Below are 288,358 nucleotides of genomic sequence, written 5' to 3' on the forward strand. Positions count from 1 at the left end.
TTGACATACAATAAAGTAGAATTTATGCTATTGCCCTGCTTCTGCCATAAACATGACAAAACATGACAATGGGAAGTCACCTGAGTTCTCTGGATCTCAGTGAATAAATTTATGACATTAAGGGATTTAACAAAAATGAAACCCAGTGGGAAAATTGTACAAGTCACTCAAGTTCTAAATTGCTTCCCAATGCTGAAATCACTTAGTGAGATACATCAAAGACCACAGAACTTTCGGTTTACAAGTAACAGACAAAGAATACTAGAAAATTTAAAATTTTTAATAAATGTGCTTTGTTCACAAAATGTGAAAAAATACAACAAACACACACGTACATTTTCAGGTATGCTACCTCCCACCACTTGGCAACTACGGTAAAACCACATGATCTAGTCATGATACTGAAGAATCCAACCAAATGATTACCATTTGTTTTTGAAACAACCAAATTATTTTGGAGAACCAGCTGTGAATGTGACAGGAGGCCTCATAACTTCTTTATATCCAAAATGAAATAATTCTTAGGAGTACCCATACAGTATTAGAAGGTCCTATTAACTTCCACTTGTTATTACATACATGATCTGGCATCAAGCTGCAATGACTGCTTATACTTCAATACTTATACACTGAATTGGCTTTGGTGGAATGTGTATCAGTTTAAATCTGTGCCAACCTAATTTGAATAAGCTGAATTTACAGTAACAAATGATATAAATTCAAACAAATTTATACTAAGTGGTAGTAGGTTTTATAAAGAGACTTCCTCAGAGTACTACGTAAAATACATCATGCACACTTTGGAGCATAAGCAGAATCAACATCTGTAAACAATCAGAATTTATAGCACCAACATTTTCGCTGTAACACAAAGGCTGACTCCAGGGTCATACTACACCAGCCTTTCAAAAGCGCTGTTTTCATTTACTTTCAAAGCATTTTCATTTGGTGTATTGTTTTCTTCGCTCTTAAGATATTTACCCAAATCAAAAAGCAAACAGTATGGTAAAAGGTACTACAAAATAGTTCAAAATAGTTCTGTATTATCCTTAACACAGTGCTTTTTTTTTCTTCCCCTTCTCTTGGGGAAGCTACAAGACATAATCCTTTAGTGCTTCACTGGAAAGAACAGTCAATCCTAAATATTAAAGAATCTTATGCTGTTGAAAGTAAATGAAAAATTTCGAGTTACTTGTGGCATATTTGAGCAACCAATATTTATTGCATTTAATCAACTGACTTTAAAAAATTACAATCTTGTTACTTTCATTAATTTAGCATGTGAAATTTAATTAGAAATACTGGGTACATACACTCAACCATTTATATCATAAAGGATAAGTTTTATATTTCTAAATAAAGTTTGACATTCAAAGGTACTACGGCAATTCACAATAAGCACAAAAACATCAGCTTTACCAGAGTAAAGAAGTGCAGTTTATGAAATTTAGGATCAACTATTGAAAATGCAAGTTTCCTTTAAAAACATACAAACATACGCACAACATTAACCATGAAATCTGAAACTGTGATATTTCAGTGCAAAAACCTCAGTATGAGGTAATTTTAATGTAATAACCACTTGAAAAAAAAAATCCACACAGTGGCACTCTTAAAAATGATAGCTTCCATGACAATTGCTGGCTGACAAGACAATGTGGACTAAATGTTCTTAACTGTTTAAACTAATCTTGTCTTGTTTGGACATATATTTTTCCCTAATCATTTGCTTCTGATTCAGAAACACAGAAAGGCATTTATTAATGTGGAAAGGGAAAATTCCCACAGCCAACTAATTGATATATTCAAAGAAAATTTTCTGATAAAGTTTAGATAGAAATTAAGATACCAAAAGGTCAAAACCATTTTATGAGATCACCAACAGAGGGTTAATTTTAGGTTTTTCCATATAATTTGAAACTTGTAGTGCGGCACCTCCTTAACGGAAAGGTGAGGACCCTATCAAAGTTGGTTTCAACAGAACATAAACTCTCTTCCAAGTGCAAACCCTTTCAAAAAGGTGTTTTAGGTCATTATTGAGTATTACATTGTTCCTTGCTTAAATAAAACATTTTGTAAATGAAGCCTAAGTTTAAGAAAAGTAAAAGTGAACTCTCAGGTAAATATACTTCACACCAAGGCCCAAATCAACAAGAAAGTTATGAAAATACTACTTTGGCAATGGTGTTTATTGGATAGGGCTAATAAAATTAGAATACACACTTTGGGGGACATCTCTCCCCCAATGTCTGATGCTGTCAAATGAGCTTTTAATATAAGGAAGAAAGAAAAAGAATTATCACCAATTACAAAAAGTTCAGTAAATATTGGATCATCAGACAAAAAAGGAACATAATATGACTTTCTGTAACATCACAATTTTAGTTAGAAAAAAGAAAAAGATAAGTGCATCACAAAACAACTAACCGATCTATTTTTCTGTATCACATTTAACTTGTGAGTCATCAAAGTGCAATCTACAGCTTTCTACATCTTAAAGTTTTCCATTCAATGGTTTATAGTCAACATTGAAAAGTTGAAAAGGAAAACATATAGCAAATTATGCTTGTTTTCACAATAGCACTAAAGAGAAAAAGGTACCTTTCTATGATAGTGCTAAATGCTAAAGTAACAGTAGTTTCTGCTATGACATGAGTCACTCTGCATGAAACTTTAAGCTTTCTATATAAGAATAAATTTTAACATTGAGAAGTAGAAAAAAATAGCAAACTCTGTAAACCTCTGCATTTCTTTTATGCAAACCAGGTTTTCAGTACTGAGTTCATGTTAGTATTTCCAATTGGTGTAAGCAATTAGTTTAGGAGCCTGGACTGAAAGGGCCTTTTTGCTTCTATATTAACTTAAAAGTAATATAGGGTCTTCTAGCTCATAGAAAGGAATAGAGCTGGCTTGACTTTCTCCAGAATCTGAGTCATATGGCGCATCAGGGAGTTCTGTGAAACCATATGCTAGTTGTTCATCTTCTATATCTGATCGAACATAGCAGGAAGGGTTAGAATATTCCTCATCTTCTATACTGTTGAAATCTTGAGGAATATATAACATTCCTGGGTAGTTCCTACTAACCAAGTCACTTGTGGTTTTTAGAGAGATTTTCCTAAATGCCATCAGATGCATATGTGAAAATTTTGAGTACTTGAAGCGTTTAAAGCCCAGGGACTCTATAGCAATCTTCCAGCTTTTCATCATCATAGCATGACGGTTCTGATGGGAGGAATCAGGTGTGATGATTAGTAATAAACCATTTAACACTAACAGTTCATGGGCTTTCTTGCAGCAAATCCATCGCTGGTAAGGAGATGGAAAATAAGAAAGAAGGAGAGAGAAAACAACCACATGGAAAAGCTCTCCAGGAAGAGAATCAATAGGGTTTTTCAGCTGCTTCAAAAAAGCATCTATAGCATCCTGTGCAAGCTGGAGTGGTTGCTGAAGCTGTAAGTTCAGGAAATCACATTTATAGACACTCTGCAGAAACAGAAAACAAGGCATATTAAGAACTTCAAGATTATTTCCACTTTAACACATAGACTTTTCAGCAAACCATTTCACATATCATAGTAATTCCAGCATTGATTATACATTTTTCCTTTTAAATTATTAAACTTGAACAGATGTATTCAACCACAACTTTTACAAAAATCTCAAAGTAATTAAGTCCAAAGACCTGCTAATCATCATTTAAATATATATTTTTTTGCCTAACAATTTAAAATGGGAAATAATTTAAGTGTGTATTTTGGGTTGGGACTTACATGAATTTTAATTTGGGTAGGAGTTTACAGGAATGACATTTCTATTTACATTCACTTTAACATTTACAGTTACCAAAAACAAACTAACATAAAAACGCTAAACAAGAAATACCATGAAATAAAGATGAATCAAATAAAGAGGATAATGAAAGAGGCATTATAAAATTTGTACAAGCAGAATGATTCCAAAACTTTAGTTCTTTGAAACTGTTAACTTTAACCATTTAAAAAGTAACCTCAACATCACTTTTATTCTATTAAAAAGTTAATCCCTAGTTTGGAACAAACTAGATTTAGTTAGACAAATGACCATGGGAAACAATACAACAAAGGAATAAACAACATTATATAATTTGCTAAATCTTAAAACTATGGAAATGAATCAGAATAAGAAAGCAATTTTAAAATTAGAAAAAAATTACTCTATCATATACCAATAGTTATTAACAAAGATATGACCTAATACCTTAATCCCTCACTCATGTTAGTGTATATACAAGCTGGCCACATAGTCATCTGGACTGTTTATTAGGAAAAGTGATATGCAATGTTCTAGTACCTGAAAAAAAGATGCTTTTCTTCTTCCCTTTTTCTTAAAGGCAGCTTTATTGATGTGTAAGTGACACAAAAGCATAAGTCTGATAAGTTGTGATGTATTTTTACACTCATGAAACCACTGGCATGGTCGAATTAATGAACAGATCCAACACCCCATAATTTTCCTTATTCCCCTTTATAGTCCCTTCCTTCTCTTCCCCTGCCAGCAGGCAACCATTGAAGTTTGTATTTCCTAGAATGTTATATAAATAATCATTTTGAGATTTTTCTTGCAGGTATTAATAGTTTATTCCTTTTTAAATTGCAGAATGGTATCCCATTGTATCAACGATGTACCACAGTTGGTTTATCCATATACACCTGTTTATGGATATCTGGGTTGTTTCTAGTTTTTGGTTATTACATTTCAAGCTGCTGTGAGTATTCCCATACATGTGTTTGAATCAACATTCTTTAATTTGTCTTGGGGAAATATCTTGGGTGGCTAGATCATACAGTAGGTGGTGTAGTAGGTTTAATTTTTAAATAACTCCCAACTGATTTCAAAAGTGGTTATGTAGTTTCATGTTCCCACCAGGAGTATGTGAGAGTTCCAGTTCCTCCAAATCCTTATCAACTCTTGGTATAGCTAGTCTATTTCATTTTAGTAATTGTAATAAATGTGTAGTGGTATTTCAGTTTTAATCTGCATTTTCCTAATGAGTTAGTGTCGTTTATCATCTTTTCCCGGACTTATTTGCCATCCAGATATCTTCTATGTTAAAGTGTCTGTTCAAATATTTTGCCCATTTAAAAATAATCGGGTTGCTTTAAAAGTTTTAAGTATTTTCTTACTGGGTTTTGAGAGTTCTTTATTTATTCTCGATGCAAGTCCTTTATGATATATGACTTGAAAATATTTTCTCAGTATCATGTGCCTTATCTTTTCATTATTTTAACAGTGTCCTTTGAAGAGCTGAAGTTTTTAATTTTGATGAAGACTAATTTATCAATTTGTTCTTTCTTAGATGTTGCTTTCAAAGTCAGGTCTAAAAAGTCTTTTCCTATCCCAAGGTCATAAAGACTTTTTTTCAAAATGTTTTCCTTTAGTAGTTTTATAGTTTATGGCTTTTTCATTTAGGTCTATGATACATTTTGAGTTTTTGTTTTTTTTTTTTTTTTTTTGAGATGGAGTCTCACTCTGTTGCCCAGACTGGAGTGCAGTAGCGTGATCTTGGCTCACTGCAACCTCCGCCTCCTGGGTTCAAGTGATTCTCCTGCCTCAGACTCCTGAGTAGCTGGGACTACAGGCACGCACCACCATGCCTGGCTAATTTTTGTATTTTTTGTAGAGACAGGGTTTCACCATATTGGCCAGGCTGGTCTCGAACTCCTGATCTTGTGATCCGCCCACCCTGGCCTCCCAAAGTGATGGGATTACAGGCATGATCCACCACACCCGGCCAAGGTCATTTTTTTTATATGGAGTGTGGTATGGTCTGAAGTTTCTTCTTTTGTATATGGATACCCCTTTGTTTCAACACCATTGTGGAAAAGACTATGCTTTCCATCTTGGGCAAAAATCACGTATGTAAGTTTGGGCCTATTTGTGAACCATCTATTATATTTCACTGATATTCTTGAACATCAATACCATGCTGTCTTGAATACTGTAGCTTTATAATTTTGAAATCAGGTAGTGTTACTCTCCAACACTGTTTTTCTTCAAAGTTGTTTTGAGCTATTATTCTAGGTCCTTTGAATTTCCACACAGATTTTAGAGTAAGTTTTTCAATTTCTACAAAAAAGCCCACAAGAATTTTGATGAGGACTGCACTGACTCTATACAGACAGGGTCTCACTCTGTCACCTAGGCTGGAGTACAGTGGTGTGATCTTAGCTCACTGCAACCTCCACCCTCTGGGCTCAAGCAATCTTCCCACCTCAGGCTCCTGAGTAGCTGGGACCACAGGCGAGTGGCCACCATATCTGGCTAATTTTTCTATTTTTTTTTTTGTAGAGACAGGTTTTTGCCACATTGCCCAGGATGGTCTCGAACTTTTGGACTCCAACAATCCACTTGCCTAGGCCTCCCAAAATGCTGCGGTTACAGGTGTGAGCCACTGCACCCAGCTTAGGTCATCTTTACTTTCTCCTAATTTGTGGTTTGCAGCATGTGGATTTTTCTACTTTTGTCAGATTTATGAGCTACATATTTCATATATGCTCACATATAAAATAAACATTTCATATTTTTGATGCCAGAGTATGGTACTGTTTTTAATTAAAATTTCTGATTGGTTGCTGCTAGTATACACACACAAATTTCTGTATATTGATCTTGTCTCTTGCAACCTTGCTAAACTCATTTGTTAGTTTTAGGAGCTTCTTTGAAGATTACACAGAACAATCAAATAGATGATCGATGACACCTGTGAATACAGTTTTACTTCTTTCCAATGTGCATGCTGTTTATTGCTTTTTCTTGCTTTACTGAATTGTTAGAACCTCTAGTACAAATGCTAAATAGAAGCTGTAAGAGTAAACATCCTTATCTTGTTCTTGTGAGAAAAGCATTTTTCTTTCACCATTAAGGATGATGTTAGCTGGAGATTTTTCAGATACCCTTTATCAGGTTCAAGAAATTCCCTTAAATTCTGAGTTTTTTTTTTTTTTTAAATCAGGAAAGTCCAGATGTTGAATTTTGTCAAAGCTTTGTCAAATGCCTTTTCTGTGCCTACTGAAATGATCAAATGACTTTTTCTTTTTGAGTTGATACGATAGATTGTTTTTGAATTTTAAACCAATCTTGCATTCCTGAGATAAACCAAACTTGGCCATTATATATTATCCTTTTAAAATACCTTGTTGGATTCAATTTGCTAAAATTTTGTATAGAACATCTGTATCTACATTCATAAGGGATATGGATCTGTAGTTTTGTAACATTTGTCTGATTTTGATACCAGAGTAACAGCCTCATAGAATGAGTTGGGAAGTATTCCATCCATTTCAATTTTATGAAAGAGAATATATATAATTGGTATTATTTCTTCTGTAAATATTTGGTAAATTTTAACATGCAGGCATTAGTGCCTGGAATTTTCTTTGTGGGAAGGTTTTAAACTGCCAATTCATAATTTCTTCAATAGATTTAGGACCATTCATCTTATCTGTTTCTTCATGAATAAGCTTTGGTGGTTATGTCTTTCAAGGAACTGGTCCATTTGAATTGTCGAATTTATTGGCATAAAGTTGTTCAAAATATTTTCTTATCCTTCTAATGTTGGTAAAATCTGTCATGATGTTACCTTTTTCTCTTTACTTCTGATCAGTAGGCTAGAGTTTATAAATTTTATTCATCTACTCAAAGAACTAGCTTTTGCTTTCATTAATTTTCCCTATTTTTCTGAAAGTTTTCTATTTCATTTGATTTCTGCTCTGATCATTATTTCCTTTCTTGTACTTTGGATTTAATGCTCTTCTTTTTTCTTCTAGTTGAAAAGTTGATGTCATTGCTTTGAGACTGTTATCTAATAAAGGTGTTTAGTGCTATAATTTTCCCCTAAGTACTGCTTTTGTGACTTTAGTGACATCTATGCATTTTGATATCTTGTATTTTTATTTCAAAAAAGTTCCAATTTCCATTGTGAATTCTTCGCCAAGTGTTCAGTATACCCATTCTAGGAATTATTTAGAGGGGTGCTGAAATCTCTATAATTTTATCAATGTTTATGTTTCCTTGACAGTTTATCAGTTTTTGGTTTACATATTTGGAAGCTTTGTTATTAGGTGCATAGACCAAGTTTGGTTTAGGATTGTTATGTACTCTTGATTAACTGATCCTTTAATCATTATGGAATGGTCATTTTTATCCCTGATCATATTCTTTGCTCTGAAATATACTTTGTCTAATTTTAATGTAGCCATGCCAGCTTTCTTTTCTCCATCTTATTGCTTTCACTCTATTTGTGTCTTAATAATTGAAGTACATTTCTTATGGGCAACATATATTTGGGTCTTGGCTTTTTTCCCCCAATCTGCCAGTCTCTGCCTTTCAATTGGGGCATTTAGGCCATTTCTATTTAATGTGTTGATTGATGTGATTAGGTTTTAAATCTATAATCTTGCTACTTATTTTCTACTTGTCTCACTTGATTGTTGTTTCCCTTCCCCTCTTCCTTCATCTTTTGAATTAACTAAATTTTTTATGATTTTATTAGCCTTGTTGGCTGATTAGGTATAACTTTTATTTCAGCAGTTGCTTTAACTTATCAGTCTACTTTCAAGTGATATTACACCACTTAATGTAGAAGAACCTCAAAGTACTAATATTATCACAGTGGACTGGTTCCAGGAACCACTGTACATACCAAAATCCACGTTCAAGTCCTTTATATAAAATGGTATATTTGCATACACCCTATGCATATCCTCCCATATATTTTAAGTCATCTCTAGATTACTTATAATACTTAATGCAATGTAATGTTATGTAAATAGTTGTTATGCTATAGATTATTTTTATTGTTGTACTGTTAATTTTATTTATTGAGACAGGGTCTCCCTCTGTTGCCCAGGCTGGAGTGCAGTGGCACAATCTTGGATCACTGCAGCCTCAACCTCCAGGGCTCAAGCGATCCTCCCATCTGTCTCCTGAGCAGCTGGGACTACAAGTGCACCATGCGTGGCTAACTTTTTTATTTTTTGTAGAGATGGGGTCTTGCTGTGTTGCATAGGCTGGTCTCAAGCTCCTGGGCTCAAGCAGTCCTTCTGCGTTGGCCTCCCAAAGTGCTGGGATATTACAGGTGTAAGCCACCATGCCCTGCCGCAAATATTTTTGATCTGTGGTTGACTGCATCCACAGATGTGGAATCCAAGTATATGGAGGGCCAAGTATATTTCTGATTCTCTCATGTCACCCTTTATGCTGCTGTCATAAATTTTCATTTTATCTATATTAAAAACCCCACTCTATATCATTATTTTTGCTTAAGTTGTTGTATTAGTTTGCTAGTGCTGTTGTAACAAAGTACCATGAACTGGGTGGCTTAAACAATATAAATTTTCTCATAGTTCGGAGGCTTAGAAGTCTGAGGTCAAGATTGTGGGAAGATTTCTTCCTTTTGAGGGCTGTGAGGGAGAATCTAATCAATGCCTCTTGCCTTGCCTCTAGTGGTTTGCTGGCAATCTTTGGTGGTCTTTGGTTTATAGACGCATCTCTCCAATCTCTGTGTTCATCTTCATGTGACGTTCTCCCTGTGTGCTTGTTTCTGAGTTAAAATTTCTCCTTTTTATAAGGATACCAGAGTCTTATTGGACTAGGGGCCACTGTAATCACCCGTTTAATTTGATTACCTCTGTAAAGCTCCTATCTTCAAATAAAGTCACATCTTTAGAGTTAGAACTCCAACATATCTGTTTTAGGTTGACACAATTCAACCCGAAACAATGGTAAATTATCTTTAAAGAGGTTAAACAACAAGAGAAAATCTTTTCAGCTGTATAGTTATCACTTCTAGTATTCTTCATTCCTTTGTGTAGAGCCATATTTCTAACTGGCTAAAGCACTTCCACCTTAACATTTCTTATAATACAAGCTTGCTAATATTGAATTATTTCAGCTTTTACACATCTGAAGAAAATCGATTTCATCTTCATTTTTGAAAGACATTTTGGCTGGGTATAAAATTCTAGGTGACTTTTTCCTTCAGTACTTTAAGGTGTCTTTACAATTTCTGGAAGCTTTTAAGATTTTATCACTAGTTTTAGAAGTTTGATTTGATGTTCCTTGGTGTAATTTTCTTGATGTTTCTTTTGTTTGGGGTTTGTTGGGCTTCTTTGAATTTATGAGTTTAAAGCTTTAATTAAATTGGAAAGTTTTTGGCCATTTTTCAAATCCCCCACCTTTTGGGGGATTCCAATTACGCTTATATTTAGTTGCTTAGATTAGTATCACTGATGCTCTTCTATTTTAAAAATTTTCTGTTTCATTTTGGATAGCTGCTATTGTAGTATCTTCAATTTCCCTTTCCTTCTGCAACATCTAATATGCATTAATCCTATCCAGTATGCATCTTCACATCACACATTATAGTATCTGTCTTTAGAAGATAGATTTGGGTATTTTAAAATATCTTCCTATTTCTACTTAGCTTTTTATACAGTTTTGATTTTTTTAAATAATAAAACTGTATTGAAGCATAACACATATAACGAAAGAATATAAACTGTGTAAAAGTTTAGCTTAAGTAATTTTCCCAAACTGGTATTACCTCTATGTTAATGTCCCTGTTTCTGTGTCAGTTCAGGGTTGGTCATTGTTGGCTGATTTATCTCCTCACTGTGCGTCCTATTTTCTTGCTGCTTTGCATGGCTGTAATTTTTTTTGGATGCTAGACATGGTGAATTTTACCTTGGTGGGTTCTACATAACTATGGATTGTTATAAATATTCCTGAACTGTGTTCTGGGATGTAGTTAAGAAACCTGGAGACAATCTGAAGTTTTTGGGTCTTACTTTTAAGATTTGTTACATGGGACTAGAGCACTAGTGTTTAGTCTAAGGCAAATTATTCTCCATTATTGAGGTAAGACCCTTCTCTGTGTACTCTATTAAATGTCTGTGAATCTTGAATGCTCCAGTATGGCTGATGGGAACAGGTACAATATTAATACTTCTCTGTGTGAGTGCTGGCCACTGTAATCTCTAAGCCTTTTGGACAGTACCTTATCCAGCCTCATGTAGTTTTCTCATATACATGTGTCCTGATTTGTACTCAGCTGAGTATTCAAAGGGGACCTTTTGCAGGCCTCTGGAGTTTTCCCTCTATGGCTTTCTTATTTTCAGTAGATCATTCTAGAAACTCTAGCTGCCTCGGTCTCCTAGGACTCTCAACTCCCTAGGACTCTTCACAACTCACAGAATCACCTGAACTCTTGTTGGGTTTCTCCCTGTGCTATATCCTGGAAACTCTCTCAAGGCAATATCCTAGAGTAATTGTAGGGCTTGTCTCATTTGTTTTCCATCTCTCAGAGATCACTGTCCTTCATTACCTGATGTGCAGTGTCAAAATTATTTCAAATATTTTGTTGGTTTAAGTGGAAGAGGATAAAGCTGGTCTATCTTATCCCATCTTGGCTGGAAGAGTAAGTCCCTTTACTCTGTTTTAAAATCAGTTATAGGATTCTGAACTGTGAAACTCTGATTCTACTACTTAAGTTATGTATAGCTGTCTTTTGTCTTCCCTGGTGACTATACAATTCAGTGTTTATAACCCTATCCATAAATAGATTTAATATTAAGCTTAAGGATCAGATCAAATGGTCATGGTGTCTCAGCAGTCCCTGAAGAACATCTCTCATGTATATCTTGAGGAAGGAAGGGAAGATAATCCATGCATGAAGCCACTTGGGCTTTAAAACTAGTTCCTGATGGCACAGAACTTCTCTGCAGTGGTAAGCTAAGAACAGTGATTTTATAATAGAGAAAACGAAAGTAGAAATAACAGTAACGGTTTTAGGACTTGCTTGTTCCTTGATGTTATACAGATTTAATCATGCTCATCAAAATGACTCATAATCAAAGGTTCATATGAAAGTTAAATCTTCATGCAGGAACTTACCAGTAGTAACAACAAACATTTATTTAGCAGGCACTGTATAAGAGCTACTATGCTTGGTGCTTTACATACTTTTTTTTTTTTCAAGAAAACATTACAACAACCTATGAAATGTGGTCTACTACTAACCCCATTATACAGATGAGAAAACTGAGGATCAGAGACTAGAAAATGGTGATGGAGAGGTTCAAACCTAGGCTGGAAACATGATTCTATTCTTTTATTTAAAAAAGTATTAAATATACTAGGCACTCTTCTAGGTACTGGGAATACAGCAATAGAGGGAAAAAATCCCTAATAACTAATATATTAATACTCTAATCCATACTTTAAAAATAACATTAAAATGCATTTTGTAAATATTTAAATGCATTTTGTAAAAATTTTTGTGTCTAGAGTTCTATCAAGAGTAAAATGGTAAACATAATGAATTAATGTTATTCTGGAAAAAAAGTCTTTTTCTGATATAAATAATGTGCCTACTTTAGAGTTATCTATCTTTAAAAAATGCCTTTAACACAAACTCTTGGCATCACATGATTAAGGTAAAAGAAAGTTCAAGCTGGCTGGGTGCAGTAGCTCATGCCTGCAATCCCAGCACTTTGGGAGGTTGAGGCAGGTGGATCACCTGAGGTCAGGAGTTCGAGACCAGCCTGACCAACATGGTGAAACCCTGTCTCTACCAAAAATACAAAGTTAGCTGGGCGTGGTGGTGCATGCCTGTAATCCAGCTATTTAGGAGGCTGAGGCAGGAGAATCACTGGAACCCGGGAGGCATAAGTTGCAGTGAGTGATCATGCCACTGCACTCAAGCCTGGGCAACAAGAGCAAAACTCCATCTTAAAAAGTTCAAGCTGATAAGGTGATCCTGCTTCACTGAATTGAAATGATAGTGTCATAATAACTGACCCACAGGAAATGTTCTCAAAAGAAAGGATAGTGTCTATCATTTATTGAGTTCTTATAATGTACCAGGCCAAGTGTTAAGTAGTTTCATCGACTCAAGTACAAACAAGCTGGATTTAATAAAGTTCTGGCTGATGCCAAAGCCCTTGCCTCTTTCTACTATTCCATAATGGCTCTACAACACTGTATATTTCAGAAAGAGATGCATTAAAAGAAAATAATAAACCAAATATAACAAAATGCAAAACCCAAACACTACAGCTATGTGGAATTCTGTAATCTACTGAAGTTTCTTTTTTTTTTTTTTAGATGGAGTCTCACTGTGTCACCCAGGCTGGAGTGCAGTGGCGCGATCTCGACTCACTGCCACCTCAGCCTCCTGGGTTCAAGCGATTCTCCTGCCTCAGCCTCCTGAGTAGCTGGGATTACAGGTGCCCGCCACTACGCCCAGCTACATTTTTTTTTATTTTTTAGTAGAGACGGGGTTTCACCATGTTGGCCAGGCTGGTCTCAAACTCCTGACCTCAGGTGATCCACCCATCTTGGCCTCCTAAAGTGTTGGGATTACAGGAGTGATCCACCATGCCCAGTTGAAGTTTCTTAATTGCAATGATTTTGCTCTAACATAGTTTTAGATTATGGCTATTTAGATGATAAAGAAAATAAAGACAATATTTGGTTAAATGCTCAATTTTTCACAAAATGTATTTAGTTTTGAAATCTCTCCTCAATGGGTACACAGGAAATACATTTGCTATTTTAGGGATGCAAAAGCAGTGCTTTTCTTTTGTAAATATACATGTAAAATATTAAAGTCCAAAAACAAAACTATGCATACCTCTACAGCAGGTACAATATCTATGCCAACAGTTAGAAATTCTTCAAACTTCAGAAATGGGTTAAAGCAGCTGCCAACATCAAGTAATCTGATTTTTCCTGAGGCTTGTAGCAACCTAAAGACAGATATTTTATAAGAACAAAATCAAATATGAGAATATAAGAAATCACATAGATTATCGGTTCTTTAACTTTTTGGTCTCAGGACCCTCTTACACATTTAAAAATTACTGACGGCCCCAATGAGCTTTCATTTCTGTGAGTTATATCTATTAATAATGATCATATTTGAAGTTAAGATGAACAAGTCTTAAAAATATTCATTTATTAGACTTAAAAAGGATAGTAAAAAAGTACAGCCTTGTTTTATATATATTTACTTATTTAATTTTTTAAAAATTGAGACAAGGTCTTGCTGTATTGCCCAGGCTGGTCTTGAACTCCTGAGCTCAAGTGATCCTCCAGCCTCAGCTCCCAAAGTACTGGGATTAGAGGCGTGAGCCACTGAGCCTGGCTCCCCCACCCCCAACCCCCATTTTTTAAAAATATATTTTTTCAAGTCTCTAATGTCTGGCTTAATTGAAGATGAATGAATTCTAATATCTGCTTTTGCATTCAGGCTGTTGCAACATCACATGCTATGTAGTCTCTGGAAAACTCCACTCTACACTGAGAGTGAGAGCAAAAAACAAATGAGAATCTGTAACAATATGTAATACTATACACACTACTAGTCATTCTTACCCTTATTGGGCTATGGTTAAGGAGTTCTCGAATCAGAAAGGCTAAGACCATAACCTGACTCTGACCCTTAAAATGTAATACGGGGATAATAGTGCTATTTACCCTTAGACTTTTTCCCGGAATTAATAAGATAATACATTTAATACTTGACCCTATGCCTAGTACATGGTAAGTGCTCAAAAAGTGGTAGATATCATTGCTCACTATTACCATGTTATATAAAAAATTTGTATTTCTTCCACTAATGATCTTCCCTAGTAAAAGCAGAATTTGCTATATGCTAAATTCTGTAGTATAGATTCTAGTAAACTGAGTAGCAAAACATTTCTGAGAGTCTTAAAAAAATATACTTCTTATAAATTGAATTTTCTTTCTCAATGAAGTATCCTAAACCATTCAAGTTACTTCAACATTATGGAACAATCACCAATAACTTAATCATATCATGGATTAGATTAATAACTGATCAATTCTCAGTAATATACTAAGCCTATTTCAAATTATTTGGCTTCGCTCCTTAATTTTTTATTTGCATAAAATATACACAGTTTAAAGAACAGTCACTCAGTGAGTGACCATGTAATTACCACTCAGGTCAAGACATAATGACTGCATCCTGGAAACATGACCCTCCCTGATGACATCCCCCACACCTTTATTTTAGGTAGTCACTATCCCTATTTTAGTCACTTATCCTTAAGTACCTACGAATGAATGTCTACAGTTTAGTTTTACACTACATTTTGTAACTTGCTGCTTTCATTTGCTGTTGTTTTTGAGTTGTTTGTGCTTCTATAATTCACTTTTACTGCTGTACAGTAGTACACTTAAGACTTTTATTAGCATGGCATTAAGTCTAAAGATGACTTAAGGAGAATTAACATCTTTACAATATTCAATCTTCAAACTCATGAACATGAATAGTTATCCATTTACTTAAAAAACTGTCAATAGTTTTGACCATTTTCTCTAAAAAGTTCCCTCACATCTTTTGTTGGAGTTATATTCCTTGGTATTTCCTAGTTTTTGATGCTTTTATTATCTTTTTTCCCATGGATACACTTTACTGTGTTTTTTTTTTTTCAATTTCATTTTTTATTGTTGGTTACAGATGCAATTGACTTGGATACAATAATCCCCCCTTATCTGGTGTTTCACCTTTTGTGGTTTCAGTTACCCGCAGTTAACCATGGTCTGAAAATGCTCAACAGAAAATTCCAGAAATAAACCAATTCATGAGATTTAAATTGCGTGACATTCTGAGTAGCATGGTAAATTCTCACACCGTCAGACCCAGGACACAAATCACATCTATTTGTCCAAAGTATCCACGCTTTTTGCATTAGTCATTAACAGGATATCTTATGATCCTGATATCTAACAATTGACACAGGCATGGCTTCATGATCTAGGATTACTGAAAGCAGGTGATCCTCCTCCTCCTGATGTATGGTCAGAAGGTCAACAGTAGCCTAATGCTAAGTCACAATACCTATGTCATTCACCTCACTCCATCCCACTGTATGGGCATTTTATCATCTCACATCATAAGGGTAAGTGAAGTACCATAAGACACTTTGAGATACCATACCCAAATACTTTAAAAATTATGTGAGTAAGTGAAGTACAATAAGATACTTTGAGATACCATACTCATGTAATTTTTATAGCATTTTGTTATAATTGTTCTATTTTATTGTTATTCTTATTGTGCCTAACTTACAAATTAAACTTTATCATGGGTATGTATATATAAAAACATAGTATGTATAGGATTCAGTAATGTCTGTGGTTTTAGGCCTCCATGGGGGGTGTCAGCATGTACTCTCTGTGAAGAAGGGGTGGCTACTATGCATTATTTTTTTTAGATCCAGCAGCTTTACTAAATTTATCTCGATTGTTTATCTGTATATTATTTTGTGTACTCTAGGTACATAAGTTCCTAATCTGTGAAAAATGACATTTGTGTTTCATCCTCTCCTATCACCCACCTACCCATCCATTTTTTACCCCCTTACCACTCTGCTGAGGACTTCCAATATGTTGGTAGATAGAAGTGGGCAAGTGGATGGACATTATTAATCTTACATCAGAAGGAACATTCCAGTGTTTCACCATTAAATGTAATAACTGGTATAGGTTTTAGATACTACCCTTGATAAAGTTGAAGTTCCTTTTTTATAAACTTTTATTTTAGGTCCAGGGGTACATGTACAGGTTACACAGGTAAACTACGTGTCTCAGGAGTTTGGTGTTTAGGGAGTTTGGTGTACTGATTATTTTGTCACCCAGGTAATAAAGATAGTTCCCAATAGGTAGTTTTTTTTATTCTCTCCCTTCTCTGTCTCCACCCTTAAGTAACTGCCAGTGTATGTTGTTTCCCTCTTTGGGTCCATGTGTTCTCATCACTTAGCTCCCACTAACAAGTGAGAACATGAGGTATGTAGTTTTCTGTTCCTGAATTAGTTTGCTGAGGATAATGACCTCCAGCTCCATCCATGTTGCTAAAAACGACATGATTTCATTCTTTTTTATGGCTGCATAGTATTCTATGGTGTATATGTACCATGTTTTCTTTATCCAGTCTACTGCTGTTGGGCATTTAGGTTGATTCCATGTCTTTGCTATTGTGAATTGTGCTGTGATGAACACATGTGTGCATGTGTCTTTATTGTAGAATGATTTATAGTCCCTTGGGTGTATACCCAATAATGGGGGATTGCTGAGTCTAGTGGTAATTTTGTTTTAAGTTCTTTGAGGAATTGCTACACTGCTTTCCACAATGGCTGAACTCATTTACATTCCCACCAGCAGTGTATTAGCATTCCCCTTTCTCCACAACCTTGCCAGCAGCTGTTATTTTTTGACTTTTTAATAATAGCCATTCTGATGCCTGTGAGATGGTATCTCACTGTGGTTTTGATTTGCATTTCTCTAACGTTTAGTGATGTTGAGCATTTTTTCATATGCTTGTTGGACACGTTTGTCTTCTTTTGAGAAGTGTCTGTTCATGTCCTTTGCCTACTTTTTAATGGGGTTGTTTTCTGCCTGCAAATTTGTTTAAGTTCCTTATAGATGCTGGATATTGGACCTTTGTCACATGCATGGTTATATTTTCTCCCATTCTGTAGGTTGTCTGTTTATTCTGTTGACAGTTTCTGTTGCTGTGCAGAAGCTCTTTAGTTTAAGTAGGTCCCACTTGTCAATGTTTTTGTTAAAATTACTTTTGGCATCTTTGTCATAATCTTTTCCAGGTTTTATGTCCAGAATGGTATTTCCTAGGTTATCTTCCAAGGTTTTTCTAGTTTAACATTTAAGTCTTTTTAACTGATCTTGAGTTTATTTTTGTGTATGGTGTAAGAAAGAGGTCCAGTTTCAATCTTCTGCATATGGCTAGTTATCCCAGCACCATTTATTGAATAGCGAGTCCTGTCCCCATTGCTTTGGTCAACTTTATCGAAGATCAGATGGTTGTAGGTTTTATTTCTGGGTTCTCTATTCTGTCCATTGGTCTGTGTGTCTGTTTTGGTACCAGTACCATGCTGTTTTGTTTACTGTAGCCTTGTAGTATTATTTGAAGTTGGGTAACGTGTGATGCCTCCAGCTTTGTTATTTTTGCTTAGAATTGCCTTGGTGATTTGGGCTCTTTTCTGGTTCCATATGAATTTTAAACTAGTTTTTCTTAATTCTGTGAAGAATGTCATTGGTAGTTTGATGAAAATAGCACTGGATCTGTAAATTGCTTTGACAGTATGGCCATTTCAACAATAATGATTCTTCCTATCCATGAGCATGAAATGTTTTCTATTTGTTTGTGTCATCTCTGATTTGAGCATTGTTTTGCAATTCTTGTTGCAGAGATTTTTCACCTCCCTGATTAGCTGTATTCTAGGTATTTTATTCTTTTTGTGGCAATTGTGGACGGGGTTGTGTTCTTGATTTGGCTCTCAGCATGAATGTTGTTGATGTATAGGAATGCTGCTGATTTTTGTACATTTATTTTGTATCCTGAAACTTTGCTGAAGTTGATCATCAGATCTGGGAGCTTTTAGCAGAGACTATGGGGTTTTCTAGATATAGAATCATGTCATCTGCAAACAGGGATAGTTGGACTTCTCCGCTTCTATTTGTTCTTTTATTTCTCTTGCCTGGTTGCTCTGGCCAGGACTTCAGGAAATCATTTTTATGCTTAGCTAGGGTGGTTTTTCCTTTTTTGACACAAATCCACGTGGAATTTTATCAAATGCATTCTATATATTTGTGCAGATATGACTAATCTATGTGGTAGAAAAAAATTCATTAATTGTATAGTGTCAAATCAATCTTGCATTCTTTGGAAGGTCCTAATTTGGTTTCTATATATTATTCTTTTCATAATCTGAGGATTTGTTTTATATGTCTGTGTTATATATACAGTAAATTCTGGCTACTTGTGGTCATTTGGTTCTATAAAGTGGCCATGAATGTTGAATTAGTGAATGCTAAACAATGGCTCTTATGGAAACTACAGGATTAGGTCTCTGGTCACAACATTTTCATCAATACATACCTTGAATTTATATGTTTCTGTTTAAAAGCACTGCATTTAATACATATTGTTGATGCATTAACATTGAAGTCGTGGCCAACAGCACTATAACTCATGCCTGAAGGAAGCTTACATAACACATGTATTTTCTTTGTTAAGGCACAATACAGCATTCTTGTGCTCAGGAACACTAGACTTCAACACCATATGTGGGGGTTGTTTTAAAAGCAAAGACATCAACAAAAAGCACAAACAAAAAAGGTAACACCAAATAGGCTGTGAAAAGGGTGTTTGTGTGAGAGAGCGGAAACAAGGCATAGCTCACCTTGTTGGACCTCAGTTGGGAGGTTTATGTGTAGAATGAGTCAAATTTTTTGCCACAAGTATTGATTGTAGGGTTACAAGTAAGTAAGTTTTAGTAAGTTAGGTAATTCACAGACAGGGAATTTACAAATGAGAATTGACTGTGTGTAGGTATTTTCAGGATTTTACATCTATGTTTATAAGTGGGCAAGTTTGTTAATCATGTTGTTCAAATATTTGATAGTCTTACTTTTTGAATGTTTCCTCAATCTTCCACCATTAAGAAAAAAAAACAGAATAATCTCTGCAAATTGATTTAAAGCTATTTTGTTATTTTCATATATGTTTATTTTTGCAAAAAAGAAACCTAGAAAGGATAAACCAGAAACTAATAAAACCTCAGAAGATTTGGAACAAGGTGGATGCTTTAAGTATGAGATGGGATGTCTGAGTATACCGTTCATTGTAGTTTTGACTTTTGAAAGTTGTTAATGTTTTACACATTCAAAAAACAAAACCACTATAAACTAATGAATCTAGTTAAATGTCAAATAACACAGAAGGAAAACCAATAATTCAATACCATTTGAGCATACTATTCTGAAGACAATAATCTTGATGGGTAATATTCTAAGGACAAAAAAAAAGAACTGCAAAAATATCCTGAATTTTAATGTTTGTTGTTGTGGTAGTGCTGATATAGTCATCTTGAAATTATTTTGTGTGTCTTGAAGAGCTGAGCAAATAGCAAATAAACTAAAGTTGCTGAGAGATACAAACTCAGAATGAGGGAATGGAGGGAAAAAAACCCTGCAGTGATGGATTAGAATTAGAGGTTTCATAAGAAAGGATGTCAAAGCAGTGACACCACAGTAACAAAAAGCATATCTAATACTCAGAATTTGGCTTCTAAATACCGTTCTCTCACTAAAAGGAACCTGTACTACTTAGAGGAACAGCTTATGCCAGGGTTGAAGCAGAGAAAGTATATGGTAAGCCTCGATGATCTTATTGTACAAGAAAGTAAAGCACTGCTCAAACACTATGAAAAGGTAAAAGAAACTACTTTAAAGGCATTTCCACTGGCCTAATTTGGGATGATTTCACCATCATAAGAATGAACTTTAACACAATGATTTAAAATCTGAGTCTACAGGTACTTAAATAAGAAAGGGGGAGAAAGGGAAAGATGTTTTTACAAAAGAATGCCAACCAATATATTTGAGCAAGATAGAAATTAATCACCATTTTGCAACCACTGTAATAAAAACAACTTGATTTAGGCAAGACCACTAATGGATGCTAAAGCCACTGGTGAAAACAGAAACTTCACTTGGTGTTTATGTATATAATTCACTCCACAAATTACAGACTAAAGGTACTTGGGAGGAATCTGGTAGACATCACCTTAGTCAAAAGATCAAACATCACTGAAAACGGGACAAATTGACATTTGTCCCTGAGTGATGCCCTGAGAACCCAATATCACCTATGTAGCATGCTTACCAGAAACATTAATGTAATCACAGGGAGTTTTCTGTATTAATGCAGTCCAAGAGATATTTAACTAGATACTATATGTAATCTTTGATGAATCCTGAATCAAACAACCATCAAAAATAAATCTCCCCAAAACAACTATAGATTTGTCTGTCATTTTTCATTATATATATGAAGTGTTAATAAATTTCATTATTTATTCAATATTTGTTTCATATATGCATGCGATACTATTAGGCACAAATTAAAAATTGTTATATTTTCCTACTAAATCACACCTTTTATCACAAAAAATGTCTCCTTTATCTCTAGCAATGATACTTACTCTAAAGCCTCATGTTTTGGATATCTCTCATAAGAGCATAAATTGGATTTTTATATTCAGAGTCTGACAATCTATGTTTTAATTGGAATATTTTGATCTGTTATATTACTTTTGCACTTTCTATCTGCTCTACCTATTCTATGTTTCTTTTCTCACACTCTGTACTTTCTTTGGAATCACACTGGAAGTTTTAACAACACCCAGAGATTCTGATTTAATTGAGGGGTACGATGGAGTCTGGGCATTATGATTTTCAAAAGCTCCCTAGGTGAATGTATTGTATAGCTAAAGTTGAGAACTGGTTTTAGATTTTTCCTTTTTAAATCTTAATAATTCCATGTTTTTGATTTTGCTAATTTGAAAATTTTACATTGCCTTTGTCTTCACCCAGACCATACAAAACCTTGAGAACACTTAAAATTCTGTTAACCACATAAATTAGTCATTTTGTGTATTTCAATTTTATTATTATTACTGGTGTATATCTGTTTAGACTTTCCATTTGGGATCACTTTTTTTCTGCCTGAAAGATAGCTTTAGAATTTCTTTTAAGTGAGGTTTGGCTTTCCCATTCTCGCCTCTCCTTCTGCAACTCCAATAAAGATGTAAGTTATACTTCATTTTTATCTTCTGTCTTTAACCATTTTATTTTTTTTATTTTACATTTTCTTGTCTGTGTGAGGCAAGACAAGATAATAATGTTATCTGGATGATAATGTTTCCTAGTTTGATAATTCCTCTTCAATTCATTCCATATACTGAGTTTATTTTAAATAATTTTGGCTTTCCAAATGGCTAGTCTTTAAAGTTTCTATTTCCCGTAGAAATTTTCAAGCAACTCTTTTCTCTAAAATAGCATCATCCCTGGGATGCAAGGCTGGCTCAACATACGCAAATCAATAAATGTAATCCATCACATTAACAGAACCACATGATTATTTCAATAGATGCAGAAAAGGCCTTTGATAAAATTCAACACCCCTTCATGCTAAAAACTCTCAATAAACTAGGTATTGGTGGAACATATCTCAAAATCATAAGAGCTATTTATGACAAACCCACAGCCAATATCATACTGAATGGGCAAAAACTGGAAGCATTCCCTCTGAAAACCGGCACATGACAAGGATGCCCCCTCTCACGACTCCTATTCAACAAAGTATTGGAAGTTCTGGCCAAGGCAATCAGGCAAGAGAAAGAAATAAAGGGTATTCAAATAGGAAAAGAGGAAGCTAAATTGTCTCTTTGCAGATAACATGATTGTATATTTAGAAAACCCCATCGTGTCAGCCCAAAATCTCCTTAAGCTGATAAGCAACTTCAGCAAAGTCTCAGGATACAAAATCAGTGGGCAAAAATCACAAGCATTCGTATACACCAATAATAGACAAACAGAAAGCCAAATCATGAGTGAACTCCCATTCACAATTGCTACAAAGAAAATAAAATACCTAGCAATACAACTTACAAGGGATGTGAAGGACCTCTTCAAGGAGAACTACAAACCACTGCTCAAGGAAATAAGAGGACACAAACAAACGGAAAAACATTCTATCCTAATGGATAGGAAGAATCAATATTATGAAAATGGCCATACTGCCCAAATTTACAGATTTAATGCTATCCCCATCAAGCTACTACTGACTTTCTTCACAGAATTAGAAAAAACCACTTTAAATTTCATATGGAACCAAAAAAGAGCCCATATAGCCAAGACAATCCTAAACAAAAAGAACAAAGCTGGAGACATCACACTACCTGACTTCCAACTATACTAGAAGGCTACAGTAACCAGAACAGCATGGTAGTGGTACCAAAACAGAGATACAGACCAATGGAAAAGAACAGAGGCCTCAGAAATACCACCACACATCTACAACCATCTGATCTTTGACAAACCTGACAAAAACAAGCAATGTGGAAAGGATTTCCTACTTAATAAATGGTGTTGGGAAAACTGGCTAGCCATATGCGAAAAACTGAAACTGGACACCTTCCTTACACCTTATACAAAAATTAACTCAAGATGGATTAAAGACTTAAACTTAAGACCTAAAATGATAAAATAGCTTGTTTTATAAATTGTGATTCATAATTCTAATATACAAAGCCTTTATAGGTCTGTTCTTGCTGCCTCTGCTGACTTTAGGTCATACCTTGTTTTCATACATGCTTAGTAATGATTTTTACTATAAGCAATTTACATTTCCTGAAAAATTATTTATGAAAATTCTTTGAGTAGAAGTCTCTTTGCTGTGTCAGGCTACCTGGAGTACCACCAGTTTAGGGCCACTTTCAACTAAATAAATACAAGGTTTAAAATTTTGTGGACCCACTTTGCAGATATGAATTTGTGCTTGGGATATACTATGGTTTCAACCTGTTCAGGGTCTGTCTGCTTTGGATGAAGGAATAGATTTACTTCTGGTTCACCAAATTGAGAAAGCAGCTGTTTGGAGATTCAATTCTATAAGAGGAGTGTAAAAGCCAACGCTCAAGTTTGCCAGTTTGGACCAATGCTCTCAGCTCAACAGAAGCTTTGTGCTTTGCTTACTTTTCTGGCTTCCTGCCATCATTTGGATTTTGGCCTTATCAGTTCTTACCTAAGAAGATTTATCCATCATTTTAAAAAAGTTTTCAGTTTGGGAGATTGGTTAGAATATCTAGATAATCATATTCCAGTTTAACTTTTAAAGTAAAATAAGTAAACAGATAAAATTATCTTAGTCTAAGTAGTCAGCATAAAATCAGTTTGTGACAACAGTCAATAGTTATGAAAGTGTATGTAAATAAACAGTAGTAGTGTTTTGTTACTGTTCATTGATGTGAAAGTACTGTATTACATGAACATTAAGTATGCTAAAGATAATAGACTTTGAATATCTATTAAAAGACTGTACTTTCTTCATCAAAAAAGGCTAGAGGGCCAATCTTAAGTGATCTTAACTGATACACTTTACTTCCACATTAATATATGCAATGCACATAGCAGGAGAACCTAACTTGAGAATCAATCCCTCATTAAATTATTAAAAAACGAAAACTATAGAGAAGTGCTTGTTATAACACAAGAGGAACTACCTGAAAATGCATGTTCAGTTGCTTAAATGTTTTCAAACAAATAAAACTTCTTTGCCAATTATAACTTAAATTCAGCAAATATTTAAATCATCTAATGAATAAATTTGAGTCTTGAAAGATTGTATCATACAACCATGTGTACCTTCTTCCTCTAAGTCAAAGGTTTTAAAATAATTTTTGGACCCTCAAACCCCTTTAAGCAGTCTGAAGACAGATCCCTTTTCAAAATGCTTTCAGAAATGCATGAATAAATCAAATCACAAAATTAGTTATCCTGAAATAGTTATCATACTATTACAAGAAAAACAAAGCTATGATATAGTAACAAGTGTTTCTTTAGTAACACATTAAATAATGAGGATTCAGCAATGTAATGACTACCACAATTTCTAAGTAGTGATGAGAATAAGTATTCTGATATATATAACTACAATATGATACAAATATCTGTAATTTCTCTAAGTAATAAAGTCATAGATACTAGTTTTGCTGCCTACATTCATAAAAGAAAGAATTGCTAAATTTTAATTGGAGTGAAACTAGAAAACTAGAAGAGACCGATAAATTCCTGAACACATATCCCCTTCCAAGACTGAACCAGGAAGAAATTCATTCCCTGAACAGACCAATAATGAGCTCTACAGTTGAATCAGTAATAAGTAGCCTACCAAACAAAAAATGCCCAGGACCAGATGGATTCACAGAATTCTACAGCTGTAGAATTCTACAAAGAGCTGGTACCACTCCTACTGAAACTATTCCCAAAGACTGAGGAGGAGGGACTCCTCCCCAACTCATTCTATGAAGCCAGCATCATTCTGATACCAAACCTGGCAAAGAAAACAAAAAAAGAAATATCCTTGATGAACACTCATGCAAAAATCCTCAACAAAATACTTGCAAACCAAATCCAGCAGCACACTGAAAAGCCAATCCACCACCGTCAAGTAGGCTTTATCCCTGGGAAGCCAGGTTGGTTCAACATATGCAAATCAATAAATGTGACTCATCACATAAACAGAACTAAAGACAAAAACCACATGATCATCTCAATAGATGCAGAAAAGGCTTCTGATAAAGTCCAACATCCCTTCATGTTAAAAACTCTCAAACTAGGCACTGAAGGAATATACCTCAAAATAATGAGTCATCTATGAGATACTCACAGCCAACATTATACTGAATAGGCAAAAGCTGGAAGCACTCCCCTTGAAAACCAGCACATGACAAGGATGCCCTCTCACCACTCCTATTCAACATAGTACTGGGAGTCCTGTCCAGAGCAATCGGATAAGAGAAAGAAATAAAGGGCATCCAAATATAATAGAGAGGAAGTCAAACCATCCCTATTTGCTGATGACATGATGATCCTGTATTTAGAAAACATCATGGTCTTGGCCCAAAAGCACCTTCTGCTGATAAACAACTCAAGCAAAGTTTCAGGACACAAAAATCAATGTACAGGAATCACTAGCATTTCTATACACCAGGAAGGCAATCCCATTCACAATTGGCATAAAAAGAATGAAATACCTAGGAATATGGCTAACCCGGAAGGTGGATGATCTCTAGAATGAGAATTACTGCTCAAAGAAATCAGAGACAACACAAACAAATGGAAAAACATTCCATGCTCATGGATAGGAAGAATCAATATTGTTAAAATGGCCATATTGCCCAAAGCAATTTACAGAGTCAATGCTATTCCCATCAAACTACCAATGACATTCTTCACAGAACTAGAAAAACTATTTTAAAATTCATATGAAACCCTAGAAAAGTACCCAAATTGCCAAGGCAATCCTAAGCAAAATGAACAAAGCTGGAGTCATCACATTATCCAACTTCAAATGATACTACAAAGCTGCCACAGTAAACAAAACAGCATGGTACTGGTAGACAGACGCATAGACCAATGGGACAGAATAGAGAGCCCAGAATAAAGCTGCACACCTATGACCATCTGATTTTTGACAAAGCTGACAAAAACAAGCAATGGGGAAAGGACACTGAATAAATGGTGCTGGGATCAGTGGCTGGCCCTATGCAGAAGATTGAAACTAGACCCCTTCTTGACACCATATACAAAAATCAACTCAAGATGGACTGAAGACTTAAATGTAAAACTTAAAACGATAAAAACTTTGGAAGACAACCTGGGCAACACCATTCTGGACATAGGAATATGCAAAGGTTTCATGACTAAGATGTGAAAAGCAATCGCAACAAAAGCAAAATTTGACAAAGGGGATCTAATTAAACTTAAAAGCTTCTGCACAGCAAAAGAAACTACCAACAGAGTAAACAGACTAGCTATAGAATGGGAGAAAATATTTACAAACTATGCATTGACAAAGGTCCAATATCCAGCATCTATAAGGAACCTAAACAAATTTACAAGAAAAACAACCCCATTATAAAAAGTGGGCAAAGGACATAAACAGACACTTCTCAACAGAATACATACATGTGGCCAACAAGTATATTTAAAAAAGCTCAATATCACTGATCATTAGAGAAATGCAAATAAAAACCACAATGAGATACCATCTCACACAAGTCATAATGGTTATTATTAAAAAGTCAATAACAGATGCTGGTGAGTTTGTGTAGAAAAGAAAATGCTTATACACTGCCAGTGGGAGTGTAAATTAGTTCAACCGTTGTGGAAAGCAGTGTGGCGATTCCTCAAATAGCTAAAGCAGAAATACCATTTTACCTAGCAATCCTATCACTGGCTGTATACCCAAAGGAATACAAATCATTTTACCATAAAGACACATGCACATGTATGTTCACTGCAGCACTACTGACAGTAGCAAAGACATGGAATCAACCTAAATGCCCATCAATGGTAGACTGGATAAAGAAAATGGAATAGTATTGCAGTCATAAAAAAAGAACAATATAATGTCCATTGCAGGAACATGGATGGAGCTGGAGGCCATCATACTTAGCAAACTACTGCAGGAACAGAAAACCAAATAGTGCATGTTCTCACTTATAAGTGATGAGAACGTACGGATATAAAGAGGGAAACAACAGACACTGGGGCCTATTGAGGGTAGAGGTTGGGAGGAGGAAGAAGATCAGAAAAAATAACTATTGGATATTAGGCTTAGTACCCGGGTGGCAAAGTCATCTGTGACATGAGTTTATCTATATAACAAACCTGCACATGTTCTCCTCAGCCTAAAATATAAGTTAAAAAGAGGTGAATGAAAAAGATTTTTCTCTTGCTGTTCATGGACCCCCATAAAGGGTTAAGTGTCAAATGAAGTAAACCTGGACAGGTTCATTTCACACAGAAAAGGCTGTCAAATAAAAATTATTTTAAAGGAATGGAGCAACTTTCTAGGGAACCTACGGTGATGATGAGCTAAATATGTGGCCAGCTTCTAACGAGTACACCAGCATTTTCACTGGTTTATATTAATCTCACTTCTGGTTCCATATTCATACATTTTATTTTCCTCATTTAAAAAATTGTATCTGTTTTTATAAGCCACTGTATCCTTTTTGGAATATGAGCATTCTAGAAATTTTCTGCAAATTAAATAGTTAATACCTAATATAAATATGAATAAAATTAAACTGAATTACTCATTTTTCCCATTGTAATTACTGCTTATAATTGTTTCTCCAGACACAATTCTTTTACATTAATGCTATGTATAGCTACCCTGGTTTCTCTTAGATTTACTCTTGGTAAGTTCTTACAGGATTTGTAATCATGTAGTCCAAAATAAATCATTCCATAAGAACTACTTTCAAATCAAGATAACTTTTATGTATGGAATCAACAACATTGATAAAGACTAAATTCCAGCACTAATCCTTATGCAAATTCTCACAGCATAATTTTACTTAGGGGAAAAATCTTATTTGCAAGTTAAATGGCAAAGTTTGTGGTTAGATATCTGGATTTCAAAAAAATTGCCTTAGCAAATTAAGAATAAATGATTTAACAGCAGAAATACTCAAATAGTACAACGGGATCTTTATTTTTCTTGATAATCCTAATTGAACTATTCTTTCTTACTACAATTAAAGGACCTGGAAATTCCAGTATTTTGTTATCCAAACTCTATTTCAGATTACCTTTTATTCACAGAGTACTACCCACCAAACATACATAAGATAAACCTGTGTCAGATCATAATTTGTAATTTTTGATATGGAAAATATTACAACTATAGGCCAGGCATGGTGGCTCATGCCTGTAATCCCAGCACTTTGAGAAGCCAAGGCGGGCGGATCACCTGAGGTTGGAAGTTTGAGACCAGCCTGACCAATGTGGAGAAACCCTGTCTGTACTAAAAATACAAAATTAGCTGGGCATGGTGGCACATGCCTGTAATCCTAGCTACTCAGGAGGCTGAGGCGGGAGAATTGCTTGAACGCGGGAGGCGGAGGTTGCGGTGAGCCAAGATTGCGCCACTGCACTCCAGCCTGGGGAACAAGAGCGAAACTCTGTCTCAAAAAAAAAAAAAAAAAAAGAAAAGAAAATATTACAACTACAAGACTGTCAACCTAGAAGCCCAAGTTCTAAAAACAGAAATATGAGTATAGGCCAGGTCCTGTGGCTCATGCCTGTAATCCTAGTGCTTTTGGGAGGCTAGGGCAGGAGGACTGCTTGAGACCAGAAGTTCAAGACCAGCCCAGACCACATAGCTAGTCACTGTCTGTTCAAAAAAATTAAAAAATTAAAAAATTAGCATTACAGGTCATGGTAGTGCATGCCTGTAGCCCTAGCTACTCCAGAGGCTGAGGTGGGAGGATCGCTTGAGCTCAGAAATTAGAGGCTATACTGAGCTATGATCATGTTACTGAGCTCCAGCCTGGGCAACAGAGTGAGACTCTGTATCTTAAAAAAATTTTCTTCTGAAAGACAATAAATAATAGAGGCTTATATTAAGTAACTATAATTATAAATATATAGCTATTAAAACTTTCTCAGTTTAGAAATCATTTTCATTTGAAGTTTAGTGAAAAAGTATTTCAAATCTATAAAAATTCAAGTACCTTTAGCATCATTAAAAATACTTTACATGTATACATACCTATAATTTGACAAACATTATTGAATACCTATTCTATCTGTTAGCCTGTTTCAGAGCTTGAGATATAAAGTTGAGTAAGAGAGTCCAGATACTCAAGAAGTTAGTCCAGTGAAGAAGACACACGTGTAAACAGTGCAATGTTTGCATTAGGTAGACGAGTATACAGAATCTTATGGGAGTAGAACACTCACAGAAGGGAAGGGAAACTCAGAGCGCTGGAGCCTGCAGAATAAGCAAGGTTTTCCCAGGATCAAATGGAGGGGGATGGTGGAGAGTAAAGGAGAAGACTATTGAGGTGGGTGACTATCATTCTAGTCAGAAAGCATAGTTAACTGAAAAGGTGTATGTTTCTAAGTAGGTATGGACTTTCCACAGACTCTCTGAATCTCATTATAAAAGTGCCTTTTGAAATGTTGTGCAGTCACTTATTTCACTATATTATATTCCTTTAAAAATTCTCCAATGCGGGAGGCCGAGGTGGGCGATCACGAGGTCAGGAGTTCGAGACCAGCCTGATCAACGTGGTGAAACCCTGTCTCTACTAAAAATACCAAAATTAGCTGGGCGTGGTGGTACATGCCTGTAATCCCCGCTACTCGGGATGCTGAGGCAAGAGAATTGCTTTAACCCGGGAGGCAGAGGTTGCAGTGATCCAAGATTGTGCCACTGCACTCCAGCCTGGGTGACAGAGCAAGACTCCATCTAAAAAAAAAAACAAACAAACAAAAAATTATCCAGTACTACCTTTTTCCCCCTACCCTTAACATTGCTTTAAAACTCACTTTGATTTTAAAAATATTTTAAAAAAAGAAAATATCTTGGCCGGGCGCGGTGGCTCACGCCTGTAATCCCAGCACTTTGGGAGGCTGAGGCGGGTGGATCATGAGGTCAGGAGATCGAGACCATCCTGGCTAACAAGGTGAAACCCCGTGTCTACTAAAAATACAAAAAATTAGCCGGGCGCGGTGGCGGGCGCCTGTAGTCCCAGCTACTCAGGAGGCTGAGGCAGGAGAATGGCGTGAACCCGGGAAGCGGAGCTTGCAGTGAGCCGAGATTGCGCCACTGCAGTCCGCAGTCCGGCCTGGGCGACAGAGCGAGACTCTGTCTCAAAAAAAAAAAAAAAAAAAGAAAATATCTTAAATGGTTCTTTCATTGGTTTCTGCAAGATTACTAAATCCAATTATGCTACCACAAATAAACACACATATGTATATGGCAGTAGTTTTCAAACCAACTTATGCTTTAATATAAAAAAATCACAATGTAATTTCCCTTCACAGAAATAGAAAATAGTTTGGTACAGTAAAAAAAAAGACTCTGGAGACAGATAATCAACAGAGCTCTCTCTATCTTTACCTACACTTTACTAGTACGTGACCTTAGAAATTTTGCTTACCTTCTTTAGGTCTCAGTTTCTTCATCCATGAAATGAGGGGGTAGAAGTAGATGACCTCCAAAGACCATTCTAACTATACAATTTTAGAGGACTCTTTAGGGTTTTCTAGGTATAATTTCATCAGCGAACAGAGAAAATTTGACTTCTTTTCCAATTTGGATGCCCTTTATTTCTTTCTGTTGCTCGATTACTCTGGCTAGGACTTCCCGTACTATGTTGAATAGTAGTGGTGAAAGTGGGCATCTTTGTCTTGTTCCAGTTCTTAGGGGGAGTGTTTTCAACTTTTCCCCATTTAGCATGATACTGATGGTGGGTTTGTTATAGATGGCTTTTATTATTCTGAGGTATGCTCCTGCAATGCCTAGTTTGTTGAGGGGTTTTATGAAAGAATGCTGGATTTTATAAAATACTTTTTCTGTGTCTATTGAAGTGATCATATGGTTTTTGTTTTTAATTCTTTTTATATGAATGACATTTATTGATTGCATATGTTAAACCATCTTTGCGGTTGGGCATGGTGGCTCATGCCTGTAATCCCAGCACTTTGGGAGGCCAAGATGGGTGGATCACCTGAGGTCAGGAGTTCAAGACCAGCCTGACCAATGTGGAGAAACTCCGTTTCTACTAAAAATACAAAATTAGCCGGGTGTGGTGGTGCATGCCTGTAATCCCAGCTACTTGGGAGGCTGAGGGAATTGCTTGGACTCGGGAGGCGGAGGTTGCGGTGAGCTAAGATTGCGCCATTGCACTCCAGCCTGGGTAACAAGAGTGAAACTCTGTCTCAAAACAACAACAACAAAAAACCATCTTTGCATCCCTGGAATAAAACTCAATTATTCATGGTATATTATATTTTTGACATGTGTTGGATTTGGTGTGCTAGTATTTTGTTAAGGATTTCTGTGTCTATGTTCACCATGGATACTGGCCTGCAGTCTTTTTTTGTGTGTGTTCTTGCCTGGCTTTGGAATTCGGGTGATATTGGCTTCACAGAAATTAGAAAGAATTCACTACACCTCAATTTTTGGGAACAGTTTCAGTAAGATTGGTACCAGTTCTTCTTTGTGCATCTGGTAGAGCTGGCTGTGAACTTGGTCCTTGGCTTTTTGTTATTTTGTTGGGAGAGTTTTTATTACTGATTCAATTTCACTATTAGTTATTGTTCTGTTGAGGATTTCTGATTCTTCCTGGTTCAATGTTGCAGGGCGCTGGATGTTTCCAAGAATTTACCCATTTCCTCTAGGGTTTCTAGTTTGTGCATGTAGTTTGTGCAAGACTCAAGGCGTCTCTGATGATTTTTTGTATTTCTGCAGTATCAGTTGTAATGTCACCTTTGTCATTTCTAACTGTTGCTTATGTGAATCACCTCTTTTCCCTCAGTTAATCCAGCTAGCAGTCTATCAATTTTGTTTATCTTTTCAAAGAAACTTTTGTTTAATAAGTGACTTCAGTAAAGTCAAAATCAACATACAAAAGTCAATAGCAATTCTATCCACCAATAATGATCTGACGGAGAACCAAATCAAGAACTCAATCACATTTCCAATAGTTACAAAATATAAAATATCTGGGAGTACATTTAACCAAGGAGGTGAAAGGTCTCTACAAGGAGAACTACAAAACACTGATGAAATAAAATGTAGATGATGACACAAACAAATGGAAAAACATCCCATGCTTATGGATTGGAAGAATCAATATTGTTAAAATGACTATACAGCCCAAAGCAATCTCAATCACTATTAAATTATCAACAACATTTTTCACCAAGTCTAAAATTCATATGGAACCCAAAAGGAGCTCAACTAGCCAAAGCAATCCTAAGCAAAAAGAACAAAGCTGGAATCATCATATTATTCGACTTCAAATTACACCACAAGGCTATAATAACAAAAACAGTGTGGTATTAGTATGAAATAGATATATAGATCAGTGGAACAAAGCAGAACCCAGAAATAAAGCTACATACCTACAACCAACTGATGTTTGACAAAGTCAACAAAAATATACAATGGGGAAAAAAGCCTACTCAGTCAATAATGCTGGGAAAATTGGATAGCCATATACAAAAGAATGACACTGAACTCATATCTCTTGCCATATACAAAAATTAACTAAAGATTGATTAAAGATTTAAACATAAGACCTGAAACTATAAAAATCCAGGGAAAACTCTTCTGGACATTGGTCTAGGCATGAATTCAAAAGCACGAGAACAAAAACAAACAGACAAATGGGACTTAAAAGCTTCTGCACGGCAAAAGAAGTAATCAACAGAGTAAACACACAACCTACAGAATGGGAGAAAATATTTGCAAACTGTGCATCCTACAAAGGGCTAATATGCAGAATTTAAAGGGAATTCAAACAACCTAACAAGAAAAATAACAATCCCATTTAAAAAGTGGGCAAAGCACATGAACAGACATTCTTCCAAAGAAGACATACAAGTTTCCAACAAATATATGAAAAAATGTTCAACAACTCTAATCATGTGAAATCACAATGAGATATCATCTAACACCAGTTAGAAAGGCCATTATTAAAAAGTCAAATAACAACAGATGTTGGCAAGGATTCCCACCACACAATTGGTAGGAATGTAAATTAGTGCCACCTCTATGGAAAATGGTGAACTAAAAATGTAACTACCATTCAATCTAGCAATCCCACTACTAGGTATCTACCCAAAGGAAAAGAAATTATATATAAAGACACCTGACCTTGTATGTTGATCACAGCACTATCTACAATAGCAAAGTCATGGAATCAACTTGTATCCATCAATAAATGGCTAAATACAGAAAATGTGGTGTATATATATACATACACATCATGGAATTCTACTCAGCCATAAAAAATGAAATGTCTTTTGCAGCAGTATGAATGGAACTGGAGGCCATGACCTTAAGTATAATGACTCAGAAAGCCAAATACATGTTCTAACCTGTAAGTGGGAGCTAAGCAATGTGACAAACACATTGACACTGTTTGTCAATGTGGCAAACAGAGTGAAATAATAGACATTGGAGACTCCAAAAGGTGGGAGGGGAGTGGGGGATGGGAAACTACTTACTGGGTACCATTTACACTACAAGCCCAGACATCACTACGCAATGTATCCATGTAACAAAAATGCATTTGTACTCCCCAAATCTATTCAAATAATAAGAAAAAAGTAAAAAACAATTATAAAATTTTTGGTCAGTCCTTGACAGAATAAAATATCACTCTCTTGCCCAATTCTAGTTTTTCTATATCAACTTGCAGCGGTAAATTATTTAAAAAATCACTCTCTAGTAAATTAGAAACCACATTTCATGAAAATCTAATTTGTCATGTTAATATACATCTAACAGCAGCAAAGCTCTAACAAGAACCTTTCTTAGTGTGTCATATATTGAATAAAAACTGGTGTAATCCTGGCACTGTCAGATCCAATGATAATGAACCAGAGTTTCTTTCACTGCCTCAACATGGAATCAAGAGTGTAAAGAGACTCTGTCACAGAGAAGCAAAAGACTCTCTAAAGGACAACGAACTAAAATGCTGTTAGGCTGGTTTCTCTTTTCAGCATATCTGCCCTACATTTCATTTGCATTTTGTAAAGTGATAAAACACACTAATTGGAAAACAAAGCTTGGCTAAAAAGTTTATTTCTGTTATGCTGCCTCTACATTTTAATGCTACTTTGAAATGTTCATTTATATTCCTTAAATTTTCACTTCTGATTCTTTAGACAAATTTATGCAGATAATCTTAAAACTGCATTATTTAAAAATATTTTTATAACAAGAATTTACAGCCCTTATAACTTCATTTGACATTTTTTCCTTTATTCAGCAGAAAAGAATTGAGGAAATACCCTTGGTATATATAATGATGTATATAAGCTATTCAAATTATAATTTTCTACTTAAATTTAAATTTCATATACAGTTTTTAACTCAATATTGTCTTTTCTTTTCCAAAACAGAGTTCAAGATCGTATTTCTTTACTCTCGCCCCCTTGATTCCCACCCTGCTGGTTATGTATTTTAATAAGGAAATATAGGATTTTTATTTCCTACATAATTTTGTTTGGTGTGTGGCCAGTGCTGACAACAGCATTTTGAACTACTCAAGACATGTTAAGAAAGAGCTGTAATTCTAAGTAAGCTTTTTTTGCTTATTGAGTAAGAAAACCTGGCAATATTTACCCAAGTATGTAGTTTACAGTAGCTTTTTTGTTGTTTTTTCAAAGTGCTCTCTACAGAGCCGGAGGCATTCTCTAGAGTCAGTGAAGGGCCAGCAAAGGCAGATATGGGAGATAACAGTAGGCTATAACTTTTATAACCTTCAACCAGAACAGCAATTTTGATTCATATGGTGGGCTTCCATAAAAGGTTTCTTCTGAATAAAGATTCTATGGTTAAAATACTTTGAAATCAATGATCTAGGCCTTATTTATCATCTCTGCTGCTTTGAAGTAGGGGAATGAGAAAAACAGGTTTCTATCTCATATCTTTTACAGCAGGGAAAATTCAAAAAGCAAATGCGTTGAGAGTCAGTTTGTACACAGCATTGTCACTTCTTGAATTGATGACAGTCATACACATGAGAAATTTTTCTAATGTCCACTTCTGGGGCTGTTAGATGAGAAGTGGGTAAAATTTATTACTAGATACCTGAGATGACATAGAATCATTAGTTCCTCTTGTCTCAGTCATTTAAGGAACAGCAGAAAAAAATAGTTAGAAAATATCTGACTCTGCATGAGACTAGGCTTATTCTCATTTATTTGGCAACTTACCCGTAGCATTTTTCATATAATCCATTTCATTTCTGTATGCATAAAAAAATCCCTGAAATACTGACTGGTTAAAGATTATTGGTTTTGATTGCAATGTGTAAGCCAGAAAACAGCTTCTCCTCTGTATTTTGGTGATTAGGAAATAAAAAATTCATTGCAAGAGGTAAGTGTGGTGATCAAAGGTTACTTATGGGCTAAACAACCTGCACAAAGTAGATGAAAAAAATTCTGCCTATCGTACCATACTTAAGCTTTAACAAGAAAAGAAAGGAACCAGGTATTGGCTCATAGAATTAATGATTTATATCTGAAAAAAGTTTTTCTCAAAGAGCATTTCATGAAATAGTCTTGCAAGAAGCTCTTTAGTCAATAGGTCAATAGGTCAATGAATGTAGGAAATGTATTCTCTTTTTGAAAAGCTACACAAAGAATGTAACCGTCTAATAGCTGTATGGTTAAAGAACTTAATTTCTTTAGTCCAATGTTTCCCCAAGAATATATTACTATCTTACAGACCTTTTCTGGAAAATTGAGACCACAGATCTGAGAATAGAGGCTTCTTAACAAAGGCAAGTATATCTGGTTTCTAAGTAAAATATCTGGAAAAAAACAAAAGGATAACCCAGAAATTCCATATACAGAGCTCAGAGAAAGGTATAAAGAATTAAGTAAAAAGATCTTAGCTATGGCTTTTTTTCCTGTAGATGTCCAGATTCCTGCTCTTATTGACAATATTCTTTGTGTTGCTATCATCATGAATATCATTACCATATAACAATGACAGCGGCCACTGCAGCAGCAATGCAAAGTTCTTATCAGTAGGTACTACTACTCTCATTTTATAGATGAGGAGACTAAGTCTTAATACACCAAAGGTCATATAGCTAATAAGTGATTTCAGATGGGATTAAAATATTTAGCAGCCTGAGCTTTTAATACTTATGCTTTCTATATCTAATATAGAAGGAAATGGCAGTTTGGATACATCTTAACCGTTTTCCATGCATAAGATTAATATGCAATGTAAATATATACTATGAATGTTATACTTCACTTTGAAAACAACCCTAGGTATTAGGTTTTTATTGCTGGGTAACAAACTACCACAAACTTAACTTTAAAACGACACCCAATTCCATAGGTCAAAAGTGCAGGCAGGCATGGCTGGTACTCTTTTTAGACTCTAATAAAGCTGAAACCAAGGTGTCAGCTGGTCTGGGCTCTTATCTAGGGACTATGTGGGATAGAATCTACTTCAAGCCTCATTCAGGTTTTTGGCAGAATCTAGTTTTGCGTGGATGTAGGACTGAGGTCCCTGTTTCCTTATTGGCTGGCTGCTGGGAGTCATTCTCAGCTTCTGGAGGCCACCCATATTTCTTAGATCACTGCCCCCTCCATTTTCAAAGCCAATAGCATATTAAATCCTTCTTATGTTTCAAATCTCCCTGACACCCTCTTTTCCCCTCCTCTTCTGCTCAATCTGAAGAAAGTTCTTGGTTTTTAAGGACTTGGGTGATTAGGTTAAGTTTACCCAGATAATCTATTTTAAGTAAATTGATTCTGTAAAATCATTTCGGCAGTACCTAGATTAGCATTTGACTGAATTAACAAGGAATAACAATTTTGGAAGCGGGGGCATCTTCAGAATCCTGCCTACCTCACCATGCTTGGGGGAGATTAAAAAAAAAAAAACTTTTACTTTCTATTAGCCACTAATAGTTTTAGAAGTTTATTCAGAATTTTTACTTTTGTGGTTAGAGAGTGACATGGAAACACTGAGACTTAAGTGTTTCGTGTGTGTATATGTGCGCACATTTGCTAATAAAAGCCCGGAACTTTATGTTGTTTCTTTGAAGCCATGAATATAAACGAGTATACAACTAACTTGGAAATTCAGTTAAATGAATGTCATTTTGATTGGACTGTTACAAAATGAAGAAAAATCACAATGGCAGTAGAAATTAATACCTGAATTATAGACTTTTTAAAAAAGAAAAGTGTATTATTTTTATTTACTCTTTTTTTGAGACCAAGTGTCACTCTGTTGCCCAGGCTGGGGTGCAGTGGCGTGATTTTGGCTCATTGCAACCTCTGCCTCCCAGGTTCAAGCAGTTGTCATGCCTCAGCCACCTGAATAGCCGGGACTACTGGCGTGAGCCACCACGCCCAGCTAATTTTTGTATTTTTAGTAGAGATGGGGTTTCACCTTATTGGCCAGGCTGGTCTCGAACTCCTGAGCTCAGATGATCTACCTGCCTCGGCCTCCCAAAGTGCTGGGATTACTTATTTACTTCTTTGAGGATGTAAAGAAGCAAATACCAGCTTAGCAGCACTGACCTCTGCATATCTTTTTTGCTATAGTTTTGAAGTATTTGAAAAAGTTGCATTCAAAATTAACAACTTTTGCAAATAACAGAAAACATAAGGGAATATTATTTTGATTATCTCAAATAATGTTCCTGTACAAGAAAACTAAGTGATGTAAAAATATTTATTGTCCAAATGTATTTACATATTTAATTCAATTTAAATGAGTATCTCCTAAAACAATTCTTTTTGAACTAAAAGAAATGAGGAAAAATCAGAAATTAAACAATATTCAAAACTATATAGTAAGTAAAACTGAACAAAGGAACAGAATACAGATAGCTTCAGCTCCATCTATAAACTTATCTGATAAGTTAGGTTCATTCATTCCCTAAATCACATATACACATAAACCTGAGGTAAATTGGTATTGAGTTACATATAATCTGAACACAAAGTATTTAATATACAGAGTTCATGCTAAAGAAAAAAATAATGAAGTCAGCAGTAAAATGTTCTTTTAATCTTTACAGCACTAAAATAAAACCACAAAACAATGGTTTGAATAAAAATATAAACAAACACAATAAGACAGTAAAAAACAAACTGAAAGCCATTAATACTAATCTATATGAGAAATCACAAAACAAATACAAACATGTATCTAAAGTCATAAATTGCAAAAACTATAAAATTTACATATACACAATCATCACACACTAGTGACAAAATGAAAAAGTTTCAGAGCTGTGCCGATCTATATTGTGTCTTTGCATCACAGAAGAAGAATTTAGAAGAAAAGGTACCCCCAGCTTCTTCAAATAAAAATGTTAAGTTAGTCTATTCTGTATAAACTAAAGAACTGTATGCAATGGCCCAAGTTGCCTGCCCAGAGAGGCTTTCCAGAGCCCATGAAGAAGCAACCTGGCTGTGCAAATGTGTGTCACACATACCCTGAACCTGTAAGTGCACACATTGCCAGCAACCTATGACATCCCAGTGAGATGAGCTTGTCAGGGTCAGAGTAGGAGGTGAGCAAACACTGGGCATCCTAGAGCAGCAAGTAGGTCAGGGAGGTGTCCCCTGGGATGCACAATATGGCTGGGAAAGAGGAAGCAATGCTATGAGTATTTGGGTAATAAATGATGATGGTCTTTTTTGTTGCTCCAGGGCTGGGTTAGGAGGCAGGACCACCATTTGTTCTTATTTAAGTCAGTATAAACATCTACCCATGTGAATGGCTTACTCCTTGGATGTGGCTAACTTGTGTGGTGTGGAGTCTGAATACTATTAGTGGCAACCTTTTAAATTACTTTTAAATCAAAATGAAAATATTTAGTAAGAACTATGAAACATTCATAGTCTTTGAACTGCAATGTCACTATAAATTTTCTCTTAAGGATAACATGATAGAAACAAAGACATGAAGCATGAACTTGATTATACAGCCATTAAAAATAAACATGAAGACCACACTAGATACAGAATGTTTACCCTGACAGTAAAAACAGAATATAAATATACAGATTTTGAAAGCAGCAATGTAAAAACATATAAGAAAATGGAAGATAATAGCAATTCTGGGATAGTAAAATCATTACAGAATATTTTTTAAATGTCTATAATTTTTAAAATAAAAATCAAGTTGTTATTCTTAAATGCTTAAATACTTCTTATTTATTTGTTAAAAATCCTTTTTCCAGTTAGCGAAGATAAATTTTTGATTAGATGTTAATCATAAATTCAAACTAATGTGATTTTAATATATGTCAGTGATTTACTTGTGAAAGTGTATATACTTAATGAAACATTTGGCTTTCAAGTTTTAACAAGGCTATTTGTACAGGGTGTCCACTACTATGTTCCTGAAAGTAGAGAATATATAATATTACTTACAAGTGTGGGAAGCCAGTATCAGAACTTCTATTTATCTGTGATTTTAATTTCTGAAAGAAATGAAGCTGTACTGATATTTAATACATGAAATGACACTTCAGACCCTGTGATGATTAATATTATGCATCAACCTGACTAGGCCATAGTACCCAGATATTTGATCAAATACCTGTTTAGATGTCGTTGTGAAGGCACTTAGATGAAATTAACTTTAAATTAGCAGACTTTGAGTAAAGCAGACTACTCTCTACAATGTGGGTGGGCCTCATCCAATCAGTTGAAGGCCTTAATAGAAAAAGACTGAGATTGCTCCCAGAAAGGAAATTCAGCCTCCAGATTCAAGCTGCAATATCAACTTTTCCATGGGTGTCCAGCCTACTAGCCTGCCCTGCAGATTTTGGACCTGCCATCCCCCACGATTCATGTGCATCAGTTCCTTAAAATAAGTTTCTATCTCTATATATACAGTTATGGGCCACATAACAACATTTTCAGTCAATAATGGATGGCATATATGATGGTGGTCTCATAAACATAATGGAGTTGAAAACTTCCTATTGCCTAGTGATGATGTAGTGCAATGCATTAGTAACATCTGCGGAGTTGCTGGTATAAACAATTCTGCATTGCCAGTCTTGGAAAAGTAAAGCACACAGAATTATGTACAGTATATAATACCTGATACTGATAATAACTATTGGTTATGTATTTACTACACTTTTGTTATATTAGTGTATTCCTTCAGGCAGGTCCCTCAGGAGGTATTCCATAAGTATTGTTGCCATGGGAGATGAGAGCTCCTTTGCCAGTAATGACCTGCCAGTGGGACAAAATTTGGAAGTGGAAGACAGTGATATTAATGGTCCCGACCCTGTGTAGGTCTAGACTAACAAATGTGTTTGTGTCTTAGCTTTTACCAAAAAAGTTTAAAAAGTAAAAAAAAAAAATTTAAAAGCTTATAGAATAAGAATATAAAGGAAGAAATTATTTTTTACAATGTGTGTTTTCAGCTAAGTGTTACTGCAAAGGAGTCAAAAAGTTAAAAATATTAAAAAATTTATAAAGCAAAACAGAGTAAGCTACGACTGATTTTATTGAAAACAAAACTTAAAAAGTAAATATAGTATAGCTTAAGTGCACAGTGTTTATAAAGTCTATAGTAGTATACAGTAATGTTATAGGCCTTCACATTCACTCACCACTCATTCACTCTCACCCAGAGCAACTTCTAGTCCCGTAAGTTCCATTCGTGGTAAGTGCACTATACAGGTATACCATTTTTAATCTTTTATAATCATATTTCTATGGTGCCTTTTCTATGTTTAGATACACAAATACCATTGTTACAACTGCCTTCAGTATTCAGTACAAAACATGCTTTGCAGGTTCGTAGCCTAGGAGCAAATGACTATACCATATAGCCTACAGGTATGTATAGGCTATACCATCTAGGTTTGTGAAAGTACACTCTATGTTCACACAACGATTGACTAATGATATATTTCTCAGAATGCATCCCTGTGGTTAAGTGACACATGACTATATATATATACCCATTCTATTCTGTTCTGTTCCTCTGGAGAACCCTAATACACAACCCTACACAGACAACCCTGTTATCTGATGGTTGAGCTTTCTGTTTGTTAAGGAGGAATAACAATGGCATCCCTGCTATTCGTTCCCTTATTGCATCCTGCGACTGTATTGAGTTTCCTTGCTCTTAGTTAAGTGCATACAGTGAATTATTGACTTAATTAAACTAAGTCTCACAAAGGAGTAGCTCATCAAGATTCTTTGCAAAAAAAACTAAAACTAATACAAATGCAAGGAAAAAAGTCAACAGATTTGCCAGGCGCCGTAGCTCACGCCTGTAATCCCAGCACTTTGGGAGGCCGAGGCGGGTGGATCATGAGGTCAGGGGTCAGGAGATCGAGACCATCCAGGCTAACACGGTGAAACCCCGTCTCTACTAAAAAAATACAAAAAAATTAGCTGGGCACGGTGGCGGGCGCTTGTAGTCCCAGCTACTCGGGAGGCTGAGACAGGAGAATGGCGTGAACCAGGAAGGCGGAGCTTGCAGTGAGCCGAGATTATGCCACTGCACTCCAGCCTGGGGTGACAGAGCGAGACTCTGTCTCAAAAAAAAAAAAAAAAAAAAAAGTCAACAGATTTGATACTTCTCTTCCTAGTAAAAACACTTTGCAATAGTGAGGCAAAAAATGACTAAATCAGATCCTGACAAAAGCTGGAAAAAATTATAAAAAAGGCTAACGTAAATACAGATTTACACTTGCTCATAACATTGCCCTAAGTGATTATGTCTTGAGATATGGGTGTACAACACAGGTGAGTTATAATAATATTTTAAAATATTATTTCCTTCAAATATTTCATCTTTTATAGCACAAATAACTTGTTGGCAACCTATACTGCAGTAGTATTTGACAACTAAATTTTGTCGTAGGACATGTTTCTTTAACAAAGGGGAAGTATCTAGTGCTTAAGAATACATTTTATATTTCATAGAAATTTCTTATGATTTAATACAGACTTATCAGTCTTCTTAAAAATGACTTAGTGAGCTGAGTGTGGTGGCATGCACCTGTAGTCCCAGTTACTTGAGAGGCTGAGGTGGGAAGATTGCTTGAGCCCAGTCTGGTCAATACTGTCAGACCCCATCTCAAGACAACAGAATTTCTGGATAATAGGAGTATACATCATGACCATTAGTGATTTTTATAGACATATAGGAGTTGGCTTCTACAATAAATATGGCTGTTTTTGGAATTATTTATTGCTTTTCTCTAAAACAGCTGGTCCCTTGACTCACTGTCACATTTTGTTATTAATAAATCTGATCCTTCTTCTGTCTTCTTGAGGTTTCTAATCTGCTATGCTTGAAAAATTCTCTCCTCTTCATTAAATATAAGTCAGCTGAAAGTGGACCTACTGTCTGATGCAAACTAGGGTAAGGAACTAAATAGTACAGCCATTAGATTACGAACATCTTCTGAAGATATAAAGTCCCCTTTTAAAAAAAACCTTTTCCTAAATAGTCTACTCCCTAACATTTTAATCCTTTGTTTTTCTCCTTGGGATCATCCATAATGTTTTCATCTGTTGTATTTATGATTCCATCCTATTCTAAATACTTTGGGTCACATCGTTGTACTAAATGGTACACAATTGAAAAGAGGCCAGGTACAGCGGCTCAGGCCTTTAATCCAAGAACTTTGGGAGGCTGAGGCAGGGTGGATCATTTGAGCTCAGGAGTTCCAGACCAGGCTGGGCAACATTGGTGAATCCCTGTCTCTACAAAAAATAAAAAATTAGGTGGGCATGGTGCCACATGCCTGTAGTTCAAGATACTTGGGAGGCTGAGGCAGGAGAATTGTTTGAGCCCAGCAGGTGGAGGTTGTGGTAAGCTAGGATCACGCCACTGCACTCCAGCCTGGACGACAGGAATGAGACTGTTTTTTGTTTTGAGACAAACAAAACATGGAAAACATGGAAGAGATCTTCTAGGGGTAAAAAGAAAACAGAGGATTATTAATTTTCCCTGTTTCTAACCTCAATGTTGTCATCTCCGTATTATAACGTTAGAGTTAACTTAATCATGAGATTGGCACTATTGGACATTTGGAAATTAACTCTATGGTCCCTTCTCACAGAGAATTTATTCATTCACTCAATTATTGGATTGCATTATATGCAAGGCTACTGGTGCCAGGCCTTGAGGCGTAGAAAATAATATAGTTCTAACATGTTTTCATGGAGCTTTACAATCTAATACAATGGTATGGAAAATTAAAATGCTCCTTGGGCCAGTTATTAAGTGAAGAATTAATGGTTTTAGAATTTTCTAACCCGGGCTGTATATGGTGGCTCATGCCTGTAATCTCAGCACCTTGGGAGGCCGAGGTGGGTGGATCACCTGAGGTCAGGAGTTTGAGACCAGCCTGGCCAACATGGGGAAACCCTGTCTCTACTAAAGATACAAAAATTAGCAGGCTGTGGTGGCAGACACCTGTAATCCCAGCTACTCTGGAGGCTGAGGCAGGAGAATCGCTTGAACCCAGGACATGGAGGTTGTAGTGAGCTGAGATCATGCCACTGTACTCCAGCCTGGGCGACAGCGTGAGACTCCAAAAAAAACAAAAAGGGGGGGGCTAGAATTCTCTAACCCTTTCTTAAGTTCTCAGCCACTATGACAGCTGATGAAACTCTGGCATCACACTACTTGACTTCAAACTATACTACAGGGCTACAGTATCCAAAACAGCATGGCACTGGTTTAAAAAAATACATATATATAGGCCAATGGAACAGAATAGAGAATCCCGAAATAAGATCACACACCTACAAGCATCTGATCTTCGACAAAACTCAAAGAAACAAGCAATGGAGAAAGGATTCTCTATTCAATAAATGGTGCCAGGATAACTGGTTAGTTATATTTAGAAGTTTGAAACTGGATCCCTTCCTTAAGCCATATACAAAAATAAACTCAAGATGGATTAAAGACTTACAGATAAAACTCAAAAGTATAAATCCCTGAAAGACAACCTCGGCAATACCATTCAGGACATAAGCAAAGGCAAAGACTTCATGATGAAGATGCTAAAAGCAGTTGCACAAAAGCAAAAATTGACAAATGAAATCTAATTAAAATAAAGAGCGTCTGCATAGCAAAAGAAACTGTCAACAGAGTGAACAGACAACCTACAGAATGGGAGAAAATTTTTGTAAGTTATGTATCTGACAAAGGTCTAGTATCCAGCATCTACAAGGAACTTAAACAAATTTACAAGAGAAAAACAACTCCATTAAAAAGTGGGCAAAGGACATGAACACTTTTCTAAAGATGACATACACACAGCCAAGAATCATATGAAGAAAAGCTTGATATCACTTATCATTAGAGAAATGCAAATGAAAACTGCAATGAGATACCATCTCACGTCGGTCAGATGTCAAAAAATAACAGGTGCTAGCAAGGTTGTGGAGAAAAAGGAATGCTTACACACTCCTGGTGGGAGTGTAAACTAGTTCAACCATTGTGGAAGATAGTGTGGTGATTCCTCAATGAACGAAAGAAATAACTTTCCATCCCATTACTGGGCATATACCCAAAGAAATAGAAATCATTCTATTATAAAGACACATGCACATGTATGTTCACTGCAGCACTATTCACAATAGCAAAGACATGGAATCAACTTAAATGCCCGTCAACAGTAGACTGGATAAAGAAAATGTGGTACATATACACCATGGAATACTATGCAGCTATAAAAAAATGAGATCATATCCTTTGCAGGGACAATGGCCATGGTGGCCATTATCCTCAGCAAACTAACGCAGGAACAGAAAACCAGATACCACATGTTCTCACTTATAGGTGGGGGCTAAATGAGAAAACATGGACACAGAGGGGGACAATCCACACTGAAACCTATTGGAGGGTGGGAAAAGGGAGAGGATCAAGAAAAATAACTAATCGGTACTAGGCTTAATACCTGGGTGACGAAATAATCTGTACAACAAACCCCCATGACACAAGTTTACCTATGTAACAAACCTGCACTTGTAGCCCTGAATTTAAAAGTTAAAAAAAAAAATCTGGCATTTGGACATGGGTTCTCCTGCATTCTTATGATAAAGTTTAAAGATAGGATACTGTGAATTCTATTTGTATTCAACCTGGAGTTAATCCATAACAGTACAAAGATCTTTGGGGGGTAGGCTTTTCCTCAAGAATGATTCTTAAACAAACACTGCTTAAAGGCTTAGAGAGTGAGTGAGTACTTCACTCTGAAGTACTTGACCACTCTACACTCATATTTACAGCTGAAAGTTCTGTGTTTTAACCACTATCAAATTAACAGAGGTAACAATATTTCTTTGGAGTCCAAAACCACTGCTTTGGAGAACTGAGATGGGAAAATAATCCAGATGGCTAAAGTTCTTCAAAAATTTATATATTTCTTTTTCTTTTTTGAGACAGGGTCTCTCTCTGTCACCTAGGCTCGAGTGCAGTGGCACAATCACAGCTGACTGCAACCTTGACCTCTCAGGCTTAAGTGATCCTCCCGCCTCAGTCTCCCAAGTAGCTAGGACAGAGGTGCGTAGCACCGTGCCCCACTAATTTTTATATTTATTGTAGAGATGGGGTTTTGCCATGTTGTCCAGGCTGGTCTCAAACTCCTGGACTCAAGTGATCTGCTTGCCTTGACCTCTAAAACTGCTGGGATTACAGGTGTGAGCCACCAGCCCTGGCCTAAAAATTTCTGTATTTCAAAGATGGCTTCCACCTGTAGTTTACATTTCATTTTTGATTAGATTTAAAATTAACGCTATACTCTTAATTTTAAAATTTTAAAATTGGCACTCTCAGTCGGGCACAGTGGCTCATGCCTGTAATCCCAGCACTTTGGGTGGCTAATATGGGAGGATCACTTGAAGCCAGGAGTTCGAGACCAACCTAGGCAACACAGCGAGACACGCCCCCCCATCTCTCTCTCTTTTTGAGACAGAGTCTCTCTCTGTCACCAGGCTGGAGTGCAGTGGTGCAATCTCAGCTCACTGCAACCTCTGCCTCCTGGGTTCAAGGGATTCTCGTGCCTCAGCCTACCAAGTAGCTGGGATTACAGGCACATGCCACCACACCCAGCTAATTTTTGTATTTTTAGTGAAGACAGGGTTTCGCCATGTTGGCCAGGATGGTCTCAATCTCCTGAACTTGTGATCCGCCCGCCTAGGCCTCCCAAAGTGCTGGGATTGCAGGCGTGAGCCTCCATGCCTGGTGTCCCGTCTCATTCATATATATATATATTTCATATATATACACATATTCATATATATTTCATATATATACACATATTCATATATATTTCATATATATACACATATTCATATATATTTCATATATATACATATATTCATATATATTTCATATATATACATATATTCATATATATTCGTATATTTTCATATATATACATATATTCATATATATTTTCATATACATATATACATACATGAAACGTTTCATATATACACATATATGAAATTTTTCATATATACATATACATACATATACACGTGTATATGTATGTACATACATATACACGTGTATATGTATGTACATACATATACACGTGTATATGTATGTACATACATATACACGTATATATGTATATTTTCGTATATTTTCATATATATACATATATTCATATATATTTTCATATACATATATTCATATATATTTTCATATACATATATACATACATGAAACGTTTCATATATATACACATATATGAAATTTTTCATATATACATATACATACATATACACGTGTATATGTATGTATATACATATACACGTATATATGTATATACATACATATACACGTATATATGTATATACATACATATACACGTGTATATGTATATACATACATATACATCTATACATATATTCATATATATTTCATATATACATATATTCATATATATTTTTCATATCTATACATATATTCATATATATTTTCATATATACATATATTCATATATATTTTCATAGATATTCATTCATATATATTTATTTATATATTCATTCATATATATATATATTTATCTATATACATATATTTGCTACTTGGGAGGTTGAGGGGAAGGACTGCATGAGCCCAGGAGTCCACTATGATGAGCTATGATTGCACCACTTCACTCCAGCCTGGGTAACACAGCGAGACCCTGTCTCTTAAAACAAAATACCTAAAAAACTCATGATATTCTCCAGAAATAAAGCAATTACCCTCTAACGTTCTATATTAGATTATTCAACTATATACTATTTACATGCCAGGCATTCCACAGGTTTCAATAATACAGTGATAAAGAAGACAAAGCTATTATCCTTAAATACACACAGCTAAAATATAATTTAGGTAATTGCTATATAAATAAAATGCTTTATGAATTATTTTTACATGCTTTTCTATACAGAGAGCTGAACTGAGGAAGAATGTGAACCATACACAATATAATAAATGTATAATACTACTGAGGACTGTAATTTAAAAAACAAAGAATAAGATTTGAGATTAAATGTCTATATATTTTTCCATATACAGTTGCTCAATACCAGGAATTTGGCTATTATCCACATAGTAAGAATAAGCTTACAATGGAATATATTATAAAACTTGGAATAGGGAAACATTTCAGAATTCTGTGCAACATTACAACTAAAGAAGCCACCTCTGCCTTTGGCCGACCCACAGCTAGGTAATCTCCCCAGGCCAAGTGAAACAGGGAGAGTGAAAAAGAGCCAGGGAAGGAAGGGCGTGAGTTCTAGTGGCCACCTGCCTGCGGCTACACAGCTGTTGCCTGGTAAAATGAAAGAAGTCAGGAAGGGAGTTGGGTACAACCCAAGAAGAGGGCTCTTTTATAGAGTTTCAGTTTCTGTTGTACCTCTTTAAATAGAAGCTGCCCCATAAACTTCATGGTAGAAGGTTTAGAAAGCCAAAGACTCAACCTCCATTCTCCACTATAGGTCCCAAACATAGACTCTGCCCACGCCTGAATACTACATCTCGAAAGTGTTTAAAAATTTCCTTTGTTTTCCAATTAGCAGCAGACTTCATACTAATCCCTGCTTTTCTTACCTGTTTTTTTCCCTCCTCTCAAGATGCTTTCAAACAATGTTACTGCTATACTTTCTCAAAAGAATGCGACTGTAAACAAAGTGGGGAAGACATTAAATACCAGATGAAGGAATTTAAAACTTGGGCTCTGTTTTCCCCTGCATATGCCATTGTCAATTATACGTTTTTGTAATGTCCATCATTTGATACAAATTACTGGAAAACTGAAACACAATACAGCCAAAATGTTTCAACATCTCCAAAGGACTGCACTAGCTCCCTAGCAATGGATCCTAACCTGAATGAAATGAAAATTAAAATAGTGTCAGGGATAAGAAGCTTAGTTGTCAATCTTAATACAATTGAGACAAAGATAAAATTCATTCAGCTTGCTTAAAACAGTGAATTTTCAACCTCTCAATTTTGTAATCACTGGACACGTAATTGAAAAGCTAAAAATTCAATCGTGTACTCAATTTTATGAATATTAAAGAACATGTATAACTACTGAAAATATATTGTTACTAATTCTGTTCAAAGCATGAGGCATAATTAAGAATTTTCTATTTCTCAAGGAAATGGAATTAAAAGGCTTCTTATAACTGTCCAACTTCTGAATTTCATATTACTCTTATAAAAATTTTCAGGGATTCTTTATGATACAAAACTACCCATACGTGAAGAAGTTATGGTGTCTATAGGTACAATGCCACTTAGTATGCTGACAGTCTAAGTAAAATTATTTTCTTACTATAGTAATAGGATTTTGCATGTGTCAAAACTTTTGGATAATGTTCCTGAATGGATAAATCATAAAACATGGAATAATATTCTAAAAAGCACAAGACCTTTTCTAAACTCTGCAGAAAAGAACTATATTTAAATAAAATGCCTATCAGCTTGTTTACCAAATACAGTTAATATTTAAAAGCAAAACATGAAAAATTATGGCTTTGCTTTAGAACAGGGGTCCCCAACCTCTGGGCTGCAAACTGGTATTGGTCCGTGGCCTGTTGGGAACCGGGCTGCATAGCAGGAGGTGAGCGGCCAGTAAGCATTACCACCTGAGCTCTGCCTTCTGTTAGATCATCAGCAGCATTAGATTCTCATAGGAGCATGAACCCTACTGTGAAATGCACATGCAAAGGATCTAGGTGGTGTGCTCCTTATGAGAATCTAATGCCTGATGATCTGAGGTGGAACAGTTTCATTCCGAAACCATCCTTCACCCCTGTCCATGGAAAAATTGTCTTCCACGAAACTGGTCTCTGGTGCCAAAAGGGTTGGGGACTGCTGCTCGAGAACACCTTACACTTGCAAACTACTATGTCTACTATTAAGCAACCAAGAGTTTTGTCTTTTTTCCCCGAAAATGGTGGATTAGAGGCTTTCAGCATTCCCCATCCACTTGGAAATAGCAAAAATAGTGCCTAAAGATCAATATGTAACTTTAATTCAAGAAGGAAAATGGGAATTCACCAGACTAGTAAAGGATACCCTAGACCCTGGGGAGGAGAAGGCAAGCCAGCAATCCTCGTGAAGGTGTTTGGCTGGTTACATGAATGAAAGCCCCAGTATGTGAAAGTGGCAGTCTGTCTTCCTGTGTGTCTCACCTTTCTGCTAGTTATCTGTATAACCCAGGCAAAGGGAGAGCGCCCTGTTTCTCCCAAAACTGGGAGCTAGTGTGGGGAAAGGCTAAGAGATAGAGAGGGAAAGACACCAGGAAGCTGCAGGCATTTTCCCAGACCTAGGACTGAGAGGAGGACACCATTTCAAATTCAGGCTCACACAAAGTCAGTCACGGTTTGGCCACCTGGCAACAGCAGCTACTGCATACATTTTAGTATCAGCCAGAGACTGGAGTGCTTGCTCTGGAGCAGGGAAAAGGCCCCCACAGCCAGAATCAAGCAGTGAGTGTGGAGAGTGCCCCAGCAGTAGTTGCTGGAATTAGGTTGTCTCCTGTTGCAAGACCGGAGTGGAAGGAGAGTTGCTGAAGCTGGTATTTCTCCCACGTGGTTTGACTTGCAGCCAGGGACAGCTTTGTGACCTGGAACAAGTCTGCATGGGTCACTGCTGGGTGTCCTGGGCTGCTTCCTTGGTTGGTTGTGGGAGAGTAGCCCACCAGTCCAAAGACAGGGAGGGAAGCAGTCTCCAGTCCCCTGGAGATTTAACCTTCAGTGTGGACTGCCCCAACAGAAGGAGGAACGTGGCCTGCCAAAGCCTTCCTTGGGTCAAAGGAAACAAAAGTGAAGCACAAGCCACTGAAGGGGGCAACAGCAAAGCCAAGGAATGAACTCGGAGAGGAGGGGTAATCTCTCGCCCCCAGCCCTGCTCATTAGTGCACTGGGACGAATGCGGCAGCAGCTCTACATGCTGGGGACCAGAGCGTGTGGGCTGAGAGAGGTGCTGTGCAGGCCTCTCCAACAGCTCCACTCCCGCTGAAGACCAGTGGCACTGGCGGGGTAAGGATGCTTCTTTTGCCTCTGTCGCCTCCTGCTGGCTCTTACTCATAAGCGCCATCTACTGGACTGCAGCCTGAATTACACCACCAAACAAGAATACATCTCTACACCAAGCAACATCCGAGAAAGCCACTGTAGAAACTATCTGCAACCAAGGAACCCATAACACATGAATACACCCAGAAATGAAATCAAATGATCATATTCAACATACACCAGTCATATCCTCAAAGAAATAAAGCACGAAAATTAAAAAAAAAACCATCCCAATGATAGCAAATTCAAAAAAAGCAGCACCAGTTTCCTCGGATGAGAAGGAACAAGCACAAGAACTTCAGCAATTATAGAAATCCAGTGTTCCATCACCTCCAAAGGATCACATGAGCTCCCTAGCAATGGATCCTAATCAGAATAAAATGACTGAAATGATACAGAATTCAGAATATGGATGGCAAGAAAACTCAACAAGATTCAAGAGAAAGTTGAAATTCAACAGAAAACAGAAAAATGATCCAGGAGTTGAAAGATAATATAACCATATTAAGAAAGAACCAACCAGAACATCTGGAATTTAAAAATTCACTAGAGGAATTTCAAAATACAGTTGGAAGCCTTAACAGACTAGACAAAGCAGAAGAAAGAATTTCAGAGCTCAAAGACTGGTTCTTCAAATCAACCCTGTCAAATAAAAATAATAAGAAGAAAAGAACACAAACAAAGCCTTGGGGAAATAAGGGATTATGTAAAGCGATCAAATCTACAACTTACTGGCATTCCTGAGAGAGAAGAAAAGAAAACAAGCCACTTGGAAAACACACATGAGGACATAATTCATGAAAATTTCCCCCATCCTGGTAGAGAGGTTGACATACAGATGCAGAAATCCAGAGAAGTCCTGTGAGATACTAGACAAAATGACCATCCCCAAGGCACATAGTCACTAGACTATCCAAGGTCAAAGCAAAAGAAAAAATCTCAAAGATTACCTATAAAGGGAAACCCATCTGGCTAACAATAGATTTCTGAGGAGAAATCTTACAAGCCATAAGAGATTGGGCTCCCGCTCCCTGCCTTTTTAAAACAACATTCTTAAAAGAAAAGAAATGCCAGCGAAGAATTTCATATCCCACCAAACTAAGCTTCATATATGAAGGAGAAATAAAACTATTTTTCAGACAAGCAGTCGCTAAGAGAATTCACTGCCATCACAGGCCCTACAAGAGATACTTAAGGGAGTTCTAAACAAGGAAAAAGAACAATATTCACTACTACAAAAGCATACATAAACACACAGCTCACAGATCGTATAAAGCAACTATGTAATAGAGACTACAAAGCAACTAATAACACTATGAAAGAAACACAACCTCTCATATCAATATTAACCTTGAATGTAACTGACCTAAATGCTCCATTAGAAAGACATAAGTTGGAAATTGGATTAAAAAAAAAAACCCACCCATCTTCTGTCTTTGAGAGACCCATCTCACATGTAATACACAGTCTCAAAGTAAAGGGATAGAGAAAGATCTATTCCATAAATGGAATATAAAAAAAAACAGGGGTCACTATTCTTTTATCAGATAAAACACAATTTAAACCAATAGTAACAAAGCACAGAGAAGGGCACTACATAATGATAAAGAGCTCAATTCCATGAGAAGACTGAACTACCCTAAATAATATAGCACCCAATGTTGGAGCATGCAGATTCATAAAATAATTACTTCTATAGTCAGGAAAAGACTCAGAAAGCCATAGGGTAATAGTGGGGGACTTCACCTCATTCACAGCTTAGATCATTGAGGCAAAAAACTAAAATTCTGGACTTAAATTTGACACTTGACCAACTGGACCTAACAGACATCTACGGACAACTTCACCAAACAACCACATAAAACACATTCTTCTGTCATCTATACACAGAACGTAGTCTAAGATGGACCACATACTCAGTTATAAAGCAAGTCTCAATAAATTTTAAAAAGGTCAAAGTCATATCAAGCATATTCTCATATCACAGAGGAATAAAAATAGAAATCAATATCAAGAGGAACTCTCAATACCACACAATTACATGGAAACTAAATTAACTTGCTCTTGAATGACTTTTGGGTAAACAATGAAATTAAGGCATAAATCAAAAAACTATTTGAAACAAATGAAAATATAAACACAACATACCAAAATCTCTACAATGCAGCAAAAGCAGCAGTAAGAGAAAAGTTTGTAGTGCTAAATGCCACACCAAGAAGATAGGAAGGTCTCAAATTAACAATCTACTATTGTACCTAAAGAAACTGGAAAAACACAAACTGATTCCAATGCTAGCAGAAGAAAAAAGTAACTAAAATTAGAGCAGAAGTAAATGAAATCAAGAACAAAAAACCATACAAATGATCGATGTTAATAGCATAAACAAGATTGACAGACCACTAGTTAAACAAAGATAGATCACTAGTTAAACAAACAACCAGAATATTCAAATAAGCAAAATCAGAAATGACAAGGTGACATGATACCAATCCCAAAGAAATACAAGAGATCCCTAGAGACTACTAAGAACACCTCTATGCTCACAAAATAGAAATTCTAGAGGAAATTCCTAAAAACACACAATGTCCAAAGATTAAATTGGGAAGAAATTGAAACCCCGAAGAGACCAATGTGTTCCGAAATTGAATCAGTAATTAATAAAATCCAGACCAGAGGAATTCATAGCTGAATTCTACCAGAAGCACAAAAAATAACTGGTATCAATCCTACTGGAACTATCCCCCCAAAAAAATCAAGGAGGAGGAATTCATTCCTAACTCATTCTATGAAACCAGTATCACCCTGATGCCAAATCTAGCAAAGACATAATGAAAAAACAACAACAATAAACTACAGCCAATATCCTTGATGAACATGGATGAAAAAATCCACAGTAAAATACTAGCAAACCAAATCCAGCAGCACATCAAAAAGTTAATTCATGATTAAGTAGGCCTTATTCCTAGGTTGCAAGATTGATTCAACACATACAAATCAATAAAGTCATTCACCACATAAACAGAATTAAAAACTATATGATCATCTCACTAGATACAGAAAAAGCAATAGAAAAATCCAGCATTCCTTCATGATAAAAATCCTCAACAAACTAGGCATCTAAAGAATACACCTCAAAATAATAAGAGCCACCGATGACAAACCCACATCCGACATCATGCTGAACTGGCAAAAGCTGGTAGTATTCTACCTAAGAATTGCAACAAGACAAGAATGTCCACTCTCATCACTCCTATTCAACATAGTTGAACATAAAATGATAATGAAGTCCTAGCCAGAGCAATCAAGAAAGAGAAATAAAAGGCATCCAAATAGGTAGAGAGGAAGTCAATTATCTCTCTTCACTGATGGTATGATTCTATTCTTCAGAAAATTCTAGAAGACTCCACCAAAAGTCTCCTAAACAGTCAGTGAAGTTTCAGGATACAAAATCAATGTATAAAAATCAGTAGTAAAAAAATAAAAAGAAATTTAAAAAATCAGTAGCATTTCTGTACTATTTATAATGGCCATTCTACACCAGTAACACTCAAGCTAAGAACCAAATCAAGAATGCAGTCCTATTTACAGTAGCTGTGTGCGTGTGCGCACGCACACCCACACCCCCCCCGCCCCCACAAATACCTAGGAATATATCCAACCAAGGAGGTGAAAGATCTCTGACAAAGGTAACTATAAAACTCTGCTAAAAAAAAAATTATAGGTGACAAACAAATGGAAAAACATCCCATGCTCATGAACTGGATGAATCAGTATTGTTAAAATGTCCATACTGCCCAAGGCAATGTACAGATTCAATGCTCTTCCTATCAAATCACCAATGTTATTTTTCACAGAATTAAAAAAAAAACTATTCTAAAATTCACATGGAACCAAAAAAGAGCCCAAATAGCCAAAGCAATCCTAAGCCAAAGTTAAAAAGCTGGAGACATCACATTACCCAATTGCAAACTACAATACAAGGCTACAGTATGCAAAATAGCATGGCACTGGTACAAACACAGATACATAGACTTATGGAACAGAATAAAGAACCCAGAAATAAAGCCACACACAAGGAGCTGATTTTCAAAAAAGTCAACAAAAATAAGCAATGGGGAAAGAAGTCCCTATTTAATAAATGGTGCTGGGGAATCTGGCTACCCCCATGCAGAAGAATGAAACTGGACCCTTACCTCTCAGCATATAGAAAAATTAATGCAAGATGGGTTAAAGGCTTACGTGAAGACCACAAACTATAAAAATGCTAGAATAAAATCTAGGAAATACTGTAGTGGACATTGGCCTAGGCAAAGAATATATGACTAAATCCTACAAAGCAATTGCTACAAAAACAAAAACTGACAAGTGGAACCTAATTAAACTAAAAAGCTTCTGCACAGCAAAAGAAACTATCAATAAACAGACAACCTAGAGAATGGGAGAAAATATTTGCAAACTATGGATCTGACAAAGCTGTAGTATCTAGAATCTATAATAAACTTATATCAACAAGCAAAAAACAAATTACCCCATTAAAAAGTGGGCTAAGGACATGAACAGATATTTAATAGAAGACATACCTGTGGCTAACAAACGTTGAAAAAAATGTTCCACGTCACTAATCATCAGAAATGCAAATCAAAACCACAATGAGACACCGTCTCATATCAGTCAGAATGGCTATTATCAAAAAGCCAAAAAACAGATGTTGGCAGGGATACAGAGAAAAGGGAACACATACATTGTTGGTGGGAATGTAAATTAGTTTAGCCCACATGAAAAGTGGTTTGGAGTCTCTCAGAAAACTAAAACTAGAACTACCATTGACCCAGCAATCCCATTACTGAGTATATACCCAAAGGAAAATAAAAAATACCAAAAAGACAGCTGTACCCTTATGTTTATCACAGCACTATCTACAATAGCAAAGACACAAAATCAACCTAGGTGTCCATCAACAGTGGACTAAAGAAAATGTGATACATGTGTACCACAGAATACTATGCAGCCATAAAAAAGAACAAAATCATGTCCTCTGCAGCAACATGATGCAGCTGGAGGCATGTTCTCACTTCCAAGTGGGAGCTAAACACTGGGTACATAGGGACATAAAGATGAGAACAAGGCACTTGGGGACTCCAAACGTAGAGGAGGGAGGTAGGAGGGTAAGGGATAAAAAACTTCCCATTAGGTACTCTATTCACTATCTGAGTGATGGTATCAAGAGAAGCCCAAACCTCAATATCATGCAACATATCCTTGTAACAAGTACCCCTTGAATCTAAAAATAAAGCAACCAAGAGTAATAATACAGAAATATGTTGAATTAAATATAAACTTAGCCATCTGTAACTTTACATATATTTATCTGTCTTAATCTTGATGTTTAAAAAAACCTTACCCTTCGTTTATTACTTTCCATGTTACCTAGCTAGAAATACAGTAACACTCAGCAAATATTTTTTTGAATGACTGAAAATGTATCATTCTATGTGCTGTCATAACCACATAAAACCAATCTGGTTCAACTTTTATGTAAAAAAGCTGTGAGCTATTTTTCAGTTCCCATGGACCCTTAGGTCACATAACCTGATAAGCCCAGATCAACCAAGCATGCAATCACAGGGAGACTAAGGAAAGAAGTGGATGCTGCATGGCAGTATCCGTGATCCAATCCGATTGAGCTCTGGTATCACCCATCGCAGGATTCAATCAGATGATGCCTCTGGCGTCACCTGACTGCAAGATCCAATCACATCTCACCTCATTACCCTGTGCTTATAAAACCTGACCCAGCCCCCAGCTCAGAGGGGCACTGCTTTGGGAACTCTTCCTGGTGTTCTCCTTACTTGTAATAAGTAACAAAATTCCCTTGATCTTTAGTTGTGGTCACTGGGTTGATAACCAGCAAGTGATCAAACCCACGGGTTGTGTGAGTAACATTCTGGTTGCTTGAGGCTACTTGGTGCTGTCATGGATAAAGCAGAAAATTTTTCTGCTTTTCAATTATAGCTTTTCAGACTGAATAACTTTTCAATTCCAATAGTCTCTACCTTTTCTCTTCTTCTAAGCTCTCTCCATCCCCTAATTTTGTTAATACTGTGTATTAGCATTAAAAATGAATTTACCTTAGATATTCAAAAGGTTAATATTTTTCACTATAGATTTACAGGTACAAAATAATATGTGCTATAGTCAAGTTAGGTAGAACTGATCTGAATTTCCCTCAAGGCATTACCCCTTAACCTTTCCCTATCACACTTCTCTTAAGAGTATCATTACTCTATAAACATCCCACTTGAACTTCAAATCACTGAAATTTAGATGTCATCCTTAACATTGCACACATCCCTCTCAAGGTCAACGATGACTTAATCATTAAATCCAAGAACATCCTCTTAATCTGTATCCCACTGATGACTGACTTTCTGAACTGTTACGTTCACTGTGGCTTCATCACTGTTATATGTAAGCCTTCTCTAAAGTTCCACAATTGAAGTTTCTCTCTTTCTATTCTATCATCTTTCTCCAGACTGATTCAGGTTATGTTCCAGATGACATGTGGTTCCACCAATCAAAATAATACCAAATGTAGCAGAGACTTTTTTTTTTGAAACAGGGTCTCGCTCTGTCACTCAGGCTGGAGTGCAGTGGTGCAATCTTAGCTCACCACAGCCTCCGCCTCCTGAGCTCAAGTGATCCTCCCACCTCAGCGTCCCAAGTAACTGGGACTATAGGCACATGCCACCATGCTTGGCTATTTTTTGTATCTTTTTTAAAGGTGAGGTTTTGCATGCTGTCCTGGCTGGTCTCAAACTCCCGGCCTCAAGTGATCTGCCTGTCTCAACCTTCCAAAGTGCTAGAATTACAGGCATGCACCACTGCACCTGGACTGCAGTTGAGACTTCTGTATCTATTTTCTGATTTTTGAACGTGTTTCTTAGGTCCAGGCTCATATTTTCAACAACATGCAAGATAAATATTTTGGCAAAGGAGTCCTGGAAATACGTACAAATTCAATTTATCCCAAACCATACTAAACTTCCCATTCCTGAACTCATTTTCTCATTTTTTACCCCATAATATACTCTCTACCCCATAATATATCTTCTACTCTGTGAAATAACGCTAAGTTCAGCACAACCTTTGTATTTCCCTACCTTAACCAGGTATTACAACTCCGTAAAATCTCTTGTACTTATCTTCTCTCTGGCTCTACCCAGAGTTCACAGTCTCATCTATTATTACTGTAATTGGTTTCTCCATTAAAGAGTATCTTTCAACCCATGTAACAGCGTATGGATGCAGAGACCTCCTCTTAAAAATATATTGTTTCTTAAGATGTTAAGATGGCTTCACCTGTACTGCAGAAACACAGGATGAATTGCTTGGCATAATATTCAAAGCTCTTTATTATCTAAAACTCAGTCAGCTGTACTAGTCACTGTTTTCTGAAAATACAATGTACTTATGTACTTATACGTCTTTGTTAATCTTTTCCTTCTCACTGTTAAGCCCTCATTCCTTTGCGAGTCATCCTTCAAGGTTCACACCAAATATTAGCTCTGAGATAAATTCATCAAATCTTCCCATAAAAATTATCATTAATTCCTCTGCCTTCACAGCACATTCCCTTTTACTCCATTTATAACACTCTCTTGCTGGTTGCATTCATGGTCCACTGGACTATGAGATCACTGTAAATGTAAGAAGGTGCAAAAGAGGAAGAAACATGCTCTATTTATCTTTGTAACCCTTTATGACTAACCTATGTTAACAGCACATGCTTGCTGAACTTAACAAGTATTTACTGAGGGCCTAGTATGTGCTGCCAGTTTTCTAGGAGCTAAGTTATCCACAAGGCAGATGTGGACTTTACCTCCAGAGTTTACAATGTGTTCTAACAGGAAAGACAGACCATAAATAATTATAGTAAAATCTAAGAAAAGTTAGAATAAAAATAAAATGTGTTACAGCAGGGGTTTTCAAACGTTTTGGTCTCAGAACTCTTTTGTACTCTTAAAAATTACCAAATACCCAAAAAGAGCATTTGTTTATGTGGGCTAAATGTATTGCTATTTACCATATTAGAACGTATAGGTGAAATACTTTTAAAAAATGTATTAACTCATTGAAAATAGCAATGATAAAACCATCATATACGAACATAAATAATTTCTGTAAAAGAACCATGGTTTTCAAAACAAAAAATTTATCAATAAGAATGGCATTCATATTTTTGTAAATTTCTAGTGTATGGCTGGTATAGTTTGGATATCTGTCCCCATTCAAATCTCACGTTGAATTGTAATCCCCAATGCTGGAGGTGGGGCCTGGTAGGAGGTGTCTAGATCATGGGGGCAGACCCCTCATGGATTAATGCTATCACTGCAACAGTGAGTTCTTGTGAGACCTGGTTGTTTAAGTGTGTGGCAACTCCCCGAAGTCCCCCAAACTTGCTCCTGCTTTTACCATGTGACATGCAAGTTCCTGCTTTGCCTTCCGCTGTGAATAATAGCTTCCTGAGGCCTTCCCAGAAGCTGAGCAATGTTGATGTTATGCTTCTTATATAGCCTGCAGAACCATAAGCCAATTAAACCTCTTTTCTTGTAAATTACCCGGTCTCAGGTTATAGATAGCAATGTGAGAACAGCTTAACACAATGGCTAAACAGAAAATGGCTGGATAACTGTCATACCATCATGTTTTAGCATGTAGCAGAAGTACTTTTTCTGCGCTTCCCATTTCATCATGTAACACAAACACAATTACTCAAGAGTTTAGTTTAATAAAATTAATTTTTACTGCTTCATCCATGACATTTTTAAGTAAAACTAGCTTTAAAAGAAATTGCTAATGTATGAAGAATGCAATGACTATTACTATAGTTTGGTGCAACTGCCTTGATTTGTGCCAAGGTGCCAGCAGTTTTATCCACTGTTGCTTTTGAACTATCAGTACAAATTGCAACACAATAAAAAAGGCAAATAATGTTTTAGTATGAATATAAAAATTCTTTGAATTCACAGACCATTCTCTTCCTCCCCCCACTCTATGAAAGGGCTTCTGAGACTCCTAGGGATCCACAGAGCACACTGAGATTTGCTGTGCTAGAGAAGTATGCACCCTGTTGATAACAACTCTAGGAGTAAAGGAAGTTATCTATCAGAAAGTTTAATATTTAACACTATATCTAAGGACAAACAGGAAATTATCCTGGTGAAGGGAATAAGTAATGGGTTGTAAAAGGATGTTCTAGGCAGAAGGGAAACACTAGGCATGAGCTGGAATTTTGCAGGAGCAAAATGAAGTTCAATATTAGAGTTATACAGTTAAAAATGTACTGAGAAATGAGGGAGGCATATTTATGTTATATTAAGGAACCTGAATTTTATCTCAAAGGCAAAGTAACATCACTAAAAAGTTTTAGTAAAAGAGCTGGCATTATTGGGTTTGTATTTCAAAGAAACACTCAAGTTGAATTGTGAAAAACAGATTGGAGTAAAACTGCAAAAAGAGACTACTTAGTAAGAGATGAGATAGAGGTAGACAGAATAACACAAAATTGAGAATTTAGAATTGAGAGTAGGACTTGGTGATTAACCAGATGTGCGAAGTAAAACAGCGGAAGGGGTCAAAAATAAATCTTAGAAGTTTCTGGCTTGGATATGTGTATGGATTTAATTAGAAATAGGGAACTCTGGAAGAGGAATCAATTTGAGTGGTTCAGGAGGTAGGAAAGGAGAGAAAATTAGCTCGCTTATGACACAAGGATATTTCACTGGCACAAAAACAAACAGAGAGGTCTAGTGGGCAACTAGATATATGGAGGTCAAGTCAGAGGTCTGAACTGAAGACAGAGATTTGGAATAATCAGCATATATGTGGAAACAAAGCTGTAAGAGTTAATCAAGCCGCCATGTGCAGCTGCCATATGCTGAGTGTGAAGAGTAGAGAATCCAGGACCAACAATTAAGAGAGACACAGAGAAAGGGAAAATATTGTTATTACGAAACAAGTAGATGGACTTATTTTTAAAAAACAGGTTTTTATAGCACAAGAATTAAGATGAGGATTTTTAAAAGAAGATAACCTCGCAGTGACAGAAGAAAGATAGGAAGGAGAATACAGAAGTTGATTGTCATTAACTACTAAATTGCCATTATTGCCACAAAATAAGCTAATACAGGCTCAGTACTAATCTGAAATGCTTAGGACCAGAAGTGTTTTGGGTTTTGGAATACTTGCATTATATTTATCTGAAATGCTCCAATGAACACTTCCTTCAAGTAACATATTGGAGCTTCAACAGTTTGAGATTTTGGGGCAATTTTGATTCTGAATTTTCAGATTTGGAATGCTCAACCCATAGAACATGCATCTGCCATGCCCATAAAATGAGTAATATTCACAGATATTTGCTCTGGTAAGGGTTTTAGCTTAAAATTCATTTGAAAATAGTCATTTGTTAGTTAAAACTAAACAGTGAAGACTCAATTCTCTAAATTATCTTTCTATAATTTTACATATAAGTGTAGTTAACCTTTTTAATTAAATTAGATTCAATTCTAGTTACTAAAATAATAAACAATTTGTTTTAGATAGTAAATCTTTACTAGTTAGGGACATAATATACAGAACTACATTAAGAATCTTATAAACAGGTTAACAGAATAAATTTTTTGAATGCTGTACCTCTGACTAAGGAAACACATTCACTTTATGAATTCCTCCAGACAATTTCTTTCAGTAGAAAATATTCCGCAATCATCATTTTCATTTATACAGTCACATTATAGAAACCTGGATCATGACATTCTTCTAAAAAGAATTTGCCAATTGAGCTGTTACTCAAATGATTTGAACCTTATAATCATCACTATTTTCATTCTCAATGCCTAGAGCTTTGGGTCATGATCAGAAAATGTAGAGCTTTAGGGTTTTTAAACATAGTAATTCCCCCCAAAAAACCAGCTAGACGATCATACAGTATTTTTTTTATAGAAGAAAAAGAGACTCAGAATGTTAGATATTTCCCCAAAGTTATTCCCTGAGCCAGTGCTAAAAATTAGGTAAGAAACTGTAAAGAAGCAACTGATAAGCACAGATCATTTGCACTCCATTTATTAATAACCTTCAATATAATTTTTTAAGTCTAGAAAATCTAAGGAGGGAAACTTAATTTTGAAATTGATAATAAGCATTCTTTCTGCATAAACAGCTTTAAAAACTAGATTATGCATTTTTTACACAGGACTTAATATCTTAATATTAAATACTAAGCCTCCAGAGACATCTGGTATTTGTAATTATAAACTTATCCAATTAAGATTTCAGCAAAATACATGTAGGATTTAACTTTCAGGTTTCAATATATTTGTATATATATTTGATTAATATACAATGGATTTCAAACTAGAAGCAAAACTATTAAAAACCATCACTGAAATACTTACAATTTTGTATGTGTATATTATTGATGGCAGCAGTAGCCTGTCTGGAGTGGCTGCTGCAAAGACACTGGCTGCAGCAGGGGAGGTGTGGCCAGAGCTACATGCTCCATGAAGCTAGCAGGATCTGGGAACAGGTGGAAGACCCTTCCCCTCCCAAGTTGGAAGGGAAAGAGCCCCACCCTCCTGGGCACAGCTGCTCAGCTGCGGCTGCAGACCCGGGCATCCCTGCGCTCTTGGGGGCCTGGGAAGCTCCACTGCCTCGCAGGCTCAGAAGTACCTGCTCCTGCCACCCACTCCAATTTCAGAGCAAAGTTGTGGGCCAAGTCCAGGCATTGTAACCTGGCTGGGTGTGCATGTATAGTGCTGACACTCCAGCCCCCTGCCACCTTGGCCCCCTCCAGACTTTGGGCACTGACGAGCATAGGAGGGAGGCCAAGGGCAGCGTAAGGGTAGCCTGGTGCAGGCACCCCTTGGCATGAATAGCCTGGGTGCCATAGATGACATGAAGCCCCACCTTCAAGCCAGGGACAGCTTGAAGACTCAACTCAGCCAGGGGGCTGAGTTGTCAGTTCCAGATGGAGTCTACCACCCAGAATGAGAGGTTATGGTGCTTTTTCTGGGCCTGCCAATGGCCCAGTCAGCACACACTTCCTCCCTTCTGAGTCCATAAAAACCCTTGACTCAGCCAGACTCAGACATTGGGACTACCAGCTGCGGTAAGGAGCTACCCAATTCAGGTCTCCTCGACTCATTGGGATGACATGCCTGCAAATAAGAGCTACTCACTCCGGGTCTCCCCTCCATGGAGGGTTACACTCAGGACTGCCTGCCTACAGAAACAAGTTACCAACTCGGTCTCCTCTCCGCTGAGAGCTGGACACTTGTCAGGACAACCTGCCTGCAGAGAAGCTACCACTTGGGTCTCCTGAGAGCTGTTCTGTCACTCAATAAAGCTCCTCTCTACCTTGCCCACCCTCCAGCTGTCTGTGTACCTCATTTTTCCTGGATACGGGAAAAGAACTAGGGACCCAACCAATGACAGGACTGGAAGAGCTGAACAAAACAGGAGGCTGAAATGGCCCCCTACCCCGCTTGACACATTGCGGGCAACAAGGAGGAGAGAAGAGCTGCGGCCCTTTGGGGAGCCCAGACCAATTGGCTCCCTGAGCCAAGGCTGTGAAACCCTCTCTGGGGCTCTGTGGTTTCTGGTGTCTCCATGCTTCCAGGCACCACTGCATTCCCCTTGTTCAGACATGGATGCCCACAGCGGAAGCTGCTTGTGGTACACTGGATCCAGCAGCAGGCATGTTTGGAGCTGCATGCCCCGCCACAGCAGCTGGCACGCCTGGCTGCATGCAGTGGCCGGACCCCATGTTCACTCACGCACCCCTTGCCACTCTGCACCTGGCTTGCCCTTGGCAGGCATGGGATCTGGGCTGGTAGCACAAGCTGATAACAACCTGCCAGGCTGAGTCAGCAGAATGAGCCCAGTGGGCTCAAGCAAAACTTGGACAAAGGCACCACCAGCCATAGGAATTTCTGGCTGGAAAAGTGACACCCTAAGGATCCAAAGACATTATGTTAAAAAGACATTTAACTGCCAGGTGCGGTAGCTCACATCTGTAATCCCAGCACTTTGGGAGGCCGAGGCAGGAGGATCATGAGGTCAGGAGATCGAGATCATCCTGGCCAACATGGTGAAACCCCATCTCTACTAAATATAAAAAAATTAGCTGGGCGTGGTGGCACGTGCCTGTAATCCCAGCTACTCAGGAGGCTGAGGCAGGAGAATAGCCTGAATCAGGGAGTCGGAGGTTGCAGTGAGCCGAGATCACGCCACTGCACTCCAGCCTGCCAACAGAGCAAGACTCTGTCTTGAAAAACAACCAACCAACCAACCAACAACAACAAAAAATTTAACTTCCTCCTTTACTACTGTAACATCTTTTTTTTTTTTTTTTTTTAAAAAGCAAAGGACATTTAACTTCCTCCTTTACTACTGTAACATCTTTTGCTCACTAGGATCACCTCCAATATTAAAAAGTCCAAGAAAATAAAAAGAATGTGAAAACTGAACAGAAATGAACTGCTAACTTAAAACAAAAACTCCTAAACCAGAGAGCATTATAGAGGATATTAAAAAATCACGTTTAAACTGTTATAAACTGAACTAGCAAAAAAAGCATTAATATCTAATTCAGTCCTTTTTATTAGATAATTTCCTATTGTCATGCATTATATTACTCTTTGTCACAAATCTTTTAAGAATATGTCCAATATTTTATATCTTAAGGCAGAATGGAGATAAGGCCTATAGTAAGACTCTTGGATTGGCAGTGACCATCTAATATGTTTTGTACTCTTTCCTTTGGCTGACTGCCACTACTCCTTCCCCTCTTCCTTTTTTCCAGTTAACAATCTCAAGTAGATTGTTATAAAAACATGACCCTGCTATTCTAAATATGTCCTTCCATCATTTCCATCCTTCTTTCCTTTTGTCTGCCTCTTCCATTCTTTCACCTGAGAAGCATGTGTTAAAGCCCCTCCTTCAATAACTACATATATCAAGTATATCTTGAGTACTAAAGAACTCAAATTGGTAAATACTTAATATCCCAAAACAGATAATTCTAAAAAACAGTAGCAAAAAAGGAAATAAAGAAATGATTCTATTCACAGCTATGTCTTAGTTGCCAAGAAGCTTAAAGTCAAAACTGTATTCCTATTTATAGCAAGGGTAATGGACATAAATGGCAGATGAGGATGAGTTTCTTTTCTCAAACTGACTACTGGTAATGCTTCTTGGAGCACTGTGCGTAAAGCATTCTTAGGCCAAGCCCAGGCTCTGTAGGAATGATCCTATGATAAATTACCTATATTTATCATAGGTTTTGGAAAGTATGATGATGACATGCATGCCATACTCCTGTCATGGCAAGTACTAGAATTTCGCAGAATGCATTTTACTTTTCCGACTTCCCACTATTTTCCTTCTATTTTACAAATTAGCTTTTCCTTGTTGTATTTTATGTATCCATTAGAAATGCACACTAATACAATGGTGTATTAGTCTGTTCTCATGCTGCTGATAAAGACATACCCCAGATGGGTCAATTTATAAAGGAAATAGGTTTAACTGACTCACAATTCAGCACGACTGGGGAGGCCTCAGGAAACACAATCATAGCAGAAGGAGAAGCAAACACGTCCTTCTTCACACGGCGGCAGCAAGGAGAAGTGCAGAGCAAGGAGTTTTATAAGCCCATTAATAAAACCATCAGATCTTGTGAGAACTCACTCACTATCCTGAGAACAGCAGCATGGGGGTAATTGCCCCATTATTCAATTACCTTCCACCTGGTCCTTTCCACAACATGTGGGGATTATGGGAACTAGAATTCAAGATGAGATTTGGGTGGGGACAATGCCAGATCACATCATTTTACCCCAAGCCCCTCCCAAATGTCATGTCCTCACATTTCAAGCCACCATCATGCCTTCCCTACAGTTCCTCGAAGTCTTAACTCATTCTGTTATTAACCCAAAAGTCCAAGTCCAAGGTCTCATCTGAGACAAGGCAAGTCCCTTCTGCCTACGAGCTTGTAAAATAAATGCAAGTTAGTTACTTCCTAGATACAATGGGGGTACAGGCACTGGGTAAATACACCCATTCCAAATGGGAGAAATTGGCCAAAACAAAGGGGCTACAGGTTCCATATAAGTCCGAAATCCAATAGGGCAGTCATTAAACCTCCAAGTTCCAAAATGATCTCCTTGGACTCCATGTCTCACATCCAGGTCATGCTGATGCAAGAGGTGGCCTCCCACAGCCTTGGGCAGCTCCACCCCTGTGGCTTTGCAGGGTACAGCCCCTCTCCTGGCTGCTTTCACAGGCTGGTGTTGAGTGTCTGTGGCTTTTCCAGGTGCACAATGCAAGCTGCTGGTGGATCTAACCATTCTAGGATCTGGAGGATGGTGGCTCTCTTCCTACAACTCTGCTAGGTAGTGCCCCAGTAGGGACTCTGTGTGGAGGTTCCAAGACCACATTTCCCTTCCACACTGCCCTAGCAGAGGTTCTCCATGAGGGTTCCACCCCTGCAGAAAACTTCTGCCTAGACATTCGGATGTTTCATACATCCTCTGAAATCTAGGCAGAGGTTCCCAAACCTCAATTCTTCTATTCACACACTTAGTATGCACCCACAGGCTCAACACCATGTGGAAGCCTTCAAGTCTTGGGACTTGCACCCTCTGAAGCAATGGCCTGAGCTGTACCTTGGCCCCTTTTAGCCACAGCTGGAGCTGAAGCAGCTGGGATGCAGGGCACCATGTCTCAAGGTTGCACAGGGCAGGGGGGCCCTGGGATCAGCCCATGAAACCATTTTTCCTTCCTAGGCTTCTAGGCCTGTGATGAGAGGGGCTGCTGTGAAGATCTCTGATGTGCCCTGGAGGCATTTTCCCCACTGTCTTGGTGATTCACATTTGGCTCCTCGTTACCTATGCAAATTTCTGTAGCCAGCTTGAATTTCTCCCCAGAAAACGGGCTTTTCTTTTCTATCGCATCATCAGGCTGCAAATTTTCCAAACTTTTATGCTCTGCTTCCTCTTGAGCACTTTGCCGCTTAGAAATTTCTTCCACCAGATACCTTAAATCATCTCTCTCAAGTTCAAAGTTCCACAGATCTCTGGGGCAGGAGCAAAATGCTGCCAGTCTCTTTGCATAGGATGAGTGACGCTTACTCCAGTTCCCAACAAGTTCCCCATCTCCATCTGAGACCACCTCAGCCTCAGCCTGGACTTCATTGTCCATATCACCACCAGCATTTTGGTCAAAACCATTTGACAAGTCTTTAGGAAGTTCCAAACTTTCCCACATCTTCCTATCTTCTGAGCCCTTCAAGTCTCTTGGAAGTTCCAAGCATTCCCACATTTTACTGTCTTCTCCTGAGCCCTCGAAACTGTTCCGATGTCTGCCTGTTACCCAGTTCCAAAGCTGCTCCCACATTTTTGGGTATCTTTATAGCAACACCCCACTTTCTGTGGTACCAATTTACTGTATTAGTCCATTATCATACTACTAATAAAGACATACCCGAGACTGGTAACTTATAAAGGAAAGAGGTTTAATTGACTCACAGTTCAGCATGGCTGGGAAAGACTCAGGAAACTCACAATCATGGTGGAAGGGAAAGCAAACATGTCCTTCCTCACCTGGTGGCAGCAAGGAGAAGTGCTGAGCAAAAGGGGGAAAAGCCCCTTATAAAACTATGAGATCTTGTGAAAACTCACTTGGTATCATGAGAACAACGGCATGGGGGTAACCACCCCCATGATTTAATTACCTCCCACCAGGTCCCTCCTACGACATGTGGTGATTATGGGAACTACAATTCAAGATGACATTTGGGTGAGGACACGGCCAAACCATATCAGATGGGATGCCATTTTATTCCATCATGTTTATAAAGAGTGAAAAAATGAAAATACTTAATGCTAGTGAGTTTTGGCAAAATGGGCATTTATATTGCTAGAGATAATGGAATTAGTATTATCTTTCTGGAAAGGAATTCAGTAATATGTACAAGAGCCTATTTATACTCTTCAACCTAAAAGTCCACTTCTGGGAATCCATCCCAAAGACATGAAAACTCAAGCACAAAGATTTATTGCTGAAATAAAACAGCTGTGAGAAAGGAAACAACCTAAATGTCCAATGAAAGAACAATTCATATAAAGCAAGATTCTTTCTACCATACTGTCCTTCAAAAAAGAGAGCATCAGCTTATGTTTGAGCCGTACAAAGTCTCTATGCTATTCAGCCCTCTCAATTTTTTTACTTTGAACAATAAAGACTATTTTGGGGAAAACTAACACTGGCCTGAAAGGACTTCATACAGTGTAGCTTGGTTACTTACCTGGTAAGAAATCACTTGATAAACTTGGTTCCACCATATCTCCCTGCCCCCGCACAGAGGCAAAGAAATTTAGTACCAATTTGGTAATTATACATTGAAGTACAGCTTTCCAATGGCAATTATTGGATGTTTTCTTTAAAAGATCATACTGGGCCAGGCACAGAGGCTCACTCCTGTAATCCCAGCACTTTGGAGGCCGAGGAAGGCAGATCACGAGGTCAGGAGTTCAAGACCAGCCTGGGCCAACATGGTGAAACCCCATCTCTACTAAAAATACAAAAAATTAGCTGGGCATGGTGGCATGCACCTGTAATCCCAGCTACTTGGGAGGCTGAGGCAGAAGAATTGCTTGAACCAGGACCTGGGAGGCAGAGGTTGCAGTAAGCCTAGAATGTGCCACTCTACTCCAGCCTGGGCTACAGAGCGAGACTCCATCTCAAAATAAATAAATAAATAAAAAATATAAGATCATATTATTCGTTTTTAAAAAGATCGTATTAAACAGCTGTATCATCAGGCAACTAGATAAATTCTCCAATGTCCTACTGGCCTTAGGTTTGTTTCCATCACCAGCAACCAAAGTGTAACTTAACCCCCAAATACAGATTCAGTCATTATCTAATAATCATGTTTATACAATCAGTCAGGAACAAGAAAATGTTAATTCACATTTGGAAATGGGAAAACTGGTTCAGTGTGTTAAACTTCATTCTCCTGGCCTCACAGAATGAGTTAGAAAGTGTTCCCTCTGATTCTGTTTTCAGGAACAGATTGTAGAGAACTGGTATTCTTCCTTCCTTAAATGTCTGGTATATTTCACCAGTGAAACCATCTGAGCCTGGTGCTTCCTGTTTTAAAAGGCAGTTAATTATTTCTTCAATTTCTGTAATAGATATAGGCTTTCCATATTATCTATATCTCCTTGTCTGAGTTTTAGTAGATTGTATCTTTCAAGGAACCAGTCTATTTCATCCAAGTTATCAAATATGTAGTCGCAGAATTGTTCATAATATTCCTTTTTATTCTTTTACTATTGATGGAATCAGTAATGATGGGCTCTCCTTCATTTTTGGTATTAGTAATTTGTATCCTATCTCTTTTTTTTTTTTTGTTGGTTAGCTTGGCTACAGGTCTATTAATTTTGTTGATCTTTTCAAATGAAACCTTTTGGTTTCACTGATTTTCTCTATTGTTTTTCTGTTTTCAATTTCATTAATTTCTGTTCTAATTTTTCTTTTCTTCTGCTTAGATTTAATTTGCTCTTACTTTTCTAGTTTCCAAAGATAGATGCTTATATTATTGATTTTGCACCTTCTTTTCTAACATGTGCATTCAATGCTACATATTTCCCTCTAAGTACTGCTGTCAGAACATACTACAAATTTGATGAGGTATATTTTCATTTTCAGTTAGTTCAAAAACATTTTCTAATTCTTTTGAGACTTACTTATCTGACCCTTGTGCTATTTAGAGGTGTGATGTTAGATCTACAAATATTTTGGGACTCTTCAGTTCTCTGTTACTGATCTCTAGTTTAATTCTGTAGTAGTGTGAGAGAAGGCATACTCTGTATAATGATCTATCTTTTTAAATTGGTTAAGATGTGTTTTATGGCCAAATATGGTAGCATACTTGGTGAATATTTTGAAAAAGTATAAATGTTTTAAAAAAGTCAGCAAAGTAAGTATTTTGTGATAATTACAAATATATGTGTACACAATGAAGGAGAGGTAGACACACAGCTTTCCTAGTGTTAGGGGAATGGGTAATTGGGATTTGGGATAAAATTTCCAGTAATCATGTTATACACATATTCAAAAAGTGCCATATCTAAATTCTGAGATATAGATGACTTAAAGGTGACTCCAGTAGTAACAAAAATTGGGTATGCATGAAATCTAAGTACAAAAAAGTATATCTTTACTATGTGAACCCTTGCTATCTGAACCCAGATATCAAAGGACTTGAAAGATATTTGGAGATAAGCCTGAGAAAAAGATAACTCTTGATATCCAAACTTGCTATCTAAACTAAAAAGTTGAATAGTTTTTGATAGTAAAGGATACATATCTTCCTATATAATATCTGTGACTAAACCAGTAAATATCTGACTTTTATTTCATCTACATATTTAAAAGTGGTATGTGAGGTATGTATGTTTGAGAGAGAGAAAGATTTCTCTTTGGGAAATTGGAGTATTATTTGGTATTTTGGATCATTTTATATTTAGACACAAACAGTGGTAGATTTTCATGATGAAATATTATACAAAACAGCATTCTAGTGGCATGGGAAGAGAAGTTTACAAAATACTTTATGCAACATAGCCTCTTTTGTTTAAATAACAATGCCTAGTAAAAAGACTAGAAAGAAATGTACCTAAATATAACCAGGATTGAGTGATCTTTTTTCTATGTCTATAATATCTGTTCTATGGTAAATTTTTCATACCTCAATTTCATTTGTAGTTAGAAAAATGTTCAACAGTGAATTTTAACACAATATAAATACCACAACAGAGTTATAAAGAAAGTTCAATACTGGTATCAAAGAGTATCAATTCTTTTGGGAAGTTCTGAGAAAGTTCTGGAAGAGAACATGCTTCAAATATAGTCTAATATAAAATAAACCAATAGTTTATCAGAATTAGAACATATCTCATTTGCAATTGCCAGAAAGTGAGAACAAGCATGTACCACACTAGAGGAATTTAAAATAGGTCCATGTGACCAGAATACAGGCTGCAAGAATAGTGGGAGGAGAAGGAAGAACGAGAATACACACACACACAATGGGGACTGATGCTATATTAAGGAGTTCAGAGTTTTTAGAATGAACAAAATCTAAACCAAGCCATCCAGGGCTAAATCATTTTAATGCTAAATTTCAATACTAAGTTAATCCCTTCCACGATTCAAGAAACAACTATAAAACTATCCTGGATAAGATCATCAAAAACAACTATTTTAGGGCTCAAACAAAGGCAAATAAGATGAAAAGTGTTTATTCATAAAAACCAGGTGAACCTAGTTTAGGAACAGTGAGGATCTGTCCTATCTTTGCCTGGAGCTGCTCTCACCACCCCCAACCCCTGCTTAGCTGGTATGAAACTTCCTCCAGGACAGGACTTGTTAAAAAATAGCAGCTTCACTGCTAGAGGCGGCTAACTTGATTTGGAGCAAAGGGTAAACAACCTACACAGAGCAGTGTCAGTAAAAGCAGCAAACTTGGAAGAAACAAGCATGGAAAGTCAGCAGCTACGCTAGTCTCAGGCTGTAGTTGTGGTTAGGTTGAGCTGCAGAATGGAGGACTAGTCAGAAATTTAACAAAGATCCTGGAAATGAGATAGATATAGAGGAGTTAGATAAGCTCCCCACAAAGCCACGGCTGATGGGGAGCCTATGTGAATATGCAGAGAAAACCCAAGAGGGCCTAGAAGAAAGTAAAAGGTGAGGCAGATTTGAAAAGCGCCTAAATGTTTAATGCACTCCCCAATCAAGACGCACTCTACTGGAAGAGGGTAGAAGCCTTACTGACTGAGGTGTTTGAGCGCAACCTCTGACCTATCATTGTTTGGCTACTAAATTACGAAGATACTGGTGCAACCCCTAGGAAATCAGCCTAAAAAATAACAACCCCCTCCACCTCTGAAAAAAACACTAAACATAATAAGGGAGACAGATTCCACAGATTAAGTCTAAGCAAATTACTGAGAAACAACCACTACTACTAACGCTTGTAGGGGAAAAAAATCCATGACAGTTTCTATACTTTTTAACCAAAAATTATGAGACATGCAAAAAAACCCGAAAAAGCATAGTCCATACTCAGGGGGAAAAAAAGTAGTAAATGGACTCTTGAGTGAGCCCAAATGTTGGATTAAACAGACAAAAACTTTAAGGCAGTGATTACAAAATATATATATATTATAAAAATAAAAAAGTATACATATATACATATATATAAATACTTTTTTTTTTTAAGACAGGGTATCACTCTGTCACTCAGGCTGGAGTACAGTGAGAGGTGTGATCTCTACTCACTGCAACCTCCACCTTCCAGGCTCAAGTGATCCTTTCGCTTTAGCCTCCCGAGTAGCTAGGAGCACAGGCACATGCCACTACACCTGGCTTTTCTGTTATTTTTTTGTAGAGACAGGTTTCGTCATGTTGTCCAGGCTGGTCCTGAACTCCTGGACTCAAGCAATCCACCTGTCTTGGCCTCCCAAAGTGCTGGGATTACAGGCATGAACCAATGTGCCCAGCCATAAAAATATTCAACAAATTTAAGGAAATCATGCTTAGAGAATCAAAGGCAAATGCATTAACAATGACTCAATAAATAAGGGAATCTCAACAATATAACAGAGCTATAAAAAATATATAGAAATCTAAAGTTGATATTTTCCATACATATCTGTGTTTGATAGAAGTATAACTATATAATTTCTTTAACTGGCCAACACTTAAAATATTAATATTTAAGAATGTCCATAACACATGAGTTAAAGGATGTTTAGTAAGTCGTTATGCATTATAAGCTTTGTAGTAACCTTTGAATAAAGGTAAAGATGGCTTATGGTTCCCTACTGAAGTAATCAAAGATATTTTGATTTTTAAACGTAATTGCTTAAAACTAGGTAATATTTTCAACATGATTTAAAACCAAAGTAACCAAAAGTAATGCTTGTTATTATCTATAGTTTTGGAACTGCTTAAGAGTATCTTACTTTCATAATTATTTTCTGTGTCTATCAAGAATATTTCTATAACTATTGAAGTTTAGCATTTTCAAGTAATTAACAAAATACACTTGATACCACAAACCAACAGGGTAAAAGGGTAAAGGAACAATTTTAATATTACAGCGAAATACCTCAGAGATACTACAGCTTTGGTTCCAGACTACTGCAATAAAGCAAGTTACAAAATTTTTTTGGTTTTCCAGTGCATATAAGTTATGTTCCACTACACCATAGTCTATGAAGTGTGCAATAGCATTGTCTAAAAAACAATGTACAGATCTTAATTTTAAAATACTTTATGGCTAAAAAATGCTAGTGATCATTTGAGCCTCCAGCAAGTTGTAATCTTTTTACTGGTGGAAGCTTTGCCTTGATACTCATGGCTGCTGACTGATCAGCATGATGGTTGCTGAAAGCTGGGGTGCTATCAGAATTTCTAAAAACAAGACAACACTAAAGTTTGCCACATACATTGACTGTACCTATCATGAATGATTTCTCTGCAGCATCAGCATGCGATGCTGTTTGACAGCATTTTACTCACAGAATTTCTTTTAAAATTGGTCAGTCCTCTCAAACCCAACCACTGCTTTATCAATTAAATTTTATATAACATTCTAAATCCTTTGTCATTCTAACAATGTTCACAGCATCTTCACCAGTAGATGCCTCTCAAAAAGACACTTCCTTTGCTCATTCATAAGAAACAACTCCTCATCCATTCAAGTTTTATCATGAAATTGCAGCAATTCAGTTCCATCTTCAGGCTCCACTTCTAATTCTAGTTCCATTACTTTTTTTTCCCACCACATCTGCAGTTATTTCATCCATGAGGCTTGGAATAAACTCCTTCCAACCTCATATTCATGTTAATATTCTGATCTGCTCCCATGAATCACAAATGTTCTTAATGGCATCTAGAACGGTGAGTCCTTTCCAGAAGGTTTTAATGGACTTTGCCCAGATCCATCAGAGAAACCGCCATGACAACTACAGCCTTACAAAATGTATTTCTTAAATAACATGACTTGAGCCAGGCTCAGTGACTCATGCCTGTAATCCTAGCACTTCCAGAGGCTGAGACAGGAGGATTGCTTGAGTCCAGAAATTTGAGACCTGCCTGGGCAATATAGGGAGATTCTCTCTCTACAAAAAATTTTAAAAAAGTTAGCTGGGCATGGTGGTGCATGCTTGTGGTGTCAGCTACTGGGGAGGCTGAGGTGGGAGGGTCACTTGAGCCCAGGAGGTCAAGGCTCCTGTGAGCTGTCATCATGCCACTCCACTCCAGCCTGGGCAACAGAGTGAGACCCGTCTCCAAAAAAAAAAAAATAATAATAATATGACCTGAAAGTCTAAATTACTCCTTGATCCATGGGCTGCAGAATGGACGTTGTATTAGCAGGCACGAAAACAACATTCATCTCCTCGTACGTATATATCAGAGCTCTTGGGTGACCTGGTACATTATCAACGGGTGGTAATATTTTGAAAGGAATATTTTTTTCTGAACAGCAGGTCTCAACAGTAGGCTTTAAATATTCCATAAACTATTCTTTAAACAGATGTGCTGTCATCTAGGCTTTGTTCAATTTACAGAGCACAGGCAGAGTAGATTCAGCATAATTCTTAAGGGTCCTAGGATTTTCAAATGGTAAATGAACACTGGCTTCAACGTAAAGTCACCAGCTGCATTAGCCCCTAACAAGAGAGGCTGCCTGTCCTCTGAAGCTCTGAAGCCAGGTATTGACTTCTGATCTCTAGCCAAGAAACTCCTAAAAGGCACCTTCTTCTTCCAATAGAAGGCTTTTAAATCTACATTAAAAATCAGTTGTTTACTGTAGCCACCTTCATGAATGGTCTTTGGTAGATCTTCTGGATAACTTGCTGCAGCTTCTAAATCATCACTTGCTGCTTCACCTTGCACTTTATGTCATGGAGATGATTTCTTAGACCTCATGAACCAACCTCTGTTAAGCTTCAAACTTTCTTCTGAAGCTTCCTCACCTCTCTTAGCCTTCAATTGAAGAGAGTTAGACCCTTGCTCTGGATTAGGTATTGGCTTGAGGGAATGCTGTGGTTGGTTTCATCTTGTATCCAGACCACTCAAACTTTCTCCACATCCACAATCAAGTTGTTTTACTTTCTTCTCATTCCCGTGTTCACTGAATAGCACTTTCAATTTTAAAAATAACTTTTCCTTCACTTTGGGAGGCCGAGGTAGGTGGATCACGAGGTCAAGAGATCCAGACCATCCTGGCCAACATGGTGAAACCCCGTCTCTACTAAAAACACAAAAATTGGCTTGGCACAGTGGCACACACCTGTAGTCCCAGCTACTCAGGAGGCTGAGGCAGGAGAATGGCGTGAACCTGGGAAGCGGAGCTTGCAGTGAGCCGAGATCGTGCCACTGCACTCCAGCCTGGGCAACAGAGCGAGACTCCGTCTCAAAAATAAAATAAAATAAAATAAATGACTTTTCCTTTTAATTCACAACTCAGTTAACTCTTTGGTAGAAAAGGCCTAGCTTTCAGCCTATATCAGCTTTCGACATGCCTACCTCACTAAGTTTAATCACTTCTAGCTTTTGATTTAGTCAGAGGAGTGCCTCTTTTTACTTGTATACTTAAAGGCCATTGTAGGTTTATTAACTGGCCAAATTTCCCTAGTGTCTTATGGAATAGAGAGGCCTGGGGGTGAAGGGAAAGAGACAGAGAAGAGGGGGAGGGGGAGAGTGAAGAGCGGGGAGAGAGGAGAGGGGAGAGAGACTGGGGAACAGTGGATCCGTGGAGCAGTTAGAACATACATGACATTTATTGAATAAGTTCACTGTCTATGGTTGATAATAAGTTCACTGTCTTATATGGTGCCCCTAAACAATCTTAATAGTAACATCAAAGATCACTGATCACAGATCACCAAAACAGACATCATAATAATGAAAAAGTTTGAAATATTGTGAGAATTACTAAAATGTGACAGTGTATTAGTGCGTTTTCATGCTGCTGATAAAGACACCTCTGAGCCTGGGTAATTTATAAAGAAAAAGAGGTTTAATGGACTCACAGCTCCATGTTGCTGGGGAGGCCTCACAATCATGATGGAAGGCAAAAGGCATATCTTACTTACATGGTGGCAGGCAAGAGAGAATGAGAGCCAAGCTAAAGGGGAAACTCCTTATAAAACCATCAGATCTCGTGAGACTTACTCACTACCATGAGAACAGTATGGGGGAAACCGCCCCCCATGATTCAATGATTTCCCACAGGGTCCTTCCCACAACACATGAGAATTATTGGAGCTACAACTCAAGATGAGATTTGGGTGGGGACACAATTAAATCATATCACAGAGCCACAGTGAGTACATGCTATTGGGAAAATGGTGCCAATCGACTTGCTTGACTCAGGGTTGCCACAAACCTTCAATTTGTAAAAAATGTAGTATCTGTGAAGTACAATAAAGCAAGCGCAATAAATGAGTTATGCCTGTACTAATAATTAATTGGATTATAATAGTCATGTACTTATAAAATTTATGCCTATATGCATATAATCTTACTAGCAGGCAGATTTTCTTACCAACAATAAAACAATGGTAATTGGTTCTATTAATAACCTTTCATTATTTTTCCTTATTTGTAAATTCTTAGTGGATAGCCACTTTAATTGTATTTTGCTGTTTTGATTCTTTGTTTTGATAATTACATAAGAATTACATATTGTTATATAATTATATATTACATTGTACATTTTAACTATATAATACTATTATATAACAATTATATGTTATATACACACATATAGCCATAACATGTATGTAATATATATAATTATGTAACATAATGTATAATTATATAATCGTATTTAATGAACTATTCTTTCTCATTTTCAGTTAGAACACATGCTACAGAACCACTAGTTTTCCAGATAGCTCTTACAATTTTCTGCTAGTTTTTAATCTAATAATATTACCTATCTGCATTTCTCAGTCTATCATGTAACTACTGGAGGAGCAAGTAAACTGCTCACTGTTTAGTATGAACCACTGCATTATTTCACATTAATACAGTTATCCAGGATAATCAAAGTAGAAAAAGTATACTTACTCAGTTATAAATTCAGGGTTTGTAAAGCTGAGGTTGGTTAAATGACCTTCAAGTTGAGAAGACTCATGCATATTTAAGGCTGGAGTGGTCTTAGTGGCAAGTACAGCTCTTTTTTCATCTTTCTCAAGTGCTTTTCTCTTCCCACCATTTTGGAAATATTCTCTGCATACACTACAAGTAAAAATAAAGTTGTATTTTAACATACTGTGTACGACTATAAAATAAGATGGAAAAAATTGGCTTTTATTAATCAAGATGGGAAACTTTCAAATTTAAGATTTCTGCTTTGAAAATGTCAAACTGAGATAAATTTGAGCACCTTGTAGCACTTTCAAATTTTTTAAAATTACTATACAATAAAGAATGATCACAAATTATGTTTAGTAAATAAAAAATATGTTTTTTCAGGATTACAGATGTGTCTGTATATACTTTACTGAACTTCTCTCGACTAAAACTTCCTCCAGCAAAGCTTACATAACTCTACTATGCAGTAACAACGTCCAGAAGGAATAGTAGTCGCAGTTAATTTTGAGCTGGCTTTATTAGTAGTAGACAGATAACCCAACAGCTGTTCTTGAGGTCCCTCTTGGTTTATAACAAAGTCAGGGTGAGTGTGTGCGCGCACGCGCGCACGTGTGTTTGTATGTATGTGTATATATATGTGTATATATGTATATATATAGAGAGAGCGAGCGAGCTCATTTTTCTTCTTATTTGCACTTAATTTACTACATATAGCTCATACTTTACACAAAGCTACTTTATCATTCTCCACAGACATTGCTTGGTGAAGTTCCAAAAATATAGGGCAAGAGAAGAATTGAAGAGCAAAGAATTCATGCAAAACTGGTTTCAGCAAGTACAACTATGGTCCAAGGGAACTATGCCCATTTCTCCTTCATGCTTACAGGATCCCATTAGTTCAACTTCACTTTTTCTTAGTTCATATTATGTAAGACTTCTTTAACTTATACTATGTAGATTTAGTTTTAACTCTATACGCAGAAGTTGAAACTTATTCAGCATGAATTAAACATTTATTAAGTACGCATCATGTGTAGAGGTGCATAATGATGGCCAAATTGCAGAAGGCATAGTTGTTACCCTCAAGAAGCTACTGTTACCTCAGTAAAGGACACAAATAATTACTATATATAACAATAAAAAACATGATTGATAAACAGATAAACAAAGATAGTTATTTCTATAAATAAAGTACCTAACCCAATCTAAAATCAGCAATATAAATGGATTTTAGAAAGATAAGTAGGAATAAACCAGGAAAGTAAAGTAGAGTGGAAACTTTCTAGGCAGAAAGGACAGCATAAGCAAAGACATGAAAGAGAAAAGCAGAATGAGTCTTCAGAGATGTACCTCAGTTCAAGATACATGAAGTTTAAAGTACTGGGCAGAAGATGAGTGGACCTATTCTCAAATGAAAAAACCCTGAGCCTAGTGCACACATAAAGAGGAAGGAGAGCCAAGGTATGCAAGCTTCAAATCACGCAAGATCCACAGGCCAATTTTAAAATGCAGTCTTTACAAATCTAATCTAATGACAGAGAGCAGTTTAGAGGTTGCCTGGGGTAGGGTGTGGGGACGAGTGCAAAGGGGTACAAGGGAGCTTTCTGGAGAAAAATGTTCTATATCTTGACAGTGGTGGTGGTTACATAAGTGTAAACAACTGTAAATACCCACTAACTGTACACTAGATGGGTGCATTTTATTGTATATAAATTATACCTCAGTAAAGCTGATAAAAATGTAGACTTTATCAACTTGAAATTAATACTAAAAAGCTTGCTTATGTTTCTATCAGGTAGAACCATATAAAACTGGTGATATTCAAAAGTTCTTGAGCTACAAAAATTGCAATTTTATGTGGTCTAACCTAACAGCTACTAAGGCAGTAAAATACTTAAAGGGCTAAAATTCTAGGTTCTCATAGAATAATGACAACCATCTAAATTCCAATATCCCCATATACCCTCAAAAAAACATACAGATCAATAAAGAGAGCAAATAAAAGCACCTACCATTTATACCTATGGCATAACAAGGAAATAAAAAATAACACTTCATTTTACTTGTTATTGAAAAAATAAAAATCTGAAACCGAGTTGGCTTTGGAGGCCACTCAAAGTACAGAGTCAGATGACGACTGCATAAGAGAGAGAAATGTATGAAAAGGTGGCCAAACAGAATCTTCCAGCAATCACCCCCTAGACCTGCAAGAATATCAAATTGAGTAACTATCCACGCAAAAAAGCACCTTCATAAGAACTAAGTCAGTTAAGAGATCACAGTTCCTGGTTTTAGCCTAACAAGAAAAGATGCATTGAAGATGATAGGAACTCCATAGACAGTCTTGAACTGTCTATACCATCCTCTCCCAAGCCCCGGCAGTACACCCCAGAGAGATAATCTTTGTGCTTTGTGGAGGGAGTGTGAAATAACTATGGGACTTTGCACTGGAACTCCATGTTGCCCTGTCACAGTGGAACACAGCACTGGGCAGAAATCTACTGGTGCCCACAGGGGGCATTTAGACCATCCTTGAACAGACAGAAAGAAGTCTGCTGCCCTAGTGGGAGGAATCTTAGTCCTAGTCTGCTTCGCTACCGGCTGAATAAAGTGGCCTTGGGCTCCCAATAAATGTCAGTGGCAGCCAGACTATGGCAACTGTAGTCTTTGGGTGAGCCCCAGTGCTGTGCTGGTCTCAGCAGAGGCTGTGAGCCCAGGGTACTACAACCAAGTGTGACACCAGCTGTGGTGGCCATGGTAATGCCTCCATCACCCCTCCCCTCATTCTAGGCAGTGCTGTGTAGAGACTTCTTCCACTTGGGTGAAGGACAGGAAGAGTATAGGAGACTTTGCCTTGCAACCCAGGTACCAGCCCAGCCACAGTAAAACAAAGCACCAGGCAGAATCCTAAAGCCCCTGATTCCAGGCTGTTGTGCCCACATGGCACTTCTAGACCCACCCTGGGACAGAATGGAATCCTCTGCCCTGGGGGGATGGACCCCAAGTCCCTGCAGGATTCATTACCTGCTGACTAAAGTGGCCTTGGACCTTCAGTAAACATCAATGACAGTTCAAATATGACCCAGCATGAGGCCAGCTGTGGTGGCCACAAGAGTGTCTGTGTCACCTCTTCCCCAACTCTGGTCAGACCAGCATAAAGAGACACTCATTCCACTTGGGGGAAGAAGAGGGATTTTGCCTGGGAACCCAGCAACTTCTCCCTTATCTTCAAGTCCATTAGGGCTGGGAATTCAGCAATCTGCAGAAGTTGCAGTGTACCTGGGCTTAGAGTGCCCTCTAGTGCTGAAATGGTTACAGTGACCACAGGCTTAGATAATACTTTAGATAAACTCTGAATGCTTAGAAGGCCCTCTGAAAAAGGATGGATACTAACAAGTCCAGATTACAAAGACTGGAATAAATATCTAACTCTTCTATGCCCAGACACTGAAAAACATCCACAAGCATCAAGAACAGTCAGGAAAATATGACCTCACCAAACAAACTAAATGAGGCATCAGTGACCAATCCTGGAGTAGTACAGATATATGACTTCTCAGGGAATTCCAAATAGCTTTTTGAGGAATCTCAATGAACTTCAAAAAAACAGAGAAGGAATTCATAAATCTTTCAGGGAAATTTAACAAAGAGATTAAAATAATTTAAAGAATCCAACAAAAATCCTGGAGCTGAAATATTCAATTAATGAACAAAAATATGTATTACTATCTAAATAGAATTGATCAAGCAGAAGAAAGAATTAGCTTAAAGACAGGCTATTTCAAAATATAGAATCAGGGGAGAAAAAGAAAAAAGGAGTGAAAAAGAAAGAAGAATGCTTACAAGTCTGGAAAATAGCCTCAAAAGGGCAAATCTAAGAGTTATTGGCCTTAAAGAGGAAGTACAGAGACTGGGGTAGAAAGTTTATTCAAAGGAATAATAACAGTTTTCCAAACCTAGAGAAAGATACAAATATGCAGTTATAAGATCAAAGAACACCAAGCAGCTTCACCCCAAATAAGACTACCTTCAAGGCATAAAATCAAACTCTTATAGGTTAAGGACAAAGAAAGGATCCTAAAAGCAGTAAGAGAAAAGAAACAGGTAACAAATGAAGGACTCCAATACATCTGGCAGCACATTTCTCAGTGGAAACCTTACAGGCCAAGAGGGAATGAGATGACATATTCAATGTGCTGAAGGAAAAAAAAAAAAAAAAAAAAAAAAAAAGGAAACAACTTTCAACTGAGAATACTGTACCCAGCAAAGCTATTCTTCAAACACAAAGGAGAAATATGTAGATAAACAAAGATGAAGGACTTCATACCAGACCTACCTTACCAGAAATGCTAAGGAGAATTTTTCAACTTGAAAGAAAAGGATGCTAACACACAATAAGAAATCATCTGAAAGTATAATATAAAACTCACTGGTAAAGGTACATACATAGTTAAATTCAGAATACTCTAATACTGTAATTGTAGTGCATAAACTATTCATATATTCAGAGGAAAAAACCCAATAGGATAAATTTATTATATCTGTACATATATATATATAGATAAATAGATATCTAAAAAGAGATTTGTAATAAGGAATTGGCTCATGTGATTATGCAGACTGAAATGTCCCACAATCTGCTATGCCTAAGCTGTAAAACCAGGACAGCTCCAATCCAAGTCCAAAGGCTTGAGAACTATTTTATAAGTTCTGGTCCAAGTCCAAAAAGGCTTGAGAACCATTTTATAAGTTGTAGTCTAAGTTCAAAGGCCTAAGAACCAGAAGTGTCAATGGTGTAGGTTCCAGCTAGAGGGAAGGCCTCAAAAGAGGCCTACTCACCCACAATAGAGAGGGAAATCTGCTTTACTCAGTCTACAGATTCAAATGTCAATCTCATTTGGAAACACCCTCGCAGACACACCCAGAAATAATGTTCGGCCAAATATCTGCGTACCTTTTGAATAAGTAAAGTTGTGAATAATATTCCATAATACCTAAAATTAACATAGGCAACACAATATTGACAGAGAAAAACAAACTGAAGGACTAACACTACCAACTTCAAGACTTACTATAAAGCTATAGTAATCAAGACGGTGTGGTAATGGTGAAAGAAAAGACAAATACATCAATGGAACACAATAGAGAGTGCAAAAATATACCTACAAAAATATGGTCAACAGATCTTTGAAAAAGGAGCAAAGGCAATACAATAGAGAAAAAAGATAATTTTTTCAACAAGTCATGCTAGAACTAGACATCCACATGCAAAAAAAGAAAAAAAGTAAATCTAGACATAGACCTTACACCTTTGACAAAAATTATCTTGAAATGCATCATAAATGCAAAATGCAAAACTATAAACTGTCTAAAAGGTAACATAGGAGAAAACCTAGATGGCATTGGGTATGGTGATGACTTTTTAGACATGACACCAAAGGCATGATCTGTAAAAGAAACCATTGATAAGCTGAATGTCACTAAATTAAAATTTTTTGCTTTGTGAAAGACATTGTCAAGAGAATGAAAAGAAAAGCCACAGACACTGAGAAAATATTTGCAAATCATACATATCAGGGGCCACCAACCCCCAGTACTGGTCCGTGACCTGTTAGGAACTGGGCTGCACAGCAGGAAGTAAGTGGCAGGTGAGTGAGTGAAGCTTCGTCTGTATTTACAGCTGCTCCCCATCGCTCACATTACTGCCTAAGCTTTGCACCCTGTCAGATCAGTGACAGCACTGGATTCTCATAGAAGCACGAACCCTTATTGTGAAATGTGCATGTGAGGGATCTAGGCTGCATGCTATGAGCATGCTATGAGATTCCTTATGAGAATCTAAAGCCTGATGATCTGTCACTGTATCCCATATAACCCCCAGATGGGACGGGCTAATTGCAGGAAAACAAGCTCAAGGCTCTCACTGATTCTACATTATGATGAGTTGTACAATTATTTCAGTATATATTACAATGTAATAATAATAGAAATAAAGTGCACAATAAATGTAATGCACTTGAATCACCCCGAAACCACCTGCTTCCACTCCAGTCAATGGAAAAATTGTCTTCCACAAAACCAGTCCCTAGTGCCAGAAAAGTTGAGGACTGCTGACATATACGATAAAGAACTGTTATCTAAAATATAGAAAGAACTCTTAAAACTCTGTAAGAAAGCAAATAAATTTAAAAACCAGGTAAAAGACCTGAACAGACATCTCATCAAAGAAGATACACAGAGTGGAAGCAACAAGAATGCTTATCAAGTGCTGATGAGAATGCAAAATGTTACACTTTTTACAGCAGCTTTATTCATAATTATCAAAACTTGGAAGCAACCAAGATATCCTTTCATAGGTGGATGGATAAACTGTGATACATCTAGACAACAGAGTATTATTCAGCACTATAAAGAAATGAGATATCAAGCCATAAAAAGACACAGAAGAACCTTAAATGCTAATTACTAAGTAAAAGAAGCCAATCAGAAAAAGCTACAAACTTTATAATTCCAACTATATGACATTCTGGAAAAGGCAATCTATGAAGTCAGTAAAAAAGTTGGTGGTTGCAGGCTGGGCGTCGTGGCTCACGCCTGTAATCCCAGCACTTTGGGAGGCCGAGGTGGGTGGATCACCTGAGGTCAGGAGTTTGAGAGCAGCCTGACCTACATGGAGAAACCCGTGTCTACTAAAAATACAAAATTAGCCAGGCATGGTGGCGCATGCCTGTAATCCCAGCTACTTGGGAGGCTGAGGCAGGAAAATTGCTTGAACTGGGAGGCGGAGGCTGCAGTGGACGGAGGTTGCGGTGAGCTGAGATCGCGGCATTGCACTCCAGCCTGGGCAACAAGAGCAAAACTCTGTCTCAAAAAAAAAAAAACCCAAAAAAGTTGGTGGTTGCAAATGGGTGAAAAGGCCGGCACAAAGGATTTTTAGGGCAGTTAAACTATTCTGTATAATACTATAATGGAGGATACATGTCATTACACATTTTTTAAAAACCATAGAATGTACAACATCAAGAATGAACCCTATGGTAAACTATGGACTTTGGGTGATAATGATCTATCAGTGTAAGTTTAACAACTCTAACAAATGTACCACTCTAGTGCTGGATGTTGACAGTGGGGGAGGCTATGCATGTTTGGGATGGAGTGGTTGTATATGGGAACTTTCTGTACTTTCTGGTCAATTTTATTGTGGGTTTCTGGTCAATTCTGTTGCAAAACCACTGCTCTAAAAAATAAAGTCTACTTAAAAGAGAAAACAAACCAACCTTGGGATAAATATATCATGTATCGCCTGGTATTAAACTGAGAGGGACACAACATCACCTATGCAAAACTCTTGCTAACGATACACTTAACTTATATCTAATCACAAATAAACTACACATATCCAAATTGAGAGGCAATCTATAAAATGTTGACTTTTAAAAAATGGCCACATAGGCCAGGCACGGTGGCTCATGCCTGTAATCCCAGCACTTTGGGAGGCCGAGGCAGGCAGATCACCTGAGGTCAGGAGTTCAAGACCCGCCTGACCAACACAGTAAAACCCCGCCTCTTCTAAAATATAAAAATTAGCTGGGTGTGGTGGCAGGTGCCTGTAATCCCAGCTACTCAGGAGGCTGAGGCAGGAGAATTGCTTAACCCAGGAAGTGGAGGCTGCAGTGAGCCAAGATTGTATCACTGCACTCCAGCCTGGGTAACAACAGCGAAACTGTCTCAAAAAAAAAAAAAAATTCGTATCATAAAAAGACAAAAAAGAAAAGAAAAAAATGATGAATTTTTCTAGATTAAAGACCAAAAAGGCTTCACAACTAAGTGCAATGAGTTATCCCTGATGGGATCCTGGATTGAAAAAAAAAAAAATACAGGTATAAAGGACACTATTGTGAAAACTGGGGAAATTTGATTACGGATTACATTATTAGTTAGCATCACATTAATGCTAAATTTCTGGAGTGTGATAGTTGTATTATGATTATGTAGAAGAATGTTCTTACATGATACACACTGAAGTATTCAGGAATAAAAGTCTGGTAATTTCTGTAACTGACTCTCAAAAGGTTCAGCAGAGAGCAAGAGAGAAAAAGGACCCAGAGAAGAAAGAGGAACAAGATACAAAAGTAAGACTAAGTAGAGTAACATTTTTTCAGAAGCTGAAGGAAAGAAAGTGTGAGTCAAGGATTTTATATCCATCCAAACTACGTATCTTGTAACAAAATTATACAAAACCAGTTTGTAAGATGGGTGAACTCAGAGAACATCATAATTCCAAGTTGTTTTTAAAAAATCTACTGGAAGATAAACTTCATCTATGAGATGATTAAGAAATGTTGGTGAAGAAGTAGAGAATAAAAAGCATTAAATCACTTAAAAAAAAAAGCGGGTACTTTAAAATGCTAAAGGCATTCAATTCACTTGAATTCCCAGTGAAGATGTAACTATTATAAATAGTTATGTATCACTTATCATAGCAGCCATCTTTACAAAGAAGAAACTCCATGAGATGTATGGAGAAACAGACAAACACCAACAACAGGGAACATTCCATTTTCAATCAAGAGAATGAAAAGGTTACAGAAGCCCTAAAAAACATAAAGTTTACCTTATTGCTAGAAGATGAACTCTGCATTCAGAGAGAATAGCTTCTTTTTAATTATACATGGAATAGTCACAAAAATTACCATATATGTGTATTAAGTCATGAAGAAAACCACAGTAAAAACCATAATGAAAAAATACAGACAAAATTATACAATTGCAATGCAATAAAATGAGAATTAACCAAAAACAAGAAATCCATTCTATCTGCTATTTTTTTAAAAAGTAAATAACTTGGGTCAGAGGACAAATACTAATAAAATCACAGAATATCTAAAAAAAATTAATGAAAGCATTACAAGTCAGAAGCTAAGGAATGCAACTAAAATAGCAATCTGATGAAAATTGAGATGCTTTAATGCTTATATCAATACAAACAAAAGAAGAAAATCAAATGAAATAAACATGGAACTCAAAGGATTAGAAAATAAAGCAAAAGAAAGGAAGAGTGCCAACAAATACACAAAAACTTGCGCAAGTTTTTTCTAGAAAAATACACCAAATATATAGAATACAAAAATTTCTTAAACTTGACTCAGTAGAAATAAAAAGTTTAAACAAAACAAAAATCCAAAGATGAAATAGTTATCAGAGTTAATCTTACCAAAAAGCACCAGTACAAGCCTTCAAAAACCAGATAACCCCTGTATTAATCATGTTTTTTACTTTATCTTTCATATTTTGATATTTTGGGAGGGGTGTTGGAGGGTGTGCTTATACGTCCAGAGAGAGACTGCCCCTCTCAGGACCAGCTAATTCCTTAAGGCGGTAAACTTACTTGGGAAAACATTTCTCATATGCAAGCCAACTTTTACACATAGACCATTAATTCCCCACTACTAAATCAACTCAAGACCATATACCAGACAACAACGGACAGCCTCTAGTCCCCAAAGCCTACTGAAATTATTCAACCTAGCCAATCCTAAACCGTTTACTCTGCCCTGCCTTGGCTTTTCCATAAAAAGGTCAATAACAGCTCTGGTCTAGGCTTTCCTTTAGCTCCTGCTTCTGACTCCTGACAAAATCTGGTGCTTCCTTTGTAGCCCTGCATGGTGCAGTATGTCCCCTTCTCTCAGGAAATATAAGTAATAAATAATTATTTCAATGGCATTGATCACTCCATGTTTTCCATCAGTCACCTCTATAAATTAAAATTCCACTGACACATGTGAGACAACTCCAAAAGTACTTAAACAGTTCCAAACCTTAGAAACAGAAACATTTTTCCAAATTCATTTTCAGGGAGCAAAATTACAATAATACTTATCTGATCTCATAAAGACTACAAAAATAAAGGCCAATATCACTTATAAATATGAATAAAAATATGAAATTAAATTTTAACAAACAGAATTAAATATGACCAAGTGATATGTATTTCAGGAATGCAAGGATGGTTCAGCATAAGAAAATCCACGAATATAATTCACTATATTCATAAATCTAAGAAGAAAACACTTATTCTTCTCCATAGATGTTGAAAGGTCATTCAACAAAATTCAAACCCATTCCTAATATAAACACTCAATAAAATACAAGTTGGCAAACACTTCCTTAATATTAGAAATATATATATATATGCACATCAGCCAAAAAGCCAGCAACTTAATGAAGATACACCACATACATTACTGCAAAATGAATAAAGCACAGCTATGTAATAGACAAGAGAAAAAGATTTAGTCAAACGAATGAGAGGAAGAAATAAAACTTTGTGTATTTATAGATGACATAACAGATATACCTTGACAACCCAAGAGAATCAATCATAAACTCATATAAACAGAAAGAAAATTCATTAAAATGGTAGGATGTAAAACACTAAAAAATGAAAATCATCCACATATATATGTACACACACAACAATATCCTGTTAGAATATAGTCATGTGTTGCTTAACAATGGGGATATGTCCCAAGAAATGCATCATTAAGGTGACTTCATTATTGTGAAATCACCCAAGTATACTTAAATCTAGATGGTATAGCCTAGTACACATCTACAGCATGTTACCATACTGAATACTGTAGGCCACTGTAACACAATGGTTAAGTATTTGTGTATCTAAACATAGAAAAGGTATAGTAAAAGTACAACATTATAATCTTATGGGACTACCATTGTATATAGTCCATATATTTCCACTGTTGATGGAGATGTCATTATGCAGTGCATAGCTGTACAACAGAAGGGAAGGGGACATTTACAACAGCAATAAAAATGACAAAATACCTAGGAGTAAGCACAACAAGAAATGTGCGTAACCACTATACAGAAAACCTTAAAACACTACTTTGCAAAGTAGTCTGCTACTTTTGACTAAAGTAGATGAGAACAAATGGAAAGACATATCTTTTTTTTTTTTTTTTGAGACGGAGTCCTGCTCTGTCACCAGGCTGGAGTGCAGCGGTGCGATCTTGGCTCACTGCAACCTCCTCCGCCTCCTGGGTTCAAGTGATTCTCCTGCCTCAGCCTCCCAAGTAGCTGGGACTACAGGCGCACACCACCATGTCCAGCTAATTTTTGTATTTTTAGTAGGGACAGGGATTCACCATGTTGGCCAGGATGGTCTCAATCCCTTGACCTTGTGATCTGCCCACCTCGGCCTCCCAAAGTGCTGGGATTATAGGCATGAGCCACCATGCCTGGCTGACATATCTTTTTAATGGATAGGATGATTCAACATTATTGAGATATCTGTTGTTCCCAATTTATGAAAAATTAATGTAATCTCAATAAAAGTAATTTTTAAAATGTAGTTGGACCAGTTGATCCTAAAGTACATGTGAAAAAAAGCAAAAGCAAGAAAAACCAAGAAAACCCTGAAAAAGAATAGTGTGAGATGGGGGTATGGAGAGAAGACGCTACAGAACAGCATTGTAAGTGTTTATGATTAAAATAGTGATAGTAGGCACGGATCAATGATATACACAATGGAATATGACAGAAAAGCTAAAACAAAACCAACTATGTGGGAAAACTTAGTACATCATGTAAGTGTCATATCAAATTACTGAAGAAAAGGTAAAGTTTTTAATAAATGTTGGGGAAATGGATAACTTTGGTAGAAAAAAAATTAGATCAATACTTCACAAGAAATACCAATTTTGACTTTTAAACAGGTCAGAGATTTAATGTAATAAATGAGAAATCCCCTAAGTACTAGAAGAAAACATGAGTGAATAACTAATTGTTATTTGAATTCCTACAGTCTGGTAATTAGGAAAGCTTTTCTAAGACAATAAAAATCTGGAAGCAATAAAACAAAAGACTGATACATCTAACTACACAAAAGCAAAAACTTTCTGTATGGCAAAAGATATAGTCAAAGACAAAGGGCACAAATATTTATAAATGATATAAAGAGCTCTAAAAAAATCAAGAAAAATTAGAGACCAAAAGTCAACAGAAAAAAAAAAACTATCAAAAACATGATCACATAATTCACAGGAAAAAAAGGCAAATGACTCCTAAATATATAAAAAGGTACTTTACCTCATTCATAAGAGAAATGTAAAATAAACTCAAGCTAGAGATACCAATTCCAATCTATCAGAGAAAAATTCAATAGCTGAGCCACATACTATGTTGGTGAAGTTACAGAGAAATGGGTATTCTTATTTATTTATTTATTTATTTATTTATTTATTTATTTATTTATTTATTTGCTGGTGAAACTGCAAAATGATATAACCTCTACACAGGGCAATTTGGCAGCACATCTAATAAAATCACATATGCATTTAGTCTCCATTCCTGCAATTCCACACCTAGGAATCTACAAATATACAATGACAAAAATACAAAACGCACATACACAAGGTTATTCATTACAGCACTATTTGTAATAGCAAAAGCTTGTAAACAAGTCATGAAAATGAGGAATATATCTGTATACCTGCGATGGTTAATTTTAGGTATCAATTGTCAAACACTATCTTAGGTGTTTCTTTGAGGGTGTTTTTGGATGATATTAACATTTACATTGGTAGACTAAATAAAGCAGACTGCCTTTCCTTAATGTGAGTGGGCCTCATTCAGTCAGTTGATGCCTGAATAGAACAAAAAAGCTGACTCTCTCATGAATAATTAAAGAGAATTCCTCCTGCCTGACTGCCTTTGAACTGGGACACCAGCTTTTTCCTGCCTTCAGACTCGAAGTGGGTCTAGAGGCTGCTGGCCTTTAGACTGGATCTATACCTTCAGCTCTCATGGATTGCCACCTTGCCCACTCACCTTGCAGATCTTAGGAGTTGTCAAACTCGATAATCATATGCATTAATTCTTTATAATAAATCTTACTATACACACAAACAGACACATCCTATTGCTTCTGTTTCTCTGAAGACTCCTGACCAATACCAAATACAGTAATTCTCATATTAAGTAAAAAAGAAAGGTACAGAGTATATAACAGTATACAACACACTACCACCTACAGGGATAAGAAAGGGTGGATATATGTACATATGCATATGTACATGGATATGAATTTGTTTATTTTTGCAAAAACAAACACTGGTAGGATAAAAACGAAACAAATGAAAATGGTTACCCATAGGAGGTGTTACCCGGTGTAATGCCTATATGACAGTTGAATTCTGATCCGGCCCCAACTCTGCTTACCTTTAAGAAACAGGATACCTGTAATTAAAAGTTCCCTTTGAAATAACGAGACCAGCTGAGACTGGTTAGAACCAAGATAGCTGACCTAATGAAAAGACCTCACGTTTCATTATAATCTCATTTCCATGCTAAATGAAATGGTACTCCCACCAGTTCCATGACAGTTGGCAAATGACCGTTAACAACTGGAAGAAGCCATAAAAGGACAAAAAGGATGGTGGCACTCCAGTTCTAGAAAGTTCACTGCCCATTTCTAGAAAAGACATGAATATTAATCCTCTTGCTTTTAATGTCCAATGCCTTCATTAGAAAACCCTATATTTTAACCCCCCAGCCTCTCACTAGTGGAGAAGTTGAATTGTGAGCCATGCTCCTGCTTCTCATTTCCATGGACATCAAATAAAGCCTGCACTGCTTGATACTCACTTCTGGTTTTGTGTACTGGTTTTGTGACAATGAACAGGGAAAGACCCCATCTTTTGGGGAACCAGCTTTGTTGATAACAGAGGCAGGTGTAAATGAAGAAAATAAAAGGGAGCCTTTGAGTATATCTTTTTATAAGGTTTGACTTTTGAACCATGTAAATGTTTTATATTCTCCAAAATTAAAATAACAATAAAAAACGCCCCAAACTGAAAATCAAGTGAAATCAACTGTATAGCAAATTGGTATTACAACCATACAGAAAATAACTGTTTCAAGCAACTTTTAAGCATATATTATGATCCTTGGTGGGATATGTTCTAAAGACAAAAGAACTGCAAAGAAATCTTACATTTCAGTTATTTTATTTTCAGAAAATCAGTATTGCAATTTTTAAATCATTTTATGTAAACTGTAGGAAAAGGCTAATGTATTAATGTAATTCAGAACCAAGTCCTTCGGTGTAACAGAAGAGAAATAAAAAACAGGTAAGTTAAGCAAAAATAAATATAAATATAAAACAAAGTTGTTAAGCAAAAATCTTATAATATTAAACTGGAGTGGAAAATATCAATTAGGAATTTGATTGAATATTTATATATAACACTATATAATATTATATATTTTTCTAATTCTCTTTACCAAAAAGATGCAGAATAAAGCACACCCTGTGCACATCTAGTACCCACATGTTACTTTTCAAATGCCATTTCCCACTAAATGAAACTAGGACTCCCTGAAGAAACAGTCTGATGCCAGGTCTCGACAAGGGGAAGCAAAGACTCATCTTTGTACTACAGAGCAAGAAAGTGCTCACAGGTGATGTAAAACACAGAAGTAAACTTTGACTGGGCTCCTGCTGCCTAATATGAAATTATTTGAACACCCCACCCCCCCCCAAAAAAAAGACTAATAATGAAAAATGGAATAAATAAAAATCCAAGATGTTACTGTGACATTCCAAAAAAATAAACCCCACAACCCCGTTGTCCTAACTGTAACTGACAATTATACCAATTGCTTTCGTGAAAATTGGTAATTAAACAGAATTACATATTTTTTTAATCTGATTTTCTGGATAACATGTAATCATCATTCACCATTTATAAAGGAAAATTCTTTTATTTACAAAAGAATGCCAGCTAATAAATGTCAAGAAATAATACAATTTTTAAAATAATTGTTTTGTAACCCCAAATATTATTTAATAAATGGAAGTAAAACTGTTTGTTGAAAGACTGTTAGGAAAGAGGATTGATCCACAAGCCAAAATATCACTCTACATATTACTTAATTATAAAGGGATAACATAAGTTTACAATGGAAAGATTGAGTAGATACCACCTTAACCAAATGACAACATTTAGTATCTCTAATGGCGGTACACCTCACAACAAAAACCTACTAATATGACACAAAATGATGTATGAAGCTTCATCTAATAGATATTTTTGCAAAAATATCTGACCTGAATCAATCCTTTAGACCCAACTTTCAGTTTACAGGAAATAAATGAGATTGAGGAAATAAATAATTGGTACCATGAGAAAACAATCAGATAATCCTGCATGTAGAACACAAAACTAGTTTGGAATTAGGATACAGATTATCAGAACAGCTCATATGATACAATTTAAAAAACAACATATTAAAAAGAAATCATGAGAGATGAGAATGCAAAGGGGTCTAAAGGAAATAAATTACAGACAAGCACAAGTCCTTCCAAAATGAGAAGGGATCACAGGCACTGGGGAATTTGCTGAAATGGTACCCGGGCTGCAGAGAATCAAGCCTTCCAGGGTAGAAATACTCTGCTGGATTAAAGGGAAATGGCAGAGCTTTTAACAACTGCTTGGCTGTGTGACAGATTGATATCTTTAAGAAACTCAAATGTAGAGATAATTCTCCCCATTCTCCTCCTGATTCCCTCCACAGGTCTATTTATGAGTATGTGAAGGCAGCAACAGCACTGGTGGCTGCAAGTGGAACTAAAAAGCAGAAAAACATTAGGCTTATGTCCTGCAAGAGAGTTGCACCTGTAATACACACAGAACAGGATTCATTCACTATCAAAGCACTTGAGACCAGAAGTGAATTGAAACCACCTAAAGAGGTCATCCAGCTCCAATACAGCTCAACTCCCGATGGTATCAAAGTGTTCAGTCTTTCATTCTAGCTGCCTTTCAGAGCAAAAAAAGCATGTCTCTCTGGAGAAAAAGGGTATTTATGCCAATCTCTTCTAAACACAATGCCAGTATAAAAACAGAATTACCACACATAAAGCAGGAAAAAATGACCCATAACCAAAAGAAAAAAATAGCCAAAAGAAACAGACCCACAGATAAGACGTTAGAATAAGCAGACAAAAACTTTAAAAGTAACTATTTTAAATTTATTTTTTTAAATAGAGAAAAAGACAACCCAAATGGACAAAAAACAGAGAACTTCAACAGAAAAATCTCTAAAAAGCCAAGTAACTATTATAGAAAAACTGGGAAAAATGGTATCTTAAAAACATCTTTATTGGTTAATGATAGATAAAAAAGCCAAGAAAGAAAAATCAGTAAAGATATATAGAATACTTGAACAACACTATTAACCAGCTTGAACCAACAATTGCAAAATGCAGAATGTGGGATATTCTACAAATTAACTGACATTTGTCTAAAAACTCAATGTTATGAAACAAACAAACAAAAAAACCAAGAACCTAAAGAATTGTAACCACCAAATGCAATGTATGAGACTTGATTGGATTCAGAAAAAAATATATATATAAATTTTAAAATATATTTTGAAGACAGAAAAATCTGAACTTATGAACTAAGTATTTTAGAAAATTAGATTACTGTTAACTGTCTTAATATGATGACGGTGTTGTGGTTATGTAGAAAAATTTCCTAATTCTTAGGAGATGTGTGCTAATAGATTTAGGGATAAAATGTAATGTTATCTGTAATTCACTTTCAAATAGTTCAGGAAATAGTGTGTTTATAGTATATGTTTCTCTGTATTTAAAGAGCTAAAAAAGGCAAATTCGTTTATTGAAGGTATAGCTGTACCTGTATGTTGCATTTTTTCCCCTGGCTTTTAATGATTCATATTACATATAAAATTTTATTATTCTGTCCTTGGCAGGATAATGTCAGTAAGGCTTACCTCATATAACATATTCCCATAAGTTTTAAGTATAACAAGAAGCAAACTTTTGTCCAACCCTTTTTAAAGCCCACTTTAGCTTTCAAACTGACATGCTTTTAGAATTATCAAAAAGAGAAAAAAACTGCATATAGCTCATAATTATATATAACTCAAGTTTCAAAACATAATATTGTTTCAAAGTCTTTTCCCCAAACCTAGTTTTATGTTTAAAGATGTTACATAACTTCTCTTAGTATTACTTCTGATAGTAAAAAAAAAAATAAAGAAATTTAACCATATCTTGCCACTGTTCTTTTTTTAACAGTATGACCTAAATTCCTAATGACTTTTTCAGCAGTTTACATAAAAAATGACCTCATGTGATAACGATTGATAAAACAAAAATATAAGGAAAAAGGAAGAAGACTGAAGTTTGAGGCAGATTCATTGTTCAAGTAGAAGGTGAAAGCAATTGCTCCAATAAGAATACTACCTATCAAAGTTCATTTAAGAGATATAGTTTGAGGGCCTGCCTGCTGTACTGTAATAGTAATTTAAAAGCACTACGCTAAAATCCAACAATGATGGTCTTAAACAGCAATAGTACTGATTTCCTGACTTTCTGTTACAGGGGAACTATTTGGTTCAGTAGTATGCCTCATTTTGTGTTTCTTAACTTGAGGGAGAAAATGTATATTCTGTAAAACAGTCAGATTTATAACCATCTTCTATCTAGAAATGCAAATAAAAACATTTAACCCCAACCATCCCATATCCTATTATTTTGGCACCTTTCTTTAGTTCCTTAACTCCATTATTCTTTGACTCCACAATCCACTGATGGTACCACTTTCTCACTATACCTTATATTTTCAATTCCCTTACATAGCATAATCACTAAAATGTGTGCCCCATCACCTCCCTGGCTCCTCTGAGTCATTATACTTATTTGAGCATTAATCCTAGTACACTGTCCTGTCTACTCACTATCTCATTCACCAACTGTTTAACTATAATTTCGTGCCATGATTATTGAAGTAGTTTTCTAACTGGGTTCCCTTACTGACACCCTTGCCCTTCCTATAGTCTATTCTTAACACAGAAATTAATTCTTAAGAATTCTTGACATCTTGCAAAAGGTTAATAAAATCCTGTCACTTCTTTTGTCAAAACAGCCATATGACTTCCCATGTCAGAGTAAAAATCAATGTCTTAAAATGGCCCACAAGACCCTACAAAATCTAGCTGTTCATTACCTTATTTTCTACCTCTCTCCCTCTGTCATTTTGCTCTGGCCACACTGGTCTCCTGGCTGTTTCTGAAACATGCCAGCATGCCTCTTCTTCAAGGTCTTTAGACTTGGTAGGGCTGGCTTACTCTCTCATTTCCTTTATATCATTGGCACACATCACAACAGTGAAACCCTCTTCCCCTACCTTACTTAAAATTGTTTTAGTTTTCCATGCTTTATTTTTCTCATGGCGCTCACCACTGTCTGAACTAGTATAAATTTAACCAACATATTGTTTCTGGCCACTCACCCCAACTAGCACGTAAGCTCTATGAGAGCAAGGATTTTGTGAGTTTTATTGTACTCCTAGTGCCTGTAATATGACTGGTACAAAGTAGACAATCACTAAATATTATTTATTAAATAAAAGAACTAAGTTAAATACATATTTTTCTCTGATTTGTTGAATGAATGAAATATGCATTATTACAGTTTTAAAATGAGATGTAAAAATTTTTGAATACAAATGGAAAGAAAATGTAAACCAGAAGTTATCATAAACTTACTGTCCATGAGAAAGACAATGCTTTATTTTTGCGAATTCGTGTTTATTTATTTAGCCTCTAGGTTTTTTTTTTTTTTTTTTTGGTCCAGGGTTACTTTTGCAGGTTTGTTATACAGGTAAATTGCACGTCACAGGGGTTTTGTATATAGATTATTTCACCACCCGGGCAATAAGCATAGTACCCAATCGGGAGTTTTTCAGGGAATTCATGTTTAAGTTTAGTCAATATACTTATCCTTTCTTATAATTTTACCACATTAAGAGAACTAGTATCAGCATTATTTCATTTTCTGATATTTTTAGCATTAGAATCTATATCATGAGAAAATAAACATTATCCAAAGTCAATATAAATGCTGGAATACCCTGAACCGTACATCAAAAATTCAAGATTTAAAAAATTTTAAGATGTTTTAAGACTTCATAGAACTCACTTTTACTTGAACCTAAATAATTATCTAAAGAAATTTTTATACCATAACTTATTAATGAGTCAAGTATTAAATCATTATATTTAAATGTATTGTATGTATTAAGTGCATTTAAAGCCATATTTTTTAAAAGTTAAAACAAAACAAGTGTGTCAAAAGCATTTTTATTTAAAAAGGTGAATGAAACAGACCTAGGGAAAGTGAAGCAAAAGGGAGAAAAGTTGTTTTAAAAGACATGATCTCTTTCACAGTATTTCTGGTATTCTATTTCGGCACTATGAATTATACACAGCATCACTTAGATTTAAGAGTTTTGGCCAGGTGCGGTGGCTCACGTCTGTAATCCCAGCACTTTGGGAGGCTGAGGTGGGCAGGTCACGAGGTCAGGAGTTTGAGACCAGCCTGGCCAAGATGGTGAAACCCCATCTCTACTAAAAATACAAAAATAGCTGGGTGCGGTGGTGGGTGCCTATAATCCCAGCTACTTGGGAGGCTGAGGCAGAAGAACTGATTGAACCCGGGAGGTGGAGGTTGCAGTGAGCCGAGATCACGCCACGCACTCCAGCCTGGGTGACAGAGCAAGACTCCGTCTCCGGAAAAAAAAAAAAAAAGAAGTTACAACAATACATTTGAAACCAAAAACGTTAATTCATAAAAGTACTTACCTACAACACCATTCAATACGACCTTCGCCCTCACAAGTTTTTGCCCAATGATTATCTGCCAAATTTTTCATTGCAACGGCATATTCACAAAGAGTTTCTTCATCCTCACAGTGTTCTCGCCAGATCTTATCAAAATCTCCCACTAAAAACAAAGAGATAAATGAATTAAGTTTACACTGAAACATGTCAGACTCTTGAAATAAGTTTTAGCACAACCTAAAATTATTTAAAGATAAATACAAGCAAAATTATGAAGTAAAACCATAAAATTTTAAACATTTAAAATGTTTAAATGTTTACACATTTAAATAAATACATTAAAATAAAAATAAAAATGTTTAAATAAAAGTTCCTTTATGTAAAGGGATGCATCATTTTAATTATTTTTAATAAATAAATGAATGATAACAGATTGGTGAAGCTGGAAAAATTGACAACATATAAGCAGATACTGTATATATGAGTTATCAGTTAATAATTCAAAGACATGCTGGTAAGAAACAATTACAGCTGAGTACTCAAGAACAAATTTTCCTGTTACTGTTGGGCAATATGACTTTGCAGGAGCTGAGTACAAACACATAAACCTGCTTCTTGACTGTTATTTTCTTGTGTTTCTATTGACTGTTATCTTCTTGTATTTCTACATTTATTAAAAAGGGGTTGGTAGGTAAGATGACAATGTAAATTAAGCAATGAAGTAAATATTTCTATTTACACACTTGGACTTGCTCTAGGCATAATGTAGTTTAAAAATTTATAATTCTAGGTCAAAAAAGTCAAAAATTGCTTTGAAGGAAATTATTTTGGAAGCCTCTCCAAAGTTTGTAAGCCTTAAAAAATGTCCTGTATAAAAACTATAAGCTGACTACATTATCCATTCAGCTACTACCTTTTATTTAAATAAAATTAAATCAGTCATCACAATATGAAACTGAAAACATCACTGTGATGACTAATAAAGGTAGGAAAATGCTATTGCTAAATAAAGGACATTAACGCAACTGTAATGGTAATAGAGTAAACAAAATTTACAGGGTAGTTTCATTCACTGTCCTTGGACATAGGAGTTAGGTTCTCACACCCCATAATGAAATGTAGGCCATTAATTGGGGACAGAATAAACTTAAAACTATAAATAGAGGGGGTCAGAGCCAAGATGGCCGAATAGGAACAGCTCCGGTCTACAGCTCCCAGCATGACTGAAGCAGAAGACAAGCGATTTCTGCATTTCCATCTGAGGTACCGGGTTCATCTCACTGGGGAGTGCCAGACAGTGGGCGCACGACGGTGGGTGCAGTGCACCGTGCGCGAGCCGAGGTGCGGCGAGGCACTGCCTCACTCGGGAAGCGCAAGGGGTCAGGGAGTTCCCTTTCTGAGTCAAAGAAAGGGGTGATGGACGGCACCCGGAAAATCGGGTCACTCCCACCCTAATACTGCGCTTTTCCGACGGGCTTGGGAAACGGCGCAACAGGAGATTATATCCCACACCTGGCTCAGAGGGGCCTACACCCACGGAGTCTCCCTGATTGCTAGCACAGCAGCCTGAGACCAAACTGCAAGGCGGCAGCGAGGCTGGGTGAGGGGCGCCCGCCATTGCCCAGGCTTGCTTAGGTAAACAAAGCAGCGGGGAAGCTCCAACTGGGTGGAGCCCACCACAGCTCAAGGAGGCCTGCCTGCCTCTGTAGGCTCCACCTCTGGGGGCAGGGCACAGACAGACAAAAAGACAGCAGTGACCTCTGCAGACTTAAATATCCCTGTCTGACGGCTTTGAAGAGAGGAGTGGTTCTCCCAGCACGCAGCTGGAGATCTGAGAACAGGCAGACTGCCTCCTCAGGTGGGACCCTGACCCCTGACCCCCGAGCAGCCTAACTGGGAGGCACCCCCCAGTAGGGGCAGACTGACACCTCACCCGGCAGAAAAAATGTTACAGGCAGCCAGAGAGAAAGGTCAGGTTACCCTCAAAGGGAAGCCCATCAGACTAACAGCGGATCTCTCGGCAGAAACTGTACAAGCCAGAAGAGAGTGGGGGCCAATATTCAACATTCTTAAAGAAAAGAATTTTCAACCCAGAATTTCATATCCAGCCAAACTAAGCTTCATAAGTGAAGGAGAAATAAAATACAGACAAGCAAATGCTGAGAGATTTTGTCACCACCAGGCCTGCCCTAAAAGAGCTCCTGAAGGAAGCACTAAACACGAAAAGGAACAACCAGTACCAGCCACTGCAAAATCATGCCAAATTGTAAAGACCATCAAGGCTAGGAAGAAACTGCATCAACTAACGAGCAAAATAACCAGCTAATATCATAATGACAGGATCAAATTCACACATAACAATATTAACTTTAAATGTAAATGGACTAAATGCTCCAATTAAAAGACACAGACTGGCAAATTGGATAAAGACTCAAGACCCATCAGTGTGCTGTATTCAGGAAACCCATCTCACGTGCAGAGACACACATAGGCTCAAAATAAAGGGATGGAGGAAGATCTACAAAGCAAATGGAAAACTAAAAAAGGTAGCGGTTGCAATCCTAGTCTCTGATAAAACAGACTTTAAACCAACAAAGATCAAAAGAGACAAAGAAGGCCATTACATAATGGTAAAGGGATCAATTCAACAAGAAGAGCTAACTGTCCTAAATGTATATGCACCCAATACAGGAGCACCCAGATTCATAAAGCAAGTCCTGAGTGACCTACAAAGAGACTTAAACTCCCACACAATAATAATGGGAGACTTTAACACCCCACTGTCAACATTAGACAGATCAACGAGACAGAAAGTTAACAAAGATACCCAGGAACTGAACTCAGCTCTGCACCAAGCGGACCTAATAGACATCTACAGAACTCTCCACCCCAAATCAACAGAATATACATTTTTTTCAGCACCACACCACACCTATTCCAAAATTGACCACATACTTGGAAGTAAAGCTCTCCTCAGCAAATGTAAAAGAACAGAAATTATAACAAACTGTCTCTCAGACCACAGTGCAATCAAACTAGAACTCAGGATTAAGAAACTCACTCAAAACCACTCAACTACATGGAAACTGAACAACCTGCTCCTGAATGACTACTGGGTACGTAACGAAATGAAGGCAGAAATAAAGATGTTCTTTGAAACCAACAAGAACAAAGACACAACATACCAGAATCTCTGGGACACATTCAAAGCAGTGTGTAGAGGGAAATTTATAGCACTAAATGCCCACAAGAGAAAGCAGGAAAGATCCAAAATTTGACACCCTAACATCACAATTAAAAGAACTAGAAAAGCAAGAGCAAACACATTCAAAAGCTAGCAGAAGGCAAGAAATAACTAAAATCAGAGCAGAACTGAAGGAAATAGAGACACAAAAAACCCTTCAAAAAATTAATGAATCCAGGAGCTGGTTTTTTGAAAGGATCAACAAAACTGATAGACCACTAGCAAGACTAATAAAGAAGAAAAGAGAGAAGAATCAAATAGACACAATAAAAAATGATAAAGGGGATATCACCACCAATCCCACAGAAATACAAACTACCATCAGAGAATACTATAAACACCTCTACACAAATAAACTAGAAAATCTAGAAGAAATGGATAAATTCCTCGACACATACACCCTCCCAAGACTAAACCAGGAAGAAGTGGAATCTCTGAATAGACTAATAACAGGCTCTGAAATTGTGGCAATAATCAATAGCTTACCAACCAAAAAGAGTCCAGGACCAGATGGATTCACAGCCGAATTCTACCAGAGCTACAAGGAGGAACTGGTACCATTCCTCCTGAAACTATTCCAATCAATAGAAAAAGAGGGAATCCTCCCTAACTCATTTTATGAGGCCAGCATCATCCTGATACCAAAGACTGGCAGAGACACAACCAAAAAAGAGACTTTTAGACCAATAACCTTGATGAACATTGATGCAAAAATCCTCAATAAAATACTGGCAAACCGAATCCAGCAGCACATCAAAAAGCTTATCCACCATGATCAAGTGGGCTTCATCCCTGGGATGCAAGGCTGGTTCAATATACACAAATCAATAAATCTAATCCAGCATATAAACAGAATCAAAGACAAAAACCACATGATTACCTCAATAGATGCAGAAAAGGCCTTTGACAAAATTCAACAACGCTTCATGCTAAAAACTCTCAATAAATTAGGTATTGATGGGACATACCTCAAAATAATAAGAGCTATCTATGACAAACCCACAGCCAATATCATACTGAATGGGCAAAAACTGGAAGCATTCCCTTTGAAAACTGGCACAAGACAGGGATGCCCTCTCTCCCCACTCCTATTCAACATAGTGTTGGAAGTTCTGGCCAGGGCAATGAGGCAGGAGAAGGAAATAAAGAGTATTCAATTAGGAAAAGAGGAAGTCAAATTGTCCCTGTTTGCAGATGACATGATTGTATATCTAGAAAACCCCACTGTCACAGCCCAAAATCTCCTTAAGCTGATAAGCAACTTCCTCAAAGTCTCAGGATATAAAATCAATGTACAAAAATCACAAGCATTCTTATACACCAATAACAGATAAACAGCCAAATCATGAGTGAACTCCCATTCACAACTGCTTCAAAGAGAATAAAATACCTAGGAATCCAACTTACAAGGGATGTGAAGGACCTCTTCAAGGAGAACTACAAACCACTGCTCAAGGAAATAAAAGAGGATACAAACAAATGGAAGAACATTCCATGCTCATGGGTAGGAAGAATCAATATCATGAAAATGGCCACATCGCCCAAGGTAATTTATAGATTCAATGCCATCCCCATCAAGCTACCAATGACTTTCTTCACAGAATTGGAAAAAACTACTTTAAAGTTCATATGGAACCAAAAAAGAGCCCGCATCGCCAAGTCAATCCTAAGCCAAAAGAACAAAGCTGGAGGCATCACACTACCTGACTTCAAACTATACTACAAGGCTACAGTAACCAAAACAGCATGGTAATGGTACCAAAACAGAGATATAGATCAATGGAACAGAACAGAGCTCTCAGAAATAACGCCGCATATCTACAACTATCTGATCTTTGACAAAGCTGACAAAAACAAGCAATGGGGAAAGGATTCCCTATTTAATAAATGGTGCTGGGAAAACTGGCTAGCCATATATAGAAAGCTGAAACTGGATCCCTTCCTTACACCTTATACAAAAATTAATTCAAGATGGATTAAAGACTTAAACGTTAGATCTAAAACCATAAAAACCCTAAAAGAAAACCTAGGCATTACCATTCAGGACATAGGCATCGGCAAGGACTTCATGTCTAAAACACCAAAACCAATGGCAACAAAAGCCAAAATTGACAAATGGGATCTAATTAAACTAAAGAGCTTCTGCACAGCAAAAGAAACTACTGTCAGAGTGAACAGGCAACCTACAAAATGGGAGAAAATTTTTGCAACCTACTCATCTGACAAAGGGCTAATATCCAGAATCTACAATGAACTCAAACAAATTTACAAGAAAAAAACAAACAACCCCATCAAAAAGTGGGCGAAGGACATGAACAGACACTTCTCAAAAGAAGACATTTATGCAGCCAAAAGACACATGAAAAAATGCTCACCATCACTGGCCATCAGAGAAATGCAAATCAAAACCACAATGAGATACCATCTCACACCAGTTAGAATGGCAATCATTAAAAAGTCAGGAAACAACAGGTGCTGGAGAGGATGTGGAGAAATAGGAACACTTTTACACTGTTGGTGGGACTGTAAACTAGTTCAACCATTGTGGAAGTCAGTGTGGTGATTCCTCAGGGATCTAGAACTAGAAATACCATTTGACCCAGCCATCCCATTACTGGGTATATACCCAAAGGAATATAAATCATGCTTTATAAAGACACATGCACATGTATGTTTATTGCGGCATTATTCACAATAGCAAAGACTTGGAACCAACCCAAATGTCCAACAATGATAGACTGGATTAAGAAAATGTGGCACATATACACCATGGAATACTATGCAGCCATAAAAAATGATGAGTTCATGTCCTTTGTAGGGATATGGATGAAACTGGAAATCATCATTCTCAGTAAACTATCGCAAGAACAAAAAACCAAACACCGCATATTCTCACTCATAGGTGGGAATTGAACAATGAGAACACTTGGACACAGGAAGGGGAAGATCACACTCTGGGGACTGTTGTGTGGTGGGAGGAGGGGGGAAGGATAGCATTAGGAGATATACCTAATGCTAAATGATGAGTTAATGGGTGCAGCACACCAGCATGGCACATGTATACATATGTAACTAACCTGCACATTGTGCACATGTACCCTAAAACTTAAAGTATAATAATAATAAAAAAAAGAAAAAAACTATAAATAGAACAGCCAAATGTGGGAGATAATTATACTAAAATTCTTCATCCACTTAAGATTATTGAATTCTTACATCTAAGAGGTTTTTTTTTAAACAGAAAAGGAATTATAATTGTCCAAATGTAACAATCAATACTTAACTATTCAAATTTGAAAATCTTTCTGTTAATCCCAGTTACTGGGTATTTTAGGGTCTACAGTCTAATAAGTACTGAGTTGAAAACCAAACTATTAGCCCTCTAATTTGATCAAGAAAGAAGAGTAAGGATACAAACAAACCCTCTCACACATTGTTAAGATGACTATATATCAGTCTGAGTCTTGGCCTGAATACTGATTTTAAACCTGAGAGAATTATTTTTGAGGGGGCTATGTACTCATATACAAATATTTCCATTAATCACTGACATTTGGGCAGTGACTGGCCTCTCAATTTGTTACATATCAGACTGGCAATAAGTATTAACTTAAAAAAAGCAGGGAAAAGTTTTCTAGATTCTCAAATAAAAATTCCTCAGTTTTAGAAATGTTAAGGTATTCAAGTTCAATCATGTTAAATCATAATAAATTATGATTTATTTTAATATAATGGCCAATGTTCTTTTTTTTTTAGCAGTTTGACTTGAATTCCTATTAATGTTTTTTTCCAGCAGTTTCATTTGAAAATGACCTTCTGTGATAAAATAACTATTGATAAAACACAAGTCCAAGGAAAAAGAAAAAAGGGTGAAGTTTGAGGCAGATTCAATGTTCAAGTAGAAGGTATACACAAATGCTCCTGTGAGAATACCACATACCGAAGTTCATTTAAGACATACAGTTTGAGGGCCTGCCTGCTGTATTGGAATATTAATTTAAACACACTACTGCTTTCCTCGGTTTTAGCAACATCTTTCAGATGTAGTTATTTATCAAGTCTCTAAATAGAACTTCAGAAAGTGAGGCGTTTGAAACAATATTTTAATTAATGACACTTTCATAAACCCATGATGGTACATAACACTATTTCTGACTCTATCCATCAAATTTGAAACTAAATCATTCATTAAGGTATTGTATAATTTTAAAGGTGAATCATCAAGTCTAGAAGGCCTTTTTTTGAACTTTTAAGTTTCACTGCCCTATAGAATCTACACATTATAAATAAATACATAAATGTATTATATGTGCTGTTAATAGGAGTCAAACAAAAGTTCTATGATAACATATACCTGGGAAAAGCTATGCTTAAAACAAACATATTTTCTTTTCCTTTCTGCAAGACTTAGCGTCTATAGAATGTACAACTTGGTTGGGTGTGGTGGCTTCTTGCCTGTAATCCCAGCACTTTGGGAGGCCAAGGCCGGCAGATTACCTGAGGTCAGGAGTTTGAGACCATCTTGACAAACATGGTAAAACCCTGCGTCTACTACAAAATACAAAATTAGCCAGGTGTGGTGGCGCGTGCCTGTAATCCCAGCTATTTGGGAGGCTGAGGCAGGAGAATCACTTGAACCTGGGAGGTGGAGGTTGCAGTGAGCTGAGATCATGCCATTGCACTCCAACCTGGGTGACAAGAGCCAAGCTCTGTCTCAAAAAAAAAAAAAAAAAAAAAAAAAAAGTACAACTTAAGACAAAGACCTGGGTCCATGTAGTTTAACTGGGTGAGAATCCTAGGAAACAGGAGTAAGGAAGTAGAGAGAAAGATGGGAAGGAGAAAAAACTAATACAAGGATGCTTTACTGAGGTTGCTGCTGTTGGCAAACTGAAAAGCATACCGAATGTGTCCAGAATTGTGCACCTAAAGAATGGGAGGCCACGGCATTTATCTCTAAGTTCTTATCCCCTTTAACTGAGAATTATTAACAATCTGCACTGCTAGTCTGCGCTTAGCCACCGAATAAGGGGACAATCTCAGTGGCCTCCAGCAGTGTGGGAGAAAGGCAGAACACAAAAAAGCAGCACTCATTTAAAGTGGGTCTATGTAAGGGCTAGTGAATCTGAGCTCAAAGTGTCTATCTACCATGGGTGAGGACAAAGGGTGTGCTACGTGAGGCAACAAAGGCATCTGTTAGAAATTCTTAGAGTCCTTGCCATGTCACTATATACTTTGAAACTCAATTTACTCTATAATTATTCTACTAGCTATAAGATGCAAAGAACTGAAAATATACAGAAACCTACTAACCTACAACTTTTTAGAAGACCTCTAGTTTTTCATACTCAACAAAATTCTCTGAAATACCACCTAATGAAATTTTATGGCTATCTACCTCACTGAAGTCCTAAGGAAGAATTCAAACTTTGTAGGCAAATGCAACTCAGATTAACCAAACAACTTCGATTTAACGATCTCATTAACATTGAGGAGTCTGCAGACTCTCACAAAGTGTGCTGACACTGAAAATTGATGTGATTCCTAAAGTGAAGTATACTTAAATATATAACTGACAGTAGATGATGCAACTGTATATATTTTTCCTTCTTTCAACAGATTTTCTTTTAAAAATACTCCATATTAAATGCTACAGAAAATAAAGTTAATGAGCAGGCATTGGTATCAAAAAAAGGGGAGAAGACATGTAAAATGTGGAAATGCTATAAAAGAGATATGAACCTGACGGGTTCCCTATATCCTATGCAAGGCATCCTGGACCCAAAACTTTTATTTCATATATTTATAAAACAAAAATGTTTCAAACTCTGACTACTGTGTATACATTTTGTTAAAAGTCTGGTGGTTATAAAATTGAACAAAAAACATAGCTGGCCTTTAGTTATGAGAAAATTCCACTTCCCAAAATACCTCTGAAAGCTTAAGGTAATTTTAAAAATAAATGAAATTATTAAAACGGAATGAGAAAAAGTAAGTATTTTCATAATAGCCCATTTTTTGTTTTTATAGTATTTAAAATAATGGTATTTAAATTTTGAGCAAAGTTTTTCAAAGTAATCTATGATTCAGGTTCTAAAATCCAAAAAAAGATAGGGTTCACCAGTGCCCAGTATAATATTTAAAACTCCTCTACCAACTTAAACTGCATATACAAATAATATATTAAAACTCAATTTTAAGGATTTTTTTTTTATCACTTAGTTATTAGGTCAACTAATAATTAAAAGATATACTATTTAAAAGGACAACATTTTTTCATTATTAAAACGTAAATCAGGAGCTAGAACTTCTTGAAGTTTGCATGAAAGGTCTAGTCAACACAGTATAAGAAACATTTAGGTCTTCAAGTTCTATCAGAACTCTCAATGAATTAATAATTAGCCTTATGATTTAATATAATGGCATCTGTGAATGACTCAAAAGTGTTGTAATTAATAACCCATTTTCTTACCAATTTCTTATAGGCATTCTAGAAAAAATACATGTGTCTTAAAGTAAAAGTGAGACAGAGAGAAAGAGAGAGAGAAAGAGACAGGTACAAGGGGAAAGGGAGGCATGGAGAACAAAATCTGCAATGGGTACAAACATTTTACTTTGACCAACTACAGAGAATTCACAAATTATTTTTAGAAAGCACAATTTAAAAATATATGCTCTACAGCTTAAATTGTCTTACAAAATTCTAGAACAAAGTTCACATTAACATGACTTCTATTTAGTTATCCCACAACATTTAAATTTTTTAAACACCCATTTTAAAAAACAAATTCATAATTTTAAACATGAGTGATGCCAACTTAAAGCTGCCAAACCAAGTTCAATATGATAATCAATGAACCAAATTATTTTGAATCTTATATCAAGATAATACCATAACTATTTCATTGACTAAACTCACCTTCAAAAACACTATATGTCATAACTAAAAAATAAATTAGGAGCTACTAATAAAAGGACAATGACAACTAGGAAAGAATAGCACATTCATTAATTTAAAAAGAGTTCCATTTTTAATAACTTTGTGATTAAGACATTATTACAATGCAACTGCCTTTGTAAAAAAACAAGTACAAGGAAATGGGTTTAAAGGTATTTTTGCTCTACGTAACATCCAGAAGCGCAGCTCTAAAACAGTTCCAAATTAAAGTGAACCAATGGAATCCCTAAATTATTTATTTAGAGTTGATATTATTCTTTCTTTATGAATTAACCTCTCTCCTGCCATCTGGTACAGCATTTTTTTTCCTTCAAAATGTAACTGAATTCATATTTTCTTCAAGAGGGTTTATCTGCCTCCCACTTTATTATCTTACACCTCTCTCATCTGCCATCCTTAGGGTACTTTGTCACTCATTTATACATATTGTCTATTAAAACCAGGTGTGATTTTCCCAATAGAAAGTATAAATGGAAAAGCAAAGACTACTTTTGATTTATAATTTGTATAAATTAGAGAAGTTAATTAGGGTGCTCAGTCAGTGGAGGACAAAATATTTAAATTTTCATCATGCTCAAAAAATAAACATGAAAAGTAAAAACAAATTAAATTAGTTGCTAAGATAAAATTCAAACTACAGATGATGGCTGTCAATAAATAGCAGTGACTCAAAAGCAGAATTTAAATTTTTCACAATAGTTACTGTTTTCAAAGTAAGAGTTCCACGGTCAGAAAAGCAATAATTTCAATGTCATTTTTCTAGAGACCATTGTTTTAAGCTTATTAAAAAGGCTTTTTCATTTTGTGTTATTGTCAAAAGACAAACTTGCAGCTGACAGTCCACTCATATCCATTAAGTTCTTTAATAGCAGTACACACATCTCTTCGAAAAATTTATTAGCTCAAGGAGAAATGAACAGTAACACCACCAAATAGATAAAGAATTACTTATATGTGAAAAAAATGAATAGGTGGTGCTAAGGTTCATGCATTTTTACATGCCAGGACCACTTGATTTTTATATACTTGATGTATATAAAAATAATATTTTTTCTCAATAACTCTATCCTAATTCTCCTTTTTAAAACATACAAAGCACAGAAAATAAGTTAGCAAGTATACATGTGATGCCATTTTAAGATAAAAATATATTTACAAACCATATACCTGATAAGGGGTTAATATCCAAAAGATATATAAAAAAAACTCATACAAACTGAATAGCAAAAAAACAAATAATCTGACTAAAAAATGGGCAATGACCTGAATAGACATTTTTCCAAAGACAACACAAAAAATGGCCAATGGGTATATAAAAGGGTGCTCAACAAAACTAATCATCAAGAAAATGCAAATTAAAACCACAATAAGACACTACCTCCCATCTGTTAGGATGGCTATTATCAAAAAGACCAGAGATAACAAGCATTGGTGAGGATGTGAAGAAAAGTGAATCCTGTATACTTATGTGGGGTATGTAAATTAGTACAGCCAAAACAGTATGGAGGTTCCTAAAAAAATTAAAAATAAAACTACTATATGATTCAGCAATCCCACTATGGGTATTTATCCAGAGGAAACGAAATCAGTATGTCAAAGAGATATCTGCAATCCTATAATCATTGCAGCATTACTCACAATAGCTAAGAAACGAAAATAAATGGAGGTGAATCTATAGTGAAAAGACATGTGAGACTGAGAGTATAGAGAGAGACTGACTGCAAAGAAGTATGAGAAAATTTTGGCAGTGATGAAAATGTTCTATGCCTTATTGTGGTAATGGTTTTACAGAGATGCATGCATTGTCAAAACTTACGGAATTATATACTTTAAAAAGACACAATTTACTGTACATGAATCATACCTCAATAAATTTAATTTTTAAAAATGATGTGCCACAAGCATGGTATATGTTACAAAATTAAGATTATATATCATTAAATTTGAGGGCCATCAAATTCTCTAAAAAAGCAAAAATATGAGTATCAAAAGTCTTAAACTTTTAGAAATTCGGAACAATTTATTTGATTCTGACTTAGGCATACTGCCAAATATGGGCCCTAAGACGCCTTATCTGTAGATGACAAGACTACCAAATCCAAATTCAAGTTCAAAGTACCTTTAACGGTCATTTTCTCTAACACAAGGTAAGTAAAGAAACTCATGACTAAGTGCAAACAAGTTCAGCTACCATTTCAAGGCATTAAAACAAAATGTTCAGAATTCAGATTGTCTCACATAGTTAAGCCATACACAGACCAGCCTTCTCAGCTCTTGAGCACCTGATACAGTGACACATCTAAAAGTGGGATAAAAAACATCCAAGGTGTTTGGTAATTAAGAGCCAAAAAGTAACCAGAAAACAAAAAGTTTGAAAACCTGCATCTTATAGCCAACATGTTATGAATAGTCATTTCTCTAATGTGGGAAGAAAACACCACCAATATTCTGACATGCTAAAAAGGTTGGACTTTTCATATAAAAACTTAGAAACACAAACAGCAAAAGGGGCAAAAAAAAAAAAAAAAAAAGAAGAAGAAAAAGAAAAAGTCATTTTAATACTGAGAAGACTACAGAACAGTCTAGGTAAAAATTCCAGGAGCCATCCAGTCTTTAATGTCATAGTCCTTAAATGCATTGAAGCAGTATAGCTACAGATAAAAGAGCTGTTATTTTTAAATTTCTGTATTTTACAAGCTTAGTTTGTTTCCTATATGCCAAATGTTGTTTTAAGTGCTTTTCAAATATTAACTCATTTAATTATAATACCAATCCATTGAGGCAGATATTTTACTTTATAGATGAAGAAACTGAAGTAGAGCGATTAAGTAAACTTTTCCAAGGTTACACAACAAACCTGGTAGTCAAAAGCTAAAGTCATGCTCCTAACCACAAACTTTGCCTCTCTTCATAAGTTTTAAATTCATGAACTTTCATGGATATGAGCAAAGCTTTGCAACAGAGGAAAGTACACAGACTCTACTAACCACAAACAAATGGTCTTTTGTCAGGCAAATGCAGTTATTTAGTCTCTGCAACTGCATTATTTGTTAGATTTCTGGCAGTGGTTCTCAACTCTGGCTGCCAATTCTGGCTGCACATTGGAATGACCCAGAAGTTTCATTTAACTGGTCTGGAGTGGCAACTGGTCATTTATTTTAACACTCCCCAGATGAATCCAACGTGTAGCTATGGCTTAAAACCAATGGTGTATAGCAAGGTTGTGAGCTTAAAAGCCTGGCAGAATAATATAGAGAGCAGGGGGGTTGGGACAACCTTAAGAGTCCAATTTAATTAACACAAAAAACACAACAAAACAAATCAATGCATGGATTAAACTTAATATCTACAAACATTGGCTCACGGTGTATCTTCTGTTCTTGGAACAGCCTTTTATTATAAACATATCAACAATAAAAATACTTACTCCAAAATGCAAGTCTCTGAACACATCCTATAAGGGAGATGGAAAGAAATCAAGAAAAATCATAACCAATGTCACCAACATGTTATTCCCTTGTGAAAGTGAACTTCACAGATGGGTCTATGACCACACAGAGCACTTGCTTAGTTTAATTTTCAACTTTCAAACAAAAGGATTTATGAACAGCCTTTTGGAACTTAATTTTCGTATGTTCAATTAAAAAGTCTTATCCTAATTTCTATATAAATGGAAATGGATACTCACATGCTGCTCTAAATGCATGAAGATTAACCACCTATTCTAAAATAAACACAGCAATGGGTATTAGTGTATCTACACTTAAAGCACAATAAGTCAGTATAGTTTAGTGGTCGTCAGATGTTAGATTTTGTAACTAGTATAATTTTCTCTTCAAATTTAAGAGACTGATATATTGGGGTTGAAAAATTTTTATCTGTAAATATAAACAAATACACAAAACTATTATTTTTTTTTTTTTTCTTTTTTCGGGATGGAGTCTCGTTCTGTCACCCAGGCTGGAGTGCAGTGGTGCAATCTCGGCTCACTGCAACCTCCGCCATCCAGGTTCAAGTGATTCTCCTACCTCAGCCTCACAAGTAGCTGGGACTACAGGCACATGCCACCACACCCAGCTAATTTTTTGTATTTTCAGTAGAGACAGGGTTTCACCGAGTTAACCAGGATGGTCTCTATCTCTTGACCTCGTGATCCACCTGCCTCGGCCTCCCACAGTGCTGGGATTACAGGCATGAGCCACCGTACCCGGCTCACTATTACCATTTTTATTACCAATATACAGAGAGACATACATTATACCCACTACAACATCCTTATGAGAACAAATAAAGATACCATAATGAGTGTAAGGATATATTTACCATTATATTTATAGAAAAATAGAATGCTATTCAGAATAACTTGGACCACTTAAAAATGGGTAAAATTAATCTAATATACTCAATTTAAGAAGACATGAGCATAAATTAGAAAAGATGGGTATCCACAAGTTAAACTTTTAAAGTTATGAATATAAAAAGATAAAACTCAACTATCTGGAAATATTTACATTAGCTTCTTTTGTGTGTGTGCCTTAAATCTACAAGGCCTGGTGCTACGTACTAAGGCTACAGAGATAAAAGGCAGAGTTTTACTCAAGAAACTAAGTTTAGTAGATAAAACAGACAAATGAACTGGTAAGTTATAAATACCATAAAGGTAGGCACAATCATGCTATGGAAGCACAAGGTAAGAGGGGCACTTAGGTAGGGGCACTTACTTATGTAGGATTCTGTGCTAGGTGCTGTACACAACTGTGTTTGTGGGGATGAGGTTGTGATGATTAATAAAAACCCAGATCTTTGTTTCAAGAGTTTACATTACAATAAACTGGCCTAAAAGACCAACCACGAAGAGGTCATTTCAAAAGAGGCCTGAAGATCGGACTCTAAGCCATAATCCTTAATAATCTAGATTTAAAGTTGTTAAAAACAGTATGCTGCTAAACTTCCAGTACATCAGTACTTCTGATTTAAACAGGAACATTTTAGAAAATTTTACTTGAATTGGTGGGGGAAGGAAGAGGGGCAGGGGTAATGCCCAGGAGCCATCCAATCCTTAATGCTACCCTGAAGACATAAAGACAGAATAGCTACAGTTAACATCTCTATTATTTTTGTTACTTGAAGAGGGTAGGGATCCTGCTGCTTTTGCTAATTAGCAAGGACTAGTAAAAACAGGAGCTCCAAAAGTACTGTATGATAAAACAGGAAAGTCTCAACTTAATCGTCAAATGTGAACAATGCATGAGATTGCCCTAGGAAATTAACAAAAATACTGAAGAAGAGATGATTATAACAGGAACTATGTGACAAATGTGCCTGACTTATTTAGACACTACAGAAATGGCTACCAAAAGACAGAAAACTAATATAAAAATGTGTCAAAACTATCAATGAAGAAATTTAAAGACAACTTCTTAAAGTGTGCCTTAAAAACAAGTAGCTCCTTACACAGTGGTGTAGCGAGACTACCTATTATCGAAAAATCATTAACTCATTCAGTTATCTCAACTGATGTTTCACTCTGTATACTGTATTTTTAGGACAGAAATAAATATTTCATAGGCACGTATTAGGAAGGAATGAATGTGAAAAACAATTTGAACTCCCAGGACGAGCACATCCTTTAGTAAAGTACCCTGCTTTTCTTTGCAACAGAAAAATCTTAGTTCAATGTTTTCTCAAAAAGTGTTCCAATGATCACCTGAATTAGAATCACATGAGGGACATTAAATATGCAGATTCCTGGGCCCCAAATCTCAGATCCACCAAATTGCTTTCTGGTTACCTAAGAATCAGCATTTTAAAAGTTCACCGGAAGATTCTGGAGCCAACTAATGTTTTAAGAACCATTGCCTTAGACGCTTTAAAGCTGCAAACATGATATATACTTATTAAAGAAAACAAATGCACCAAAACCAACTGAAAATACTGATTTGTTTGATTTTGAAAGACTGGGACTCTTTGAAAATCAAAGCAAATCAATATTTTCTTAAGAAATATTATAGTAAACATAATTTTACGTTTTCTTGAGGACTTTAGGCTGTCACTATGAACACCTTCACTCTACTGTAAATGAAGCATAAATGGCGGCAGATACAGTTCTACTACTGTGTTGGTACCCAGCACAGCAGACACCTGATCCCTGTACTCCCTGTGTTCTGTGATGGTTCCACTTTCCTCTTCCAAACTCTAACTACTGGTGTCTTCCAAGGATCTGTCCTCAGTTCTATATTACAACCCCACTGTGCAGTTTACTTGCCTCAAAGCTTCAGCCTCCACAGAGGGCTTCCAAATCCTAAACTTCCAAAGGATAGACTGCAAACTAAATCATTACCATTATCCCTATAACAAGCCAATCTGCCTGACTACCCTGTTCCTCTTGCCTCCAACTCCTACCATGTCCAAAGTGTATGCTAACAGCTATCTACATTTTCCCAGGAAAGAAATATTGGCATCATCTTTGACCCTTCTTTATTTTCACTGAAACCGCCTATTCTGATCTTCAAAGTCTGTCTTCTTCTATTTTCATCATCACTACTGTTATTTAAGCTATTATTAACTTTAGATCAGGTTAGTATAAAAGCCTCCTTTCTCCTAGATTCCTCCTACTACAATAGCCATGTTTCTGAACCTCTTTGTCCACTGTGTACTCTGGGAGCTTTTATATATACAGATGTCTGTGCTCCACAAAGTTCCAAAGATTATACTGATGTGGAACCAAGGCTAAGAACCGCTATGTTAGTGGGTTTATTTTCCATTAAACAATCAAGGAATCTGCAACAATGCTTTTGGTTTCTAGTGTATCTTTTCAACTGCAAAAAGCCCCTAAAACGATACCTTGTCACAAAGAACACTAATAATAACAAAATCAAATAGCTAAACACTAATGTACATTGTATACCTACATGCCCTTCATTGAACTGACTATATAAATGGTCCCTTTATCTTTTAGTATTACTGATTACTGAACTCTTTTCATTATTTTTCTTCTGTTGGGAATGGCAGTTCAAACTCTCCTAGTGCAAACTTAACAGGACCTTCTGTGACAACCTTCACCTTATTTATTTCACTGATCAGGCAAATATTCTACCACAAAAAGCTTTCTGATTCTATATCAGAATAAGTATAAGAAGAACACAAAAAGAAAACAGCAAAACCTCACTTGAGAAAAGAATCTGTTCAAAGTTTCTTAAGGTCTTGGACTTGGTCAAAATTTTAAAGCAGCTGTGTTTAAAGTCCACTGAGGAAAAAAAATTAGAAAAGTTCAATTAAAAGGAGTCTCATTCTAATTTTTAAAACAACTTCAAAACTTTGTTTCTGGAAAAACACCAACATTACATTCATTCTCTTATTTTTAGACTTTTTGGTTTAAAATTATTTTAATACAAAAGCTTTTCCCCTTCTCCCACAATTCTCATTTTAAGTGTTTGCTGAAGAATAGTCAATCACAAATATATTTTTCAGCTTATCCTACACTGCCATGCTAATTCACCTGTTAAGATCACCCCCTAATTCCATGACCTTAAGAATACCTCTTTTAACAGTTTAGTACATACTTTTACTTTTTTGTGATTGATTTATAAGCTGCAGGTGTTTATGTGATAAACTGTTTTAAATCTGTTTGGTATGCAGAACAAGTAAATTCAGGGATTGAATAATTTGATAAAATGTCCTAAAGATATTCATAAGATAGGTTAAAAAAATTAAAACGAAATGGAATGAAAAGTGTACTTTTACTCCTGACAACTGCAGCCTTTTACATTTTCTTGGAATTTTTATATAAACGCTTTAAGTTTAGAAAGAGAAATGCCAGGCATAAAAGCAATCATTATAGGAATGGGTTCATGTGAATACGATTATGGAAAAAAAAAATCATACAAAGACAACCAAAAACACACATGGCTCTACTTCAGTTCTTGATTTGATACATATTTGTCAGGCTCATCTAATTAAATAATGAAGTCCCTGTTTGAAAAGCAAAACTAGTTTTTTTTATTAAAAAGCTGTCTATAACTCGTATACATTTAAAATATTTTTGGTTTACATGGAGGTCAAATTTTAAAAATTATGTATGCAAAGACAGAAAACACCTATATGTGCAAGCATATTTCCATTTATATAACCTCACTTTAAAAGACTATCTCTTAACTATCAATGGCAGACACCAGAAATACCCCTTTGCATCACCACTGCTAGGCATCTCCCTACCATTTCTTTTTAGTAACTGCTTCAGATACGAGTGCTGCCTGGAACACACCTTTATCTCTAGTTCTCACTTTACCTTTAGACAAATTGGCACAGCATCTCTTAAGTGGTGACACAGGGCAGGCCGTAAACTGGGGAAGGAAAAAGTGGTAAACGAAAAGAGTGCATTAAGCCTACCTGCTACTCTTTACAACCCTGTTCACCCTTCCCCACCCCAAGCCTGTTCATCACCATCAACTAGCATCAGTTGGGCAAATGGTTGGAGAAGAGTGGAAAAAAATCTTTTCTTATCACAGCAAAAAAGAACAACGCAACTTATTTTCATTGTTTTTCCTGTTTTATTTTCAATTCCACTAATAGAGATAAGGGAAAAGAAGGCTCTGTTCTCCAACCTCCCAGTCACTATCTAGTCCTCACTCCTGTCCTTAATATTCAGTGGCTGTTTTGCCTCCTTATTCTACCCTAACTTATTTCCTTCCCTGCCATCTCTCCCCAAAAAACCCTCACCTTGTATAGCCCCAACTCAGCTAATCATACCTATCCTATGGATCATCCATTCCCATCAATTTATATCTTTTCACCTAATGCAAATTCTAGGGCCACTTCCTGCTTCTCATTTTCCCTCCTATTCTAACATTTGGAGTCACTAATATTAGGTTTGGAGCTGGGGGTGGGGAACCTATATTATTCCCATAAAATATGTATAGTATTAATAATGAACTACCAAAGCGTCAAGAAAGTTATTTTAATCTTTTTAGGACTCCGCTCACTTATCTGTAAAATGAAGAAGCTATTAGATCACCACTCTAATATCTGGCTGACAATTTCCAGTTCCTAATAATAGGGATCTTAAACTATAGATCTGAGGTAGAATACAGGAATCGTCTAAGAGGCACCCAGTTGAATCTGCTGATCAGCCATGTTTGGGAATCACTGCTAAATGCTAAGAGGTTCCTTCTAGCCTAAAACTCCAAGATCCTAAGCTGGAATTTTCACTGCATTTGCTGGTAGAAGAATTGTGATAAAAGGGGTACAGTTTCCATAGTTATTGGTGCTATATAGTTCAGGTATGTTACTGATTCAATGGGCCTTTGCAGACTGATCTAGCACTTAAGCAAACTTCAGATTACGATAACAGCTGACTTGCAAATGAACTTGTAAAATATGTTTACAGACTGGGGACCATCAGCACAATACTAAGTCCTCAAAGTAAAACACTAAAAATTATTTCCTTAGTATTATTATGTGCACAGAGTTTTTCACAGATGACTTTTTTACTACTAATATTTAGCCTATATGTCAGAAATAAAGGTAGAAGAAGCATGCTCATTAGGATCACTTATTCTGCTAATTCACTGATGGGGCTTTGTATATCATTCAAGCAAAGCCTAGAGAAGTCTAGATCACCGGTGAAATTCAGGGTATTAAAACGCCTAAAGAATAGTCTCATTCAAATGTTTAAACTGCCAGGACTTTAACTCCCCAGAAGCACACTAGATCATTCACTTATGAACTCCATGCATCTATTCTAGATCTGGTAACTTCCAATTCTCATAAACAAGAGTTCCTGTGGTTAATACTCAGGCTTAAAACATGGTTAAACATGTGGGAACTAAGCACATATAAACAGCACTTGAAGAGATGCCACATTAGTGTGTTAATTTGAGTGGAACCTATTCACTTATGAATAAATGAATAATGAAATCATTAAAAGGTAAAAATAGAAATGGAATTCTATGCTAGTCATTTTTCTCTTTAAAAAGATGCACTTAAATTTGTACAAAATAGCAGGATAAATTGCAGGAAAATGTGTCCATTTATTTCCTAATTTCTCCACATAACATAAAATCTACAGTGAATGCCATTATGTAAGAGCATTCTTTGAACATCAAGAATGATGCAGTTGTTGCTATGGTAACTACTCATTTTATTGACTAAATTGTGGGTCTGGGTAGCATTCTTTCAAAAAACATATTTCACCATCCTAAGTAGGTCTGATAAGACTCTTTCTATTGCTACCTGTTAAACAATAACTACAAGCCCCATTTGGGGATGATTAAACAGCCTCTATTAAAAGCTAAGCTTGATTTGCTAAGGAAAGAAACCTTTAAAGTTTGAAAAATGAAACATATCAACTACATTCAAAAGAACAAAGGATACTTAGTTTTAACTTTCTAGAGTAGTTGAAACGTGTGTATAAATCAACAGTAACATGATCTTACCTGTCTGTATTCCTTCACTGCCATAATTTTCCTTCTAATCCTAAATTATTAACTAAGTATAGGACTAACACCAGAAGCCTGCTGACTTTTCAGTTTGCAATTAAGCTAAAATGAGAACCAGTGGAAAGCTTTCCTCATTTCGATACTCAGGAGAAGTCTCTTTCCCAAGCCTATGAAAACAGAATTTTCACTGTCAAAATCTTATAAAACAGCTGTGTACAAAAGCCTATATTTAAAGATATCAAGGATAACTGTAGACTCCAACTATAAACACTCTTCAGGCACAGGCAAAAGCCACTAAGGCTTCTTCCCCTATGAGCTTCCACAGAGGGGGTTCTCACCAGAACCCCATCCATGGAAGCCGAGGGTGGGCTTTATCGGCATGTGTCTTTAGGAAGCTTCCAATACAAACGGTATTTTCAGAACCTGCCCAGATCTCTTCCTCACCGCCTAAATAAACAGTAAGAGCAAGTACTTAAGAAACAGGAGTGGGGGCCACGAGTGTAGCCCGCCCCCTTTTAACAATGTGAAGTCCAGTCAGCTAAAAGGCCTGCTGGCTTCCCAGCCCTGGAAGCCAACGCGAGGAAAGCTCGGCATGGTTGTAGGAATGAAGTACTAGGAAGGGGGTCTGATAAGGAAGCAAATGGTACAGCCGGTAGGTCAAGCGTAAAGGAGGGACAACTCAGGTTTCTTTCCGTCTTTTACAAATGGATTTTACCTGTCTTGTTTTACCTCGGCGTCTCTTGCAAAAAGCGACCCCCACCTCCTCTGTGAGCGTGTATGTGTTTGTGTGTGCCGTGACAACAACCTCAGCACCCCGGCTGGGGACAGGGGCTTGGAGGGGGTGGGGACTCAATTCCTTTACAGGCCTAGAACTCTCCCGAAGGGCCCTCAAAGAAAAGGGGGCGGAGAGGAGAGCGTCTGATGCCGACTGGGGGCTCAGACCAGGCCCGGGAGAGCAGCAGCGGCTGCGGGGACGTGCAGATCCTTTACGTTTTAATGGTGGCCTCTTTGGAGGACGGAAGAGGTGACAAGCGGTTGGGGGTGATGAGGCCTCCCCTTCCTCCCTCACTCAGCGCGCTGTTTACCTTCTCGGTACTTCTTGCGGAGCCGCCGGTGGACGCTCTTCACCACACCGGAGAGCTTCTCCTGCTCCAGTTTCCGCTCCTGCTCCCGGGGCGGCGGAGTGTTCGGGGACCCGGCCCTCTGCCCACGAGCAGTATTTCGGCCGCCGGCCCCTGGCTCCATATCGCAGCCGCCGCCGCCGCCGCCGCCGCCGCCCCTCAGGCCCCCGCAGACGCTCCCCAGATGGAGGAGGTGGGGGAGGAGGAGGGAGCTGCGGAGGCAGCAGCCAGAGGAGGAGGCAGAGGAGCCGGAGCGACAGCCTTGGAGGTGGACCCTCACCCAAAAGTGCAAGCTGATTGGTGAATTTTGAGGGCTGGGCGGAAACGGAAAAGGCTAAGGGCCAATGGGCAGAAAGCGCCGGCGGCGAACCCGGTTGTTTGGGAAGGCGAGCAGCTGGAGGAGGCGGAGCTTGCGGGGATAGGGAGGCTGAGGCAGTGGGAGCTCTAGGCCTGGGTGCTCATCTCTTCCCCACCCTCCTCGGATTCTGTGCGCAGGCGCTGTGGCCCGGCCTCGGGAGACGAGCTGTGAGCAACGCGCGTGCGCGTCTCAGTTTGCTTAGTTTGGGCTTTTTTACAGCTTGGCTTTCTGATGTCTTCCATCATTTTCATCCCCTACACTTTATAATCTGTTGCGATGCGGCCAGGGTGCTCTGCTTGAACCTCCGCTGCACCTTGTCACATGTAGGTTCCCTTTAGTTACTTGCGCTTTGAGATGACGTTACACTTCAGGGACCTCGAGCACACAAGCTTTCTAAGGTTCAAGGAGAGGTCTGGCTACCAAATGCTGATTTAATTCTCAGGTCGACAGTGGTTAATGCCTGCAGTACTACTGCTGGGCAAAGGACATAGAAAATGCGAAAAGGAGAGGGCCAAGAAAAGCAACAGGAGATGCAGGAGGACAATAAGGAACGATGGAAAACTCACAGCAGATGCCCTCAAGAACTTTTGTAGTGACCACGGTGTTAATAAGCAGCCTTCCCTGATCTTATTCGCATCAGCACTCTGAGCTTTTATGGTCAGCTCAGGTGACCTCCTGTCCTTTAATTTGGAGAGTTAGTCTATGCGGAGTGTATCTAAGTGGGTTTGGTAACCTATTCACCCTCCTCCACTTCTTTTCCATCTCTTGGGGAACGCGATTGTTGACTTCTGTCCCAGAAAGGTGGAACACTGCTCTCTGGAGAGAGGTAGACTGCATTGGCTCCTGAAGTGGTACTGAGGCTGCTGGAGTGTCAGAGATTGAATAGACCGAGAGCCCCTAATGAGTTGTGTTGGATTGTGTACCACTTCCCCATTGCAGGTGTTGGTTACGTGACAGTCTATGGAAATGATTGCAATGGTAACATTTTGATAATGATTTTCTAACTACGAATAAAGCTTGCATTATGTAACTGTTTTATATGCTACCTTCTTTATATTGAATACGCTGAAGAGCAAAGAATTATACACACTGTCTAGGACACAAGAGAAGCGGGAGGTGAAGGGAGATTGATGGAATTTAAAGGCGGAAGATGTGTCCCTACAGCACAGTGAAGAGACAGATCAAACACAAAGACAAGGACATATAAACTTCAAAAGAACTCCTTATAATTATGGAGAGAAGTTAAGCGGAAGTGCCTAATAAATTGAAAATATGGTGGTCTTATTTGGGGGAATTTCATTTGGGAAGAAAGGGGAGCTTGAATTACATGTCTCTTTTGGCTCTTTCCATATTTTAATACATATGGAAGGCAAATAATGGTGCAGATATTCGAAAGATACAATGATAGTAAAAAGAGCATTAAATTTCACTTGTGCTGAACTGTAGTTTTATTTTTTAAAAAAGAACTTTTCAGCATAATACTAGCAAATGAACTTTTAAGGCCTCTTAACTGAAGATGTTCACTGAAGGAAATTTGGAAAATACAGAAAAGAGTAAAGAAAATAAGTCATCTGGACTGAGAGATAACAACTGTTAACATTTTTTCTTTGTTTGTATATACTAATTTCAAATAGGATATTTCTTGATGCCTATGTGGCAATCTATTGTATGAATAGCCTACTATTTCATTAACCAATTCCCAGTTATTGTAGATTTATGTTTTTTCCAGCTTTTTTGTATTACAGATAATGTCATGACAAACACATTTGCACACAAGTATTTGTCCATTTCTTTAATTATACATTCCATCAGGCTAAACTCCTAAAAGTTCAATTTCTGAAGCAAAGGGTCAAACATGTTAGGGTTTTGATGTATATTATGAAATTGCCTTTTCTGAAAGATAGTAGCAGTTTATGCCATGTCCAGTAGTACCTATGGGTGTTTATTTCATTGCACCCTTACCAAAGGTAGGTATTACAATTTACAAAGTCATTAATGAGATTTTAAAAACATGTCTATTTTTTAATAAATATGTGGAATTTCCTGCTGTTTCATAACTAGCTATTCTTATTGGTATAATATTTAACTTAAAATACCAACGTAAGAATAAATAAAAGGAACTTATTTAAGACTATCTAGTTGTCGTTGTTCAAGCAGATTGAAGAGTCCTACCTTTTAAAATTACTTTTTGACTTCACACTTTCTTGAAAAGCAACCGAAGAAATAACAATTGGACAGCCAGATTTTATTTAAAGAAAATGAAATCTTTTTATTTTCTTTAATTTTATTTAAAAAATGTTTTATTTAAAATTTTCATTTAAAAAATTTAAAATTTTTTATTATAAAATAAAGATTTTATTTTAAAAATAAAAATAAGATTTATTTTATTTTATTTTATTTTGAGATGGAGTTTCACTCTTGTTGCCCAGGCTGGAGTGCAGTGGCGCATTCTCGGCTCACTGCAACCTCCGCTTCCTAGGTTCAAACGATTCTCCTGCCTCAGCCTCCCGAGTAGGTGGGATTACAGGCATGCGCCACCATGCCCGGCTAATTCTGTATTTATAGTAGAGACGGGGTTTCTCCATATTGGTCAGGCCGGTCTCAAACTCCCGACCTCAGGTGATCCACCCACCTTGGCCTCCCAAAGTGCTGGGATTACAGGTGTGAGCCACGGCGCCAGGCACAGATTTTATTTTAAAGATGCATGAGTTCAAATGAGGTATAGGCCAACGTGTCCTGAGAAATATTTTAAGGTGATTTTTTTCCACTGACTATCCACCACAGCACAAAAGGGAGTTTATAACTACTTTCCTCCTGTGTAGTTAGTAATATTACAAAAAGCTTTCTATCTGTTAAGGTTGCTGAGGAATCATAATGGAATTCTCCATTTAAGTGAAACAACTGTCCTAATTGCTGATAAAATGGATTCACTGAAGGAAGCAGGCTTGGTGCCATATTCAATGAGCATATCCTATGCCCAGGAAAATGTCAGCAACTTTCCCCCCTTTGTGGTGACAGGTTTTTATTTACTGTAAATATCTTGTTTTAAAAAATTCTCTCATTATTTTAAATGCCTGTTTGGGAAAGAGGATGTTGGAATAAAACACTCTTCACTGAGCAGGACAAACCAGTCTGGGAAGCAGAGGCTTTTCTAATGACTGCTCTAAACCCCTGATAAGTAAATTTCTCATCCTCATTCTTTGCCTTACCTAACCAGCTTCTGTACCTAATTCCTTACACATTAGGTAGGTCAAGTAAGCTTCCTTTGTTCAAGAACCACTCAGTACAGAAAAAATGTTTTTGGTGAGAAAAATACCTTGTCATCTTTGTTTACAGTTATATTCTTTATAAGTAACACAAATTCCTACAAAGGGTGTAAAGAGTCAACATATTGCAGTAATAAAATATGTTCTATTCCCAGTGTGAGTTTGAAAAAATTAATGGGTGATGAAAAGTCAACTTAAAAATCCATATCAAAATCTGGGATGAGGCACTGAGGTAACCAGTAGATTCTGGGTGTGCTTTGTAAAAGTGTTGTACATTTCATTCTGACCCTCTTGAGTATTGCTGTAGAAGAGAGAAGACTACATAATAGAAATTGGGGTTCTTGGCCAAATTTGGTGGCTCACACCTGTAATCCAGGCACTTTGGGAGGCTGAGGTGGGAGGATCACTTGAGACCAGAAGGTCGAGGCTGCAGTGAGCCATGATTGTGCCGCTGTACTCCAGCCTGGGTGACAGAGTGGGACCCTGTCTCAAACAAAAAAAAGAAAGAAAGAAAAAAAAGAAATTGGGCTTCTTTGAATGATCTAAGGCATTATTTATTTTTATTCTTCAGTGACTTGGTATTATCTGCTTTGGCCCTCTTTATTATAAAAATCATAAAAGCAATTAGACTTTAATGTTGCATAATAAAAGTATTAATATTAAACTTCTGTTTCTAAAACATAAAAATGTTAAAACAACAGTGTATGTCAATTGTGCAAAAAGACTTGATCAGCTTTATTATTGAAGATACAGCTGTATTCCAAGCTGGACAAATCTTTGGTTCATGACTATTTAGAAATAGAATCTTTAGGAATTCAATTAAAATGAGGACTGGAAAAGTAAAATCTATAGTATTTTGAAAATATTTACCACTCTTTCCAAAATTCTTACCCATGAATATAAAAAATCCATGAAGTTTAAATGATTTTTTGTATTCAGAATTTTAAAAAGTAGATGTATCTTTAGTTGAGCACATTATAGAGAAATTGTTAAGCCTTTTGTTTTTCATATTTTATTTCAAATCATAGAAACTTTCTTTGGAAAATTCTGTAATGTTTTGATAGAGACAAACAGAGAACTAACAAGAAAAATATTTTTAGTGATATATTTCTATTCAATATGGCAGATTACAACTTAAAAATCCTTCTATTTACTAAAAATTAAAAGGGTTATTTTCTTTAAAAATTTATGTCTTTAACTACTATTTTAATGACTTCCCTGCAATTCATAATTTAACTGCGAACATTAAAAGTATTCAAAATAACACATAGATTTGTTATCTTTCAAAAGTTAATAGACTGGTGTTAACCAAGTGACAATCATTAATTAATGCTTACCTCAAAATACAATTATAAAACTATTTTGTGATATACTAATTTGTGAAATATATCTGATAATCATAACAGGGCTAATGTAGGAATAGATCTACATAAAAAAGAAGTATACTTCTTCTAAGTGATAATGTCCTTACAATGAAATGTAGGACTAAAATTTTCTGTGTCCTAATTCCAGCCTTGCATTAACCAACAGAGCAAGGTTCTCTGAGCCTTATTTATCCTCTGTCAAATGTAAAATGAAGAGGTTGGATTTGACTAGTGTTTTTCAATTTTTTTTTTACTGTGACTCTAGTAAGAAATACATACTACCTGATGGCACAGGACACTTAGACATATACTCTACATATATATATATGTACTCTACATATATATGTACATATATGTACTCTACATATATATGTACACATATGTACTCTACATATATATGTACATGTATGTACTCTACATACATGTACATATATGTACTCTACATATATATGCGTATCTATGTACTCTACATATATATGCGTATCTATGTACTCTACATATATATGCGTATCTATGTACTCTACATATATATGCGTATCTATGTACTCTACATATATATGCGTATCTATGTACTCTACATATATATGCGTATCTATGTACTCTACATATATATGCGTATCTATGTACTCTACATATATATGCGTATCTATGTACTCTACATATATATGCATCTATGTACTCTACATATATATGCATCTATGTACTCTACATATATATGCGTATCTATGTACTCTACATATATATGCGTATCTATGTACTCTACATATATATGCGTATCTATGTACTCTACATATATATGCGTATCTATGTACTCTACATATATATGTATCTATGTACTCTACATATATATGTGTATCTATGTACTCTACATATATATGTGTATCTATGTACTCTACATATATATGTATATATGTACTCTACATATATATGTATATATATGTACTCTACATATATATATAATAAATATATATATATAAATTTATACCCACATATATAATGAGGACAAAAGTTTCACCAAGCAATACTTATCTTCACTAATGCAGTGCATGGTGGTATTTTCCATTCTATTTTTAGTTTTTTAAAACTATAGGGTGCACTACGTTGATTTTATGGCCCTCTAATGAATCACGGCCTAAAATTTATAAAATACTGGCAATTGGAAAGATCCCTTTCAGTCCCCAAACCACAGTAATTCTATGACTCACACTGATTTTGAGAAAGCTTTATGAGATGTACCTTACCATGTTGAGTCTACTCAGTCCTTTCAAACATCATTTTTACCTTGGGAGATTTCTTACATTCTGAATGCGGGCTCAGAGAAGTGACCTAGACTCTGCTAACCATAGTCTCTGAATGAAGTGTGTATTTGGAAGAGAGCAAAATGACGAAATAGAAGCTATAGGGAATCTTTTGGCCTGTTGAGGGAGAGTGGAGGTGTAGTTCTTCTGGGATCACCAAGCCCAAGGGTCTACCTTCCAGTGTCTAACATTTGCTTTATAAGCCAAATAATAGGGGCAATGGGTCTTTCCCAGAGTCGTTGCTGAGTCGACTTATGTGGGGATCTGGGCTGCGTAGTCTCCAAGTCTGCCTCTCTCATCCTTCTGGAGATCTGGGATGCCTTTTCTATTTGAACTCGCTGAAGTGAGTTGTATTTTTTTATTGCACAGAGGTGGCTAGTGCTGAGACATTCTGGAAGAGAATTAGGTGATCGAGAAGCAGTGTTTGCTAGCTTTCTCTGTGACTTGAAGTGATCTGCTATCTGCTAGGTTACTTGGTTTCCTAGCTGTCAGATAATGACGACTTACCATTCCTACCTCAGAAAGTTGTGTGAATAAAAAGAAATTACGGACTGAAAGTGTTTCAAAAAGTTAAGAAAGTACAAATGTGAATAAATGGTATAGATGTAAATTGTTTCTAAGGGGCCAGAAAAAGTGAAATTTTTCTAAATGCAGGAAGCTAAATTTACACTTCTTTTATTAAATGTACATCAGTCTCTTTTTATATTTTAATAGTTTATCACTGACTTCCCATTTTTTTCTTTTCCTGAAGGTAGAACATATTCCCATATTAGCTCTGAAATTACAAGGTTTTATATGTCCAAGTATGAAGTAATCACCATATAATTCCATATAATTCCTAAAGTTGACTGTTATCTCTCCCCCAAAGTTTTTGTAAGATAATTAGAATAAATGTTTTATGAAAAGCCAGATCAGAATTTGCTACCATATTTTAATAAACATATTTCTTTTTTAAAAATTATATATATTTAATTATTTTAAAAAAATTTTTCTTTTTAGAGATAGGGCCTTGCTGTGTTGACCAGGCTGGAGTGTAGCAGCGCAATCATAGTTCACTGTAACCTCAAACTCCTGGGCTCAAGTGATCATCCCCCCTCAGCCTCCTGAGTAGCTAGGACCACAGGTGCATGTCACCATGCCTGGCTAATTAAGTTTTTTTTTTCTTTTTTAGAGATGGGGGTCTTGCTGTGTTGCCCAGGCTGGTCTTGAACTTCTGGTCTCAAGGGATCCTCCCTGCCTTGCCTTTCCTAAAGCAATGGGATTACAGGCATGAGTCATTGTTCCTGACCACATGATGTTTTGATATACACAGTGGAATGGTTACTGCAGTCAAGCAAGTTAATATACACATCTTCTCATATAGTTACCTTTCCCTCCTTGTGTGTTAAAAGCACCTGAGGTCTATTCTCTCAGCAAATTTCCAGCATGCAGTGCAATACTATTAAGTATAGTCCTCATGCTATACATTGGATCTTTAGTCTTACTCTCTAGACTTATTCATCCTACATACAACTACAGCTTTGCACCCTTTTACCTCCATCTCCCCATCCCCTTTGTGTGTTCCCAATCCCCACCTCTAGTAACCACCATTCTACTCTCTGTTTCTATGTATTTGTCTTTTTTTTTTGAGATTCCAGATGCAGTTTTAATTTACTTCACCATGTAATTCAAATCACTACCATTTGAAAGTGACCATATCATTCAAATCACTACCATTTGAAAGTGTACAAGGGCCTTATTAATTATTATGCTAAGACAATAGGCATACATTGGGACTTTCTCAGACAAACTGAGATGTGTGATATGTGGCCACCCTTCTTACACTTCAGTAATTTCTACAAAAACAGGAGGACAGATCAACAACCCAGTAGAAAAATGGATAAAGGATATGAACAAATGATGATGATGGCAATAAGAGTAACCACTTACATGGTGCTTATTATGTTCTAGGCACTGTTCTTGATATTTCTGCATACGAATTATTTTATCTTTACAACAACCCTATGAGGAAACTGAGGTACAAATGAAGAAACTAAAGTAAGAACATTTAAATAGTTCATACAAAGAAATATAAATTGTTCTTAAATATATCAAAATATACTCACCTTATTCATAGTAAAAGAAATAAAAAACTGTGCTCTGATGACATTTTTCATCTATGAGATTTACAAAGATCTAAAAATTGAGAATATACATTTTCTATTGCCTTTGGATGGCAATTTGGCAGTAACTATCAAAAGTATAAATATCTATACCCTTTGAGGTGTCAATCCCATTTTAAAGAATTTATTCTTCAGCTATGTACATACATGTAGGAAATTATGATTGTACAAGGTTATTTATTGTGGAATTTTTGTAGTGGCAAAGAATTGGAAATAATCTCAATGTCCCTCACTAAGACACTGATTAAATAAATTATGGAACATCCTTACAGGCCATTTTATGGCCCTACATCCAGGGCCATAAAAATGAATGAGGAAACTTTTAATGTGCAGATCATGGAGGGTGAGAATTGGGTTCCTGGGAGGCAAGAGTGGGAGGGATGCTCTGTATTCTTCTATAATTTTGGAGTTTTGAACCATATGAATACTATCTACATTTTTAAACTATGCATTTTTATTTTATCTCTTTTTAAAATTTCAATAGCTTTTGGTGAACAGGTGGTTTTTGGTTACAGTGATAAGCTCTTTAGTGGTGATTTCTGAGATTTTGGTGCACCTGTCACCTGAGCAGTGTACACTGTACCCAATGTGTAGTCTTTTATCTCTCACCCCCCTCCCATCCTTCCCCACAAGTCTCCAAAGCCCATGATATCATTCTTAAGCCTTTGCATTCTCACAGCTTAGCTCCTACTTATAAGTGAGAACATACATTATTTGGTTTTTCATTCCTGAGGGTTACTTCACGTAGAATAATGGCCTCCAGCTCCATCCAAGTTGGTGCAACATACATTATCTCATTTCTTTTTATGACTGAGTGCATATATACCACACTCGATGGTGTATATATACCACATTTTCTTTATCCACTCATTGATTGATGGGCAGGTATGTTGGTTCCATATTTTTGCAATTATGAGTTTTGCTGCTATAAACATGCATGTGCAAGTGTCTTTTTCATATTATGGCCATTCTTGCAGAAGTAAGGGGGTATCTCATTGCAATTTTAATTTGCATTTCCCTGATAATTAGTGATGTTGAGCATGTTTTCATATATTTGTTGACTGTTTATATATCTTTTTTGAGAATTATTTATTCATGTTCTTTGCCCACGTTTTGATGGGATTATTTCTTTCTTTTCTTGCTGATTTGTTTGAGTTCCTTATAGATTCTGGATATTAGTCCTCTCTCAGATTCATGCTTTGTGAATATTTTCTCCTACTCTGTGGGTTATGTGTTTACTCTGCTGATTCTTTCTTTTGCTGTACAGAAGCTTTTTGGTTTAATTATGTCCCATTTATTTATTTTTGTTTTTGTTGCATTTGCTTTGGGTTCCTGGTCATGAATTCTTTGCTTAAGCCAATGTCTAGAAGGGCTTTTCTGATGTTGTCTTCTAGAATTTTTATGGTTTCAGCCCTTAGATTTAAGTCGTTGATTCATCTTGAGTTGGCTTTTGTATAAGGTAAGAGATGAGGATCCAGTTTCATTATCCTACATGTGGCTTGCCAATTATCCCAGCACCATTTGTTGAATAGGGTGTCCTTTCTCCATTTTATGTTTTTGTTTGCTTTGTCAAAGATCAGTTGGCTATAAGTATTTGGCTTTATTTCTGAGTTCTCTATTCTGTTCCATTGGTCTATCTGCCTATTTTTATACAAGTACCATGCTGTTTTGGTAATGATAACCTTGTAGTATAGTTCAAAGTTGGGTGATGTGATGCCTCCAGATTTGTTCTTTTTGCTTTGTATTGCTTTGGCTATGCAGGTTCCATATGAATTTTAGGATTTTTTTTCTAGTTCTGTGAAGAATGATGATGGTATTTTCATAGGAATTGCATTGAATCTGTAGATTGCTTTGGGCAGTATGGTAATTTTCACAATATTGATTTCCTCCCCCCACCCCGAGCATGAGATGTGTTTCCATTTGTTTGTGTCATCTATGATTTCTTTCAGCAGTTAAACATGATATTTCTAATTTTCCTAGAGCTTCTGAAAATTATTCCAAAACCCATTTCAAAAATTCTTCTTTTATTTAATAAAAATATATTGAGCCATGAGTCAGAAGTCTCAATATGGTTATAATAAGTCAATTTTCCTTGGATTGACCTAAAGAATAAAAAAAGTCTCAAGCAAAATTCTGGCAATTTTTTTTTTTTTGGTAGAAATTGATAAGCTGGGACAGGCATGGTGGCTTATGCCTGTAATCCTGGCACTTTGCGAGGTGGACATGGGAGGATTGCTTGAGCCCAGGAGTTTGAGACCAGCCTGGGCAACATGGCAAAGCCCTGTCTCTACAAAAACTACAAAAATTAGTTGGGCATGGTGGTGTGTGCCTATAGTCCCAGCTATTCGGGAGGCTGAGGTGGGAGGATCACCTGAGCCCAGGAGGTTGAGGCTGTGGTGAGCCGTGATCATTGGCACTGCATTCCAGCCTGGGTGACAGAGTGAGGCTCTCTCTCAAAAAACAAACAAACAAAAAGAGATAACCTGATTCTAAAGTTCATATGGAAAAACAAAGAAACTAGAAGATCTGAAACAATTTTGAAAACACAGAAGAAAGTTGAATATTTTAAGAGTAGTATATAACCACAGTAATCAAGACAGTGTGGTATTGGCATAAATAACAGATAGATCAATGGAACAGGAGACAGAGTTCAGAAACAGACCCACATGTGTATAAATAACTGAATTTTCCACAAAGACGCAAAAGCAGTTCAGTAGAGAGTCATATTTTCAACAAATAATGCTGAAACAATCGGACATCCATATGCAAAAAAACCCTTCAAATTAACTCAAAATGGAACACAGACCTAAATATAAAACCTAAAACTATAAAACTTCTAGAAGAAAATATAGTAGAAAATCTTTATGACCTTCAGTCAGGCAATTTTTTTTTTAGGGTTGATTCAAAATACAATCCAGATAAAATTGATGACTTGGACTTCAGCAAAATCATAAACTTCTGCTCTTTGAAAGACACTGTTAAAGGACTGAAAAGATAAGCCACTGAATGGGAGAAAATATTTGAAATCGTATGTCTCATAAAGGACTAATATCCAGAATATACAAAGAGCTCTTAAAGCTAAGTAATAAGAAAACAACCAACTCCCTTCCTATACCAAATGGGAAAAAGACATGAAGACACTTCACTAAAAATGATGAACAGATGGCAAAAAAAAAAAATGTATGAGTGCTAAACATCATTAAACATTAGGGAAAAGCAAAACCACAATGAGATACCACTGTATACCTATGAGACTGGCTAAAATTCCAAAGACCGACCATACCAACAGTGAGAGGAAGGGAGAATGCTATACAATGCAGATGAAAATGTTAAATAGTAGAATCACTTTGGAGAACAGTTTGGCAGTCTGTTAAAAAGTCAAACATACACCTACTGTATGATCCAGCCATCCTACTCTGAAGTGTCACCCAAGAAAAATGAAAGTGTCTATATAAAGACTTATGTACCCATCATCACAGTAGCTTAATCTGTAAAAGCCGAAAACTGGGAACGACTCAAATGTTCATCAACAGATGAGTGGATAAACAAACTGTAGTACAGCCATACAATAGAATACTAGTCAACAAAAGGAATAAAAATAAATAAGCTATGGTTTCGCACATGACAAATGAATCTCAAAATAATTAAGCTGAGTGAAAGAAGCCAGGCAGAAAACAATATATACTGTTCGATTTCACGTATATCAAATTCTAGAAAATGCAAACTAATCTATAGTGACAGAAAACAGATCACTGGTTGCATGGGGATGGGGTGTGGGGTGATTGTTGGGTGAGATTACAAAGAAAGCATGAGGAAACTTTTGGGAGTAATGAATATGTTGATTACCTTGATTTTGGTGAGGGCTTTATGAGTCTGTACATGTGTCAAAACTTATTTTGTGTGTCAAAACAATTGTCAAAATGTCAAAAACAATTTAAATGTGGGCATTTTATTGTATATTAATATACCTCAATAAATCTATTAAAAATAATTCTGCCAGACATTCTGCTAGTCATTGCAGCTTCAGTGGCAAAATAATTTAAAAAATGTATTTTTATAAAATTTGTAGTTACTAGTAAGAGGATGCACAGCAATGAAATTTTTATTTACTATGCATAAAATAATGTAAGTAGAAATTTGATACAGGTTCATTATCTTTTTTGCTACCTAAATCAACCAAGTAATCAGTTTATTGTGAAAATAGCAAAGGCTCAGCATACCTGTTAACTGAGAAGTGGAAATGAAAGACATAAAATAATTCCTAAATATTAGTCGCTTATCAATACCCGTGACTTTAAAATACAAAATGATAGGCAAAGTTTTAAATTCTTAAACTGGTCTAATTCCAAATAATTGATAGTGGTAGGAACTGAAAATATTAATGAGTTTTGTTTTAAATTAGTTTTAGAAGAATATGTCTTTTAAAGGAAATTTTTCATGAATGTATCAAACCAGTTAAACAGAAGTGATGGTAGACTAGTTGAAGAGAAGTGTAACACATTATTTTGTTTTACTCTTTGGTTTATATTGCATGTTTTGGGAAAAGCATCAGAAAGGAAAAGTCTTTTGTTTGTTATGTAAAAATAATTATCTGCCAAGTTGGTTTTAGCCTAGAATAAATTGGCATATGAGTTTTACAAAACAATAGTTAGTAATTAACTTTTCTCAATTAAAAACACACCATAAGTGACATGGTATTTCTAAGTTGAGAAATTAGGCAAAGAAAAATTATGAGCTAGATAACCCAAAGCAGTATAGCTTATATTGGATATGTTGGGCTCCTACATGGTGATTTTACATTTTTACATGTTTCCTTTTCTTTCTACTTCATTCCATACCCCGATCCTACCTCACTTCCACCTTTTTAAATACTTGGATCTTGAAAATATTCCTGTCTTCCCTTGTTAAAAGATAAATAACATTAGAAGGGACCCTTTGAACTAAAAAATAATAATAATTAATTAACCAGTCATCATTTGACATGGAATTTAAGGATAAATACTTATGATAAATAGAAGAGAAAACTTAAAGCTAGGAAAGTGAACAATAGTGAAGCAAGAGGCCCTCTTGATTCCTTATCTCACAATTTAAACACACTTTTTTAATGTTCAGGGGTACATGTGCAGGACATACAGGTTTGTTACATAGTTAAACATGTACTTTGGTAGTTTGCTGCACAGATCATCTCATCACTTAGGTATTAAGCCCAGAATCCATTAGCTATTCTTCTTGATGCTCTGCCTCCTCCCCCCACACCCTCCAACAGGCCCCAGTGTGTGTTGTGCCCATATATGTGTCCATATGTTCTCATCATTCAGCTCCCAGTTGTAAGTGAGAATATGTGGTATTTTATTTTCTGTTCCTGTGTTAGTTTGCTGAAGATAATGGCCTTCAGCTTCATCCATGTTCCTGCAAAGGACTTGATCTCATTCCTTTTTATGGCTGAATAGTATTCCATGGTATATATGTACCACATTTTCTTTATCTAGCGTATTACTGATGGACATTTGGGTTGATTCCATGTCTTTGCTATTGTGAATAATGCTGCAGTGAACATGCGCATGCATGTATCTTTTTAATAGAATGATTTATATTCCTTTGGGTATATACCCAGTAACGTGATTGCTGAGTCAAATGGTATTTCTGCTTCTAGGTCTTTGAGGAAATGCCACACTGTCTCCCACAATGGTTGAACTAATTTACATTCCCACCAACAGTATAACAGCATTCCTTTTTCTCCACAACCTCACCAGCATCTGTTGTTTTTTAACTTTTTATTAATAGCCATTCTGACAGGTATGAGATGGTATCTCGTTGTGGTTTTGATTAGCATTTTTCTAATCATCAGTGATGCTGAGGTTTTTTTTGTTTGATTGTTGGCCACATGTATGTCTTTTGAGAATTATGTTTTCATGTCCTTTGCCCATTTTCTAATGGGTTTGTTTTTTTCTTGTAAATTTATTTAAGTTCCTTGTAGATGCTGGATATTAGACCTTTGTCAGATGAACAGATTGCAAAATTTTTCTCCCATTCTGTAGGTTGTCTGTTCACTCTCATGGTAGCTTCTTTTGCTGTATGGAAGCTCTTTAGTTTAATGAGATCCCATCTGTCAATTTTTGCTTTTGTTGCAGTTGTTTTTGGCGTCTTCGTCATGAAATATTTGTCCGTGCCTGTGTCCTGAATGGCATTGCCTAGGTTTTCTTCTAGGGTTTTCATAGTTTTTAAACCCATGCTTAATTAAGAAAAAAGTCAGTGATTCACTCAAAAATATAGTGATTTAAAATGGTATAAATCATTTATTTGCTCAAAATGCTGAAATTCAGGCAGGATGGCTCAACTATTCTTGGAGGACCCACTTCCAAGATGGTCTCATTCACCCTGCTGACATGTTGATATTGTCTATTTCAACTGGGAGCTCAGGGCCAGTGGCCTCAATTCTCTACAGGACCTCTCCACCTGGATAGGTTGGGCTTCTCAGAGCATGGTAGCCTTAGGGTAGTTAGACTTTTTACATGGTGGCAAACTTCTCACAGAGCACAAAAGAGGATACTTCCAGGCCTTTTTCAGGCCAAGTTGGTCTATTATATCTTGAGCAATTCTAATGGACCTTTGCCTAACTTGTCTCTCCTACCTATCATGCCTTTTCCATGCCTTTTTGCTAATGTACATTCTACACTTTCTCCAAGGTCCAGCACAAAGAACACTTCCTTCATGAAAAATTTCTAATTGTTCCGCCTCTGTGTGATAGCTCTTTCCTTTTGAAATCTGGCAGCTCTTATTCTTTGTACTATTCACTTCTCATTGAAAATAAGCTGTCATATTATTATTTACTTTCCTATGGATAGCATATCCTATTTCCTCAACCCACTGTATGATCCTTGAGGACACAACCCAAGGTCCGTATCTACATCAAAGTGTCCATCATGTAATATGTGCTAAATAAGTGTTTGATAGCCAGGTCAGCTGGTTGTATACTGAGGCATTTCAGTTCTTTTTAGGAGATTTTATTCTACATGAAGTGATGTACATCTTGAACTTATACAGATGCTTAAAAAAATCTATTTGAGAAGATATTTACCTGGACTACCAAAGAAGAATTTAAATTATTCATTGTAGGTATAATGAGTTCATATTATTTATTTTATAACATTTGAAATTTTTTTTTAAATTCATGTTTCTTGGTCTTTTTCAGTGACTCAAAGCAGCAGAAGCTTTTTAGGATGTTCAGCATCAATGAGGTAAGCCTAAAAAATGCAAAGATAAAACTAGTTAGCATGGAAATAATGAGTAGAAATGTTTATTAAGCTAATTGTCTTCAGCTGGAGAGAGAACTAGAGGAACTTTAATAGTATTTCTTTTCTGAACCACATTAGCTCTATCAACATAGAGCTGTGATCAACACATTAACTGATTTTGTCTTCTTCTACTCTATATGTCTGCTATTATGACTTGGAGAGTAATAAATGTACCATTATAGTGAAGGAGGAAAATTAATGCTGATAGAAACTTAACAAGGAATGGGTTGGGTCTGTAAATCATTGAATACAACCCAAGAATTGTCTTGGCATACACATGTGTCAGTATCTTCAAAAGTAGTTTCTTTTCAGGACTCTACAGTGATTTCACTTTGAAGAAGTTTCTGAACTTTTAACTCAAGGTAATGAGCCAGTTAATAGGAGAGTGGGTTTTGTAGGAAGCAATTACTACAGTTGATAGGAAATTTGAGAAAATGAGCACAAGTTGTAATGAGATTGGCAAAAAGGTCATGTGTCTGAGAGCTGAGATGGAGTAAAAGGGAAAGATGGTGGGAGACAATACCATGAATACCACTGAAAATAAATACCATGAATACCACTGAAAATAAATACCATGAATACCACTGAAAATAAGGATGAGATATATTATTGGAGCTATGTCTACAGAAGGCTATAGAATTAATTTGCCTGCAGGTAAGATGACTTCTAGAAATGTGGAAGTCAGGAGTCCATGGTTCAATTCGAGCTTTTTAATGATCTAGTTTTAGTCCAAACAATATAGTGATAAAATAAATTTTAACAGAATAAACCATTATCTAGCAGTATATACTTCAGTTGACACCATTTTGGAAAGAGTAGGTCATAGGCATTGCTTCCACTTCCTTGTCTCTCGGTCTAATTTCAGCCCACTGCAACCTGGTTTTCACCCCCCGCAACTCTGCGGAAATTGCTTCGAGAAAGGTCAGCAATGATGTGATTGTCAAATATGTTAGCCTCTTTCAGCTCTCATCCTACTTTTCTTTTCTGCAGAATTTGATTGTTTATCATTTCCTTCTTCTTAAAACTCCTTCTTGGCTTCTAAGATGCAGCTCTTATTCTTCCCATGTGTCTCTGTTTGCTCTTTATCTTTCTTTTAGTACCATCTCTTCTGCTGGAATTTTCTGAGCAAACTACTCTCTTTTCTCACTCTACATGAATTTTCTGAATGATCTTATGTGATCCTGAAGCACCAACTATTACCTATGTATCTCTCAAATACTGATTACTCAACATTCTGAAGCTTTGGATCTGACATTGAATGTACTGTAACTTTTCAGGCTCAAGATTGCCCTCTCCAATCTTGTATTTTCTTTTCTTGTTTTCCTTGTCTCAATTCTCAGCAATCCTATCTATCCTATTGCCCAAGCTAGGAATCTTGAAGTATTCATTTCCTTTACACCTTTCCTCACTACTTATATTCAAATATGGTCCATTCAACCTCTGAAATGTGTTCAGTATCTGCCCATGCCTTTCCATTGCTACTATTACTCTCCCAATACAAAAAATAGTCTCTTATTTTTTGCTTGTAACTTTTCTTAATGGTTTTCTCATTGGGCTTACCTCTTTGAATCTGGTTAATCTCCCTTCCAATCTATTATTCATATTGCTGCTGGAGTTCTCTTTTTTAAATGATGGATTTGAGCATGTTCCTTCCATGCCATGCTTAAAACAAAAACAAAAACAAAAACAAAAACACCTTCCAATAGCTTCACAGTTTGAGAACTGCCTACCTACCTTCTAACAATATTATCTTCTATGAGATCGACGATTCACAGGAATGGGCCTCCAGAAGCCAGCTGCTGATCCATAGGAATGGGCCCCCAGAAGCCATATTTATTCCAAATGTCTCCTCACTCTTCAGCCATAGTTGATTGAAACAGGAGCGAACACTTGAATGGAGTCAATTATTCTCCCCCTATAAAGACTATAATTATGAGTTATGTAGTTGCCACATTATAATATGTGGAATGGAGAAGAAGGAAACAGACTGGGAAAGAAAAGGATAAATTATTGACAAAGGACTGGCAATATTCTAGCCTCTTCTCAGGTTGTCATTGTATTCCCACTCTTGGATTCTATAGTATACCTGTACCCTTTTATTGAACAGCCCTCTTAAGTTTATTATTTATTTATTTTTTATTGTTAAGTTCACCTATGTAGACCTCTGTTATTTGCAGCTCTACTAAAAATACAAAAATTAGCAAGGCGTGGTGGCGGGCATCTATAATCCCGGCTACTCTGGAGGCTGAGGCAAGAGAATCGCTTGAACCCAGGAGGCGGAGGTTGCCGTGAGCCGAGATCATGCCACTGCACTCCAGCCTGGGGGACAGAGCAAGACTCCGTCTCAGGGTGGGGTGGGGTGGGGGGAATAGTAGCCATTCTGACTGGTGTGAGTTGGTGTCACAGTCTTTTGAGAACATCCTAATATACTATGCTCCTCTCTTTGACTTCTTAATTGACAGTCCCTCTTTCCTGGAATCATCGATCTTTTTGTCTATACTAGAGCATTCCCATCAATGCACAAATATTCTCTGGTATCTCCTCTTCAGTAATAGTTTCCTCCAGCTCTCATTTCACTTTTCTGCTTCCCTTCAAAACTAAACTTGAAAGAGTTGTCTACTTCAGCTTCTTCAACTGCCTTGCTTCCCATTCACTTTTCAGCCTACTCCTATCTGAATTTTATTTCACTCACTCTACTGAAATTGCTTCAGTTAGGATTACCAATAATCTTCATTTTGCCATATTCAGGGGATTCTTTTCTGCCCTTATCTTAGCTGCTTAGCACCACTGAGCGTATTTGATCACTTCTTCCTTCTTGAAATACTCTAGTTTTTAAGGGAGATTTTTAGATTCTGAGATTCCTCATGCTCTAGGGTTTTTTTTCCTCCCTCTCTGGTTACTCCTAGTTGGTTCCTTTTCTATCCAAATTTTAAATGGTGGAGTTGACCTATTTTTTCTCATCTATGCAGATATTTCCTCAATCCTTCCATTTGTATAAGCCAGAACTCTGGGGTTCATGTTGATTCTTCATTCTCTTTCATCCACTCAATCCCTCACCAAGTCCTAACAATTCCTTCCAAATATATTCCGAGCTGCTCACTTTTCCCCTTTGCCACAGTGATTGCAGCAATGTATTGCCTCTATCATCTCTCACCTGGACTTCTGCAAAGGCTTCCTAACTAGTCTACAAGCCTCCACTTTTGTCCACACTTGAGTCTATTCTACATATGGAAAAAGAAATAATCTTTTAAGTACACAAATTGCAACATGTCATTTCTTTGCCTAAAACTATTTAATAGATTCATGTTGTACTTAATAAAATTCAAACTGTCTACCATGGCCTACCAGGCTGTGTATTTTATAACCCCACCTTTTATTCCACTTTCAACTTGTTCTACTTTCTATTTATGTTGCAGCAATTGGATTCTCTCAGGTCCTTGAACATGCCAAGTTCTTTTCTACTTCAACTATTTTGAACATATTTTTTCTTCTGCTAGAAACTCTCTCCCCTTAGCACTTTGCTTTGTTGGCTTCTTTTCATCGTGAATGTCTCCACACAAATGTTTCCTCCCTAGAGAGGTATTTTCTGACCATCCAATATAAAATAGTGCTCTCCACCTGACCAAAATTCTGTTAATACATAACACCATTATACTCATTTAGGTCATCAAATTCATCACAAATTTTATTATTTGTTTCCTTATTTATTATCTTTCTCCTTTACTAAACAGTAAGCTCCTTGAGGACAGGTATTATATTTGTCTTGTTTGCCACAGTGTATCCTAGCACATATGTGTATGGCACATAATAAGCACTTAATAAATAAGTGCTAATCAATGGATTAATGGGTGAATGCTTATATGCTAGACTTTCTCTTTGCCACTAATCCATAATAGACTGGGAATTTCCCAAATGCACGTTCACGTCTTTTCACATTTATAAACCTTACTCTAGCACGAAACCTGATCCATAGGAAATTTCAATAAAAACTTAATTTTCAGCTAAAGTTAACACAAATTATCAAACATTTTAATAAAATAACAGCTTGGCATTCCTTCATTCTACATCACCTAAAGGAATTCTGCCATTATGTATAAGACCAAAATGATTCCTTGGCTTTCAAAAAATTGTTTATCATTCATTCATTCATTCATTCATTCATCAAATATTCATTGAGCCTACTATGTGCCAGGCACTGTTCTAAGCTCTGGGGATGTAACAGTAAATAAAATAGAAAAAAAGTCTTTCCTCATAAAGATTCTGCTTTAATTAATAAGGCTCAAGTCCTGGTAAATAGTATTTTATAATCTGGCCAGGTGATTCTATTGTATAGCTAGGGTTGAGAACAGTTGCTTTAGAATCACGCACTCCTTATTGTCTTTTTTAAAAATCATGTACCTCTAGTGACAACTTTTTAAAAATCAGAATATAAGTGAGTTAACTTTCAATTTGTCACTATTTTTTTAACTTATAAGATTTTAGGATACAATGAATATGCAATTTAAAATGCTATGTTATAATAATTTACTCTGCTTAGCTGGACCCAGAACCCATTCCAAATGAGTGGAACAATATGAATTCTCTCCCACTTATAATGTAAATTTCTGAAGGCAAAAAGAATTTTAACAAGGAACAGAAAATATCTGTAGTTTCCCTTTCCCAAGTAAGCACTATTTTGTAAGACTGGAAAATTTCTTGTTCCTTTTTCTTTTTTTGTATTCACATTGCTTTCTATATTTAGTATTTATGTTTGATCACATGGACAATTATATACAGCAATGATTTTTCATGGAGAGTAATTAAATGCAGTGGGTTCATATTCTCTAATGGTCTTGAGGAATTTAAATTTTATAAGTGAATATATAGTCTGCAGATGCTTTCTGATACCATTTTTAAAATTCAGATAAAATATACATACATGGTGGTGAGTTTCAATAGATGAATACAGCCATGTAAGCATCAATTTAAACAAGATATAGAACATTTTTTAATCATTCCAGGAGGTTACACTGTGTCCCTTCCAATCAATCTCTGCTCCCCATACGCAATCAATATTCTGATTGTGTCAGTATAGGGATATTTTGTTTATTGTTGAACTTCTTATAAAAGGAAGGATACAGTGTGCTCCTTTGCATCTGGCTTCTTTCAAACAACATGATGTCTTTCATATTTATTCATGTTGTTGCATAATAGTACATTCTTTTTCTATTGCTGGGTAGTATTCCATTGTATAGACAGATCATAATTAATTATCTAATAACCCGCTAATGAACATTTGAGTTGTTTCTGTTAACATTTGTTTGCAATATTTATGTAGACTTTTTTTATTTGTTTTTTAATAAATATCTAAGAGTGGAAATGTTGGGATTTCCTAGGATAGGTATATATTTTACTTTATAAGAAAGTGACAAAACTTGTTTCCAAAGTGGCTTTATCTTTTTTACTCTTCCTAGCAACGTATGAAAGTTCTGGTTGCTCTACATCCTTGCCAACACTTGGTGTTGTTACCTTTTAAATTGTAGCTATTCTAAGGGTGTGAAATGGTATTTCATGGTGTTTGTAATTTGCACTTCCCTGATGACTAATAAAGTCACAGAATTGTTATTTGGTTCTTTTATATAATTTTGTTTCTCTGCTGAGATTTGCCCATCTGTTCACTCATTTTGATAATCTTTTTCTTTAAGTCATGAACATCTTTATGATTATTTCTTTTAAAGTCCTTGCCTGCTAATTTTAACATCCAGGCCAATTGGAGACCTTTTCCTATTGATTCTTTTTTCTTTTGAATAGGGGTTTTACTCTTTTATTTCTTGGCATGTCTAGTACTTTTTGAGTGCACACTATGAATGATGCATTATAGAGACTTAGGATTTTTAAATATCTCTCTGAGAAGTGTTAATTTTTATGTGCCCAGTCAGTGAAGTTACTAGCTGATCACCTTGAACTTGTCAAGGCTTGCATTTTATACTTTGTTAGGGAAGGTTTTACCCATAATCTTAGTGTTTAGCTTTGCTCTTAGTCTTAGGATATATAATTCAATCGTAGAAAGTAGACTATTATTAGAATCAAAAATTATGATTGTTCTGGTATTTCAATGGAAAGCTCGAGGCATTTACCAAGCCCCTTCAACTGGACTAAAGTCAAACTTCAAAATCCATTTTCTATGATGTAGTCAACAGCTAGATTACTTGCCCAGCTTTTAAAACCTTACTTCAGTTGCCGCTCCCTGTCTTCCTTGGACTCTGCCCTAGACATGTGCAGTTTGGGGTTATCCAAAAGTTTAAAAGTAGTCTATATCAAGATTTTAAGTCTTGTCTCTCTATGGCACCCTCCTTTGTGGATTTATTTACAAAGTTTCCAATTATCAGCATCCTCAAATTCTGTCCTCTGATACTTAAGCCAATAAAAATGTGGCTTTCTGTTTGTGTTCTAATTGCTCTATGGCCTTAGGGGAAGATATATATAAATATGGATCTTACTGAGTGCCGTTTTCTCCTTTCAAGAATTGAATTCCTTTTCAGCTCCTACCTGCTTTTGATCACTTTATAATGCTTTCAAATAGTTGTGTATGTGTTTGTATTTTTTTCTTGTAATTTGTAATTAATGTTTACAAGAGTTTGTAATTAATGTCTACAAGAGGTTTAGTCTGATACTAGCTACTCTGCTATTCCTGTACTGTTACCATTATTATAAGGAGAAATTTCACTATATGTGAGCCCATCTTGTAATCCTTCTTTATAACATATCAAGAATTATGAAAGGCATAGTCCCAAGAAGGGGGACTGAGCTTACTTAAAGAAGGGAGCAGACACATTCACATTCTCCTTTCAACATAAATATGCTAAATATATTGTGTTACAATCTTTCTGCATTGTTTTTCTTGGGGGCAAAGCATAAAATTCTTATAATATGATAATACTGAGATGGTCTTGTGAATTAAAAATTAACTTTCTGGGATTATCGCAATTAGTAAACATTTTATAACAATTATCATGAAATGCTTGACCTGAAGTAGAAAAGCCAATATTTTGGGGGTATTCCAAAAGATACATGTTATGAATGGAATTGTGTTCTTCCCTCCCCCAAATTCATTTTGTGCTGCCCAATCCCAATGTATTTGGAGAAGAGCCTTTAAAAAAAATCGTTAAGGTTAAATAAGGTCACAAGGGTAGAACCCTAATCTCATAGGACTGATGTCCTTATAAGAAGACAAAGAGATGCAAGAGCTTTTTCTCTATATATACACATGCACAGTGGAAAGACCATGTTGAGGACATTTTGAGAATGCAGCATCTGCAAGCCAAGAAGAGAGCCCTCACCAGAAACTGAATTTACTGGCATCTTGATCACAGACTTCGGAGAGAAAATAAATGTTATTGTTTAAACCACCAGTTTGTGGTATTTTCTTACAGCAGCCTGAGCAGACTAATATACCAAGTTTTAAATCTTCTTGATTATTCATTATTAAAGTAATGATGTTAATTTTTAGGATTTATAACTAATGGCTATTTAAGATTCTTTAACCAGATAATACTATTTTTTTCTTAAGTTTTTCCATCTTCTCCCTTTTCCTCTTTGTTTTAAAATCATCTGTATTCACAAATAAGAAGACAGGTAGCCTTAGAATCACATCTAAGAGAACTGATTCTTAAGATTTCTTGAATAACTCTAAAATTTTCTAGAAAAAATAGAAAACCTGACAATGAACTATCTCAATCATTGCATTTCAATATCTAACATCAAACTTACTTTGGCTTCAGAAAATGTCAAATGTGCCACTCAAGATTATTTTCAGAATAATAATCACTGGAATCCAAACATTACATAAACTAAGGCATCTTTCATCTTAATTCCATGTGTTTACTCTTGTCAAGGAGGGTCACTTTTACTTTACAGTTCAGTTCCTATGACTGGATGCCAGTGTTGGTAAGTAAAATAAATACCTCATCACAAGAGTCTATAACCCAATTTTATAATTATATAATTTTATAATACTAATATATGATGTCTTACTCAGAGTTCTACTATATGTTGTAGCATAATACAAATCTGTCAGTTTTTATTCTTTTATAGCCATATGAAGGAAATAGTTGAAAATCCAAGGGGGAGAAGGTGTATTTAAATGTACTGGGGAACAGCAATTTCAAAGAATATCTACTTAATTTCATCTTCCAAATCCTGAATACAGTAAGGCGTTAGACTTATCACAGTGCCTATCATATCATGTGTTGTGGTTTTAAAATTAAAGAGACTATGACTTCATTATCTGTCTACCTGCTACCAGAGTAGAAAATCTCATAATTACATCTTTATGGGCTTTTTGGAAATGTATGTTTATTCCAAACCTGAGTTCAGGCAGGCAACAGGAAAGGGGAGTGTTGTGGGCTAACAAATTGCTGAAAAACATTACCTGATTATGTTACTATGCTATGTTATAGGATAGACATTGAAGTAGCTGCTTTAATTTCCTATAATTAGAACTTAGATGATGTATTTTGTATCTTTGTTGTATGGATAAGGAAATTATGGTTCATAGAAGGTGACCACAGAGATAATTCCTCAAAGAATAAAAAAATAAATAAAAATTGACAATGTCTAAATGCCCACAAGAGAAAGCAGGAAAGATCCAAAATTGACACCCTAACATCACAATTAAAAGAACTAGAAAAGCAAGAGCAAACACATTCAAAAGCTAGCAGAAGGCAAGAAATAACTAAAATCAGAGCAGAACTGAAGGAAATAGAGACACAAAAAACCCTTCAAAAAATTAATGAATCCAGGAGCTGGTTTTTTGAAAGGATCAACAAAATTGATAGACCGCTAGCAAGACTAATAAAGAAAAAAAGAGAGAAGAATCAAATAGATGCAATAAAAAATGATAAAGGGGATATCACCACCGATCCCACAGAACTACAAACTACCATCAGAGAATACTACAAACACCTCTATGCAAATAAACTAGAAAATCTAGAAGAAATGGATAAATTCCTCGACACATACACTCTCCTAAGACTAAACCAGGAAGAAGTTGAATCTCTGAACAGACCAATAACAGGAGCTGAAATTGTGGCAATAATCAATAGTTTACCAACCAAAAAGAGTCCAGGACCAGATGGATTCACAGCCGAATTCTACCAGAGGTACAAGGAGGAACTGGTACCATTCCTTCTGAAACTATTCCAATCAATAGAAAAAGAGGGAATCCTCCCTAACTCATTTTATGAGGCCAGCATCATTCTGATACCAAAGCCGGGCAGAGACACAACAAAAAAAGAGAATTTTAGACCAATATCCCTGATGAACATCGATGCAAAAATCCTCAATAAAATACTGGCAAACCGAATCCAGCAGCACATCAAAAAGCTTATCCACCATGATCAAGTGGGCTTCATCCCTGGGATGCAAGGCTGGTTCAATATATGCAAATCAATAAATGTAATCCAGCATATAAACAGAGCCAAAGACAAAAACCACATGATTATCTCAATAGATGCAGAAAAAGCCTTTGACAAAATTCAACAACCCTTCATGCTAAAAACTCTCAATAAATTAGGTATTGATGGGACGTATTTCAAAATAATAAGAGCTATCTTATGACAAACCCACAGCCAATATCATACTGAATGGGCAAAAACTGGAAGCATTCCCTTTGAAAACTGGCACAAGACAGGGATGCCCTCTCTCACCACTCCTATTCAACATAGTGTTGGAAGTTCTGGCCAGGGCAATTAGGCAGGAGAAGGAAATAAAGGGTATTCAATTAGGAAAAGAGGAAGTCAAATTGTCCCTGTTTGCAGAAGACATGATTGTATATCTAGAAAACCCCATTGTCTCAGCCCAAAATCTCCTTAAGCTGATAAGCAACTTCCTCAAAGTCTCAGGATACAAAATCAATGTACAAAAATCACAAGCATTCTTATACACCAACAACAGACAAACAGAGAGCCAAATCATGAGTGAACTCCCATTCACAATTGCTTCAAAGAGAATAAAATACCTAGGAATCCAACTCACAAGGGACATGAAGGACCTCTTCAAGGAGAACTACAAACCACTGCTCAATGAAATAAAAGGATACAAACAAATGGAAGAACATTCCATGCTCATGGGTAGGAAGAATCAATATCGTGAAAATGGCCATACTGCCCAAGGTAATTTACAGATTCAATGCCATCCCCATCAAGCTACCAATGACTTTCTTCACAGAATTGGAAAAAACTACTTTAAAGTTCATATGGAACCAAAAAAGAGCCCGCATCGCCAAGTCAATCCTAAGCCAAAAGAACAAAGCTGGAGGCATCACACTACCTGACTTCAAACTATACTACAAGGCTACAGTAACCAAAACAGCATGATACTGGCACCAAAACAGAGATATAGATCAATGGAACAGAACAGAGCCCTCAGAAATAACGCCGCATATCTACAACTATCTGATCTTTGACAAACCTGAGAAAAACAAGCAATGGGGAAAGGATTCCCTATTTAATAAATGGTGCTGGGAAAACTGGCTAGCCATATGTAGAAAGCTGAAACTGGATCCCTTCCTTACACCTTATACAAAAATCAATTCAAGATGGATTAAAGACTTAAACGTTAGACCTAAAACCATAAAAACCCTAGAAGAAAACCTAGGTAGTATAGGCATGGTCAAGGACTTCATGTCTAAAACACCAAAACCAATGGCAACAAAAGCCAAAATTGACAAATGGGATCTAATTAAACTAAAGAGCTTCTGCACAGCAAAAGAAACTACTGTCAGAGTGAACAGGCAACCTACAAAATGGGAGAAAATTCTCGCAACCTACTCATCTGACAAAGGGCTAATATCCAGAATCTACAATGAACTCAAACAAATTTACAAGAAAAAAAACAAACAACCCCATCAAAAAGTGGGCGAAGGACATGAACAGACACTTCTCAAAAGAAGACATTTATGCAGCCAAAAAACACATGAAAAAATGCTCATCATCACTGGCCATCAGAAAAATGCAAATCAAAACCACTATGAGACACCATCTCACACCAGTTAGAATGGCAATCATTAAAAAGTCAGGAAACAACAAGTGCTGGAGAGGATGTGGAGAAATAGGAACACTTTTACACTGTTGGTGGGACTGTAAACTAGTTCAACCATTGTGGAAGTCAGTGTGGCGATTCCTCAGGGATCTAGAACTAGAAATACCATTTGACCCAGCCATCCCATTACTGGGTATATACCCAAATGACTATAAATCATGCTGCTATAAAGACACGTGCACACGTATGTTTATTGCGGCATTATTCACAATAGCAAAGACTTGGAACCAACCCAAATGTCCAACAATGATAGACTGGATTAAGAAAATGTGGCACATATACACCATGGAATACTATGCAGCCATAAAAAATGATGAGTTCATGTCCTTTGTAGGGACGTGGGTGAAATTGGAAATCATCATTCTCAGTAAACTATCACAAGAACAAAAAACCAAACACCGCATATTCTCACTCATAGGTGGGAATTGAACAATGAGATCACATGGACACAGGAAGGGGAATATCACACTCTGGGGACTGTGGTGGGGTGGGGGGAGGGGGGAGGGATAGCATTGGGAGATATACCTAATGCTAGATGATGAGTTAGTGGGTGCAGCGCACCAGCATGGCACATGTATACATATGTAACTAACCTGCACATTGTGCACATGTACCCTAAAACTTAAAGTATAATAAAATATATATATATATATATAAAAAAATTGACAATGTCTTTCATTCCCCTGTGTCTGAATTCAGTTATAAACATGCTTCTTTGGTAGTCACTCCTCCAAGTGTATCATGTCCCATGCATTTAGAAACACAGATCTTTCTACTTGCAAATCTGGTACTTGAAAAAAAAAAACAAAACAAAGAACCACACCATAAGAATAAGAAATGAGAACTACAGAGTGAGAAATGAGAGTGCATTGACAGTGCAGAGTAGATGGTAAAATACCTTGAGTTTTTAAAAGAAGGGCACTAAAAAGCTCAGTACAAAACATGTTGTCAAAGGAAATGAGAAAATGCCAAGCTAAATTTAAAAAAAATTAATTGGCAATATTCAACAATATTTAGGCATTTCTAAGACATTATATATTTTAGTTAATTAAAAAAAAAACTTTTAACCCACACCTTTCATGATTGTAACAGATGTTAGATTTTGTCCATAATTTGGTAGATATAAAATCCTTACTTTTTCTGGGTAGCATATCCCATATTATTACCATACTATTTCATGCTATGGAGTCATTTATTCATTTGAATGCAGCACCATTCAGATTCTTTGCCAATTACTAGAAAGCATTAAATGTATATAACTGAAAAATTATCTTGGCTTCAGAGTGAAAGAGCGTACTTTATAATTTCACCTATTTATGAACCTATTTGCCCATCATTTGTTAATTTAACATTGAGGAAAGGACAGGGAAAGAAGTTGACAGTTTTAGGGTTAGAAGCAAAATGAGGAATGAAATGTGGAACACAAAGAATGAAACTTGAAAAGGATGCTTCAGGGGAGCTCAATCAGAGAAAGATTTTAAGGGTTTCTAATTTTATATGATGACTACAAAGAAATAAAAAAGGAGTAACACCATCAATTTCACACCTCCCTTAATCTGGGAATATGAAGGACAAAGCATAAAACAGGTATTATTTTTGTTGTTGTTAAAGGTGACAAGGAATTAATGTTGTTCTTTAGGGTATCTGTCTAGATCTAAACAATGGAGTTTGAAATTTCCATATGGATTTTATTTCAATTTCACCATACTCTTCATTGCTGACATGTTGGCTTTTCAAGACTGTTCATTAAAAAAACCTTAGTTAATCAGTTAATTGAAGAAAAAAGTGGTGTGGTATCCTTGGGGGAAACGGGCTAGAGTCAGGAAATTTGGGTTCTGGTTTCCCTTTGTCACCGACATGCTAAATAACCCTGAGCAACCTGTTAAACCTCTCTGAGAAACACAATTTTCCTTTAAAATAACTGTACTGAACCAGACTGTCCCTGAGATCTTTCGCATATTTTGTGTTTCTAGTAATTAGAACTGTTTTCACAGGTATCAGGTGATCTGAGGGCACAGTGTAAAATTCATGGCAAGATGAGCAGTTTCATTTCCAGATGAGAAGAATAAAATAGTCTCACGTAATTTTTCCCAATCAAGGAGTTAATTTGTAATATAGATGATGATGTCTTGTTTGAGGATTAAATAATGTATATTTAATATTCTTAGTCAGAATTTTGTTAAGGGACATAGGGAAGGATATTATGAGACTGAGGAGCTCTAAATATAACTTAAATTGATAATGCCAAAGTGGCATACCAACATAAACTACCCGGGAAGCACACACAAGATTTAGATTTGCAAAGGCAAGATATTCAAACTTATTTTAACTACTCTTGGAACTATATTGTATTTAAAGAATGAACATCTTTTAAAACAGACCTAAATGGATGAAATTCTAAAAGTTAATTAATAAATGATTAGATGATTTAAAGTTTTGCATAGGAATTAAAAAGTGGCACATGCCCAAGGAGTAAAACTGGTGAGAAAATAAACTTTGTCCAAAAAATGCAACTGTTATTTCAGGTGATGTGGGTATCCTGGCAGTGCTAAATGAAGATAATTGGAATAAAAACAGAAATTTATGTTATGAAGGACTATATTTTGACTGTGAATTCAGGATTTTTTTGCAGTCAGCAGATTTTATCATGGCTTTCGGCAGAATGATGAAAGGCCCTAAACAAGTCCTTGGGCGTTGCTGATTGAGAAACCAGCAGAATACTTTTATATTTGCAGAGAAAAGTTGCCAACATGCCAGGCAATGCTCACTGGGGTGGAGAATTGGAAATATGATAGTGATCTCAAATAACACAGGAAAGTCGGTGGGAATAGAAAATTCTATAAGCTTAATAAAAAAATATAAAGATGCCATAATCAAATCTTAAATTTCTAATTCCAGGTCTATACTTCTGGAGATAAGGTATGATAACCGAGAGGGAGTATACCATGCTGAGATTATTTCTAAGCTCTCTTCTTGTAGCTACTACCCTTAAGACTTGTATTATAAATTTGTTGCACGCTTATCTAAAATAATTTGGTCATTCACAATAACTCATCTTTTTGGGGTTGATATGTGAAGTGACTTCCCATAATTCAAATTTATGTGAGGGCTGTAGGTTTCCTCCTCCATAACTTCACTATAAGATGATATGTTACAATGAAAACGAGTCTCAGACCAAATTTGCTGCACATACGAAGATTTCATAGCAATGTTTATTGAAAAAAAGTCATAAAACCTGTTCTGCAAACTGTATCATTTTAGTCACTCTAACAGAAACTTGCATACAAACATCAATAGAGACAAATGTATGTTTCAGTGTCAAATAGAGCTAAGCTTTTAACAGAGTCAGGTGACAAAAATCCTCCATCAGGCAGTCAAATAATTTATTTATAATCATAAGCTGGGGCTTTATTCAGAAGTGTTAGGACATTAGTTGCCTAGATACTAAGCTATTCATTCAAAGGTGGGAAAATCTGTACATTATTTCTAACCAATGCATGCATCTGAGCATCATTCATTTCACCAGTGAAAATCACTTTTAACATCTAAAGGCTTTGGTGTTGACCAGAGATAAAATATCATACTTGAAAGCCTGGTGTAGCAGCCTCTGGATTGCAGGTTTGGGTCAATGCTAACTAACTGCCCCTGAAGTAGATCTTCCTGATTAGTATACTGCAAATGATAATTACCTAGGGCAAGATTAAACTGAAACTAATCTATCATATTGTCTATACTGAAGTATTTTAGAGTGAATTATAGACAATGTAAAGCAATTTATTTGAAATGTTAAAATAGCATTAATTTTTGTTTTATTTTTAATTTAGATAAATAAAATAATGAAAGTAAATACTGGCCTAAAATTTTGTCACCTAGGTAATGCATTGATATGTTAAATAAATACTTGAATGTGATAAGGAAAATCTATGTGGTATAGAAAGATACAAACTGAAAGGGGAAAGCTTTCCTTTTCTATCTCCTTCCAAATACCTTCACTTACAACCCCGGTACTTTTTGTCTAAGTAATTACAGGCAATTTTTTCTTTCTTTCTTCCAGAAAAAGAAAAGATTCCTCTCTCTTTCTCTCTCACAAAATATTATATATAATATTTATATGTAATATAAATACACTCATACATATAGTTCCTCATCTGAAAATTCACTTAAGAATTTTATATTTTAGAATTATATCCTTATTTGCATATATAAATCCCCCTCATTCTTTATAAATGACTCCATATTCCATTATATGATTGTAGCTTAGTATTTTAAACCAATCTCCCACAGAGATTCTAGCACATATATCTTGTTGCACTTTTGCAAACATTCCACTGGGTAAATGCCTAGCAGAGAAATTTCTAGCCAAAAAATATGTGGTTTTAAAATTTGGATCGATATTGCCAGATACCCTCCTGAAAGCTGAAATCAATTTGTACCTCTACAACCAGTATGTAAGAGTGTCCTCGTCTCAAATCTTTACGAGCATTGGATATCGTTAGACTTCTACATTTTTGTCAATGTTATTTGTAAAATTTTTTAGATTTGTATTTCTTAAATTGTTAACTTGAGATTGAAAATTTTACTTGCTAATTGGCAATTTGTATTTCTTGTCTATTGAAACACTCAAGCATATCTTTACCATTGTCCACTTTGATTTTTTTCATCTTTTCCTTACTGATTCCTATGTATGATTGCTTTGTAAATTAATGAAATTAATCTTTTTTTGCATGTTAAAAATATCTTTTTCTGCTGGGCGCGGTGGCTCACGCCTGTAATCCCAGCACTTTGGGAGGCCGTGACGGGCAGATCACAAGGTCAGGAGATCGAGACCATCCTGGCTAACACGGTGAAACCCCGTCTCTACTAAAAAAAATACAAAAAAATTAGCCAGGGGTGGTGGCAGGTGCCTGTAGTCCCAGCTACGTGGGAGGCTGAGGCAGGAGAATGGCGTAAACCTGGGAGGTGGAGCTTGCAGTGAGCCGAGATTGCGCCACTGCACTCCAGCCTGGGTGACAGAGCGAGACTCCGTCTCAAAAAAAAAAAATTTTTTTTCTTGTGTGTTGTTTGACTCTGTTTATGGTTATAATTTTAGTTTTCATTAAACAGAAGTTTTTCCACATTGATTTGAAACACAACGTTGACATAAAGGTAATATCTATATGTATTTTGGTCTATTTCTTGACTTTAATAATCTGTTCTTCTCAAGTACCAAACTGTTTAATTACTGAAGCTACATGGCATCTTAAGAGCTAGTCGGGCTAGTCACTTTCACTCTTCAATTTTAGAATTTTCTTAATATCCTTACATGTTTATTTTTCTAGATTATTCTTATATAATTTTGTCTAGTTGAAAAAGAAATCCTTTTGGTATTTTAATTGTTACTGCATTTAAATTATTGAATAATTTAGGGGAGAAATGACATCTTTACACTTTTATCTTCATAGTGTAGAAGTACATAGTGTGTATATGATTTATTTAAGTCTTTTAAAAATATTCCTTAGTATAGTTTGCAAGTTTTAGACATATGGATTATGTATATTTCCTATAAGTTTATAGGTTACAGGTATTTTATATTTTAATTTTTCTTACAAATGGGATTATTTCTCCCATTAGATTTTCTATATGGCTACTGACTAAATATTGGAAAGCTATTGATATTTAATGTTAATTACGTAACCTATGACTTTTTAAATATTCTTATTATTTCTAATAGTTTTCAGTTAACCTTAAACACACACACACAGACACACACACATTATTTTTAGCAGAAATAAAGAACCAGAAAGGTTATTTAAAAGGCTTTGACTAAAAGAAGTACTCTGAATTGTCCTAATTGGAAATGGTCAGTAGAGACATGAACATATGTGTTATGTACTGAATCTCCACAAAATTCAGTGCCAAAAGGGTAAAGTATTTTGCAAAAATTTATTTTCACCTCAAGCAGAATGGACATCCATACTAAATACATATATGTTATGTAGTCAATGACCGTATTAAATAAAACAGAAAAAAAAAACGGTGGTTATTTAAAGCATTGTTACTGTGGTTGAACTCTTTGTCTGAAAGATCCAGGATTTATACCTGTGATTGAAACACTGCAATTTTGTGAACAGTTTGGGGAAAAGGTAATAGGTTAACCAATTCTTCAGACTTTCTGACATATTATTTCAAGCTGTAAGTCTGACAACATAATCTAATTGGGCTATTAGCCTTATTCTAGGTTTTCGATTGAGCTGTTTTTTGACCTCTTTGCTTCTATCATGAGCAAAGACTGGAAAGAAAACAAAAAGTGAGCAGAAACTGCAAGTACTAGTTGATAGCTGAAAAGAGGGCTGAGACAGCTCCTTCAATCTCCACCAAATAGGTCTATAATGAGAACAGCAATTTTCAGAAGTGAAGGGACTGAGCCCAAGGTTGCTGTGTTAGGAGTGATGCACAGGGAGCCTGGGGTACAAGTGGGGTCTAGGAAGTGAGCCCGAGTCCCTGACAGCCAGAAATAACCTTAGTAAGGATGATTTCCCACCACAATACAGAAATACTGTAATTTGAAATAAATTTTTTATTGAAAATTCTCTCAGGATTTCTGAGTTGTGTTGCTTATTTCCTTCCCAAATGATTGTTCCCTATTTTAGACTTGACCTAACATAAGATATAAAATAGTTTCAGATTGGTTTCAGCTAACAGCTCATTCCAAATGATGGGTTTTTAAATGTAATTACCTTTTTCCATTTCTCCCCACTCCTAAACTCATCCTATATATTTGTGAGTAACTTAAAGGAATGTTATTTAATATTTGTGACTCTGCAAAATAATTTTACAAATAAATGATTTCTCTAGGTCTAGATCAATAGGTTCTTTACACATAAAATGTTTAAAGACATGAATTAAACAAAATAAATTTGTTAAGAATAGCACACCAAGGCTAAAAATAAAACAAAATGAAATATTAGTGTACATGTGCAAGTACACTATGCATATACAAAATAAACTCTAGTTATTTATAAAATTTGGAAGAAATAGACCGCTTATCCTGTAACATGGAGAAAGAAAATACACTTTGCATGATATTCTTATCTAAGACTTATGATACAGAGGATTTATTTATTTATTTATTTTTTGACAGGGCCTTGCTCTGTTGCCTTGGCTGGAGTGCAGTGGCATGATCATGGCTCACTGCAGCCTCAAACTCAGGGGAACATATTTTTAAATAAGTTGTTTATTTTAGAAGTCTTCTAATATTCAGGAATTAGGTAAATTAATTTAGAAAGTTATTTGGAGAGTTGGGATTATAGATAGAGTTTTTAAAAATATAAATTCCATACCATTATTATGATTAGAATGTATACTCTGGAAAGACATTTTTGGTTTTACTGTTTTGGCCACAGAATATAGAGTAGTTCCTAGAACAATTCTTGATGCATAATAGGCATTTGCATATAAATACATCAGTAATATTTGAGAAAACATACATAAGTATGACTTTATCTGTGTGCACTTAACCTGATTCAAAGCAAAGTAGCATTTAATGTGTAGATTTTACATAAAATTAAACTCTCAGATCTTATTGTCAATTTTGTTCTTTACAGCAAATGAATTTTAACTACTTTAATCATTCTTTTATTTATAAATTAAAAGCTTTAGTATATTAATGTTATTAATTCAATGTAGTCATTATAATTTTCTCATTGGCTAAATATTCACAGAACACTTTCAGAATTTAAAAAAAGACAAAGATGATGGTAATGGCTAACATGTACATGCTCCATTTATTCTATGTTGTGTATTTTTCTAAGCATTTACATGTGTTAATTCTAATCTTCTGTTATGGGATGCAACATGTCCATTAAAAAATATAGACACTCCACAATTTTCCTTGCAGCTATGAATGCCATTGTTCCTGTCCTGGCCAATGACATGTAATCAGAAGTCATTAGACTAAGAATCCAGAAAAGGCACAGACTCAGCTAGTGGACAGTGTCTGTAAGTACAGCAGCCCTCATAAGGACCTAAGGAAGGAACCCCATACTAAGGGTGATGGGGTCTAAAGATAAGCAATCTGGTACTAAAACTGGGACTGTCTACATGAGAAAAAATAACTCCTATATAAACCACAGCAATCATGTTTTTGTTACATACAAAAGAACTCTAAATTCATAACTGGTTTAGCTGATAATAGGAACATTTTCATTCATCCTTTCATTTCATAAATATGTATTGAACACTTGCTATGAGCCAGGTACTGTTCTAGGTAGTTGGGATATATCACTGCACAAAACAGATAAATATCTGCTCTCAAGAAGCTTATATTGTAGAGATGGTGGGTCAACAATAAAGAAACTAATTATTTAGTTTATTAGAAGATGATGTGTTATGAGAAAGAGACGACAGAGCAGGATAAGGGAGATCAATAGTGCCAGAGAGAGGATAAAGTTGCCATTTTAAATCAGGTGGTCATGTAGCCCCATTGAAGAGATGATATTGAATACAGACTTGAAAGAGGTAAAGGATAATTGCAGATGAATGACGCAACCAATGTGTATGTCTTAAGTGGCAAAGTGGCTGATATATTTGAAGAAGAACAAGGAGGCCTATGTGTTTTAGGTGGAGTGAGACAGGGAAAGAGACCAGAGAGGTAATGCAGGGGATGGTATGGAGGAGTAGACCATGCAGAGCCTTGTAGGCCACTGTAAGGATCTTTGCTTTTACTCTGAAATAGGGAACCACTATAGAGTTTTGAGCAGAAGAGAACAAATCAATGTTTGAAAATGATCTCTTTGGTTTCTGTGTTGACTACAGGGAAGAAAGGATAAAAACAAAGCAGTTTTTGGGAGGTAATTATATTAATTCAGGGTGTAGTAATTCATGAGGGTTGATACGGTTTTGCTCTGTGTCCCCACACAAATCTCACCATGAATTGTAATCCCCATAATCCCCATGTGTCAAGGGCAATTGAATCATGGTGGCGGTTCCCCTCATGGTTTTCTCGTGATAATGAGTTAGTCTCGCAAGATCTGATGGTTTTATAAGCGTCTGGCATTTCTCCTGCTTGCACTTCTCCTTCCTGCCTCCTTGTGAAGAAAGAGCCTTGCTCCCCCTTTGCCTTCTGCCATGATCGTAAATTTCCTGAGGGTTCCCCAGCCATGCTGAACTGTGAGTCAATGAAACCTGTTTCCTTTTTAAGTTACCCAGTCTTGGGTATCTCTTTATTAGCAGCTTGAGAACGGACTAATACAATGATCTAGACCAGTGGTAGCACTCGGGGTAGGGAGGGAGGAGTATTCAGATTATGGATATATTTTGGCGGCAGAGCCATCAGGATTTCCTAAGAAGTTTGAATGTGGGCTGTGAGAGAAAGAAGATCAAGTATGGCTTCTGGGGAAATGATGTAGGGTGTTTTTAAAAGAACTTATCTTTATAGCTCTTACAGCCAATATATTATAAAAGCTTGCTACCTTATTTGAAGCCCCAGAAAATAATGTCTCTCTGAGTCATTAAAAAATTCTAAAGATTAGAAAGTCAAAGTTAAACAACAACAACAAAAATTTCAGAAGACTTCTCAATTAATGATGACTGTGTATCTACACTTCAGGCTCCAAACAAGCTGCTTAGTTTGGACAATGTCAAGTTTTTGCAAAAATCTTCCACTTCAACAAGAGTAGATTTGACTGTCTGTGAATAATGGTTATAGGAGTTGCCTAAGGACCTTATTTTTGTCAAGTTGTAGTTTTCACAAAGGCTTATAATATTAGACATGTACAGATAAAATTAGTGTAACCCACTGAGATTTAGAGGTAGTGTACCGAAGGCTAGCACAAGATTATCTCAGAACTAGAAAAATAAGGTTAAATTTTAAGAGTTAAATTACTAAAACCTTCATGTAATTTATGAAATTATCAAATCTATGTATATTTTATTCATCAAATTTGGAAGAATAAGGCCTAGAAATATGTTTGAAATATGATTAAATGTGAAAGGAACTAGAATCTAATTAATGATGTTGACATATATATGAAGACAGACTGGTTTACAGAAGAGGGAAAGGCTACAGGAGTTTGGAGAAGGGGAACATGGGCAAGAATTTTCAAGTGTTTACTTTCACATTCTGCTTACTCTGACCAGAATACATTCAAAGTCTTACAACTGCTTGCACTGGAGAACAGCTTCTGACTAGCTTGAGGTGTAAGAACTAGTTTATCTAAAATATTCCTAGCCCACTCACATGTTTCAACTAAAGAAAGACTTTACTTAGTGCCCTTGAGGAAGAAGAAGATACATGTCTATTTGGATATTGTAGACTGTGGTGGTGAATTTCATGTGTCAACTTGACTGGGCTAAGGGATGCCCAGATAGCTGGTAAATATTATTTCTGGGCATGTCAAATGAGGGTCTTTATGGACCCTTAACATTTGAATTGGTAGACTGAGTAAAGAAGATTTCCTTCCCCAATGTAGGTGAGCCTCATTCAATTCACTGAGGGACTGAATAGAACAAAAAGGCAGAGGAAGAATAAATTTGCTCCCTCTTCTTGAGCTGGGGCATCTATATTCTCCAGGCTTTGGAAACTGATGGTCTTGTTTATCAGGCCTTTGGACTTACAGTGAAATATACCACTGACTTACCTGGTTCTCCATCTTGCAGATGGCAGACTGTGGGACTTGTCGCCCTCCATAATCGAGATAACAAATTCCTATAATAATAGGATATATTTGTATCATATAAATGTTTATATATTTATAAGATAGTGTGTGTGTGTGTGTGTGTGTGTGTGTATATATATATATATGTATGTTCTGTTTCTCTGAAGAACTCTGGCTAATACAAAAGATATTAAAGGTTTCATAGGCTTCTTGTTTCCCAACTCTGGTCCTAAAATAGGATTAAGCTGCATTTGTTCTTTCTAACGACAGCTTGATCTGATAATAGATAAGATGTTAATGACCCTATTGAACCATTCTCTAATTTTCTGAATCGTGCTTTTCTTGGTTTCTTCCTGATTCCTTAGAGGATATGTTGTGAAATCAATTCATAGCTATTTGTAGTTTGGCCAAACCAGAAGTATGAATGCTTTGAAAACAAATTCATAATTATTTGATGAATTTTCTTCCCAAGATTTTTTTCACCTCATCCTTGAAATGGTGAAAGCTTCTTTATGAAGGAGCAATACTGTGTATTTACAACCTTTCCTCCTGTCTTGGCTGAAGTATTTTGCTTCCTGTCTAGGTCTTACTGCTCTGCCTATGTTCCTAATCTTAACACTGATTTATCTTTTCGTTAAATGTTCATGTGGCATCTATTTTGTACCAGCAACTTTGCCAGACTTTGAAAATATAAAGGTAAAAGATGACATTATGCTTGCGCTTAAGAATCTGACAAACTGAAAGGAGATATAAATGTATGTGAGATAAACTTCAAGAAAAGATACTAATGTGTAGAAAGTAGTATGAATGAAGACCTAAAGCAACACAGATAGTGCAATGAATGATTCAAATCTGGTTGTTAATGATAGCTCTATATTGGACTTTGAGTTGATCTTGAAAAATGATTAAGAATCTGTAAAATGCAAAGGAAAACCCAGGGCATTTCAGGCAGCTAGATATAATAATGGGCAGGGAAGGGTTAACAGAAAATGAGACTGGAGTGGTAATATTTTTCTATTGTAAGAAAATTAGAATTTTTTCCTAATTAAAAGAAATTATAGACATAAAATATTTCAGTGAAAAATACAGAAGAATATTTCAACTTTATTTACTATTTTTAGAATCTTTAGTTTTACTCTTAGGTGGTTTCTGAAATAATGGGAATTTAAAAAAATAACTGAGCTACTAAAAACACAGAGAGTTTATTTGTAATCACTGAAAGTATCTTGTCAGTAATGTGAGATCAGAAATATTTATCTGTTTTCAAATATATAGCATTGTTTTATCAAAAGTTTAAATTAATGATATTACTAAGAAATATGACATTTCTGAATATCATAATTTATTCTCTGGGAGCACTGAATTAGAAGAATGCAGTAATAGATTAAATCTGTTCTTTTGTGCAACTATGAGGATACATTAGTTGGTATAGAGAAAGAAACAATTTTACGTATCTGTTTAAATGTATTTTATAATCTGTTTTAAAATGAAAGGACATGTCTTCTTAAATAACAAGAAGTAGACCTATAAGTGAGCTAAAGCCTCCTATGGCTTTAAAGGGAAAATGCAATGTGAGCCCAAGTGTGCTGTGGGAATTTGGATTTAAATAAGTTCTGGTTACAAAAAGGGAGAAGAATAGGTATGAAAAAGAAATATGGTCAGAAGAGGAAATTTTTCTGCTGATTTGAAAAACTCTGTCACACAGAAGTTATTCTGGGAAATGCAGGACCTATACAACGATGGTCTCTTTCTGTCAAATTCCATAAGAAAGGAAAAGTTAGAACTCTGAAGAAATGAGTTAACCCTCTGGGAAATTACTTTAATAGCTAAGTTAAAGGTAAGCTGAGATCATAGATAACTATTAAAATGAGAAAGGGTACAGTAACATTTTTAACTCCAACAGTTGAGGAACTCTGAAAAAAACTTGAAAGAAAAAACCCTCTGTTTAAATCTGTAAGGAACAGAAGAATTAAGATTCATAATTGTTACAGGTTAATGAAGATGCTCTCTTATTTTACCCAAATATTTGTGGTCTTTTAAACTTTGCTCAAAGTTACCTAATCTTTAAAATATATCATTTTCATATTATCATTTGCTACAAATTTTATAATATAAAAGTACATGATTATTTATTTAGGACAGTTTATAACATACTAAAATATTTTTAAATTTTATTTTGTATATTTGAATTCTGGCGAGGTTGCATATTTTTTCAATCAGCTTTTTTGTGACCTGTTGATTCATTCAAGTTATTTCTCAACTATCTATTGTGGTTTTTATGTCTTTTTGTTTTGTTTTGTTTTTTTTTACTGATTTGATAAACAGATTAGTAGGGATGGGGAAACTTTGTTATTATTCCTGCTGAAATATCCTAATACGAATACATGTTTTAGAAGACGGTGTGGTGATTCCTCAAGGATCTAGAACCAGAAATACCATTTGACCCAGCAATCCCATTACTGGGTACATACCCAAAGGATTATAAATCATTATACTATAAAGACACCTGCACACATATATGTATTGTGGCACTATTCACAGTAGCAAAGACTTGGAACCAACCCAAATGTCCATCAACGATAGACTGGATTTAGAAAATGTGGCACCATAGAATACTATGCAGCCATAAAAAACAATGAGTTCATGTCTTTTGCAGGGACATGGATGAAGCTGGAAACCATCATTTTCAGCAAACTATCACGAGATGAGAAAATGAAACACCGCGTGTTCTCACTCATAAGTGGGAGTTGAATGATGAGAACACGTGGACACAGGGAGGGGAATATCACACACCGGGACCTGTCAGGGGGTTGGGGGCTAGGGGATGGATAACATTAGGAGAAATACCTAATGTAGGTGATAGGTTGATGGGTGCAGCAAACCACCAAGGCACGTGTATACCTGTGTACCAAAACTGCACACTCTGCACACATAACCCAGAACTTAAAGTATAATAAAGAAAATAACATAATTGAGTATAAATAAATGTTATATTTATTTATATATGATATACATGTATATCATATATAATATATGATATACATGTATATCATATATTATATATGATATATATTTATATATTTGAGCACAAGTAAATGCTATAGTTTCATCACATAGTAACTGTGCCCATGGCAAGTCAGACTGCTTGGATGTGCAGGTCACAGTCTAAGCACTCCCATTCATTGGCTGGCAATTACAGAAATTTCAGGTTTATAATTAAGAGGATTAGGAATGATAGTAAAAGGAGTTAAAATACATATTAAATAATACAAAGAAATTAAGGGGAAATAACCCCTAGAGAGCTTTCTTTGCAATTGAAAATCTGTATAGTGGCAACTAAAGTTATAGCATGAAAAGTCAGTTAACTTAAAACTATATTAATAATCTCTGTGTATAATAACCTAAAATAAGAATATTAGATTCCCAGGAAAATTAAACAAGTTTCTAAGATTTTTTATATCATTATGACCGATTTAAATAAGTCAATACTACTATTATTATTACTTACAATATGTTCTTCGAAAATGAAGCTCATTTTTCAAATCAAATTTCTGAGGATAGTGTCTACAATCAAAGAGATGAAATGTTGTGCTTCACAACCCATTCTGCAACTTACTAAAATTTCAGATCAAATTCTAAAAAACCTATGTAAACAGATACTTTCTATTTACATTGCCAGATTTTCCCCTCTGTTTAAAAATAACAGATCGGTCATGCTTGAAGGTTGCATCCCGTTTTAGGTGTCAAAGAAATAAAGTTAGACACCGCAGAGCGTTTTAGAGTCCACGTAAGCACATCTTTCAGTCTCACTGATAAGATCCAGTCCATCCTCTGCATAGTTCTGGTGTTTCTTTTTATCTGTCACGCTGCTGTGTAGACAGCTTGTGGCAGATGTATTCCATAAATGTTAAGGTACATTGGGTTCAGGATTGCTTCTGACATCAAGTGCATAGATAGAGCTTTATCGTTTCCAAATATGGGCTGATCTCCAGCCAAGAAAATCTATGATTCTAGGACATACTGACATAATGAAAACTCAGTTAAGTTCCCATAGAGTGTAGCTTGTTTGGCTCTGACCTTTGGAGGGCAGAAGGGTTTATGTTAAATATTTGGTTGCATTGGGTTGGTGGACAGTCTATCTTTATTTTGACCTTTCTGTCTCTAGCTCTCTATTTTTCAAGCAGAAGACATAATCCTTCTCCTCAGCTAGAAAAGTGGCCCAGAACATTCCATAGCAATTAGTGGCCCCTATTGATAGTTAGACTTTTGCAACAAAAGCATGTGCCTTCCTTGGTTGTACAATTTCTTATTTGTTCTTTAAAAGTAAATTTCCAGGAATAAATCCAGGAACTACCTGTGACTCTCTCTTCCCTCTCTCCAGTTCCTTTTCATAGCTAGAATGGTCCTTGCAAAGAGTAATAATTACCTATGCTTCCCACCTCTAGGTCACTTCAGATGTACACTTTATCATGTCTGTTTCATATCTCCTAAAGAATCTAACCACAGTGAAATTCCACCTCAATCTGTAGTATCAAGAAAGTTCAAACATATACTCTTTCCTAGTTTACTACCTAACAAATTCGTATCACACAAGGAAGAAAATATTCTTTATAACACATAAACATAAGTTATTTGACTCTTCTATTTGCTGGGTCTTTTCCTAGTAAATAAAAAGTGGGGACTACTTTCCATATTCTCAGAGGCATCATTTTAATATGTTTTTCCTACAATATACATTTTCCTTAGACCAAGTTGTATATTGCCATGTGTTATTTTGGAACCAGGATAAATCGAAGTTTTAGATTGCTTAGCTACTACTTACTGCAGGATGTTAGAGCAAATGAAAAACTGAAAATAATTCAAGAGATGAACCTTATATTGGTAATTGAGTTGGTGCAAACTACTATAATGTTAAAAGAAACAGAAAAAGCTAATTTAAGAAACGACTATTTCCTTTATGCCTTGTGAGCAGCAGGTTAAAGCTCAACGGATTTTTTCTAACATAATGGGGTACTGGGGAACCTTGTTTTTAATGCATCACTGAAAAACATTTATCCAAGGTGTAAACAATCGACAAAACTTGAAATGTCTACTTGCCAAACATTAGGGCTTCAAGGTCTTTAAGCACTTTCTGTGCCGCAGGGTGTTGTATTTATTATTTGAAAGGATGACCTGTTAATGGGATCTGGTGGTATTGGAATCTGACATATAACCTAGAGATAAAATTGGATGAATTGGATAATTTTTTGAAATGAATACCAGGGTAGGAAAAAAGATGTTTTTCAACATTATTAAATAATGCCGATATTTTTCTGTGTATCTAGGGGGATTCTCCTTGCTGTATGTTATTAATGACTCCTGAAAACAGATAATGAAATTGACTTTAAATATTGTTCATGTGGATGCTCACATCTAGAATGGGTGTGTGTCGTGTGTGTGTGTGTGTCTGTGTGTGTGTGTGTGTGTGTGTCTGTGTGTGTGTGTGTGTGTTTAAACTAGAATCTAATTTCCATCTCCTATGGGCTTTTAAAGGCTGTCTCCATAGCAATGACCAATGAGAGGAGAGGATTTAGCAGGTTTCTTTCTCAGTATATGTGGCACAGTCATCTCTTTTTATGTCCTTCTATTTGTTCCCTATATGCCATTACTGGCTGCCTCTATGGCAACAGCCAATGAGCTCTTGCACATACATCACTGCACCCTCTGTATATGCTCCTCTGTGTGTGCCCTCATGCACTCAGTGGTATCATAAAGCATCTGAGGAGTTGTACGTGCCCAGTGAGTTGGTTTTGTGCCCCTGGAAACCTCCTCTTCCTTCCATGCCCTCAGGATAGCATGGATCATAATCACCTTAAAAATTGTACCTGCTTGAATTGTCCCTCCCTGTTCAGTACACATTAATCTTCTCTGACCTAGGTTCCACGGATATAATGTGTTCATTATAGAAGATGAAAGATGAAAGCTTGTTGGCTGCGTAGCTTTGGGAGAACCTCAACTTGTAAAATATGAAGTCCCGGTATGGGATAGATATTTAAGTCTAGCAGAACTTTCTTATAAAAGGATACATTCTAGTCAACATTTTGATATTTCATACTACTTCTTGGTAGGATTTAAAACACTAGATTTGCATTTTATTGTTTTATAAACAATTATCATGTAAGTGATTTTTCTGCATGTGGTATTTATTTATTTTTACTAGGGATAAAAGCAAACATTAAACATAAAATCCACCCTCAAGAAGCCTATTTTCGCAAATAATCATCTTCTATACCCACTTTAATGAGATAATCATCTAATGAAAACAAATTGATGGTAATCAAATTGATGGTATACATTAAAAGAGGTAAAAATTAAAGACAAAAGAAGTATTGGTAAGTAGTTCAGAAATGTGTACATTTAAAACAAAAATATGAGATTAAGAGAAAACTAACCTGGTATTTAGATGTTTTTGTTGTTTTGCTTATGTTTAACTTTTAGACTTTCTCATAGAGACATTGTAACTAAAATCCACACTTCTGTAATATTGCGCTTGTAATTTCCATTTCAAACCCTAAAGCAAAATTTAATTTAATTCAATTTGGAGTTTGGAGCACAGTGTAGACAATTTAAACTTAACTATATCTAATTATTTTCACCATTTTGTGTTTTAAAATTAACAACAAATCTTGCAATAGCATATATTCTAATATGTTCCTTTTAAATTGGTGATAAATGGCAGCAGAAATCCTTGTAAGGAAAGGATCCAAAGAAAACATTCTTGTGAGCTATATTGATTGTCATTCATTGTAAGAAAAAGCAAACACTTTGTCTTCACAAATTGGGTCCTCAGGCCTGCAGGAGGATTCCTCTTGAATGGGGGTTGTTATTACTCCAAGAGACTGGGGCTAGGGATGGCATAGACAAAGGAAGGCTGAAAAACTCATATTCAAGACTAAATCTTAGAGATCAGAAGTGATTCCTTCAATGACTACTCGGAAGTCAGCTACCACAGATCAGGGAACATAGTCATAACAACATCATAAAACTACTTAAATTTTGTAATTTCCCCATGCATTTTGGTTTTGCCATCCCCTTAAAATCAAAAGTCCTGTGTGTTTGTCTTTGGGGACAGCAAGAAAGCCTGAAGTTGCAGAGACTATCCCTCTTTGCTGCTATATTAGTGGTGAGAAGATCTTTGAGGATGAGAGAGGGGTGGAAGCACTATGGACATTACTGAGGTTAATGTCAACCAACAAGGCCAGCACAGAAGCCAATCTGGGTTATAGGCACACTGAGTATATCTTACTAACCACACAGCATCATGACCCCCCGATGCATTCAACTGGGATGATGTTATGTGCCATTTAAATCTTTATCACTAACTCTTTATCACATGCCATGAGACTCAATCACTGAAATCTTAGTCTATTCATTTATGCAGCCAACAGACACATGAAAAAATGCTCATCATCACTGGCCATCAGAGAAATGCAAATCAAAACCACAATGAGATATCATCTCACACCAGTTAGAATGGCGATCATTAAAAAGTCAGGAAACAACAGGTGCTGGAGAGGATGTGGAGAAATAGGAATACTTTTATGCTGTTGGTGGGACTGTAAACTAATTCAACCATTGTGGAAGACAGTGTGGCAATTCCTCAGGGATCTAGAACTAGAAATATCATTTGACCCAGCCATCCCATTACTGGGTATATACCCAAAGGAATATAAATCACACTGCTATAAAGACACATGCACACGTATGTTTATTGTGGCACTACTCACAATAGCAAAGACTTGGAACCAATCCAAATGTCCAACAATGATAGACTGGGTTAAGAAAATGTGGCACATATACACCATAGAATACTAACAGTTATAAAAAAGGATGAGTTCATGTCCTTCGCAGGGACATGGAAGAAGCTGGAAACCACCATTCTCAGCAAACTATTGCAAGGACAAAAAACCAAACACCGCATGTTCTCACTCATAGGTGGGAATAGAACAATGAGAACACTTGGACACAGGAAGGGGAACATCACACACCAGGGCCTGTTGTGGGGTGGGGGGAGGGGGAGGGATAGCATTAGGAGATATACCTAATGTAAATGACAAGTTAATGGGTGCAGCACACCAACATGGCACATGTATACATATGTAACAAACCTGCACGTTGTGCACATGTACCCTAGAACTTCAAGTACAATAAAAATATATATATATATATATAAAGAACTGAGTAGATCTTACAATTTTCAAAGACCCACTTGGATATACTCTTCAAATAATTTTTGAAATCTGTCATAACCAAATAAAACGTGCAAATGAAAACCAATAAAAAGAAATCTTGGTCTATTTTATGAAGAGGTTGGTTCACCCTAAACACTGTCTTCAGACATTCCATTTATTGCGAATTATTTTTCAACCCAGGCAGATTATTTTTCTGTTCCCTAGATAATGCTAAAAATAGCAGTATTATTCCATCTTAAGTAGTTGTTAAGCAATGCTTAGCAATTGAGGTTTGGAGAATTTCTGACGCTTTTTAAAAGCAACTTCATACTCCTAACCCATAGCTTTCTTTCAGCAATTGCTCACATACCTCCCAATTTTTCCTATCTGATTTTGTTTTCCTCCAACTGCAATATCAAGTTACCATTAGCACTCATTCTTTGGTTTTCTCTTTGCCAAGTGACATTACATGGTAATTGTCCAGTATCAGTTTTTCTTCCTCCACTGCCGCCTCCTTACCCCATTTTATCTGCAGGCATTAGGTTCTATTTCACTTTTATGTTGAATATTAAACTTTCAGGTAAAATTAGTGATTTTTCTAGTGTTAAAAATTGTTATTTTCTCATTGAATGGTGTTTATCATCTGTCCCCATTTGTTCCTATTTCAGTCTCTAAGTATAGTTGAACCTAAAGTTATGCAAGACCAGAAATCTTTTCAAGTTTGCACTCTCCTTGCTATAGTTATACAAACCAGTGGAAAGTAATTTTCATTAGTTAATACAATGGTAGACTAAAATTCATTTGGTTAACAGGAAATGAAGTTTCTCTGTTCCTCTTTTCCCTCCAGTTTTTACACTGATAATTTAATCTCATTGATTCTTAAGTAAATTTTTTTGTGCATTATTCTTATGAAATCATTATTCTTGTTATTATTATAAAACCTTTATGTATGTTTAGGCTGTGGGAGGTGGTGGGGAAGTCATAGGGGGTGGAGGATAGGGTGGAAGAGGGATGCTTCAACTGGTTTGTTTAGATCATTATATATAAATCAACTGTAGTACTAATACTTGCTTTAATATTTGAAGTAAAAAAGAAGAAAGGAGAAGTAAGAAAAGGTAAAAGCAACAAGGTAAAAGAAAAAAATCCTTTTTTTTTCTTTCTTACTGGGTGCTTTTTTAGGTAGTCCACAGAATTTTTGGTATCCACGACCTTCTTTTCTGGCCTTTCTTCCTTTATGATGCCTGGAATCCTTTTCCATAGTTCCCAGAGTTGCATGCTCTCTGCTGTACCAAATCCTGTTCTGTTCAGCATCTTGGTCTCCTGTTGCCAATCAGAAGGTTACAAATGAGGCTGGGCATGGTAGCTCACGCCTGTAATCCCAGCACTTTGGGGGGCTGAGGCAGGTGGATCACCTGAGGTCAGGAGTTCAAGACCAGCCTGGCCAACATGATGAAACCCTGCCTCTACTAAAAATACAAAAAATTAGCTGGGCGTGGTGGTGGGCGCCTGTAATCTCAGCTACTCAGGAGGCTGAGGCAGGAGAATTGCTTGAACCCAGGAGGTGGAGGTTGCAGTGAGCCAAAATCACGCCACTGCACTCCAGCCTGGGCAACAAGAGTGAAACTCCATCTCAAACAAACAAACAAACAACAACAACAGAAAAAAGAAAAGAAGGTTACAAACAGTCTGTCTTTTCTCTCCTCAGAGAAGCTAATTTCAGCTGGCTGTTATGAGGACATGAAATTAAACTAACATTTACTAATATGTGTATAGTGGATAGCACTTTACCCTTTCCAGAAGTATTTGCATTTTAAGAAAGATGTAAACCAAAGGATAATCTTTTTGGTAGAATTTTATGGGGTGTAACGACTGAAGTACAAATAATAATAATAATAATTCAGGAAGTATTTTACTTGGGCCAGAGCCCTGTTTGGGAATCTGGATTCACAGTCTGTTCATTCTGTCCACAACTTCCCTCACTCACTCTTTTGGATGCATGGATTGTCAAAAAATTCCATCTACCTGTACTCCTCCCTTTCTCCACCCTCCCATACCTCAACTGGCAATAGTTCTGAGTCTAGTTCATGTATGTGGAGATGTGGAAATTAAATTATGGATCATTAGTAGATATTGTTCCCCTAAGTCAGAAACTGCTTGATCTCAGAAGCAGCATTATTTGACATCTGATCAGAAGTTTCAATGCTTAATTTTTTAAATCATAAAAGTAATATGTGATAATTATAACTAATTTAAACAAAATAATTTAAACAAAATACATGACACAAGAGAATAATCCCCCTCTTTCCCCAACTCCAAATCCATTCTGTAAAGGCAACCACTGTTATCAATTTGTGGTATATCTTTTCTGATTTTTATTCATGCTTGGCTAATTTTGGCTCTGCATAATCCTGACATTTAGCTTTTCAAGCATTCTCACGAGCTATCTTGTGAAAAAACGTAGATCAGATTTACATCTGAGCTATGACATATAATATTTAATAAAGAAAGTGCCATAAAAGTTTCCCATAACATTATTTTAAAGAAAATCAGCTATTGAACATTATTACAATTTTATTTCATTATACCCACATCATAATTTATAATTTCCTACAAAATTTTGCTTGCAAACACAGTTCTGCCTAAGTTACTAATTTATATGTTCCTGTCTTGTTTGTATGCCATTTTAAGCTTGAGGCTTTTCATGTCCTTTTCTCTGCCTTCTGTTTATTTGGTAATAGGTTTGAAAGATTAAAAAGTGGAATATTGGTTAGAGCATAAGACTCAAAACAAAAAAACCCCTCAAATTTAGAAAGTTTTCTATTCCTCTCTATATATTTATCAATAATTAAGGAATACTTCAGTTTCCTCATCTATAAATGGGGATTAATTTTTGGATGAGTTGTTATTTGGCATACATTTAAAAATAATCCATTGTATACTAAAATTATTTTTGTCTACCATGAGTTTTCTTTCCTCCAGATAGAATAATTCAAGTATTTTTCATGCCAGCTTACTGTCATCTCCAGTAATTGTTAATTTGTTTCAAATACAACTAGGTAAAGATAATTTTATTTTTTATTTTTTTTTAGAATTTGCTTGAGAGCGGAGGTCAGTTTTTGTTTTTCACTTACATCACACTTTTGAGATGCTCTCCCTGTAAAAATTTCACTGGAATTATATTGATTGTTCAACTACTCTACACTTCAGATACTATTTTAAAAATCGAGGACTGGAAGAAACCAATGAAAATCAGTAATAGGAGTAGATTTTCAATCGTAATATTAAAAAATAACTGTGTGAGCTCTGGGGATGTTAGTATACTTTTAATGCAGCATGGTTTAAAGGCACAGAATGCTATTATCCAAAAACAAAATGCATAAATGAGTCAATTATCCATGCAAATTTGGCAACGTGTTCAACATATTGTTTTATTTTAAAAGGTTAAATACACAGAATAATTTTAAAACAGAGAAAGTAAAGCCTGTTCAATTATAGCACTGTATTTTAAACCCAGAGATACATGAACTCTGCAGAAACCTGAAGAACCAGGCTCATGTGGAGACAAAGGGAACACTAAATGGAGAAAAAACACCTTTTTTTTTTTTTTGAGACGGAGTCTCGTTCTGTCGCCCAGGCTAGAGTGCAGTGGCGCAATCTCGGCTCACTGCAACCTCTGCCTCCCGGGTTCATGCCATTCTCCTGCCTCAGCCTCCCAGAAAAAAACACTTTCTATCATGAATCATACTTTCTTGTATAAAACCTGTACCGTACTCTAAACTCTGTGTTAGGATCTATGCCAACACCCTATTTATTGCTTCTTCCTCCTCTTTCTCTCAGGACATCTTTTTTTGTAGATTGAAGGTGGGAAATGCTATGTGCTTATATCTGAGAAGATGTCTCTCTCTGCTTTAGAATCATCAATCTTTCCCACAGCCAGAGGTAGGCTGGCTTCCATCTTGATTGTCAGTGCTGCAGTGAGCTCCGTTCTTCTGTGTTTTTATTGGTATTTTAGTGAGAGGTAGGGAAAAGCTGCCTGCTGGGCTGTTGAAGAAATGTTGACAGTTGCCGGGCCAGTACTCTGTATGTGGCTCAGGCTTAGTAAGTAGTTATTGAATGAATAACTGCATGAGTTTAAAGAGCAGAGATAGTACAAAGAGCAGAGATAGTTCTTTATATAGCAGAACAAGCAGCTGATTACTCAGAATGATTTGAAAGGCAAAAAGGACTGCTTGGTTCCTTAATCTAGTGGATAAAATACAGTGCCTGAAATTCTTACCTTAGGTTTATGAATACTTTTGTGTTTGGGCATTGAATGCTTTTCTAAAATGGAAATTATTTTTGGAATAAGCCATAATCAACAATCAAAACCTAATGTAAATCTGTATAGCGGTTTAGTTGATTTAGAGATTTATTACAGAAAAAGCTTTGATTCTTGGGAAAGAGAAGTGGGAAATGGAGGGGAGAAGGTTGAAAATCTGGAGTGTTTGCACTCAAAGCATGGGGCAGTGAGGAGAGGGCCGGGGTAGGGGGTGGAGACCTTCTCCAAAAGTGGAAGCCAAAATAGAGATGACAGAGTATGAGTCAAAGGGGAGAAATTTGAATGCTTGTACAATTTAGCTGTCCTGCAATGGAAAGACTTATTTTCTTGGGTTTCTCATTATAGCCAGGAGGACAAAAAAGAGAAAAACAAACAGAACACATTACTTCCAACTGGCTTTCTGCTGAATTCTCCAGAGAATGGCTGGATTGTCACAGTGGTTGCCTTTAAGGCCTTAAGCATAAGCCACTTCCTTGTCTTGCTTCTTATATTCATGAAACTTTCACTCTAGAATTCTAGGACAAAGGAAGGAGATGATAAGGAGAAGTTAAATTTTGTATAGCAAATGATTTTATTTTTATTTTTTAATTGTGATAAAATACACATAACATAAAACTTACTATGTTAATCATTTAAAAATGTACAGTTAAGTAATGTTAAGCATTTTCATGTTGTTGTGCAACCAATCTTCAGAACTTTTTCATCTTGCAAAACTAAAACTTTATACCCATTAAGTAACAACCTCTCCATTTTCCTCTTCCTCAGCTCTTGACAACAACCATTCTACCTGCTGTGTCTATGAGTTTGATTACTCTTAATACCCTGTATAAGTGAAGTCATGCAGTATTTGCATTTTTGTAACTGGCTTATTTCATTTACCATAATATTCTCATAAAGCGTTCATCCATTTTATAGCATGTGTTAGAATTTCCTTACTCTTTAAGGCTATTATTCCATTATATGTATATACTACATTTTGTTTATCCATTATCGATGGACACGGGTTGCTTCCACTTTTTGGTTACTGTGAACAATGCTGCTATGAACATGGGTTTACAAACATTTCTTTAAAACCCTGCTTTCAATTATTTTGAGTACACAACCAGAAGTAAAATTGCTGGATCATGTGGTAATTCTATTTTTAATTCTTTTAAGGGACAGTCATACTGTTTTCTGTAGTGGCTGCACCATTTTACATTCCTACCAGGGGTGTACAAGAGTTGCAATTTTTTCACATCCTTGCCAGCACTTGTTATTTTATGTTTGTTTGTTTTGTTTTTCCTTTTGATAGCAGCTGTAGTAACTGACTTTTTAAAGGTCACTTTCGCCAAGCTATCATTTTTCCTTTACAGATGTGGAAATTGCAGTTCAAAGGAGAAATGATTGCCTTCAATGGTAGCTAAAGAATTGAAATCCAAGTTTTCAAAATCCAAATACAAGTCTCCTCCTACAACAGCAGACTTCACAATATATCAGACAAAACTATTAGAAACAGCAAGCAAGAGGATCTTAAAATTGGGGAGATGAGGGACTTGAAGCCTGATGGGGGAGGTTTCTAGTTTTTAATGTAGTTTGAGCTGCAGGTAAAAATCTGCTGATAATAATACTGTCCAAAGGAGGAATTTAGTTTTTTTAAAAAAAATTAGCTATGCGAACAGTAAAGCTTGACCTTCATTAATATGTGCTCATTAGCATTATCTGATTTACATAGGTGTTAGCCCAGGTGTTTGGAAGAGCAGCCAGGAGAATAACCTCAGATCATTACAAAACTGGAGATGTATCTTCTGTTCCTCTCTGAGGACTTTCAAATAAACATTAATTATAACAGCACAAATTTAGAAATGGCTGATTACATAATTTTGGCAAACCTGTCATTATCCATAAATATTTCATGAAATACAGAAATGCATGCAGCATTTTTCATAAAGCTTCATAAAGACACTTTTTTCTCTGATGGGGGGAAAAAAACCCCTGTGTTTCTTATATAATTCTCAGGTCAGGCAAACACTACTTCTGGAGCATAGAATTATACCTACAGTTTCAGATTCCACGGTTAATCTTCTTGGCTTTATATTTTGGGAACAATGTAGCAGGAACTGTGTTTAAGCTAAATGCTTATCTGATGATAGACTTCCTCTCTTGCATTATGTAGGGAAATAAAATGATGTGATGATATAAGCGCAATGTAGCGCTCTGCAGAGTTCAATATCCTGCAGTTTCTTTGTGCTCTTCCTGCTTGATATGCAAGTTACTTCTAAGTGTCCTGAAAAACCACTCATCATGGAGAACTTAAAAGTAACACTGGACACTGTGAGAGTATTGTGCTGAGAAGACAGTGACAGAGCCTAATGTGAGTCATGTTTTTTCATACTTAACACCTCTTCACAGAATCATCTCAATTTTATGGATGACAAGTGTGAAGAAGACAGAAGTCAGGAGAGAACAATGCCAAATTTATCCTAGAAATGATTAATTGATCAGTGGATTTATGCAAACCAAAACTATTTAATAGGCACCTATATCATGTGTCAGTCACAGTGCTGGACACTCAGGTGAGTGATACAAACAAGAAAATACATCATTCCTGCTCTCAAGGACGTTAAAAATAATCTCCATGATGCAGTGGCTTTCAGACTTTGGTGTACATCAGAATCACATGGAAGGCTTGTTAAAGCACAGGTTGTTGGGCCTTACCCTTATACTTTCTGATTCTGTGGGTATGGGAACAGGGAGCAAAAATTTCGAAAATGTTCCCAGACGATGTTGATGTCACTGGTCCTGGGACCGCACTTTGGGAACCACCATTATAATGAAACTTTTGTAGCAGCAAAAGAGAGCCTAAATCTTAAAAATCTTAACTTGTGAAAGCCTTGTTTGCTTAAATGTAATAATAATGTCAAAGCTTCACATGGTTAATTAAGGCTCTCCCGCTGTCCAATTAACATAGCCCCTAAAAGGGAACTTCAAATGAATAGTGCCATTATGCTTCACACAGATGCACATACAGACACACACACACACACACACATACACACAGAAATTTAAAAAAAGGGCTAGATGAAACCATTTTGGAGATTGTGAATGATATTTAGTCCACTATCACCAAAAATAATACCTGGTAAGGAAAATGAGACACAAATAAAAATATTCAGTGGAAAAGAAAAACACTTCAAATTGAATTATGTAAAAAAAAAATCAATTGAATTATGTAAAAAAAATTAAATGCTGATATCCCGATAAGACTGTACAAATGTTAGAGCAATAATGAAAGAGGAAACAAATTTATGTTTTTTTACACTAAAAATGATATAACAGAAGATAAAATAATTGATGTGTCTTTAATATAATACAAGGGCAATTGTATCTGATTTTAAAAAATGATCTAGTTTTCTATGGATTGGCTTCTTGATGGAATCTTTTCAGTTGTTTGATGATAAAACCAATTTAATGATAAATGAGTAATGATGGATGTGCTTCTTTATGTACCTGTACACTTACATGGTACAAAGTATAGGCAGTGACTTTCAGTGACCAAGTAAGAGAGATTAGAGTGTAATACAAGTGAATGTAAAAATGGCAGGAGTGGCTAAAAGTAAGCAAAAGATGAGTCATGTTGAATTTATGTGATACCCTTTTTCTGATGGTCTCAGAAAATACTGGCATTTAAAACTCATTGAGAGAGTGTAGCCAGGCATTATTACCTGTGTTGTTATATGTTTAAGGTGAACATACAGAAGCACGGAGATTTCCTGACTCTCCCAAGGATTGGTATACTGAATGCAAGAATTAGAATCAGTACGTTAGGTTTTGTTGGTATATTTTTGTTTCAAATTTTAGTCCAGTTTTAAACACCAGACAACATTTTTTTATAATATAAGATTTCTAGCAGCTTTGTTTTGGAAGAAATTTCTAGAGATTTAAATTTATTAATTCCTACATGGGTGAGTCCATCCTCATGTGTAGGGGCTGCAGGCAGTTGCTCCTGGTATGATCCAAGTTTCACCATGAAATTTCCATCAATATTCAGTTTCTCTCTAAGTGGCTTGCTAGAGTACTAGCCTTCTTTCTAGGTTTTGCTTGATATTCTTATGCTAATTGAGTCAATATTACAGTATGGTGATGTGGGTAGGCTCTGGAATCAAGCTCCCAGGGTTCAAATCTCAGCTCTGCTACTTATTCACTTAATGACCTTGAGCAACACTTAATCCTTCTAAACCTGCATATTCCATTTGTAAAATGGAGGCTCACAGGAGCTAGGCCTGAATTGAAGGGCAGGTCAGCAAACTGGGATAAAGCCATTCTGCAGCCAGGTCAATCTGTAAAGTTTAAAAGAGGAAGAACCCCTTCTGGGGCACAACAAGAGTTTTGTTTGGCTCTGAAAGTGACAGGGGAACTGTTCAATTATAGACCAAGTTAGAATCAGCTAAAGTTTAGACATTTGTTTGAAATGTTGAGTTTCAAACTGTTTTGCCATTTTGGGGGCTGCTCTGAACTCAGGACCCTCTGGCTTTTTGTAAGGACCATCCATTTGTTTAGGTGGTTAATTTCTCAAATAGGCCTTGGTCCTGACTTAACTGAACAGGATGGGTTAGGTCAGGACCAAGGCCTGTTTGAGAGGTTGGGCCAGGTGTCCTTGTAGCTCACTGGAGTTAAGCGTCCAGCTACTGGAAGTGAGTAATCCAGCCAGTACTTAACCACTGAAAAGAAAAGGAAGTTGTCCTAGCTAGGGGGTGGAGGATACATGTCACACTTTAATAAACAGGCAGAGGCAAACCGTAGCTTTAAGAAAGGACTGAATTTGTAATGTGAGCGGTGGAATGTCAGGGAATAAGGGAATTGGGGGAAAATTTCTGTTTATTTTTATGTTGAAGAGAAAAGCTAGGACTTTAATTTAGTCTATAAATTATAACAGGGTGCTAATTTTATTTCCTAATTAACAGCATCTAGGTTAGACTTTGCATATAATTGTGCTAATTCTTAGGATGCACAAAAAATAAATGAAAGGCTTTTTGAGGGGTTAATTTTTCTAACAAAATTATAGAATAGCACAACAGGGCATCCTTCACTTCTTGCTTGACTTTTGTGGCATGCTTATAAAGAAGGTTATCTTTGCAAAATATTCAAGGTCTTCTTCAAACCCTCTTTTGAAGGATTTACTTTGTCATCAAATCTTTATTTTTCAATGGTTTGAAATGGTTTGAGTTGTTTTCCAATTTCACTTTTATGGACTTCATCAAAGTCTGCATCTTTTGCAAGATTTTCAGTTTCACTGATAATTATAACATGCCATAATTTTTGTAAGAAAATGGCAAAGATATGAAAATGATGCATAGGATAAGAGCTAATGCGAAGCAGGAAGGAATTTTTGAGTATAAACTATATCCCATGTGGTCAGTTCCTTAACACAGATTTTTATATCATAATACATCTGCCTGCCTATGAAACCTTATAAGTTTGAGGACTTGAATAATAACAAGAAAGACCTGTCTTAATAACAAGAAAGACCTGTCTAATTTTACTGTCAATTGAGACTGGGAAAGAGTCTTACAGCTTTGCCCTTTCTAATGTGTTATTGACAATAGAAACACCCATGACACTTTGATATTTGCCCCAACCTAGTAGCCCCTTCTCCTAGAATTGGGATTTAGAATCTTGATTATCATTTTCTCAAACCAAATGTTTCTAAAAGTAAAAGAAGGCCTACACTCATAGAGTAGTGCTCTAAGTTACCATTATTTGGTGCATATCACAGAGCTTGGTATGTCTTTATGGAGTGAGGAAACCCCAAGTAGATGAATCCTTAAAATGGCAAATATGTACAGTGATTGCCCTGGTGTGGTGGACAACAGATTTCTTCCTCTGGTGTAGTGAGACTGGAAAACTTGTGAGGCAGGCTTCACTTGGGCTCATAAAGATTTATCTTTATTTGTTGCTCAATCTCAGGGAAATCAGAAGGAACCTGCATGCAGGTGTACTTCAGTGGCTGATATGGAGGCCAGATGTTGGGTGTCTGAGCAAAAGTCCTGATTTTAGTTGACCTCCTTCTGGATTCATTAGCGGATCAAACCATATCTGAACAGATGTACTCATTAGTCCTGCAGTAGGTCCACTGGGAAGCTTCTTTCTAATTTTGGCTTTGAGTCCACTGGATGAATGGATTTTACTAGAGTCTATCCTCTCCTATGGACGTTTGAACAATAGTTTTAGCTTATCATCAAAATCTTTATAGTGAGCTCCCCTAATGCATACAGTAGGAAGTCCTAGCTACAGCAATTAGGCAAGAAAAATAAATAAAAGGCATCCAAATTGGAAAGGAAGAAGTTCAATTTTTCCTGTTTGCAGGTGACATTACCTTATATGTGGAAAACTCTGAAGTCTCCACCAAAAAACTGTCAGAACTAATAAATATTCTAACAGAATATTTTCATATTGTAAAGGTGCAGGATGAAAAACAACATACAAAAATCAGTAGCATGTACTAACAATGAACTGTGTACTAACAATGAACTATCCAAAAAAGGAAACCAATAAAACAATTCCAATTACAATAGCTACAAAAGTAAATAAATACATAGGAATACATTTAACTAAGGACATGAAAGATCTGTACTCTAAGAACTATAAAACATTAATAAAAGAAATACAAAAAGACACAAATAAATGGAAAGATACCATGTTTCATTAATTTATTGGAAAATTAATATTGTTAAAATGTCCATACTACCCCCAAAAATCTACAGATTCAATGCAACCTCTATCAAAATTCCAATAACATTGTCCACTGAAACAGAAAAAACAATCCTAAAGTTCACATGGAACTACAAAGACCCCAAATAGCCAAAGCAATCTTGAGCAAAATGAACAAAACTGGGGGTATCACAATGCCTGATTTCAAAATATACTACAAACAGCATGGTGCTGGCATAAAAACAGACATATAGGCCAATAAAACAAAGAGAGTCCAGAAATAAATCCACCCATTTATAGTCAATGGATTTTTGACAATGGTGCCAAGAACACACAATGGGAAAAAACAGTCTTTCAGTAAATGGTTTTGTAAAACAGGATACCTATATGCAGAAAAATAAAATTGGATGTTTATCTGACACCATATACAAAAGTCAACTCATAATGGATTAAAGACTTAAACATAAAGCCTGAAACTGTAAAAACTACTAGAAGAAAACTTAGGGAGAAAACTGCACAACATTGGTCTGAGCAATGATTTTTTTGATATGACTCCAAAAGCACAGGCAACAAAAGCAAATATAGACAAATGGTATCGCATCAACCTGAAAGGCTTCTGTGCAGGAAAGGAAACAATCAACAGAGTGAAGAGACAACCTTTGGAATGGGAGAAAAATTTGCCAGCCATACACCTGATAAAGGATGAATGCCCAAAATATACAAGGAACTCAAATAACTCAATAGCAAGAACATAAAACACCTGATTAAAAACTTGGCAAAGGACCTGAATAGACATTTCTTAAAAGAATATATGGGCCAGGTGCGGTGGCTCACGCCTGTAATCCCAGCACTTTGGGAGGCCAAGGCGGGCAGATCACAAGGTCAGGAGATCGAGACCATCCTGGTTAACACACTGAAACCCTGTTTCTACTGAAAAAAAAAAAAAATTAGCCAGGTATGGTGGTGGGCGCCTGTAGTCCCAGCTACTCGGGAGGCTGAGGCAGGAGAATGGCGTGAACCTGGGAGGCAGAGCTTGCAGTGAGCGGAGATTGCACCACTGCACTCCAGCCTGGGTGACAGAGCGAGACTCCATCTCAAAAAACAAAACAAAACAAAACACAAAACAAAACAAAACAAAACAAAACAAGAATATATGCAAATGGCCAACAAGTAATTGAAAAAATGTTCAACATCACTATCAATAAGGAAATGCAAATAAAATCCACAAAGAAATATTACCTTATGTACCTGTCAGAATGGCTATGATAAAAAATATGAAAGATAAATGTGGAGAAAAGGGAGCTCTTGTACGCTGTTGGTAGGAATGTAAATTAGTACAGCCAATATGGAAAACAGTATGGTGGTTCCTCAAAAAGTTAAAAATAGAACTACCATATGATCCAGCAATTTCATTTCTGAGTATATATCCAAAGAAAATCAAGTCAGTATGCTGAAGCAATATCTGCACTCCTATGTTCATTGCAGCATTATTCACAATAGCCAAAATATGGAATCAACCTAAATGTCCATCAGCAGATAAAGTGTTATATATATATTCTTTCTAATTTTGGCTTTATATAGATACACAATAGAATACTGTGATAAAGAATACATTGAATAGAATGTATAGAATAATGCTACAATGTATTCATAGAATATACAATGTATTCATAGAATACGTTGTAGCATTATTCACAATAGCCAAAATATGGAATCAACCTAAATGTCCATTGGCAAAGTGTTATATATATTCTTTCTAATTTTGTCCCTTTATATACATATATACACATTAGAATACTATTCAGCCTTTAAAAAGAAGAAAATCCTGCCACTTTTGACAACGTAGATGAGCCTGGAGGACATTATGTTAAGTAAATAAGTCAGGCACAGAATTACAAATGCTGTGTGATCTCACTTTTGTGTGAAGTAAAAAATGTTGAGCACACAGAAGCAGAGTAGAATGACAGTTGCCAATGTCCGTGGGGAGTGGTGGTGTGGGAATGGGGAGATATTGGCCAAAGTTAGACAGGATGAGTAAGTGCTGGAGATCTATTGTTAAGCATGATGACTATAGTCAATAATAATGTATAATTGAAAACTGCTGAGGGAATAGATAAGTTCTCACCAAAAAATGATAAGTATGCGAGGTGACGCATATGTTAATTAGCTTTATTTAGCCATTCCACAAGGTATACATAGTTCAAAACATCATGTTGTATACCATAAATATATACAATTTTATTTATCAATTAAAAAAAGGAAAACAGAAAAAAATAAAAAATGTACTGGGAAAAAAATTTATAGCACTCCTAAACATACAGTAGGATGCCCAAAGCGCATCTTGAGCACAGTTTTTCAGTCTCAGCAGCATAATTGACATTTTGGACCAGATAAATCTTGTTGTGAGAGGCTGTTCTGTGCAATATAGGATGCTTGGCAGCAACCCTGGTCTCTACCTACTAGACGACTGTAGCATGTTTCGTTTTGATAATCAAAAATACCTGCACACATTGCTAAATGCCCCTTGAGGGGTAAAATTGCTTCTGGTTGAGACCCAGTCTAGACAAAGGTTGGGAAATTTGTTGGCTGTATCTTCAAAATATGTTCAGAATTCAACCACTCCCACCACTTCCATTTTCTCTCTTTGTCAAGCCACCATCATCTCTTGCCTGGATTATTGCAGTAGTTTCCTAATCAGACTCCTGGTATCTACTCCATTTTCTACTCTTACCTTTTCAGTGTTTTCTCCACACAGCATCCAGAGTGATTCTTTCAGAACATGCCAGTTTATGTCACTTATCTCCTCACAACTCTCCAAAGACTCTCTCTTTCTCTGAGGGTAAAATTAGTAGGTGAATTCAGGACAATGGCATGCCAGGAACTATGTGACGCATCACAACCACCAGCTGAACCAGGGATTTGTGAAGGAGCCAGAGGCATGTGGGCAGCCAATGGCCCCTGAGAAGGCTCAAAACTTTCTGGATGTTCTTTCTGAAGTTGTCTTCAGAGCCAGTTTAGTCAGGCAGGACTACTACTCTGATTCCCTATAATCAGATACTTTTTCTTCCAAATAGTCCTCTAGTTGGATCATTAATCAATTCACCAGACTACTGATGACAATTATCTCTATCCAAAAATTAAAGTCTACACTTAAAAAATTAGGATTTGCTGCCACTGGGTTCATTTGAAACAAAGCAGCAGGTTCTAAATGCAAACCTTTAAGAGGAATCCCTGAAAATGTTTTTAATTGATGGCAAGATCAATGGACTAAAGTAGAAATTCTTAAGGCAGTTACGTTGAAGAAGATAATGTTCACTTAGATTTTTACGTTTTGGGTATTAATTAATATGAGCTTTATTATAATATTCGAAATTACTTCCTAGAGTAATTTAGTAACTTGATATTTTATAATAATAACATTTTGAAACATTTCAAGAATATGCCCTAGATATATGGAAAATAAGTCACAAATTCAACAATAAGATAGATAAGAGATGGAGAACCACAATTACAGAAGAACCAGGAGGTATGCTCCCCCAAGATCAACATGAAATAAGATCTCATGAAAACAGCAAAATAAAGGACAGTTAAAGGTGGCAGAGTTACCGAAAACCTCACTTTGATAAACAAAAAATGTCAGCAATCTGTTAGAGCACAGAAATAGTGATTGCCCCTTTCACTACAACATGGAAAGATTCCACTTGGCTTTGCTAGTTGCTTTCTGTCTCTCCATATGGGAAAAATATAACTAACTGGATAATTTTCAACCAGCAAAAAAAGGTGGAGCATAAATTCTAAAAATAAGTATGATATAAAAATGCTGAAATGCTAAAAATGTTCGATAAGTTCTAAATGGGAAAACAGATAAGAAAAGACATAGTAAAAGATTTTTACAGCTATGTGAAATAGGGCAAAATTAAGCAAAAACAAACTTGAAAGTGGAATACCAGAGAACATTTTTATGGTAATGACAAATGGTAATGTTCTATTGTATAACAAGAGCCCCCATTTCATAAGAGAATTTGAATGTAAACTGGGAATACTCAGCGATGTTCTCAAAACTAGAATTCTTTTCTAGTGAGAGAGATAATTCTGTTTTTTTTCCTTCCTGACATATTACAAACTAATTTTTCAGAGTTTTGTGAAATATTGTTAATTTTTTTCTTTTACTACTTGTTTTCTGGCCATCATGCTTCTCTAGGGAGAGAATTATGATAATCTGAGAGCATGCTGTTTTATACACCCTTAGCTTTAATCCCCTTTTAGATACTTTTTACTTTTTCTCCAGGCTTTTGACTTGGGATAACTTTTTTTTTTTTTTTTCTGCAGAATATAGTGCCATCTTTCATAGACAGTTGCAAAAGTAAACCTCCTCTAATAACATTCTAAAAATGTGATTATTAAATAAAAAGATGCAATTTAATAAAAGCCATGGTTCATAAAGCCATTAGTTAAATAGATTCATTAATAAGAACACATTTTCCCACGAGACACTCCGTAAGTGGTGGTTATGGTCTCCAGCTAGCCTACCAACTTTATTTAATTTACAATGCATTTGAAACTGCATGTTCTATAAATCAGATACATTATGGGTTAATAGGGCCCTTGGGGAGACAGTGAGAGGGATAGTCAGGGAATCTGACACCCATTATAAATTATGTTTAAGGCAATTGATTTTCAAGTCAAGTCTTCGAATGCCAAGACCTCAACTATAACAAGCTCCAAGAAATTGAGAGATTGGGACAGAAAAAAAAGGAAGAATAGGAGGTGAAATTTTCTCCCTTGAGGGCACAAGTAACTGGACACTCTCCCCAAACTCTCCTACCCAGCATGAAGGGGACTCTTCTCCCTTAGCACCAGAAAACTCACCAGGAGAGGATTCTCTCTCTCCTCTAAACTCTCCCTCAGAAATCACTGCTTAGTATTGTTAAGCGGCAATTATCTATGGGTTTCTGCGCATCTTGCAAAGCAGGCACTGAGTACCCTTTGTTCTCCACCATCTTTTTAAGGATGTTTGCTAAGAGAAAATATCTGGAAGATAGAGATGTTGTCTCTTTCAAGAGAAAGGATAGGGTTGCTTATGGCTTTGGGACATAGAGATAGTATCTCACTCTGGAGCAATAGGCAGATACTCTTACTGCCTGTTATAAAAGATTTGGATCCCCTAAGCTCAGGGTTCCACTCTTGCAACACAACCCTATGAGAATTGGGGCTCTGGTGCAATTGCAAATGTTACTCTGGCTACTGTTATTGCTCTGAGTAATGAATGGTCCTTTGTTTCTGATTCAGGAGGCTCTTCTATCAGTATCTACGGAAGTGTGTCAGGCAAACTTTTTAACCTGCAAGTGAGCTTACTGCTTTTTAATAAAAGCAGCACATTTTGATTATGATTCTGATGTATGTGTAGATCAGAATCTATAAAAATTACTAAATATATTACTTATTTCTTTATAGATAAAACTGCTCATTAATATACTAAATAATTTAGCATAAGTAATGATGTTCTTTGAAAAGGAAGTAATAATTGGTAAAAGAGGTTGGAGATTAACTGTGGATGTCAATTTTGTGGTATTTAAAAATGCTTTTCACAGCATGGTAATGGTACAAAAACAGACACATAGACCAATGGGACAGAATAGAGAGCCCAGAAGTAAGGCCACGTATCTACAACCATCTAATCTTTGACAAAGCTGACATAAACAAGCAATGGGTAAAAGACTCCCTGTTCAGTAAAAGGTGCGGGGAGAACTGGCCGGCCAGATGCAGTAGATTGAAACTGGAACCCTTACTTACACCATACATAAAAATCAACTCAGGGTGGATTAAAGACTTAAATGTAAAAAAACTCTGGAAGATAGCTTAGGCAATTCCATTTTAGACATAGGAACAGGCATAGATTTCATGACAAAGACACAACAGGCAATCACAACAAAAGCACAAATTTACAAATAGGATCTAATTGAGCTGAAGAGCTTCTGTACAGCAAAAGAAACTATCAACAGAGTAAACAGACAGCGTACAGAATGAGAGAAAATTTTTGTGATCTATCCATCTAACAAAGGTCTAATATCCAGCATCTATAAGGAACTTAAACAAATTTACAAGAAAAAGCCAACAACCCTATTAAAATGTGGGCAAAGGACACAAACGGACGCTTTTCTAAAGAAGACATACATGCGGCCAACAAGCATATGAAAAAAAGCTCAGTATCACTGATCATTAGAGAAATGCAAATGAAAACCGTAATGAGATATCATTTCACACCAGTCAGAATGGCTATTGTTTTTTTTTTTTGTTTTTTTTTTTTTTGAGACGGAGTCTCACTCTTTCACCCAGGCTGGAGTGCAGTGGCACGATCTTGAGTCACTGCAAGCTCTGCCTCCCGGATTCACACCATTCTCCTGCCTCAGCCTCCCAAGTAGCTGGGACTACAGGCGCCCGCCACCACGCCCAGCTAATTTTTTGTATTTTTAGTAGAGGTGGGGTTTCACCGTGTTAGCCAGGATGGTCTTGATCTCCTGACCTCATGATCCACCCGCATCAGCCTCCCAAAGTGCTGGGATTACAGGCATGAGCCACTGCGCTCAGCCCAGAATGGCTATTGTTAAAAAGTCAAAAAATAACAGATGCTGGAGAGGTTGTGGTGGAAAGGGAAAACTTATACACTATTGGTGCGAGTGTAAATTAGTTCAGCCATTGTGGAAAGCAGTGTGATGATTCCTCAAAGAGCTAAAAATAGTACTACCATTTGACCCAGCAATCCTATTACTGGATGTATACTCAAGGAATAGAAATCAGTCTACCATAAAGACACGTGCATGCAAATGTTCATTGCAGCACCATTCACAATGCTATTCACAATAGTAAAGACATGGAATCAACCTAAATGCCCATCAAAGGTGGACTGGATAAAGAAAATGTGGTACATATACACCATGGAATACTATGTGGCCATAAATAAGGAGATTATGTCTTTTGCAGGAACATGGATGGAGCTGGAGCCCGTTATCCTCGGCAAACTAATGCAGGATCAGTAAACCAAATACCACATGTTCTCACTTATAAGTGGGAGCTAAATGATGAAAACACATGGACACATAGAGAACAACAGACACCGGGACCTACCTGAGGGTGCAAGGTGGGAGGGAGGAAAGGATCAGAAAAAATAACTATTGGGTACTAGGCTTAGCTCCTGGATGATGAAATAATCTGTATAGCAACCCCCCCATGACATGAGTTTACCTATATTACAAACCTGCACATGTACCTCTGAACCTAAAATAAAAGTTGTTTTTTTAAAAAGAAACACAAGTAATCCCCTTTTTATCTAGGGTTTCACTTTCTGTGATTTCAACCACAGTCCAAAAATATTAAATGGAAAATTCCAGAAATAAGCAATTCATAAATTTAAAAAAATAAAAAATAAAAATGATTTTCATTATAATACTCAAAGTCTCATATGCACAACACTACCATTTTAAGTGCTGTTTGTTGTTTTAATTTCCTAGTCTAAGTATTTGTAAGAAAAAAACAGTTTCTATGATTCCAAATTTGCTCAATGGCCCAAAGGATAAGCACAACTTGCCTCTCCTACCAACAGATATTTTGAATTTACTCTGTTGCTGGGGAGCATATTGGTCTGCATTTTCTGATGTTTGTGGCAGAGGATGGCTCAGTCCTGGTTAAGTGTGGTCAAAAGTAGAACTTAACACAACTTTAAGATTAAACACACAAAGACGACCCACGTTTTGTGGCTATAAACTCTTTTCTTACGTGTAGCCTTACACGTAGATTCGGATTTTTTTTATGGTGGTGTGTTCTCAGTATATATTCATGTATTCACTCTTCTTACTTAATAGTTCATATAGAGATTAAGAAATCTCTCTTAATTGTTAAAACAGATTTCTCTCAGGCTCTCCAGCTTCTGGTACAGACAAACTGTACAGGAAATGCAGCTGCTTCTCTTGTTTCTTAATGACTAATTATTGTATCCTAGTGCCTTGCACATACTGCTTAGAGTTGAATTCAAGTAGATTGTTGTTTTTTAAGAGTATCCTAGCAGTAAGATTAGGATTTTTCCATGGGTTATTTTACTCAATAAAACAGCACGGTAGCATGTACCCTTTCTTTCTGTAAATATAGATGAAGAAATATCTTTTCAAACAAGCTATGCTTTACCCAACTGATAGCATTGAAAAATTAAAGATTATAGTGAATAATATATGCATATTAGGATCCTTAAAAGACTGGATAATTGGAGTTGTCAGTACAATAATCACCTCAGTTTTGAGTGTCATCTTTCAGGTAAATTAGACTCAGATTTGACACAGAGTAGTAATAGAAAAATAATTTGAAAAACCATTTAAAATGTTTGCTTTGCTCAAGCTTTCGAGTTCAAGTTTAGTTCTATAAATTAAATACCCACATCCATAGTTACTTAATTAGAGGATAAACCAATTCTCAAAACATTTAGTAATAATAGCAATAAATAGGTGTAATATATCTGCCAAGCAAGTGTCAAGTCTTATATTTTGCATTATCTCATTTAATAGTCACAGTTATTGTTACCACTATTTTACAGGTGAGGAAACTGAGACTTAGGGAAATTAAGTAACTTATTCGAATTTGCATAGTTAATAAGTGGTAGAATTTTAATTCAGTACTGTTAATTCTTACAGTTCAAAAATGATAGTATTTTTCAATAAAATGGAAATTTGTTTTTAATGAAAATGGAAATTTCCCTTGCTTGGCACTTGATGTTGCCTCAGAAACCCAATCTGAAGAAGAGATTTGCATTTCTTCTATTTCATCCAATTCACCCTCAACCTAGGAATATTCATAAAAAAGAGAACAAATTGTGTAGATATTGGGAACAGCTTGTTTGAAACCCATTAACTTTTACTTTTTAACTATAAAGATTTTAACCACTGTGGGTATTAGGTTAAATCTATCACTTAAGAAAATTGCAAATGCCTCCCTTGGGAGGAAATTAACTCAAATCTATGAAGCTAAGACTACAAACTCTGTGACTGGATGGTACACACTTTAGCAGCACTAATCAATTAAACCTCATAATCCTATTGAAATAGAGCACTAGCTTTCCTAAGAGGCCACATCAGCTGACATCTATAACCTTCAACTTCAGATGCCCCTTGGAGTTTTTATTCTGGGTAGTCTGTCACTGGTTCCTGTTAGCTGTCTGAGGGGCTGCGAGTGGCAGCAGATTTCTAGATTTTCCAGGTTTGTGCAACCTAATGGGAGATAAAGCATCTGTTCTTGATCCTGCTCCTCACTTTCTTCCCAGCAGTTCTAAAGGTGGATAACCTTTCCATGCTGTGATCAATGTATTCAACTAATCAGACCTAAGAGTGGCCTTGCACATAGTCAATGAAAGTCATTGCTTATATGGTGTGATTTACAAGGCCCTCAGCTAAAGGATTCTGCTATACCTTGCCCCACGCTCTTGCTCCCCATTCAATTTCCAGTAGTTCACATCCTGTAAACTTGGCATGTCTAGAAAATATCAAATTACTCTGTGGAAAAGGATTGAAAAAAATTGGGGGGCACAATCATCCTTTCTTGATGAAACTCAAACTTCGACTCACTCTTTGTTTCTCTAGTGTTTATGATTTTTGTTATGTTGAGTTGGGTTCTAGAGGGGGATCTCTGACTTCCTTCTAGCCTGTGCTCCTGTCCTGTTCAAGGGAGCTCTCTACGAAGGGTCTTCAGTTCCTAATTCTCAGTCTTATTGCCAACCTACCTGACCAAGTTTCCCTCTTCTGATGCTGTGCAAGCTCCATCTGAACTACCATATTTGACCAAGCCATTGTTTTGCAACTGCAAACTTATTCACAACCAAGCTGCCCCAGCTTCCTAGAGGTAATCTTCAAAGTTCTCCAGGACTCTCCATATCAAGCCTGGCATTACCCTAGTCCTACCAGAAGCCAGCTCTGTGTGTGCATATACCCACCATTCCGTTATGGGGATTATATCTGTGAAGAACTGCCAAGGAAAATAGTAAAGTCCTTACCTCAACTCACTCAAATGAGATAAAAAGCTGCATGTAAAACTCCAGATCACTCTAACTGCTGTAGTTTCCAACCTCTGTTTTTATCAGAGGAACTGTTTTATTAAAACAAAATTTTACCCAGAACCTCAGTGTTGATTCATGTATTCAATAGCTATTGAGCACTTATTTGTGCAAAGCACTGAATATATGCCTTAGTAAATAGAATTGACATCTGCCAACTAAATAGGTCCAGTTCAAGTCCAGGAGTCATCCCTGATTCCCTTTTACCCCTTATTGCATATATCCAATCCATTGAAAAGTCTTGTCAATTTCACCTTTAATCTGTATTTCGACTTTTCCCCACTTCTGTCTGGCTACAACCACCCTGATTCCAGTCATCATCATCTCTTATATCTATCAGGGCAAACCTCCTGGCTGCCTCCACTCTTGCTCTCCTATAAACTATTCTACATATAAAAGGCAAAGTAATCTAATGCTTTAGCATGATCTACAAGGCTCTGTATGATCTGGCCTCTTTCTGTCATTGCCATTCAATGTCATCCCTGTCATTCACAAACCCCTGGACACAATGAATTTCTTTGTGACACCTTATGTTAAAACTTTTCCTAGTTTTGGTCCTTTGCACTTTCTATTTCCTCTTTTTGGAGCGTTCAGCCACCAGATCCTCTCACGATGGACTCCACCATATAATTCCTATCTCAATCCAATGAGAAAGGCCTTCCCTGACCAGCCAATTTTAATGAGCCCTTCAACCATTAGTCACTGTTTATCATATGTCCATGTTCTACATTCCTCAAAGTCTTGATTACCATTTGAAATAACATGTTATTATTTTTGTGTGTTATCTATGTCCCTCTCACTCTTCTAGATTGTAAATTCTCTCTTCACAACTGTGTCCATTATAATGGTACTTGGTACATAGCTAGACTTAATGGCTATTTGTTAAATAGACAGTGGGGAATAAAACAAAGTCTCTTCCTTCACAAAATTTTCCATTAAACAAAAAATTAAATAATAAATACAATCACATATACAAATTGTCATACATGTTATAAAAGAAAATAATAGATTGCTCTGTGGTCATGGGAGATGGCTCCAAGCAAGTGCACAAAAGAAGTGAACTTGACAGAATGAGCCATGAGGATATCTGAAGGAAGAGTGCTCCGATAGAGGGAAAAGGCAATCCCACAGCTTAAGGGGTTAGTAGTATGTCTGGCCTGTTTGAGGTGGGAGTGGAGTGAGCCAGATGGGAGAATAATAGGAGATGAGATCAGAAAGGGATACAGTAGCAGGACTGCTTCGCTGAGCAACAGTCCTAATAATTTAGGCATTAAAGCCCATATACCTCTGAAGGATGCAGTACATTTGGAGGGTATTTAGGCTCCATGGAACTTTGTGTGTGGGTGTGTGTGTGCTCCAATTGGTTCCCTGGAGGTTGATATCGGACTGGGTGTTATCCGATTGTTCTTGTGTATCCAATCACACTATACATAAAAACCCCAGAAAAGGATTCAAAATTGCAAAGAGCAATCAGATATTAATCATACTGAACTTCCCAGAATTGACTGTGTTTTACTCTAAACAATCACTTAATCATACTATTAGCATTTTGGCCTAAGGTCAAAATAAGGAGTTCAGTTTGATTCTGATGCTTAAGTCCAAATAATCTGATTGCTTTTGGCAACTTGTAGGTAGAATGTGGATATAGCAGAAATATAATTTTACTTTTCAGAAACACTTTTAACTTCCTTGGGGAATTATCCCACTTCAGAAGGCCAACAAACTTCTAATGGAAAGGTAAGAAAATAAACTTTTTTTCGATATGTGAAATTCTCACATCACTCAAAACAGTGGACTGTACACAGAAGATAAGTAAATTTAACAATTTATTGTTGTGTACAAACGTAGGAAAAAACCTCGGTATTTATCTTCAAGGACTTCATAGTTGAATTGATAGATAAAGCAAACACACGCACAAAAAGGAAATGTGTAGGAGCCATGTGTTAATGCAGAAATGACTCTTCCCATGATGCTCTGCCTGCCTTCCTTCTACTATGATTCTCTAATCTCTGAGACTTAGCTCTCTTAGCCTCCATCCTTGGTGTGGAAACAATCATATTTATGCTGTAGGGGAATTTAAGGAGTACTTGGCTGGTAGTAGAGGGGTTCAAGGTCAGCCCATCTGTGTGGTTGGTCCAGTTTTGGCCCCTTATTCTGATAACTGTTATCTGCCTTTTGATTTGGTACCAAGCTCTCCTTGTGTCCTGCTTATCTTTGGGCTGTCAGCCTTATATCTCATTTTCAGGTTTTCTAAAACTTAAAGCCCTCCCCAAAATTAGAGCTGGACATTTGCTGCCTGTGATAATCTGTTTGAGGCCACCTGCCTGTCTTCCCATCTGTTATCTGCCATCAGATTAGGCTGTGATAACAGCCCCATTCATAGACTGAGAGACGGTATTATTGTGATAGTAAAACATAGTTAACAGACATTTCTGAAGACAGGACTTGGGAAGGAGGAATATTTACCTGTTGAATTTTTTTTACCGTGTACACATGGTATTTTTAAAATAATTAAACCTTAAAAATGAAAACAGTGACAACTTAAAAAACTAAAAAAATATTTTTTCTAGTACAAAGGTATATCTGAATCCTACTTCACACCACCTCACCCTCAAGATCTTCAAAGGAGCAATCAAAGATTGGTCAACAGAAGTAAAGCAGGCTGACCTTGATAAGCGGAGGCTTTAACATTAATCCCCAATATAGAAATCCAGTGAGCTACACCCTGGGAGGCTGGACTGTCTACAACTCTGGTGTGGTTGTGTGCCAGCAGGGAACAGCAGAGTGACTATTCACATTAGTAAAGACATGGAATCAACCTAAATGACCATCAATGGCAGAATTGATAAAGAAAATATGGTATATGGACACCACAGGATACTACGCAGCCATAAAAAGAATGAGATCATGTCCTTTGCAGAAGCATGGATGGAGTTGGAGGCCATTATCCTAAACAAACTAACACAAGAACAGAAAATCAAACACCACATGTTCTCATTTATAAGCGGGAACTAAACATTGAGTACATATGGACACAAAGAAGGGAACAGCAGACACCACGGCCTACTTGAGGGTGAAGGGTGGGAGGAGGGTGAGGATCAAAAAACCACCTGCAGGGTACTATGCATGTTACCTGGGTGTTGAAACAATCTGTACATAAAACCTCTGCGACACAATTTACCTATATGACAAACCTGCACAGGTCCCTCTGAATTTAAAATTTTATTTTAAGTTCTGGGATACATGTGCAGGATGTGTGGGTTTGTTATATAGGTAAACATGTGCCATGGTGGTTTGCTGTACCTATCAGCCCATCATTCAGGTATTAAGCTCAGCAAGTATTAGCTATTTTTCCTGATGCTCTCCCTTCCCCCACTCTCCACCCCCGACAGGCCCCTGTGTGTGTTGTTCCCCTCCCTGTGTCCATGTGTTCTCGTTGTTCAACTCCCACTTATAAGTGAGAATATTCAGTGTTTGGTTTTCTGTTCCTGCATTAGTTTGCTAAGGATGGTGGCCTCCAGCTCCATCCATGTCCCTGTGAAGGATATGATCTTGTTCTTCCTTTTTATGGCTGCATAGTATTTCATGGTGTATATGTACCACATTTTCTTTATCCAGGCTATCATTGATGGGCATCTGCGTTGGTTCCATGTCTTTGCTATTGTGAACAGTGCTTCAATAAACATATGTCTGCATGTATCTTTATAACGGCATGATTTATATTCCTTTGGGTATATACCCAGAAATGGGATTTCTGGGTCAAATGGTATTTCTGGTTCTAGGTCTTTGAGAAATTTCGACACTCCTTCCACAACGGTTGAACTACTTTACGTTCCCACCAACAGTGTCAAAGCATTCCTATTTCTCCACAGCCTCGAAAGCATCTGTTGTTTCTTGATTTTTTAATAATCACCATTCTGACCGGTATGAGATGGCATCTTACTGTGGCTTTGATTTGCGTTTCTCTAAAGATCAGCTTATTATCATATGTTTGTCGGCTGCATAAATGTCTTTTTTTTTTTGAGAGGTGTCTGTTCATATCCTTTGCCCACTCTTTAATGAGGTTGTTTTTTTTCTTGTATATTTGTTTAAGTTCATTGTGGATTCTGGATATTAGACCTTTGTCAGATGGATAGATTCCAAAAACTTTCTCCTATTCTATAGGTTGTCTTTTCACTCTGATGATAGTTTCTTTTGCTGTGCAGAAGCTCTTTAGTTTAATTAGATACCATTTGTTAATTTTGGCTTTTGTTGCAATTGCTTTTGACATTTTCATCATGAAATCTTTGTTTGTGCCTAAGTCTTGAATGGTCTTGCCTAGATTTTCTTCAAGGGCTTCCATAGTTTTGGGTTTTACATTTAAGTCTTTAATCCATTTTGAGTTAATTTTTGTATAAGATATAAGGAAGGGGTACAGTTTCAATTTTCTGCATATGGCTAGCCAGTTCTCCAGCACCATTTATTAAATGGGGAATCCTTTCCCCATTGCTTGTTGTTGTCAGGTTTCTTGAATTGTAGATGTGCAGTCTTATTTCTGAGCTCTCTATTCTGTTCCATTGGTCTGTATGTCTATTTTTGTACCAGTACCATGCTGTTTTGGTTACAGTAGCCTTGTAGTATAGTTTGAAGTTGGGTAGCCTGATACCTCCCACTTTGTTCTTTTTGCTTAGGTTTGTCTTGGCTAATAAGGGCTCTTTTTTGTTTCCATACGAGTTTTAAACTAGTTTTTTCTAATTCTGTGAAGAATATCGATGGTAATATAATGGGAATAGCACTGAATCTATAAATTACTTTGAGCAGTATGGCCATTTTCACAATACTGATTCTTCCTATCCATGAGCATGGAATGTTTTTGTATTTGTTTGTGTCCTCTCTGATTTCCTTGAGTAGTAGTTTGTAGCTCTCCTTGAAGAGTTCCTTTACTTCCCTTGTTAGATGTATTCCTAGGTATTTTATTCTCTTTGTAGCAATTGTTAATAGGAATTCATTCGTGATTTGGCTCTCTGCTTGTCTGTTGTTGGTGTATATGAATGCTTGTGATTTTTGCACATTGATTTTGTATCCTGAGACTTTGTTGAAGTTGCTTATCAGCTTAAAAAGCTTTTCTTGGGCTGAGACGATGGGGTTTTCTAGATATAGGATCATGTCATCTGCAAACAGAGACAGTTTGACTTCCTCTATTCCTATTTGAATACCCTTTATTTCTTTCTTTTGCCTGATTGCGCTTGCCAGAACTTCCAATACCATGTTGAATAGGAGTGGTGAGAAAGGGCATCCTTGTCTTGTGCTGGTTCTCAGGGGGAATGCTTCCAATTTTTGCCCATTCAGTGTGATATTGGCTGTGGGTTTGTCATAAGTGGCTCATATTATTTTGAGGTATGTTCCATCAATACCTAGTTTATTGAGAGTCTTTAATATGAAGGGATGTTGAATTTTATTGAAGGCATTTTCTGCATTTATTGAGATGATCATGTGTTTTTTGTCCTTACTTCTTTTTATGTGATAAATTACATTTATTGATTTGTGTATGTTGAACCAGCCTTGCATCGCAGGAATGAAGCTGACTTGATCATGATGGATAAGCTTTATGATATGCTGCTGGATTCAGTTCACCAATATTTTATTGAGGATTTTTACATAGTTGTTCACCAGGGATATTGGCCTGAAGCTTTCTTTTTTTGTTGTATCTCTGCCAGGTTTTGGTATCAGGATGATACTGGCCTCATAAAATGAGTCAGGGAGGAGTTCTTCCTTTTCAATTGTTTGAATAGTCTCGAAGAAATGGTACCAGCTCCTCTTTGTATCTCTGGTAGAATTCAGCTACAAATCCGTCTGGTCCTGGGATTTTTTTTTTTTTTTTTTTTTTTTTTGCTTGGTAGGCTATTTATTACTACCTCAATTTCAGAACTCATTATTGGTCAGATTGGCACTGCACTGATGACTGTTGCCCCTCCTCCCTGGAGCTCAGTCATCTCAGGCAGCAGGTGGCGGCAGTGATGGCAGCCGCCCCTTCCTCCAGGATCTTGGTAGTCTTAGGCAGTCTCCAGCCAAGTGGCTACTGAGAATCTGCACAGCTCTGTTCTTGGGACCCAAGGCCCTGGTGGCATGGGCTCACGAGGGGATAACCTGATCCACAGATTGCACAGATCCATGGAAAAAGCATGGTTTCCTGGGAGGGATAGCACAATCATTCACCACCTCCCTTGGTTTGGGGAGGAGCTCCCCTTGCCCCACGTGGCTCCTGGGCTTTACCTCACTTTCCATGGGTCATGCCAACCACCTAGTCAGTCAAAATAGGAGAACCTGGATTCCTCAGCTGAAAGTGCAGAATTCATTCACTGTTTTCATTCTTCTTGGTGGGAGCCTCTGATCACAGCTATTTCTAGTCTGCCATCTTGGCTTCTCCAAAATTTCTTTAAAAAGAAAGAAACAGCAGAGTGTGTAAGAGGCAAAGAATTTGCCTCAATGCCCAGGTGTAGTGTGGGGGAGGGAAAAGATTTTCATGCCTATCTTCCTAGCTGTGTGGAAACAGAGGGACAGGTTGGAGCCCTCACTTTCCCAGTCTCCTGGTAAGAAGAAATCCCAAAATAACTATCTTCATATTTGTGTAATTTTTCAATCCTTTTAAATACTTTACCCTCTTGTACTATAATTGAGAAGTAGCACTCCTCTTTCTTGAGAGTAGAATGTAATGCCTACATTCTAACCAATTTTTAGGAGAGGGGATGAAGTAGGAATAAGGACTTTAACTTCCTTAGTAGGGAGGAAAAACAGTTGGGCAGATAAGTTCATGAAAAAGAGAGGACAGATATTGAAGAAGGTAGAATATGAGTTGAGAGTGATTGGGTAATGTCAGGTAGATTGTGGGGAGTCTGGAAATTATGATGAAAAGATTTGACTTTTTAATTTTAATTAATTTATTCTATGTGAGACAGAGTACAGGAAAGGGAGAAATTATTGATGATAATTCCTATGTGGAATACATTTGAGAGGTGTTTTGAAGACAGGCAAGGCAAGAGGGCTTGGTGAATATATATGTAGAGCAATGGAGTGGAGGAATAAAAAATAATTCTGTCATTGAATATATGTAAAAGATGTAAAGCATCCCTGGTAATGTCCTTTTGCTGATTTTTTTGGCCAGTGGACTATCAATTTTGGCTAGGTCCAGAAATGGTTAACTTTGGGAAGCTGACTATATTACTGTGAAGTTACTTTATACTGTTAGATAATTTACTTATATTGGTTGAAAAACACAGAGTGCTATTTCTCCTCATTCTTTCTTAATTTCTTTTCTTAATTTGTACACAGAAGCCCAGGAATACATTCCAATTCTCCCCTCAAGTTTGTCAATAAGAATATCTGCACAGAGCCATGGTCAGGCAAAGGACACTTGCATTACTGGCTGACATCTTGGTTTTAATCTGAGCAGGAGACAAAGCAAGCCAAGTAGCTTTCTTCCCTCTAAATTCATATTTATATATTGGATTGCACTTCTTTGATGGCAAAAACAAGACAAACACAACAAATACAGACACAAAAACAAAAAAAGCCAGTGCTAGGGGAAAGAGTGATGATAATAGCTCAAGAGGTAATGGGGCAGCCCTGGTCCCTCTTACTTCAGCTGCATTGGCAGGCATCCAAAAAGACAAAGTGACATTCAGAAGCAGAAACAGAATCCCAGATGAAAGACAGATCATGTCCTTAGCACTATGGCCCAACTATAATGCTCTTGTCCCTGACCAATCTATATTAGCATCACTTTTTCTTGGAAGAAAGGTTAAACAATTCACAATGTAAAATGTCTACCTTACTAAATGAAGTTTGTGACAACTAAAAAAATCCTTAAACATACACATTTGTGGCCATGCATATATTCCATTAACTCTCAAAAAATTAACATGTTCACAAAACAAACAGAGAAATGAGGCAGACCAAGTAACTTATTTTAAGTGACCAATCAAAACTGTTAACACAGATGTGCACACAGACATCATCAATCAAGATGTGCACACAGACATCACAGTCAACCAATAAAAAGTGATTTGATAAAAAAATCAATTATTACCTCTTAGCTCAGAAACAAGTATGCACATATTGACTTAACTATAGAATTATAGGCAAGTTGAATGAAAGGAGAGATCTCTGATATTCCACTGTTGCAGTTAGATGTGCTTTGTTAATGTATTAAAACACCACACTCTTAAACAACAGATTAGCTTCACATGTGTATGAAACTACACTTGGCAAATCACTTGGGAAGTTGATTCAAGAATGCCATTCTTCACTTTTGTGGGCTTACTCTGACCTGAACCTCACACATTTACCTAATCTAAAGTAGTTGCTCTGAAAGGTTCAGACAAAAATCAGGCAGAAGTCTCAATTTTCTTTATTTTTTTTAGTGAAAAATTTATTTATTAATTGACAAATAAATTTTGCCTATATTTTTCATGTAAATTGTGTTTGGAAAACTAAATATCCACATGCAGAAGAATGAAATTAGAACCTTATCTCACACTGAATACAAAAATCAACTCAAAATAGATTAAAGACTTAAATGTAAGACCTGAAAATACAAAACTAATAGAAGAAAACATAGTGGAAAGACCCCATGACGTCGGTATGGACAATGACTTTATGTTTATGACCTCCAAAAACACAGACAACAAAAGCAGAAATAGACAAATGAGATTACCTGAAACTAAGTATCTTTTGTACAGCAAAGGAAGCAATCGACAGAATGAAGAGACACTATACAGAATAGGAGGAAATATTTATAAACTGTACATCTGGTAAGGGGTTAATATACTAAATATATAAGGAGCTCACAAACAACTCAATAGCAAGAACACAAGTAACCTGATTTAAAAAATAGGCAAGGCCAGGTGCGGTGTCTCACGCCTGTGATCCCAGCACTTTGGGAGGCTGAGGTGGGTGGATCACAAGGTCAGGAGTTCAAGACCAGCCTGGCCAATATGGTGAAACCCCGTCTCAACTAAAAATATAAAAATTAGCCAGGTGTGGTGGCGGGCACCAGTAGTCCCAGCTACTCAGGAGGCTGAGGCAGGAGAATCGCTTGAACTTGGGAGGCGGAGGTTGCGGTGAGCCGAGAGCATGCCACTGCACTACAGCCTGGGAGACAGAGTGAGACTACATCTCAAAAAACAAACAAACAAAAAAGGGCAAAGGACCTGAAAAGATATTTTTCAGATGAAGACATGCAAATAGGCAACTGGTAAGTGAGAAAATGTTCAATGTCACAGAGAAATACAACTTTAAGCTGCAAGGAGATATCACCTCACACCTGTTAAAATGACTATTATCAAAAAGATTTAAAAAATAAGTGCTGGTGAAGATGTGGAGAAAAGAAAGCACTTGTACACTGCTGGTGGGAATGTAAATTAGTGCAGCCATTAAGGAAACTATGGAGGTTCCTCAAAAAATTAAAAATAGAACTACCATATGATTTAGCAATCCCACTTCTGGGTATATTTCCAAAGGAAATGAAATCAGTAAGTTGAAGACATATCTGCACTCTCATGTTTATTGCAGCATTATTTACAATAGCCAAGATACGGAATCATCAACCTAAGTGTTCATCAATGGAAGAATGAATAAAGTGTGGTGTATATACACATGGAATACTATTCAGCTGTAAAAAAATAAGGATATCCTGCCTTTTGTTACAACATGGGTGAACATGGAGGACATGATGCAAAGTGAAATAAGCCAACCACAGAAAGACTAGCAGTGAATAGTCTCAATCATATATGGAATTAAAAGAGTTGCTCTCATAGAAGTACAGAGTAGAATGATGGTTACCAGAGGCTTTTGTGGTTGGGAGATAAAAGTGTTGGAGATATCGGTCAAAGGACACAAAATTTTATTTACACAGGAAGAATAAATTCAAGGTATCTGTTAGAAAACATGGTGACTGATACGGTTTAGCTCTGTGTCCCCACACAAATCTCATTTTGTAGCTCCCATAATTCCCACATGTTGTGGGAGTGACCTGGTGGGAGATGATTGAATCATGGGGTTGGGTCTTTCCCATGCTGTTCTCATGATAGTGAACGGGCCTCATGAGATCTGATGGTTTTAAAAATGGGAGTTTCCCTGCATAAGCTCTCTCTTTGCCTGCTGCCATCCATGTAAGATGTGACTTGCTCCTCCTTGCCTTCCACCACCATTGCTAGGCCTCCTCAGCCATGTGGAGCTGTAAGTCCAATAAACCTCTTTCTTTTGTAAATTGCCCAGTCTCAGGTATGTCTTTATCAGCAGCATGAAAAAGAACTAATTCAGTGGCTATTGTTAATAATATATTGTATTCTTGAAAAATGCTAAGAGAGTAACTGTATTGTGTTCTCATCATGAAAATGATGAACTCTCTGAGGTAATCCATATGTTAATTAGCTAAATTTAGTCATTCCACAATGTAAATATACTTCAAAACATATTGTACACAAAAAATACATATAACTTTATCTGTCTATTTTAAAAGAATAAATGAGTAAGCTTTTTGCCCCTTTCTTTGCTCATATATTGTTTTGCTTGATGGTGTCCTATAAATCTTGTAGGCTTTCCTCTCTCTTCTTTCATTCTTTTTGCCTCAATCTGGGCAATTTCAAATGCCAAGTCTTCAAGTTCACTGATTCTTTCTTTTGTCTGACCGAGCCTGCTGTTGAAACTCTCCATGGAATGTGTCAGTTTAGTCACTGTGTTCTTCAGCTTCAGAATTTCTGTTTTGTTCTTTTTATGGCTTCCATCTCTGATGAACTTATTTCATGTATTGTTCATGTATTGTTTTCCTGATTTCATTTAGCTTTGAACTGTTTTCTTGCAGCCTTCTGAGCTTCTTTACAATTATTTTGAGTTTTGAGTTTTTTGTTAGGCAGTTCACAGATCTACATTTCTTTAGGGCCAGCTACTGAAGCTTTAATTTATTCCCTTGGTGGCATCATGTTTCCCTGATTACTCATGATCCTTTTGGCCATATGTTGGTGTCTGCATATTTGAACAAGTAGAGACCTATTTCAATCTTTGTAGACTGGCTTTGGCAGGTAAAGCCCTTCACTAGTCATCTTATCCAGAGGTTCTGGGAAAGACTGTCTGGCAGAGTCTATGGGTTGGGTCCATGGGCAGCAGGTTTATGCTGCTAGGGTTTTGGGCAGGCTAATCTGATACAGATCAGCTGATCCAGGTGGATGGACCTGGAGCTTGGGTCCACAGGAGCTGGCCTGGTGCCTGGGTCTGTGGGGTCAGGCCTGGAGCTTGTCTACTGGGGTGTGCTTGGAGCCTTTTACTAGGGCAGGTCTGGCTCCTGGGTCCATAGCAGCTAACCTGGTTCTGGGGTCCACTGGGGTAGTCATGTCCCCTGGGCCCATGGGGTGGGCCTGAAGTTTGTGTCCACAGGAGCTGTCTGATGCCTGGATCCCTGAAGATATGGAGGCTGACATGGTACAGGGGTGGTTCTTGAACCCTGAGTCCATGGGGGCTGGCCTGGTGGTGGGGTGAGCTTGGAAGGTCTCAATTTCCTAACACTTTTTTCTAATTCCCTTTGCTTCAATTTGTTAATTAAAGTAATAACTATAATAATAGTGAGTGTTTTACTAAATGTTAGACACAGTGATGGGCCTTTAAAAACATTGTCTTGTTTAATCATTATAATAAGTTCATAAAGTAGGCATTATCCAGTTTTATGGATATGAAAATCGTATCTCACAAAGGTTAGATAATCTGACTTAGGTTACCCATCCACCAGGTGGCAGAGGTAAAATTCAAATTTATCTCTGATTGACTTTTATTTGTCTGAAACTCTGAGGATATTTTTTGATGCAGACACTTAGGTTTTCTTAGACTAAGTTTATATATGACTATGAATTAACTATAGTTAGAGGGTTTGAGATTTGATTTTGGGAAGTCATTAACTATAGTTAGAGGGTTTGAGATTTGATTTTGAGAAGTCATTAACTATAGTTAGAGGGTTTGAGGTTTGATTTTGGGAAGTCATTTTCTTTAATTAATTGTTTTAGTATTGGTTTCATTGTTAAAAGGATGCATAAGCTATTTGACACAATTTTGCAGGATGATTTTTGACAGAAATTTAGTCTACCTCCATACTGACTGAATTGGGCATTTTTGACAGCTTCCAATGGACACATCAGATATTGAGAGCATTAATATAGAGAAGACAACAGGAAGGAAAGAATCACTGGCTTTATATGAAAGGAAATGTACACACGCATATTCCTTGAAAAAGATTAACATTCCATGCTACATTTGCCACCAGAGGGAGTCATATGAATACCATAACATATTGTCAAAGGAAAAGAATAATTATTAACTATTTTCTTCCAGTTTCATTGATATTTTAAGTAGCATTCAGAATCTGGTAGAACTGGTGCAACTATGGGAAAGAACTTAAACATCTCCTTTAATTAATTAATTGATTACATTGATCATAGTGTTGGGTGAAAAAATAGAAGAAACATGTGGCTTAAATTAGTAACTCAGGGTGAAAGAAACAACCTAATATACACATTCCAGATTTTAGCAAATGAGCTTAATGTTATGATGAAACTAAAAAATCAAGCTGTGATTTCATTTGTTTTAAAAATAACAATCTACTATTATCAAAACATTGCTTTAAAAATCCTACAATCAACAAGTTCATTCATGTTTCATTAAGCATATTTTATTTTACTGTTATATTGCCTGTATCAGGATGACTGAAATTGTTATTGTCAGTAAATAAAATAAAATAACAAAGGCTATTTTATGCACCTGTGCTCTCTGAAACCCAGGCCAAGATTTTCTCAATTGGCATACTAGGGGAAAATGTGAATTATTTAGTAGCTGGTAGGTTTGTACTCCAGTTTGCTTTATACCTAGTTTTAGAACTGATTAGTTAATAGCATTTACAGAAAACTTCTATATGCATAGCACTAAACTGTCCATTAAAATCGAGATTCAGTAACAGTTAGAAAATGAGTTCTGAAGTGATATTTATGATTTTATATAGTGGTTTTCAAAATGTGATCACTGGATCAGACCCACCATGATTACCTGGGAACTTGTTCAAAATATGAATTAGTGAGTCTCAGTCCAGACCTAATTCAGAAAGATCAGGGGTGGAGCCCAGCAGTCTGTGTTTTGACAAGTGATTCTAATTCACACTTAAAGTTTGAGAACCACTGATAATCTCTTGAAAGTAAGTCCAGCAACTTAAGAGAGTTGGAACATGTACTTTCTATATTTTATTACAGCAGTTATTTTCTTATGGGTAAATTTTTAAAAATGTATTATTTAATTTAAAAATTTAAATGAATGATCATGGAAAAGAATGCTTAAAAAGAATAACTTTTTTTAATATCGAATAGTCATACAATAATTGAATTTATAAATAATAAACACATGTGTTTGAGAGGCAAGAGTAAACAATATTTACTTATTGTTAAATGAGAGAATTTGTTTTTTCCCCCTCTCGACAAGTATTGCTGCATCCAGAGATAACAATTTACTGATTTTTACATTTACAATTTTGAGATTATATAATTGTTTAAGAACTTTAAAAGAAGATGCTTTAAAAAAGCAAACTTTACAAGGTTAAAGTGAGATTTGCCTAGGAAACTAGAAACAAGGTTAGTATTATGAGATGACTTGATACTTTATGTGCTTTTGTATTGTCTGAATTTTTACAAGATATGTATTCATTACAGTGGAAAGTATACTTCTATTAAATAAAGTGTTTTAAAATTATATTTTAAAGTCTAGTTGCAAGCAAGTAACTTGAACATGACATAAAATAAACCTGCTTTTTTTTTAACTTTGGCTGGCCCAATAAGTACTGAATTGCTGATATGATTATTTTGTATCATGTAGGTTATTTCAGATACAGCTAGTCAAGTACAGTGCAATCAAATTATAAGTAGATGGCCCAGTCAATTTTTTGATTGACCTACATGCATGCCATTGATTTCACTGATTATTTAGAATGACCTTAGACATTGATGGATAATTTTATTACAGTATATTAGGTATAAGATACAAAATAGTAAGCACCCAAAGAAAATATAACTGTAAACATTTAGTTGAAGCCCTTCAAATTAGATTGCCACATCAAACTAAAAACACCAATTATTTGTGTTTCCTTAGATACAAAGAATAATGTCAAGATATTCCTTCCCCTGTTTGCAAAAAAAAAGTAAGGTTACATACACATTTGTTGAGGATGGGATTGAGAGGTGACAGCGTGCTGGCAGTCCTCACAGCCCTCGCTCGCTCTCGGCGCCTCCTCTGCCTGGGCTCCCACTTTGGCGGCACTTGAGGAGCCCTTCAGCCCACCGCTGCACTGTGGGAGCCCCTTTCTGACCTGGCCAAGGCCAGAGCCGGCTCCCTCAGCTTGCAGGGACGTGTGGAGGGAGAGGCGCCAGTGGGAACCGGGGCTGCACGCGCGGCATTTGCGGGCCAGCTGGAGTTCCGGGTGGGCGTGGGCTTGGCGGGCTCCGCACTCGGAGCAGCCCAGCCGGCAGGCCCTGCCGGCCCCGGGCAATGAGGGGCTTAGCACCTGGGCCAGCGGCTGCGGAGGGTGTACTGGGTCCCCCAGCAGTGCCAGCCCACCGGAGCTGCACTCGATTTCTCGCCGGACCTTAGCTGCCTTCCCGCGGGGCAGGGCTCGGGACCTGCAGCCCCCCATGCCTGAGCCTCCCACCCACTCCGTGGGCTCCTGTGCCGCCGGAGCCTCCTGGATGAGCGCCGCCCCCTGCTCCATGGCGCCCAGTCCCATCGACCACCCAAGGGCTGAGGAGTGCGGGGGCACGGTGACACGGGACTGGCAGGCAGCTCCACCTGCAGCCCCGGTGCGGGATCCACTGGGTGAAGCCAGCTGGGCTCCTGAGTCTGGTGGTGACCTGGAAGAACCTTTATGTCTAGCTCAGGGATTGTAAATACACCAGTTGGCACTCTGTATCTAGCTCAAGGTTTGTAAACACACCAATCAGCACCGTGTGTCTAGCTCAGGGTTTGTGACTGCACCAATCAACATTCTGTATCTAGGTACTCTGGTGGGGCCTTGGAGAACATTTATGTCTAGCTCAGGGATTGTAGATACACCAATAGGCACTCTGTATCTAGCTCAAGGTTTGTAAACACACCAATCAGCACCCTGTGTCTAGCTCAGGGTTTGTGAATGCACCAATGGACACTCTGTATCTAGCTACTCTGGTGGGGACTTAGAGAACGTTTGTGTCAACACTCTGTATCTAGCCAATCTAGTGGGGAAGGTGGAGAACCTTTGTGTCTAGTTCAGGGATTGTAAATGCACCAATCAGCGCCCTGTCAAAACAGACCACTCAGCTCTACCAATCAGCAGGATGTGGGTGGGGCCAGATAAGAGAATAAAAGCAGGCTGCCCGAGCCAGCAGTGGCAACCTGCTCGGGTCCCCTTCCACACTGTGGAAGATTTGTTCTTTTGCTCTTTGCAGTAAATCTTGCTACTGCTCACTCTTTGGGTCCACACTGCTTTTATGAGCTGTAACACTCACTGCGAAGGTCTGCAGCTTCACTCCTGAGCCAGCGAGACCAGGAACCCACCAGAAGGAAGAAAATCCGAACACATCCGGACATCAGAAAGAACAAACTCCAGACACACCGCCTTTAAGAACTGTAACACTCACCGCAAGGGTCCACGGCTTCATTCTTGAAGTCAGTGAGACCAAGAACCCACCAATTCCAGACACAGGATGAGTGGGTGAATGCCTGAACTTACCTGATCCTTCTGTAGGAAACAATGACAACTTTTGGTTTTTATTCTTGGTTTTTTGTTTGTTTGTTTGTTTCTTTTTTTTTTTTGAGATGGAGTCTCGCTCTTGTCACCCAGGCTGGAGTGCAGTGGTGTAATCTCGGCTCACCGTAACCTCCACCTCCCAGGTTCAAGCAATTCTCCTGCCTCAGCCTCTTGAGTAACTGGGACTACAGGTGTGCACCACTATGCCCGGCTAATTTTGTAGATGTTGGCCAGGCTGGTCTTGAACTCCTGACCTCAGGTGATCCGCCCACCTCGGCCTCCCAAAGTGCTGGGATTACGGGCGTGAGCCACTGCGCCCAGCTATTCCTGTTCTTAAGATGGCCAAATTCACATAAGAGAAAACAAAGTATTGGGCTGGCAATTATCCATCTATAGTCAAACTTCTGAAATCTTAGTAGGTGAGTAATGAGGTCACAATAAACTTTCTACAATTAAACTTCTCTGGGCTCAAAATTAGAAGCTCCTGATTAGTCTTTTAAGAGTATGCTCATGATTGTGTGTGGTCACCAGTTGGAGGTTATGTGAAGCACATGTTGTTAGGGCAACATAGTTCCCAGTGAAAAGCCCTGGACTTGCTCTGTAGAATTTAACCTACACACTTTTCTGGGTGTGTTAACTTTAAGGAAGCTTAAAAATAACACACAGATTGTAAACTCCGAGTTTCATACAATGATGTTCCAAAAAAGAATGTGCAGGAAAGTTTAGTAAATGATTATACACATGTAAATTATCATTATTCATATGAGCTCTGATTGTTTTCTATGAGTTTCAAAAACATTGCATTTATATTGATTCCTTTTTTTACTTTTAGGTTCAGTACATGTGCAAGTTTGTTAGATAGGTAAATTGCATGCCACGGAGGTTTGGTGTACAGATTGTTTCATCACCCAGTTAATAAGCATAGTAGTACCCAATAGGTAGTTTTCTGATCCTCACCCTCCTCACAGCCTCTACCCTCAAGTAGGCCTTAATGTCTGTTGTTCCCTTCTTTATGTCTATATGTACTCAGTATTTAGCTCCCACTTATAAATGAGAACACACAGTATTTGGTTTTCTGTTCCTGTGTTAGTTCACTTAGGATAATAGCCTTCACCTCCATCCTTGTTGCTGCAAAGGACATGATCTCATTTTTTTTTAAGCTGCATAGTATTCCATGGTGTATATAAAATATACACCACATTTTCTTTATCAGTTCTACCATTGATAAGCATTTAGGTTGATTCCATGTCTTTGCTATTGTGAGTAGTGCGGCAGTGAATATCTGTGTGCATGTTTCTTTATGGTATAACAATTTATATTTCTTTGGGTATATATCCCATAATGGAATTGCTGGGTCAAATAATAATTATGTTTTAAGTTCTTCGAGAAATTACCACACTGCTTTTCACATGGCGGAATGTATTTACATTCCCACCAGCAGTGTGTAAGCATTCCCTTTTCTCCACAACCTCACCGGTATGTTTTTTTTCATTTTTTAGTAATAGCCATTCTGACTGGTGTGAGATGTATCTTATTGTGGTTTTGATTTGCGTTTCTCTAATGATCAGTGATGTTGAACATTTTTTCATATGCTTGTTGGCTATATGTATGTCTTCTTCTGTAAAGTGTCTGTTCATGTCCTTTGCCCTCCTTTTAATAGGATTGTTTGTGTTTGGTTGTTAATTTGTTTAGGTTCCTTGTAGATGCTGGATATTAGACCTGTATCAAATGCATAGTTTGCAAATATTTTCTCTCATTCTTTAGATTGTCTGTTTACTCAGTTGATAGTTTCTTTTTCTGTGCAGAAGCTCTTCAGTTTAATTAGGTCCCATTTGTTAATTTGTGTTTTTGTTGCAATTGCTTTTGGCATCTTCATCATGAAATCTTTGCCAGTCCTATGTCAAGAAAGGTATTTTCTAGGTTAACTTCTAGAGTTTTTACGGTTTTAGGTTTTACATTTAAGTCTTTTATCCATCTTGAGTTGATTTTTGTATGTGGTGTAAGGAAGGGGTCCAGTTGCAATCTTCTGCATGTGGCTAGCCAGTTATTTCGGCACTATTTATTGAATAGGGAGCCCTTTCCCCATTGCTTCTTTTTGTCAACTTTGTTGAAGATCAGATGGTTGTAGGTGTGCAGCATTATTTCTGGGCTCTCTTTTCTGTTCCATTGGTCTATATGTCTGTTTTGTACCAATGCCGTGCTGTTTTGGTCACTGTAGCCTTGCAGCATAGTTTGAAGTCAGATAATGTGATGATTTCTTAAAGCACCCAACAAAAAGAGTTACAAAACTTCCTGTGAGTTACCTAAAGGAAACAATACACCCTGGTGATGAAGAACCTGGGTTTTTAAGTCAGGTTTGATTTAGCATCTCTATCATGTATAAAATGTGTGGCATTGAATAAGTATAGTTTAATTTCATTTGTCCTCTGCTCCCATTGTTTTATTCATAAAGTGGAAATGACAATAGCTAATTCTTTTTATTTACTTTTACCTTTTAAAATTTGTGTGGGTATATTGTAGGTGTATATATTTATGGGGTACATGAGATGTTTTGATACAGGCATGCAATGTAAAATAAGCACATATGGAGAATGGGATATCCATCCCCTCAAGCGTTTATCCTTTGAGTTACAAACAATCCTATTACACTCTTTAAGTTATTTAAAAATATACAATTAAGTTGTTATTGTCTATAGTTACCCTATTGTGCTGTCAAATGGTAGGTCTTATTCATTCTTTCTAATTTTTTGGTACCTGTTAACCATCTCCACCTGCCCCCCACCCAACCCTCTACTACCCTTTTCAGCCTCTGGTAACCATCCTTCTACTCTCTATGTCTATGAGTTCAATCGATTTGATTTTTAGATCCCATAAATAAGTGAGAACATGTAACGTTTGTCTTTCTGTGCCTGGCTTATTTCACTTAACATAATGATCTTCAGTTTCATCCATGTTGTTGCAAATGACTGGATCTCATTCTTTTTTATGGCTGAATAGTACTCCATTTTGTATAAGTACCACATTTTCTTTATCCATTCGTCTGTTGATGGACAGTTAGGTTGCTTCCAAATATTAGCCATTGTGAACAGTGTGGCAACAAACATAGCAGTGCAGATATCTCTTTGATATACTGATTTTCTTTATTTTTGGTATATACTCAGCAGTGGAATTCCTGGATCATATGGTAGCTCAATTTTTAATTTTTTGAGGAACCTCCAAACTAACTATTCTCCATAGTGGTTATACTCATTTATATTCTCACTGGTAGCATTCAAGGGTTCCCTTTGTCCACATCCTCAGCAGCATTTGTTATTTTCTGTCTTTTGGATATAAGCCATTTTAGTTGGGGTGAGATTATATTTCATTGTAATTTTGATTTGTGTTTCTCTGATGATCAATGATGTTGAGCACCTTTTTATATGTCTGTTTGCCATTTGTATGTCTTCTTTTGAGAGGTGTGTTTTCAAATCTTTTGTCCATCTTTGATCGGATTATTAGATTTTTTTCCTAAAGAGTTGTTTGAGCTCCTTATATATTCTGGTTATTAATCCCTTGTCAGAGGGGTAGTTTGCGTATATTTTCTCCCATACTGTGGGTTGTCTCTCTACTTTTTTTGATTGTATCCTTTGCTGTGTGGAAGCTTTTTAACTTGATGTGATTCCATTTGTCCATTTTTGTTTTGGTTGCCTGTGCTTGTGGGGTATTACTCAATATTCTTTGCCCAGACCAATGTCCCGGAGATTTTCCTCAAAGTTTTCTTGTACTAGTTTCATAGTTTGAGGTCTTAGACTTAAGTCTTTAATCCATTTTGATTTTAATTTTGTATATGGAGAAATATAGGGGTGTAGTTTCATTCATTTGCATGTAGCTATCCAGTTTTCCCAGCAGCATTTATTGAACAGACTGTCTTTTCTTCAGTGTATGTTCTTGGCACTTTTGTCACAAATGAATTCACTGTAGGTGTGTGGATTTGTTTCTGGGTTCTCTATTCTGTTCCATTGGTCTATGTGTCTATTTCTATGCCAGTACCATGCTGTTTTAGTTACTACAGCTCTGTAATATAATTTGAAGTCAGGTAATGTGATTTCTCTAGTTTTGTTCTTTTTTATTAGACTAACTTTGGCTATTCTGGGTCTTTTGTGGTTCCATATACATTTTAGGATTGTTTTCTCTATTTTTGTGAAGAATGTCATTGGCATTTCGATAGGAATTGCATTGAATCTGTAGATTGTTTTGGTAGTATAGACATTTTAACAATATTGATTCTTCCAATTCATGAACATGAAATATTTTTCCATTTTTTGGTGTTCTCTTTAATTTTCTTTATCAGTGTTTTATAGTTTTCACTGTAGAGGTCCTTCACTTCTTTGGTTAAGTTCATTCCTAGGTATGTAATTTTATGTGTGGTTATTGTAAAGGGGATTACTTAAAAAATTTCTTTTTCACATTTTTTACTGTTGGCATATACAAATGCTACTGATTTTTTATGTTGATTTTTTTTATCCTGAAACTACTGAATTTGTTAGTTCTAATAATTTTTTTATGGAATCTTTAGTTTTTTCCAAATATAAGATCATATGTTCAGCAAACAAGGATAATTTGAATTCTTCTTTTCCAATTGTGATGGCTTTTATATTGTTCTCTTGTCTGATTGCTCTAGTTAGGACTTTCAGTACTATGTTGAATAACAGTTGTGACAGTGGGCATTCTTGTTGTGTTTAAGATCTTAGAGGAAAACCTTTCAGTTTTCCCTGTTCAGTTTGTTACTAGCTGTGGTCTGTGATATATGGCTTTTATTATGTTGAGGTATATTCCTACTATGCCCAGTTTTTAAAGGGTTTTTATCATGAAGGGATGTTGAATTTTATTAAATATTTTTTCAGCCAACTGAATTGATCACATGGTTTTGGTCCTTCATTCTGTTGTTCTGAGGTATCATGTTGATTGATTTGCATATATTGAGCCATTCTTGCATCCCAGAGATAAATTCTACTTGGTCATGACGAACGATGCTTCTAATGCATTTTTTGAATTCTGTTTGCTAGTATTTTCTTGAGGATTTTTGCATTAATATTCATCTGAAATATTGGACTGTAGTTTTATTTTTTGATGTGTCTTTGATTTTGGTATCAGGGTAATACTGGCCTCATAGAATGAGTTGGTAAGTATTCCCTCCTCCTCTGTTTTTTGGAAGAGTTTAAGTAGAATTCATTATTAGTTCTTCTGTAAATATTTGATAGAATTCAGTGGTGAAGCCATCAGGTCCTGAGATTTTCTTTACTGGAAGGCTTTTTATCACAGCTTCAATCTCATTACTTGTTTTTGGTCTGTTCAGGTTTTGAATTTCTTCTGGTTCAATCTTGGTAGGTTGTATGTATCTAAGAATTTGTCCATTTCTTCTAGATTTTCCAATTTATTGGCATATAATTACTCATAGTAGCCACTAATGTTCCTTTAATTTCTGTACTATCAGTTATACCATCTCCTTTTTGATTTTATTTGTTTAGATCTTCTCTCTCTCTTTTTTTTCTTAGTTTGGCTAATTAATGGCTTGTCAATTTTGTTTAACTTTTCAAAAATCAGCTTTTTGTTTCATTGATCTTTTGTAGTTTTTTTATTTTAATTTTATTTATTTTTGCTCCTATCTTTTTAATTTCTTTTATTCTACTAATTTTAGGGTTGATTTACTCTTGCTTTTCTAGTTTTAAAGATGCATAGATTGTTTATTTAAAGTTTTTCCTCTTTTTCGTGTTTATTTAAAATTTTTCTTCCTTTTTGATATAGGTACTTATAAAGTACCTATAAAGTTATAAACTTCTCTCTGAGTACTGCTTTTGCTGTATTCTTTTTTTTTATGAGACAGAATATTGCTCTGTTGTCCAGGCCGGAGTGCAGAGGCGCAGTCTCGGCTCACTGCAAGCTCTGCCTCCCAGGTTCACACCATTCTCCTGCCTCAGTCTCCTGAGTAGCTGGGACTACAGGCGCCCACCACCACGCCCGGCTAATTTTTTTTGTATTTTTAGTAGAGACGGGGTTTCACTGTGTTAGCCAGGATGGTCTCAATCTCCTGACCTCATGACCTGCCTGCCTCAGCCTCCCAAAGTGCTGGGATTACAGGCGTGAGCCACCGTACCTGGCCGCTTTTGCTGTATCCTATAGGTTTTGGTATGTTGTGCATCTGTTATCATTTGTTTCAATAAAATTTTCAGTTTCCTTCTAAATTTCTTAATTGACTGATCATTCAAAAGCATATTGTTTAGTTTCCATGTGCTTGTGTGGTTTCCAAAATTCCTTCTGTACTGGATTTCTAGTTTCATTCTGTTGTGGTCTGATAAGGTGCTTGATATTATTTCAATTTTCTGAGTGCTTTAAGATTTGTTCTGTGTCTTAACATATGGTCTATCCTTGAGAATCATCTATGTGCTGAGGAAAAGAATGTGTATTCTGCAGCTCTTAGATGAAATGTCTGTAAATACCTATTAGATCCATTTGGTCTATAATGCAGACTAAGTCTGATGTTTCTTTGTTGATTTTCTGGATAGAAGATCTGCCAATGCTGAAAATGGGGTGAAATCTCCAGTTATTATTTTATTGGGGCCTATCTCTCTCTTTAGCTTTAAAAATTTTTGCTTTATATATTGGGGTGCTCCCATGTTGGGTGCATATATATTTAAAATTGTTATATCCTCCTGATGAATTGACTCCTTTATTAGTATATAATGACCTTCTTTGTCTCTTCTTATAGTTTTTGTCTTGAAATCTATTTTGTTTGATATAAGTATAGTGACTCCTGCTCTTTTTTGGTTTCCATTGTCATGGAATATCTTTTTCCATCCTGTTATTTTCAGTCTATGTGTGTCTTTATAGGCAACAGATCAGTGGGTCTTGTTTTTTCATTTGTTCAGCCAGTCTATGTCTTCTGATTGAAGGGTTTAGTTTATTTATATTCATTGTTATTATTAATAAGTAAGAAATTACTCCTGCCATTTTGTTATATGTTTTCTGGTTGTTTTGTGATCTTCTCTTCCTTCTTTCTTTCATTCCTGTCTTCCTCTAGTGAAGATGATTTTCTCTGGTGAGGTAATTTATTTTATTGATTTTTATTTTTTGTGAATAGTTAATTCTTTGCATGAGGATTATATGTGACAATTCAGGAAAAATACAGTTATTTCTAAATTAAATGTGTGGTGATTCTTTTGTTATTTTCCTAAATGTAAAGAAATAGATGAGGTTAAGTTGATGACTTGTGAATACATAATTATGCCTGGGAGTATGCCTCTTGAAACTTTAGTGCAAAGGATTTTTATTACTCATTCATCTTATTTAATACTATTATTCAGTAGTAAGTGTGTTCATATCCTGTGTCAAGAAAACTATCTCAAATGAAGACATTATTATTATATTGACTGCAATTATGCAGCCTTTGAAAAATCCCCAAAACACTATCATATTTTTCATTATAATCTTTAATTTGTAAAATTTGTGAATCAATAAGAGAAAGATCAGAAAATGGAATGGGCATCTAGTTTTGCTTCTATTTCTACACTGATAACATTTCGGCACATTGTTTACATTTTTATAAAGATGTTTTTGTAGTTGCTAAACTATGTTGAAGTTAATATTGACATAAGCCTTATTTTGTCTTTGAAACGAAGAAATATAAGGACAATATACATATAGTTGTTAAAACCATAGGTTACTAAGCAATCACTAAGCTATCATGATAGTGATTAAAGGGCTGCAGGTGTCAGGGAACCAACAACTCAGAAAAAGAAGAATGTTAAGTAGCTTGTGAGCACCACTGTGATGTGGCCTTTTTCCTCTCTTAACAAGAAAAGAGAGCAAGAAACTGAGAAAAGAGAGATTATCCTTTTGTATAACTTAAAAAGCAGAGGACTTTTAATTCCTAAAAAGATATCTTTCAATATAAGAAAATCTTTGCAAAATGGGAAGGGTAAATTATTATAATATCTTCTTAATTCTGTATTTCATTATTTTAAGTAGCATTTATCTCTCCATAAGATCCTATTTTTTTTCTGTGCTTAGAAAATCAGCTCAGATTCAAATAGCATAAAAAGATAACTATTCAAGGGAAAATACAGCATTCCTTAAGAGGATTTCTTTTGAGCAGATAATGTTATAAGGTGGAGGTGAAGCTAATGTGTTAAACATTTTTTCTGTAAACATATTTTATTTCACAATATTGAAAAAGTTTATCCTAAGGTTTGGTATTACTCTTATTTCTAATTTTGGTTTTCACTGCACTTTTGCTTGATTAGGAGAATAAGTGAATATAATGAGCTAGATGTTACTGATTTATGAAACCCCTGGTATCAAAAGCTGGGGTTACTTACTGCCTCATTGTCCCCAAGATTCATGTGCACTGAAGTAGGATGCTTATAATGGTGAGTCACTGAATTTGCTGGCTTTCTGCTGTGTCTGTAGGCACGCATTTTCAAGAGCAACAGTCAGACTGTGTTCCATCAAGGATCACAGATTAGAGGGACCTGACATGACTTCTAACCTTCTTGGAATCCCACTGTAATCAGCAAGGCAACTTGCTCATTTCTGTCTTTTTTTTTTTGCCACTTATCTACCCATGTACCCAACATTTATTAAATCCTTAACATCTGTTATCTTCCCATTAAAAAAAAATTTTTTTTTTGAGACAGAGTCTTGCTCTGTCGACCAGGCTGGAGTGCAATGGTGTGATCTCGGCTCACTGCAACCTCCGTCTCCCGGGCTCAAGTGATTTTCCTGCCTCAGCCTCTTGGGTAGCTGGGACTATAGGCATGCACCATCATGCCTGGCTAATTGTTTTGTATTTTTTTAGTAGAGATGGGATTTCACCATGTTGGTCAGGCTGGTCTCGAACCCCTGGCCTCAAATGATCCCACCTGACTTGGCCTGCCAATGTGTTGGGATTACAGGCATGAGCCACTATGCCCAACCAAAAAATAATTTTTTAAAAATATAATTTCTCAGTGATGAATTTGAGTTGTTTTAGTGCACTCTGCTGTTTCTTTGTTGATGCAAACCATGGGTTCTACTTCCAACACTGCTACATTTTACCTGAGACAGTGACTTTTCTTTCTCTTACTGTTTCAAAAAAATTTTCACCAGATCTAGTTTTTGTTGTTGCCTAGAAGAAATTAGTGGAATTTTGCAAGTATATTCTGGCCAATGGAATTATAATTATTACCTCACGTTTGAAAAAAATTTTGCATATATATACATAATATACTCTTCTTCTTATATACCTATTGCATCATGGCTACTCCTACTTGTGACCTTGTGCCCATATGTCTATATGGACAAACATAAACAATAATATAAATTTACTGAATGATAGATTTTATGATATAGTCCGGGAGGATATTTTCTTGTTCCTAGCCTAGTTCTAAAAGATGGTGAATGAGCCTGTCTTAAAAATAGTTCCTAAAATGTTTCAAATTTTTATAATGCCATCTTGTCAATTCCTCTTTAAAGAAATTTGAAATTAACATTAATTACAATCAGCAAATGTTTAATAACAAGATCTCTGGGGGAAAAAAGTCTTGATTAGTAGTGTTTGCTGACTTCCATGGTGTAAATACTTCTGTCAAGCACGATTTCAACTGCCAACCTGAAATTATTGAATGCTGGGTGGGAAGAGATGAACACAATTCGTTCAACTCAGACTAGTATGAGCCAGCTCCAGCCCACCACTGATTACAATTCCATTTATAGTAACAGTCATTTGACCTAATAAAAGCTGAGATTATAAAATTGTTTAAGTGAATAAGACTTTTAAAAAGTCTTATTAGATTTTACAATACACTAATTTACTTTAATATCTTTTTCTTTTCTTTTTTTTTTGAGAGGAGTGGCCCAAGAGAATGATCTGAGTACTTAGAAATAGATAATCATTGTAGGAAAGTATATATTAGAACAAGTCCCAGATATTGAAAATAGTGCCAGGTAGTCAGAGACATAAATTATCCCAAATTCCTTTTTCATCTGGACAGCAATCCTTCCTGGTTAACACTGAGTGTTTATTGCTACTAATTCTAATACTTGCTATCTATAAGAGAGATGAGTAGAAAGCATCCTTCTACAGTGAATTTAATGGTTTTAAAAACATATAGCTTTTTTGTTTATAGAAAAGGTAGTCTAGAATAGTACTCCTCAAACTATATTTTACAAACTGGTGTGGGTCTAATAATTGTTTATAACTGTTCTGTGATGAGATGTTTAAAAATTGAAGCAAATATTTAGAAGCTTTCATAGCAATTTGACATTTTTATGATATCTGTGTTCATAATTAGTAAACTCATATGATAAGTCTATATACTGTGGCCTGTGCTCACTGAACAAAGAATAGACTAGTTTGGATTTTACAATACTTTTACGGATAAGTTGTTAAGAATTGGCTATGTTGAAGGATTGAAGATGAAAATGTATCATTTGCCTCATTTTGTATAAAAGGTAAAAATGAATATTTAAAGCAATTGCCAAAATTGCTTTAAAATCTCTTTTATTTCTATCAATATACCTTTGTGAGACTGGTTTCTTTACTGTGTGTTATCAAAACAAAACAAAGTGTTTAGAACTCATTATTTCCTTCAAGTAGCATTGTTGTCAATCCAACCTTGATTAGATAATTTAACAAGCAATATGCAAGCCCATTTATTCCGCTAAAAACTTTAAATACTGATATATCAGTGTTTGTTCAAAGTGTATGAATTGGCATTTAATATGGGCAATTGCTATTTCTCTACATACTCTTTAGTTATCATTGTGGAATGACAAAAAGTTACAAGTATATTAGAAAGTCTCTATATCAGTTGCCTGTGCACACTTTTAAATTTCTTTTAATAAATAACACACACAATTTTGCAATTTATTATAATTCTTCTGTCCCCTTTATGTTTTTTTCTGATTATATGTATTGAAATGTAATTTTATGTTTCTTGAATTTAATAATATGTTAAAATTCATTTTCTAATTGCTTATTTTTATTATATTTTATAAAAATATTAGTCCACAATAAATTGGGAAAGAAAAGCAAAAAACAAACAAACAAACAAACAAACACCAGAAAACAAAAAACTGATTCTTCACCATAGATAGTTTGAAAAGTACCGGGCTAGAACACTACCTATTAAATAGAAGTTGTTTGATAATTATTTGTTAATTTTTTTTTATGTTCTCTCTGCTACATACTATGTCCGCATCTTTCTACAGCTGACTCTTTCTCATCCTTTGAGATTTCAGATCAATATCACATTCTACAGATTCTTTGCCCCTGCCTCAGTCACTCATTGGATGGCCTTCTTTTATAATTTTCGTGGCACTGATTACTTTCTGAAATTATCTTGGTTATTTGCTTATTGCCTCTCTTCCTTTCCACTAGAATTCAAACTCGATGAGTATAGAGACATTATATCTCTTGTTTGTGTCTGTATCTTCAAAGACTAGTGTATTAGTCCATTTTCATGCTGCTGATAAAGATATACCTGAGACTGGGCAATTTACAAAAGAAAGAGATTTAATGGACTTACAGTTCCATGTGGCTGGGGAGACCTCATAACATGGCAGAAGGTGAAAGGCACGTCTCACGTGGCAGCAGACAAGAGAAGAGAGCTTGTTCAGGGAAACTCCTTCTCATAAAATCATCAGGTCTTGTGAGACTTATTCACTATCATGAGACCAGCATGGGAAAGACCTGCCCCCATGATTCAATTTCCTCTCACCGGGTCCCTCCCACAACATGTGGGAATTCAAGATGAGATTTGGGTGGGGGGACAGCAAACCATACCACCTAGTATTGTTCAGGAAGGATTCAAACATATAGAAGATACTCAATAAATATCTGGTTAATGTATTAATGGATGTGGGAAAGGGGAATCATTTTACTTGCAGTGGCAACTCTGAGCCACTTGAGTTGGGAATTATGAGAAACTTGGTGAAGACAGCTTGTCAAAGATATGAATAGGCCTTTTGTTGCTATAAAAGCATTCACTTATGGAAGTGAAATATATTTGTCATTAGACAGATGAACTTCCCTTCCATTGCCTATGTAATCAGCCCCTCAAATGTCAGCTCTCCATCAATAAACTCAGTGATCCATTTTTCTCTTGAGAAGTCCAATGTGTTATCATATATTTTTAGTGTCATCCTTTCTGGAAAAGGGATGTATTCATAAATACTCATTGTAGAACATGTTCTTTACTTGGGATCTATAGGCGTCCTGAAATTGGGTATAAACTGTGAATATGCACATTTTAAAAGGAAACTGTGATAACTATCATCAGATTTTAAATAGATTAATAATTCCTAAAAGATTAATAACTTCTTTTACATAAACTCCAGAAAATGTAACTAAGAAAGTCTCAGAAATAATGCAGTTTCTGTATTTTGGCACCAGTTTTTAATAAATCTAAAGGTAAAGGTAGAAATCTATAAAATACTTATTTCTATATTTTTGGATATATCTAGAATTACATTCTCCATCATTGATGTGGTGAGGTTGATAAAACAAGGTAGGTAGCAGGCTTTCTGAAGATGAGACACATTCTGCAATTAATTATTTTTGCACAAAAATATAATTGATAGCACTGTGTCGATTTCAAATAAATCAAAAGACACCAACAAAAATCAAGTGGAATTATTGTCTTGATATGTGAAAATTTTTCTGTGTTAAGTATTACAATAACTCTAATCATAACTAATAACTAAAATCCATCACATATGATGGATCAAAGTCTACTTTGATAAAAGGGTCAGCTTGAATTTTGTGTTTTTAAAAATAGGGCCCAGAAATACTAACCAGATTTATTACTGCATGCCCACTGTGTCATTTCTAATACAGGATGTATTAAATAGATTTAGATGTAGATTTCATCCTAATTTAGTCTGGAAACAGAGCCAAACTAAATTGTCAGTTTGATGTATTCAATCAATTCTAATTTATTTTAGATTATTGAAAATATCACACATGCCAAAGTCTGTTGTCTCATTTTAACCCTAGTGATGAAGAATAATGAAAGTGCTATGGTTGGGTGCAGTGGTTCACACCTCTAATCCCAGAGCTTTGGGAGGCTGAGGCAGGAGGATTGCCTGAGGCTAGGAGTTTGAAACTAGCTTGGGCAATGCAGTAAGACCTCCATCTCTTAAAAAAAAAAATTAGCCAGCTGCGGTGGTGCATGCCTGTAGTCTTAGCTACTTAGGAGGCTGAGAGGGGAGGATCACTTGAGACCAGAAGTTCAAGGCTGCAGAGAACTATGATGATGCTACTGACCTCCAGCATGTGCAACAGAGCAAGACTCTCTCTTAAAAAAATAAAAAATAAAAAAAGAGTGTTGGTTTTGGAAAATCTACTTTGAGTATGTAATATTTATCTTGCACCTATATCATGCCAAGTATCAACAGTCTGGCTGTCATTGCCTTCAACATTATAGTTGTTCTTCCATATTCTTGGAGGATTGGTTCTAGAGGCTCCCAAAGATACGATACCAAAATCTGAGAATGCTCAAGTCCCAGATATAAAATGGAGTAGTATTTGCATATAACCTGTGCACATCCACCTTATACTTTAAGTAATCTTAGATTACTTATGATACCTAATACAATGCCTACACCTCACTTCATTCATGTGAATTCAATGTGGTACTCAGCCCACAGCAAATTCAAGTTTTGTTTTTTGCAACTTTCTGGAAATTTTTTTCCAAATATTTTTGATTTGCTGTCTGTTGAATCCACTAATGTAGAACTCATGGTTATGGAGGGCTGATTGTATATTGTTAGCTGGATGAATTTATAACATATACTTTTCTACTTTGGTATTTTAAAACAAACATAACAAACCTATATCTTCTATAATTTTGTTTTTTTTTTCAGAAAACACTTACCTAAGTTGTTGAGGCCACTATAAACATAAAGTTGATATTGTAAATTATATATGGTGAATATGAAGTACTTTAGAATTTTAAAACTTTGCTCTTTAAAATTTTCAGTGCTTCATGGAGAAGCCCGTTAGTATTCTAGGGTGAACCCATATTTCATGTTAAGATCAACATATGGAGAACTCATAGGAAAAGTTTAGAAATTTTTATATGGTTTTGACATATGACATATCTGAATTTTAAAAAGATAAACATGTAATTAGAATATCTATTTTTCTTAGTCATGGCATCAGTGATTTTTATTCGTTTTATTCAAGATATGTTTTTTAAAAAGGTTCATTTTCTTAACAGATATAGGAAAAGTTTGAGCTTTCTTGAGGTTACTCTAGTTTCTTCCATGTTTTCCTTAAACAAAATAAAGCCATCGAGAAATATACTAGAAAAAGTCATTATATGCCTTGCTGGCACAAAAATGTCTTCGATTATATCAAGCACTTATTATCTTATGAATCACAGTAGAGAGTAATAAATATCCAGAGGTGTTTCTGACCACTGATGCCCTATTTTTTGATGTTGGAGCTGAGCCTATATATAAACTATCAGATGGTAGAGGTGGTTGCTGCTTTCTACTCAAGAAGAGTATCATCTATTGAATAGAGCATGACTCACAAATTGATAATGAGGTCTTCTCTTTTTCTGTGGATTTCAAAGTTCCACAGTTAATTCTATTGCCACACTGTTACAGTTTGCACTCTTTATAAGCTCTTTGAGGTCTGTATCCTTTTTTTTAAAATATAATTTTATTTTTTATTGCAGAAATGTTTTACAATGAACATGGCTCACTTTTGTTATCAGAAAAAAGTTGCCGATTAAAGCTATTTATTTTAAAAACTTGCTCTTGTGTGGAGGATAACATAGTCAATGTTGAAGAATGAGGTGGGGTGATGGAGAGTGTTGGAGTCAGCCTTTTTAGATTTGTAACACAGCTCTGATCCAAACCAGCCAAGTTAGGTAAAAAATTATGTAGGCTTTTTGTGCCTCAGTTTTCTCAACTAAAACATGAAAATAACAATTTCTCCCTCAAGGGATTATAATGATTAATTGAATGATTACATGATAAGCAATTAAGCCTGGCACATGGTATGTGTTTAGTTAATATAAGTTATCAGATGGAACATGTATTATGTACAATGTAACATAGGTAGTTTATATAGGAGCTTTTTTTCTAAGAAAATATTTCCTGGATTTTATTTCTGGCAGGTTAAATCAATTCTGATATTAAAAAGACCATAAGAAGCTGCCCTTTATCATATACATAATTTTCTACCTTGGTATAGGAAGTGACCAAGGAGCCTGAATTAAGAATTCACTTGATTTTGCAGACCCACTTCAGGGCAAGAACTTTTTGGAGACTCTTCCTTAAAATAGTTTGGTGCTACTTCTACTGCTGTAATGATGAACAGTTTGTGGATTAACAGTTTGTGTCAATAAATTTCAACATACAGATTTACATTTTCTAATCATAAGTCTGTCCTTACTTGAATTGAGTTCATTGACTTTGGGGAGAGATCGTTTCCTGTTACATTTTCATCTCAGCACTGGCAAGCAAATGATGATGCTCAAAGGCGCTTGCAGGTGACAAAGGATATCTTGAAGCATTTTTTTTTTTGAGAAAAACTGACCTCCTGAACTTTCCACGTTTTTATTACTAAGCATGCTCTGCAGAGTCGTTTCATCCACTGAGGACAATAAAAAGTGTTTATAAATGAGTTTCTGTTTATATCTACTCTTTGCTCTATTTTTAAAAAATGCTTAGTGAAGGATGTGCTAATCTTTCTGTGATAAATTTATCACAGGAGTATTTTTTCATCTTTAAACTGTCAAAACTTGATTTACTATGGGAGGTACTTTATGTATCCCGGGGATGTTTCCATAACTGTTTAGGTAACTGTAACAGCACCAGGCAGCAACTGAGGCTGGAGCTGGCTCATAGCAGATCTTGTTTATTGCCTAAACCTATCTACAGTTCCACATAAAGCAAATATTTATGGAACACTTACTATGTACCAGATACTGGCAACACAAAGCTAAAAAGTACCCTACCCCTCAAAAGTAATACCTTAGTGAGTAGATTGTCTTTAATAGAGAAGTTACATAACAGTGTAATAAAGGCTGTGATAGAAATACAAATAGATAGCTATTAAGTTCTCAATAGAGGGCGCCCTACAGGTATAAGTTTGCCAAGGAAAAACGAGAATAAGAACCCTGGAAGTGGAAGGAACAGTATGCAGATAAATGCAGAGCCTTTTAAGGATATTGTTTGCTGAAATGTGTAAGGAGAGAGAGGCGTGGCAGGAAATGGAGCGGTGGTGGTTCTGTGGGCTCAATTATATGGATTTTTTGTCTGTAGTGCCATTGAAAGATGTCCAGATCAACCTGTGAGCAAGTGGAGAAACAAAAGCTTTTAACCAGGGGTGACATGATCAGATTTTATGAAGAAAACTTAGGTAAATTTCCAGAAGCAGGGGGTAATCAACAGCATCAAATCTCCCACTTCGATAATAATCTGTAGATCTCATTAGCTCTAAAATTCTCTTCTGTGGCTTTAGAAAAATGTGAGAGCTGTAATCATTGTTGAAGAAACAAACTATCTCTCTTCCTGACCCTTTTAAAGATATGTGTTTTTAAAAGGCGAAAATATACCAACAAGAGCTGTTTGAAGCCCTATGGTTTACCTCCTATGTGTTTCATATGAGGAAACTGAATTGAGCCACATAATCGAAACAGGAGCCAGGACTGGAACCGGGTCTGCAGTACTTTCTACCAGCCTACTCTGGTAGTTTGTTGGTTTGTGAAAGCAGATGAAATTGAGAATGCTGCTTGGCTCACCTGTATTGTGTGTACAACAGAAAATTTCATTAGGACAAATGGATAGTTAAATGAATTCTGATATTCCTGGAGGGAAAGAACGGAATAAAGCTTCATTGGATTTGGACTTGATTTATTTTCTCTACACTATCTTCAGCATGAAAGTGATTTGTTTGATAATTAATTCACATTGTAATAGCCAACATTATACACAGACATAGCAGTTACAAAACAGTGTGTGTATATTAATATAACAGAATTACAACTAGTAGCCATCTTCTTCATTTTATATGAATACAAAAATCATTTTTTCTTATATTTTCTTTACAAATTAAGCCTCTTGTAAAATACCCAACCCCAAGCTACCCCTCTTCAGAATCTTGCAATGCATTATGAATATTTTAGAAAGTTAGATAGAAAAAACAAGGTAGTAAAAATTTAATTTGTGCCAGCTAGTAGATTTGGTTAATTGACAAGGTGTCTATTTTGAATATTAAGGGATTTTCTTTAGCACTTTCCCAGAAAATCTATTTTTGAAGTTATCTATTTTAACAATCTAATAAAGTTGTCCCTTTTTACACTACTTAATTTGAGCTTTATAGATTAGCTGCTAGAGAAAGAAGCTAGGGAATACATATTGTTTTAGCTAAGGAAATAGTCTGCAAAGAGAGGTCCTAGATTTTATCTTCTAACTCAAAGAAGGATATATTTCTAATATAAAATAGAATCTCCAACATAAAAATTTGCAAATAATATTGGAGATGATTAAATTTCGTTTGACTTTTTGTGGCAAACATATGTCATGGGATCATTTCAAATATGGAAAAAGATTCATTAAAATGAATCTGTTACTATAGGTATGCAACCTCTTAGGGCTTCTTTATGGAAGACAATGTGTACTATTGACAGTAAATTAAACTGGTATTAGCATGGGAACTCTGCTAACAGAGTTCATTGAGCCAATAAATATGGATCCGCACTTTGATAATCAGATCTGATATTCTTCAGTTTGGATTTAATGCCCCAACTCTTCACACATGTACAGGGAGTAGAGGTTTCAAAAGGCTATTAGATAATTTTGTTATTATAGATTATTAAAATGTATATTTTGAACCACTATATAATTACTCTGAAGGCCAGGATTATCTAGACTAGTATTTATTTTGTTACATTCCTAGTTTACCTTGTGATTCTACACAGTGTAAATCATGCTGAACTGAAGGCTACTATTCTCCAGATATATATTGTGTGATACAGGCAAACCTTGGGTTATATTGAAATCCATGTATTATTTAAGTAATAATCTCTTTTATTAACTTTCAAAATGAATTCACCTTATTAAGTAAAATGCATACTAATTTCTTCTTTAATTTATTCAACAAATATGTTATTTGATAAGCTATGTGTATTTGCCAGATATTTGCCACAATTCTAGATGGTGGAGTACAGCAATGAACAAAATAGTCACAAGTCTCTATCAAAAAGAAGCTTTTTGGGGAGGCTAAAGTGGGAGGATTGCTTGAGGTCACAAATTCAAGACCTGCCTGGGCAGCACAGTGAGACTCCATCTCTTCAAAGGGAAAACAAAAACAAAAACCCTGGGCATGTTGGTGTGTGCCTGTAGTTCTCAGGAGGCTCAGGTGGTGGGAGAATCACTTGGCCCCAGAGTTCAAGGTTGCAGTGAGCTATGACTGAGCCACTGCACTCCAGCCTGGATGACAAAGTGACACCTTGTCTATTAAAAAAAAAGTAAAGAAAAATTTAAAATAGAAGGAACTTTGGTTTTACTGGAGGAAGACAGATGTGAACAAATGAGTATATAATATATTAGGTAGTAAAAACTGCTGTGAAAAAAATAAAGCAGGTTAAAGAGAGAATGAGGACAGAGGGGTGTTGTGTGTGCTATTTTTTATGGGTGATCAGGGAAGATTTCTGATAAAAAGACCATATAAGCTATAAGCAGAGACCTGAGGGAAATGAGGCAGACCTAAGCAGAAATCTCAGGATACTGGTTATCCAGCAAAGAGGGCAAAGGCCTGAGCATGTAGTATTATTTCCATTTCTACAGAAGAGATTGAGGAAGAAGAAAGAATAGGTAACCATGGCAGCCACAGAACTGGTGGCAGGTGGTGCTGGGATTTGAACCTTGGTTTGCACAGAGATGTAGGAAGTATAAAGATTTAGCTATATCTGGGGAAAGAGCATTCTAGACAAAGACAAAGCTCTTCAGAGAACAAGCCCTTGGTGTGTCAGAGGAAAAGCAAAGAAGTCAATAAGGCTGAAACCCAGGGATCTAGGGAGAGAGTGTTAGGGGAATGGAGCCCAGGAGGTGGTATGGGTGGGGTGAGGAGGGGCATAGATCATGTAGGCTCTTGTAGGCTGTTGTAAGGACTTTGTATTTATTCTAAGTGAGGGTTTTGAGCAGAAGAGAGACATAATTTACATTTTCCAAAGATACTTGTACTGCTGTGGGGAGAATATACTGTAGAGGTGGCAAGGGTGCAAACAGGGAAATCATTTAATATGCTATCACAATAGCCTAGGTCAGAGAGAGATTTCTGTGGCTTCTTCTAAGGTGGCAGTGGAGGAAGGGGTGAGCAGTAGTTAAATTCTGTATATATTTTGAATGAAGAGCCACTAAGATTTGCTGACATGTGACAGCAGATAATATTATAGTGAGGTTCTAGTAGAAAAATCATAATAATTATATAGTCAAAGCAAGCACATTTGAATTAATTCACTGAGAATAATGCCCCATTCAAAACTGCATTTTTAAAAAACGTGAATGCTTTTTAACTTGAATGCTTCTAGCATCTTCCTGCTAGTACCATTTTCAGTTTGACCTAAAAAATGCTGCCTAGAAATTACTCACTCGGACTTCATTTATACTAAGAAGACGTCAACATTCTAGACCCCTGCATGATATATTTGTGGAACATTGTATATAAATGTTTGTTGCAACAAATACTGTTGTGTGTGGTTATTTTTAGAGAATGAAGTCATCCAAAGCCATGTTATTCTTAAGACAGATTCTGGTCTTTTGGTGACGTTTTTACTAGTTCAAATACTTACGTTAACATACATTAAAGACACAGTGTTTTATTATCAGGGATAGTGTAGGTGACCCTATCAATTTAAGAAAGATGAAAATAGCAATTGGAAAAATATGCAAATGCAAGTTCCTATCTAATGTATCTGGATGAAAAATTATCTTGAATTATTTAATTTTAGGTGTTATCTCACATCACCATTTGTTTCTTATGTTTCATTTATCTTAATCACAGTAACTCAATGATGTTAGCTGGAGTTAAAAAAAGTCTCTTTTTCAGAGTGGGTGAAGCATTTTTTCCAGTTATAGAAATACACACATTAGCATTTGATATAGTCTGGCTCTGTGTCCCCACCCAAATCTCATCTTGAATTGTCATCTGAATTGTAATCCCCACGTGTTAGGGGAGGGACCTGGTGGGAGGTGATTAGATCATGGGGGCGCTTCCCCCATGCTATGATAGTGAGTTCTCATGAGATCTGATGGTTTTATAAAGGGCTTTTTTTCCCCCTTTGCTTTGCACTTTTCTCTTCTGCTGCCATATGAAGAAGGACATGTTTGCTTCCCCTTCCACCATGATTGTAAGTGTCCTGAGGCCTCCCCAACTCTGTAGAACTGTGAATCAATTAAACCTCTTTCCTTTATAAGTTACCCAGTCTTAGGTATTTCTTCATAGCAGTGTGAGAATGGCCTAATACAGCATTATATATTGAATGACATGAATTATATGCATTTATTTTGAATCCTGTATATTATGGAGTTAAAACTGCAAAGATTTTAAAATAGTTACCATATTACAAAATTAGGTATGATTTTGTATGTAAACAGCTACTTATTTGGTATAACATGCAGATAGAAATAGAATCTCAACACAATAAACCATGTTGCAGAAGGTGGATCACTGGTCTGAATACATCTTGAAATCATTACTGTTATGACCTCATGTGTGTTCCATGGTGCACCAATGCCTTTGGTTGTTTCTGGTGTTTGTCAGTTATGACTGCTATAACAAAGTACTATAAACTGGGTGTCTTAAACAATAGACATTTATTTTTCCTGATTCTGGAGGCTGGGAAGTCCTAGATCAAGGAGCCAGCATGGTCAAGTTCTGTAAAGGGCCTCCTTCTTGGTCTGAAAATGGCTGTCTTCTCACTATTTCTTCATATGACAGAGAGCAGAGAAGCAAGCTCTCCTGTGTCTTCTTATAAGGGCACGAATTCCATTCAAGAGGGCTTCACACTCTTAACCTAATTACCTCCTAAAGGACTCATCTCCAAATACCTTCACATTGGCAGTTAGGCTTTCGACATCCAAATTTCAGGAGTAACACAAACGTTCAGTCTATAGCAGAGTTATTTGAAGCAAGGGTTTTTATTAAAAATAATTTGGGAAACACTAAGTTAGTAGAGTTGAAAAGTCTTACTGCAATTTGTTTAAGTTTTTGATACAAATGTGCCCCACTATTTTTCCATGTGGGAGGGGGATATAGTAGGGTACCCCAAACTTATTCAAATAATACCTTTATTTCAGGAATTGGCTCAGAAGATTGACGTTCCTAATGTTACCAATTAGGAAAATGTTGCTCTAGAGTATGCAATCTCAATTCTATTTCTTTCACTACCCTTAGTTGGTTACCAAGCACTGTGATTTTATTATATTGCATACCTGCATACTTTTTGTTATTCTTTAATAATATTTCTCTGGTTATCTAATATATGGTTTGAGACAATTGGGAAAACAGTGAATTGTGATCCTTCATAGCACAAACAAAATAAAATTTAGGAGGATTCAATCAGTTAAATGTAGGGAAAAAAGTTAAACCAAAAATTACTACCACCACCACCACCACCACCAAAAGCATAGATTTCTATAAGATTTCCTGATTGGGCTAAGTGAACTTTCTAAGCTTAAAGGCAATTGATCAAGAAGAAATTAGTTAATAGAAGTTGGATAGATGATAGTTCATTAATAACTGAAACATTACAAATGATAAAAAGGATATAACTAAAACCACAAGGCAAACAGTAACATAAGAAAATAATTACAACAAATAGAACAAAAGATTAATATTTTTAACAAAAGGTATTTATATGACTTCATATAAATCTATAAGACATACACAAAGAACCTCATACATAAGGGACAAAAAATAAGAAATGATCATTTTCCCACAAAGAAAATAATCCATGCATAAATTTTTTACAATATTACAAGTGTCATTAAGATTATAATGCAACACTATTTTTTGTTTGCTTATCTAATTAGCAAAGATTTTCTAAAAACCCATGAGAATATTCAGTGTTTGTTTAAGCACGGGGATAAATGAGTCCCTTCTAATGAGGATTTGCAAATTGTTATACTCACTTTAAAAAAGACATAAGAAAGTTATTTTTATCTTCTGACCCCATAACATCCCCCCTAGGAATTTATCCTAAGGAAATACTCTATTCCTTCAACAAGCCCTGTTGGCTTTACTGGAAAAACTTCAGCTTCCAACCACTTCTCACTATCTTAACTCCTCTCACTTTAGTAGTGTAAGCTGCCAACCTCTCTCACCAGCACCACTGTAAGCATTTCCTAAGGAGTCTCAAGTGTTTCATACTTCCCCCACTTTCTCAGTCATCTATAATCTGTTTTGCACACAGCAATAACATTCATCTTTTAGAGTGCAAATTATATTATAGCATCTCTGGTCAAATCCTAAAAATTTGCTTCCCATTGCTGATTTCAAATTCCTTGTCATGACCTACAGGGTTCTCTATAATGCTGTCCCATCTCCTATAAACTTAGTGTTCTCTAATTCCCCACTGTGCTCTTTGTTTAGGACCAATGGAAGGGATAATTTCATTGATCAGAATTTTTTTTATTTCAAGTAATAAAATCATCACTATTGTAGCTTAAGCACAAATGGGGAATTTATTATTTATGAAAGCCAAGTATGAAAGTCTTTGTGGATGAATGGAACCAGAGGCTCAAAGGCAGGTGCTGATTATATTGTTTCTCTGTCTTTCCATTTTAGCTTCTCCTGTTGCAATTTGACATATCCCAGAAGGCAGGATCCTATGGCTTCTTATGCCTCTTGGCTTCCTATCTTACATGTTTTGTCCCAGAAAAGAAGTTATCTCCTTAGTTTAATTAGAAAAAAATCCAGAAGAGAAATCCTGAATGGCTCATCTTAGGAAGAGTACCCACTTGTGGTAGGGTACCCACCTGTGATAGGCTGCACAAGAGGATTATGTAAAAACAGGGCAGCTTCTTTTTGGAGTATATCTTAGAGTCAGAACTGGAGGAAAAGGGAAATCTCCCTAAGGGAGGCAAGTGCCACTGTTTCCAAAAGAAGGTAAGAGAAATATTGCGTGGTCAAAGGTATTAATGACAACTACACTCATTTATCTATACGTGTAGAAAATATACTTGAAACTTTTGATTGGAATCCAACATGTCTGTGGAACAAATGAGATTTAGGAGGAGGAGGTGGGCATCACAAAACTTCTTGCCTGTGTTTCATCCCACTTGCTTCAAAATTGTGTTCTTTCAATCATTCTTTCTTCTCTCTAGCATTTTCAAGTTATGCTGTCTCTGTGGCATGGCCCTCTCTCTTTGCCCCATTCTTTCTACTTAATATCTTATTGCCTCCACAAAGCTTCATTGTAATTATTTGCATTATTTTTGTTAGACACTTTGAGTGAAAAGAAGCAATGTCTTGGGGTTTTCATTCCCCCTCATCCACATCATTTTCCAAACCCTGAAATCTGCTACAGTTTTTGCAAAAAGTTACTCTTTTGAAGGTTTTACTGATCTCTTTCTCTGCCCTACCATTAAAAAAAAAGTATCTGCTAGGAACTCTCAATAAAGGGATAGTCAAGAATCAGAGAGATAAATTCCTTGTCACATCAAACTAGTAGGACTGCAGAAGGTGAAAATCTGAAGAATCAAAGTGGGGACCATGGACCACTTGCAGTATCATCACCTGGGGTACTTGTTAAAGAACAAATTTCTGTGCCTCACTCACACCTCCTGAGTCAGAATATCTGGGAATGAGTCTTAGAATCCACATTTGTGCAAGCTTTCCAGGTGATTCTTTTGTGCACATTGATGTGAACACAAAGAAACAACCCCTTAAACTAGGAGCTGAATAAGGATCAAGAAAAACAGGATGGAGTTATGAGTAGGTCAAGAGCTAATTAGGAATTTTCATCAGGGATCCTCCCCGATAACACTTCTGTCCCACCAATGACATTCCTGTTGGGTATTATCTGAGATGTCTCGCTACACTAAAGACGGCTCTTGAAGGGATAGAATTAATTGAAAGAAAATTTGGAAGTTGTCATGAAGGTTGGTAAAAATAGGTGCTAATGAGAAGAGAAAGTTTTTATGTCTTAGCCTCAAATGAGCAGGTAATCAATTCTCTTGCAGATATATTTGTAAATAGTGAGACATCTGGGTAAAACTATTTGGTAGTTTAAGACTTAGGAGACAGATTTGGATTGAACATTGAGAGTTGAGATTCATAAATGTATAGCTGCTTGAGGCCATGGCATAGGTGAGAACTCCCAGGAAAGTGTGTGGGAATAAATAGTGCCTGGTAGAGAATCCCAGTGACACTGCTGTATGAATGGCAGGTGGGAGAAGAAGAGTCAACTGGATGGCGAGTGAAGCCAAACAATCGGGGATGAGAGCCACTGCAGCAGGGTTGGAGGAAATGCCAGGAAGTGTGGAGTGGACAGTGTGAAATGTTACAGAGAGATCGGGTACTAAAAGAGTTGAAAATAATTTATTGGGCTTGGTATTAGATCTTTAACAAGGGTAGTTTCAGTGGTCTGCTAGAGCAAGACACAGATTTTAGTAAATTGAAGGAAAAGTAGGTGAGAAAATGAAGTTAGAATACAGACAACTCTTCCAGAAGTTTGAGGGAGAGAAATAAGGCGTGACAAACAGGAAGAAGGGAGGTGGATTTTAAGATGTGGCATGAGTATTACAGGCCATCAACAGGGAGCCCAAGGGGAGGGAGGTGGCAGGAAAGAGGGGCTAATTGTTGGAGCAAGGTCCCAATAAGGAGAGCACAAGGGGGAAGGGAGAGCCTTTTGTAGCAACTGGCTTTTTCATTTTGATGCAGAACAAAGAAAACAAGAATGTGTGTGGCGGAAGTACATTTTCAGGGAGTCTGAAGGGTGGGGAATGGAAACAGAAGATACCCGAGTTCAGAGCTCATAATCTCACCTTGTGTCTTTACTAGGTGTCACTATACTTCTATGACGTGAACAAAGACATTTCAATTTACTGGAAAGTAATTGATTGAGTTCTTTTCTTCCTCATCCTCACCACTGGAATGATATAAAGAACCTTTTGTGGAGATTCTGCCATGATTTTAGTCACATAGCCTTAGCATGTGATAATGTAATCAGGAAGCTGGTATAATATGCAGCAAAATATGGACATAATTATTCTGCATATTTTCTTGGGAGGAAAAGTATTAAGCAGGCGTACCTGAAGCATTCTTTAAATTTTATTTTGAAGAATTTATTGCATTGGGAATTAAGTTCTATGTGGAGGAAAGAGCATTAATATTGAACCAACTAAAGAGTTAATATTTTAGTAGAGTGGGTCGGAGTAATTTCTTTTTTCACTGAGTAACCATCAGATACGTCTCAGACTCCTCCAGGTGACCCAGAGCTTGAAGTTGAACCAGACTAATTTCTCCCTGCAACAGAAAGGATGACTGACTATCTTTATTTAGGTAAAAGGCAGAGTGTGGTGCCCTTCATGGGGCAGAATTTCAGCAACTAAATTTTTTATTAAATGTGTGTAACTGCTATTTTATTATCAATTTATTGTATAGAGATTGACTGCTTGACGTAAAGGCAGAAGGAGCTGTAGAGATAGCATTGTCCATATTGGCCCCTCTATGTTTCTGTTTCTTTCTCTTGTAGGCAAAAGAAACACACAGCTAAGTTGTATTGTTCAGAGAAAAAAAAAAGAAAAGAGAGAAAGAAAGAGAAAAAGGAAGGAAGGAAGGAACTGCATTTAGGCCAGATAGGATTATCTTCTTAATCATGCTAATGTGAATTACTTTTAATAGGATTAAGTCTCTTGGGTCTAGAGTAATAGAAAGAATCATCTTGGCTATTTAAACAGGAGGTACCTAAGTGGTGTATAATGATTCTAAGTAATATTAGCATTCTATAGGTAAAGCAGTTGCTGGACATAATTAAAAGTCTCCATTCAGAATTAAAAATTATGTTCATATTTAATATTTAATTAATTTTTTTAATGTCAAATTAGTCTTTTTGAGAGATACTAGGAATCTTTGGGTAAAATGTGTATACAAGGCATCCCGTGCAGTGTGACACATTGAAGCACACTGTTCATGAATCATTTTTCAATAGGGACTTGAAAATAGATTAGAAATTCATTGGATGTTAGTATAATAAGAATTTAGAACCTGATGAAATTGATATTTCAAAATATCAGAGAAAATACAAATAATAAATGGTGTTGAGATAATTGACTATTTGGGGAAATATTATTTCTTTACCTTATTTAAGACAAGAGTTTCCTGATAAAATAAACATTATACATAAATAAAAATACAGGTCACTATTAACACAATCTTGGGGTGACAAAGACCTTTCTAAGCACAATTACCATGATTCCCAAGTCAGAAATCATAAAGAAGATAAAAAGATTTAACCATATAAACTGAAAGTTTCTGCCATCAAATACTGTAAAAACTTTGGATATACATCTAGGCTGAGAAAGAATATTTGCATTGTTTACAAGAGAGTTAATATTGTTAGTATGTAAAGAGCTTTTTAAAAAAGAACAAATCAACACCACCCCAAACCAAGCAAATCATTCTAACAGGAAAATGGGCAAACATCAAAAATAAGCAAATTATTTACAAAAAAAACCCAAATTGCCAAAAACAAGATGCCATTATTCACCTTTCAAATGACAGGAGTGAAATAGTTAATGATACCAAAAGGTGTCATATTAGTGTGGTGTCAAAGTGAGGGAAACCAGACCTGCTCATACAGTGCTGGGGATATTAGTGTGTGGCCACGTTGTGATATGTGGCCCATGTCCTCGTTCAACGGGGCACTTGTTGAGCTAGCTGCTGGAACTGTCTTATCTGCAGGGATTCAGGGATGGCCTCAGTGGAAGAAATGGGGATGTATAAATCCCTAGTCGTTTCAGCCCAATTCAGGACAATTCTGAAGAACCAGTCTAGTTTCAGAGCTCCCCATGGAATCAGCTGAGAGTTATTGTTGAGCTTTCACTGTGGCTCCACTGCTGCCTCTGCTCAATCCTTCCTTCCACAGAAGTTGATTCTAAGAGCTCTCTTTAATAAACATCTACTACACTAACTTCCATTTCAGAATTTGCTGCCTAAGGAAGCAAATCTGCTACAATTGTAAATTTCTACAACTTTCTTGTTTTGTTTTGAGGGCAAACTAGTTATGGGCATCAAAATACTTAGACATAGCTTGCCGTTTGATTCAGCAAAGGGGTTCTAAATATTCGTTATGAAAAAAAGCAAAGATGTATCTCCTAGAAAATTCATTGTAGCACAGTTGATTATACATTATATATCCTAGAATGTTCATTGTAGCACAGTTGATTAACTGTACAGATAACTTAGGTGGCCAGATGTTGGATATTGGCAAGATTGTTTCAACCATACAATCACCATGAGGACATGAAAAATGATACTTTGGAAGAATGCTTAATAAAGTAGAAAAACACTTATAATATGCAGAAATAACAGGTTTCCAAGAAGTGTATTCATCCTAATCTATTTTTTCAAAGTATGTATGAGTGCATACAAAAAAGAAAATATAATAAAATGTTATTGGTTTTCTCTGAGAAGTGGGGTTATATATCATTTTAATTTTTGTGGTCTCTGAATCTTCTACGTTTTCAGCAATAATTAGCAATGTCTTATAAATTTAGGGGAAAAGCAAGTATATTTTATTTTTTAAAAACTCTGTCTTAAACTCATGAGAACTCATATAGAAATTGCTTTGATACTGATTTATTTTGTTTTGTGCAGGGCACTCTTCAGAAACACACTTTTCTTTGGCAGCCTGTTAGTAATAACTTTCAAGGGAACGCCCTGCTCCCTTATTATATGTACCATGCATGTGAGTTTCTCTTTTGTAATACACAGTGCATCTATACTCCAGTCTGAGGTCTACTAGATCCTTGGAGCTGACCAGAGACAGGGGTGGAGGAGTAAAGTAAAGAGAGGAACTGAAAAGTAGGGTCTCAGACTTCCCCCGTCCCATCTTTAGTCAGAGCAGCTGTACTTTTATGTTTTACATGTCTAGTTTCTCAGTAAGCTGGGATAGTTTTCCCTGGCTTAAAGCTGTTTGAATGACAGTTTTCTATGGTCTATCAGTTCTGTCCCTTGCAGTTACTTGGATCACTCTGGAGTAAATATTTGGACTGTATTAATTTAGCTACCCTGAGAAATATCTTCAATGAATTATGCTTTAATATGCAATTTATAAGAGGGGTGAAATGAAAAATAGTTAATGAAAAACATTTTTATATTTTTTCAGAATCACTTTGAACAGGTCCATTATGTTATTATCTAATCTCCCATTTGTATAAGAAGGCATGTAGAAAATTTCTCATGGAACTTAGGATGAGAAAAAGATTTTTCCCCCTAGTGCAATTGACATGAGATTTTTTAATTTCCCCCTAGTGCAATTGACATGAGATTTTTTAATCAAGAAGAGCTAAACATCCATTAAGTTTCCATTTTTGCATTGTCTATGAGGACACTCAGAGTCAAATTCAGTGCTCAATTTTTAGTAATTATCTTATTTTTCAACTACTATCCTGCAAATATCTTTCTATTTCATGGTTGTGATCTCTATTTTCATATTTAATCACCTGTTTACTTATGATCTATCTACTTTTATTGTAAGCTGTCCTAAATCTTTTGACAATTAAATGGAGTATATATTACAAATGATAATTTAAGCTGTCATAGAGAATCTTACAAATGCCTTGTCAAATATGACCCATCTATAATTTCAACTAACTTGTTCATTGTTTGAATGCAAATATTGCTATAGATCTTTGGTTAATACTGTTTAATTTTACATATTAGATCATTCTCTCTCCCCACTCCTCACTCCCCACCATCATCACCATAGATAGGTGTGCTTGAATTACAAAGGTTCTGTATGCCTCCTTTGCACATAGACTGCTTACTCTAGAGCAGATATGTCCCTTAAACATTTGCTTTTCTCCTCAGGGATAAACCAGGGGAGAGTGGTTTTCATCGTGCACAGGGAAAGTTTATAACAGAAATGTGATGCAGAAAAATGTTTTCCTAAGTTTCCAAATTTCACTGGACAGAAAACAAGGGTGTGTGTGTGTGTGTGTGTGTGCACATGTATATAAATATTAAATTTCCCTCTTCAGGGGAAATTAATTTTTGCAATTCACTGTTGTATGCAATCTCAAGTGTGGAACATTTCCATAGGAAATGAATGATTCATTTCAATTACAGTGAAAGGCATTTTACAAGTCAAAAACCTATCCAGACAGGAACCTGTTAAGAGAGTATTTTCTAATTGATATTCCAAAATAGTGGAGTAAAAGTGTGTTTTTCATTACTCTGTTGGTGAATACCATCTCTGTGTTTTTTCTAGAATTAGTGGGCAGCTTGTTTCGATATAATTAGGTGTTAAAATCTGGGAAAAGAGATTTTTTCTCCCACTTTGGTCCTCTAATGGGGGATTGCAACATTCTGCGGTTGTGTGAAAAGCATGCAATTGGCTGCTTGAGCGGGATCCTTGGATCCTACTGATGGAGTGATTATGGTGTCAAAGTGTTCTTTTTGAAGTCCTGGTATTGACTCCAACACTTCCTGTGGAAACTGAAGGCCTGGAAATGGTGGGAGATTTAAGAAAAAGTAGATCTACACAGAATATTATAAAATAGATATACATTATTTTCCCTTATTGGAACTAGTCAAGCAGCTTAGAGTAAATACGGTTTGCTATTTAGTCCTTCTGCCTTAAAGTCTTTGTTTATTCTCGTTTTTCCATAAATATTTGTGGAATACCTATTTGCACTGGGGATGCAATGGTGAACAAAAAAGACATTTTCCCCTTCACTTGCCATGGTGAACATTAGAGTCTAATGCAGAGAAGCAGGAATTAAACAGTTTTTACAAATGCATATGTGGGTCAGAAGTGTGATATTTTGAAAGTTCCAGGAACCCTACATAAATTGGGCGCAAAGGTGGTAGTGGGAAGTTAGGTCAAACATGAAGGTGAGTAGGTGAGAAGTGAGAGGGAGAGCATTTTAGGCTCATTGTGCTTGGACTTAATAATCTCTTTTACTGAATGCCATGTAAGGGGCACCTTTCAAATTACCACGAAGATGACAAAATGAAAAATTATTTAATAAAATGAAAATAAAAATAAAATTTTTCATATCACCCTCTATTATGCTTGTAGCAATAGTTTCAAAGGTGATGATATTTTATGTCTCATATTTACTTTAATCTTTTTGGTTTTTTAAAATTATACTTTAAGTTCTGGGATACATGTGCAGAACGTGCAGGTTTGTTACATAGGTATACATGTGCCATGGTGGTCTGCTGCACCCATCAGCCCATCATCTACATTAGGTATTTCTCCTAATACTATCCCTTACCTATCACCCCAGCTACCAGCAGGTCCCAGTGTGTGATTTTTCCCTTCCATGTGTCCATGTGTTCTCATTGTTCAACTCCCACTTATGAGTGAGAACATGCACTGTTTGGTTTTCTGTTCCTGTGTTAGTTTACTGAGAATGATGGTTTCCAGCTTCATCCATGTCCCTGCAAAGGACATGAACTCATCCTTTTTTATGGCTGTGTAGTATTCCATGGCAAATATGTGCCATATTTTCTTTATCCAGTCTATCACTGATGGGAATTTGGGTTGGTTCCCAGTCTTTGCTATTGTGAATGGTGCTGTAATAAACGTATGTGTGCATGTGTCTTTATAGCAGCATGCTTTATAATTCTTTGGGTATACCCAGTAATGGGATTGCTGGGTCAAATGGTATTTCTGGTTCTAGATCCTTGAGGAGTCACCACACTGTCTTCCACAATGGCTGAACCAATTTACACTCCCACCAACAGTGTAAAAGCGTTCCTATTTCTCCACATCCTCTCCAGCACCTGTTGTTTCCTGACATTTTGATGATCGCCATTCTAACTGGGGTGAGATGGTATCTTATTGTGGTTTTGATATGCGTTTCTCTAATGACCAGTGATGATGAGCTTTTTTCCATGTTTGTTGGCTGCATAAATGCCTTCTTTTGAGAAGTGTCTGTTCATGTCCTTTGCCCACTTTTTGATGGGGTTGTTTTTTTCTTGTAAATTTGTTTAAGTTCCTTGTAAATCCTAGATATTAGCCCTTTGTCAGATGGATAGATTGCAAAAATTTTCTCCCATTCTGTAGGCTGCCTGTTCACTCTGATGATAGTTTCTTTTGCTGTGCAGAAGCTCTTTAGTATAATTAGATCTCATTTGTCAATTTTGGCTTTTGTTGCTGTTGCTTTTGGTGTTTTTTTTTTTTTTTTTTTTTTTAGTCATGAAGTCTTTGCCTATGCCTATGTCCTGAATGGTATTGCCTAGGTTTTCTTCTAGAGTTTTTATGGTTTTAGGTCTTATGTTTAAGTCGTTAATCCATCTTGAGCTAATTTTTGTATAAGATGTAAGGAAGGGGTCCAGTTTCAGTTTTCTGCCTATGGCTAGCCAGTTTCCCCAACACCATTTATTAAATAGGGAATCCTTTCCCCATTTCTTGTTTTTGTCAGCTGTGTCAAAGATCAGATGGTTGTAGATGCATGGCATTATTTCTGAGGGCTCTGTTCTGTTCCATTGGTCTATATATCTGTTTTGGTATCAGTACCATGCTGTTTTTGTTACTGTAGCCTTGTAGTATAGTTTGAAATCAGGTAGCATGATGCCTCCAGCTTTGTTCTTTTTCCTTAGGATTATCTTGGCTATACAGGCTCTTTTTTGGTTCCATATGAAATTTAAAGTAGTATTTTCTAATTCTGTGAAGAAAGTCAATGGTAGCTTGATAGTAATTTGAATCTACAAATTACTTTGGGCATTATGGCCATTTTCACAATATTGATTCTTCCTATCCATAAGCATGGAATGTTTTCCCATTTATTTGTGTCCTCTCTTATTTCCTTGAGCAGTGGTTTGTAGTTCTCCTTGAAGAGGTTCTTCACATCCCTTGTAAGTTGTATTCCTAGGTATTTTATTCTCTTTGTAGCAATTGTGAATGGGCTTTCACTCGTGATTTGGCTCTCTGTTTGTCTATTATTGGTGTATAGGAATGCTTGTGATTTTTGTACATTGATTTTGTATCCTGAGACTTTGCTGAAGTTGCTTATCAGCTTAAGAACCTTTTCTTGGGCTGAGATGATGGGGTTTTCTAGATAAAGGATCATGTCATCTGCAAACAGAGACAGTTTGACTTCCTCTCTTCCTACTTGAATACCCTTTATTTCTTTCTCTTGCCCAGTTGCCCTGGCCAGAACTTCCAATACTATGTTGAATAGGAGTGGTGAGAGAGGGCATCCTTTTCTTGTGCTGGTTTTCAAAGGGAATGTTTCCAGCTTTTGCCCATTCAGTATGATATTGGCTGTGGGTTTGTCATGAATAGCTCTTATTATTTTGAGATATGTTCCATCAATACCTAATTTATTGAGAGTTTTTAGCATGAAGGGGTGTTGAATTTTATTGAAGGCCTTTTCTGCATCTATGGAGATAAACATGTGGTTTTTGTCACTGGTTCTGTTAATCTGATGGATTACATTTCTTGGTTTGCATATTTTGAACCAGCCTTGCATCCCAGGGATGAAGCCGACTTGATTGTGGTGGATAAGCTTTTTGACGTGCTGCTGGATTCGGTTTGCCAGTATTTTATTGAGGATTTTCACACCAATGTTCATCAGGGATATTGGCCTGAAATTTTCCTTGGTCGTTGTGTCTCTGCCAGGTTTTGGTATCAGGATGATGCTGGCCTCATAAAATGAGTTAGGGAGGAGTCCCTCTTTTCCTATTGTTTGGAATAGTTTCAGAAGGAATGGTACCAGCTCCTTTTTGTACCTCTGGTAGAATTCGGCTGTGAATTCGTCTGGTCTTGGGCTTTTCTTTGGGTGGTAGGCTATTAATTACTGCCTCAATTTCAGAACTTGTTATTGGTCTACTCAGTGATTCAGCTTCTTCCTGGTTTAGTCTTGGGATGGTGTAGGTGTCCAGGAATTATCCATTTCTTCTAGATTTTCTAGTTTGTTTGCATAGAGGTGATTATAATATTCTGTGATGGTAGTTTGTATTTATGTGGGATCAGTGGTGACATCTCCTTTATTATTTTTTATTGTGACTATTTGATTCTTCTCTCTTTTCTTCTTTATTAGTCTGGCTAGTGGTCTATCTATTTTGTTAATCTTTTCAAAAAACCACCTCCTGGATTCATTGATTTTTTGAAGGGTTTTTCGTGTCTCTATTTCTTTCAGTGCTGCTCTGATCTTAGTGATTTCTTGTCTTCTGCTAACTTTTGAATTTGTTTGCTCTTGCTTTTCTAGTTCTTTTCATTGCAATGTTAGGGTATCAATTTTAGATCCTTCCTACTTTCTCCAGTGGGCATTTAGTGCTATAAATTTCCCTCTAAACACTGCATTACCTGTGTCCCAGAGATTCTAGTATGTTGTGTCTTTGTTCTCATTGGTTTCAAATAACATATTTATTTCTGCCTTCATTTTGTTATGTACCCAGCAGTCATCCAGGAGCAGGTCATTCAGTTTCCATCTAGTTGTGCAGTTTTGAGTGAGTTTCTTAATCCTGAGTTCTAATTTGATTACACTGTGGTCTGAGAGACTGTTTGTTATGATTTCCATTCTTTTGCATTTGCTGAGGAGTGTTTTACTTTCAATTATGTGTTCAATTTTAGAAAAAGTGTGATGTGGTGCTGAGAAGAATGTATATTCTGTTGATTTGAGGGGGAAAGTTCTGTAGATGTCTATTAGGTCCTCTTGGTCCCAAGCTGAGTTCAAGTCCTGAATATCCTTGTTAATTTTCTGTCTTGCTGATCTGTCTAATATTGACAGTGGGGTGTTAAAGTCTCCCACTATTATTGTGTGGGAGTCTAAATCTCTTTGTCTAAGAACTTGCTTTATCAATCTAGGTGCTCCTGTACTGGGTGCATATATATTTAGGATAGTTAGCTCTTCCTGTTTCATTGGCCACTTTACCATTATGTAATGCCCTTCTTTGTCTTTTTCGATCTTTTTTGGTTTAAAATCTGTTTTATCAGAGACTAGGATTGCAAACCCAGCTTTTTTTTTTTGCTTTCCATTTGCTTGGTAAATATTCCTCCATCCCTTTATTTTGAGTTTATGTTTGTCTTTGCATGTGAGATCGGTCTCCTGAATACAGCACAACGATGGGTCTTGACTCTTTATCCAATTTGCCAGTCTGTATTTTCTAATTGGGTCATTTAGCCTGTTTACATTTAAGGTTAGTATTGTTATGTGTGAATTTGATCCCGTCAATTTGATGCTAGCTGGTTATTTTGCCGGTTAGTTGATGCAGTTTCTTTATAGTGTTGATGGTCTTTACAATTTGGTATGTTTTTGCAGTGGCTGGTACTGGTTTTTCCTTTCCATATTTAGTGCTTCCTTCAAGAGCTCTTGTAAAGCAGGCCTGGTGGTGACAAAATGTCTCAGCATTTTGCTTGTCTGTAAAGGATTTTATTTCTCTTTTGCTTATGAAGCTTAGTTTGGCTGGATATGAAATTCTGGGTTAAATCTTTTCCTTAAGAATGTTGAATATTGTCCCTCACTCTCTTCTGGCTTGTAGGGTTTCTGCAGAGAGACTCACTGTTAGTCTGATGGGCTTCCCTCTGTGGGAAACTCGACCTTTCTCTATGGCTGCCCTTAACATTTTTTCCTTCATTTCAACGTTGGTGAATCTGACAATTATGTGTCTTGGTGTTACTCTTCTTGAGGAGTATCTTTGTGGTGTTCTCTGTATCTCCTGAATTTGGATGTTGGCCTGTCTTGCTAGGTTGGGGAAGTTCTCCTGGATAATATCCCAAAGAGTGTTTTCCAACTTGGTTCCATTCTCCGCATCACTTTCAGGTGCAGCAATCAAACGTAGGTTTGGTCTTTTCACATAGTCCCATATTTCTTGGAGGCTTTGTTTGTTCCTTTTCATTCTTTTTTCTCTAATCTGGTTTTCATGCTTTATATCATTAAGTTGATCTTCAATCTCTGGTATCCTTTCTTCCGCTTGATCAATTCGGCTATTGATACTAGTGTGTGCTTCACAAATTTCTCGTGCTGTGTTTTTCAGCTTCATCAGGTCATTTATGTTCTTCTTTAAACTGGTTATTCTAGTTAGCAATTCCTCTAACCTTTTATCAAGGTTCTTAGCTTCCTTGCATTGGGTTAGAACATGCTCCTTTAGCTCAGAGGAGTTTGTTATTAACCACCTTCTGAAGCCTACTTCTGTCAATTCATCAAATTCATTCTTTGTCCAGTTTTGTTCCTTGCTGACGAGGAGTTGTGATCCTTTGGAGGAGAAGAGGCATTCTGGTTTTTGGAATTTTCAGCCTTTTTGTGCTGGTTTTCCTCATCTTCGTGGATTTATTTACCTTTGGTCTTTGATGTAGTTGACCTTTGGATGGGGTTTTTGTGTGGACATCTTTTTTGTTGATGTTGATGCTATTCCTTTCTGTTTGTTAGTTTTCCTTCTAACAGTCTGGTCCCTCTGCTGCAGATCTGCTGCAGTTTGCTGGCAGTCCACTCCAGACCCTGTTTGACTGGGTATCACCAGCGGAGGCTGCAGAACAGCAAAGATTGCTGGCTGTTCCTTCCTCTGGAAGCTTTGTCCCAGTGGGGCACCTGCCAGATGCAAGCCAGAGCTCTCCTGTATGAGGTGTCTGTCGACCCCTGCTGGGAGCTGTCTCCCAGTCAGGAGGCACAGGGATCAGGGACCCATTTGAGGAGGCAGTCTGTCCCTTAGCAGAGCTCAAGTGCTGTGCTGGGAGATCTGCTGCTCTCTTCAGAGCCAGCAGGCAGGAACATTTAACTCTGCTGAAGCTGCACCCACAGCCACCCCTTTCCCCAGGTGCTCTGTCCTAGGGTGATGGGAGTTTTATCTATCACATTTTTGTTATTATTTTGTGGTATTCTAAAGGGCAAGTCTTTGTATCATTAAATTCTTAGAACTTACTTTTGAGGACTTCTTTGGAAAATCAAAGGCATAAACGGTATTTTTCTGGATTGTTAAAAACCTTGACATTTTGAATGTTGTCAACTTTTCTTGAAGGATTATTAGGCGAAGACTTTTCTAGAACTGATTTCTTTTCTCCTAGGACTATCACATATCCTATCTTTGAGAAACATCTTCAATAAAGAACCATTTGTCTTCAATAACTTTTAGATCTTGACATGTTTTAATTGCAGTTCATCAACCTTGCATTGATTGTCTTATGGCCTAAGGCTGAACTCCTCTATCAGCCTTGCAGAGAGAACATCTCAGGAATTCAGCATGGAATGGTAATACTTGTCTTGTTGATTATCATATTACAAATTTGCCTTCCTTTGCATTATTCCCACTTCTACACTTCACACTTGAATGACTTGTATACGGTCATTTTAGCAGACAGTTATATGCACACAGGTTGTATTTATGCATGTATGAATGTCTAAGCATCCGTACAAACTACAAAAACTGCAGTCAGTTATCCAGAGGCTTTGTCTGCATGAGGCCAAACATGCAGTAGTTCACCATTACTACTTCTTCCCCAGTGTTTGAAACTGTGAGGCAATATCAAGACCACACAGTTCTTAGGAAGATTGAATCTCATAGCTCCAGTCCACCAATATTATGCAGGGATGTTATAGATTGAAGCATATTCTCTCAAGGTTTGTATGTTGAAGTACCCCAGTACCTCACAATATGACCTTATTTGGAAAAAGTGTCCTTGCAGATGTAACTAGTTGAGATGAGGTCACGGTGGGATAGGGTGGAGCTCTAATATGACTCATGTCCTTATAAAATGGGGAGATTTGGACACACACACACCACACACACACACACACACACACACACACACACACACACACACACACACACGGAGAACACCATGTGAAGATGAAGACAGAGACAGAGATGGGGTAATGCTTTTACAGGACAAAGAATGCCAAAGATTGCCAATAGACCACCAGAAGCTAGGCAAGAAGTGTGGAACAGCTTTTCCCTCACAGGTTTTAGAAGGAACCAACCTGGCCAACACCTTGATCTCTCAGACTTATATGCTCTAGACCAATGAGATAATACCTTGCTTTTATTTAAGCCACCCAGTTTGTGATCCTTTGTTATATGACCTAATTTCAATGACCCCCATTTCAGTTGGTCCACCAGGACTAATCAAGTCTCCAAACCTTTTAATTAAGAAAAATTCACCCACATAACAGCTCACTGATTGGAATTTTCAGCTTCCCTCTTGCCTGTGACATTCAGTATCTCCTCTTCCTCTTATGGTACCTGTATTTATTCCACTTCAGCTCTTTCCACACCTGCTCTATCCTACTACTTCTCCTTCTTGTCCTCTGCGAGTTCCTGCATTATACTTTGCAAAAGCCCTTCAATCTTCTCTGAGTATTTCTTCTGCTTTTTCCACTTCAAATAAATACTGGTGTTTTTATCCTCACTATTGGAATATATATATTTTGAAATCCATTAGCATGAAATAATGTTCTGTGGGTCTGGAAGGTCTTTCTCCACTTTCTTCTTTTCCCTCATGCCTACTGCTTCTGTTCTTCCCTTTCATGATCTCCAAGTCATAGACTCCCCACTATTGTCTAGGCCATACATGTGACTTGTGTTACGTGACTTTGTGCATTCACTTGCGTTCTTAACCATGCCAGCCTTCTTGGTATGTCTCTTCAATATTTTTTGTGGCATCCTAAAATTCTTTGCAGTCTTGACTTTGTGACATGTTTTAATTAATGATAACTTTAATCACATTGCCTGTTTCTCTGTTCTAACTTTGTTGAATAAAGTGACAAAATGGCACTGTTGGGTCCCATATCCTCTCATGTTATCAATCTCAGCTGGGCCCTTGCTATTGCAGAGCTGTTATGGCATTTCTATTCAGTTCTATTTTCCTGTCTACCAAATATGACTTAGGTCCTGGTAGATTATTTTTTCTTCCAGACTGGTGAAGTTGAGCCTACATGACATAGCGCCCTTAGTGTCTAAAGATGGAAATCATTGCATTCCTTCCACAACAAAAACAACAACAAAAAAAACCCACCTCTGCTCTTTGTATTCCTCATAATTATCTATGCAGTCAGCCCTTGCAAGCCTTCAAATTTGAACCCAAATTTACTTTTCTGAAAATATTTTCAACATATATATTGGACAATTTAAATAGAATATAAGCCATACCCCAAATATGCTTTAAATTTTCCCAGCTTCATGCCTCTACTATTTCATTCTTCTGAATGCTGCTATTTTTCACTCCCAATTTTGCCTTTATCAAATAATTTCCTAGACCCAACTCAAATGCTATGTTTCCATCAAGCTACTCCTGATCTCCCGGCTGGTTGTAATTTTTTTTCCCTTTTATGATATAGTTCCTATAAGTACTATAACAATTATATTATTATTATAATGTACACATTCACCTTTGCTATATTAATTGATTCTAAGCTTCTTCGTGGAAGGCATACAATCTTATTATTCTTTCTATCTCCTATTCTTCTATGTTCCCTACATATAATATAAAATAAATGGGTTAAATAAATAAATAATTTTAGAATGACTTTTGAGTAGTTATAGCCAAATAAGTATGTGCATACTTAATTTTTCATTCAGATATCTGGAGATATTTAAGCATAGTAATCTCAGCATTGAAATGTCATTTTTTAAAAAAGAGATGATAGAATAATATTTTAAAACAAAGCGAAACCCAAACCCAAACCAAGCAAACGCAAAAACACTATGGAATCTAACACATGCAGCTCAACATTTTATAACTATTGTGCTTTAGTTTTCCTTACTGTAAAGGATTTCCTAATTCAAAGGAAAATTTTGAGGATAAATGAGAAAACAGGTCTGTGTCTTTCTCTGTATGTAGGTGAGTAAAAGTGCACAAATCTGCCAAAAGTGTGTACTTTTTTGGTGTGTTTTTCTAGGATACGTTTTGTAGATTTACTCTGAATACCATTTATTGTTTCCCAGACGATTTTCAATGTAGGCATTCTTTGCCTTTATTCTGTCTGCATCTAGATGCGCTCCTATAATTCTGAAAAATGCAAATACAAAGCCAGGAGGATAAATTCTGTACTTCTCTGTTCTGTAACCTCAAAAAAGCAACAATGCATAAAATGCTGTCACTTGGGAACACAAAAAGACATTCATGCTTAGCATTCTGTTCTACTTTTTTTAAAACACAGCGATGGCTGCTGTATCTAGTGCTTTACATATCTTTTCTGAGGTAGGCCTGAGAATTGCTAGTGTACCTCTCGCCACTTCATCCTAGCTCTCCTTATGTCTTTCAATCCTTCTGCTTATAACTTCTCTCTTATTCTTGCTGCCTAATTGGGTTGAAAGATGGAATTAGAGGACCTATGAAGAAGTTTGTTTGGGTTGTAATACTTTTTATTTTTTTGTAGTCTTCGAGCCATACATTGTTGACATGATAATGACTTCTGTTGTTAATGAATACAGCATGTGCTTTTTGAATTCCAGAAACCTAAATTTGAATTCCAGTTCCACCATTTATCCCCAGTGACTTTGAGCAAACTGATCAACCTCTCTCAACTTCAATTTTCTTATCTTTAAAAAGCATACAATAACATTTGTTTTACAGGGGTGTTGTTGGGAGTTTTAGATAAAATTGTGTATGTAAAGCACACAGCACAGTGCCTGGAACATAGTTGGTGCTTAATAATTGGTGGATATTATTCTGCTTCTATGTAGGGAACATATGATAACAATTTTCATTTAAATACTGCAATTTTAATTGACCATAAAGTCTGTTTTCATAATAGCGATGGTTCATAACTATGAACCAAGCTTACCCCCTGTCTCCTCCACCACTTTGCCCTCCAACTCCAACTTACTTTTGGAAGATGCTTTCTTTAGGAAGATGGGGACATGCTTTTGATTTCATGGCCACTGCAAGTAGGGTGGGGAGGGGACAAAAATCTTTCTGTTCTAAACAGTTCTTATACAACTTGCCAATTTTCCACTGTCTTTTTGTCTTCTATCTCCCTAGGATATTAATGCTGAGAAAAAACTAACTTTAGTGCCACACACAGAAACAGCATCAACTATAAAGTTCTGGACAAAGAAAAATGTATTTTCTCCCACACCAAAGCCTTGGTTCCACTCAGGATTGGGCATCATCATAGACTACCTCCTTGGAAGAGGAGAAGAACTACTTAGTAACTCTCTTGAGAAAAATCTCAGGTACCCTAATCTGTTTTACGAGGTGATTGACTCTATAAAATTTTCAGGAGAAGATTTTCTTTTTCATTTGTTAGAAATGAAGTTTTTGCAGGACAACTATGCTTCAAATCACTTAAGGGGGCACTATAGAGTTTTACACAGATTAAAAGTCAGAATCTGCAGGCCAAAAAAAGTCTCAGCCTGGTAAAAGTTTTTCTGATTAAAGACATAGAGGAATTGAGAACAAAATTTGAAAGATTTGGGGGTAAGGGGTATAGTTTCAAACTACCCAGCGTGGGGGTAAATCAAATTAAAAATACCTTTGTTCTCTTCTGGGCCTTCTAGTCACACTTGCTGTACCTGCCATGGTTTGAACATATCTCAAGTAGATATGATTTTGGAACAGAATTTCAAAAACCCAGCTTTCCAATAGAGCTTCCCATCACATTTTATAGGAGTAAAATGTGGCCACCAAACCTCAACTCATTATCCAAGGAATGTGACAAGCAAGGTTGGGCTCCAAGTCCTTACCAAGCACTGGATAAATATCATAAAATACATTAAAATTATCAGATCGTCATGTTATGTTAATTTAAATGGCAGATCTTTTTAAAAACCACTGTTTGAACCTATGTGTAATTAATCATTTAAAAAATGAATACTATCCATATATATTCTTATATATGTACAGAAAATACTTGAAAGGTAACCAAGAAACTGTTAAGAATGATTTCCATTGGGGTTTGGCTAAAAAAGAGAATTTTACTTTTTATTTTATACTCTTGTATTGTTTGACTTCTTACTCTGTCCCTGAATATATACACATACAAGTATACACTAGTTTATGAAAATTATGTACATAATATGGTCTGTAGTATAAATAAATTCAAAGCAAACATCATATATATTATATATCCCTGTTATTCAAAGTCTTCACTTACCCTACCTTGTGGGATATTTCAGACTATATAATGCTTTTGCTGCACATGTCACCCTGGTTTCTTTCTCCCTCTCTTTCTTTGTGGCTCATTCACTTTTGTTTACAAAATTTCTTTTTTGCCCCCTAATGTAGAACAGTTTACCTCTCTCTCTCTCTCTTTCTCTGTTTGAATAGGATTGACCCAACTTCAGATCTCATCTTCTTTAAGTGGCTTATTAAGTATTTTATTAAACAATAGATAAGTATTACCTCTAATAATAAAAATATATTTTTAAATAGAAAGGTTATGAATAGTTTTGTGGAAAGTGAAGCATAAGAAGAGGCTTCTGGGCAGGGTGCAGTGGCTCATGCCTGTAATACCAACACATTGGGAGGCCGAGGTGGTTAGATCACCTGATGTAGGGAGTTTGAGACCAGCCTGACCAACATGATGAAACCTCATCTCTACTAAAAAATACCAAAAATTAGCCAGGCGTAGTGGTGGGGGCCTGTAGTCCCAGCTACTCAGGAGGCTGAGGCAGGAGAATCACTTTAACTTGGGAGGCAGAAGTTGCAGTGAGCCCAGATCACGCCATTGCACTCCAGCCTGGGCAACAAGAGTGAAACTCTGTCTCAAAAAAAAAAAAAAAAGGGTTCTGGAGTATCAGAGGTTTTGTGGCAGCTGTGTTGGAGTCCAGGTTTGATGGTGCTAATTAGAGAAGAGAAGAACCACATCTTAGAAGAGGTGCTTTACTGGACAGAATATTAAAGCAGGAACTCTAGCCCACAGGATAAGGCATACAACTAGTTACTGCAGCTAGAGTACAAATGGGTACAATTAGTCTTCAGAAATTTTTCAGAAACCCAGTTACTGATGCAAATTTATTATCAGGGTAAAAATTTTGTGATAACAATCAGGAGCTAGCTCCTGTGTTTCCCAATCTTGGATGCAAATTGGAATCATGTGGGAAGCTTTGACACCCGTGAGTTCAGATTCCCACCCCAGATTCAGATTTAGTCTGTCTGGGGTGTAAGCTGGGTGTGGGGCTTACCTAGAAGTCTCTATTATTCAGCCAACATTTAGAACCACTGTGTCGGCATGAATTAGTGCCAAATCACCTAAGTGAGATGAATCTCAGAAGCTGAGACTGCAGATGAGTGTCCAGTGAGCTCAGCAGTGAGGAGGAGAGAGCTGGGGAGGTGAATGGGTAAGAGAGCCAGATACATTATTGAAACTGGGGGTAAGAGGGTCCAAATGTCTTCAACAGATTTTGAGCCTCATTAGAGGTGAACTGGAGTTAAGGCTAGAACCCAGACCACATGTTCTCCCTCATTTTACCTCATCCTCTGTCAGTGCATCATACCATTTAGTTTCAACAATCTCAGCTCTCTCCAAATCTCTATCACCTTCTTATAGCTACTGGTTGATCATCCTTTCTCCTGTTTTGCTGTAATACCCTCATTTAGTTATATAAAGTTCTTCAAGAGTTCATATGCAACAGAGTGGAAATTAAGCTCAAGCAAGTGGTCAGAGTGAAGTATGGTAACACTTTTTCTTGGCTTTGACAGTTCTTACAAGATTAGGAAGAATAAATGCAAAAATTGCCATTAAAGCGTCTTGTCCTTGGCTAAGGAATATGACACACCTTTATGGTCTTTGCATAATTATGTTTCCTAAAATGATAATGTACATAAATTAGAAAGAAAAACAGCAAAAGACCAGAATTTATTTTTGTCCAATTGGCAAACTCTTCAGTTTTTACCTTTATATATTTATAACTTAGCATTAAAAGATTTAGTGACTTATTTCACTTTTACTTTCCAGCAAAATAGTATGGAAAAGAGCCAAAATGGATATTTGATATTTTCATAACAAACAGAAATTTCACTAGACCATTAGGTTGATTATGTATATGAGATGTCTTCACAAAGTTCATAGAAAATGCATGTTATGAAAAAACTAGGCATAAGTTTCATTTTCTTGCATCAAAATAAACTCTTACTCTTATAATGTATTATACCATATCTGAACAGAATCGAATTTGAGGCACTAAGGTAAATAAAACATCAGTTTGAAAAGAGCCCCCTCTCAGAGCAACATTATTATGCTAAAATTGAGGCAAGAACAAACATTATATTTATGGTGAAGCTTGGATGTAAAAATGGCAGAATCATTGATGCTTTACAAAAATTTTGTGAGGACAATGCCCCAATGAAGTCAGCAGTTTACAAATGGATAACTCATTTTAGGAAGAGATGAGATGACATTAAAGATGAAGCCTGTAGTGGCCGATCATCCACATCAATTTGGGAAGAGAAAATGAATCTAATTTGTGTCCCGTTTAAAGCAGACTGATGATTAACAGCACAAACAGCAGTCAACACCGTAGATATCTCATTTGGTTCAGCTTACACAATCCTGACTGCAAAATTACAGTTGAGCAAACTTTCCATTTGATGGGTGCCAAGGCCATGGTGCCTGGATCAGCTGCAGACAAGAGCAGAGCTTTCCAGGGAAATTTCAAACAAGTAGCATCAAGAGCCTGAAGCCTTTCTTCAAAGAATCGTAACAGGAAATCAAACAGGGCTTTACCAGTATGATTCTGAAGACAGAGCACAATCAAAGCAATGTCTACCAAGAGGTGAAGGTGGTCCAGGCAAAGCAAAAGCAGGCTGGTCCAGAGCAAAGGTAATGACAACAGTTTTTTGGGGATACTCAAGGCATTTTGCTGGTTGACTTTCTGGAGGGATAAAGAATGATATTATCTGCTTATTATGAGAATGTGTTGACACAGCTAAAATTTCAGCAGAAAAACACCCAGTAAAGCTTCGCTAGGAAGTTTCCACCTCCAACAATGCTCCTGCTCATTCTTCTTGTCAAATAAGGACAATTTCACAAGAGTTTCAATCATTAGCATCCACCTTACCATCCTGATATGGCTCCTTCTGACTTCCTTTTGTTTTCTAATACTAAAAAATCTTTAAAGGACACCCATTTTTTTCAGTTAATAATGTAAAAAAGACTTTATTGACATGATTAACTTCCCAGGACCCACAGTTCTTTCAAAATGGACTACATGGCTGATACCATCACTTATAAGTGTCTTAAACATGATGGAGCTTATGTTGAGAAGTAAAGCTTATATTCTTATTTTTGTGTTTTAATTCAATTTTTCCACAAACTTTTTGAAGTCCCCTCATACTTATGGTACTATTTTTATTGGAATGAATGTGCAGTGTTTTCCTGTTTCCTTATTGCCTCTTTAATTGCAAACTTTCCCAAGGTTGTGTAAATAGCTCAGTCACTTTTTATTTTAAAAAGATTAATAGCCATTATTTTATAGAATTGTATTTATGTGCATCCAATTAAATGATAATTTCCATTTTTGTTATTGAATACTTATCTATTATTTTCTGTCATTTAATGTGACCTTAGATTTCAAATTATTAATTTTAAAATAAACGCTATGCACTGTTGGAATTGTCTTATCTTCTCCAAAAATTTAAATTGCCTTCTTAAATCTGTTTTGAAGCACATAGAGCAAAATTGGTTACATGAAATTTGTGGTTTGCTTAGTGGAATTAAATGCAGCTAACTAGTTATAGCACAATCTGCTGATTCCGTTCATGCTGGGTCTATGAATAGGAAGTATAAAATTTGTGTTAGATAAGAGTCAGTGGATTTAGTACCCATGAATGAAGCCAGGTTGGCAACCTTTGAATGATGCCAGATGGACATAGGAGATTTTATTTTTTATTTTAATGGACAGAATAGAGAAGCAGGTGCTACAGGACTACTCTCAGGGTGCTGCAGGGAATTTGGCTCCCATTTCCATTCTAGACTTATTTTTTTGTTTGGAAACAGCTAAGGACTAGGGGTTGAAGGAAGAGGGGTGAATGACCACCAGATGGGAATTCCTGTGATATGAATTACTACTGTTAACTGTTACTGTCATGTTGTTAGGCTCACCATCAGGATTCTAATACTCAGCTACTTAAACTACTAGAGCTGTTAGAATCAATTCACTTAGCATCACTATATCTTAGAATAGAAAGGGATCTTAACAGTCCTGTATCCCAATACCTTGTTTTTACCAATGAGACAAAAGAAGCCTACAGAAGGGAAATTTGCCTAAAGCTGCGAGGCTAGTTAGTGGGACATGTACAACCTGACTCCAGATTCTTGACTTTATCACTGGTGCCATCACACTGTATTGTCAGATTCTTAACAAATATCATCTGTTAACATATCATTTGTTAACTACCCACCACCTGCATGTATGAACTTGTGAAACAAACAAACAAACAAACAAAGAAATTCGCTGCTGTTGGCACTTTTGCATCTAAAGCAGCTCTTCCTTATTTGGTACATCCTCTACTTGGGTTTCTACATAGACTTTCTTCTTTGGCAATTAGCATATTAGAAAGGAAAAATAATTGCAGCCTAATTTAAATATTCTAATTAACAGTCATTATTATTTTTAATATAATTCAATTGCATTACAAACATTGGAGAAAACAATTAAGGCAAACTGAGAGAAAGAAAAAAATCTGTCACAGTTATCACACTGCTGATCTCTTCTAGATCACTCCATACTGTGGCTACTTTCCTGGATTGAAAAAAGACGTTCCTCTAGTTTCCTCATTTAGGTGGTATGGTAGCATATACAGCAGTGTCTCTATAACCTAAAAGAAATGCTCTATATTAAATGATTAGAGCAGTGAAAATTCTGTCTCATCGCAACATTGCAGAATGACCAAACTATAGGATGTAAAATGAACAGAAAGGGAAATATGCATAAGTATGGAAATGTGTCTTGGTTTGTAGCCAGAGCTTTGCTAAACAAGTTTTAAGTGGTTAATATAAGTTTGTTATCCCTGCTTTCCCCTGAATTATTTCTATCAACAGCCACTCATTCTTGGCTTGATATCCTAGCCAGACTTGTTCTCAATTCTGCGTTGTTGGAACCATTTGGTCCTCTGGACAGGCTCTGTCCAGATTGCCTCAACTTCCTGTCCTTTCTCTTCCTAGGCCTCTCCCTCATGCCTTCATCACTTATCCCAACCTGACTTGGTTATATTAAGATCCGTCATGGTCAGAGCTGTCTCCAGGCAGGATTCAAGCCCTTCTCTTCTAGCTCAGTGTTGGCAGACTGTAGCCCCAGTTGACCCTGACTAATCATGTGGCCCTAACCAAAGACCCCTCTTTTAATAAAAATTAATTTTTCAAAACAGAGGTAACAATCCAGAGGATATGCATTTGGGCTTTGGAGACAGGCAGATCTAGGTTGAAAATCCAGCTTCAATTCTTATTATCTGCCTGACAGTAGGCAAAGTACTTTTCCTTTCTAAGTCTCAGTTTATGTATCTTAGAGTAGGGAGTGGATAAATTAGGTAATTAATGCAGCTAATTTGGCAGAGAGTAAGCACCAAAATATGATGTTTATTATGGGGTGAGGCAGGACAGCATGGTGAGCAGGAGTTTGGGCTTACCAGGCAGGCAGACATATATTTGAATCCTGACACCATCTATCATTAACGAGTTATTTTCTTCTCAGAGCCTTGATGTTTTCCTCTGCAAAATGAGATTAATAATAGTGCTTTCTTCACAGAGGATTTAGTGAGATAATAGCTTTAGCTCACTTGGAACTTTATGGTATATCTGGAGAGAGGAAGGAAGAAGGCAAGTTCACACTGCACTATATTGCCTCCCTCTGGATTCTTCACTGCCATGGTCTGCTCTTCCAGCAGAACTTGTGAACCTCCCAGAAGCCAAGTGCACTATTGGAGAATTGGAGGAAATCTGCACTCATTCATCCATCAACTTATTTATTATATATAAAATAAATGTGGCCGGGCGCGGTGGCTCACGCCTGTAATCCCAGCACTTTGGGAGGCCGAGGCGGGTGGATCACGAGGTCAGGAGATCGAGACCATCCTGGCTAACACGGTGAAACCCCGTCTCTACTAAAAATACTAAAAATTAGCCGGGCGTGGTGGCGGGCGCCTGTAGTCCCAGCTACTCGGGAGGCTGAGGCAGGAGAATGGCGTGAACCCAGGAGGCGCAGCTTGCAGTGAGCCGAGATCGCGCCACTGCACTCCAGCCTGGGCGACAGAGCGAGACTCCGTCTCAGAAAAAAAAAAATAAAATAAAATAAAATAAAATAAAATAAATGTATATTTTTATATGATAAATAATAAATAAATATTTTATATATATAATAATATATTTTTATATATAATTCTGCACTCATTCATCCATCAACTTATTTATTATATATTATTATATATAATAAATTATTTATTTTATATTATATATAATAAATTATTTATTTATTATTTATTATATATAATTATATATTTCATATATAATAAATAAGTTGATGGATGAATGAGTGCAGATATATCTATAACTATATACATATATATCTAACTATATACATTTATATGTTTATATGTGTGTATATATATATATATGTAGTTAGCTGTTGTCATCCGTTCCTTGACTTCTGTGTGTTGGATTCTCAGAGCTGACAGTCAAGCCTGTCTTCAAAGACTCCTGGCTCTCACTGAGCAAGCTTAAAGTCCCAGAAATTTTCAGTCTTCCCTGTCCTGTTATGGTTACTGGTGTCATATCCTAAGGCCACTGAGCTCCTGAGCTTGTCCTCTCCACTTGTACCTAATTCACTAATTTTAGTGCAGAACATTTTGCCTTTAAACTAACACTCAACCCCATCTTCCAAACTTATTTCTCCCCTATTTTCTTCTTTCAAGTCCAAGTTCCTATGCCATCCAAAGTGACAATGAAAGTGTTCTAAATGGATGGGAAAATGCTAGAGAATATTTATCCAACCAGTGTATTCTGAGGACCTACCAGTTGCCAGGCACTGTAACAGGTTTTGTGGAAATCAGTGACGAATGAGATGGTTGCGGCATTTGTCTCCAGAGGCCTTACAGTGAAGAGGAGAAGATGTAGACTAATGAAGTACTGTATGTTAATGATTTCTATGGCAGGGAAAGAACATAGGATGTGCACCAGAATCCAGAATTGAGGGGTTAGGAATGGCTTCCTGGAAGAGCTATGTCTTAACCTAGAGAAACAGGTGGTTGGAAGTCAGTCTTCCAGACCAAAGCAAGTACAAAAACTCTCAGTGAGGGAAGGGCATCACTTGTTCATGGTAATGGGAAACATTTAGCATGGCTGGAGAATGGAGTATAAACAGGGATTGAAAATAGATTAGGTGACAGAAGTACACAGCACCCAGGTTACAAGTAGTTTTATAAGCAATATCAAGGAGTTTAGATTTTGTCCTAAGAACATTAGAAAGCCATTCAAGTTTTTTTTTTGAGACTGAGTCTCACTCTGTCACCCAGCCTGGAGTACAGTGGAGCGATCTCGGCTCACTGCAACCTCTGCCTCCTGGGTTCAGGCAATTCTCGTGCCTCAGCCTTCCAAGTAAGTGGGATTACAGGTGCCTGCTAACACGCCCAGCTAATTTTTCATATTTTTAGTAGAGATGGGGTTTCACCATGTTGGCCAGCCTGGTCTCGAACTCCTGACCTCACTTGATCCACCCACCTTGGCCTCCCAAAGTGCTGGGATTACAGGCATGAGTCACTGCTCCCGGCCAATTCAAGGGTTTTTAATTGGGCAGAAACATCATCAAGTTTGGTTTCAGAAAGCTCATTTGGAGGAAGTACAGAAAACAGTTCGGAAGGAGGGCAATAGCAGACACGGTCCCTCCAGTTAGAAGGCTTCTGCAGTGATTCAAGTGAGCAATGAAGTGGCATGAGCCAGAGAAGGGAAGGAAATCTGCAATCATTCATGCATTCATTTATTCATTTGTTCAACAAATACGAATGGACTCTGTGCCAGGCACTTGCTGGATTTTAGGGATTATATGGTGAATGGCAAAGACAGGGCCCAGCCTATCCCCAAAATTAGAAGAATATATTTTTTCAAGTGCTTATGGGTAAAAGTATACATTAAATTCTTATATTAGTAAAGAAGAAAGGTCACAATCAGTTATGTAAACCACTACCTAAAGAAAATTTAAAAAAGAAGAACAAATTAAACCCAAAGTAAACAGAGGTAACGAACTAATAAAGATAAGAGTAGGAATCAATGAAGTAGGAAACAGAAGAACAATAAAGAAAGCCAATGAAACTGAAAGCTGGTTCTTTGAAAATACCAGTATCATTGATAAACCTCTAATCAAACTGAACAAAGAGAGACAGGGAGGGAGAAGGAAAGAAAGTGAGCACACAAACTCACATTTTCAGGAAAGAAAGGAGGAGGCCTAGCACAGTGGCTCACACCTGTAATCCCAGCACTTTGAGAGGTCAAGGTGGGTGGATCAACTGAGGTCAGGCGTTTGAGACTAGCCTGGCCAACATGGTGAAACCCCATCTCTACTAAAAATATGAAAAATTAGTTGGGTGTGGTGGTGGGTGCCTGTAATCCCAGCTACTTGGGAAGCTGAAGCAGGAGAATCGCTTGAATCCAGGAGGTGGAGGATGCAGTGAGCCAACATCGTGCCATTGCACTCCAGCCTGGGCAACAAGAGCAAAACTCCATCTCAAAAAAAAGAAGTGTCATTAGATTTACCAGCCCTGATATTCTTGGTGACCTTAGGAATAGAAGTGGTGAAGGAAACAGGGCTGCCATGGATGGAAGAGTGACTAGAAGATGATGCTTGATTGGGAAGAGGTGAGAAGGCATTACAGCTAGAGGGAGATGTAGGATTGAGGAGTTTTTCATTGTTTATTTGAGGCAAGAGAATCATGAACATGTTCAAATGCCAAATACAAGAAAGCAAAAGCCAGCAGAAGAGGAGAGGTTCAACTTCCAGGAGTGGGGTGGGGACAACTGATAGGACAAGGTCTCTCTGTAGTTTGAAAGAGGATGAGTTGGGCAGTGGGACCTTCTCAAATCGGTGATGTTACATATATACGATTTCACAGTGTCCTTCTGGAGGTTACTTCTCTTGCCAGACAGGAATTTCAGGCCATATAGGAGATAATATATATTTTAGGAGAAAGAATTTTATGGTCCTTCAAGTAATACACTGCAGGTGGTCATCTACTCTTTTTAAGATTAGCCTTAACTAGCAGTTGTCCATATTACAAGCTGACCCGTTACCTGTAATGGTTCTACTCTCTATGCCTAGATCAAGAACATACCTTTTTGCTAGAGATGATAGGTTTTGAGGGCAAGTCTTATAAAGCTGTAATTATTTCTATATTATCAAAGTTTTCCTTGCTTTTATTGTATGCTGTTAGCTTTTAGTTTCTGTCTCTATAGGTATTTGGTTCCTATAACCATAAATAAAACAATACGTGGCTTCTTCTTCCGAAGTCCCCATTGGGTCTGAATCTGGAAGCATCACATATTCCATCCATCTAATTTGTTATTTCAGTCATTCTTTAACTCTCTTAAAATAATTACGTGATTCATTATTTTTCTTCCCAATGAAAAACAATTCTCTTTAATCATTTTATGGCTTGTATAGCTTTCAGGATATATGAACATATATAAACACACACACACACACACACACACACACACACACTTGTTTAAAGTGCTTTCCATACAATGAAGGCTTTCTGTGCATAAAGTAGGTCCTTTATGCACATTTAGAACCTCTGTAACTTTATTCAGACCATTTTTTCAAACTATTAATGAAAGTAGGGATTATTGTTATTATATGGGTCCATTAAAAATCTAGTTTAAAAAATTGTGCAGTGAATATAAATGAAAATTTCATTATATTAATCTTAGATTTAAAAGGCGTAGTTGAAACAATGAAAGAAACTGGCTGAGGATGAGAGCAGAGTTTTTCTCAGAGGTTGTTTGAGAATAATGAAACTGAGGTCCTGAAAGATTAGCTGACATTGGCAGGGTCACTCAGTGAGTTAGCGGCAGCATCAGAATTAGAATTCAGGTCTCCTGGCTCTTGGATAGAACTATACTCTTTGTCCTGTTATGATATGTGAAAAGACATATTTTTAAAATATGCCAGTTGTATTAGTCCGTTTTCATGCTTCTTATAAGATGTACCTGAGACTGGGTAATTTATAAAGGAAAGAGGCTTAATTGTACTTACAGTTCCATATGGCTGGAGAAGCCTCGCAATCATGGTGGAAGGCAAGGAGGAGCAAGTCCTGTCTTACATGGATGGCAGCAGGCAAAGAGAGAGAGCTTGTGCACGGGAACTCCTCTTTATAAAACCATCAGACCTCGGGAGACTTATTTGCTATCACGAGAACAGCACAGGAAAGACCTGCCCCTATGATTCAGTTACGTCCCACTAGGTCCCTCCCACAATATGTGGGCATTCAAAATGAGATTTGTGTGGGGACACAGCCAAACCATATCACTGGTGTAATCCATTTAAAAGTAAAAATATAAATAATACACATACATTTTTGGACACACAAAACCTATGAAGAGTTTAAACAACATTTTTTCCCCCATAGAACTTATTTGTTCCATGCTAATATACAAACCAAAGTGACCCATTAATTAGTAACATATAGAAACTGGGAGATGTAAATACTTTCAGAGAAGGCTTTCAGGGTGGCCAGGAAAACAATACTTGTGTGCTCCTGAAATTTCACTGTATGTAACGACTTTGTAATTCCTTTTATTTTACTGAACCAATGTGATGTTCTATATTAAGAATTCAATCTGTTGTGATATTATTGCATAGGAATATTCATCAGATTCATAAGCTTAGACATGATTAAGTCCATTCTCTTCAGAGCCTTTCAGACTCCATTTTCTTATTAACTCATCCCTATTGTGGCATTTATACCTTAGAAATTACTTTTTATTTTGATAGACTTAAAAGAGCTGTTTTTATTATTCTTCCCATGGTGCCATTTATTTCATCAACAAGAATCATAACCTTCGTTTTGTGTTTTCTCTTCTGTTACTTTGGTTGATGTGTGAGACCTAGTCATTCAGTTCCTGAGGGTCGTGTGGGGTGGGTGGCTTTGCTTTTGTGGCCACTGATATGCCCTTCTGCGGGCTTCCATTCACACATGGATTTATCTAAATCCCTTATGCCACAATAGCCTGGAAAAATCTTAATTTTATGGTAAATTCTTTACAAAGAAGAGGCACCTAACAATTTCAAGTCTGTATAATGGTGACAAAGAAAAAGAAATAGGAAATTGCATTTTTTCAATGTGCCTTCTTCAAAAGTGAATGCAGTGTAATTGGATTTGAATTCCTTAAAAAAAGATGTTCATGAAAAGTTTTGAAATATAGAAATTCAAAGTAAAAGCAGTATCAATTTGTGCAAAACAGAAGAATAATTTAAAGTAAATTCAGTAGAGAAATGCTTATATTGGCAATGGTCATTCAAAACAGCCATTTGAATCTCTTGACCTAAAAAACAATTGCTGATGTGTTTGGCAGTGACATGATGGAGGTAGGCTGATATTAGCCTTTAGCCCTTTTATAAAAGGAAGGCAGGTGAATTGCGGTCTGGAGAGATAGATAGTAGCCCCAGAGAAATAAAAGGTGTTCATAAATTTCTTCTGCTTGCTAATGAGCCCAATCTGTCTCTCATCTTACCTCTACTTCAGTGTCAGCTTGTTAAAGTTGCAAAACTTAAAAGTTACTTGACTATTGAAGGGGATTGATGCTACCAGTGGGTCACTCTCAGTCCTCCTGGATCCACAGTGTTGTACTATGCTCAGTGACCAGCACAAGAATCCAGTCCAGCCACAAGTCTGCTCTTATATGCTTCTCCAGCACTGACTGTATTTATGGAAAATGTGGCTTTGGCTTCAGGGTAGGTATTCCTAAGCTAAAAAATAAATCCCTGCTGTCCATTTTTTGGCACCTTTCCTTGTGATTTAAAAACCAATGCAAATCAAATCAATAATAATTCATTTTCTTTTTACCAAATTTGGAATATACCAAATAACACAGTCCTAACAGATGAATACTCTTGCTATGTTGCTGAAACTTGACTTCTATCTGGAAGCTTGGGGAGTTGGTCAGCCAAATCACTTCATTGCATCACTGCACAAAACCGCATCCCCACGTGGTTGGGAACTGCTGTAGGCTTAGAAGCCAAAGGTCTTGTTCCCCTATTTACATTTTCCTGTAAAATGCACTTTTATGATATAACTGGTCTTTTGCTTAAGTTAAGATGCCCAGAATCCAATCATTTTTAATAGAATAGAGCACTTGCTTTCCTGATTTGAGAAACAAGGTGTTTCAGGTATGAATATGTAGGATGATTTTTATCTTCTTTAATGATTAAAATCTAAAAGTGAGAGTTGGAACATTAGTTACAAAAATACTTTTTAAAAAGGTAAAATTGTTTTTGGAGTTGAGATAATCAGCTGTCCAGATTAATATGTATAATATAAGATACATATGTAGGCGGTGCATAAATATTTGTTGAATGAATGAATTAAAAGTGATTTACAACAATTGAAAAATCTTCTTTATGATCCCTTCTTCAGTATTCCAAACCACAACCAAGTTCAGCTAACTGAATAGAGAAAGACATTGAGTTTATAACCCTTTAACAAAATAAAAGGTTATAATTACTTGTCCCTGGCTCTAACAATTATTTAATTCTCTGAAGAAATTTTAAACTGAAGGTTTTAGTATAAAAAAGGCATTAGCTTTAAAAATGGGCTTATGTTCACCTAGAACTTAGAACATTTGCTTTTAAAAAAATAATTGTGAAATCAAGAAACCCAAATATCCAGTTTTATCACTGATAAATACCTAGGGTGTTCATGTCTCAGATAAACTAAGATTATAAGCCTTTCTTACTCCTATGTCCAACTGACACCCAAATTGTCCCCATTTATTATGACTTAAAATAACTATGATCATGATAACAATAATTCAATAAAAATAACAAGTGCCATTATACACCAAACTCAGCAGCATTTATGTTAACAGCCTGTAATCTATTTGAAATGAAACAAAATTATTCTAAAGTATGCTTAGATATATATTAAAAATTCAGTTGCTATTAGGTTAATATTCTTAGCGCATGAAATGGAATATGAAATTATGGGCTCATATTCTTAATGATGTTTCAGAGGGATTTTTCAGTCACTGTATTTGAAACATCTGATAAAAATTGGGTTATTCTATAATACATTATACAAATTTATTTCAATTATTGGGAACATATATGGATCTTAAGGCAGTATTTTATACTTGATAAGCATTAATTCTTGTTCTTGATCTTGTTCTCAGTAATCTAAATGTGCTAGTGTGGTTTAAAAAAATTCTACTACAGCTTAACTGATTTCTAAATGATGACATTTTTGAAGTTGCAATGAATTATCTATTAAATAGAGTCTAATTTAGGTCCTTATTGAAGCACAGATTAAGAGATATCCTTGATTAATAAAATGTGCCCCATCTGTGAATATCGTTCAATGTGAAAAATGTTCTAAAATAAAAATATGTCTTTTAAAAGTTGAACATATTGCTTCATTATTGCTTAGTGTGTTTATATGAAAATTGCAGCTATAAAGAAAATGTCATATAGTCTTTCTGATTCTGTAGGCCATTTGTCTGAAACCAATCATAAGGGAATGAGGTGACAAAGCATGAATAGTTCAGAATTCATCATCATTAAAGAAAACTTTAAAGTTCATTTTTCATTAAAATATTATAGTATATTCATTTATAAAGGGAAGAGGGGAGGCTTATGTAGATTGTAATTACAGATTTTCTCTCTTTCTCTCTCCTCCCTTACTGACCTCACCTGTTCTGGACATAATATTTGAATTAGCATCCCAACTGGAACAAGGACAAAGAGAGTGCTAGTAAAACAGATAGAAAGATAGGACAATTTTTTGAATTAATATTTTTTCTCTTCTATCATATGTAAATAATATTTCTCCTTATTAAACATTTACTTATTGCTTAGTATTAAGCTAGTATACTTTGTGGGAATAGAAAATAGGTAGAAGACAAGGCCCATGAGCTTACAATCTTACTAGAGAAATCTGAAGCAATTAGAGAACTCCATCTCATCATGTAAAGCCACATACTGATTACATATAATTTCGGCATGCAGAAAATTGAGAAATTAATTTGTGGGTCAAAGTGATTAAAGACAAATGGGCATATAGATTGAGTTGGATAGCTTGGGAGAGAAGGAGAAGTATGTATTTGTATGCTGGTAGAGGTATATGTGTGTGTGTGTGTATTTATGGAATGGTGATAAAGAATGGAAAACAGAAAAGGATAAGAGAATGATCTGGATAGATGAAAATAAAGCTGTGTCATAAAGGATCTTACTAATGGGCCTTGAATTCAGTCCCAGATATATAATAGAGAGACACTGAAGTTTCTTAAACAGTGGGGTCAAATTCTAAACAACTGAAAAAACTGGCCTCATCCTTTGTTAAAAATTACTTTCAAACTTTTCAAACTCTCCTACTCATAATTTTTTTTCAAGTGTCACTGGTTCCTACCATTCTCTTATTTCTTTATGTAGCTTCTCTTTGGTGATTATGTATGTGGTACATCCTGGTTTCTGCTGCTAATGGTGAAATATATTTAACTATGTTTTTCTGCCTTCTGCCATGGAGAAGTATCTAAGGCAAGAAGCCGGGTCTCCTATTTCCTTTATTATATTCCTCCTCATCCTTATGATGAACACATTATAATTGATCATGATTATCAGTATAAGTATAGTTTTAGTTGGTTTAAAATAGAATGTTTCTCAGTTGAATATTTATGAGAATCTATTTTTTCATGTACATTCAATTTAAATTGGTTTTAAAATTGTAACAGAGAGCAAATCTTTCTCAGTAAGACTCACTACAGTAGAAAATGTGTTTCTCTCTTCTTTTTTTTTTCTTCCTGAAAATGACAGTTTTTTTATGCCCATGATGGAAACACAAAGCACTGGAGCTCATGCACTACAGAAAATGCTCAAGACCTTCCAGGCATAACAAATAATAGCACCACAGAGAAGAACACAGGTTCTTTCTGCATCGAGAAACTCAGTTGCATTTTATCTAGAAGCATTGATGGCAATAATTGTTCCAAATTTCCAATGCTCTGTGGGTGTATCAGGACCATCTAAAAATAGGAACACTTGTTCCTTTGAATTATAAATTCTAGGATGCACGACTATTTTCTCTACTATATTACCTACCAACTTTCTTATTTTTAATAGTAGCTAAAAAGTTACTACCATGATAAGACTATCTTTTCTAGTTAAAAGTCAACAAGCCACTAGATTAAAAATATAAAAAGGATGTTTCACAATAAATCATTTTAAAATATAAATCAGAAAGTATCAATACAAATGTACTATTAATTATAGACGTTTAAATCTAAATCTTGTGTGTAATTAAAAATAGTATACACTTTTGCACTGGGTTAAATTTAAAAGCCATTTTTAATGCATGTTAGGCATAGCAAAAAAATCTATAAAAAGAAAACTAGATTTATGTTCAGTTTGCAAGTCTCTAAGACTAAAACCCAAGCCAGTAGCAGGTTTGATCAAATGATTTATCAACAACCCTGTAGAACTCCTTGTATATAGTAGGTGCTTAGTAAGTATCCATTCAAAAATAGGTCCTTCTGTAATCGAAAACTGTGGTGATATTAAAACATATTCCTAAATTTTATGGTTTGTATGTTTGAAACAGAATCTTGAAACAGGTTTGATACCCTCTAAAAGAAATCCATGAACTATTTATAACATATTTATAATTGGAGATAGAACATAAAAAAATACAAGGAATAGAATACAAAGAAATAATGGGGCACAAATATCCATAATTTAGTCATCTGAAATGGAAGCAGAGCATCAAGTCTGTCTTATTAAAATTAAAAGCTCTATTATGAAGTTGGCACACGAATAAAGCAGAATACCAGTGAAAGAATATTTTAATGTGCTGTAGATATTCTCCAGTGCTGATATCAACAAGCAGGGATCACTTTGGGCCTACAACTGCTTAGGTAGAAACCTAGTTAGCTGGAGTCCTATACATAGGAAGTGGCTTTCAGTGGACCAGTGTCAGCTGTAGGAAGCTATGTTGATTCAGAATAGCCATGTCACTTATATCCGGGGAATATCAGTGACCCAGATGGGCAAATCATAGATTTTTTTCAAGCCAGTGGAATTTTAGAGCTCAACCCATTCATTATACAGTTGAAGGGACTAAGAGGTCAAGTGAATTGATCTTGCCCTGTAGCTGATCAGCAGCTCACTGGCTAACATCCAGGCTGACATGCTTTTCTTGACTGCCTAAGGTAATTAAATAGAAGCTATGTTTACTGAGACCACAGACAACACCAAGCTGGCATGAGAGGAAGGTAGCAGCTATTATGTTAGAAGTTGGAACTACCTTGACACAAGAGTTCCTTTAACACTTATCTCACATATCTTCTTTATGGCACTTATCACGTTTGTCTCATAATTTGTTTATGTCTCTGTTGCTAGATGGTGAACTATGAGAGGGCCAACCCACCTACACAGTAAAAAATAAAATTTATTTAAGATGCCAGCAAGAGGTAAAGCAAGAGGTCAAATAAAAAGAAGGAAGTCCAGCCCAAGTGGAATGAAAGCAAGAGGTTCAAATGGCCAAAACAATAGCCTATAAAAATGCGGTGATGAATGACCAGGTGTGTTAACAGCTGACCACGAGTCAAGAGTTAGAAAAGTGGGAAGACCATGTGATGCACAAATACTAAGCAAACAGTACTTATGGGGTAATTCTGCCATTGTATTATCCATGAATTATCCCTTTACTATGTATAGCTACAAACACTAGTGTTATAGAAGGCTGTAGAGCAATTTCAGAGTAGGGAAAGAAGTGTAATTAGTTGGGACATGGACTGGGAATAATGGTCCTGGAAGGTGGACCTTTAAAGGGAGACTTGACAGACTCCAAGAAAAGACTGTACCCAGCCTGTGATAATCATCAACTTTAAATCTCCACTTTACATAGAATGTGACAAAATTGATTTAGTACTGCAGAATATGAGCCAGATGTAGGTAAAACTCCCCACCTGGTGTGAACTGTGTAACCCACTTTTAAAATCTAAGCAACGTTCTTCTGAAAAGTTATTTGAAAAATCAAATAGATTCTCCTGTTTCTGCAGTAATACAATCCTATATGAAGGCAGAGAGGGATATTAGAACTACTATTCTTTGCTTCCTTCAGATTCTCCATGGGAAAGGAGAGAGAGAGCATCAAGGTGGGGGTGGATTCTGAAGGCTGGGAACTTTGTTTCTGCTCAGTCACTTCTGCTCCCATTAGTCTCTAACCTTGGCCAGCTATTTAAAAAGAACAAAAGAAAACAAAACAAAAAACAAAACAAAACCAGCAGTAGCAGCAGTAATAACAATAACAATAGCCAGAATTTACTGAAGTTCACAATGTGCTGGTTACTGTACTAAGTGATTTACAGCTATTCTTTGCCAACTTGCTCAAGTTACTTAACTTCTCTGTGCTTTAGTTTCTTCATTTGTGAAGTATAGATAATAATAGCATCTAATTACTGTGATAATCAACTGAGTTGACATATGAAAAGTGTTTAGAACAGAGCTTGATACATAGTAAGTACTTAATAAATAATAGTTATATTTTTATCTCATTTAATCTTCGAAGCAAATCTTAAAATGTTGCTACTACTTATTCCTCAATTAACAGATAAGCAAATTGAGACTCAAAGAGTTTAACTGATTTGTTTAAGACCATAGAGCTAGTAAGGGCCAGAATAAGGACTTAAACCTCCAAATGTCCCGCTTTTTAACCTCTACACCATGCTGGCCTTCCCAGTTCAGTACCTAAATCCCAGCCACACCACATAAACTTCTCTGATTAGTGAATCCCTATGTTGAACACATCATGAGCTTTCAGATCTCATTGCCTTTTGCTCACCTTGTTATTCCCTCTATCTGAAATGACTTTCTCAACTTTGTCAAGCAGATTAAATTAAAATTATCCTTCAAGACTGAGTTCAAGTGTCACCTTTTCTATCTCACCTTCCTGCTCCCACTTTCACAGAATTAATTGCTTGTTTGTGTTCCTTTAACACTTATCTCACATATCTTCTTTACAGCACTTATCACATCATCTCATAATTTGTTGATGTCTCTGCTGCTAGATGGTGAACTATGAGAGGGCCAGCCCCTCATACGCAGTAAAAAATAAAATTTATTTAAGATGTCAGACTCTGCTAAGGGCTTCACAAGGATGCACACTCCCTGAATCTTCTCAAAAACCCTAGGACATATGTACCATTGGAGTCCACTTTTTACTGATGAGGAATAGAAAGGTTAAATAACTTGCCCAAAATCACACATGCAGTAGATGCGCAATAAATGATTGTTGTACTGAATTGTGTCTAAGTAAAAATGCTTAAGAAAAATGTTCAAAAATTCCCTTTTTTGCAGAAGAAAATGATCTTTTAACTTTTAAATTTTTGGATGAAAAAGAACAAACTCTTTTTTCATCTATTTAGTCAGATTTTTGCCCCTGAAAGCTATGAAAAGGAACAATTAACTTTAGCTAGTTCAAGCTCAAGTGTCAATTCAGCTTTAAAAATTATAATCACTTTTCCTTATATTGTAGGATTATAGTCATCTTCCTTATATTGTGGGATAATGACTGACTTGCTTCCTTATCCCATAATCTTGAATACCCTTATAAGTTAAATGTTACTTTATCAAAACCACACAAACCAGGAAATGCATTACAGTATCAGTTTTAATATTTGTGTCAATAATCTATTATTTTCCAAACACAGAGAGAAGAAAAAGGAATTGCTTTCTGCCTCCAAGCTGAACTTGGAACCTAGGTCTTTCTGAGCACGATGTTGTCCTACGTCCCCAGAAGGAGCCAAGGAGGCAGCTATGAATGTCAGGTGTGAATAATTCAAAACCCCAAACACCTGTGGCTTTGAGGCTTTTTTTTTTTTTTTTTTTTTTTTTTCAATTACTCAGAGGGAAACACAGTCTCCTTGATTTCCTCTGGGGACCTTTCAGGGAGCCAGCCCTTGTAATAACTGCCTGTTATGGTGAGAGGAAAACTGGCTTTAAAAGCCTTTTAACCCAAAGGGATTGAGCAGCTAATGGACATCATCCGTTTGGCAAAAAGGGATGATGTAAAACTCCTGCCCCACTTTAAAAACCAGGACTTGTTTATATAATCTTTTCATACAGTTAAAGCTTTTTTGGTTTTAATATATTATTTAGAGCCTGTTACATTGCAGCATAAGGCAAAAACAGTTATCAAAAAAAAAAAAAAACAACAACAAAAACTTCCCTCTACATTGCTCCAATTCAAATATGCCTTTAACTTATTTGACGGTTTTGACTGATGGCCAAAAAAGAAATTCCAGTCATTTGCAAATGTTATTTTCATTTTAACCACTATACAGACTAATTATGAATTTTTTCATCAAAACTGAGCAATTCTACCATTTTAATGTGGTATAAAAAAAGTTTCTGAGGGAATTAGAAAACTCACAGAATGCTGACATGCCCGCAGTTGACAATAACAACAAAAAATTTCAGCAGTAAACAGTTCTTAGTATATCCTGCAATTTCCATTTAAAACATTTATAAGAGAATATTAACAAACATGAAAGTGATATATTTTTTGCATAGAAAAATAAACTCACAAGGTTTTAGAACCATAAATAACCCACAATTCTGGTTACCATCTACCTTGATTAATGTCTTTAGCCAGTATTTGAAACATCACCATTTATCATCTTAGCTTCTTTCTTTTCTTTTTAATACGAAATTAATGCAAACTGCTTTTGTTTTAATAATAATAATACAGTCTATGCTACATATGGCATGAAATAATGAAACCCAGTAAATTTATCCAATAGTGAATACACAGAAGTGAAGAGTTTTGGCTCTGTTTGCAACTGTCCTACAGTAATCCCAGGTGCAACCCAACTCATTATGACACAGTTTAGCTGAAAAATGTAATCTGTATGGTTATAAATCAGTTTCATTGTACTTACAATAGAAATAAATTTTGGAGGCCAAACCAAGTTTTCAGCTGATAGGCGATTAGGGAGTTTTATTGTATTCCAATTAAGGAGCAAAAAAAAACATTGACGGGGTGGCATGCTTTAATAATAAAAGATATGCACCCTGTTTCACAAGTTACTTGGGAGGGCCCCCGCAAGTCATCATAAGATGCACACAAATAAGTCATTCCTTTGATTGCATTTTACCCATGCATTTTCATCCTATCTTGCAGGAAGATAGGAGTATGTCAGAAAAGACACCTCCATGTCTCTTAAAGCAATTGAAATATCTCTGTTTTGGAAGTGGATAGTTGGGATATGAAGGGAACTTTGGAAGGGAAAATAGATTTTGCTGTTATTATGTAGATAGAATTAACTACATGGGAGCTGGTTCTAAAATACAACATGCTGATTCGTCTAAGTGTGGGTGAAAGGTTCCTGGTGCTTTGAATAGAATGAGGGGGTTCCCTCTCAGTTGAGGGAGTATGTATAATATATACGAGATCCCAAATAACACTGGGCAAAGATAGGTGATAAGGCACTGAAGTGAAAATGGAGAACAGTCCATTTATGGCCATTATGACCAAGTTCTTCTTAGGGAATTTTTACCGTATTAACACACACAACTCATTGCTACTATGTATTTATTGTTTCTTTCCCACTAGATTAAGAAATCTAAATGAGAGACTGTTCTGCTTTGTTTTCCACTATGCACTCAGCACCAAGCCCAGCACCCAGCACATATCTGTTAAATAAGTAAATAAATGAACAAACAATTCAGGTAGCATCCATGGAAGTTGAGGCAAATGGATAAGTGGCCATATTTGTGTGTTAACAATCATAAATCAGTTAACTTCTATAGACAATCCTGGTAAGAAACCCAACCAGCTGATATCTGCAAAAGATAATTCAGTCAATAGGTTATCCTATCTACAAATAATTTTTTCATCTAATCACTATGGTCAATTTTGTGTTATTTAAATGGGGTCTCTGTGGAGAAATGGGCAAGTTACTCACCTCTTTCTGCCTTGGTTAATACCTGTATAGGATTCCACAGTCACAGACTGAATGCCTAGCTTCAGCCAGGCATCTCACAGATAAATCTATTACGTGCAAAATGAACCAGATGAAGTAGTACAGACGTATCCATGCAAACATATCACCACTATTATGAAAAACAATTTAAAGGCCGTTCGGCTCAGATGTGTGCTCAGTCCAAGAGGGAGACACATTATTATTGATAATCAGTCTCACAGAGAAGTTGGACACCCCCTGCCCCGCTACAGTGGGAATGTATTTTATGGATTAAAGATTAATTACATTAAATACTGAATTTTGGATTGAATGCTAAAATAGATAATGTGATTTGGTCATTAAGACACTGAAGCAGGTTTTTATTTTGTATGATTACTACTGTTACCAGTTGAGTTACAAATGGCATTGATTCACTGAGGATGTGTCTTGTCAACTGCTTCCTGCTTGACCTGCAAATGCCAAGTTAGTCAGGAGTAGGCTTAAATAAAAGTCACTGCAGTTCAGCCTGACTTACTGATTACTGGGGCTGGTTTCTTACCAAAACTGTGGGAATCGGTTATTCCAAATAGCTAGGTGGAGTCAGGCAGCTTCACGTGGCCGTTGCTCTTGACTCCTCAATCCCCAACTCTTAACCCATATCTGTTTTCTTGTCTATGCAATGGTGAACCTGTTCTCTCTGGCCTTAAGATTATTGCTGAATTTTCTACTGATTGCTGGTGATATTTGAACCTCTAAGCAGAGTTAGTCATTATCATCATTGCAATTACGTTTCTACTATAAATTTTTTTGAGTTGCAATCGCAATGTTATCAGAACATCTTTTGATAACATTTCCTTTATTTTAGATAATGATTTCAGTACCAAGGAGACTTTATTGCTAGATCCAACTCACTGTTGTGCATTAAGTTTTGTCTCAGATCTAATCAACTTTGGTGTAAAGTAAAAATGAGGTCAGAATGCTCACTAATTCATGGCTTGAGCTGTCCTTATAAGAGCAAAACTGAATAGTTGCATATATCATTGAAACATTTCATTGATTTATTTTCCTTATTTATATTGATATTCTCTTTACAGAAGTACTATAACAATATGGAATTCTGTTCTATTAGATTCCTAATCTTAATTATCAAATACCAAAAAAAATAAACTTCACAAAAACCAACCAATAAACAAAACAACAGAAAGCAAACAAAAATAATAACTTTTTCTAGTTTTGTCATAATGCTAGTGTAAACCATTCTTCTTACAAGTTGTATATTTAGAACCCCAAATTTCTATGATACTATGCTCCAAATTAAAGTGTGATGTTTATATTAAAATTCTGAGCCAATTAACTAAGCAGGTACACATCTCTAAATACTACTGGCATTTAAGAATAATAGAGGGATGATTATAATAAACTACCAAATAATGCTTTTACAGATAATATTATGTCAGTTTGTCAGAATTATGTTGATTATTATTCATACATTTCCAGTCTGGAATATAGTAGCTACAAGAATCAAAAAGCAAAACCATAATAAAGCTAGTCTTCCTAGTTTGTGCTTGCCTCCCAAATTAAAAAAAACATTGTTATGTGCCAAAAATGTAAAACTTATTTCAAGAAAATTAACAGGCTACACGGGTAAATTTTGGCAAATGCAACTTTATATTGAAGTTCACACATCTGTATCTTAAAGAATGAGACTCACAGACTCTAATGTATTTCTAAAATACCAGAAATCATAATATAAGCTTTCACAAGTTAAAACTGAAATAATTTAAATTACCAATACACTGAATGTGCAGAAAGTATAAACAAGACTGTGCCTTCAGTAGAATAAATGCTTCACAAATTGTGCAGGATGTCATACTAAGGCTGTGGTCTCCCCTTGACAGCTGACTTAAAATATAAACATACATCAACTGCCTGCTTCTTAGAACACTTTAGAAAGGGTAGCACACCGCAGAAGAAAATCTCATTATTTCAGTGATGTGCACTTTAAGTTTCAAACCATGTGAGAAAAAAGGAAAAGGTAATAAATGATCTTCCATGCACTTTTAGATGCATGACCATGACCGGTTACTGATTTGATTTCCCTTGGCTATTTGCTCCAATGCTAAATAAGATGAAGGATACTAGATAACCCTTTAAGGCAACATGTGTTTATTCTGCATTATTAGAACTGCTCAGTTGTGACAGGCTGGTACCATTAATGTTGCCTCCCAGACCAATATCTAGCATTTGTAAAATATAAATGAATTGGAAAAACTTTATACCAAATCAACAAAAACCACATAATACAGTTCAATGCTAGCAATCTTACTAGTAGATGAGGAAAGTGGTATTTAGAAATAGCGATGTATTAATACAAAAAAAGTAAACTCTAATTGGAACCAATATACTGCTTTGGAATGCTCCCCAGAACTTACAAGGCGGTTTTTAAAGTGTGATATTCCAATAATTCATTGGCACGTCTTTAGTGGATTACAGTACTTTAAGTCCCCAAATATTTTAGTCTTTGCAAAACAATAGTAGTATGAAATGTTTTAAAGTCTTCAAACTTCTAAAATTAGTTTTTATCAACACATATACCTCCTGTCAACTTAATTTATTAAGATGTCCAATGCTAATTATTTTTGATGTTTTTTCATATGTAGTGACATACAGAGCATTTAGCACTGATACTTAGCACCTGCTACTTTCATTATCTAGTTTTTGACCACATAAAGAAACTTAGGGCAGTGGTTCAGTCCCTTCTTAATTACAAACCTTTGCTGGCAGTCAGCAGGATCACTCTGAGATTTAAAATAGGATTATAGGTGAACTATTGCAAAGACTGCAGAATGTTGCCCAAATCCTTAAAACTGCTGATTCCATTCTTGAATTTCTTCTCAAAATATGGCTATGGGCCACAATTGCTCAGCAGAGAAGGTTAGTTTTCACAAGGCTAAAGATTTACAGATGCTCCCTCATATAACACAGTAAGGTTCCCTTGGTAACCTGGATTTTCTGCAGTAAAGAAGGGTTGTGCTGAAACAGCGCCTCAGCTCCCTGTTTGAGAAAATGCAGACAAAAGGATTGATTCCTGCTTGGGCAAAACTCATCCAGACAGCAGCTGTTAGAAATCCCCCTGGTACTACAGGCCCTCTTGCAAAAACTCTCCAATAACAGGCCACCAGGTAGGGGCCCCACAAGGTTAGAAACAGAAAAGTCATTATATAGAACATTCTGCTGATTCTTTTCTCCATTTTGAACTCGTCTAAGACCAATAGCCTTCTTCTGCCTGTGGTGTTTGCATTTTGCCTGATGCCCAGCAAGGTGGGTGGTGTGGGACCCCTTCCAAATCCTGCTAGCCAATTGGCAGCTGCCTGGCCACTGGCTCCAGGACCATGAAAAGTCCAGTTCTGGCTGACTGCTGCTACAAACTGGACTGGCTTCATTTTCCTTCGATCGTGGACGAAAAATATCAGCTTGAGGTAGACAAGCTGTGTGGCTAGGAGGATGAGAGCAAGAAGCAGCATAAATCCTAAGGAATCATTAGCCCTGAAGGAGCGGTGTTGGAAGGTGCACTGATCTTCCTCCCTAATGAATGAGTAAGTGCCCACGTCTAAAACCGGGGGAAATGCCATGGCCACAGACAGAGTCCACACCATACAGATCACAGCCAGACACGTCCAAAAGGTCAGCCTCTTTGTATAGAAGCGGTGATGGGCGATAGCTAAGTATCTGGTGACACTGATGCAGAAGAGCATGAAAGCAGTGTGGAAACAGGACAAAACCCCCAGAAAGGCAATCACTTTGCAAGTCAGAGTCCCATAAGTCCAGGTAGAGCCATTTTTGACAGAGTTGAACACAAATGGGAAACAAATTGCAGATCTGAGGATATCTGAACAGCAAAGATCCAACAGGAAGTAGTAAGGTGCTCTATGCAAGGTCTTATCTTTCACTAGCAAAATGGAGATCAGGAGGTTGCCCACCACGCTGACTCCTATTATGAAACCCAAGGAAGTCAGTTTCAGAAAGGCTGTTAGAGGCGAGAGATTTTGCAAAATGTTGTCAGCTGCATGGCTATAGTTCGCCATAGATGGATGGAGGATAAGGATACAGCCTCAGTCAAGTCTCATGATCTAGATATAAGAACAAGGAAAAGATAGATCCATACATTTTACTGAAAATATAATCCACAAAGAGGACTGATCTGATCTGCAGTCATGCTTCCTCTTTTCTTCCACTTGTTTTGCCATCAGAATATCTGAAAAAAAAAAAAGCTATCAGTTCTTAAGTTAACAAGCAATGATGTCAGACGGTGCTAACAAAGCTGTTCACTTATGGGGAAGCAAATAAAGTTTTAATTTTGAATACTAATATTTGCTTTACTAAATATTTTTGCTCGAGATTTCAGAGAATGGGCTTGTTTAGTTTTTCAAGCTAAGTGAATTTTAAAATGTCCCTATTTTGGACAATATACATTTGATAGGGTAACTTTAGGAGAGAAGGAATAAAATGTCCCATTCTTGTAAAATATGCCAGTCCAGGAATTAACCACTAGAATTGCAATGGAATCTACAAGATTGCTATTAGGAGGCAGAGACACTACCTACATTTATTTGAGATCTATTAGTATCTGTCAGTGTTTCACAGGCAGCTTCTCTGTTTGATGTGGGTCCAAAGAACCCGTGCAAAATATATCTTAAGTGCCACTATTCATGCTGCATAAGAGTATTTGTTGATTCATCTTAAAGCAAAATTTCAAAATTAACTTCAAAATTAATAGGAACTTACTTGTCCCAAGATTTGATGTGATTTAATCATTTGTCTTTCCCTCTCCACCCTACCCCCCATTTCTGGCAAATCTTTTAAGCCCACATGATTATTAAAATGGTTAATGTAAATATTGGACAGGGAAACACACCCAGAGGAATAATGCACTTCCATTTGTAAACCTTGGCTGCCTGGATTCAAATGAATATAACATGAACCTGTATTTCTTGGGCAATTAAGCCTTTCCCATTTACACTGATAACCTTTGTTGCAAATCACAAGTGGCTTCGTTTTAAAACAAAATGCACATTGTCTCGTAGGTGCCTGGACCACACCAGGGAAATCGGCTTCCTCTGTTATTCCCACCAAGCGTGTTTCCTTTGCCACTTCTCACTGGCCCGGAATATGCTGGTGGAAGCCCAGGCAAAACTGCGTTCGATGATTTTAATTTCCCCACCGGTACATCCTCGGGTAAATACCGATCGCATCATGCAACATTACGAAACCTGAAATCCGCCACCCCTGGATTTATAATGGGGGGAGGGTGGAGGAGGGGGAGAGGGAGAGAGACATGCATTACATACGCGAAGATGGGGAGAGAGATTGCTTCTGTGCTGCAAAGGAACCGTTCCCGGTGATTCGCAGTCTGATATTCCTCAGTCTTGAAAGGCTTTCCAGAAATGGAGCTCTCAGTAAGCCCTACTGAAGATGCATTGTCTGAATGTACTTCCATTATGCAGTTTATTGTCACAAAACACACACACACACACACACACACACACACACACACACACACACACACAACCTGAGGGAGGGCTCTTTCTCGGTGAACCTGCAGTTTCATCAACACTGTGCATTCCCCCACATCCCCCAAACTTAACCAAGAGTATATCCTCCTACCTGTTGGTGTTGGATATCCCGACAGACTATAGCTTCTTTCCATAAATTGCTGATTTTTTTCTTTTTTTCTTTTTCTTTTTTTTTTCTTTTTCTTTTTTCTTTTTTTTTTTTTTTTTTTTTTTTTTTGCCTTAGTGCCTTGACTGAGCATCCAGGCAGGGCTCGGCGGCGCCTGCGCGCTGGAGCCTCCTTGAGCTCCAGCCGCGTCCTCCCCTGTCGCAGCGGCACCGTCTCCCCCAGTAACGCAGGGGCCGCGGCGGCGGCGGCTGCTGCGGTGGCGAGGGCGGCGGCGGGGCTGCTTCAGCCTCTGTGGAACCAACAGGAACCCCTACCTGTCTCCAGAGCTGGCTGGGTTTATTGACTGCCCTGTCCAGTTCAGCTGGCAGCATTAAGCTTTTGTCCCTTCGTGGCTGCTTCTGAACTTTTCCCTCCCCGCATTTGTAGTGGGGGGCTGGAAAGGCCCTTTCAGGACCTCAGGCCCATCCTCTTCCCAAAGGCAGCGCACGAGGAAGTCACAGTGCCCGGGACGCCCGCCCCCTCCCTCAGCTTCCCGGAACTCTAACCTTCCCCAGACACTTTCTTCCCTTTTCTTTTAGGGTGGTCCAAACCACCGGAGGCTTCTTTTGTATATATATTTTTAAGTGATGTCTCCAGCTAACCTTTAAATTTGCAGGTTAGCTGGAAAAAGACAAGAAAAGAATGGGAAAAAAGAAAAAAAGTTATTTATTTATTTATTTATTTATTTATTTATTTATTTTTTTCCCACAGTTAAAAATCTTGTCAATGGGGAAGAAGGGAAGGCACGTTAGGGCAGCTCTCTCTTTGTTAGTCATCTTCTATTCTCCAATGCACGCACATATGCGTAAAAGTAGGGAGAAAGCTAAGTTCAGAGGACAACTACAATATGATTTACATTCAGTCTACCTTAAAGGATGTCACTAAAGAATCAGGCTTATAAAATGTTTAAATGGCTATTCCTGGCATTCCACCCCACCAAGCAACAGTATTCCTTTTCCCTTCTTACAAGTTCCGCTGACCAATGATGGGTGATGTCAAAGCAGTTATGTGTACGAGTTTCCTTTTTTCCCCTTTGTTATTACAGATGAAAAATACTAGAAATATAACAAATACGTAAAACTTACACCAGTCCAAAAGGTCGGATGATACCACAGACACCACAAAGCCTGACACGTGGGTGCTTAGGAATGCCTCTAGAATCATGCATTTTCTTATTTTACCATTTCCGAAGAGTTTTGTTTGTGGAGGTGATATAAAATTTTAAGCAACAACTTCCCAGTTCTCCTACCCAAAACTAGCAGACACGCTTTCATTAATTCCCAATGTAAAACGTCTGCTTCTTTTTCTGCATGCTTTTTGCTTTATAATAATCTGTTAATGAAACAAAAAATAAAAATCTTCTCTACAGTAATAATCTGATCTCGAGACAGCAGTAAAATACCCCATTGCTGGGTGGTGAGATTGTGACATTCAGGGGAACTCAGGCCAATCAGCATACAGATAATATGGGTTAATTTACATACTGTATTTCTATTGGATGAGCCGAGGTAAAGCCTTATCTTGATGTCACAGTCGTTACACAAAGCCCTATGTTGGTAATACTGAAATGATGTTAAATTTCCCTGATTTGTTCTTGAATTTCCTACGTCCATTTAAATACATGGATAATAGTTTGTTTTTTTAGAAAAGAATATACACAAGGCACTAAACTTTGGCATTCCCTTAACCTAGAAAAATCAATCCTACAGCCATGCTGGAAGTAACTTGAGGGCATTTCCATTCAAATAAAACATTCCACTTTTTGCAAAGCAAATGAATTCAAAACTCAAAACCATGTGGTGGTTTGCAACTTCTAAGTAAAATGTCAAATTCGTTTTTATGAAACTACAAATCACTTCAACTTGTGCTTTTTTGCTTCCCAATAAATGCTTCAATGTACTTTGCAAAGAGTTATTTCCTGAATTTTTACAGTTTTAAAAAATGTATGGAATAAGAGGCTTAGGTTTGCTGAAGATTCATGATTGGTCAGATGTTAGGTTGTACAGATTAGGGAAAAGCTATTTAAAAGTAAATTAAAAGAGTCACTGCACTGCCAGGCCATGAAGCAGTAATATACTCTGCCAAAAGTTACAGGGCCAAGATCCAATGGTTTTAACTAGTCTTATTCTTTAAGCAGATATTGATTCCTTAAAAATAAGGGAGAGGGTATATGTGTATGCAATATTCTTTCATATCCACATCTCAGGGTATAGTAAAGCTATTTTTTTCCTTTGCAGTTGAGCACAGTTACATCCACTAATTCTTCAGCTTTTCCAGCTGTTGGATAAGAATGTCATTTTCTTGCCTCACAAGGGGACTCAAGAAATTAATGAGATATTTTCCATCTAGCTCATTAACTCTACTGGAGAAAACATTGGAAGCTATATCTTTCATCAGCAGGGCTTTAAAAAATATGTTTAATAGCTGACAAAAGTTTCATATCATCTACAAGTTCTCAAATGTAAAGTTATTGCTTCAAATTGTTTAGATCATAGGCTTAATTGGTCTTAACTAATTTCTTTTTTTTTTATCCCCTACATCACCAAACCCAGAAAATTTGATTTTCAGGTTAAGAGTAAAAGAACAAAGCAAATACAACAAAACTATATGCCCTAATCCTTGGGTTTGAAGGGTTCTGAAGATTTACAAACTGTTGGAATATTACATGTACTATATTGATCAGTGTATTAGGAAAACTGATATAATTTGCTTAATTTGGTTCTTATAAAAAGTACATACCATTTTATTTTAAAAACCAATGACCTTGCTTTCAAAATTAATCTATTTCAGATTTTTGCCAACTGATGCATAGTATCATGATCAGCAAAAACAGTGTTTTTTTCTGTGCATTGTTTACATGAAAGTGTGTGTCAGGAAATAACACTTGGTAATTGCAGAGAATAATAGACTAGAATAAACATTCTAAATAAAAGATTTTTAGTAATTCATTTCAAATGACATGTCTTCTGCTTAAAGCATAAAACGTGTGTCTTTGGTGCTCTCAACTGTTACCAAAATTTAAAGTTGTATATGAAAAAGAGCCTTTTTAAAGTTTTCTTTAAAACTTTAACTATCTTTTTGATGGGGTTGTTTGTTTTTTTCTTGGAAATTTGTTTGAGTTCATTGTAGATTCCAGATATTAGCCCTTTGTCAGATGAGTAGGTTGCGAAAATTTTCTCCCATTTTGTAGGTTGCCTGTTCACTCTGATGGTAGTGTCGTTTGCTGTGCAGAAGCTCTTTAGTTTAACTAGATCCCATTTGTCAATTTTGGCTTTTGTTGGCATTGCTTTTGGTGTTTTAGACATGAAGTCCTTGCCCATGCCTATGTCCTGAATGGTATTGCCTAGGTTTTCTTCAAGGGTTTTTATGGTTTTAGGTCTAACGTTTAAGTCTTTAATCCATCTTGAATTAATTTTTGTATAGGGTGTAAGGAAGGGATCCAGTTTCAGCTTTCTACATATGGCTGGCCAGTTTTCCCAGCACCATTTATTAAATAGAGAATCCTTTCCCCATTGCTTGTTTTTCTTAGGTTTGTCAAAGATCAGATAGTTGTAGATATGCGGCATTATTTCTGAGGTGTCTGTTCTGTTCCATTGATCTATATCTCTGTTTTGGTAACAGTACCATGCTGTTTTGGTTACTGTAGCCTTGTAGTATAGTTTGAAGTCAGGTAGTGTGATGCCTCCAGCTTTGTTCTTTTGGCTTAGGATTGACTTGGCGATGCGGGCTCTTTTTTGGTTCCATATGAACTTTAAAGTAGTTTTTTCCAATTCTGTGAAGAAAGTCATTGGTAGCTTGATGGGGATGGCATTGAATCTATAAATTACCTTGGGCAGTATGGTCATTTTCATGATATTGATTCTTCCTACCCATGAGCATGGAATGTTCTTCCATTTGTTTGTATCCTCTTTTATTTCATTGAGCAGTGGTTTGTAGTTCTCCTTGAAGAGGTCCTTCACGTCCCTTGTAAGTTGGATTCCTAGGTATTTTATTCTCTTTGAAGCAATTGTGAATGGGAGTTCACTCATGATTTGGCTCTCTGTTTGTCTGTTATTTGTGTATAAGAATGCTTGTGATTTTTGTACATTGATTTTGTATCCTGAGACTTTGCTGAAGTTGCTTATCAGCTTAAGGAGATTTTGGGCTGTGACAGTGGGGTTTTTTAGATATACAATCATGTCATCTGCAGTCAGGGACAATTTGACTTCCTCTTTTCCTAATTGAATACCCTTTATTTCCTTCTCCTGCCTAATTGCCCTGGCCAGAACTTCCAACACTATGTTGAATAGGAGTGGTGAGAGAGGGCATCCCTGTCTTGTGCCAGTTTTCAAAGGGAATGCTTCCAGTTTTTGCACGAACAGATGCTTCTCAAAAGAAAACATTTATGTAGCCAAAAAACACATGAAAAAATGCTCACCATCACTGGCCATCAGAGAAATGCAAATCAAAACCACAATGAGATACCATCTCACACCAGTTCGAATGGCAATCATTAAAAAGTCAGGAAACAACAGGTGCTGGAGAGGATGTGGAGAAATAGGAACACTTTTACATTGTTGGTGGGACTGTAAACTAGTTCAACCATTGTGCAAGTCAGTGTGGTGATTCCTCAGGGATCTAGAACTAGAAATACCATTTGACCCAGACATCCCATTACTGGGTATATACCCAAAGGACTATAAATCATGCTGCTATAAAGACACATGCACACGTATGTTTATTGCGGCACTATTCACAATAGCAAAGACTTGGAACCAACCCAAATGTCCAACAATGATAGACTGGATTTAGAAAATGTGGCACATATACACCATGGAATACTATGCAGCCATAAAAAATGATGAGTTCATGTCCTTTGTAGGGACGTGAATGAAATTGGAAATCATCATTCTCAGTAAACTATCACAAGAACAAAAAACCAAACACCACATATTCTCACTTATAGGTGGGAATTGAACAATGAGAACACATGGACACAGGAAGGGGAACATCACATTCTGGGGACTGTTGTGGGGTGGGGGGAGGGGGGAGGGATAGCTTTAGGAGATATACCTAATGCTAAATGATGGGTTAATGGGTGCAGCACACCAGCATGGCACATGTATGCATATGTAACTAACCTGCACATTGTGCACATGTACCCTAAAATGTAAAGTATAATTAAAAAAAAAAAGACTAGGAAAAAAAAAAACTTTAGCTATCTTGGTAAGAAAGGCTCTCATTGGGGGTTTTTGCACAGAAACACTTTCTGATTGATTATTTTAAAAAAAATCACCAACCTGGAGTAAGTGACCAATGGAAAGGGAGATTATACATCTCCCTTTTTTGATAATGGTTTTCATGTCTTAGTTGATAATGGTTTTCACATCTTAGTTGCTGCAAAAATTGACCTTTTTCACAGTGACATCTAAGTAACTGAAAGTTTTTAGTGCATTATATTCATCTCTTTGAGGAGCAGAATGGTGAAATAATATGTTAGACAAATCATGACTTGGGAGTTGGGAATAACCATAATTGTGAACATCCCAAGCAGTGAAATTTTTTCAGAATGTTAATGAGTTTTTAAAAGATTAAAAATCTAGCATGTTTCTTTCCTAAATGCTAGAAAGTTCATTTGTTAGACTTTTCTCTCTGCTCTGCCCCATAACAGGTTCCAAAGTGTTAATGTAATTCATTTTTAATTTTAAAGTTAACTGCCAGGCTTTTGAAAACTCAGCAGTTTGCCTTTTCTTCTTCCCTTTATGTTGACAATTTCCTCCTCTCAGAAAACTTTAAGACTTGTTCCTTTATTCAATTTATTTAACAAATATTTCTTGAGCTCCTCCTACTCTGTATGAGGCACTGTGCTAGATCTTGCAAGAAATAAGAAATCGGGAGGTAGGACCAGTTTACAGGTGGACACATCACAGTAGGGAAAGCCTGAACTAATGGAAGTAGAGCAGGAAAAATGAAGAGAAGCAGAGTAAGAGGAGCCATATTTCTTATGGAGTAATTGGCTCAGGGAGGCAAAGGAGATCAAGGGGTAAGAACAGACTCTCAGGTTTGGAACTTGGAGAAGAACTGGGAGGCAGAGGACACCATTAACCAGAGGAAACAAAAGTTAAAAAGGAAGGAGCTGGTTTGGTAAGGAAAAGAATGAGTTAATTTTAGACATGCTGAATGTGAAATGCTGGTGGAATATTCAAATGTTGATGTGTTATACTTAGTTGGAAGTGAAGAGCCCAAATTCAGAAAGTACTTAGAGAAACTATTGGGCGGCATTGCCAAGGGAGAGACTGCTGAGAGAGAAGAAGGTTGAGGTTAAATAGATAAACAAGTATGCCCATTCCCCTCCATCTGAACAAACCGAAAAACAAAGAGAATGCCTACATATAAGAAACAGGAAGATCATGGAAGAACCAGACATAAAACAAACCAAAAGAGGAGGATCATCTATGTTATAGACCCTGAGGGAGGAGAGAATTTCAAAGAAGGAGTGGTCATCAGTGTCAGTTGTGACTCGGAGATTTAGAAGAACAACACATAAGAAGATATCCTTGGATCTGGGGATGATGAAAATCATTAGCAATCTTTGAGAAAGCAGTTTCAGAAGAGAAAGTCAGACTATAAGGGATTAACAAGTGAGGGACACAGGCTTAAAGGCTTATGAGGTCAGGCTAAGAAACTATTTTGTCATTAATGACAGCACTGTCTCAGTGATAAAGGTTTGAGTGAATTCTCTTGATGTTTTATGAACAAAGTGATGGTTATTTAAATAAATACGGCATGGTTTCTTCTTCTGGAAGTCTTTAAGCTCTTTTTATATCGCACATTACTGAAATGTAACCCTGTGAATGAGAAGAGTGCCTACTAGTGCCTGGTAAAGCTTTAGAGCTTAGAGGAAAAGCCCTTTGTCTGTTAAAATATTCTAAACTGTCTCATTCAGCTTTGCCTTTTTTTTTTTTTTAAGATGCAGTTAGCCTCAACCATGTAAAACAAAAAAGTGACCCCCACATGGGTATGTCATGGGTGTGAATGTGTGTGCATGTGAATGTATTGGAAGGGTAGGTGGGAAGAAGAAGCAAGTGTTGGTAAAATAATTAAGAAATAGGAAGTTAATTTAATATTGAGGTTAATGGAGAGTCCCACATATCTTACATGCATTGTAAATTTTCATGAAATAAAAATGCAATATAATTTTTAAAACTCTAGAAGTATGAGGTATTTTTTCTTTGACTATTCAGAGGTTATCTCAGTCATACAGTGCATTAGGACCATTATTATGAGCATGTGTTGTATGATATGAGCAGATTATGGTTATTTAAGCTTTTGTGGTGTTCAGCTTTTTGACAAATGAACGTAATTAAAACATGGCTGAAAGTAAAGACTCTAAGATAAGTAAAGTTGTCTTAGACTCTAATTAAAGAGCTTCTCATATTGACTAACCAAACTTGCATTCTGTTTAGTCCTTCCCCTTTCATTTCTCTTATTTTTTTTAAACTTTACAACTTAACCCTATAAAACAAAAACAAAGACAAAACTAAAATTCCCACCCCTCATAAATATGGTTACTACTTTAATTTGGTTAACATTTGGTTAAAACAGAAGTATGCTATCATCTGTCTAATTTCACATTAAAAAGGACTATATTAAGAATAAGTCCTGGGGGTAGCATTATTTCATTCACTTAATGAATGTTCTAGACTCCATGAGAATATGAGCTCTATTATTTTGTCACTATTCATCCCTGGCATATCAAAGATACTGGATACATTTTTGTTCAGTGGGAATTTATGACCCTACTACATAAAAAATGCTGTATTAGGCACTGTTGGGGAGGATATAAAAGAGGAAGAAAGACAATGGCACAGGCTCCAACTGGACTCCACGTTTTTCTTAATTTCATAAGGTTGGGATAATTATTTGTATGATGGGCAGAAAGTTTTTTTGGCCAAAGATTTACTCTGGATTTGGGGGAATTTTGTTTGCTTTTTAGCCTTATTACATTAGCGTTTACATAATTCTTTATTTGCTTTACTACTCAGTAATTTTAAACCATTTTCTAATAAGTTAATGTCTGTCATGCAGATTATGAGCCAAGAGCAGATATTTTATGCCTTGAGCTCATAACCTGGTGCTCAAATAGATGACAAAATATCTGCAGCTTTTATCTGGCTTTGGACTTTAATTTGGATCCTTAATTTTTTAATAGCCAAAAGCGTGGTGCATCCTGAAAAAAAGACCTTAATTTATCAGTACAGAAGTAAAAAGCTCAATAGTATAAAAATAAACTTTTAAATGATGGATACTTTCTGCTCTAATTTTGCCTGTGGATTATTAATAATTACCTATAGGACAGAAAGCAAAGGGGTTGAAACAGAAACTGGTTGTTTCTCAGAAAAAGACTGCAAGATGATGTTAATCTTGGGTAAAAATCAGGATGATAGTTTATTGCATTTTCTTTGTCCTCCTTTTAAAAGATATTCCTTCCCCTTCTTTACCAAGCATAAATAAGAGCTGAATATAAGAAGTTCTCATATAAAATAGTGCTTATTCATCTTACTAATTGAATATAATAAAAAAAAGCTACCAGCCAAATCACTCTTTAAGTCCTCTAAGCTTGAACACAGTTCAGAGCTGATAATAAGATTTTCTAATCTCTGGAACAAGGAAGCACAGAATGAAACCTCCAACAATTCAAAACAGGGCGGCAGCAGCTCACTTTCAGAAGGTAGTAATGACTAGGGCTGGGTGCATATAATTTCAGCACGTAGAATTTGGTTGGGATTGCCTTTCTCCTTTATCTGATCTAGAATCACAGCATCCTGTATTGACAGTTGGTATGTGATTTATAGCAGTTGTTTTCTGGCATGGCTATAGTTAATGGGCCATTAATAATTTCTAAGGGATATAAAGAATACTGTTGCATGCACGTATTATGAAAAATGTGTCTTGTTTATAGAGATTGAAAATACCAAATGCCTTACATCTACAAACTCTATAATCTGTACTTCTAGCTGTTACCCATCATCTCTCTGAATGGCACTATACTGCATAGTGGTGGGCATGTGAACAAGCTTAGGAGCTGGAGGTAGGAATGGTCCCATGCCCAGGGTTCCAATATTTTTTGACTTGTGTATTTCATATCACTTAATCCCGATTGTGATTGTAGAATAAAGGTATGATTCTAACACTTTCAGGATTAGTTTCTAGTTGTTTGGGCAAACAGTTGTCTAGGTAAACTGAAAGGCAGTAGTCCAGGTAAAAAACTGGAAGGCATCCGGGTAAATGACCTATCCTCTTGTGAGAATTCTGAATGTGGAAATTTCTGGCAATTTTAATTAGTCTCGTGCCTCCTCTAGTTACTATGGGGGTGTGGTGTGCAGCTCCAGGACTGTTATCATTTTGTTTTTACTTGTATTAAATCCTTCAACAACCACAGGTCTTTGTAAGCTCCAACTTTTTTCTAGCAGGTTTCTTCTAAGGGAGCCATGGGTCTTTTGCATTTCTTTCATAGTAGATCCGATCAGTTAATTAAAAACAACAATTCCATCACATAAAATTTAAAATTTCCTCTCAGGCATTCACCAGTTCAGGAATGTTCTGTATACAGGTACAGTTGTATATGCTGCATAGCATTATATAAAATACTTTCACATACATTGGCTCTTCTACATGTAAAACATTTATGCTTGAGTCAGGGACTAAGACCCAGTTGGTCTGCAGACTCGGGCCAGAGAGTGTTTTCCACTACACCAGGCAGCTCTTCAGCAGTCAGCCTCCAATAAGCAAAGTCAGAACATTGTGTGATCTGCTCTCCACTTACAATCTAAACAGTTCTAAAATTTGATTTTAAAAGGCCCTTAGAATGGCTCTTAACAACAAGATGAGTGATAACTAGTATTGGCAAGGATGTGGAGAAAAGGGAGCCCCTGTATACTGTTAGTGGAGATGTAAAGTGATACAGCCATTTTGGAAAATAATATGGAGCTTCCTTAAAAAACTAAAAATAGAATTTCCATATCATCCAGCAATCCCACTTCTGGGTATATATCCAAAGGAATTGAAATCAGTATGTCCAAGAAACATCTGTACTCCCATGTTCATTTCAACATTATTCACAATAGCCAACCTATCCATCGTTGTGAATGAATAGACAAAGCTATTACTTCCTTTGATGGATGCAACGTATCCATCACTGTGGATAAATATATGAAGAAAATGTGGTATATATACACCATGTAGTAATACACAATCTTAAAAAATAAAGAAATTCTGTCTTTTGTGACAACATAGATGGAATTGGAGGATATTATGCTAAGTGAAATTAACTAGGCACAGAAAAATAAATACTGTGATCTATTTGTGGAGTCTAAAAAAGTCAATCTCTCAGAAACAGAGAGTAGAACAGTGGTTACCACAGGCAATGGATGGCAGGGAGAAAGATGGAGAAAGGGAATATGTTAATCAAAGGGTATAAAGTTTCAGTTAGACTGGAGGAAAATGTTTTACTGACCTATTGCACTGCAGGTGACCACAGTTAATAATAATGTATTGCATATTTCAAAATTGTTAAAATAGATTTTTTATGTTCTCATCAAAACAAAAGATAAATTAGTGAGGTGACTAATATGTTGATTAGCTTGATAGACTCTTTCTATAATGTATACATAGATCAAAACATCCCATTATACCCCATAAATATAGACGATTATTATTTGTCAATTTAAAAAAATCCTTATCAAAAACATATAAAAGGCACGCTTTTATCTTGGGGATCTTCAAGACTTCATTTTCCAGTTAAGGATTGTTTATTCCGTTCATGCGCTGTTGATTTCTGTAAATTCTAATGGGAGTTAAAGCACATAAATCCTTGGCACTTAGTTGAAAGACTAGAAATCATGCAGCAGCAGTACTTTTGTGTATAGTCTACTTGTTCTCCACTCTATAAATGGTTTGTTTTTTGTGCCATCTGGCATCAAATAGGTGAGATTCTTGCTGGAGTTTCATGATGAGTCTTACTACTACAGAAGAACATACATAACTTGACATTTGGTGAAGAGATGGACTGAATTTTTGATCCTACTCACAAACTATGTTCAAAATAGTGTTTTAGTAAAAAGTCAGGGAAGTTGGATTGATGCATGCCAACGTCACCCTTGAAGTTGTGTATGTATATACACATATGCTTGATATTTAACTTGCTGTCTCTGTAATTTTGATACTGCATAGCTCCAAGAAGACAAGATCTGAGTCTGGGTTGACTATCTTTGTGTCCCTGTTCCTATAGTAGTGCCTGTTACAAGGTAGGCATTCAGCAATTATTAGTGGAATAAATGAATGAATGTTTCCATTTTAAAAAATTATCATAGGGCCGGGGGTGGTGGCTCATTCTTGTAATCCCAGCATAAGGTAGGAGTGTAGCTTGAGGCCGGTAGTTCAAGACCAGCCTGGGAAACATAGTAAGACCTCGTTTCTACTGAATAAAAATAAAATAAATAAAATAAAAAAATTAGCTGGGCATAGTGTCACACAGCTGTAATCCTAACTTTACTCCACAGGCTGAGGTGGGAGGATGAGCTATGATTGTGCCACTGTATTCCAGCCTAGGCTGCAGAGTGATACCGTCTCATCAAAAAAATTATCACAATTAAAAATTAAATGACTCTTTTGAATCTATTTCTCCTAATAAATCTTCAAGCACTTATGCATCTTTGAAAATAAATTAAAAAATAATCTCTGCCTTCCCTTCAGGAGCTGTACCATATATGATGATTGAAATCTTTTTTCTCACAGTATGTCCACATACTTCTAAAGGACAGTATGTTATAGAAAGCCTCAAGTCAACCTAGTAACTATGCAGTATCAAAATTATTGAGAAAGCAAGTTAAATGCCCAGCATGTGTGTATATACACAAGTATTGGGTGAGGTTAACATCAATCCTGAGCTTTTTTGACTTTTTACTAAAACTTCACTTTGAACACAGTCTGTAATAGAATAAAAAAGTATGCATAGTAGACCAACTTACTGATACACTAGAGTGAAAAGTTGTGAAAGCTGAACTTATATCTACTTTGGCAGGACTTGAACTTGGTAATGACCATCAAGCATTGCCTAGATGTGTTGACTTTTAGAGCTGAACCGTTACTCATATGCACCTAGTTGTAATGATTTATAAATTAATTTTAAATATATTATTTCATTGGATTATAACCTCATCCTTTAAAGTATCATTCTCCTTTCAATATAATGAAAACCAAGTTGATTGATATGAATAATTAATAGTTATATGGTACTATTAATATGACAGGTTTTGTTCTTCACATTTATTATTTCATTTTCACAAAACCTTATAAGGTAGGTTTTATGATTCCATTTTACCGAAGAGAAAATTCATTTTATGTGAGGCACACAGAGATGTAATAACTTGCTAAGGTCAATGGAAAAGTTAGCGTTTGTGCTAAGTGACCTACCTAAAGAAATTATAAAACCAGAAACTTGATTTAGGTTTTTCTGACACTAAATATTATGTGCTTTCAGTATGCCACAGTGCCTCTAGGGTGTAGATCAGCGCTGTCCACAGATATGAATGTGAGCCATGTATATAATTTTAAATTTTCAAGCAGCCAAAATAAAAAAGTAAAGTGAAACAGGTAAAACTAATTTTAATAATTTATTTTATTTAAACCAATATATCCAAATATTATGCCAAGATATAATTAATACAAAATTATTAAAGAGATATTTTATATATTCTTTTCTCAGTAAGTCTTCAAAAGTCAGTGTGTATTATACAACACTTACAGGACATCTTAATTCAGATTAGATACATTTCCAATGCTCCAGCCAGCTTTAAGTCATCAGGCATAAAGTCTTTGTGTATAGATAAGGATAATAAGGCCTAGATGAATTCCTGTAGTCCCAGAGTTAATCAGGTGCAGAAAAGTCAGGTTAGTGACCAGAATTGAAGAGAAAAATCACTTTCCAAGACTTGAGCCCTGGTGAAGTCTCAGCTGCCCTACTATGTGAGTGAGGTAAGGCTTTGCGGCACTCTGCCTGTAAGGTTTCTCTCAGCAACTGGTCACATAGAAACCTAACTAACCAGAACCCGTTGAACTGCATTCCACCTCCCAAACCATGAAGGCCAGAGCAGCTGTTTAGGCATGTTAAATGGTATTTATTTATTTACTTTTGCAAAGTTGCATGAAACAAAGAAAAAGCCAAAAAAAGATCAAATGTCTGTGGGACATAGGAACCTGGAAATTCCCACTCCTCATATCTTCCCTCTGTTTAAACACAGATGGACTATGGAAAGCATTTTATCAGAATGTGATTCAGTTTGGCAAGAAGGTTGAGCTCTTATGGACTTCGGAAAGTGTGTTGTGTTAGAAATATTCCCCAACTTCATTACAAATATTCTGGGCTTTTATAGGTTTATTACACTGTACTGTTGACTGCTGGAAACCCAGAATGGTTTCTGTATTTTACCCTAAACTCATTCAGACTTTTCAAGTTGTCAGAGCCGTAACTGATCTAAAAATGCACGTAATAAGTAGAAGTCTAAACTAGACATTTCTTTTCTCTAATACTGTTACTATAATTATATTACTAGAGTCCAAAGGATTAAAAATTTAGAGCTAATGAGGACCTTAAAAAGTCACCTAACAATGGTTTTTGAACTTTTTTCTTAGGGTAATGGTACAAATTTTCAGATGTGATCATACTTGGAACTCACATATAAAACAGATAATGAAAGAGCTGCTGTGAGTTAAGCAGGGTTGGAGCTGGGGACTGGAGCCACAGCCTGAAGGTCTCTTACTGCTTGATTCTGGCGGCTATCCAGGCAGCTCTGTGGAACCTGGGTGTCTGATTAACACAGATGAAAACCACTGATTTAGATTTAGTCCAACCCCCTTCCTTCATTTTTTTCTCCTTGCCAGGCTGACGATAGCCAGAGACTTTACAATTCTAAAGTATTTGAGCTTATGAAAAATTGTCCAAGCATGAGTACTATGGTGATAGAAGAATTAGTGGAGAAAATGCAATGAGAAAGAACCAAAGTAGGTCAGAATTATAGCTGAGGATGGGCGTAGAACAAGTTCAAGCTTGGCTGGCTAGGAGATTGATGGACACACACACACATACACACGCACACACAGACACACATACAATCAGACAAGGCATTCAGTTTGACAGGAAGATGAGTTAAATTTTAGCAAATGAATATGAGGTGACAGCCATGCAATCACATGGCATCATTTATTAGCACTAGTTTGTCTTAGAACTTGAACACAGAGAGTCAGGGTCAGCCAAATGGAAATTGTCTGCTCATAGGAGAAGCCCCGGGGCCATACTCTGAAAGAGGTAGCTTGGCGACAGACAAATTTTCTAAGAGAGACAGTATGGGGAGAAGAAAAGGCAAAGGTCCAAGACTCAAAAAATGAATGAATGTTAAAACATCAGAAGAGCAAGATAAACGAGTTAAGAAGATGGCACAGGAGCCACAGAGAGGTAGGAGGAAAACAATCCTCAGCCCGTCCCTGTTGGCTCCCTTGACAAAATGACCACCTTCTTTTCCTAAAGCCATTGCAACAGCCTCCAAGTTGGTCTCTCTCTGGTACCTTTTCCAACGTGGAGTTTATTCTCCTAAGAGCAAAAGTGATTTGCTTAGAACATTAAATCAGAGTGTATTTCTTTTCTGCCAGAAACCCTCAGTCCCTGTCATGACCTACACGATCTGGTAACCCTCTGGTCTCATTTACACTTGATATCTTCCTCACTTTTTGCTGTTCTTTGAACACACTAAGCGTGCTTTCATCTCAGGACCTGCTGTTCTCTCTGTGTGTGGAAACTTCCTTCAGCCGGCCACATGGCTCAATCCTTCACTTCCTTCAGCTCTCTCCTGATATATCGCCTTCTCAGAGATACCCTCCCTGCCTAACCTCTGTGAAACAGCATCCCTCCCCACCCATTCCTTTCTATTTTTCTTATTGTGCTTTATTTTTCTTTGTATTTCTACCCAAGATAAAGCACACCAACTGATGTGTGTGTGTGTGTATAAAATGTTTTTGGCTGGGTATGATGGTGCACGCCTGTAGTCCCAGCTACACAGGAGGCTGAGGTGGGAGGATCCCTTAAGCCCAGGAGGCAGAGGTTGCAGTGAGCCAAGATCACACCATTGCACTCTGGCCTGAGCTATAGAGCAAGAGCGTGTGAGCGTGTGTGTGTTTTGAAGTGGTAGAGTCAGAGGGAGCTAGATGGGCTGCTATAACAGAATACCACAGATGGGGTGGCTAAAACAACAGAAATTTATTTCTCACAGTTCTGTAGCCTGGGAAGTCCAAGACCAAGATGCTGGCAGATTCAACGTGTGGTGAGGGCCCTCTCCCTGGTTGTAGAGGTGGTTTTCTCATTGTGTCCTCACCACATGGTAGAGAGGAGAGAGAGAGAGAGAGAGGGAGAGAGAGAGAGAGAGAGAGAGAGAGAGAGAGAGAGAGAGAGAGAGATCCCTTGTTCCTCTTTTTATAAGGGCACTAATCCCATTCATGAGGGTTAGGCACTCCTTAATCTTCTCTCAAAGTCTCCACCTGCTAATAAAATCACATTAAGAGTTAGAATTTCAACATATGAATTTTGGAGGATGCAAACATGGTTCAGACAGGGGAGGCAATAGCCTGCTGGGAAGGGTAGGACAACAGGAGTGTTGAACCAAGTGTAGAGATGTAGAGCAGGAAAGTGCAGGCAGCCCTTCTGTCTTTTCAAGTGAACAGGAATATGAAGTTCTCTTTACCCTTGCACTTTTTTCCCTCCCCAGTCCAACTCTATTTTCCTTCCAAGAGCCCCTTTGTTGGTGAGTTAATTTCAGTGAAACCATATCTTGTTCAGCAAATACCTATTCAAATGAATTAATTTACTGGGGATGGGAGTTCAGACAATAAAGAGTGGGGGGGAAAGTTTTAGTCTCAGAGAGGATGTGCCAAATAAAGAAGGATTATGTATAGCTGAAAAACTTCAATTAAAGCGGCATGAATTTCAACTGGAAAAATGTATTTTTTTTCTTGCTTTAACCACAAAAGCATAAGCAAAAATTCATTTTATCTATAAAATTTTTTATTGTAGTAAGAGATCTTTAAAATGACCAGATTCCTTCAATAGAATAATTTCCTCTCTTCCTCCCTCTCCCCTTCCTTCCTTTAATTTTTGAGTCATGTCATGCAAGTATACTGAAGCCCAAAGAGGGAGGGGGATCTTTTCTTTGTAGTGGGAGTTCTGTCATTTACAAAAAAAAAAAAAAAAAAAAACTATAAAGATTGTACTAATTTACATTACCATCAACGGTGTAAAAAGCAGTGGCTCATGCCTGTAATCCCAGCACTTTAGGAGGCTGAGGTGGGCAGATCACGAGATCAGGAGTTCAAGACCAGCCTGGCCAAAATAGTGAAACCCTGTCTCTACTAAAGACACACACACACACACACACACACAAAATCAGCCAGGCATGGTGGTGCATGCCTATAATCCCAGCTACTCAGGAGGCTGAAGCAGGAGAATTGCTTGAACCTGGGAGGCAGAGGTTGCAGTGAGCCGAGATCATGCCATTGCACTCCAACCTGGGCAACAGGGCGAGACTCTGTCTCAAAAAAAAAAAAAAAAAAAAATCATTTCTTTTTCTCCTCATCATCACCAACATTTGTTATTTTTTGACTTTTTAATAATGGCCATCCTGACTGGTGTAAGATGGTATCTCATTGTATATCTCATTGTGGTTTTAATTTGCATTTCTTTGATGATTAGTGATGCTGGGAATTTTTTCATACCCTTGTTGGCCATTTGTATGTTCTTTTGGAAAATGTCTACTCGTGTCCTTTGCCCACTTTTTAATGAGGTTGTTTTTTGTTGTTGTTGTTGCTATTGAGTTGAGTTCCTTGTACAGTCTCCAGGGAAAACAGTATGGAGATTTCTCAAATAACTAAAAACAGAACTACCATTCAATCCAGCAATCCCACTACAGGGTATCTACCCAAAGGAAAATAAATTATATAAAAAAGACATCTGCACTCATATATCGATGGCAGCACTATCCACAATAGCAAGTCATGGAATCAACCTAAGTGTCCATTAAAAGATGATTGGATAAAGAAAATGTGGTGTGTGTGCGTGCATGTAATATGTGTGTGTATATATAAATATATATAAAATATATAAAAATATATAAAAATATATAAATATATATATAAAATATATATAAATATATATAATATATAAATATATATATAAATATATACATATACACATATACACACACACACATATATACACACACACACCTTATTCCAACATGGAGGATATCTTGTATTTATATATATATAAATATATATAATATATTTTTATATATTTAAATATATTTATATATATTTATAACTATATATTTATATATTTTTATATATATATAAATACAAGATATCCTCCATGTTGGAATAAGGGGTGTGTGTGTGTGTGTGTGTGTGTGTGTGTGTGTGTGTATATAATGGAATTCTACTCAGCCATAGGAAAGAAAGAAATGTCTTTTGTAACAGCATGGGTGGAACTGGAGGCCATTATCTTAAGTGAAATGACTCAGAAACAGAAAGCTAAATACCTCATGTTCTCACTTATAAGTGGGAGCTACACATGAACATACAGAGCGGAATCAAAGCCACTGGAGACTCCAGAAATTGGGAGGATGAGAGGGAGTTGAGGGATGAGAAATTATCTGTTGGGTACAATTTACATCGTTCAGGTATTGGTAACACTAAAAGCCTGGGGTTCACTACCATACAAAGTATCAATTTAACAAAACTGCACTTGTGCGCCTTAAATTTATACAAATAAAACAACTGCTATAGCAACCACTTTATGCCAGCATTATCTGGAAAAAACAAAAATATAAACAAACTGGAGATGTCCATCTTTGTACAAAAGCTTGAGTGCTCTTTCCTTGCTTTCATTTTATATTTTTATGGTAATGCTTCTAATCTGAATTTTATTTTAATTCTACTTAATTTTTGTCAGGCTGCCGAAATAGATTATATTTTTTTCCTATGATATCTTTTGTTTTGTCATCTAAACCATTTGGGCTTTTTCTGTGGACAGAGTTCTTAAGTCAGACTACAAATGTTTATTGAATGTGTATTGTATTAAATGCTTTATCTTGGGTGTTCAAGAATAATGCAAAGCAGGAAGGACAAGTTTTCTATTTTTAAGAATATTGCTATTAGGCTGGCATGTTTAATTTAATGAACTATAAAGCAAAACTTTAACCTTCTTTTAGGTAGGACCAACTTTTGCTCACATGGTATAATTTTCTATGCATTTTTGGTGCATTGACCATCCACATCCCTTCTCCCCACTTTTGGTAATTTTATCCTTCATTCTTCTCTCTAAACCCAATATCAGGTGTTTAATCCCACTTTGGAGTTCCATCTGGAGGTTTTTATTTTTAGTTTAATGTGTAGACCCCAAAGTCATATTAGCATTCAGTATCAAGAGCCAGAAGACCTCTAGGCCTGCAAGACCCAGAAGAGGCACCATTAATCAGGTATCACAAAAGTACTGGAGAGTGTATAGAACTTAGGCATTTGTGTTTAGGATGTTTCCTGATGACTTTCCTTAAGTCATGTCATCTATCAGGAAACTGTTTCTGTAGCTTTTCAAGGCTGGCCCCACTTCTGGGTACTCTGTTTGCCTAAGCCTTCCTTCACCTTGCTCATCTTCCTTCAAAGGGGAATTCTAGTTTTAAGTGCTCAGCAGTGAATGTGTTTGGGGTACACAATTTCTACTTATTTATATTTTTCTTTAAGAAAATGAGTCCCCAAATAACTTGTGAGTGATTCTGCTGGTGCCCTACAGCCTGTTTGCAGCATAGCCAGAACTAGGATTCATATGATTTTGACTCCTTGTTTAGTGCTCTTTTAATTATGTCACAGACTTTAGCCATAACCTTCTGTCACTTTGCAACACCACTGAGGAAAGAAACACTTCTTTGTGTGGTTTGGTACTTATTATTGTAATAATGTTTAATTAATAATATTTCTTGATAGCTATCATTAGTATGGACCACTAATAAAAAATGTAGAGATCACTGGACAAATAATGTTTCAATTTTAATTATGAAAACAATAAGAATAATCTTGAAAATGAATATTGAAGACCATATAATGATACTTCTTTCACTTAATATGCTGAGTCTTTTTTTGATCCCTCTTATGAACTGCTTATTATAAAAGTGCACAGTGACTCTGAACTTTTTCCTCTAACAGGAGATTTGTTACTTTCTCTCCTGGGTTAGAAACTTTTCTTTCCACACCTAGAATTCAGAGTGTCTTTTATAAACCCAGACCTCTAGCATTTCTGGTACAGTAGTATATAGTCACCTCAGTTATCCTCCATGTTGGAAAACTTGC

General features: G+C 36.4%; 2 protein-coding genes and 2 long non-coding RNA genes across 7 annotated transcripts; all 4 read right to left on the minus strand.

The window, feature by feature from the left end:
* Positions 1–259: 259 nt before the first annotated feature.
* Positions 260–118,732, minus strand: SAMTOR (S-adenosylmethionine sensor upstream of mTORC1). The gene is made up of 5 exons (XM_004046071.3): positions 118,396–118,732; positions 96,697–96,838; positions 76,975–77,145; positions 13,676–13,790; positions 260–3,486 (listed from the first exon to the last, which is right to left on the minus strand). Exons 1-5 carry the CDS (start codon positions 118,553–118,555, stop codon positions 2,857–2,859), a joined length of 1,218 nt encoding a protein of 405 aa, XP_004046119.1. The 5' UTR covers positions 118,556–118,732; the 3' UTR covers positions 260–2,856.
* Positions 118,733–133,867: 15,135 nt separating this feature from the next.
* On the minus strand, positions 133,868–136,098 carry LOC134756418 (uncharacterized). The gene is made up of 2 exons (XR_008667541.2): positions 135,909–136,098; positions 133,868–134,123 (listed from the first exon to the last, which is right to left on the minus strand). It is a non-coding gene; the product is annotated as an uncharacterized lncRNA (long non-coding RNA).
* Positions 136,099–162,318: 26,220 nt separating this feature from the next.
* Positions 162,319–177,926, minus strand: LOC109027691 (uncharacterized). Its single transcript, XR_010134742.1, has 4 exons — positions 177,834–177,926; positions 168,802–168,930; positions 165,262–165,417; positions 162,319–162,437 (listed from the first exon to the last, which is right to left on the minus strand). It is a non-coding gene; the product is annotated as an uncharacterized lncRNA (long non-coding RNA).
* An 87,434-nt stretch (positions 177,927–265,360) lies between these two features.
* Positions 265,361–270,329, minus strand: GPR85 (G protein-coupled receptor 85). Of its 4 annotated transcripts, none has more exons than XM_004046072.5 (3): positions 270,022–270,329; positions 268,566–268,683; positions 265,361–267,472 (listed from the first exon to the last, which is right to left on the minus strand). In XM_004046072.5, the coding sequence occupies exon 3, from the start codon at positions 267,300–267,302 to the stop codon at positions 266,190–266,192; it is 1,113 nt and encodes a 370-aa protein (XP_004046120.1). In that variant the 5' UTR covers positions 267,303–267,472; positions 268,566–268,683; positions 270,022–270,329; the 3' UTR covers positions 265,361–266,189. The 4 variants fall into 4 exon arrangements, with proteins under 4 accessions (XP_004046120.1, XP_018887379.1, XP_004046121.1 ...); XM_019031834.3 differs by lacking the exon at positions 270,022–270,329 and adding an exon at positions 268,882–269,270 and having other exon boundaries at positions 268,566–268,680; XM_004046073.5 differs by lacking the exon at positions 270,022–270,329 and adding an exon at positions 268,882–269,269.
* Positions 270,330–288,358: the final 18,029 nt, after the last annotated feature.

The sequence above is a fragment of the Gorilla gorilla genome, chromosome 6 (genome assembly GCF_029281585.2).
Source record: "Gorilla gorilla gorilla isolate KB3781 chromosome 6, NHGRI_mGorGor1-v2.1_pri, whole genome shotgun sequence".
Classification (NCBI taxonomy): domain Eukaryota; kingdom Metazoa; phylum Chordata; class Mammalia; order Primates; family Hominidae; genus Gorilla; species Gorilla gorilla.

Excerpts from the sequence above, each read along its gene's own strand:
- SAMTOR (XM_004046071.3), bottom strand. The coding sequence starts at position 118,555 with ATGGAGCCAGGGGCCGGCGGCCGAAATACTGCTCGTGGGCAGAGGGCC. Across the intron at positions 77,146-96,696 it reads CGTATTGAATGGTGTTGTAG|TGTATGCAGAGAATATTTCC; the intron begins GTAAGTACTTTT and ends TTTTACTTGTAG. Across the intron at positions 13,791-76,974 it reads AACCCTGAATTTATAACTGA|GTTGCTACAAGCCTCAGGAA; the intron begins GTAAGTATACTT and ends ATCTGTCTTTAG.
- GPR85 (XM_004046072.5), bottom strand. The coding sequence starts at position 267,302 with ATGGCGAACTATAGCCATGCAGCTGACAACATTTTGCAAAATCTCTCG.